The following is a 288,358-nucleotide window of genomic DNA, read 5'->3' as shown; positions in this document are numbered from 1 at the left end:
TATGATGACCTCATATTATTCCTCTCTTCCTGCCTCTTAACTGTTGGCCTTGATCAGAGGTCAATGAAGAAAGACATTCAGGCCTTTGGGGAATTGTGCAATTAAGCAAGGCAGATTTAGTATTTGGACTAAAGTCTTTGGACTATTTAAGTCTTTGGACCTCACTGAAACTAATGTTGCTTCAGTTACGCTTATTAGATTGCAAGCAGCAGAGAATCACTCAAAAGTTTATGATCAGGATGTAGATGAGCTAAATTAGAACATTGTCATGACCTGCAGGAGCCCAAGGACAAGCCTGATTTTCTCTCTCATGGGTTTCACGGTCTCTTGCTCCTGCTCTGTGTTCATGGGCAAGCTTTTTTTCCCCCGTTTCCTTACTAGCTTCCTTTATTCATAGTTTCTGCTCCCTTTGGACTTCAACTTGGATGTGATCTTGACTTGGGATCTGTCAGAGGGTGAACCCTGTTTGGCTGGTAAGATTATTATGGGTTTGCAGAGTCTTAAGCTTGGGAATGAGCCAAGATCCTCAGCATGTGCTTACAAAAGCCTAAAGAATGGTGTCTTATTGTAAAGCCAGCTGAATCAATTGATTATTACATTGATTTAAAATAAAAAAAATTTTACCATGTAGTTATATAACTGCACACCAGATGGTGCTATTACCCACAATTTTAGGGCTAAAGCCCAATTTGAGACATGGTTTTCTACATTTGAAGTTTTCTTTCTGACTTCTGCGATAACACAGTGTACGAACAGAAGACTGGTACATTTTCTGCCGAAAGCAATTGGGCATTACTCATGCAGTGGGCACAAGTTTCAGTGAAACATTCCTGAGAGCCACATTTCTTTAGCTCATTGTTATTACCAGGATGATGGGCCTCTCCTTTCCCTTCAGACACACAAACGGCCCAACAATTCTGCAAACCTGCTATAATTAATAAGCAAGAATACTGAACAGGATTCTCAGGGAAAACTCTCCTGGTTAATGTGGACTTAGTTAGAAAGTGTTTTTGTATTTTGACTATTCATTCAAACACACAGGTAACAAAAAATTGTATTAGATCTCTTAGAAAAGTCAAGAAAAATGAAACACCCCTTGCATCCAGAAATCAGTTGGTCAGAATAAAACCGACAGACAAAGAATGATGAGGGTTCTGAGGGCAGTTCCAACCAAGACCTAGAGGTATGCGGAGATGGGGGAGAGTTTTGGTGACAGGCTTTCCTATCATTTATCTTGGGAACCAAACTCAGTTACTGTCACTTGCAAGCTGTGTGGTACAGTGGCCAAGTCACTTACCTGATTCTGTGATCATCAGCCCAGTTTCTACAGAGGAGGCAAATGGGGCACAAAGAATCGCAGCAGCACGTGCACGGTCACTGGGTGAGCAAAAGCCAGCAAGGTCTGGAATGGAGCACGAACAAGGTCACCTACCCCAAACCCATCCTCTCAACCCACCACCCCACGAGCTGCCTTTCCAGAACAGAGATCCCCAGTGCTGGTTCTCAGGTGGATGCCCAGGGGGTTTGATCCTCCATGGGAAAGTGAGAAAAGTGTATAAAAGAAGTGAATTCTTCTTAAAGGTAAATATGTTCCAGTTAAAGTACTGGGTTTTTCTTTCTATGAGATTACGTCTGTTCTTTTATTTTTTTTTTTGGTAATCTATTATTTTCCTTTTTTCCAGTATGTTTTATAATGACATTTTTCAGACATCCAGAAATGTTGAGAGATGACCACAATGAATACCCATACTACCCCACCCCTGACACACACACATAGGTGTAGTCACACTTAACCTTCTGCCGTATTTGTTTTAATCAGAGGGAACTTGAGTGCCTGTAACTTTAGGAGAGGGTGATTTTGTATTGTTTTGGAAGTTCTCCAGAATAAGTATGAATGGACTAAGAAAAATCTCCTGGGCCACAAGTAGGCACTCTCTCCTGGAGACCTCATCACAATCATTGCAGTGACTTCCAGAAATTAGACCCTTACATTTGGAGACATCACTCATCGAATCACGTGTACAGGCCCCAGGTGTCAGTGTGGCTGTGATTGCTAACTTGCCAATATTCACAAAATTCTATTTCAGCCTAACTTCTTCCCTGGCTCCTTTCTGTCCTGCAGAGAGAAGGGCCCCCTCTGGGGGCAGTCATGTTGCCATGAGAAGTCCATTCTGTGTAAAATCTTCCACCATCTGTTTAGGGTGTCTTATTTTGACAGCCAGAGCTTCCTAGATGTGGCTCTGATCCACAGCTGTCATGAACTTGCAAATAATTCTTCCAAAGCCTTCGTGTCCTGGAGCCCAAGATTCACCCCATATCCTGCCAGACTGTGCACGTAGATATGCCAGGGGAAAATAAAAACAAAAAATAAAATTATTGTGTGTGTATATATACATACTTCCCTGGTGGCTCAGGTGGTAAAGAGTCCGCCTGCAATACAGGAGACCCAAGTTCGATCCCTGGGCTGGGAAGATCCCCTGGAGAAGGGAAGAGCTGCTGCTGCTGCTGCTGCTGCTGCTGCTGCTGCTAAGTCGCTTCAGTCGTGTCCGACTCTGTGTGACCCATAGATGGCAGCCCGCCAGGCTCCCCAGTCCCTGGGATTCTCCAGGCAAGAACACTGGAGTGGGTTGCCATTTCCTTCTCCAATGCATGAAAGTGAAAAGTGAAAGTGAAGTCGCTCAGTTGTGTCCAACTCTTAGCGACCCCATGGACTGCAGCCCACCAGGCTCCTCCATCCATGGGATTTTCCAGGCAAGAGTGCTGGAGTGGGGTGCCATTGCCTTCTCCGGCCCACTCCATATTCTTGCCTGGAGAATCCCATGGACAGAGGAGCCTGGTGGGCTATATATACACAGGCATACCAGGGGCAGAGTTGGGGGGGAGAGGCATAAAGAAAAAGAAACAACAGAAGTGATGACTCCAAAGCACTAAGCGCAGCGCCAAGGGCAAAGCTAGCTCTTGTTATCAAATGTTATAGCATTAAATGTTTGCTACTATCATTGTTGTTACTGGTCATTAAAACTGGACCATGAGAGCTTTAAAATCCAACCACCAAGCACAACTCTGATTTTAGGTCTGACCTTCATCTAATGGGTCTGATAGTCCCCACTGTATAATAAGAGCTAACATTCACTCAGCATTTACTATGTTAAAGCACTGTGCTAAGCACTTACCAGGAATTATGTAACTCTACCTCACACTGTAAGGTAGGTGCAATTATTAACCACCTTACAGATGAGGAAATTGAGGCTTAGGGAGGTAAAACCTGCTTCCAAATCAGAGCAGTGGTGTTGCCATCGAACCTAGTTTTCTATGACTCTTGGCTATGGCATTGTATACACCGCAGGGTCCTAAAGAGAGTGTGGTTATGAACTTGGCAATTGTAAAAGACTGTTTCAAACAGACTCCTTTCTGCCCTTGGCCAACGTGCTATACTCCCAGGAACCCCCTCAGAGGGTGAAGGAATGACAGGAAATTGACAGCTGGGAGCCACTGATTAGAGAAGGGTCTTTCTGCTCTATTATGCTAACTAAGGAGCATAAAACAAGTGCCCAAGACTAGGGAAATAAAATCGCATGGCTATGGTTCTGCCCCCCATAGCCTCATTCTGAAGTCCTCACTCCTAAAAAGTGCTTAGCACAGTGTGTTTCATACTCCAAAGTTGTACTCAGATACAGCATTTGTTTAATAAATGTCTGTTCATTGTGGCGGCAATGGTGGTTCTGTCAGTGTCAGTTCATTAGGCTTGGTTAATCATAGAGATAGATATTAAAACAGCTTAGTAAACCTAGACAACATCTATCTCTAATAGAGATTGCTACTGCAGGTGAAAGACGTGTGTTAAGAAAAACCTGAACGAAGTGTCTTTAAAGTGATGTGCATACCTCTTCCACCCAACTTTCCTCCTTACTGCCATCTGGAAAAAATGATGTAATGCACGGAGCTCAAGCAGCCACGTTGGACCATGAGATGAGAGTCACACCCAGAGACTGGGGAAGGCGGGGGTGCGACAAAGTTGCTAGGTCCCTGGCAGCTTTATAGAATTCTCATATTTACTCTTTACTCCCCAAATCCCATACTTACGTGCAAGAAAGAGACCTCATGTGTTTAAACCACTGTTGAGTTGGCTGTACTGTCACTTGAGTTGAACCTAATCCCAAAGGTGATGCCTTTTTTCCTTTTTACTTTCCTTTATATCTTCTTACCTTCCAGATTTCAAAATGCCCTTTCTATAAACTTTTTTCTTGTTTTCCTTGTTCTTAAATATTTCTTTACCAAACGAAATAAAAAGTACTGCTTTTTGACATTTTGAACTTTGGGGAGAATGTGGCTATAAATAGGTGTCCGGTCTACCATCTTTATTCAGAAGTCTGCCCGCATGTTTTTCAGACAATCAAACAGCATAGTGAATAGAAAGTCCCTCGTCTAGCGCCGAGTACAGGGCAGACACTCAATAAACAACAGAAATCACTGTGTCTCTCTCATCATCACTGTTACAATTGCTGTTATTTGAAATGCTTTATCTAAAGGTCCCACTAAAATGCCGATTGAAAAACAAATGCTCTGCCCTGTATGTATTTTGTAGCTGTGCTAATCTAAATCACACTTTTATTGAACATTTTTTCATAAATCAAGAGACTATTTGTAGTGACAGGGGATTTAAACAGCCTGATTTAGCTCCTCTAGGCAACAAAGCATGTTTTGTTGACCTAGCAGAAAGAAAACGTATCGTATGCCAAAAAAAAGTCGTTCCTCTGCCATCTCATTTCCTCTTGGGCTAGGTTCTTGAAACTACAATCCAATTCTTACGATAAAGTTCAGAGAAAGAGAGGCATGAGAGGTTAGGTCTGTTCCTCACCGCTGTGTGAGTTTGTGCACACATGTGTGAAGGAGGAGGTGACGGCGCCGTGAAGATGCCATGGATTGATAGAGTCTGATGGAAAGAACAGCACTTGAACTTTCATTTCGCCTCCTGTGTCCACTGGGTGCTTGGGAAAGAACCTTAACTTGGCCCTCCCGTTCGGGAGCCACGTTAGGGATTACTGACAAACTAGAGGCACGGCCCTAAACCCCCTCCCTTTGTTCCATAGGCACGGACCCGGAATGAAGGAGTTAGGCTTTGTGATTCTGACTTGTGTTTTCCTTTCCTTGGCTGAGCTGACTGAAGAGAATATTAAGGTGCTTATTGTTTTTGAGAGGAGCAAGAGATGGCATAAAGCCTTCCGCAGCTGTGCTCAAAGAATAATTCATAAAGTTAATCACTGACATTTGTTCAAGGACTTTTACAAGAGAGTGTTCCAGGGTGAGCACAGAGGCCACAGCTTGAGACCATGGGAGGGATTCCTATCTGAGGCCCATTTGTGAGAAAAGTGTTTATGGCAAAGAAATTTGCTGAATTTAGGGCTTAGGAATAATTAAAATAGTTAGAAGCTAAAGATTTAAGGATTTCTGTAATGTTAAAATATTCTACTATAGCTTATAAAAATTAGGGACTTTAGAGATATTATTAGCTAGAAGCCCTTTTTAAAAATAGTGAGCTTAGGATACTAGGGGCAAACAGGACTTAGAAAGATAAGAAATAAACTGAGGAATGCGGTATGCAGCCCAGACATTAGCGTGAGTTACAGTGTATTCACAAGGACACATGAGAAGAAGTAGATACGAGAATTGCTGAGGAAGGAACTCCTTTTGAGGGGCAACAATGATTTTTGGGAAAAAATAAATCTGGGTCAATGGGAACTAAAAATATCAAACCTCTGACCTAATGCTTTTGTAAAAGTATAAAAGAGAATCATACGCTTGAAATAAACAGGCAGTCCAAAGAAAGACTGAGAGGCTGCCTCAGTTTCTCTCTCTCTCTCTCTCTCTCTCTCTCTTCTCTCTCTCTCTCTCTCTCTCTCTCTCTCTCTCTCTCTCTCTCTCTCACCAGGGCTGTCCATCCTGAGGGTATCCCTGGATCCTGCTGAGGTGGATCCTAGCACCCTCCAGTTCTTCAGCTCAGAGTATGAGGACCATTTATTATTCCTCTCTGAACCTCTAAGTCTCTCTTCTTTTAGAACGTTCTGGACTTCAGTTCAGTTCAGTCGCTCAGTTGTGTCCAACTCTTTGCGACCCCATGAATTGCAGCACACCAGGCCTCCCTGTCCATCACCAACTCCCGGAGTTCACTCAGACTCACGTCCATCGAGTCCGTGATGCCATCCAGCCATCCCATCCTCTGTCGTCCCCTTCTCCTCCTGCCCCCAATCCCTCCCAGCATCAGAGTCTTTTCCAATGAGTCAACTCTTCGCATGAGGTGGCCAAAGTACTGGAGCTTCAGCTTTAGCATCAGTCCTTCCAAATAAATCTCAGGGCTGATCTCCTTGCAGTCCAAGGGACTCCCAAGAGTCTTCTCCAACACCACAGTTCAAAAGCATCCATTCTTTGGTGCTCAGCCTTCTTCACAGACCAACTCTCACATCCATACATGACTACTGGAAAAGCCATAGCCTTGACTAGACGGACCTTGGTCAGCAAAGTAATGTCTCTGCTTTTCAATATGCTATCTAGGTTGGTCATAACTTTTCTTCCAAGGATACTTACCTGATGGTTAAGAATCAGCCTGGCGATGCAGGGGAAACTGATTCAATCCCTGGTCCAGGAAGATCCCACCTGCCCCGGGGCAACTAAGCCGCACCTACTGAGCCAGAGCTCCAGAGCCCGCACCCTGAAACAGGAGACGCCACCGTGCTGAGAAGCCTGCGCACCAAAATGCAGCTGCTACTTGCTGAAACTAGAGAACAAGCCCGTGGGCACTCATGATGACCCAGCACGGCCTCAACTTGAGTAATTAATTAGATGTTCAACAAGGACTTCCTGGCGGTCGGGCGGTCAGAACTCCATGTTTCCACAGCAGGGGACATGGGTTCGATCCCTGGTTGGGGAACTAAGATCCCACATGCTGCCTGACCAAATAGAAAGCTGAGCGCCGAAGAATTGATGCTTTTGAACTGTGGAGTTGGAGAAGACTCTTGAGAGTCCCTTGGACTGCAAGGAGATCAGCCCTGGGATTTCTTTGGAAGGAATGAGGCTAAAGCTGAAACTCCAGTACTTTGGCCACCTCATGCGAAGAGTTGACTCATTGGAAAAGACTCTGATGCTGGGAGAGATTGGGGGCAAGAGGAGAAGGGGACGACAGAGGATGGGATGGCTGGATGGCATCACGGACTCGATGGACGTGAGCCTGAGTGAACTCCGGGAGTTGGTGATGGACAGGGAGGCCTGGCGTGCTGCGATTCATGGGGTCACAGAGAATCGGACACAACTGAGCGACTGAACTGAACTGAAAAGAAAAAAACAACACTGCTCTTACAGCGATGGTCCCTAACCTTTTTGGCACCAAATACCGGTTTCGTGGAAGGCAATTTCACCACAGACAGGAGGGGCGAGGGGGCGGTGGGGGCGGTGGGGGTGCTTCAGGTGGTGAGGCGAGCTCGGGAGCGTGGGGAGCTGCAGAGGACCCCAGGCTGGCTCGCCCGCCTCAAGAACCAGTCAGCGGCGGGGTGCTGGGGCCCCGGCTCCGCAGCATTTTCTTCTATCCTTAGACTTTTGGATTCAGTTGCTAATACACTAACTCCCGCCTAGATCACGGTTCCGTTTTCCCAGGTGCGCTTACCTGCAGTCAATTGAGTCTTCTGAAAAGATTGAATGGAAAATTCCAGAAAGAAACAACGCCTGAGTTTTAAACTGCTGCACCATTCCGAATAGCGAGGCGAAATCTCGTGATATCCTGCTTCGTCCCGGGATGAGAATCCCATTTGTCCAGCATATCCGGATCCACTGTTCCGGATATCCCAGCGCTCCTGTTCAGATAATCCTCATTTTACCTAAGAAATGGCCCCAAAGTGCACGAGGAGTGGTGCTGGATGTTCTGATATGATAGCGAGAAGCCGTGAAGTGTTTCCTTAAAGAGAAGAGGCGGAAGTTCTCGACCTCATGAGGGAAGAAAACAATCCTGTGCTGAGGTTACTAAGTTCCACGGTAAGAGCAAATCTGCTATCCATGAAATTGTGAAGAAGAAAGAAATTTGTAACAGTTTTGCTGTCGCCCCTCAGGCTGCAAAAGTCACGGCCCCAGTGTGTGTTAAATGCTTAGTTAAAATGGAAAAGGCAGTGCTTTTGTACAATAAGGTATTTTTAGAGAGAGACTGCATTCTCATAACTTTTATCACAGTATATTGTTATAACTTGTCTTTTATTATTGGTAATTGTTATTCTCTGACAGTGTCAAATGTATAAGTTAAGTTTTATCATAGGGATGTATATACAGGAAAAAAAGTGTATATGTACATAGGCCTGTACCAGCCCTGGTTTCAGACATCTGTTGGGGTCCTTGGAATGCATCCTCCATGAATAAGAGGGACAACTATATATATTTCCACCCAGGGCTGCAGAGGTGAGGTTTTAATAATATTTATCAAATATTCAATAGGTACTGCTGCACGGGCCAAGTCTTTCACACATATTATCCAACCTATATTTTGACACAGGTACTACTATCAGTGAGAGTTACAGTGAGGAAATTGAGAAACAGTGGAGTAAGGTTAGCAATATTGAGTAATTAGTATGAATCAAGAATGATTGGTCAGGACACTTCCCTGGCAGTCCTGGGAACCGCTGGAACTAGAGAAAACCCTTGCACAGCAACGAAGCAGCAGCATAGCCAAAAAGAAATATTTTTTAAAAACCTAGAAGAAAAGTTTTTAAACAGGGAAAACAACAGCTAGCATTTCTGCATTTTTGCCACATGCCCAGCTCCGTCTCGCCCTTTATAAGCAATGGCTTTGGCTTGTTTAATTCTTGCTGGAACAGTCATGAAGCAGGTAGTGAGATGTTGAACACACAAGCAGACAATGGCCGGACCATCTGTGACGGCAGAACTCTGACCCACAGCCTCTGCAGCAGCCAGTCCGGGAAGCCAAACCCCAATGTCTGCAACAATTGAGCCGGACTGGCCAGGATTTGATGAATAACAGCCAAGTGTCCTATATGTTGTTTCTACTTCCAACTCAGGACCAAACAGAGAAAGCCCAGTATGAGCTGAAAACCCACAGCAAAGTATGCCCCGATTCTAGTTAGCCACACTCCCTCCACTTTCCCAGTCAATACCCTGCAATCAGACCACAGCTGACTCTCTTTTCTTACTAGAAAGTTAACCCAAGTGGTGGTCCTGATTCCCCTGAGTAGCAAGCTATGAGTCAGTTACTCTGCTCATTCTCACTGGGGTCGGCTCAGCTCATTTCTACAGTAGGACAGCTTAGGGCCCTTTTGCAGCAGACAAGAGGCACAGAGAGGCTAGGAAGCAGATAGGGATGGTAATTATCAGAGCTGGGATCCCATCTCTGGCCGCAGACTTCCCTGGAACTCCACTTACTGACCAAAGGCAGCCCTGGGAACCCGAGATGGAAAGTGGGGAGGGATCATCCAGAGTGCTGTGGGTGATGTGTGATGCGTAGATTACACCAATCCATTTACCTAGAGGCTACACTGAGCTGTTGCTGTTACTCTTTTTCAGGAGTCAATCTGATCCTTTAAAGAAACTACATGAAAGTCACTCAGTCATGTCCGACTCTTTGCGACCCCATGGCCTGAACAGTCCATGGAATTCTCCAGGCCAGAATACTGGCGTGGGTAGCCTTTCCCTTCTCCAGGGGATCGTCCCAACCCAGAGATCGAACCCAGGTCTTCCCCACTGCAGGCAGATTCTTTACCAGCTGAGCCACAAGGGAACCCTTCCTTAAAGGAAGTAAATGGGTCCCAAATTGCTAGGGCAGAAGGATCGCAATGCTGGAGGCGGGTATACAGACTCCAGGCTCCCGCTCCACTTGGAAGGGATCAGAATCTCCGAGGTATGTCTGAGAGGTTAAAAAAGGGCTCTTCCCCTGAGAGGAACTTAATTGCACTCTGGGAAAAGGTGAGCTCCCTGCCCTCAGGCCTAGGGTACTGTGAGGTAATTTAAAAGCAATTGTTCTATACAAGCCTAAACAGAAAGGGGGTGCGGGGGTTGGAGCGGATACTTATTGGGATGTACTACAGAAGAGATAACTCCAGGTTATTCCTGAAATCTGAGAGAGGACACCTGACTTTTGAATACTGCCAAGGAAATATGCTAGCCCTCCCACCCCTTATCCGAGGGGAATGAATTCCAAGATCTCCAGTGGATGTCTGAAACTGCATATAGTACCAAGTCCCATACAGTCTTCCTTGGTATTCATGAGGAACTGGCCAAGGACTCCCACCCGCCAATCCCCAAATCTGCCAATGCTTAAGTCCTTCATATAAAATGATGTAGAAGTTGCTTTCACATGATATGACCCTGTATACTTTACATTACCCCTAGATTACTACTAACACGTAATACAATGTAAATACTATGTAAATAATAGCAAATACAATGTAGCAAAAACTGCTAGTCACTCACTTGTGTCCAACTCTTTGCAACCCCATGGACTGTAGCCCGCCAGGCTCCTCTGTCCATAGAATTCTCCAGGCAAGAATACTGGAGTGGGTTGCCATGCCCTTCTCCAGGGGATCTTCCCGACCCAGGGGTGGAACCTGGGTCTCCTGCATTGCAGGTGGATTCTTTACCATCTGAGCCACCAGGGAAGCCCAAACACAATGTAAATACTATGTGGGTGGCAAATTCAAATTTTGTTTCTTTGGAATTCTCTGGAATTTCTTTTCCAGAGTATTTTGGATCTGAAGTTGGCTGAATCCAAGGATGCAGGCTTCACAGGTATAAAGGACCTACTACTGCATACGCTGGTTTTTTCTACACTAGTGGGTGGGTAACGTGTATAGCATGGATTGGAAATGGCGCAACTTAGATCGGGACTTGAACCCACAGGCTGGGACTCAAACCCAGACAAAACCCAGACTGAGACTTAACCCACTTTTTTCTTTTTTTTGGCTGCGCTGAGTCTCCATTGTGGTGCTCAGGCGTCTCTTGCTTCAGGGCCTGAACTGTAGAGCACACAGGCTCCGTAGCCCCCGCAGCATGTACGATCTTAATTCCCCAACCAGGAATCAAACCTGCCTCCCCTGCATTGGAAGGTGGATTCTTAACCACTGGACCCCCAGGGAAGTCCCGAACCCACTGTCTTTTAACTGAAATCACCCATCTGGCTTCAGGACTTAAGGAAGCTTATATTCTTTATGTCCAACCACAGAAAGAATTCAGTGAGAGACAAAGTGAAAGATAAGAAGTGGATTTATTTAGAGATACTCCATAGAGAGGATGTGGTCCATCGCAAAAGGTGAGTGCGACCCTGGGAGACACATCCTCCAGCAAACAGTGTGTTGGACATCTTGGAAGGCAAGAGGCCTGGAAATAGGGGGTGGTTCGGTTTCATGGGCTGGGAAATTTTATGGGCTAGGTAATCTAGGCTAATGAGTGGGAGGATTTTAGCAATTGTCTTGGAGAAGGGGTTGGGATTTTCAGGAGTCCGGCCCTGCCCACCTTGTGGCCTTTTATGCTTGGTCTCCAACCGGCCTTGGCCATGGCGGGCGTGTCCTCCAGCTCATGCTAATGTATTACCACGTGCGCATAATAAGGCGCAGGCTCCTGGAAGCAGGCTCCTGGAAGCCGGATCCTCCGCTGTCTCGGGCCAAGCCTGGTTCAAACCGGTGTTTAAGGTCTCCAGGGTCTGTCGTTCCCCTCTGGTTTCACGTACGCTGAACAAAGGGGTGAGTCACCACCCAGGACGGAGGGAGGCAGTGGGAGTTTTCATCACACTCCTCAAAACGGCACCCAATTTAACACTCAAGACTTGTTTACTTCTGGAATTTTCCAATGTAATGTTTTCTGGCTAAGTTTGACCATGGGTAGCTGGAACCTTGGAAATCGAAGTTGAGGGTAGGAGGGGATGACTAGAATAGTGTGAAATTATGAACTCCCTGTTTACAAACAGCTCTGAGGAAGCTCTGCCGCAGAAGGTAAATATTAGTTTACAGCAGGTTAAATGAGGACAGGGAGAGTCTAGGGGAATAAAAGAGACATGGTATTTTCTTCGCTCTTTGGACTTGTTCTTTAGTTGGTTGTTATTGGGCATATTTGAATTTTTCTCCCTCCCTCCATCAACAGCTGTTACTTTTTTTTTTTTTTTTTTGGCCATTTGCACAACATGCAGGATCTTAGTTCCCTGATCAGGGATTGAACCTGGGGCCCTGGTAGTGAGAGCACTGAGTTCTAACCACTGGTCTGCCAGGGAATTCCTGGCTTCTGAAGTTTTAAAACTGCCCAAACTTAAAAGATGTACACCTAAATTCTGAGCAGTACAAAGTTATCTGGCAGCAGCCAAAGGGTATTGGCAAAAAATTAACCAGTCAATCTAAGAAAGAATTGGTATATTTTATTTGAACCACATTTGAGGACTATAATAACCTGAGAAGAGTATCTCAGAAATCTCTAAGAACTGTTTCACCCATTAGAAGTCAAGACACAGTTTCCATAAGTTTGTTTCTGTTTTAAACAGAAGGCTGTACGTTGATTTCTTTCTTGGAGATGGGGCCGCTGAGCCACACAGCTTGCAGGTTCTGTCTTAGTCCCCTACCAGGGATTGAGCCCGGGCTCTCGGCAGTGAAAGTGCAGAGTCTTAGCTACCAGGAACTCCCAAAATGAGCTGTCTTGTTGATGCTAGGAGAATGTTGCTGTTTATGGTTGAGCAGCAGATGTTCCTGCTGATGGGGGAGGTTTTGTCCAGTGCATGGTGTGGATATATGCATAGTTGGAAGAGAGAAGAAACTGAAAGAGAATTTTTAAATTGTTTAAATTTTTCTTATTTTGCCATAAAATGCAAATTTTATTTCTCAAAGAGAAAAGGGCACATCCTAAGACCACTCCAGAAAACCAGCCAACTCCCTTGTAACTTCCACTAATAAAAGATGAGGGGAAGGAATCTTATTGGAAATGATTCCTCTGACAATGTGTTTCTTTTAGGAAGGGTGCTTATTGCCTTCATTCAGTATGGCCCCAGGGATCGAACCTGGGCCTCTTGAATCTGCAGGCAGATTCTTTACCATCTGAGCCACCAGGGAAGCCCATTCAGTATGGTCAAGGAAGATAATTAGAAATACAACTTCTCAGACCCCATCCCAGTCAGAATCTGAATTTTAGCAGGATGCCAGGTGATTTGTCTGAAGTTTAAAGTTTGCAGGCCACTGCTTTAGAAAGCCACCACTGTTTTCCAAAAAAGCAGCCTACTCTAGATATTTATAAGTAAACTTTTAATTGTAGAATCGTTTTAGATTTACAGAAAAATTACAAAAAATTTGCATACATCTGACACCCAATTAATACTTTGTATTAACATTTCCCCTGTTAACATCTTACATTAATATGGTGCATTTATTTTACGATTAGCAAATCAACGTGGATATGCCATTATCACTGAAAGTCCAGAGTTCATTCCCTCAGTGTGCCCCAGTGTCCTTTCTCTCTCCTGTGATTCCACCAAGGACAGTTTAGTCTTCATGTCTCCTTAGGTCCTTTAGACTGTGACTTTTTGTTTTAATGACCTTGAGGGTTTTGAGGAGTGCTGGTCAGGTGTTTTGCAGGATGCCCCTCAGCTGGGATTTCTCTGCTGTTTTTCTCATGATTCATCTGGGGTTGTGGGTGTTTGGGGAAAAGACGACAGAGACACAGTGTGTCTCTTATCACATCAAATTAAGGGTGTCTGACATCCCCGTGACTTATCAGCATCGAGGCTGACCTTGGTCATCTGGCTGAGGTCCTGCTCATCAGCTTTTAATTTTTTTAGTATGCCCGATTTAGTGCATATTAACTAAAATTGGTATCAGGAAGGGAACCGAAAGAGACCTCAGATGGCTGCCAGGAGCCCCAGCACGCAGGAGCTGAGCCCTTGGAGGTGCTGGGCAAGTCCTCCCGGTCCTGCGTCCCCAGCTTCCACCTCATGAGCTTCCAGACCATCTGAGCATGTGTTTTTCTGGCCTGGGTCCAGAAACCTGCTGGAGGCTACTGGGGTCCAGAAACTGGATCGGATCTGGAGTCAGACTGGGTCTGACTTCCACTGGAATGGAGTGAATGTGATGTCGCTGGCGAGTAAGATTTTTCAGGCTGAGCTAATAGGTTAAAGCTACTAAAGACGATCAAGAATTGCGGTGCCCTCGGTGGGGTCTCTTAACCACTAGGTAAGCTTATCCATCTATGAGATGCTTGGAGAAGGGGTTCTCAGCCAGGCACTCTTTGTAACAACCAGAGGATAGGAACTTCACCTCCTCTACAATTTCTGGTGACCAGCATGGAAGCCTCAGGGACACCCTACTCACTCCAGAGCCCACAGACAGCATCCTGGGAAAGCTGGCAGAAGCCGACAAAGGGTAAGACTTGTTACCAAAGTCAGCTCCTGTGGTGTCTGGTTGATCCAAATTCAGCTGGCAGGACAAACATTGGTCATCATCCTTTCTTTCCCAGGAGAGCTACTGCCTTCCTGTCTCATTTTGTGTCCTGAGAACTTGGCTTGACAACCATCAGGTTGGGACCCCCAACATATGGCCAAAATATGGTCTGCATTGCACCTCGTTAGTGGCTGGGGTCCTGCTGACTGTTGCCACCTCTCCGGGGAATTGTCTAAGTCCTTCTTCCTTTCGGCTGTCTTTGGGAGTGACTCTGGCTCTGCAGAGGGCAGTAGCCTTTGCCCTCTCTTTGAGGACGTCTCTTGTATTCAAGCAGTTATTCAATACTACCAGCCATATTTACCGCTCTCTCAGCTGAAACCTGACAACATATTTGAAAAGTTTTTTTTTTTTAAGTAACTCTGTGGTCATACAGGAGTGGAAAACTTCTTTCTTCCCTTCTAATTTCTTTGACTAATCTGATAATTAAAATGACATGAGACAGATTAACAGAAGAGAAACAAATGCCGTCCATCAGGAAGCCCCACAAAAATGTGAGGTTCTCTGGCAATCGGGTAGCTGAGGCTTACATACCTAGCTAAGCAGAAAGGGGTAAGGGCCAGGAGCTTCAAAGGGGTGCAAGATGGTTCACAAGAAGATGAGAAGAACAAATGTTCGGTAAACAAATGTTTGCCTTGCCAAGCTGGTAACACTTTCTGATGTTGACTTTAAAAAGTGCACAGTTTGAGAGGTGTGAGTTAAGTTTTGTTTGGGACAAGATGAGGACTGCAGATAGCGCTGAGAAACTGCTCCGAAGAGGCAGGAAGTAAGGTGGTGCAAGGCGGCAGGGAGGTCAGTATCCATGTGATTTTGGTGAAGGGGGGGATACGTGCAATCAAGCTCATATTTTTTGCAGAATATTTCTGCTAGTCATGAGGACCAGTCATCACCATGAAGGAATTTCGTGCTTTTCTAATTATGAGGAGATACAAGAATTGGGCTCATAAAATCAGCTCCTAACTATAAGAACCTGTCCGGCCAATTTTTCCCTGGAGCACAGAGCGCCTCATTTCTGCTCTCTATTCTGAACTCCTTTTGGAGATGTTGAAAATCAGCAGCTATGGAAGCATGTGATTTAATCCTTGTAGAGGTAAATGGCAAGTGCCAAGTTGTGGTTGACACTGTGTAAAAAGTTATCTCTGGTGATAGTTCTCTTCCTGAGACCAGCCCCCTATCTAAACTCTTTTTAAGGCAGTTGAGAGGGAGGGGAGAAGGCCAAAGCCTTTGACTGTGTGGATCACAACAAACTATGGAAAATTCTTATCTTGGAATACCAGACCACCTGACTGAGATTCCTGAGAAATCTGTATGCAGGTCAAGAAGCAACAGTTAGAACTGGACATGAAACAACAGACTGATTCCAAATCGGGAAAGGGGTATGTCAAGGCTGTACGTTGTCACCCTGCTTATTTAACTTCTATGCAGAGTACATCATGCAAAATGTGGGGCTAGATGAAGCACAAGCTGGAATCAAGATTGCTGGGAGAAATATCAATAACCTCAGATATAGAGATGACATCACCCTTATGGCAGAAAGTGAAGAAGAACTAAAGAGCCTCTTGATGAAAGTGAAAGAGGAGAGTGAAAAAGTTGACTTAAAACTCAACATTCAGAAAACTAGATCATGGCATCCAGTCCCATCACTTCATGGGAAATAGATGGAAACAGTGAGAGATTTTATTTTCTTGGGCTCCAAAATCACTGCAGATGATGACTGCAGCCATTAAATTAAAAGATGCTTGCTCCTTGGAAGAAAAGCTATGATCAACCTAGACAGCACATTAAAAAGCAGAGACATTGCCAACAAAGGTCCATCTAGTCAAAGCTATGGTTTTTCTAGTAGTCATGTATGGATGTGAGAGTTGGACTATAAAGAAAGTTGAGCCCCAAAGAATTGATGCTTTTGAACTGTGTGTGGTGTTGGAAAGACTCTTGAGCGTCCCTTGGACTGCAAGGAGATCCAGCCAGTCCACCCTAAAGGAAATCAGTCCTGCGTATTCATTGGAAGGACTGATGTTGAAGCTGAAACTCCAATACTTTGGCCACCTGATGTGAAGAACTGATTCATTGGAAAAAGACCTGATGCTGGGAAAGATTGAAGCCAGGAGGAGAAGGGGACGACAGAGGATGAGACGGTTGGATGGCATCACCACCTCGATGGACATGAGTTTGAGTAAATTCCGGGGGTTGCCGATGGACAGGGAAGCCTGGTGTGCTGCAGCCCAGGGGGTCACAGAGCTGGACACAACTGAGTGACTGGACTGAACTGAGGGAGGGAAAAAGTTATTCTTAGATCTGCTGGATCTAATTGTTTCAGCTTGAAATAACCCCCATGCCAAAGTGGCACGCACTGGGATAGCACCTTCTCTTCCCCTTAGTCAGAAGTTGCCCGAGTTGGAAGCTGATACTCAGAGACTCAGAAACTGGTTTTTAGGTCTTCTCTCTTACACTAAAGTGAAACTAAGACCCAGAGAAAAAGAAAGATATCCCAAAGCCTTCGGGGAAGTACTTACTAAAGGATTCTAAAGACACACAGCTCTAAGGTCTAGAATATAGAGATTTTTTGATGTCCATCTTGGTAGAAGGTCTGGGCTTTCCTGGTGGCTCAGACTGTGTCTGCCTGCAGTGTGGGAGACTGGGGCTCAATCCCTGGGTTGGGAAGATCCCCTGAAGCAGGAAATGGCAACCCACTCCAGTATTCTTGCCTGGAAAATCCCATGGACAGAGGAGGGTGGTAGGCTACAGTCCACAGGGTCACAAAGACTCAGACACCACTGATCGACTTCCCTTTCACTTTCACTTGGTGGAAGGTCTACTTGCTGATAAGAAAAAGCGAGGATAATGTCTTTGAATGGCTGGGTCAGCATCATGATATGGTATCATTCAGGTTGCAAGGCAGTTCTTTGAAGAATTAAAAACAACTGTGTACCTGTCATGGGGCTTCCCTGGTGGCTCAGACGGTAAAGAATCTGCCTGCAAGGCAAGAGACCCGAGTTCATTCCCTGGGTCGGGAAGATCTCCTGGAGAGAAGGATGAAAGTGGGCTGGTTCCTCGCTGTTTTATTGTTACAGAGACTGAAGGAAGTCTTGCTGCTCAGGTGCTTTTGTTGGGGGTGACTGAGACACCCCAGGACTGCTATTAAGACAAGCACAGAGGTTAGACTGACACATCCCCACCCCATCTCCCTCAGGTGGTGTGAACTCCTGCGATTCCTAGAAACTCGTGAGGCTATAAAAGGGAGGTTTCAAGAGGGAGACTGTCAGAGAAGGCAGGTAAGCTTAGGTTACTCGCGCTTGGCTTGAAACGTTGGCTTTCTTTGGGTCATGACTGGCTGTGTGCACTCTGTCTCAGATTAGACCACTCTGGTTACTGTGCGTAAGAGGATCAGTCTGTTCCTACAAGAGAGGGTCCTGAATTCCCTGACCAATATTATTTGAAATAATCAGTGTTTTGCCCAAAGACTGATTGTTCTCGTTTTTTTTAATTAGATGCTTAACTATCTATCTATTTAATTGAGTACAGTTCATTTACAGTGTATTTGTTTCAGGTATACAGAAAAGTGATTCAGATATATCTACATATATGTATACAATGTCTATGCAATCTTTTCAGATTCTTTTCCTTTATAGGTTATTACAAATCTTAAGTATAGTTTTCTGTGTTCTACAGTAGGTCCTTGTTCATTATCTATTTTATATATAGTATTGTATATGTATTATCCCAAACTCCTAATTTATTCCTCCCTACCCCCCTTCCCCTTTGGTAACCATAAGTTTGTTTTTACGTCTGTGAGTCCATTTCTGTTTTGTATGTAAGTTCGTTTGATTTTTTTAAGATTCCACATATAAGCCATATCACATGATCATCATCTTTCTCGGTCCAGCTTACTTCACGTAGTATGATACTCTCTAGGCCATCCATGTTGCAGAAAATGGCATTGTTTTATTATTTGTATGGCTGAGTCAACATTTAGGTTGATCTAGGCCTTGGCTGTTGTGAATTGCACAGCAATGATACATGCATAGTACACTGGGGTGCATGTATCATTTTGAATTATAGTTTTCTCCCCAGATATATGCCTTGGAGTGGGACTGCAGCATCATATAGTAAGCCTAATTTTAGATTTCTTTAAGAAACCTCCATACCGTTCTCCATAATGGCTACACCAATTTACCTTCCCATTAACAGTGTAGGAGGTGGGTGGTCACTCCTCTTTCTCTACGTTCTTTTCTGCATTCATTATTTGTAGACTTTTTGATGATGGCCATTGCAATTGGAATGAAATGATGCCTCAAGCATTCTGGGTCTGTGTCAGGTCATGTTCATTGCCTCATTAGCACAAATTGATTAGGGAAGTCACAGTCCCTAACACTCCCGATGCTGATTACTCAGCCGTGGAGTTGCCATTATGCAGTCCAGCAGGACAATCACTTGGACAATGTGTCCTGGAAGCCATCCACAAGTATTCTTTGTAAACAAGTTCCCAGAGGCAAAACAGACTAGTCTGTAGACAATAAATGAGCTAATAATCAACATCCTGTTTTAGAATGAGAGCTTCCCTGGTGGTTCAAATGGTAAAGAAGCCACCTGCAATCTGGAGACCTAGGTTCAACCTCTGTGTCGAGAAGATGCCCTGGAGAAGGGAATAGCTACCCACTCTAGTATTCTTGGCTGGAAAATTCCATGGACAGAGGAGTCTGGCAGGCTTCCTTGGGGTCACAGTCAGACATGACTTAGCAACTAATACTTTCACTTTTACTGGTTTGGATTGAAATGAGTGGGGAAAACAAACTGTAAGAGACCGTCCCAGGCTTACCCATCTCTGGTCCAGTCTTGTGATGGCAGCATTAGCCCCACAAGCCTTGCAGAAGGCCACCACACAGTCTCTACTGAGCCCCAGCACATAGCCGGTCTCCCCAAGGGAGCCATCAACCACCAGAAAGATTTGGGGTCAGGCTGGTACTATCACCATTCTCATAAAGTCATCTGGAAACTAAGATCATGCGGTGGGACAACTAAGCCTGGGTCCCGCCACTACTGAGCCCACAAGCTGCAACTGAAGAAAGCCCAAGCACCACAACAGAGACAGCACAGCCACAATTTAAAAAAATAAAAGAATGAAGGAAACATAACTTTATTTGTCACAGTAATTGTATTAACTCTTAGGATTATAGGTACAGCTTACAACAATGCTAGTTATTATCCTAGGCATTGTGCTAAAAGGTTGACATGCATTCTTGCATTCAGTCTCCGAAGTTCCATGAAGTAGGTATTATTACTAGGCCCATTTTACAGATGAGAAAGATGAGGACTGAAGAAGTGAAGTGACTTGTTCAGTGTGAAAGGACTAGCTAAGTGTCAGAGCCGTAATGGAAGCATAGGTCTCCTCCTGAAGCCTGTGCTTTTGTCTCTCCTTCGGTAGGGGCTGGCGCTGCAGAAAGCAATGAGACACAAGGTTTGCCCTCAGACCTGGAAAGCTAGGTGACGCGTGTCCAGAAATGATTGCTGAAGTAGAATGTAATCTTCTGCCCGTTTTAGTTGGATGATATGTCTATTGTTGACTCGTAAAGAGATCTCTGTGTAGTCTAGATACAAACCTGTCGTCAGATGCATGACTTACAAATATTTTACCCCACTCTGTTGGTTGTCTTTTCATTTTTTTTCATAGTGTCCTGTGAAAAATCAGAAGTTTTAAATTTTTTTTTCATTAAAAGTTTTCATTTTGATGAAGGTCAACGTATCTGTTGTTTTCATTGTTGCTTGAACTGTTGTCTACTCCAAGGCACAAAGATTTGCACCTATGTCTTTTCTAAGATCTTTATTGTTTTAGCTTTTCCACTGAGGTCTTGGATCTCTTTTTAGTTAATCTACTGTACAGTGGAAAGAAATGTTTCAAATTGATTCTGACGCATGTTGACTATCCAATTGTCCTGGCATCATTTATTGAAAAGATTATTTTCCCCCATTGAATGATCTCAGCACTCTAGTCAAAAATCACTTGCCCATAAGTATACAAGTTTATTGCTGAATTCTGTTGCACTGATATATGTTCATGCTTATACCAATATCACACTACCTGGATTACTCCAGCTTTGTAGTAACTTTTGAGGTCAAGGTATGTAAGTTCTCCATTTTGTTCTTTTTCCAGATTGTTTTGTATGTTCTGGTTGTGAGCATTGCCATATGCATCTTAGAACCAGCTTGTCAATTTCTATATGTCTTTTTGCTTCTGCCAAGACGCCAACTTGGATTTTGATCCTGATTGCGCTGATTCTCTAGATCAATTTGGGGATTCGGGGTAGGGGGAACTCAGTCTATGTCAGATTCCAAGCTAAGCAGTCTACTGGCATTATTTCATTGCATTCTCCAAGAGCCCTATGATGTAGTGATTACCATGTGCATTTTACAGATGAGGACAGTGAGGCTTTTAGAGTGTCAGAAGTCATGTTTCTCAATAAATAAATTCATAAATGAGATTTTTCATGCTGCAGTTTTGTTGGGGGCAGGTGAGGGGGATGTCTCCAGGACCAGCACCAAGAGGGGAGAGGAAGAAGTTGAAATGGAATGCAGTTACAACAGAGGCCTCAACTGACCCTGTGCAAAGAGCTAAAGCTGGAATGTCCCTTCAGCAAGGCCCAAAATTGAAGCAAGGGGCCAAGTGTCTGTCTCTCCTCATCATTATGAGCTGCCCCAGGACATGGTGTAAACCTGAGTGAAGCAGCTCCCTTTAGCGGAGGGCAATTGCTCAGGAGGGCTTCATCTGTGAGCAGCTGGGAGCCAACACTCGCAGCAGCCTGCATCCCAGAAGGGAGTCTGGGTGCACCGCTGTATCTACTGGAAGGCTGTTCTCTCTCATCCCAGGCCATGAAGATAGTCAGTGCTGAAGGGTAACATCGGAAGTCCACCAACCTCACTCCAGACTGTGAACTGAAGACTTTATTCCCACATATATTAATTTACTATCATTTGATTCCATAATCAGCCCAGTTAACTTATAGTTTGGACCTAAGACTATAAGTAGATTTTATAAGAAGAAATTTAACTCAAAAATTACAGTATTATTTTAGATTTTTTTGATATCATGCTAAAAGACAGCACATGTTAAAAGTGAGTGTTCACTGTTAAAAAGGAATCTCTAGGACTGATTTTGGTTGCTTATTCTGGCTAAATTTACACCTTGGGAAAAAAAATTCTGTCATTTTAATCTTCTTCTCATTGTTCTCTGAATATTCAGGAAATTTATTTTCTCAGAGCCACCTGCTATTTGAGTTTTGAGTACTTACCTCTAAAAAGATGAGGGCCCACCCATCCCCAGGTCTCAGAGCTCGGTTTGCAGCTGATGGTGATGCTTTTCATCTTCTGAGCATCTCCTATGAGCAACGAACCTGGGCAGTGTCCTTCTGTCTGCACTATCTCATGAAATCATCACAAAACTTCAATTGAGTGGGAATGTTAATTTCATTTTCTAGATGTCCTCAAATGTTATCTGCATTTTACAGTTGAGAAAACCGAGTCAGCTTGTGGGTTGCTTCCTCCCTGTCAAAAAGGTGGCTTGATAATCAGCTTTGCCATTACAAGGCAAGGGGAGAAGACAGTCATGTCCATCACCTGTCACTGGACGCCTGTGGTCAGCTGGTGTTGGCAGTCGAAAGGAAGACAAGGAGCAGTGGATTTTCCCAGACCCCTCCTCCCTCACCTTGGTGCCGAGAAGAAGGCAGAAGCCAGGCCGCTGCCCTTTCCTCCCCAGGAAGCAGGTGCTCCTGGAAGACTTCGACCTGGATGAAAAAGTGGCCTGGCTGTTGGACCAGCAGCCCTCACTGTCGTTGAAGTTCACTCCCAGTGTCCGGAGATGCGGCGGAGAGATGCGTCCTGCGCGGGCGTTCCGAACGATCGGCTTCAGCACCCGGCACTGGTGGACAGCGACGAGCGCAGCAGCCCACCCCACCCTCCCGGCGCGGCCGCTGTGCGCGCCTCGCCTCTGACCGTCGCCAGCAGCGTGTCCAGCGCCAGCACCTCGGCGCTGTCGGGCCACGCGATCGCCTTGCACATCGCCCTGTGCCTCCTTGCCCAGGCCTGCCAGGGGCTGTGTGCGCGTGTCCAGAGCTGCAGCTGCTCCCCAAGGCAGGGCTCCCTATGTGGGCCCCCTGTCGCCTCTCTCAGGGCTTCTAGGCACGCCCGTGGGGAGGCAGCCAGAACATGTAAAAACTTCCCCAGGCGGGTGCTGATAAGTATACCCCTTCACGGCCTAAAGGGCTCTATTCCCCGTTGAAGTCTGTCTTGCTTCTGGAGATTTTCTAAAACCCTATTTTGTTTTAAAATGCATTCATCCTGGTTTGTGATTATGTGTATTTCTGGTAACTTTTTATTTCATGCTGGTCTCCACTCCACTCCCAGTTTTTAGCGCAGCTTGAATTTGTGTAACTCAAATGAATATAAAGTGAAAGTGAAAGTTACTCAGTCGCGTCCAACTCTTTGCTACCCCATGGACTGACTGTATAGTCCGTGGAATTCTCCAGGCCAGAATACTGGAGTGGCTAGCCTTTCCCTTCTCCAGAGGATCTTCCCAACCCAGGGATCAAACCCAGGTCTTCCACATTGCAGGCAGATTCTTTACCGGCTGAGCCACAGGGAAGCCAAATGAATATAACAAATATAATAATGTTACCTGGTACCTGTGAGGCTTCTTCCAAGTACTTCTCTCACTTCCACCATCCCACTCTTAACTGAATAGTTAATATATCTGAAATCAACTATTACGAACTATTAACTCTGTGTCTATTTTTAATCCTAACAATTTTCTAAGGTAAATATTAAGACTCCCTTCACGTTGTTTTACTTTTATTGTTTATTGATAAATTAGGAATGTATTCAGCCAGGTAAAATGATTTGTTCCAGGTCACAGAGCATGCATGCTAGTATTCAAACCCAGGACCACCTGACTCCAAATTTAGTGGTGTTACAGGGCACACTGCCTCTTCAGTTTGCACGATCCTTTTGGAAAGCAGTTTCACACCGTGATCCAAAGTGGCTAAAATTATTCCTATCCTTTGATTTAACAATTCCACTTCTGGAAATCTATCTGTCTTTGCTTAGGTTTATTTTTATTTTGTTTTTGGCTGCTCAACACTGCATATGGAGATTTTAGTTCCCCAACAAGGATCGAACCCTTGCCCCTGGAGTGGAAAAGCGGAGTCTTAACCACTGGACTGCCTGGAAATCTATCTTAACAAGGGAGAAAAATCTACAGTCAAAGAGAAAAAAAATCACCAAAAAATATTCATTAGCATTATTTACAGAATAAAAATGAAAAGCAAAATTTCCATTTATTTACACAAAGACTAAACATTTATATTTAGAAGTTTAAGTGAAATTCCACTCATAAATGGCAAAATGGTAAAGAATCCGCCTGCCACTGCAGGAGATGCCAGAGATGTGGGTTTGATTCCTGGAGGAGGAAGTGGCAACCCACTTAAGTCTTCTTGCCTGGAGAATCCCATGGACAGAGGAGGCTGGTGGGCTACAGTCCATGAGGTCGCTAAGAGTCAAACAGGACTTAGCGACTGAGCCTTCATTCATTCATTTATGTGCTCAATTAATAGCACATTGGAATGTTATGGAACCATAGAAAGTGCATTATGGAAAAGCTAGGAAAATGGTTTTAAGTAAAATAAAGCAGGCTATAACATTGCCTAGTGATGTAACCTGTACCTTGCATGGAAGGCCGTAAAAAGATACTGCTGGATACATGTGCTCAATAACTATTAACTAGATAAATGAATGAAAACGACCAAGATAAATGATAATTTCTTATTTTTTCCCCCCTACTCTTCAGATTTTTCTGTCATGAGATGTTCTGGTTATTTAATGGGACAAAGCTCTTCATTTTCTTAAAGATGCGATATCCTGAGTGCTTGGCTGCTCAGCAATTATATTTTCAGATTTCTGTGGATGATCTGTCATTTCCATTGAGAGAGGAGGAAGTGAGGACCCAAACGTCTATTCTTACCTGAAATCACACATGTAGTGAGTGCGGAGTCTAGGTCTTCTGACTCCAAGTCCCTTGACTTTAACTGACCTTGACCTGGGCTGGCACTGGGAGACGGGAAATTGAATTCCAGGCCCTGCTCTGTCCCCAGCTTGCTGGGTGATTTGAGGTTAGTCACTTCCCTTGGGGTCTCTCTTGGACTTTTGCCCTGAAGATTGATGGATCACTTTCTTTTCCATCCTCTTTCAACGGGCGGGGGAGTGTATTGGCAGAGCTGCCTGTTCTGTCTGGCAGCACTCCCTCTCTCATCTCCTTGTCTGAGCTCCTGCCTGTGTCATCTTGTGTCATGTCAGTCCTTGGACATCTCGTCATATTTTCTGAAATGATCTTGTTGTTTTCTTTGCTTGTTTGCGGTTTGTTTGCCTCTCTAGATGTAAGCTCTGCAAAGTCATAGCCTAGGCTCTCCTGGTCGGTGTGCCAACTCCAGCTAGCTCAAATGCAAAAGGAAAGGGATTGTAGAGTAGCTCAGAGAATGTGCAGAAGTGAAAACCAGGGCTTTAAGAATGATAAACTCAGCATTTTGTGAAAACACACACACGTTTCCTCTCTCTGTCTCTTCCCTTCCCTGTTTCCTCTCTCCACCCTGTCATTTCTCATCACGCCTTATCTAGGTTGGGCTTCATTCTGCACCTTGCATCCAACTGGAAGGGAAGAATTCTGTCAGAACCCTAAATTCTCTTTGATCCTGTTTAATGTTTCTAGCAAAAATAAAATAGCAAAAAGCGTTTTAGGACTCCCAGTGGCATTGGCAATCACTGGGAAAGATTCTGAGTGGGTTTCCCTGGAATATACTCCTGAACCAGGAGATGTGTTAGCTCTGCTTGTTGAATGTGGGCACATTTTCTCTTACTATTAGTGTATTTCAATGTGGTGTTTCTTTGTGAGAATCTATTTAAATCAGTGCCCATTTTGTGGGTTTCTTTTTAGGTTAAACTAGATAGCAATATCTGTAAATTCACAATTTTCATATGTAATTAGAGCTAATTTTTTTTTCCTGGACTGCAGTGGCAAGTCCTGCTCTCCTCCTGTGAGCTAGTATAGATACCATCACTTACTTCCTTTCTTTCCTTACTTACGTATTATGTAATGTGGTGCTTTATAGTTAGTAGGTGTCCTTTGAATCTCTGACATCAGATTAAATTAGTGACTTAAATAGCTAAAATTAGTGGGATTCTCTATCTGTTAGATGTACTTCATTTGGTGAGAATACGAAAGTTCTCTGTAATCAGAGAGCAGGAAAGACTTTGTATCTTTATTTTTAGTGTAAGAACTTCTATTCAACTTAAGCCTTGGAGCCTTGAGATACGTTTTCCTTCAGATCACTAAGTTGAGTCTCAATTACTGTTTCCTTTAACTAATTGATTTTTATTTTGTAGATCATATAATGACATGGCTGGAAGCACCTGTGATGGGTAGAAAAATTGCTCTCAGTATTGGTCTTCACACAGATTAACTGCAGGTCCTGCCCTTGACTTGAGTTAAAGGGGAACAGACCTGCGAGAGTCAGCAGACGGTCTCTGGGCGAGTAGTTGCAGGCTCAGACCCTCGCTCTCAGACAGTGGTGTGTGGTCCAGCCCCGTTGGCTTCCACGAGATGCCTTTAGAAGTGAAGAATCTGGGGCCTCAGTGCTGCCTGTGGGATCTGCAGTTTGATAAGATTCCCATGCGGAGACTGCGGTTGCATCGGAGGAAGAAACTGATCGGGGTCAACCAAAAACAATGGCAGGCTCAACTTTTGAAAAGTCTTCTTCCTCGTCTCCACTCTGCTTCTTTTTCCTCAAGTGAAACTGTCCTTATATACATCTAAGTCACCAGTTTGACCGGATCTAGTGCAATTCTCCCCCAGTTTCTTCAAGTCTGATATAAACCAGCATAGTTTCAATAACTGCAGGCAATACCCATATAGTCCCACATTGATCAGAATTCAGGCTTTATTATGGTTGTGCAGTGTGAAGAACTGAACCTTAATTCCAAGCATACATAATTAAGTTTATAAAGAAGGATTTTGTTCCCAAAACATATTCAACATTTAAAGGGAGAAGAAGATGTTTATTTGAAGGACAGAATATATGTAGAATTGTTTGCTTCTAAAAAACCCATTTCCACCAAGCCTTAACTTCATAATATCATACGAAGCAATGGCATTACATTACACAATCTAAACAATTTAGTGGGGGCAGCACTTGGCAGAATAAAAAAATAGTATATAGATGTACATGTAACTCAAAAAATATTTTTTAAATCCAGCTTCCAACTTTCAATCTAAATATAGATTTTCCTCCTAATAGACTTAAATATATGATTGTTAAAACATATATGTGTGTAAAATATATTTTTTATAAAAGGAAACTAAGGTGTATAATATCCGCTGTTGATTTCGTAAAACTAAAGCAGGGAAAAAGGAGACTTTAAAAAGTTCCTCTCTTTCTGTGCAGGCTGCTACTCTGTTCTGCCTTAGGTTTACCTATTCAGGTTGGAAACTGGAATGCCATACCGGGGTGGAAACTGACCAAATACGCTGCCTTAACATGTCCTTTCAGATCTTTACTGGGACTTAAAAAAAAAAAACAATGTGTATATCACTGGGGGCAGGGGCAGGAGTGGGGTGGGTTTGAGAAAAACAGTTAAACCAGAGCTTATCTGAGACTTCTATGTATCCATGTGACAGAGCAGTTACATGTCCCACCAGGGGATGATGCGACTCAAGGGAAGGGTGACGGCTAATAAGACGCTATCACTAGGAGGGAGCAGACCCAACATCAGACTGAAAAGGTTTTGGATTATGTAGCACCTCATCACTCAGATACGTACAAAACCTTTAACAGAAAATCTTCCAGGCAGCCTACAGCTTGCTTTTCTGGCCGTTGTCTTTTTAATACATACCTGGTCTATACAAGGAAGAGGGACCAGGAATGAGAAAGGTCTAATAGCCCATTTTTGCAGAAGCTATTTGAGCAGTGTGTACATGATGGAATGATTATTTTCCGATCCCCCAACCCCCGTGGAGGGCAAAAATCACAATAGTGTGGTAGCAAACGTGGCTGTCACTCGTATTGCTAGGGACATAGCCTCCCCTATGACAATTTTGGACCATTCTTGAGAACCATCAGCCTGTAAATCATGTCCGGTCTTTCTGGGAAGATGTACCTAAGAAGGGACTATTGAGGGATGGTGAACTCACACATGTACCTCTTGCTGCTGCTGCAGGCCTCATCACTCCACTTGCCCTGAGCTGACTGGGAGAAGAGGGCACAGTTTTCCCGCTTGCCACCATTAGGCTGTGCCTGGTCCCAGTTGAGGAAGGAGATGGCAAGCCCATTGACGTCGACAAACTTGCCTTCTGCGACCATGTCGTTGATGCCCAGCCAAAAGTCATTGACCCCCGGCAGGCTCCTTTTACCATAGTCTCGGAGGGCGTTGATTTCATCGGAGCTTCTGGGGACAACCAGGGTCCCGCCCTTGGAAATGCAGTCTTCATTGGCTTCGTGGAAGTGCTTCGAGCCTTCCGCGGCAAGGTAGCACTTCTTGTGAAATTTTGTGCCTCGGAGACAGACTGTAAGATGTGAGATTTGACATATTAACATGCTGTGGCAGTGTAATAGTCTAGAACTGGCCCTGGCCAACAGCAGTAGATAGCTGAGGCAAGGACGATGCATAGAGATAATGGTGAGTCATTGTGTAGCGAGGACTCTGTGCACAGAGTCAGACACTGTGCCAAGCATTTTACATAAATGAACCCATATCATAATCACAACTGTCCCATGATGTGGGATGCTTATGACATCTGTCCTTACATATCAGGATAGTGAAGCTTGGGGCTTCCTTGTGGCTCAGTGCTAAAGAATCTGCCTGCCAGTGCAGGAGACACGCGTTCGATTCCTGGGTCCCAAAGATGCCCTGAAGGAGGAAATAGCTACCCACTCCAGTATTCTTGCCTGGAGAATCCAATGGCCAGAGGAGCCTGGTGGGCTACAGTCCATGAGGTCACAGAGTCAGACACGGCTGGAGCAACTAAGCACACATATAATGAAGCTTTAAAGAGTTGTTAGCATATAAACAGGTGACTTGCGTTGCATGGAAGATTACAGCAGGTAACTGAGCCCACAGCAGATAACAATAAGCTAAATATTGTTTCTCTTATCCAGGATATAACCCAAATATAAAGACAGTTTTAAGGCATAGCATTGGAGAATCAGGCTTCAGGGCTGTACTGCCTCAGCTTAGGTGTCAGTTCTGATATTTATTATCTGTGTTAGCCTTAATTTCCCTGTGCCTTAGTTTCCTCATCTGTAGTTTCCTCATTATAGCAGCATCTGTCTCATAAATTATTGAAGGATTAATGTGTTGATGATGGATATGAGTCTGAGCAAGCTCCGGGAGTTGGTGATGGACGGGGAAACCTGGTGTGCTGCAGTCCATGGGGTCACAAAGAGTCGGACACGACTGAGCGACTGAACTGTGTTGATGTTTATAAAGTATTATTATAGCCCCCAACTATGGCTGAAGGGTTAACCAAGCTCTTTCCCCTTCTGCAAACTCATTTGACCTTCTTTTAACTTTCTAATTCTGTTCCCCAGGAAACTTGATAAAGGGACTTGCCAGCAGTGTAACTAGGCAACATTGCTTATGGTGAAAATGGCTCAAGACCGGTAACATAGAGCTGGGCTGGGAACTATCAATGTGCTGTGCTCCATCGCTCAGGTGTGTCTGACTGTTTTGTGACCCCATGGACTGCAGCCCTCCAGGATCCTCTGTCCGTGGGATTTCCTGGGCAGGAATGAGTTGCTATTTCCTTGTCCAGGGGATCTTCCTGACCCAGGGACCGAACCCATATCTTCCATGTCTCCTGCACTGTAGGTGGATTCTTTACCACTGAGCCCCCAGCCCTGGGGGCCATAAGTAGCTGATGAAAAAGCCCTCACTTTGGTCTTCCTTGAAGGCATTAACTCTTGTAATTGGGCAGCTCTCTTCTGGGACCCCTGAAGCTCTGCCTTTGGAGTTGCTATGACCGTATTCCTCCCTGAGGATGTGAACCTTGCAAGCCAGGGGTGTTGCTGAGTCTGCCCAGCATGGCTCTCATTTCCTCGCCCTGGGAGCTTCATGGGCTGCTGGGAGCTCTGCTCTCTGATAAAGGAACACTCACTGCTGCCCTCTGCTGGCAAGCTCTTCTCCAGAGGATCTGACCCACTCAGTGTGGCCGGAGCCGAGTCCTGTGACCCTGGGTTTAGTTCCACCTCGGCTGAGCTCTCAGTGGATTATTTTGTTGTTGTTTAGTTGCTAAGTCACGTCTGACTCTTGTGGCCCCATGGACTGTAGTCGGCCAGGCTTCTCTGTCCATGGGATCTCCCAGGTAAGAATACTGGAGTAGGTTGCCATTTCCTCCTCCAGGGGGTCTTCCTGACCCAGGGATCAAACTCGGGTCTCCTGCATTGGCAGGCGGATTCTTTACTACTGAGCTGCCTGGGGACCTAAACATCTTAGTAAACAGCTAAGGAATGCTGGTTATTTTATGTAGTTAATACTTGCTTCAATTTTGTTCCATTGCCTAATAAAGAATTATGAGGACTTCCCTGGTGGCACAGTGGTTAAGACTCTGTGCTCCCAAAGCAGGAGGAAAGAGTTCCATCCTAGGTCAGGAAACTAAAATCAGGCATCTCTCATGTCGCACAGCATAGCAAAAAAAAAAAAAAAATTAAGGATGGACTTCTAAAATGTATTATTGAAATGCCTTGTTTGATTTTTATTCCACTCATTGAGAGGCGAAGGAAGTGGAAAATCAAGCTGATTTCCCAAAACATTCATCCTCCCAGCTTTTGAATCCTTTGTCCTGGACACATCTCTGCCTTGTCAATGTCTCTCTCTCTCTCCTTTTTTAAATGTCACCTAGAATGACATGTACTCTCGATGTGGTTTGAATTGCTGGCTAATCACAATTTCTTTTCCTATCTTGTTGAGGTAAGATGGGTCTCACCTGTCTGCAGGGCTTGGATTTCCTTCAGGGCATTGACTTCTCGCCAGAGCTTTTCCACTTGGGTCTTCAGGTCTCCATCCTTTTCTGAGGATTTTTTAGAGTGGGGTGGGGTAGGGTGAATAAAACAACATCTGATTAAAATAAAGTGCAAATAAAACAAAATAAGATAAAGTTTCGGAATACAGAACATAAGCCCAGGGTGATTTTGATGAAACTGAGCCCAGAGTACATGAAAAACAATGGATGGAAGCAAGTTGTTCAGGAAGATTTGTAAGGGTTGGGTGGGGGTAATGATACTGAGAGCTGCTTCTGTGAGCTGGGGCGCCTGTCTGTCTCTCCAGCCCTATCCTGTGGGACTCACTCTCCATCACTAGACTTTAGACTGGTTGATTTTCGATGCATTCCAGAACAAGCTGCCTCATCTCAGGACCCTTTGAGTGTGTTCTTTCTGCCTGGAACATTCTTGGCCCAGGTTTTGTCCTTTTTCTTTTTCTTAAGATTTCAGTTTTATTTTTATTTTGGCCCCACAGCATGTGGGTTCTTAGTTCCCCAACCAAGGATCAAACTCCCACGCTCTCCATTGGAAGCATGGATTCTTAACCATGAGACTGCCAGGGAACTCCCTTATCCATCATCTTATCAAGCTTAAACATTTCCTCTTCTGAGAATACTTTCTGATCATCCTCTCTGCATCTCTCTGGCTGGTCTCTTTCCTTGAACCTTTGTTTTCCTTCCACACACTTTCTCCAGCCTACAATCATGTTTCTTAACTTACTTAATCTTCTCTGTCTGGTGTTTCACATGGTGCTCGGCACATCATCAATCTCATAATGTTTACTGAGTGAATAGACGATGGCATACAAAATACTTTCATGTTATTTTCACTTACTCTTCAAAGATAGTTAGGAATGGAGGAAAATGAGATTCCCACTGAAGAGTGAGAATGAACTCAATAAGCTAAATTGGCAGGTAAGTGGTAGAACTCATACTCAGACTTAATTGGGTCTCCAAGTCCCCTGGCCTCAATACCCCTACTCAACTGATGCTCCGAGTGTAAAGGCTCTTAGCAGGGCTAAGTGATTTTCATGGAGAAATATGGAAAGGCAGTGATAAAGAGCCCTATAAAAATATTTCTGTATTAAGGACTAGCAATTTACTTAGTCTTGGATGTCCCCTGATTAGGCTAATCTTCATGGCTCTCCTTGGGTATAAGTAAGGAAGTTAGGAAATTAGTAACTTTGACTAATCAAAAATCCAGACCTGATGGGCAGTGTCTTAGAAACGGACAACTTGTGAGCTCTTCAAAAGCAGGAATTATAATAAATCTTAATACACATTTAAAAATACTAAAGGCACCATACACTGTGTGCCAGGAGCTTGATTCTTTCAGTGTTACTATGAAATAGACAATATCATTTCAGAAAAAAGAGAGGCACAGGAAACTGAATGAACCTGTCGAAGACCACCCAGCTGTAAGGTGCAGAGCTGGGAGCTGAATCTTGCTGTCTTCAAATCTGTTCCCTTTCCACCCCTCCCATCTGTTTCTGGACAGTGATCACCTTTACCTGCTTGGTCCCTAGCACGTAGCCTCAAGCAGCTAAGATGCTTAAAGCTTGATACGGCTGTTCCCGGCTGCCTCTTTGCGGGGATACCACATGGAGAATCTGTGTTCTGTCCTGGCTGTTTTCAGGACAGGCCAGTATCCAAACATGGCTGACTCAGTTTCCCCTTAAACATGTGCTTTACAAGTCAGGTGTTTCCACATTCGGGTTAGGAAATGCCTTCTGGGGTATCCAGGTGTGGACATCCATTCTCAAGGCATCCAATAGCTCAGCGGAGAAGCACAATAGCAAGGGTTTCCTCAACGGGACCATTCGACCCAGAATAAATATAGGGGTACATTCAGTATGCAAAGCCAGTGGCTGCTGGGGGCCAGACTCGCAAAGACTGCTAAGTTTTCCTCCAGGTTACAAGTTGTGAGCCATACGGATGTCACCCCAGTTCCTCTCAGCTTCCTGCTCCACACTATTTAAGTAAATGGCCTCCACAGGGGAGCTGCAAACATTGTAATTAACATGAAGACACATGAATTAATATTAGGCTCCTGGGAGGCCATTATGGAAATCATTATCCAGGTGGCTTGGAGTCTGCTTCTGTCCTTTGTGAGAAATGTGGTTGTGTTTTGTCAAAATGAATATAGGGAACAACTATTTCACTAAATAGAGACTATATTTAATTCATTACTACAACATAACTTGCATTGCTCAACCTAATCTGTTGAGGCCTGTGAAGTGACTGTCAGGGGAAACTTGGTTTTGGAGCTAAATCACTTAATTACCATTTTGAGTTTTTTTAAAGGCTGCCTTTCATTTTATTATTGTTGTTCTTCAAAAATAGGTACCAGATAAGAATGCAAAAATAATTGCTGGAAGAAATGACCAGTAAATACACGAAAAAATATCTCAACCTCATTAATAAGCAAAGAGATGCAAATTAAAAGTCTTCGGGGGTTTTGTTAAGCTGGCACAGCTTAAACTGGTGATAGGCCAGGTTGTCAAGGTGTGTGTTAGTCACTCAGTCGTGTCTGACTCTGAGACTCCCTGGGCTTTAGCCCACCAGGCTCCTCTGTCCATGGGATTTTCCAGGCAGGAACACTGGAATGAGTTGCCATTTCCTTCTCCAGGGGATCTTTCTGACCCAGGGATTGAACCCGGGTCTCCTCATTGCAGGCCGATTCTTTAACTTTTGAGCCACAAGAGAAACTCAGTGGGTGCTCTCGTATACTGAAGTTGAGAACACGAGTTCATGCTACCGTTTTGAAAGACAGGTGGTGTAACTAACTTACAATTTTAGTTCTAGAGAAGTATCATCACAATATTCTAGCATGGGGATCAATATCTGTGTACAAAGCAATTCACTGAGGCATTGGATCAAAAAGAGATAGATTTGATGAACATAAAAGTTCACCAAGAAAGAACAGATTAAATAAGCCATAACCCATCCACACATGGAATGTTACGCAGCTTTTAAAAGGGCTGAGGAAGGCCTTATATGTGAGGTTATCCAAGAGTTAACAGATAAAATCAATTAATTTGTCTGCCAAGTACTTTAGACAGCCAACAATTATTTTGTTAAAAGTAGGGCTTCCTGGGTGGCAGAGTAGTAAAGAATCCACCTGCCAAGTGGGAGACTCAGGTTTGATTTCTAGGTTGAGAAGATCCCCTGGAAAAGGAAATGGCAACCCACTCCAGTATTCTTGCTTGGAAAATCCCATGGACAGAGGAGCCTGGTGGGGCTACAGTCCATGGGGTCCCAAAGAGTCAGACACGACTTAGCAACTGAACAGCAACAAATCAATTTTTAATTGGACATTAAAGAAAACTCTGGGAATATTATCTCTTGGCAGTTAATCATGGTTAATTCTATGGAAAGAATTGAGAGAGAAAAAAAATGACTCTTGCTTTTGATTTCATAAGATTTGGTATTATTTCCAGGCAGTTTAAAAGAACTGTTTAACAGGTTTAGGCTAATGGCTTCACATATTGTAGAATCTACTTTGTTGGATCTCACAGCAAAAAATGAGCAAAACTGCTTTGGAAGGATGTTATCTAGGATTGGACCCAGCCGGTTAAAAAGCAAACAAAAGCATGTGTGTGCACTTGTGTATGTGTGCCTTGGAGGATAGAACATAATGCCCAGAACTGCAGTTATTTCAGAAACACCCACAGAGAACACACACGCGCATTCACATACTCACACCCCTCCCCACAGACCTGCTGGGTGGTCACCAGCTGACCACTCCTTCGTGGCAAAGAGATGCTGGCGGCAAAACACGCCTCGTCACCCAGCAGAAACGCCACCTCCCTCCCCTTCCTTTCCCTGCCTTCGTCTTCCACAAGATACTTCATCGCTCACGAGGGGTATTTTCATCTCTCTTTAAAGGAGGTAACAGAGAAGTGTAGTATTTCATTAGGGAAAAAAAAAAATTCTATTTAAGAGGGAAGGGCTGGGGTGGGCCATGGGAGGGGAGTTCAGAAAGGAGGGGGCATACGTGTACCTGGCTGGTTCATGGTGACGTGTGGCAGAGGCCAGCACAATGTTATAAAGCAATAATCAAAAAAAAAAAAAAAAAGAAAGAAAGAAACCTTATATCAGACCTAAAGTTGGGCACTTCATAATCTCAAAAACATGGCACAACAAGAGAAGCTCCTTCTCACCAGCCAGCCATTCCTGTTGTGTTAATTCAAGATTTCAGCTTTGCTGGTATTATTGTTTGTGTGTTGCTAATAATGAACTGAAACTGATGAGGAAATAGTGTCAATATTTACCTTGAAATATCCTATGAAAATACCTCAGAATGAGATACACCTCACACCAGGCCTTTCTCGATGAGTTAGTTTTGATTTAGTTTCAGTGTGTTGCGTGTACATTGCCATTATCTGTTCCTTGCAAGATTTTTTCTCTCTCTTAGACCAATTCAGGGCTTCCCTGGTGGCTCAGTAGTAAAGAATCTGCCTGCAAAGCAGGAGACCCTCGTTCGATCCCTGAGACAGGAAGATCCCCTGGAGAAGGGAATGGCAAGCCACTCCAGTATTCTGGCCTGGAGAATCCCAAGGACAGAGGAGCCTGGTGGGCTACAGTCCATGTGGTCATAAAGAGTTGGACACAACTGAGCGACTGACACTTTCACTTTTTCAACCCAGTTCAAGCCACCCCACACTGGGATTGCTTGGAGATTATTTTGCATTAACATATTTCCAAATGCTGTATGACTTGTGTGTTGAAATATTTTTAAGTGAAAGACTTAAAACTTCTCTATGACATGAAGAAGCTTAAACATATGATACAGACTGTCCTTATATTCCCAGGGATATGAAAATATAGCTATTGACGGAAGCCACATTACCAACAGCTCTATCCTCTACTACACATTGGATAAGATTATAGTTGTCTTACAGATCAGTTTGAACAGCTGTATAATATCTATGAGTGAAACAGTATACTCTATTAATCGATTTGTTCTCCTTGATCCCTCATTCCAAATAGCAGACGTTGTATCCAGGTTGTCACACTCTAATGAACATTCTCTTGCCTAAGCTCACCTGATGAAGGATATACAATACAGAAAGTCTTTTTGCAAGAGCCTTTTTTATCCTACGAAACCAGAATCCTACCATATGATTCCTTTAAATGTCAAACAGTCCCAGAGAATTAAGAGGTCACTCGGTCCCCTGAAAATGCCATATCCGCATGAAGCCGTGGTAACTGCCGCCAGAGATGGTCTCCTGGGGGAGTCTGGAAATGGATGTCGTCCAACTCCTAACCCACCCTGAGCAAGCCTAGAGTTCTGCTGGATGGAGGCACCCTGTTACCTTTCACTCGGCGTTTGCTGTGCTTCCTGGCTTTGAACTTGGACGCGTGGCAGCTGGTCTGGTCCAGGAGCAAGATGATAACCAGGACGTAAATTACAAGTCCATTCTTTGCCATGGCTGTGGGGCGAGTCTGACAGCCACCGTGCCAGCGCCTCTGGAGTACTAAGGGCAGAGTAGACTTCACAGCCACATCTTGCCCTGAGATGCCTGGGGCCAGCTTTATAAAAGCGCGCTGTGCAGCTTGGCTGGGATCCTGCTGACGGAATGTTTGAGTGCCTCTGCTGGCTGCAGCATAAGGTGGCCCCTGTTCTCACGTCTCATTTAGGCATTAAAAAAAAATTTCCTGCGAAGAAAAATTTTCCTACTTGACTTGCCTTTTCAGAGCATATCAGGGTTTATAAAGGGACTGAAAAGTGTTGTCTTTCTTTTCTTTCCTTTTTTTTCAATCTAAAGCCCAGGAAGCTTGGGGTCTCTCTGTGAAGACTCTGATGAAGTCTTTGGTTTGGAGCTCTGAAGTTCACTTAATATTCTGAGAAGTGCATTCAATGACATACACGTCTAGGAAAGTTAGTGTGTGGGAGTGTGTGCATGTTATGCCAGAGCACCACCTGTGCATACACACTCGTGTGTCTGCACAGCTCATATGGAGCTTGGGAAGGGTTTATTCACACGGAGTCATGGAGATGGTCAAAGGGCCTCCTGTTAGGATTTTGTGGGTTTAGCAAGAGTTAAATTCTTGGGGAAACACAGCTTAGAAAGAAGACAGTGAATTTTTTCCATAAAAATTAATGTAAAATATCAACCATCACTATCTCACAGGTCTTCACCAGCTAACACTGTATTCCTTTGAAATGATCTCAAACACTTAAAAAAACACTTTCAAAGGAAATACAGAAATAACAGAGAAATATAGTGAAAGACTTGCTGTAATTATTCTTACCTGGACAATAAATGGGCTTTAGGAAAAGTACTGAGAACCAGGGACTTCCCAGGTGGTAAAGAGTCCTCCTGCCAAGCAGTAGACTTGGATTCAATCCATGGGTCGGGAAGATCCCCTGGAGGAGGAAATGGCAACCCACTCCAGTATTCTTGCCTGGGAAATCCCACGGACAGAGGAGCCTGGCAGGCTACAGTCCATGAGGTCGCAGAGAGTCAGACACGACTTAGTGACTAAACAACAGTAGCAATAACTGAGAACCAGGCCGACTCTTATGGCAAAATAAGGAACTTCCAAGAGTGTGTCCAAGGTAGACCCTGGGGAAGGACCTCCATCCTGACCAACTGACATCACTATCTGGATGACCAGGTCCGGATGGAGGGCAGGGTTTGTAGATTTTGGAAGGTCCCAAGGACCAAACTCATTGTATCTTTTTTTTTTCTTTTGGAGACAATACAGGAAGAATCAAGGGGTGATTAATTTCTTCTGAATCTTAGTGAGCAAAGCCAGCCTAATCCATCTTGATTTCCCTCCTGCTAAAGCCACCTTGTAGACTGCCTTCAATATTGATGTTGAAGTCAGACCAGTGACGTAGGAAAGTCTAACGTAATGTAACGTATGAAATAAAACATAATGTGTGAGTTTAAAAATAAAGATTTTATTTATAATGTAAACTCGTACTGATGTGGGCAATCTATATATAGGCCATTGAGAGCATCTTGGACACAAACTTGAGCTGGGTTCATATTTTACTCTGAACCGTTTAGCAGCTGTGTGCTCTTAGGCAAGTTACTGCACCTCTCTGAATCTTTTCTCATCTTAATAATGGGTTAGCTAGGGATGCTAACTTTACAGGGTTGTTGGAAAGAGCAACAAAGTTAGGACAATAAGCATTCAGTGTGAAGTCCAGTGCTTCATAATAATAGCAATGATGATAATAGTAATAACACCTGCAATTTCCTTAACATAATTTATAATAGTACAGCAGTGCCAGGTGTTTGTAGTCTTCACAGCAAGCCCATGGTATAAACATTCTCTGCATTTCACAAATGACTGAAACTGAGCCTCAGAAAGTTGAAGTGGGTTTGGTCAGCGTCACTCAGGTCCCAAGAGTGGGACTTGATCTAAAATCTAGGTCTGATTGACCCAGAAGATACTTCTTTTGACCTGGGAAACGTGTTTTGATTTGAAAAGGGAAAGAGGACCAATGTTTTACAGCTGTCTTGTGATTGATGCAAAAGCTTCCTGCCAGCTTCTCAAACCCTTTACTCTGAGAAGAGATTTCAAGTTACAGACAGTGGTGGATAGCTAATGAGCCCTCTTAGATCTTTGGTCTGTCCTGTGCTAAAGCTAGGCTTATCTTAAAAAAAAAAAAAAAATCTGTATTGTTTTAAGCTGTGTTCCCTTTCTAGGAAGGCCTCTGAAAGCCCCTGCTTGCTTCTAAAATTAGCAAGCTATTTTTAGAGCAGTTTTTTTTCATAAATCAGGTTTATTTTAATTGAAATATAGTTAATTTACAATTCTGTGTTAGTTTCAAGTGTACATCGAGTGGTTCAGTTATACATGTTAGTTAGCGTTAGTCACTCAATCGTGTCTGACTCTTTGTGATCCCCATGGATTGTAGCCCACCAGGCTTCTCTTGTCATGGAATTCTCCAGGCAAGGATACTGGAGTGGGTTGCCATTCCCTTCTCCAGGGGATCTTCCCAACCCAGGGATCGAACCCAGGTCTCTAGCATTGCAAGCACATTCTTTACCATCTGAGTCCCCAGAGAAGCCCTCAGTAAATGTACATATATTCTTTTTCAGATTCTTTTCCATTATAGGTTATTACAAGGTTTTGAGTATCGTTTCCTTTGCTATACAGTAGTAATGGTAGTTATCTATTTTATATAGCATAGTATGTGTATGTTAATCCCAAAGTCCTAACTTATCTCCTTTTCCCTTTGATAACTCTAAGTTTGTTTTCTATGTCCGTGAGTCTCTTTCTGTTTTGTTCATTATATCTGGAGCAGTTTTCAATTTACAGAAAAATTGAGCAGAGAGTATTGAGAATTCCCATAGATCTCCTCTTCCCACCCTGCCCCACAACCCCAGTTTCTCTTATTATTACTGCCTTGCGTGTGTGTGTGTGGTATGGTTCCTCTGCCCATGGGATTCTCCAGGCAAGAATACTGGAGTGTGTTGCCATGCCCTCCTCTAGGGGATCTTCCCAAACCAGGGATCGAACCCATGTCTCATTATATCTCTCGCTTTGGCAGATAGGTTCTTTACACTAGAGCCAACTGGGAAGCTCATGTTATTGACTGAAGTCTGTAGTTATATTAGGGTTCACTTTCCCACTTGGAGAGTTTTGTGGGTTTGGGCAAATAATGTAGAATGTTGCAGCCACCAGTACAGTAGCATGGAGGACAGTTTCATGAAAGCGCACAGTTTTTGTTCTAATTAAATGTTCAGGTATTCACCCTCACTACTGTTGCCTGAGACTGCTTAGGACTCCCTCCTGTCTGCCCTGATCTCCTGCACACTCTCCTGAGACGGCCGAGTTCCTTCTCCAGGCTTCAGACTCCGTCTGGGACTCTCCACTCTGACCTCTCCACCGGGAACTCCTCCTTCAGCCTCTCAGCTCTACTGCTCATGCGATGCTTCCAGCTGGATCTCAAAAGACACCTTAAACTCATGGTGCTTTAAATGCAGTTCTGCATTCTTCCCCTGCTCATGTCCCGTGGTTCTGTAAATGAAAATTTACTTTCATTTATTCGTTTTTCTGTGTGTGTGCTGCACCTCATGGCTTGCAGGATCTCAGTTCTCAGATCAGAGATTGAACCCAGGCCACCACTATAAAACTGCCAAGTCTTCTTCACCCCTGGACCACCAGGGGATTCCCCCATGAATTTTAAAAGGTCCCATTCTTCCTGAGCCCCCCGTATCCGAGTTAGCGTTCCATCGTGCGCCAGTTCCAAAACCTGGGTGCTGCACTCACCACTGCCCTCCCCGCCCCTCTCCACAGCCTGGCCATCAGCACACGCCGCTGCGGTTCCTGCCTCTGGATGCCTTCGTCATCTCTCCTACCATCGCCCCGCCCCGAGTCACTGAGAGCCCCCGCGCGAGCCCGCCTCATCCCTGAGATGGAGCTGGGCTCCCACCCAACTCACAGGAGGGAGCCACAGGCCACTGATACGGTCGCCACTCTCCTGCTGAAAACGCTCCGCATCTTTCTACGGAAGCTTAGACTTCTCGCTGTGGGTTCCAAGGCCCTCTTACCTGGCAAGAACTTACCTGGCTCTTCCTGCTGACTTTCTCCAGGCATCGAGACCTTTTTTCAGCCTTGACTCATTTTCGATTCCTCCATCCTCCCCACCATTCCTTTCCACATGTTTTTTTCCTGCCACCCTGTCTCATCCCTAGGGCTTCCCAGGTGGCTCAGTGGGTAAAGAACCCACCTGCCAAGGCAGAGATGGGGGTTCAATCCCAGGGTTGGGAAGACCCCCTGGAGAAGGGCATGGCAACCCATGCCAGTATTCTGGCCTGGAGATTCCCATGGACAGATGAGCCTGGCGGGCTATAGTCCATGGGGTTGCAAAGAATTGGACATGAATGAAGCCGCTGAGCATACACGTACACGTGCATACCATCCCTTCCCAAATTTGACATGTGCTCAGGTCGGTAACGGTTAGCGTATAGCTTCTTATTTTCAGGTCTGAACTCCCAGACACGTCCTCTAACTGCACAGTCTAGGAAGGTCCTGCCCTGTTTACTCCACCAAAGGACTCTGCTTCCTTTATAGCCCTTATCACAATTTGGGGCTTATTTCTAAATGTTTTCACTTCATTGATCTCCTGCAGGATGTCAGTCTCACCAGCTAGGCTGTAAGCTCCCAGAGGGCTGGGGCTGGGTCGAATTAACTCGACTTTGCACATGGCGTAGTATTTGACACGTAGTATTTGCTCAATAAAACATTTACTCATGTGGGGCAGGACAGTTTTGCTTTGCTTCCCTGCCTTCCCACCTCTCCTCTGAGGCTCCAATAGCAAGCCACTTGACCCAGGAAACAGCATCTCAACTCATGGAAGAGCAAAGAGCCCGAGGCTCTTATTTGGAGGAATAACACCTGGAGTCACGCTAGGAAACCACCCGTCTCAGCACTGGGGACGTTGCAGGTGCTTGGCCCTGAGACCAGACAGGGATGGGAACTTTCCTTTCCTCCTGGAGAGACGCCTGGTCCAGGGAAAAACAGTGGAAACTCAACGTCTGCACAATCGGCTGGAAGAGGGGGAGGGTAGAAGTAGGGGGAGAGTTGGATCTGAGGGTATTCTCAAGGTAAGGATTTCTGTCCCTGTCCCCAGTGTGATTCACATCAGACGTGGCCCACCCCTTGAGGTGATCCCCCCACCCCCCAAGACTGCCAAAAGGAAAGCAGGAAGAGAAATGACAGTGATCTGGAAAGAAGCCCGTCGTGAGCCACACACACATCAAAGTAACCGGGCGGGCAGGGCGGACGGGGGATCTGGCCCTCCCCGACCCGGCCCTTGGGAAAGACGGGCCTCGCTGGGTTTTCCTGGAGGCCGAACAATCGCTCTTTTATGGAGCAGCATGTTGTCATCAGCTTGTCCTCTGGGCTGCACCTGGGCCTCTGAAAGGGCTATTTAAGAAAAAGCCGACATTTACAGCCAGGGAATAGGAGCTATAAAAATATTGCCTTTAGTCCCAAAATGTTTGGTGAGGATTTTAAAACTGTCACCAGGGTTTTATTGTCTTTATTAAGTTGCTGTTTACAACAGGTCCCCTGGTCACCCAGTGTCACTGGTGTGTTGCTATTTTAAACTCACTTCAGGCTGTTTTTCCGAGGATTAGATTCTAGCGAATGTCCATCTGGCCCCGTTGCTGTTTGCTGTTCATCCTCAAGGGGGAACACACGCGAGGGCTGCATCCAGAACCTGGGGCAACATTCAGGGGGAAGTAATGGAATGGACGTGGAAATCGCAGGAGCAAGGCTGAGCTGTTGGGAGGGAAGACTGGTGATGGTAGATGTGCAAGCCGCCTTCTTCCCGTGCAGGGCTCCTAGCTGCAGCTGTGACCCGTGGGCCTGGAGTTTGAAGAGAAGGCTGGGGACAGCTCTGGAGACAGTAAAGGCTCCAGCATTGAACAGAGGTAAAGAGCAAGGGTGCTAATAGTTTTGGGGTCAAACCTTCAGATCTGGGACTTCCCTGGGGGTCCAGCAGATAAGACTCTTTGCATCCGCTGTAGGGACAAGTTTGATTCCTGGTCGGGGAACCAAGATCCCACAGGCCGCCTGGAGCGACCACAAAAAAAAAAAATTTCATATAAGTTATTAGTTATATGACAACGGTCAGACTTGGTCAACTCTCTGAACCTTGGTTTCTTTCTTGTGGAATGGTTGAGAAAACCAGAGCGTGTGTATAAAACATAGAAGCCACAACTTATCACAACAGGTGATGGATGAAAGGGCTTCCCTCACTCACCTCATACAGATGCTTGAGGCACCAGCCCCGTCCCACCCCCAGCCCTACAGATTTGATCCCATTGGTTCTTGCCAGAACATACTTCTATCTAAGGGCTTCTACACACTCTATACTTACCTTGTATTTGTGTCCCCGACACGTGTTATCTCAGACAAGGGTCCTGTCCTATTCCCTTCCAATTTCCTAGACCAGCACTGTCCGATACAAGTGTTCAGTGGCCACTTGCACCTAGCAGCTGCCAGGTTGGATAGCACAATTTTGGAGCTTCAAAACTGGCTGATGCTTAGTGGACACTTACAAACGTGTGTTGCATGAAATGATCCCACCACGAGGGTTTGGAGTAAAGAGATGAGTGATTTGTATTCTTTCAATCCTATCTAATCCCTGGGTCAGGAAGGTCCCCCGGAGAAGGTCCTGCCTTGAGAACCCCATGGACAGAGGAGCCTGGCGGCCCATGGGGCTGCAACAGAGTCAGACACAACTGAGCATGCAACACACAGTCTTGTCTGAACTGCTGGCCTAAGGTTGTCTTTTTAACCTAAATACAGTGAGAAAGGGCCTTTTCAGGTGGCGCTAGTGGTAAAGAACCTGCCCGCCATCGCAGGAGACATAAGAGATGAAGGTTCCATCCCTGGGTCGGGAAGATCCCCTGGAGGAGAGCATGGCAACCCACTCCAAGATTCTTGCCTGGAGAATCCCGTGGACAGAGGAGCCTGGCGGGCTACAGTCCATGGGGTCACAAAGAGTCGGACACGACCGAAGCGACTTAGCACACATGCATGCATGCAGTAAGGAAGCGTTGCTATCCTTGTCTTGTGGAAGGTGAGACCTAGTCTTAGAGAGTGAAACGGTTTTCCTTAGAATCCTCACTTTCTAAGTGTCCATCACACGGGGGTCTCCCACTCAGGAATTAGCAGGGAGGTGAGGCCCGTCTGGCGGTGAAGGAGGATTGGGGGCTTCGTGGGCTTACCTAGGAGATCAGTGTGAAAATTCCTGGTAAAGTTGCGGTAATGGAATCTCAAGTTTAGGAGACACTTGTAGTCATATATTTGACCTTGAGGCGTGAGTCCCTGTCCAGTCTACTTTGAATGCTTCTCATGATGGAGGGCTCACTACCCAGCAGGGCAGCCAGTTCTTCCACGAGAAAGTCCTGCCATTCTTTCCTCCGTGCCTTCTCTCAGCTTGCTTTCTTGGATGCCAGCCCCAGTTTAGTTCATGAAGGCCCCTGAGGTTGCTCTGTCTCTCCTGCCCATTTTCCACCATTGCCCCAAGCTCCTCAGGTTCTCCCTGACATCGGTTGCATGGCCCCTCCGGAGGCCAAGTCCCTCTGCTCTGCCCCGGACCTGTGGGAGTCACTCCTCTGGGCCAGAGTGTGGTGTGTGATCTCATTTTCAACCAGCTCCCTCCCCTCTTGCAGGACTGAGTGTTCTGGCCCTATCCACCCTGCCTCCGTGTGGAGCCTCTCAGATGGTGGCTGAGGCCACCGTATCCCTGGCCCCAAACAGACACCTCACTGTGTCCTTGCTTCCCACACCGGTGTGCAGTCGTGGAAAGTGTGCAGACGACATCATCCCTACCTGGGGGTGAGTCATGGCGGCTCGCTCATTTGTTAGCTCTGTGATTTGGGCGAGCTCATTAACCTCTCTGATCCTCACGCTCCTGTAATTTGGGGACCATAATGACTATATGCCAACATGATTGGGAAGATTAAAAAGATGCCCTAGAAGCAATCAACAGGGTGGCGGATACAGAAGAGAGATTTCATATGCGGGCTTGCTATTAATAAATTATTCGTCATTATTACACTGTCCCAGCTTTTAACGACTTTACCCTGAAGTCGCCTGCCCTGCCCCCTGCCCTGGCCACCCCCGCTGTCCCATCCTCCAAGTACCCACTGTAGCAAACAGTGCACTTTTCATGGAAGGCAAACACTGGTCTGTCGGTCTGTTTTTCTTAGGCGTACCGATGGTCCAGATTTATTGTGAGCTGTGCCTGGCCCTGCTGCCAAGGTAGTTTGAGAACACAAATAAGTCAGTCTTCACCTCCTGTCCACCGAGAACAAGGTGGGTCCACAGTGGGAAAGCCTCCACTGCTCCTCTCTGTGGGTCTCCCGGGGGGCTCCATGGACATCATGCTCAGCCTTCGGGGGGCAACAGTGAGGCCCTTGTTCTCCCTCAGTGTTCAGGGGCTTGTGACCCCGCCTGTGCTCTAAGCAAGGCGACAGCAGGCTGCAGTGACCCGCTGAGAAGGCCCGCCTCTCTGGAAAATTAGCTCCGTTTCCAAGTTTAGATCCGTGACAGCTTACTGGCGGAAACAGCGACAGAAGTCCAGTCGCCTCGTGTTCCCCTTCAGTGGGCTTGAGTAAACAGTCAAGCTATTCCTGTTGGTTGAGATGACATAAAAAGGGTGGCATTGGGGTCACTTTTCCAGCACATGCTTCCTGAGACTGAAACCCTAAGTGGGTAACCAGAGGAAACTAGGTCCATGGGACGTGATTCTCAGAAAGGATAGGAAAAGGAGAAAATGCTGGGTGGGTTATAGGTGCAAGGCGTTGCTTATCCTTCTTTTGACTCTGAGTAATTGTGAGGAAGAGAAGCAGCAGATGGGGAAGGCATGAAAGTCAGCCGTGTCTGACTCTTTGCGACCCCATGGACTATACAGTCCATGGAATTCTCCGGGCTAGAATACTGGAGTGGGTAGCCTTTCCCTTCTCCAGGGGATCTTCCCAACCCAGGGATGGAACCCAGGTCTCCTGCATTGCGGGCGGATTCTTTACCAGCTGAGCCACGAGGGAAGCCCAAGAATACAGGAGTGGGTAGCCTATCCCTTCTCCAGGGGATCTTCTTGACCCAGGGATGGAACCTGGGTCTCCCGCATTGCAGGCGGATTCTTTACCAGCTGAGCCACCAGGGAAGCCCAAGAATACTGGAGTGGGTAGCCTATCCCTTCTCCAGCAGATCTTCTCCACCCAGGGGTGGAACCGGGGTCTCCCGCATTGCAGGCGGATTCTTTACCAGCTGAGCCACCAGGGAAGCAGATGGAGGGGGTGAAAATCAGTTTGATGTTGGACGAGTCAGTCCTAAGGTTTTCATGGGACACTCAGCTGCATCTGTCTCACTGATGATTGGAAATAATGGTTGGACACATGAATGAGGCAGAAAAACAAGAGTTCCATGAACGCATCCATCATTTGTTAATAGAGAATCAATGACAGGTTAATAGTGGGAAATTGATGATGGGGATGAAGCAAGGATACTCAGATGGTGAAAAGAGTAGAATCGGAGGCAAATCCACTGGGTCCCAGATGTTGAAGGGGTGGGAAGAGGCAGGAAAGGGCTTCAGCGGCCAGAAAAGCCAGACCTGTATTTCCCTCTGCTGAGTCAACAGACCGTGTTTTAAAAATCTCAGATGAAGTTTCCTAGGGAGGAGAGAGAAGGAGCTGGCAAATAGGCCAAAGAAGCAAAATAGGAAAAAGACTAAAATAAACACTGGTCTTGGGAGTAAGAGAATGACTTGAAGCAATTTCTGTAATGTGTTAGACATGGAAGGCAGACTGCAGCTAAGTAGAGATTAAAAAGTTAATTTTTTAAATAGAGTTTTTATGAAAGAGGAGTTTTAGGTTCACAGCAAACTTGACTGAAAGGTACAGAGATTTTCTGCACCCTGCGTAGGTCCCCGCTTGTGTGCTGGGTCAGATGGGGAGGACGTGTCGGTGTGCAAGAGGACACGGGGACCTGGCCCCCGTCCACAGGCTCCCACCCGGGCCCGGCTTCTCCCTCGTCCCCTGCGCCACCCAGATCCAGCCTCACAGTCCTGCACAGACCTCACTCCTGGTGCCGGAATGTGCTGGCCACGGCCACACACATCCATGCCCACAGGCTGCTGACCAGGGGGCGGCCCCCCTGCAGGCTCTGTGCTGGGAGGAGCTGGTTAAGGCCACAGACTCGGGAACCAAGTGGCCTTGGATTGAGTCCCAGCTTTGACTTTTCACTTGTGTGTCATTGATGTAAGAGAAGGTGGAACAACAGTACCTGCCTCTTAGGTGGAGACTGAATTTTTCACAACACAGAAAATACTTAGAATAGTGCCTGCCCAATGGCAAGTGCTAACAATGCTTATTAAGTAGGTGGGAATGTTGAGTGATTCTAGCCCTGGGCTGAAGTTTTTTGTCTCAGAGTGAGGCGGATTCTCCATTTAGTGAGTTTTCTCAGACCCTCTGCGGGAACTTGGCCTCCAGATTCTCCCCTAATATTATAAGGGCAGAAGGAGGCTGGCTTGGGGTGGGAGGTGGGAGGGGGATTCAGGATTGGGAGCTCGTATACACCTGTGGTGGATTCATGTCAATGTATGGCAAAACCAATACAGTATTGTAAAGCAAAATAAAGTAAAAATAAAATAAAATAAAAAAACGAAGGAGGCTGGCTGATAGCTCAGAGAAACCCTGAGAAGCAGGTTTGCAGGTGGGTCTGCAACAACCCGATGACCCAAGTTATTACACACTGTTTTAATGGATACATTAAAATGCAAAGGCAGGAAGTCAAGAAACACCTGGAGTAACAGGCAAATTTGGCGTTGGAGTACAGAATGAAGCAGGGCAAAAGCAAACAGAGTTTTGCCAAGAGACTGTACTGGTCATAGCAAACACCCTCTTCCAACAAAACAAGAGAAGACTGTACACATGGACATCACGGGATGGTCAACACCGAAATCAGATTGATTCTATTCTTTGTAGCCAAAGATGGAGAAGCTCTATACAGTCAGCAAAAACAAGACCAGGAGCTGACTGTGACTCAGATCATTAACTCCTTATTGCCAAATTCAGACTTAAATTGAAGAAAGGAGGGAAAACCACTAGACCATTCAGGTATGACCTAAATCAAGTCCCTTATGATTATACAGTGGAATTGAGAAATAGATTTAAGGGACTAGATCTGATAGATAGAGTGCCTGATGAACTATGGACAGAGGTTCGTGACATTGTACAGGAGACAGGGATCACGACCATCTCCAAGAAAAAGAAATGCAAAAAAGCAAAATAGCTGTCTGAGGAGGCCTTACAAATAGCTGTGAAAAGAAGAGAAGCGAAAAGCAAAGGAGAAAAGGAACAATATACCCATCTGAATGCAGAGTTCCAAAGAATAGCAAGGAGAGATAAGAAAGCCTTCCTCAGTGATCAGTGCAAAGAAATAGAGTAAAGCAAGAGAATGGGAAAGACTAGAGATCTCTTCAAGAAAATTAGAGATACCAAGGAAATATTTTATGCAAAGATGGGCTCGATAAAGGACAGAAATGGTCTGGACCTAACAGAAGCAGAAGATATTAAGAAGAGGTGGCAAGAATACACTGAAGAACTGTACAAAAAAGATCATGACCCAGATAATCACATGGTGTTATCACTCACCTAGAGCCAGACATCCTGGAATGTGAAGTCAAGTGGGCCTTAGGAAGCATCACTACGAACAAAGCTAGTGGAGGTGATGGAATTCCAGTTGAGCTCTTTCAAATCCTGAAAGATGATACTGTGAAAGTGCTGCGCTCAATATACCAGCAAATTTGGAAAACTCAGCAGTGGCCACAGGACTGGAAAAGGTTAGTTTTCATTCCAGTCCCTAAGAAAGGCAATGCCAAAGAATGCTCAAACTACCGCACAATTGCACTCATTTCACACGCTAGTAAAGTAATGCTCAAAATTCTCCAAGCCAGGCTTCAGCAATACGTGAACCATGAACTTCCATATGTTCAAGCTGGATTTAAAAAAAGCAGAGGAACCAGAGATCAAATTGCCAACATCCACTGGATCATCAGAAAAGCAAGAAAGTTCCAGAAAAACATCTATTTCTGCTATATTGACTATGCCAAAGTCTTTGATTCTGTGGATCACAATAAATTGTGGAAAATTCTGAAAGAGATGGGAATACCAGACCACCTGACCTGCCTCCTGAGAAATCTGTATGCAAGTCAGCAAGAACTGGACATGGAACAACAGACTGGTTCCAAATAGGAAAAAGTGTACATCAAGGCTGTATATTGTCATCCTGCTTATTTAACTTATATACAGAGTACATCATGAGAAACGCTGGGCTGGATGAAGCACAAGCTGGAATTAAGATTGCCGGGAGAAATATCAATAACCTCAGATATGCAGATGACACCACTCTTATGGCAGAAAGTGAAGAAGAACTAAAGAGCCTCTTGATGAAAGTGAAAGAGGAGAGTGAAAAAGTTGGCTTAAAGCTCAACATTCAGAAAACGAAGATCATGGCATCTGGTCCCATCACTTCATGGGAAATAGATGGGGAAATAGTGGAAACAGTGGCTGACTTTATTTTTGGGGGTTCCAAAATCACTGCAGATGGTGACTGCAGCCACGAAATTAAAAGATGCTTACTCCTTGAAAGGAGAGTTATGACCAACCTAGAGAGCATATTAAAAAGCAGAGATATTACTTTGCCAACAAATGTCTGTCTAGTCAAGGCTATGGTTTTTCCAGTAGTCATGTGTGGATGTGAGAGTTGGACTATAACGAAAGTTGAGGGCTGAAGAACTGATGCTTTTGAACTGTGGTGTTGGAGAAGACTCTTGAGAGTCCCTTGGACTGCAAGGAGATCCACCCAGTCCATTCTAAAAGAAATCAGTCCTGGGTGTTCATTGGAAGGACTGATGCTGAAGCTGAAATGCCAATACTTTGGCCACCTCATGCAAAGAGCTGACTCATTTGAAAAGACCCTGATGCTGGGAAAGACTGAGGGCAGGAGGAGAAGGGGATGACAGAGGATGAGATGGCTGGATGGCATCACCGAGTCAATGGACATCGGTTTGGGTGGACTCCAGGAGTTGGTGATGGGCAAGGAGGCCTGGCGTGCTGCGGTCCATGGGGTCGCAAAGAGTCAGACACAACTGAGCAACTGAACTGAAATGAGTGTTTCATGTGCCCTACTTTACTAAAACTTCTTCACTTATTTTAATTTCCTATTTTTCCTTTATTGTAAATAGTGATGAGATGAACATCTTTGTGTTGTAACCTTTTTTTTTTTTTTCCCTACATCCAGTACTTGTCTTAGGACACACGATTCTGTAAGTGGATTTACTGAGAGGCAGTAGACTGTGATGCTTAACAACACGGACCAGAGCCTGACTGCCTGGGCTCACAGCTGGGCTCTGCCCCCAGCTCTCAGGTCATGAGCAGTTTTCTGAGCTGTTCCACGTCTTTGTCTCCCGTCTTTAAAAAGGACAGTGTGTGTGTTAGTCACTCATTCGTGTCCGATTCTTTGTGACCCACGAACTGTAGCCTCCCAGGCCTCTCTGTCAATGGAATTCTCCAGGCAAGAATACTGGAATGGATTGCCATTCCCTTCTCCAGAGGATCTTTCCAACCGAGGGATCGAACCCTGGTCTCCTGCATCTCAGGCAGATTCTTTACCATTTGAGCTAAAAAGGACAATAGTAGTGCTTAAAATACAAGTTTATTGTGGAGCTTAAATAAGTGAGCACTTTTAAAGCCCTTACTTAGAATGATGTCTAGCAATATTGCTGGACTGAAGGGAATGACTATTCTAAGATTCTTAATACATATTGCTAATTATGTCCCATGGGAAAGAGGAGTAGGTCTTAGCTTTTCTCCTTCCCAGGAGGCGGGGACAGTGATTGGATCCGGTCAGCTTCAGGACAGATCAGGCCGCCTGGATCAGCCCTCAGGGTTGTTAGTTTTTGGAAGGGTCCCACATAGAAATGGCTAGCTCTTTCTTTTTGCCTCTTCCTATGAGCTTCCTTCTCATGGTACTAAAGTCCTGAGATATGGATCTAGCCAAAGGGAGACACAGAGGCTCTTACATTTGGGGTAGGTTTCAGAGCCCAGGACGCTGGGGTGCTCTGTAGTAGAGTCTGAGCCTCAAGCTCTGTTCTAACCGAGTTAATTCTTGTATCCATTCCCCACTGTCCCTCGTGCATGGGGGAGGAGGGATGGGTGGGTCAAGGCAGGATGCAGGTATTTCTATGCTCTCTGACCATAATATCATCTAATAGTGCCCCAGAGCCATCATCTTTAGCTCTGTTTTAAAAGGCTGTGTCCATTTTCCCACTAGGAAAAAAACCTGTAAGAGGTGGATTTCAATTTTATATTTTTTCTTAGTGGTGTGGAGAGGTCCTTCAAGTTAGGGAGCAAGATGGCTGGGCATAATGGGGAGTGGTGCTGGCGTCCAGAAAATATTGATCTTATTTTCAGAGTCAGAGATTTGGGGCTTTAGAATACGAACCAGCTTTTCTTTCCTCTCAGGAAACCACTTGCACATCCATTCTGAGCGTCTGGTAAGCATGAAGGAGTCAGTGTTTTATGAGTGTCTAGTTTTCATCTTGGGACATGCAATTTGCATTGGATGCCATTCCTTGCTGAAGGGTTCCTTCCAGTGGAAACCAGACAGGAAATGTTCCCAGAGCCTGGCCGCTTGGGTGTGGAGACAGCAAGTCCAGGGGACAGTCTGATGGTTTTGAAAGACCCACATTCACCACGCCTGCTTCCTTCTGTAATTTATTTCTGCCCAAAGCGACCAGGCCATCCTCCAAAATATATAACAGATAGCTGGAATTGTTGTTGAAAGACCCAGTACTTGCCTTGAGTATCCCTTATTGAAAATAAAGGAGCAAACAGTCTCTGGCGTGCGTCTACTGACGGCAGTTTAGAAGGAGTAAACAAAACAATCTTTTCTAATGCCCCAAATTGAAAGCGGATTACTCAGAGGGGAATTAGTCTATTGGACTTTTAAACCATCATTAAAATTCTGCTGTAAAAAAATATTGATCAACATGGAAAATTCCTATAGTATATTTCTGAAAGGGAAAAGGCAATTATAAAACAGAACTTACAGGCACTGTAATTTGGGTGGTTTGTTGTTTAACAACACGTGTATATCTTGTTAGATTACACATCTCCTGGATCGTACTCATGGATGCAGGTTCTGGAATAAGTGACTCCACAAAGCCCATTCTTGCCGGGGGCCAGCGTGAGGAACTCCACCCATGGCAAAGGTCATGAGGAAGGAGGCTTGGCATACGCAAAGGCGTGATCAAGCCTCAGGAAACCCCCTGTTCCCGAGCATCTACCCCCAAAACCAGAGTCTGTTTTATGCTCTCCCCCATAACCGTTTCTCTCGGAGAAGGAGCAAACGCACAGCTCCAAGGCAAAAAAAATTCCTGGGTGTGACAAGAGTGTTTCAGCTTACGGACTCCTCCGAAGGTTATCTAGCCCGCCTGTATAGGTTCATCTGGCCACATGTGATTGTTTACAGCCTCCCAATCTGAGAGGCATGAGATGTTTTAGACTTACTAAAGGCAAATTCTTTTGGGGAGTTAGAAATTATTAGTATAGTGGGTTGGTTAGGAATTATATTGGTGAAGGGTTTTTCATTTGTTGTGCCAATAATTGCTGCTAATTCCCTGCCCTGGGTGTGACAAGGGTGTCTCAGGTCAAATCTCTCTGCTGACAGACTAGCTTGTGTGACAGGATTATCCATACATGATTGTTTACTACCTCTCAACCATAAACAGCACAGAGAGTTTTGGAGTATTTTGAAGTCTTAATTAGCATAGGGCTTTTCTCATTGTTGAGTCAATGATTGCTGCCAGGCCTCCATATCCTTAGGCACCTGCGAATATATTAATCAATGTATTTGGAATATAGAAAAGGAAATATAGTAGTTTTTGATGTTAGCAATACTAGACTTTTTGAGTTAATGAATTTTCTCTTTTGTAATAGATCACTGTACTTTGTTATAAATCACTGTGTCCTTGCTATGTCAAAATGTAACTTTATCACTATCTTAAGACTAAGTAGATCTTAAGGGGAACATTGGGGAAAGGATTTTCATTTGTTGGGCTGATGTTTGCTGCTAAATCTCCGTGTTCCCTGCCCTTATAACGAATATAACTAACATATAGGAGAAATAAGTATTAACCTTTAAGCATATAGGAGAAATAAGTATTAACCTTTAAGATTAATCATGTTAACCTTGGGTTAAATAGATTCCTTTCTTGATTGTAACTCACTACACCATCACCCCATAGGAATGTAACTTTATTTGGAGGGTGGTGCCTGGTTTAAGAAAAAACACCCTTGGAAGAAATACGTTTTTTGGTTATCAGAAAGAAAGGATCATAAAATGTCAGCAGGTCTCACTCATGGCCAGAAGATGATGTAAAATCCCTAAGACCTTTTTATGTGAAGCACCTGATTTTGATAAAGGTCAGGACTGCTGACCCTCGCGTGACTCTGTATTCATCCCTATGTGTAACAAAAGGTATATAAGCAAACCCAAAAATAAAGAAATCGGATCAGTTTCCAGAAACACTGATACCCCCATGTCACTTCTTTCTTGCTCCCCATTTCTCTGGCTGAATTCCCATCTGGAGCATGGATGCTATTCCACTTAAACCAAGTTATTCAGCCTCTTTTTCTCCACTAATTTTCCTACTACACTATCCATTTCTAATCTCTCTATATATGTAATTAAATATGTATTTCTCCAAGGACGCCGACGCCGTCCCCACCTTCGAATTCCCTGGATCCACCGGGGCTGGACCCCGGCACATTCTCATGCCTCCGCAGTCTCTCTTGTTTCTTTCTTTCTTTCCTTTTTTTTTTTCTTGCTATTTCTGATCAATAGAAATCACTGTAAGCAGGTTATTTTTCAGTTTTCCACTGACTCTTATTTGTAAATCTGTCCCAGGGATGTTCAATTGACTTGTTGGGCATAACCGCTTAATGAACCAAGATGTTGGATATTTAGTAAGTGGAATGTCCTGCTATGAATGACAAATCCCACGACAGGGGGATTGTGCTTCTCCTTTCTTTTATTTAACTGACAGGGGTCGATTAAATATTAATTGACTCTCCTGGAAACAGGGCCAGAGTTTAGTGCTATAATTGAGGCTCATCTTCATAACTTAGGATTCATGCTCCTTACTGCTTCCTCTGGAATGATAATGCCATTTCCCCCAAGGCTTGTCAGGGAGGAAAGCTAGGCAGCGGGAGGAAGGTGACACGTGTCACACCTAGTTTGCTGGGACCACTGATTGGTTTTGGCTGGAATATGGTGCCACTCTGCATACCTCTTTCAGACTTGTCCACTTGTTAAGTATCAGTTGAATCTTTCCAGGACGGGTTCTAGGTACAAGGATACAAGAGTAAACTCAGAGACAAAACCTCTGCCCATGTAGAACTTAATTCCAATGTTTCCTGATGCCAGCTATTTTGAGAATTATTATGTTTTCTCAGTTAAATGCTCACAGTTACTAAATAAAAATTTTAAATATGCTAGTTAGCAGCTGGCTAAATAGGATCAGTCCTCTAATCTTGGCCTCCTGCATCTTCTTGTCCAAACAGTGGTCCAGGGGCAGCTTAATATAGCAGAAAGCATTGGAATCCGGAATTGGTCAGAACCTGGATTGGGGGTCCCGCCTTGCCACTGCTGAGCTATGTGACCCTGGAGGATTAACCTGTTGAGTCCAGTTCCCTCGTCTGCAAGATGGAGATTATGCTTGTACCGTGTTGTGTGATGATCAACGGCAAGAATGGACTTGAAGGGAGTTTGTAAACGGTAAAGTGCCACGTAAACAATGATCATCATCACACGGAAAACTGGGTTAGAGCCTAGTGATCTAAAAATGTTTCCAGCTTGGTGTGTGTATGTGTGTACATAAGAAATAAATATCTGTGGAGCTTAAAAAAATATACTCACAATGAGGGAGTCCATCCCAGGCTTTTAGAACCGGAAACTCCAGGATTGAGCCCGTCCTTGGGCAGGTGAGGGCTTCCCTAGTGGCTCAGACGGTAAAGAATCCCCCTGCGATGCGGGAGACCTGGGTTCCATCCCTGGGTTGGGAAGATCCTTTGAAGAAGGGAATGGCTACCCACTCCAGTTTGCCAGCCTGGAGAATTTCATGGACAGAGGAGTCTGGCAGGCAACAGTCCATGGGGTCACAAAGAGTCGGACACGACTGAGTGACTTTCACTTTCACTGGACAGGTGTGATGTCAAAAGGCCCCGTAGGTGTTTCTGATGTATATATACCCTGTATCATATGGAGTAAGGAATGCTGGAGATGAGCTACAAGAGGAGTTGGCATGGGATCTTGTGTAAGTCACTCCCCTGCTTCTGGGGCCTCAGTTCCATCACTGGGAATGACCTAAGAAAAGGATTGCTAAGGTTCCTTCCAGCTCTACAAGGCAGCCCAGCAAAGCCTCCGTAGGAGCCTGACCATGATGCTGGACCAGAGGATCAGAGCCGAGTGGAGGGTGAGATAGAGTGTACGCATGTCTCTGATGACCACTAGGTGGCAGGAGTACCAAGGGCAAGTCCAAGCCTAGTGCCCGCTGCTGGGGGAGGGGCGGGGCAGGAGGCGGGGCTGGGGCGGGGCTTGGGGGCTGTTCCTTGACCAGCCTTGCATGTCCTTCCAGGCTAAAGCTTGTTATGGAGTAGTGCGTGGGGAGAAATGGAGGAGGCCTCTTTCACAAAAGGCCTTGCACTTAGACTTTTCACCTTATCTTCAAATGCACGTATTTCCACTGTCATAGAAATTCATAGATAGGATTGGGGGGGAAAATCCTGCAACTACAGATCTGGAGAAGACTCTTGAGAGTCCTTTGGACAGCAAGGAGATCAAACCAGTCAATCCTAAAGGAAATCAACCCTGAGTATTCATTAGGAGGACTCATACTGAAGCTGAAACTCCCATACTCTGGCCACCTGATGTGAAGAACTGACTCATTGAAAAACACCCTGATGCTGGGGAAAGTTCAGGGCAGGAGGAGAAAGGGGTGACAGAGGATAAGATGGTTGGATGGCATCATTAACTCGATGGATATGACATGAGTTTGAGCAAACTCTGGGAGATGGGGAAGGACAGGGAAGCCTGGCGTGCTACAGTCCATGGGGTTGCAAAGAGTAAGACACAACCTAGTGACTGAACAACAGCAACGTCAGATCTGTGTATTTTTGTAAATGTAGCCTTTCTTACATTCCTAAAATGAATGGATAGTCTCAAAAACAGGAGTGGCCAGCTTTCCTTTCTCTCTTCCTACACTCTCCCCAGACCACCGCACTTGAGAGATCCTGCGCCCCTGACCTGCAGAGTCAGGTGCGGACAGGGCTTCCCAGGGGTACGATGACACTGGACGCTCCAGCCTCAGAGCTCCCTTCCGTTGCAGGAGGAGCACTATTTGGTGACACTGAACTTCAGCCCCTTCAGGGCCCTGGGGCTATTTGGGGGGCCATTTGAAGGCTTCTATCTCCATCTTGGGTCTGCAGGTGCTAGGAAGGGGCTGTCGGGGTGGCTGACAGATGGTCTCTCTTTCCATCTGAGTATTCTGGTGTGGAGGAAACAAAACTTCTGTTGATGAGTCACTGCTGAAGCTGGCCGTAGCCAGCATTTAAGTAGGAACAGCTGGCTGTAGAAAATATTGTCACCACCCAGAAGTGAGATCTGGTTTAAAACTGTTGTGAGCAAAGTGGATTTCCCACAGGCAACACCAGGTGTTCAGTTACACGCACTGGCCCGTCTTCTCAGTCAAGTGCTTGCAGGAAAGTCAGACCGCCCCAGCGCCCCACCTCCAAGGCCTCCAGCTGCTGGGCAGACCAAAGCTGCTACAGACCTTGTTTGCAGACAGCAGGCTTCCCTGCAGTTTGGTGTGCAGAGCGCTGGGTCGCATGCATTAAAGAATGTCAGATGACACAGTGAGACGGCCATTCCCCTTGCCAGCTAGCTCCCTTTCCCTCTTGATGATAGTGTCCAGCAGACAGTCTAAATCTCATGTCAGTCTGGCTTATAATTCTTCTAAGACTTGCTAATCTTTTTTTTTTATGAACTAGGCACTGGCCTCAAGTTCAGAGACTTAGATGGACTATAGTTTCTTTCTTTCTTTCTTGACCACAAGGCATGTGGAATCTTAGTTCCCTGACCAGGGATCAAACCTGTGTCCCCTGCAGTGGAAGCACAGAGTCTTCAACACTGAACTGCCGGGGCAGTCCCACATGGACAATAGTTTTTAACCAGACTCTACTAGTATGTATTATTATATTAATCTTGTATTATTCTTTGCGTCAATTTTTATTTTGCTATAATTTCCAACTTAGAGAAAAGTTGCAAAAATAGTGTAAGGAACTCCTTTCTACCTATGATCCAGTTTCACATACTGGCTACATTTTGCCCCACTGGCTTTGTAATTTTTTTTTTCCCCTCAGGATATTGTTTTGGAATTTTAGAGACATCATTTCCTTTTACACCTAAGTCTTTAAGTGTGTGTTTCCTAAGCCCAGGACACTAACATAGACACAATACAACTGTCAAAAGCAGGCAGTGTGCTGTTGGTGCACTGATATTGTCTAACCTGCAGTTCACAGCTGATTTCATCGACTCTCCCAGTAGCATCCCCTCTATACCCAGTACAGAGTCCAGTACAGGGTCGCACACCAGCCGCAGCTGTTCTGTTATCCCCTTAGGCTCTCAGTTTTTAATAGTTCTTCAGCTTTTCTTTGACTCTCTGGCCGTTATTGAAGAATGCAGGACACTTCTTTCTTAGAACATTCTTCAGTTTGGGGTTGTCTGCTATCTCCTCCTGAGTAAATTCAGTCTGCACATGTTGGCAGGAATTCCATAGAAGTGATCCTGTGTCCTTCTCAGTCCATCCTATTTGGAAGCAGCTGTTGTCAATTGGTCCCTTTGGATGAAAATGCCTTTGATCACTTGGTTAAGATTATCGCCTGCCAGGTTTCTCAACTACAGGGTTATCACTTTTCCCCTCATTTGGGGGGAAAATATTTTGAGACTAGGTAAATAAACTGTTTCTCATCAAATTTTCACCAAGTGGCCAATTTTCTAACTCTATCGTTTCCTTGCATTCATCTGTTGGCATTTTATTGTGGTCAGCACATTGTTTATTGATGGACTCACAGATTTTAATTTTATTCATGGCTTAAATCGAATTACTATCATTATTTATTTTGAGGTTCAAATTACTTGATGTTTGGGCAGTGGGAGTTCGTAATCTGGCTCCATGTATTAATGCTTATGATTGCTCTCTCTTTTCTATTTTTGGCAAGCAGTATTGATTTTCCATTTATGGTAGGAAGGGAATTTTAAAATACATATTTGAAATCATCAAATGGTTGGTATGTAAATAGCTGAAATTTGGAAGATACCGTTCTTGTATTAGGAGGTATGTTGGCTGTATTTTTTTAAATTCTGTACTTTAAATATTTGATAATTGTGTCCCAATTAAGAGCTTGTGGCATTTCCCAAGTGGCTACATTTGGACATATACACTCTGTCCCATATTGTTTATCCCCAGGTTCATCTTATCATTTGCCTTTTACAGAAGGGGCAATAGAGGCCTAGAGATGATCACCTGTTCGAGGTCATGCAACTGTGAGAGTCAGGATCCTGACTCAGGGCGTCTGTCTTCAGAGTCCCTGCCTTTGGCCATCAAGATACAAGCAGGGTGGAGCCAGTTCTTGACAGGCAAAGCCTAGCGCGTCCCTTTACTCTCACTGCATGGAGACTGTCTTACCCCCAGGACAGACGCCCCCTTTCTCCGCTCCATACCGTGCAGTCCCCTGCGTCCCCCTCCGGGCCACTAGCCTTTCTTGGTCATTGCTGTTCGTTTCTCACTCCGCGAGCTCTTCGCCTGGCAGTGGCCAGGCTGTATTTACCTCTGAATCCTTCAGAACACAAAGAACAGGGCCATGCACGTAGGCAAAGCTTGGTAAATATTTGTAGAATTTAATTGAGTCACCTTAGTAATTTTTACCTTAGCAGAGTTGGTTTGATAGATAGAGAGACAGCAATAGAGATCCTAAATAAGAATGGGCGTTCTGATGTACTCCTTAAAAAAAATCTTTTTTATTGTTGCAAAAGTCACATAAAACATACTGTTTTAACCATATTTAATTGTACGGTTCAGTGGTACTAAGTGCATTCATGTGCGTGTGTGTGCGTGCTAAGTCACTTCAGTTGTGTCCAACTCTTTGCGACCCCATGGACTGTAGCCTGTCAGGCTCCTCTGTTCCTGGGATTCTCTAGGCAAGAATACTGGAGGGGGTTGCTCTGCCCTCCTCCAGGGGATCTTCCCGACCCAAGGGTCAAACCTGGGTCTCTTATATCTCCTGTGGCACTAGTGGTGAAGTACACTCACACTGTTGTACAAAGCTAGTTAATAATTAGAAACTCAGTGTCAATTGGATGGTGCACTGGCTTCCTGCCTTGCTAGCTGACTAATCTAAGAGAATCTTTGGAATTTTCTGACTTCTGCCCCTTAAACAATAGACAAACCAGCCGTTAACATCCGTAGTCAACCTGAGCCTGAGCCTTGGCTCAGAAAATAGTGTTTGTGCTTGTTTTTGTGAAGGATGAAGAGGTCAGCTTGACTGCCATTGTGGGATGGTCTTTCCCCCGCTTCACAACACAGCCCTTTAACTCATCAGGGTGGCTGGGCACTATCCTGACGACCGTGGATAGAATGCCCCAGAGTCAGGGAGACAGCACTAATCCCTTCTTACTCCCTGAGCAGGCTTTTGAAAAGCTAAGGAAGGCTGGCCCCCAAAGTCTCTCTAATTGTCACTAGCTGTGCTTTGGAATAATTGTCTCCAACTTGGTAAGCATTTTCAATGACTTGAGCGTTAGAGAGAGCTTAGCTTGATTTCTGGCCCAAATTCTGGAAACTCAGTTGCTCTATGTAGTTTGGGGCACTGTATTTAACTTCTCTGGCTTCATATCTGCCTGCGTGTGTGTATTTATTTATTTATTTATTTATTTTGTGATGCCAGGCAGCTTATGGGATCTTAGTTCTCTGATGAGGGATTGAATCTCAGCACTTGGCAGTGACAATGCCTATTCCTAATCACTGGGCCACCAGGGAATTTCCTGGCTTCATTTTCTCATCAGTAGTGTCACTGACCTAGGGCTGTTATGAGTATTTGGCCAAGTTAATACATGCAAAATGCTATTTTTATTTGCGTTCCCCCAAAGTAGCCCTTTGGTGCAAAGAATAGCAAGGAGAGATAAGAAAGCCTTCCTAAGTGAACAATGCAGAGAAATAGAGGAAAACAATAGAATGGGAAAGACTAGAGATCTTGTCAAGAAAATTAGAGATACCAAGGGAAAAGTTTATGCAAAGATGGGCACAATAAAGGACAGAAATTGTATGGAACTAACAGAAGCAGAAGATATTAAGAAGATATGACAAGAATACACAGGAGAATTATACAAAAAAGATCTTAATGACCCAGAAAACCATGATGGCTATCTAGATGATCACTCACCCAGAGCCAGACATCCTGGAGTGTGAAGTCAAGTGGGCCTTAGGAAGCACCACTACAAACAAGGCTAGTCAAGGTGATGGAATTCCAGTTGAGCTATCTCAAATCCTAAAAGATGATGTTATGAAAGTGCTACACTCAATATGCCTGCAAATATGAAAAACTCAGCAGTGGCCACAGGACTGGAAAAGATCAGTTTTCATTCCAATCCCAAAGAAAGGCAATGCCAAAGAATGCTCAAACTACTGCACAATTGCACTCATTTCACGTTGCTAGCAACATAATGCTCAAAATTCTCCAAGCCAGGCTTCAGCAGTATGTGAATCAAGAACTTCCATATGTTCAAGCTGGATTTAGAAAAGGCAGAGGAACCAGAGATCAAATTGCCAACATCCGTTGGATCATAGAAAAAGCAAGAGAGTTCCAGAAAAATGTCTACTTTTGCTTCATTGACTGTGTTAAAGCCTTTGGCTGTGTGCTGCTACTGCTAAGTTGCTTCAGTCGTGTCCAACTCTGTGCGACCCCATAGACAGCAGCCCACTAGGCTCCCCCGTCCCTGGGATTCTCCAGGCAAGAACACTGGAGTGGGTTGCCATTTCCTTCTCCAGTGCATGAAAGTGAAAAGTGAAAGTGAAGTCGCTCAGTCGTGTCCGACTCTTAGAGACCCCACGGACTGCAGCCCACCAGGCTCCTCTGTCCATGGGATTTTCCAGGCAAGAGTACTGGAGTGGGTGCCATTGGCTGTGTGGATCACAACAAACTGTGGGAAAATCTTAAAGAGATGGGAATACCAGAGTACCTTATCTGCCTCCTGAGAAATCTGTATGCAGGTCAAAAAGCAACAGTTAGAACCATACATGGAACAATGAGCTGGCTCCAAATTGGGAAAGAAGTACTTCAAGGCTATATATTGTCACCCTACTTATTTAACTTATATGCAGAGTACATCATGTGGAATGCCAGACTGGATGAAGTACAAGCTAGAATCAAGGTTGCAGGGAGAAATATCAATAACCTCAGATATGCAGATGACACCACCCTTACATCAGAAAGTGAAGAGGATCTAAAAAGCCTCTTGATGAAAGTGAAAGAGGAGAGTGAAAAAGTTGGCTTAAACCTCAACATTCAAAAAATGAAGATCATGGCATCTGGTCCCATCACTTCACGGCAAATAGATGGCGAAACAGTGGAAACAGTGACAGACTTTATTTTCTTGGACTCCAAAATCACTGTAGATGGCAACTGCAGTCACAAAATTAAAAGACACTTGCTTATTGGAAGAAAAGCTATGACAAACCTAGACAGCATATTAAAAAGCAAAGATATTGCTTTGCTGACAAAGGTCCTGTGTATCATCAAAGCTATGGTTTTTCCAGTAGTCATATATGGATCTGAGAGTTGGAACATAAAGAAGGCTGAACATTGAATTAATGCTTTCGAGCTGTGGTGTTGGAGATGACTCTTGAGAGTTCCTTGGACTGCAAGGAGATCCAACCAGTCCATCCTAAAGGAAATCAGTCCTGAATATTCAGTAGAAGGTCTGATGCTGATGCTGAAGTTCCAATACTTTGGCCACCTGATGTGAAGAACTGACTAATTGGAAAAGACCCTGATGCTGGGAAAGACTGAAGGCAGAAGAAGAAAGGGACGGCAGAGGATGAGATGGTTGGATGGCATCACCGACTCAATGGACAGGAGTTTTAGCAAGCTCTGGGAGATGGTGAAGGACAGGGGAGCCTGGCATGCTGCCGTTCATAGCGTCACAGAGAGCTGGGCATGACTGAGCGGCTGAACAACAAAAACACTCCCCCAGGTGAGGACTTGGGTGCAGTTTATTTGGTGATCTCAAGAAGCAGGAGTCGGGGGTGTAGGGAGTAGGAGGTAAGGAAGGAGAAAAAGCCAGTGCACTTGCTAATGAGGAAGTCACAGCTGTGACAACTGGGGGCTGACCCCCACGAGGGGGTCCACGAGGGGACCGCGTGGAGCATGGAAAGGGAATCTGAGCACTGATCTACTGGCTGCCATTCTGCATGGCCGAGGCTGCCCCTGGGGGTGTGACTCGCCTGCCCCCAGTCGCCACCACAGTAATTCTGGCTTACCTTGGCGCTCTTGTGCCCTGTGGCACCGGAGTGGAAAGAAAGCGTAAAGGAGAAAGACGTGATCCGCTTGCTAGGAACTGTCCACAGGCGTAGTGGACTCCGGTGTCAAGTGAACCAAGACAATACAGTCGGGGAGGTGTCCTTGGTGGTTCCCATAGGGGCTTAAAAAAGAGTCCAGAAAATAAAACTAGTCAAACTCCAACACAAACAAACAAACAAACAACCCAGTGTCAGGTATACAATCAATGTTCAATAGACTGGAGCCACAGTAGACCCAGTTTTAACTGCCCAGCCTCCTATCCCCTGAGGATCTAACTCTCTGTGACTCGAGGTGGTTCTGGTAGGACTGTTAATCGGGTTGTCTGCACCTATCATGACCAGGTACAGGGGTGGTCACATGACCCAGACTGAGCAATCAGAATAGCCATCCCTCTGCTTCAGTGATTGGTTGATGGATGGGCATGTGACCCAAGCTGGCTAATCAGAACCTTCCTGAGAGGACTTTGGCTCACACCAGAGCTAATGGAGAGGAAGCTGTGCTTAGGAGGGGGTGGTGAAGGGAGTGTGGAGGAGAATTGCAGGGGAGGAAGGACCACCTCCCCAGGAGGCTGTGAGGTTGGAACTGCTAGTCCCCATCTTCCCTAGCTTCTGGGAAGAAACCTTTCTGTTATATGGAGTCCTGGACGCTATAGACAGAACTTTGTGACTGAGTGAGCGTGAGCAAGCTACCTCTCTGGAATTTAATGTCCTTGATCTGTAAGCAGGAAGGCTATCTATTTTTTGTGGTGAAGTTTTGATTCAGTGAAAACATGTGTAAAATGCCTGGCAAAGAGCAAATCCTCAGTAAGTGTGTTTCACTTTCATGTTTGCCTTGATTTGATTTCACTCTATGAAAATCTCCAAACTCTAAGGTGGGATAGTATTTTGAAAATGATCCCAAGCTTTATGCCCATGAGCATTTGTAAGTATGCCACCTGGGTCATTGTCCTATGTTGGTTTTGACTCCCAGCTCCAGTAGTGATTTACATTGGAGGGGGCACCTCTGGACAGGTGGCGCCCCTCTTAAGGAAAAGCTTACATCACCAGCCCCTCTTTGTTTCACTCCTGAAAGGAAGAGGTGTTTGGGGTTTTTTTTTCCCCACGTTCGTGTCAGTTTAGTGCTGCTGAAATTCATGACCAAATGTGTTATGGATGGACTCCGGGAGGGGGGGGACTTGCCAAAGAATCGTGATTCTGATAGGATCCCTGCAATCTGATCTGCCTCCCAAAGCTAGAAGAAGCTCTGTGCATGCACGCTGTCGTGTCCGCCTCTTTGTGACCCGTGGACCGCAGCCCACCAGTCTCCTCTGTCCATGGAATTCTCCAGGCAAGAATACTGGAGTGGGGTGCCATTCCTTCAGGGGATCTTCCCGACCCAGGGATTGAAACCGTGTCCCTTGCATCTCCTGCATTGGCAGGTGGATTCTTTACCACTTGAACCACCTGGACCATATAAATAATGGTGTTCTTCTGGGGGAGATTTCTCATGATCTCCTCTTACTTGAGAACATTCTCCATTAACCCCTGGGCTAATCCCTTTGTTTAGTACAAAATCCAGAATCTTTGAAAGGATATTAATGTATTTCTATAATTCAGCCATATTAATCATTTGTCTCTTCTCCTGACGCATGCAGTAGCTGAATGGACCATTCCGTGAACTTGGCCTGCACTTTCCCACTAATGTGCGTAAAGATAGTTCCTTCTCCTGGACCACCCTCTTCCCCTGTTCCGGATGGACATGGTTCCTCAAATATAGCACTGTTGACTGCTCAGACCACGCCGCTTCCCTGTACCAAGGCAGGCTCTACAAATAGATGGCTGTTTGCAGTAGTGAGAAAACTTATTTGTTGTTACGTCATTCAACTGTAAACTCCTGAAGGGCTGGAAGAGACTGTGTACTTCTTATTTTTCCTGCTAAAATACTAAAAATACTGTGCTGAGAACATGTTTGTTGAATGAATGAGTGAAAAAAAAAAAACAAACCTTGTTTTGAAAGCATCTGCCACCTGATTTCCAGATTGGAACATGTGGGTCATGGTTTCAATCTGGTTATACAAACACTTTACATTTCACCTTCATGACAACTCCAGGACACAGACCGTGTGATCATCTTCATTTCAGTAGGGGAAAGCTCAGATACCAAGCATTTTACCCAAATTTGATTCTTGGTTTGCAAGATGCCGGGGCGCATGCTCTCGGCCGCCGCATGTGGGAGCATATGCGTGTGGCGTGTTTGGGTTTCTCTTGCTCCCATCTGAGCCACTCCTTTGTTTGGGTGTTTGGGAGCCAATTTGAATAACTCATAGGACACATTTCCCGGCATATTTGATTGGCTCATAATAAGAGCTTTGCTCATTCTGCTCAAGACAGAGAAGGTAAAACATTTACACTTTAGAGAATTCAAGCTGCTATAGCAAAATATCATAGACTGGTAGCCTCTAAACAACAAAACTGTATTTTTCAGGGCACCAGCATGGTCAAGTTTTCGAGAGCGAATGCCCTTCTGGGTTGAGCACTGCCAGTAACTGAGGGAGCTGGGGAACCAGTTTTCTCATGACTCTTTTATCTGTGTTGGTTTTCAGTCTTGTCTGCTTCTTTGCAACCCCATGGACTGGGGCCTGCCAGGCTCCTCTGTCCATGGAATTCTCCAGGAAAGAATACTGGAGTGAGTAGCTATTCTATTCTCCAGGGGATCTTCCCAACCCAGGGACTGAATCCTTCTCTCCTGCATTGCAGGCAGATTCTTCACTGTCTGAGCCACCAGGGAAGCCCCTCATGACCCTTATAAGGACACTAATCCCATTCATGAGGTCCACCCTCAAGACCTCACCTAATCCTGATTACCACCCCAAAGCCCACCTCCTTAATACTATCACATGGGGAAAGGGAAGGATTTCAAACTGTGAATTTTGGAGGGACACACTGAGCCTATTCCAACTGAGCCAACTTCTTTCTATTCCCACAAGCAAATCTGGAAGTGAAATAGTGAGATCTATGTATTACCTGTTGTTTAAGAAAAGGAAGCTACTGAATATTTCCTAATCACCCCATTTTCCCAGCCCTTGTCATGCTCACTAGGTACGCTTACTCCTTGGAAGGAAAGTCGTGACCAACCTAGACAGCATATTAAAACGCAGAGACATTAATTTGCCAACAAAGATCTGTTTAGTCAAGGATATGGTTTTTCCAGTAGTCATGTATGGATGTGAGAGTTGGACTATAAAGAAAGTTGAGGGCTGAAGAATTGATGCTTTTGAACTGTGGTGCTGGAGAAGACTCTTGAGAGTCCCTTGGACTGCAAGGAGATCCAACCAGTCCATCCTAAAGGAGATCAGTCCTAAGTGTTCATTGGAAGGACTGATGCTGAAACTGAAACTCCAATACTTTGGCCACCTCATGCGAAGATCTGATTCATTTAAAAAGACCCTGATGCTGGGAAAGATTGAAGGTGGGAGGAGAAGGGGATGACAGAAGATGAGATGGTTGGATGGCATCACTGACATCATGGACGTGAGTTTGGGTGGACTCCAGGAGTTGGTGATGGACAGGGAGGCCTAGTGCGCTGTGGTTCGTGGGGTCGTGGAGTTGGACACGACTGAGTGACTGAACTGAGCTGAACCTAAGGCACCAAGCTCTATGCCATGTGTTTTTATACTCATGAACCACACTAAGTCAGCTTAAAAGACTGCACTAGGGCTTCCCTGGCGGGCCAGTGGTTAAGACTTTATACTGTCAATGCAGAGGGCGTGGGGCTGGTCCCAGATCAAGGAACTAAGACCTCATGCTCCCTGGTACTGTCAGAAAAAGAGAGAGACTGCACTCAGCCGTCCCCTCCCCCGAGTGCACTTTCCTCCCCATCGTCTTCCATCAGAGTCGGACCCTCTGCTTTGCCCCACCCTCTGCCCCCTAACATTGCCTCTTTAAATCTGTGTTACGTATCTTGGTGTAACATTTCTTTTTTAAAAACATTGCATTTTTTTTTAATATTATTTACTTGGTTGCACTGGGTCTTAGTTGTGGCATGTGGGATCTCCATTTGCCGGCCGTGGGTCTGGCTCCCTGAGCAAGGGTTGAATGCAGGCCCTCTGCATCGGGAGGATGGGGTCTTAGGCACCGGGCTGCCAGGGAAACCCCTTGGTGTCCATTCCTGCCCGTCCTCTAGACCCGTTGTCCAAGGTGGAAGAGCGTCAGGGAATCAGCACACTTGTTAGGAGCTGCTCTCGTCCAGTGATGCTTGGAAGTGAATGGAGAAATGCATCCTCTTCCCCAGGTGAGTTAGCTGTAGGTCTCCTCCAGTAGTCACTTGCTCACAGACGCACCCGAAGCGGCTTCTCCTCTTCCGGTCTTATATCCCTTCCCGCCATCTGTGCTTCTTGGGGTCACCTCCCAGGGTGTCTGCTGACTTTCAAATCCTTGTTTCAGTGTCTGATTCTGGAGGACCCAAACCAGGGCAAAGAAATCAAGGGGCTTGCTATCCACCTCTGGATCACCTTCAGGCTCCTCTCCTCTCCCTCCTCCCACTGAGCCCCACGTTTGCCCTTTGTAATCACCTCCCACAACCCCGTGGCCGGGTGCACAAAGTGCGCCGAGAAGTTACGCGGGTAGCAGAACTGATGCTCGCAGCTGGGGTGTGGCAGGGCCACCGTCAGGTTGTGGCGCTCGGCGAAACGGAACAGGATGTTCTGCACCATCATGCCCGCAGTCTTGTGTGTCTTCAGAAAGGCCACGGTCATGTGCTTGGGGCACGGCGGAGAGTCCTGCCGAGGCGGGCAGCTCAGAGGGAACAGCTTGGGTAGTCATGCATGGATGTGAGAGTTGGACTATAAAGAAAGCTGAGCACTGAAGAATTGATGCTTTTGAACTGTGGTGTTGGAGAAGACTCTTGAGAGTCCCTTGGACTGCAAGGAGGTCCCACCAGTCCATTGTAAAGGAAATCAGTCCTGGGTGTCATTGGAAGGACAGATGTGGAAGCTGAAACTCCAATACTTTGGCCACCTGATGCGAAGAACTGACTCCTTGGAAAAGACCCTGATGCTGGGGAAGATTGAGGGCAGGAGGAGAAGGGGACGACAGAGGATGAGATGGTTGGATGGCATCACTGACTCAATGGACATGAGTTTGTGTAAACTCCAGGAGTTGGTGATTGACAGGGAGGCCTGGTGTGTTACAGTTCATGGGGTCGCAGAGAATCAGACACGACTGAACGACTGAACTGAACTGAATCTGCCTTTCTACAAGATTCAAATCAATCGTTTTATGGCCCAGGATGACTCGCCTGGTGCAAAGATTATCTCAAAATACATCTTGTGGGTGAGGGGCCTGGTGCCATTCTCTGATTTTTGAGACATTCCTTTCTTTCATTAACAGACAGGTAGTAACTTCTCTCCTGGAGAAGGAAATGACAACCCACTCCAGTATCCTTGCCTGGAGAATCCCACGGATGGAGGAGCCTGGTAGGCTACAGTCCACAGGGTCGCAAAGAGTTGGACACGGCTGAGCAACATTTTACTTTTTACTTTTACCCACACCCCCAGGCTCTCATGTCACCCCACTGCACACCCTTGTTCCCTCCCCTGGAAATCCAAGATTATTCATTTGGCATTCAAAGACCTCCGTGCCCTGTTTGGACTTTGCCTCATGCCTTTCTCCAGCCGCACTCCAGCCCCACACAGGGAGCATGTATTTCAGCTGCAGGGTTCTGTTCCCCATCCTGCCAAAATGCCCTTCAGTGATCCCACCTCCTTGCTTTTGCACCGATGTTTTCCTCTGCCCCAAATGGCATGTGAAAGTTTTGCCTCCCTTTCTGGTCTACCTTCGTCCACGCGGCTGAAAAGAATTTTGTTTCCAGCCACAGGTCCTGCTCCCCACTCTCAGATTTGCAAGTGAAGACTCGGGTTCTCATTTATGTTGCCGTTTTTTGCTGAACTGGGTTTCCCTGTGACGGCACACCAACGCTGGCTATGCGAGGCCATGAGCCTTACGCGGAGTACAGGAGCATTAAGTGAGAACAGAACGAGAAAGTCCTTTGCACACTGATCTTGTAAGACTTCCACGCACAATGTGACTAACTTTTCTGCCTTGTTAACTCAAGTTTATGTATGTGGCATTTTATTAACATGCGACCTAGCTCCAATATTTTGGGCTTCCTACCAAGAAGGAAGGAAGAAGCCTCCCTAATCATGAATTCCTCCTTCACAAAACCTTTGCCCTTGGAGATTCACTTCTGTGCATCTCTTTGATAACCTTGAGGATATTGATTTGATCATGAAAATGAAAATGGTTGAGATGTGTGAGGTTTAAAATAGCACTTCACTGTACACTTGGATCATAGGCTGGACCACAAAAATGCTTCTCGATGTGCATATTATTTGCTGCAAAACAAAACAAATTGCCAAATGTATCCTTGAAGTCAGAGGAAAGGGAATCCCTGAAGAGTTTCTAGTGAGAAGGGACGGTAACTTGAAGCGCATTGTATGTTGCTGCTGCTGCTGCTGCTAAGTCGCTTCAGTCATGTCCGACTCTGTGCGACCCCACAGACGGCAGCCCACCAGGCTTCCCCGTCTCTGGGATTCTCCAGGCAAGAACACTGGAGTGGGTTGCCATTTCCTTCTCCAATGCATGAAAGTGAAAAGTGAAAGTGAAGTCGCTCAGTCGTGTCCGACTCTTAGCGACCCCATGGACTGCAGCCCACCAGGCTCCTCTGCCTATGGGATTTTCCAGGCAAGAGTACTGAAGTGGGGTGCCATCGCCTTCTCTGGCATTGTATGTTACCGCTTATTTAAGCCAGGAAGCATATGGGGCAGGTAAGGGCAAGCATTCTACTGTGGCTTTAAATCCTGGCTCCACCACTTCCTAGCTGTGTGATCTTGGTGCAAAACCTGTCTTCAGTTTTTTCACCTGTAAAATGGGCATAGCGATGGACTGCACTTCTTAGGTTGTTGGGAGGGCAAGAGAGTGTATTTATATATACATATATATACAAGTTGTGTGTGTGCATGTATATATACTCAGCATGAGGGAAGCTAAATGCCTTTTTTCAAAGCTTGTGCTTAGTTGCTCAGTTGCTCAGTCGTGTCTGACTCTTTGCAACTCCGTGGACTGGATTCTCCAGGAAAGAATACTGGAGTGGGTTGCCATTCCCTTCTCCAGGGGGCCTTTCTGACCCAGGGTTTGGACCCCAGTCTCCTGCATTGCAGGCAGATTCTCTACCATCTGAGCCACCAGAGAAGCCCCTTTAAAGGCTCGTCTCATCTCAACTCCTATTTTTTTCTATGTAGCCTTTAGTTCCCTCAACAGATGATTCTTCTTGGACATGTTTTGTTTATATATATGTATTTTCTTTTTTAGCCACTGGTGCCTTGTGTTTAATAGCAGGACTGTCTTTGCAACAACTATGTATGTAGAATAACCGATGCCAGGCAAGGTTATGCTATGCTGAATACTTTTATTTGTGTTTTTTAATGTAAACATGATTTGCTTTGTAGGCACAATATAATGAAAGCTCTAAAGCCACAGATACATTAGACAATGCTTCAGTTCCCTCGTATCGAGCTGACATTACGGAGAAGCCGGCACAGTTCCTTTAAGGCAACCTGAGACATTCTGTACACTTCCTTCAGGAAAACAACCACGTGGCGGCAAAGATGCTTCCAACAAGAGTGTTAAACGGTTAATTTTGATACCTTAATTTCCGCCCCCACCCCGCCCCGGTCTTCACGGCATTAGTTGATCTTATTGGTCAAACACTAGTTTCCTCTTCTCCTTCTGTATTTCACGGAGACAAAAGGGTTTTCTTTAACTCACCAGCACAATTTGTGATTAAAGTTGAAAACACAGACTTGGGGAAGAAGGTCTTTTCATGCTAATCTGCTGGACATAACAAAGGGCATTTGGCTTCTGAACGGACAGTTCTGTTTCCCCAGCCAGAGAAGAGACCTGGGATGCTCACGGGTATCTGCTCCCCCAGCCCATGCAAATGCTATTTCTGTCTAGCTCACCAGGAATGTCACTTGGGTAGCTGCTCTTCTTAAGACCTCATGGAACACTTGGCTGTGGCAGAAACATGACCAGGAGCACAGCATTTAGCAGAAGTGTTGGGAGAGGGGGGAATACAACCTCTATGTTATCTTTCTGACGTGGCCAAGACCTGGAATACTGGCGTGTCCTGGGGTAGGGAGAGAAGCTGATGTTGGCATCTTCTTTTGAGATACACGTGTCCCTTTGCTCATCAGATGGCATCACCCTTTCTCATCTTCATAGCTTACATGTACATACAATGAGGAGACACTTCTTTCAGATAAATATTTGGCATAAATAAGTCATCATCAGAAGCTTAAGATAGGGGGAAAAAAGCACATGTTCAGGGAGGTGACATTTGTTACAAAGGGACTTAGAGAATAAAACAGGTAATTGCTGAGATGTGTTCAATGCCATCACTTGAGGAAAGAGTGGGTTCTACCCTAAGGCTCAGTGGTGGAGAGATCGGGCAATGTGGGAGCCCTCTGGTGTCTTGCAGAATGCAGGTGAGTTGGGATGCTAACCGTGCGGGCTCCTGTGTCCCCAGCTTGGTTTGCTAGTGATGGAATCGACCCCTTGGGGCAACAGGACTGGGAGAAGGTGATGAGGACCCCCCCCACCCCCCATCTCCGTGGATTCACTGATTCTCTTTCTCTTCCTCCAGAGGAATTGTTCACCTCAAGCCATGTCAAGTGGGGTGGGGCTAGGGGTGGGCTCCTTAGGAATTTGGGAGCTGGAAGGTTCATCAAGGCTGTGCAATCAAGTAGTTTGGCCCCTGATTTCTGAAAAGCAGGGTCTTGCAAAGAGTCTGCACCATGGTTTTTTATTTCAGAGGAGAGGAACGCACATTTGGCATCAGATAATAAACATCAACCTTTTGTATCACTAGAGTTTGTTACATGTAGGAACATGCTTTGGCAAGAAAAAAAGATACTCATTGATTTTTTCCCCCCAAATAGGACTCAAGAAGGGGGTCTTCCCTGGGGAAGAAGGGGAATCTATGGTAAAGGTGGTTATCCAGTACCTGGAAATGAAAATAACAAGAAGGGCAATGCCATGGCAAGTGTGCAAAGAGAGGCAGGTCTCAGGAGTGACTTTGAAACAGTCCTGCACCTGGGGCACTTTCTTCAGATGGAATCTATACAGCAGGGAGAGGGTTTTGCTCTCGTGATGGGGTTTCAGAGGAGGAATCCCTGTGGCTGGTCCTCACACTTTGCTGTTGACCTATCTTCTGTCCTGAAAAATGCACATCTCTTTCCCTGTGTTTGTGGTTAAGAACAGGTGAAGGGATCGAGCATCAGAGGGTGGGAGGAGGGTCTTCCAACCTTTTGACCATGAAACACCTGAATGAAGGTGAAGAGGTTGCCTCTTCAGTGGGAGGAAGGAGAGTACGACTTGGGGAGATCCTACAGTTAACGGGCTCGTGAAAACATCTCCCGGCCTACCCTCTTTCTGCCGGCCAAACTGTCAAGTGCTCCTCTTGGAAGCATGGGCGGCTGGCAGCAAAAAGGATCACTGGCCTGAAGAATTCTCGGATCTGGACGGTGCTCTGAGATAACACCTTTCAACCCAAACTCGTCTTTGCCCACGTCTGGCCTCCTAAGCGACGGACCTGTGGGCTCGTATCGATTTGCAAGGCTGTTCTAGAACTGTCGAGAAGGACCCAAAGATGGATGGTTTTGAAACAGAGAAGAGGGCAGAGTGTAAAATACACAGATGGGGGAGGGACGTAATACTGTGTGATATGGGCTTGGCACTTAATTTCAAAAACAACAGTGATCAACAGCTTTTTTTTTTAGCTCGGCTGACAGCAGACAAACACAACACGCGCTGGACTACAGCATTGGTTCACTGGGGCACAGGAGGGTTTTCTCAGCTGGATCCTCTTCTCCCAAAGCATCCCTCCGTCCTCCTGCCTGGGCCGCGGGCTACTGGATGAAGGGCATCCTCTCCTTGTTCTCGCCGTCTCCCTCGTGGTCCTCCTCCTCTTCGCCCGCCTCGCTGGTCTCTGTGCTGTCGTTGGCCATCTGTAATCCAACAGAAACAGGGATCGGCCTCTGACTCTCAGCACCACCCCCTCCCTCGTGGTCTAACCTGGAGCTGGACTTTCCCTCTCGGCCACTGACAAATGCAGGGCCTTCTCCCTGAGCTCCACCGCTCCACCCTCCTGCCCGCACAATGCCCGCTTCTCCTTTAGCACGTAGCCCGCCTCCTCAAGGAAGCCTCCCCAGACTTCTCGAATGGGAACCGGCCCCCTGTAGTGACTGCCCCTCTGTGGCCCGGGTCCACGGCTACCGTGTCCCATTCATACACCTGGCTTGTGGACAGATAACACCCTGCCCCGCTGTGGGGACTGCAGGCGACAGGGACGATGACCCAGGCTCCTGCTTTCTTCTGTTTTCTCTTCTGCAGCTGGCGCAGAGCCTGGCACATGCAGGAAGGCAGTGCACACTTCAGAGCAGCAAGCACACAGTGGTGAGAGTTCTCCCTTATTGCTGCGTGCTCCACATTCCCCAGTGCCAGGTGCCGCACGTCCATCACCCCGCCTTCTCTCTTCTCAACAGCCATGAAGCAGTAGCTGTAGCAATAGCCACTGCTGGCGGTTTTGCAGCGGTCCAAAGGGAGACTCAGGTGACGTGTAAGCGGGAAGCGTGAGGCAGCGGAGGTCAGCAGGCTGCAGAGAAGGTCGCCAGCCCTCTCTAGGGCCGGGGCAGACGCCAGGCCCGGGGCGGCGGCGCCGTCTGATGCCGCGGGGTGTGCGGGCAGCAGCTCCGTCTAGGCTGCTGAGACGGAGCCCCGCTGTGCTTGCCCGTCGGCATCAGGAGAAGGCCCCCACAGAACAGATGCTCCCGGTGCGTGTAGGCACGTCCGCTTCCACACCTTCGGCCCGCCTGCTGCCCCCACGCCTTGTAGCCCAGATGGTTTTGAGTGGCGGGTGTGCGCCCTGCAGTGGGTTCAGTGGGGCAGACTCAGGGCCCTTGACGCCCCCTGAGCTCTGACGGTGGCCGTTCCGCCAGGAGAGTGTGCCCCTGGGAGCCCTTCGCTGCACCCACCCCCCAACACACACACACACACACACACACACACACACACACACACACAGACACACGCTGTGGGGCAGTGACGCGGCCCCACAGAGCCCAGACCCTGTGCCGTTTGCCCTCCCTAGAAATACCCTCACCGCTGGCTGCCTCTCCTTCAAGCCTCCCCTCCATCCAGGAGGGACAGGCCCCTCCCGCCAAGAGATGCTCCCCGGGCCGCAGGTCTGACGTGCCCATCTGCCATCAGCTCAGGCCCCAGGGGTGAAAGCCCCCCTGAGCTCCAGCAACGAGGACAGCGACACCTGCCACGGCCAGCCTGGGCTTTCACTCGGAAAGGTGGCTTTGCAGCTCCTGTCCTGTTGAGAATCTGCCTGTGGTCAAGCAGGCCTTCCTACCAGCCCCACCACCCAGCAGGACCTCAGGTATAATGGACGGGCAGGAAGCCAGGAACAACTCCGGTGCTTGAGAGCAATAAGTGGTCCAGCCAGGCGCTAGACGCCCTCCTCTGATGGGACTGAAATAGACTGAGTCACGGGTTTAAAAAACAACACAGGTGCACAGAAGACCTGCGATTCTAGCCTAACCGTGACCCCTTATCTGCCTCCAAACACTTGCTGGCCCAGTCCTGGGACCTAGCAAGCATTTTAAAAGTTATATCCAGGTTGTTATCAGTCACTTCCATGTTGTAAAATATCCTCTCACAAAACTGTCCTTCATTGTGTGAAATGGCCATCATACCCAAACCACATTCTGGTTACAAAAGCAAGGAAACAGTTTTTAAAGCATACACATTGGACTAAACATGCCAGGATTTTACTTCTTCTTTTATCAACCACTGATGCAGCTCCAAAGCTAAACATGTGAGAAAACAAACCGAAAATCTTCCCGAGTATGTTCTTGGTTAAACCTTCCCTAGAATTTAGTTTGTATGAGACAAAAGTTTTATGCATGGCATTGTAACTGACTTATGAGGGCATATTCAGATCCAGTTTACAGACAGTGGAGCTGAAGCCAGGGTGACAACGACCGCCCAGGTCATGCAGGGGTTCAGAGCAGGGCTCAGGATCCATGCAGCCTGGGGGCAGTCTGCGTGTTGACCGCCACACTGCAGAGCCCCTCAAGGGACCCTTGCATGAGAGTCTGGGATGTGTGTGTGACATGCTTCACTCCTTAGGGACAGGGTGTGTGTGGGGGGTCCCCACATGTAAGGGTGTGGTCCTGGTAAGAGAAAACAAAAGCCCTGGAGCCAGCAGGAGGCTGCTCGGAGGCAGGTGGCATCACTCTGTTGGGGGTCTGAATGTGAGTTTATGAACCTTTACCAGGAATACCTCCCACCTGTAGCCAAGAATGAGCTCGGGTAACAGGCACGGGCTGTGGTTTCTGTCCTCTCCCGTCTGCCCTCGGATGGCTCTGGAAATGTTCTCGCCGAAGCCTTTTCCTTTCCTTATTGGCGTTCATCCCATCTGTGACTAACCCCTCACTCGATTACCTGGGGTCTCCCCTACCAGCCCCAGCAGAGAGCTGAGAGCGCTGAAAGCTGAGAGCAGAGAGCTCTCCCCCACGCCACGTGCGCCTGCCTCTGAAAACCCTCTCCTGCCGCAGCGAACAGACGCCTCTCCTTTGACTCACCAGCGGAGTCGGGGTCTTTTCTACGTCCAGAATTAACTTGCCGATGTTCCCTCGGTCGTGGATCCGCTGCATAGCCTCTTTCACCTGGGAGACAGGGAGACAAAGCGCTGGTGAGCTGAGACGTGACGTTCAGTTCAGTTCCGTTCAGTCGCTCAGTCGTGTCCGACTCTGCGACCCCGTGGACTGCAGCACGCCAGGCCTTCCTGTCCATCACCGACTCCCGGGGTTTCCTCAGACTCATGCCCATCGAGTTGGCGACGCCATCCAGGTGACAAGAGGGCCTGGACAAGCCAAACCACTCGCTGTTCACCAGGGGGCGCTGCAGGCCAGGCTTAGCAGCTCAACCGGTGCTGGCTCCCAACTTAAATTCTGGTTGTCACTCACACCCTTCGTTGTTATGCAAGCAGTTTGGTTTCCTCGGTCTTAAAAAATGAGAGTGATAGCTCCAGAAATGAAAAGAGGAACATTTCTTTAAAAAAAAGAAAAAAGAACTTGGGGAGGAAAGGCCTGTGGAGTTACATGCTGCAGAAAGTGTCAGGGCCCATTAGGCAGAGCAAATTTTGACCGAGAAAATTGTAAGATTATTTTTCTAGGGTCATTTGTCCCCAGCTTACTCAAATGTTACATAATCTGATTCGCAGTTTGGCTAAAATGGCCCATGACCCAGGTTGAACTACATTCAGGAACATTTTTCCCACCCAAATGGAGACTTCTCCAGAACTAGCATTTTCCCCAGTGAGGGGGCTTCCTGTTTCTCCTCAAATGATGAGGGCTTGTCAGACAAGCACACAGACGCCTCCGGGGGGCCCCCTTTGCAAAGGCAGGTGTGGACGGAGTGTGATGGAGGCTTCCAGCATTTCATTGTTGCTGTATGGAAAATGAATACTCGGGGGTGCTGGGAGGATGAAATAAAAGAAGAAAATTGCAACAACGCCAAGCTGGTGCGGATAAATCCTCCACATCTCTTAGTAAAATCTAACTGGGAATGCAACATCTCTTGATTTTTTTTTTTTAAAGAAACAGATCTAGTTAAAATATTTTTCCTGAAGTTTCAGTTTTAAACAAATTTGTTTATGCATTCATTCAATCCATAAATATTCACAAAAAATTTTTTTAAAATAAATTAGGGTGTCTCTCTGCCTTTGAGGAACTCAATCTGGGGTTTATGGAGCAGTGTTTGCTTATAGAAAAACCAAAACCAGCTTCCTGTTTGAATGAAAACTTGACAGAGCCATTAAAAGGTGCATATTCTAATTGCTTTTCTGGGACTTTTGTCCTAAAGACACAATTCAAGTTATGGGGGAAAAATTACCACAGAAAAGATACTCAATTGCTTTCAATGGCAAAACATTGGAGCAACTTATATGTCACAGAATAAGGGAATGGTCAAGTAAATCGAAGTTCTGACATATATCTACTGATTGGAAATGTTTTGTGGCTGTTAAAGTGCTAGTTTTAAAGACTGTGCAGTAGGATTAAATGCCTTTATAATACAGTTAAATGAAAAAATCCAGGTTCATAACTTTACATCTCCATAAAAACACGGGCATCCTACAATAATTAGAGATTTAAATATAAAACATTATGTAGGGGAAATAGGCGCCTTTCAATTCTAATGTCCAAACCCTGTTATCTGGTAACCTGTTGTCAAACCAGTGTTCATTATAAATTCAATGTATCTTTAAATGCGTTCTTTGGACAAGGAAGCGCTGGTTAGAATCATACTCTTTTGCAGACTGATAGCATCATGTGATTGTTGAGTTCCCTGTCCCTGATACATAATCCAGGAGGTTTCTCCTATTTCTGTGATGAGCATTGCTTTCCAAGTGCTTTCATATTTTGGTGCTGACAGCTACTGTTTACTAAAAATCTTTAAGTATTGTGGCAGGCAGCTTCTAAAACTGCTCCCAACCCCGTCCTGGGACTCACCTCCGTGTGTATCCCCACAACCCCTTCACCCTCACCATTAAATGTGAGCTGGACCCAGCAACCAGCTTCTAACAAACTGAATATAGCAAAAGTGATGGGATGTCCCTTCCTGATTAGGTTATAAAAGACTGACTTCTGTCTTGCAGTCTGTCTCTTTCTCTGACTCTTCTCGCTTTCTTGTTCTGATGATACAAATTGTCATGTGAGCTGCTCTATGGAGAGGGCCCCCCGACCCCTGCCCCTGCCCCTCACCATGGCAAGGAATGGAGGGAGAACTCCAGCCAATAGCCAATGAGAAGCTGATACGCTCCATCCAAAAGCCCCCAGGCTCTGGATCCTGCCGACAGCCAATGGGAGGGCTTGGAAGCAGATCCTCCCTCAGTCCAGCCTTGAAATGAGGCCACAGCCTTGGCTGACAACTTGACTGCAGCCGGAGGACCCAGCTAAGCCCTGCCCAGACTCCTCACCCACAGGAGCGGAGATCATGAAGTTATTTTAAGTCAGTAAGTCTTAGGGATTGGAAAAGGCAATGTCACCCCACTCCAGTACTCTTGCCTGGAAAATGCCATGGATGGAGGAGCCTGGTAGGCTGCAGTCCATGGGGTCGCCAAGAGCCGGACACGACTGGGCGACTTCACTTTCACTTTTCACTTTCATACGTTGGAGAAGGAAATGGCAGCCCACTCCAGTGTTCTTGCTTGGAGAATCCCAGGGACGGGGGAGCCTGGTGGGCTGCCGTCTATGGGGTTGCACAGAGTCGGACACGACTGAAGTGACTTAGCAGCAGCAGCAGCAGCAAGTCTTAGGGATAATTTGTCATGCAGCCACAGATAATTAATACATTGTTACCTCGAATGTGTAATTCTTCCCTTGCAAGACACATATTATCCCATTCTACAGATCACTACCTTGGTGCTCAAAGACATAAGCAATCTGTCCAAAGGTTACATGGCTATGGGCGACAGAATCGTGTTTCAGACTCAGATTTGTCAGACTTCAAAAACCAATGCTTTTCCCCAGTTCTGCCCAGAACACGCTGCTTCCTTTGATGCTCACATAATGGTTTCCCAGAATTCAGCTGTTTATTACCCAGGCAAGTTATTAAACACCTGGAAACTCCTTGGAGATTAGGAACGGGTTTTAAACTGCTTCTCCAATAAGGTAGAGCCCAGGGAGGCAGAAAAGCTCCTCCTGAAGTCAGGTGGTGCTAGGAAAAGAGCTCCCTGCCGGGCTGGCTCTAATCTGCATATTTTTTGTACGTTTCTTTCTGAAATGAACTGACGCCTTGAAGTTCCGTACATGGGGGATGGAGAAAGGATTAGGAGTCTGATCCCCAGTCATGCTGTTTGAGCTTACAGTCCTCCTGGGCTGCTCTTGGGGGTGGGAAGAATCTTTTATGACAGCTCTCAGAGAGAAAGAAACTCAATACTGTTTTTTGATCAATTCTTTATGAAGCACAGCATGAGGCATTTTACACATATTGCTTCATTTTATCTGCACCTCAAGCTTCCTCGGTGACCATAGGCAGGCATCAGAGTTTCAACAGAGGAGAAACCCAAAGATGAAAAATCGAAGGGGTCCGTGGCAAGTCATCATCTGAGTGGTGCAGGAACCACGTGGGAATTGAGAGTGCAGCTTGCCCTTTCTAGGACTCTGGGAAAACCAGAGCAGATGGGTCTCTGCTGTGTGCACCTCAAAACTTTCCTCCAACGACATCATCAAAAGATAAAATCTGCAAAGAGAGATGTTGCTCCCAAGTTGCCAGTTTATGAACTGAAGCACCTGCATGGGTGACAGTGCGCAGAAGATGGAAGTGGCAACATTCAGAAAGCTGCTGATCTCCCTGTGGCTGCCAGGGAGCTTTTTCTAAAGCACGCCTCTGCTTGGACCTCTCCCCACTGCATTCAGGAGGAACATCCAGCCAGTGTGGCACAGCCTGTCACAGTGACCACTAGCTGCCCGCGACACTGAGCACCTGAACCACAGCCGTCCCAGCTGTGATGTGCTGGGGGTGTGACATGCACAGTGCACTTCAGTGATTCCATCGTAATGAAAAGGGGTGCAGGCTCTGCTTCATGTCAGGAGATGGCCAGGCACGTTCAGTGCATGGAGCAGGGCATGGAAGCCAGTGCTCTGGGACAGCACAGAGGGATGGGTGGGGAGGGCGGTGGGGGGCTCAGGATGGGGGACACATGTGTGCCCATGGCTGATTCGTGTCAACGTATGGCAAAAACCACCACAATATTGTAAAGCAATGAGCCTCCAATTAAAATCCTTAATTTAAAAATATTGAAACAATAGCCTTTTAAATATCTTGGGTAAAGGAAAACATGATTAAAATTAATTTCACCTATTTCTACGTTTCTGCCTGTGAAAGTGAAAATGTTAGTTGCTCAGTCGTGTCTAACTCTTTGTGACCCTATGGACTGTAGCCTGCCAGGCTCCTCTGTCCGTGGGATTCTCCAGGTAGGAATACTGGAGTGGATTGCTGTGCCCTCCAGGGGATCTTCCTGACCCAGGGATCGAGCCCACATCTCATGTCTCCTGCTTTTTTTTGGCAGGAGGTTTTTTTGGGTTTTGTTGGGTTCTTTACCACCAGCACCACCTAGGAGGCCCCAGTTAGACCCAATTAGAAGTGTAAAAAGAAGCTGCTGAGATTCATTTTAATAATATATTTTCTTTAACCAGATTATTATCTATTATATTATATACCTTATATCTATAACCTTATTATTATCTATCTGAAATATTATCATTTCAATGTATGCTAATATAATAAAAGTTATGGATGAAATATTAAGTGTTTGGAATCCAGGGTGTATTTTACTCTTGGAGCATGTCTCAGTTCAGACCAGCTACGCTCCAGTTGCTCACATCTGCCGTATTGGAGAGTGCGCCTGGATGGCAGGACAATGGCACCAACCTCAGGGATCCCAGTGCCAAGGAGCATCTGGCATATGACAGCTTCCAGAGCGAATGAATGAACGAGCAAGGGAGTCGACTTGTGGGGAGAGTAAGACATCGCGTGGCTGAGCCGGCCCAGAGGTTTCTGTCTGGTCTGTGCCACATCCCAGAGCCCCTGGCCCAGGTGGCCTGCTTGGTGGCTGCCGGGGTGGCCCAGTGCAGTCTGCTCAGTCAGGGCGTGGTCCCCGCGCCCAGTCTGACACACCCCTGCCAGCTGCAGGAGAGATGGACTGACTGCAGCCAGGATCCCAGCTGTGGGGCTGGCCAGAGCTGGTCTCAGCAGCTGGATTCTCCAGCCCACGTGGATGGTGGCAGGAGGCAGGGGTGATATCCCCACTTCCCAGGCTCCGCTTTGACTGAGCAACATCATTCCAGCCAGCTGCATCACCTCTTTGCTCCCCATATTCTTGATATGTTATTCCGTCCACCTGTCCATTCGGTCTGTCACTCACGCAACAGCGCCAAAGCCCTTTTCCAGGAGCTGTGTGCGGAGCAGTGGTCGAAACAGACGCACTCTCTCTGTCCAGAAGGAATCACAGTGTCACTTACTAAGCAGGCTAATCGTCATAAGAAGAGTTTCATGATCTGAAAATTGTTTATTTCACCCCACTGGGTGACAACCCGTCAGAGTTGATCGCGTGCCCCCAGTTTGCGCTTCAACCAAGTCCTGCAGCCTTCAAGCTGGTGTTCACGCATGACCCCCGGGGGACATGTGATTGGCTCAGACGGTGTTCACAGAGGAAGACTAGCTGTGGTCATTCTTATTTCCTCCTGCAACGGATCTCGGAGAAGGGGTTTTCTGGAAGTTGTGGGAAATGATGATGAGCAAACCCACAAGATCCCAGCCATCATGAAGCTCATGGTCTTACAGAGACACAGACTTAACCAAAATGAGTCAAATAAATGTAGCCTTGCCACTGGGTAATTCTGAGATGGTGTTAAGAGAATGTGGATAGGGGAACTGACCTCGTTAGGAAGATCATGGAAAACTCTGAAGAAGAAGGGACACTTGAGCTGGGTTCTAAAGAATGAGGAGAACAGGACTAAGAAAAGAAGGGAGAGAGGACCATCGCAAGAAGAGGGGGCCAAGTATGAAAGGAGAGACTGCAAAGAGGCCGGGGACATGAGGACGGAGAATGAAAGTGAACATGGGGCAAGATGCTGGGGAAGCTGGCTGGGGGTGTTGGCACTCCGTTACAGAGCCTGCCCGGGTGCAGTTGCCCAGTGCAGCTCAGACAGACCTGCACCCTCCAGTCATTTTCAGAGTGGTCAGTTCCTTCGTGCTTGAGCAATGAGGGTTAATGATGCTCCATCTTTGTTTGGGGTCTCATTTAATGTCTCACAATATTTCATTTCCTTTTCAATGTTGTGAAAGGCACAAATTCATTAGAGTACAAATGATACCACTTAATAACCAAAGCATTTGGCTTGTGCTATGAATAGTAATAAGCCTAGCCATCTAAAAGAGGAAAAAAATTAAGATGGATTATTCCATGGATCACTGTGTCTATTCGATGATAAATTAAAAGCTTTGAAAAAGAAGAAATGAGTAATACCCTAATTAGAAGCACATCTACCTAATTCGTATTTGGAAGATGACTTCTATTAATGACATTCATCTTTGGGGGGAATGGATGATTGCTTAAAATCCAAAGTGGGTGTGGAAAAGTAACACATTCATTGCAGGTAGACTTGAAATCTGGGGCTTATGTTCTGTCGAGAAGCTGTGAGGATCTGAAGTGAGTGAGCCCTGAGGTTTTGACCTATGTGGAAGAGTGACTGAAAAAGTAAAATGTCCAGAATCATGGAATGACCCACTGGGAAGGTTGAGAAAAAAACACAGTTCACGTTGGGATTAGATGCAAATGGATCTGTGCAATGATGCAAGGCGTGGGTTAGGGCGGGGCATTTAAAGGGGTGCTCACTCCCAAGGTCATTTGAGTGGTGGTTTAGCACCCAAGAGTGAGTGCTTCCTTAAATTTTGCACCCTGGTCACCTACCTTGCCCCGTTCTAGTTCTGGCGCTGCACGGAAGCCAAATACTGTTAAAAGAAGGAGACAGCAAGTTGTCATTTTAAAAGAAGTGTTTGCTTGGCCACAAAATAGTGTGGCTGGTCCAAGAAGATTTTTAAAGGGCCATTGGTAGGAGCACCGGCTTAGAAGAGGGACAGGATATTTGGAGAGTGAGGAAGAGGGAAGAAAAAACAGCAAGACAGTAGAATCAGATGAAGCAACTGGTCCTTTTTTCCTGGGGAACCTAGATGCCATTGACACTGACGATCAAGTATGCATTGCGGTCATGAGGAGTTCAAATGAAGTAGACATTGAGCTGAAAGCCAGAATTGGTCGCAGAAATCTACAACCCATAATCAAGCCACACTGTATATTCTAGTCCTGTTGTATTTTGAACTAAAGCAAAAGATGAAAAAAAAAATCTAGTGAATTGCTTCCAACATTTCTTTGATTTTCTTTAACCATGCTCCCCAGTGTCAAATTTGGATGGTGGAGTAGAATTAAGCTGGACACTTCAAGGATGCTTATTCCAACATATAAGTGAGGTCTGGGGGGAGGATTAAAAAAAAAAACAACACGTGAAATGATTCTTGTTCCCTGCAGAAAAAAAATATCTGCTGTACCATCTGTAAGTGAGATGTTTGAAGTGTGACGGGCACAGAAGAGGAAGCAACTGGGGTTAGGAGAAGGAGGAGAATCAGGGGGAAACTCTTGGCAGGAATGAACTTACAGACTGAGACTTGAAGGTCAGGTAGAAGTTTGTCACTCAGCCAAGGAGAAGGACATAGAAATATTAAGAGTTTAAGGAAATATTGCTCTACTCCAAGGATGAGTCATTGACAGCCACCAGAACTCTGAGGGCGATGCTGGTGATGATGCTTTGAAAATCCTCTTGAATTAAGATTCTCAAGTCTGCTGCAAATGGGTTACATCATCGCTTGAGCTCCCGCCACTCCTGAAATCCCACACAACAGTGGTAGAACTTATAGAATATCGTGTCAACGGATTCGTGCCTCAAATCCTTTAGCAAAATCCTCCAGCCAGGGAGAGAAACTCTTATTCCTGCTTGGAGGACTCTGATGCTGCTGCTGCTAAGTTGCTTCAGTCATGTCCGACTCTGTGCGACCCCATAGACGGCAGCGCATGAGGCTCCCCCATCCCTGGGATTGTCCAGGCAAGAACACTGGAGTGGGTTGCCAGTTCCTTCTCCAATGCATGAAAGTGAAAAGTGAAAGTGAAATCGCTCAGTCGTGTCCGACTCTTAGCGACCCCATGGCCTGCGGCCCACCAGGCTCCTCCGTCCATGGGATTTTCCAGGCGAGAGTGCGGGAGTGGGTGCCATCGCCTTCTCCGTGGAGGACTCTAGTGCCTCACTAATAATGTCATCCCCTTGCCTCCAGATGATACTAGTTTTATTCATTCCCTGATGGATAATGACACCTGAAGGTTTTCCGTTCCACGACGCCTGAAGGATTTCCCCTGGAACAGTGTAACGTGGAAGTTATGGAAAAGGGTTAGAACTAAAAGGAGGCCAAAGATCCTTCAAAATCTTGAAAGTTCTCATCTTTCCAAAGGGATGACGGCCAGAGCTGCTGACATTTAGGAAAGTACAGTTTAGAAGGCAGAGGTGACCTTTCCTTAGATTTCCAGAGAAAGGGCTTGTTTGCAGGCTGTTTGGGGAGCATTTTTGTACCTAAGGGAACTGAGATAACATTGACTGTGTCATCTAGACATGGCTGTCATTTAGATAAGGGTTAGGATGTCCAGGGTGCAAAATGAGCGGTGGCCAACAGGGGCAGATATGCCTGGGACAACTTGTCTGGGCACTGTAGGAGTCAAGGAGTGGAAATAAAAGAGTAATTGTGTTTGTATAAGAGGCATTTGCAAGCAAAGCACTCCAGTGGAAAGCTGACCCTCCACTACTTTGAAGGGGATCTTGTGGATCCTCCACTAAGAGGAAGGCAGAGAAGGTTTCAGGCTCTGGACTGCAGTCATATAACCTGCCCTCAAGTTGCCCTAGGAGAAGGTGAGAGTCTCAGGGCAAGAGCCACATCTAAAACTCAGGTAACTGTCAACGGCAAGGCAGTGGCGGTGCATCCCCTGGGGGCTGTGGGGGAGGATGCTCGCTCTCATCACAGCAGCAGGCACGTGACAAATGCTCAGCAGGCGCTTCACCAAGCAGAGCACTTTCTACGCCTGATCTCTGCGAGGTGAGCGGGAGCTTGTCAGACTGTCAATCAAGGGTACGTACAAATAGCCTCTCTTTTCTCCTGGAGCCCCTGTTGCTTGCGGAGGAGAGCTGAGATCACACTGAGGTTTGGCAAGGTGACGCGGCTTGTCCCAAGCCAAGCTGTAGGTTGTGACGATGTCAGCTTCAAACCGAGCCCTGTGAACCCCCAGGGCTTGGTGCACTGCTGCCGAGAGTGTGGAGCCGAGAGGAGGCAGGAGGTGGAGAGGAGGGGCCATGGGGCGCCCTGTAGGGTATGGTATTTCCTCTGCACTTCCACACGCACCCTGTTGCCCCTGGGTTGTAACACTTAATTCCATTCTCTCTTGAAGAGTTTTTCAGCCTAGGAAGCACCGACTTCTGGAGTCAGAGAATTGTTGGCTGCGGAGTAGCATGGAAACATGCACTTTACCACATGCAGAAAAGAGAGCCAGTGGGAATTTGCTGTTAGGACACAAACTCTGTGCTCTGTGACAACCTAGAGGGGTGGGGTGGGGTGGGAGGTACGAGGGAGGTTCCAGAGGGAGGAGGGGACATGTGTATACCTATGGCTGAGTCATGTTGATGCATGGCAGAAACCAACACGATATTGTAAAGCAATTATCCTCCAGTTAAATACATTTTTAGAAAAGTGTGTTGGCTTCAGCTTAGACTTGTTTGTTGAGAACGCAGAGGCACGCCACTCTGGGCGATCCTGGGGCTCTGATGTTTTAGACTCTTGACCTAAATGGTGCTTCGTGTAACAAATATCCACTGCCCACCACAGCTGAGGCTCTGGGCTTGACTGACTCACAGCGAGAGATAAGAAAGACCAGTCCCTCCCCAGGAGGGCTAAGATCTCTCTGCGAGGGGTGGGGTCTGGTGTACCATGTTTTAATATCTGGATAGGACCTGTTTGGCACTTGGCTCAAATGTAGGAAAGTAGCAGAGAGTCGCAGTTACAGCGCTTCTCATTCTAGGGCAACTGAGAATGAATATCTCAGCTTTGATTCTGCACACCTGTGTGGACATCAGACAACTTGCTTTCTGCTCAGCGTGTGAAGAAAGCTTCAGGAAAGCTAAAGGCCTGAAATCAAGGTGTCAGAAGGTGGCTTCCTAGCAAAAGCTCCGAGGAAGAATCTTTTTCCAGCTTCTCTCCTAGCTTCTGGGGGTTGCTGACAATGCTTGCTGTCCTTGGCTTGCAGCCACAGCATTCCAATCTCTGCCTCCGTCATCACGTGCCCTTCCTTTCTGTGTTTCTGTGTCTCTCCTCTTCTTATAAGGACAGCTCATATTAGATTAAGGGCTTATCCTATTCCAGGATGGCCTCATCTGAACTCAACCCTCCGCAGCTCAGCTGTGTTGAAATACATCTGCAGTGAGCCTAGCTCCACACTCATGTTCTAAGCTTCAGGGAAGGACATGAATTGAAGGACACACCTACCCAAGCTGAGACAGGTAGTAACACCCTTAAGTTTTTCTTTTTAAACTTTTTTAAAAATTATAAAACAAAACACATGCACAGACAGCCACACATGTACAGTTTGTAAGCACGCAGGTGAAGACACAGAACTCTGCTGGGCGTCCCCAAAGCCTCTCCGTCACAGAGCCCAGTCAAGCCTGCTCCGTCACAGCCCCAACTCCCTCCGCTTCTCCAGATGTCACCACTGCATCCTGACTTTTAGAGCCATCACTTCCTCATATTTCTTTTGGTTTTCACCTAACTGTACATCCCTAGGCAGCAGCGGTTTGTTTTGTCCCATTTGAAAAAACATGTACCTCCAGGTCCTTCTAAATCTGCAGACTCTCCTGCTTCGTTTCTGCTGCTGTTGCTCCTTGCAAGTCGAAAAGTCTGGGTTGCTTGGCGGTGGTTTCCTTCCCACGGTCTGGACTCTGTGGACTGCAGGCAACCAGGACTGTCCAGCGGGGCCCCCTGTGCTCTGTATTTCCTTCAGGTTGGTAGGAGGTCTGATCAGACTGGGACGGTGGGCGCCGTTGTGTCCTCTGGGAGATGCACGTGGCTGGTTGGCCCTCTTTTCCTGATGTTCAGCGCTGAGACCCGTTAATTTAGTGGGGGCTGTGAAATTCTGATTCCAAGACTCTGTGGTCACTTATTATCTGCCTTCATTTTATAAGGAGCCACGCCCCTGCATCTATTAGCTGATTATGACTGGTGAACAGCTCCTATAGGAGTGGGAGGATAAATACTTGATTCTTCCCTTGGGTTTACTGGGAGCAGCAGCCTTTTCAAAGGAGCACAATTAAGGAACTTGAGTACAGCTTTATGCGTAAAACATTCACTCAGTTCAGTCGCTCAGTTGTGTCTGACTCTTTGCGACCCCATGAATCGCAGCACGCCAGGCCTCCCTGTCCATCACCAACTCTCGGAGTTCATTAAGACTCACGTCCATCGAGTCGGTGACGCCATCCAGCCATCTCATCCTCTGTCGTCCCCTTCTCCTCCTGCCCCCATTCCCTCCCAGCATCAGAGTCTTTTCCAGTGAGTCAACTCTTCGGATGAGGTGGCCAAAGTACTGGAGTTTCAGCTTTAGCATTCACTAACTGAATATTAATAAATTTTTATTTTATATTTAAAAGGAAAAAATTGGAAGCAAAACATGTCTATCAATGTCTATCAGGATGGTTAAGGGAATTACAGGATAACCCTGAAAGGTCACCTCATCCCATTTCTTATTGACATGCTAAGGAGAAAGAGTAATTATATATTCAATGTGGTCATACCTTCATCGAATACATATTAATATAAAGAATAAATGAGAGCTTATATCAACCCAACTACCCTGGGCATATCTGTAGCAGGATTATGGCTAGTTTTTATCTCCTCCATTATACTTTTCCTGTTTTATATCTTTTTTTTTTTTTCAATTACAACGGAGTTTATGCTGAAATAGTAAGAACGCAGATACAGTGTTAAGGCTACAGATCAAGCTGAAGGTAGGTTAGAGATTTGCTGTAACCACCAGAGAAGTGCTAAGAGAGAGGCCTCGGTGAGGGGGGCAGTGGTGAAGAAAGGGGTCAGAGTAGCTGGGGAAGGCTTCGCAGCGGGTGGAAGACTCCGGAAGCCACGTACTACTGGGACGAGGGAAGAAAGAACCCCAGAGGCAGCAGCGTGAACACGGGCGGGGAACCAGCAATGAAGCCGGTGTGAGGCGCGGCCCCGCCCCGCCGGAGCAGCGCCCGGGCCTTTAGGGACGCCGCGAGCTGCGGGTGCAGGGGCCCCGGGGACGCGGCGGGCCCGGCCGGAGCCTGGCTGCGCTTCTCTTCCACAGGCTGCACTTGCTGAGGCCGGACAGGCTGCCGCGGCACTTGCAGGCTTTCCCACGCACCTTACGTCCATGCAGCAGGCAGCAGAGCAGCAAGCCTCCGAGGGCACAGAGGCGGCGGCAGGCCTGCGGAGGGCGTCCCTCAGACCCGCCTCGGCACTGGGGCTTTCAAAGTAAGGCCGTGTGTCAGGCTTCCAGTCTGAACCCCCATCTACTATTTCTAGGCGGCATGAAGTTCTACAAATGGAAAGAATGTGGGAAGATCCTCCGATGTAACTCGAAGCTCTTTCGGCACCGGAGGAGCCACACTGGGGAGAAGCCCTTCAAGTGTAAGGAGCGCGGCAAAGCTTTCGAGTCCAGCTACGCCTGTATCGGCCTTCCCTGGTGGCTCAGACGGTAAAGAACCTGCCTTCAATGCAGGAGACCCGGGTTCAGTCCCCAGGTTGGGAAGAGCCCCTGGAGGAGGAAATGGCACCCCACTGCAGTACTCTTGCCTGGAGAATCCCCATGGACAGAGGAGCCTGGTGGGCTACAGTCCACGGGATCGGAAAGAGTCGGACACGACTGAGTGACTTCACTTTCACTTTCACGACTGTATCATACACAAGAAAAATTCCCGGGGTTTCTCCCGGGCGTGGATGCGCCGCTGGACAATAAAAAAGTGACCTACCCCCGAAAGCTTTCCAGCACTCCTACCATTTAGTTTCTCCCCCGTGCGTAGCCTCGGTGCTGCAGGCAGGTGGCGCTCCGACAGAAAGCCTGCCACACTCCTTACACGCACAGGGCTTCTCCCCCGTGCGGATCCTCTGATGCTGGGTCAGGGTGTCGGAACGCAGACCTTCGCCAGGCTCCTTACATTCGTAGGGTCCTACCGCCAGCTCCTCTGTCTTGATGCGGGACTTGCCACCTGGACAGATGCCTCTCAAAACCTCTGCTTCCCAGGGATTGGGGTCCCCTGGAGCTTCCCTTCTCTCCAGCTGGGAGACCAGATCGGGTCTGGGGGATGGAGACACCAGGGAAGCCACATCTGTATAATTCTCCCGCGTCACCTTCCTGCACAAGGCCCTCTGTGCAGAGTCCAGACTGGCCCACTGGTTCTGAGTTTAACACACAGCCACGTTCTCAGAGGCCACTGGCTCCTGAGGCCAGGTGGTTTGGAGCATGGCTGCTGTCCATGGCTCTGTGCACTCTTCCCGGTTTGCAAAAGCAGGAATCTTAAACGCCTCTTCCCCTCTGAACCCCAAGAAGCGGCTCTCTCAAAGATCATGCGGACCCGAGTGCTGGGGCCCAGAGCACATCTCGGTCTGTCTGTTTATCTTTATTTTTAAAGTCACGCTATTAAAGTATAAGTGCCATATAAAAAGCTACACATAGTTAATGGTTACAACTCAATGAACTTGAGGATAAGTGTACACCTGTGAAACCATCACCACCCTCATAGCCGTAAACATATCCATCACCCCTCACCGTTTTCTCTCACCCTTTTTATCATAGTTATTATTTGGGGGTAAGAACAATTAGGAGATGCCGAGGATGCGGGTTCGATCCCTGAGTTGCGACGATCCCTTGGAGAAGGAAATGGCAACCCAGTCCAGTATTCTTGCCTGGGAAATCCCATGGACAGAGGAGCCTGGTGGACTGCAGTCCATGGGATCGCAAGGAGTCAGACACGCCTGGGCAACTGAGCATGCAGACACAAGAACAATTAATATAAACTCTACCCTCGTAGCAGATGTTAAGTACATTATACAGTATTGTTAGCTATGGGCACTATGCCACATTAGCAGATCTCCAAAACTTACATATCCTGCATAAAACTTTGTTCCCTTTGACGACCACCTCTCCTTCTCCCCCGCACCCAAACCCCTGGTACACACCCTTCTGCTCTCTGCTTCTGTGATTTTGCCAGTTTAGATTCCACATACAAGCGAGATCATATTTTTGTGTCTGTCTTTTTTAAAGGGTCCACGGTGAGCATGTATTCATGGAGAATAAGTTTTAAAAGTGGTGGTGGGTAAAGCACCACCTCCACTTTGATTATCAGGTGAAGGGAGGTTGCAGAGGGGAGGGGGAAGGAAGCTCATGGGAGTCTGGAGCCTTTCACAGAGATGTGGAAGTGGCTTCAAAGTGAAACGAACCACCAGCTGCACAAGGGAAGCCATGTGCTGCCATAAACAGCAGCCTCACGTGCCGCGCGCCTTTCCCAGGATGCCCATCAACCAGTGCAGCAAAGACAAAGGCTCTCAGAGGAAACTTCACCGTCTCACCCCTTCTCCCCTCCGTTAGCCGATACCTAAACTTGACCTGGGTTGCAGCTCTCCCTGTGTGTTCTCTCCACCTCCGTCGCTGTCTAGGTCAAGGCCCCATCACCTCCCTCCGGGATGACTTTTCCAGCCTCCTCTGTGATCTCTGGGGCTCCAGTGTCTCCACATTCCAGTCTGTTCTCCTTCAACTGCCAGCGCTACGATTAGCAGTGGATACATTTGTATGTCTCTTGTGTCTCAAATGCTTGGGACTCGGGCCGTAGATTCAGTAAGGATAATGGTAATGATGGTGATTTTAATGGCTAACATCAGTAAAGATGATGGTAATGATGGTATGATGGTGATTTTAATGGCTAACACCAACCACTTAGCACACTAGCTGGGCAAACGCCACAAGCATCGAGTGTTTTTTGCAAATCGTCCATTTGCTCCTCATTGTAACCTTATGATGGACGTGCCGTGATTATTCTCATGACACAGAACAGGAGGATCAGGGAGGTTAATTAATCTGCCCAAGGTCACAGGCAGTGTAGGCAGAAGGGGTAGGAGTTTCACCTAGACGGCTGATGAAACATTGTTAGATGAAATGACATCATGTCTGGGACGTACTCCAGAAAAGCCGTGGGGGAGGGGAGGCAGCGAAGGAGACAAGCTGACCAGGTGTTCCTCACGTGGAGCTGCCTCCATGGGTACCTAGCTGGTGGGGTGGAGGTGGCTCAGGATTTGCTACTTGCTTGAAATTTTCCGAGAAAGGTTCTAAAATATGAGCTTGAGTTCTTTTCCCCAAACAACAACTCTATCAGCAGATTCGGCACCCAAACGCTCAGCTGTGTGTGTTGGATGCTGATGTTATGAGTGAGGGGTTTGGGCTGGAGAAGGTGGAGGTCTTCGCCCATTTCCCCAGAGAGAATAATGTTATTCTTTGCAGCAAATAACCCAGCTTTGTGAGGGTAACAGATTCCAGTATTGGATACCTACCTCGCGCCAGGCAGCACTCAGCGAGATGAACACACACAGGCAACCCCTTTCCCAGACAATGCCCCCTGCCCACCGGCTGCCGCGGTGGGGACTCCACCTACACAGTCCATCCAGGACAGCGTGGGGAGAGCTACATTCTGGGCCTGAATGAAGAGCCCAGAGGGTGGGAAATGATGCCACTTAGACAAAAATGGCATTTCCCCGGGGCTTGTAAGGGTGGGAGGCATTTTTCCTGGAAGAGAAAATTCATGCACAGAGTCCTGAAAGGGGAAGACGGCTCGTGCAGGGACCCGAGAGTCAGTGACGGGGACGCTGTGCCGAGCTGTGTCAGCGGGGCTGTCTTCGGTCGGGGCTGGGGGGCTTGGACCTGACTGGAGGTGAGTCTTGAGAAGACGGCCCAGGAGGGATGGCCGCAGGTGAGGCAGGGGATGAGGAGAGAGGGGGAGACCAGCGGGACCTGGGAGTCAGGGCGGCTGTGAGGTGGAACTGACAAGATCCATGGTGGGATACTGCAATAGGCTGTCCATCCCACTGAACCTGTGCGATCATTTCAGGCTCTTTGGAAGTCATCTAATTCCCCAAAGGGAAGAAAGAGCCTCTAAAAAGACTTATGCTTGGAAAGGTTCTCCATCAAAGCAGAGAGGAGAGCTGAGGTCATCTGTGATTTATCTTTGTCCATTTTAATCAGCATTGGAAACAGATGACTCTGCTAAGGCCTGGAACCTTCCTTCTGTTGGAGTCTGCGTGACCCTAAAGTCGAATTTTTAATTATCTCTGCTGCTTTGCCGAGGCGTGGAGGGGCATCTGGGGCTAACCTATTCTTTCCTGCATTGTCCTGGCTTGTCTGTCAGCTGAGTTTTTTTTCCTCTAAGCACCAAGGAGTACCTATTAGCCTGAGGTTGTGTTGCTATGGCAACGAGACAGAAAACAGGCTCAATACACTGGGGGGAAAAAGTCAAGGGATGAGAGAGGTTCTGTCTTCCAGACATGTTCCTTTCCCGCTCAGGGGCCCACTGTCTCAGCTGACAGGGCCATGCCTTGGGCCGGGGTGACCAGGCCACTCTGAATTCACAGGTGGTCACAGGGACTGAAACCCAGGGGACAGCTTTAGGGCAGCAGTCAGACCCTCGGGAGTCATGGGATGAGGGCGGATCTGGGAGGTGCCCACAGCTGGGAGCTGCGTAGAGGCTGGGCAGGTGGGTGCCAGTTCACCCACATTTATACAAAACTGAAGTCATATCCACACCAAGCAGCGTAGGGAATGCTTGCAGAGTCTTTACACAGTCTTCAAAGCACCTTGTAAAGTATTTAAAATTCTGTGACCTAACAATTCCACTTTTAAGGGTATGTCTTAAGGAAGTAGTCCTACATTTGGAATAACAAGAAGAGAAAAAAAAAAAAACTTTATAAGGTTGCAAAGAGCCAGACATGATTTAGCAACTGAACAACAATAAAGGTTAAAAATGCTGAAAGGGTCTATTAGAGCGGGAAAAAAGCAGTCTGTAAAAACTTCTACAGTGTGATTATCATTTCTAAAAAAATGTCAACCCCCTGAACAAAAGAAAATCAAAACAAACCTCCAAATGCACAAAAGAAAAATATTAGAAGGAAAAAAAAAAGGTTATTTTGGATGATGGGAATTAGTTTTGTCAGCTTTTCTTTTCTTTTCTTTGAAGGGGTATATTTTTAAATGTCTCCACTGAGTATGACATTTTTCCTACTGGGGAAAACAGTTCTTCAGTGGCTTTAGCGCTTTTCTTTTTTTACCTTATTTTTTGCTGAAGTATAGGTGATTTGCCATGTTGTGCTGGTTTCTGGTGTAGAGCAATGTGATTCAGGTAGAGAGAGAGAGTTCATTGCAGGGTATCAGCGTTCCCTGTGCTCTCCGTGGGTCCTTACTGTTTCCCTCTTCTATATATTACAGCATATGGCTGTGAATCCCAAACTCCTGAGTTACTCCTCCCTCCTCTCCGCCCACAGCCACAGTCTGTCCTCTAAGCCTGTCAGTCTGTTTCTGTTTCATAGATAAGTTCATTTATGTCAGACTCCATGCTTACGTGATATGTGGGACTTGCCTTTCTCTTTCTGGCGTACCTCACTTAGTAGGAGCGTCTCTGGGTGCACCCGTGTGGCTGCAGATGGCACCATGCCGCTCTCTGTCTGGCTGAGCAGTAGCCTGTTGTGCATACGTGCCGTGCCTTCCATCCACTCTGCTGTCAGTGAGCTCTTGGGTTGTCCCCGTGACTTGGCTGCGGTAAATAGTGCTGCTGAGAACTTTGGGGTGCATGCATTTCTTCAGTTTTGTCTACATATATTCCTGGGGGAGGGGATTGCTGGAGCTTTTAGCTTTTTGGTTTTTTTTTTTAAAGACTTCCCTGGTGGCTCAGATGGTAAAGCGTCTGCCTACAATGCAGGAGACCCAGGTTTGATCCCTGGGTTGGGAAGATCCCCTGGAGAAGGAAGTGGCACCCCACTCTAGTACTCTTGCCTGGAAAATCCCATGGGATGGAGGAGCCTGGTAGGCTGCGGTCCATGGGGTCGTAATGAGTCAGACATGACTGAGCAACTTCACTTCAGTTCTCAGTGTTTTTAAGGAACATCCACACTGTTCCCCATAGCAGCTGTAGCAATTTACATCCCAACCAATAGAGTAGGAGGGTTCACTTTTCTCCACACCCTCAGCAGTATTTGTTACTTTTGTAGGCTTTTTAGTAATGGCCATTTTGACTGATGTGTGGTCTTTGTAGTTTTGATTTGCACTTCTCTAATAATTAGTGATGTAAAGCATCTTTTCATGTGCCCATTGGCCATCTGTATGTGGAAGAAAATAACTTTTTAAAAAAGTTCTGCAGTCTGGAATTGGTCATGCTTCCAAGTGAATATAGTCTCACCGAGTACAGATCCCAGAAGCCACTTATTACACTATTTTTTAGACGCTTCTATTGTCAGCACAATCTTAGGCATTGTTGAAAAACCAAACGATACAGTATTTTGGCCCCCATGGACTTGACAGAGTAGGTCTATTCACTTCCTGATGCTCTGGAATTGAGCACTCCAAACAGACCCTGACTCAACCCAGATCACCTGTACAAACCAGGGCAGACAGGCCTGTGTCCAACGTGGAGCCTATATAATCAGGCTTGTCGGTTTTCATTGCTTGGGATTCCTCACAGGTTTTAAGGAAATCATCGCATGGAGGAAGAGAGCTTGGGAGAGGGTTCAGCTCATGACTGCGCGTGTGCAGGCGGGACTGAGCAACCCACCCCGTGGAGGACCCATCAGCCTGGGTTGCTTTCCCCTCCTGCTGCTCATCAGGGTACAGCCTTGGCACAAAGAAGAGGTAGGCATACGCGCCTCTCAGCCACCCACGGCTGTTTAAAACACTGAAACAGATCTAAAATAATGTGGATGAAAATAGCTACTTCAACTCTGATTATTGCAGGCATTATAATAGGAAAAGATAGTCATGATTATAATGGTTATGTCTATTGAGTGCTTACAACATGCCAGCAGTAACACGCTGACTGGCTTGCAGGCATCATCTCCCTTAATCTCTTCATTGACTCTGTACATGGCGGGTCATTATTTCTACTTTACAGAGGACAAAACTGAGAACCCTAGAACTTAATACGCTCAGGGTGACACAGCTGAAAAAAAAAAGAAGAGCCAGGATATAAAGCTGGGAACTAGAGGACTCACAACCTGTTCCGTCGTGGCCATTTAGTCATCTAGCTTCTAGCAAGGCTGGACGTGACGCAGCACTGCCGTTTTAAAGGGTGAGAAATCCGAAGCTAAGAGAGGGCGAGCAGCTTTCCCAGCATCGCACAGCTAGAAGGTGGCGCAGCTGGGATTTGCGCCCAGCCAGCGCCTCCACAGTCGGCTTCCCTCCCCACTGCGACTGCATTGCGGCCCTGGCACCTAGCGTGACAAGTAATGTCAGGCCAATATTTCATTTCTAACACTTACCATCAGACGTAGTACAGAGCAGATGCTTAAAAAGATTTGTGGAAAGGATGAATAACGGACAGGTAAGTGTCGAGACACTGAAAGCCAGACAAGGCGCCTCTATCCATCTCAAACCACACAATCAACTGGCAACCACGCATCTTGGGATCACTATTGAAGGAGTGTCCTTCCACACCTGACTGCAGAGGTCTAAAGAAATATGTCACCCCCTGAGTGGTCAGTTTTGCTCTTCCACAAACTGGGTGCTCTGCTCCATGGGGTTGCCTTGCTGGGAGGTGTCTGAATATCAGATAGGAAGCAGTCACCAGGTAGGAGAAAGTGAGGCGGGAGATACAGTGGAGAGATGAAGGAAGCCCCCTTGCGATCCCGAGTAGATGGTCCCCAACCCTCCCGAGGGAGCCTGAGATTTATTTCCAACCCCCGGAGGCTGTGCCGGGCATTCCTTCTCAGGATGGAAGCTGAAGGGACGTCTCTAGGATTACAGTAGACTAAATTCAGCCTCCTGAGCGGCCCAGCTCCCTAACTCCTTACAGGGGGTTTTTCAACCTCGACATTGGTGACATTCAGGGCTGCATGACTCTGTTGCATGTGGGGCTGTCCTGCCTGTTGCAGGTGTTTAGCACCATTCCTGCCCTCTGCTCACCAGACACCAGCAGTGTCCTCCCAGGCATGAGGACCCAGAGTGCCTCCAGACCCTGCCAGTAGTCCCTGGAGGACAGAATCTCTCCCAGATGGGAACTGCTGCCTTGCAAGTAGGCGTTAGAAACTAGAAGCTGGAGGGGAGCCTTTCAGTCATCCTGGGCCCCCCCTTTAACTGGATCCTTCTAAGCCAGGAGGTCACTAGGTGGAGAAGGGGAGGGAGAGGGCTGTGGATGCAAGGCTTCTCTTCCCCCAAGGAATTATCTCTCCTTCAAAGGTTTCAAGCTCCCAGATGGCTCAGTGGTAAAGAATCCACCTGCCCACGTAGGTGATGCAGGAGGCAAGGGTTCAGTTCCTGGGTTGGGAAGATCCTCTGGAGAAGGAAATGGCAACCAACTCAAATATTCTTGCCTGGAGAATCTCATGGACAGAGGAGCCTGGTGGCCTACAGTCCATGGGGTCGCAAAGAGTTGGACACGATCGAAGTGACTGACTAAGCACACACAGATTTCACAGGTCACCGCTGTCATTGCCACTCTGACCTCTAGAGGGCGCCGATGTCCTTCACTGTCTGCCGCAAACCTGGCGCTGTTCAGTTCAGTTCAGTTCATTTCAGTCGCTCAGTCGTGACCGGCTCTTTGCGACACCATGGACTGCAGCCCTCCAGGCTTCCCTGTCCTCCACTATCTTCTGGAGCTTACTCAAACTCATGTCAGTGGAGTTGGTGATGCCATCCGACCACCTCATCGTCTGTCACCCTCTTCTCCTCCTGCCCTCAATCTTTCCCAGTATCAGGGTCTTTTCCAATGAGTCAGCTCTTCGCATCGGGTGGCCAAAGTATTGGAGTTTCAGCTTCAGCATCAGTCCTTCCAAAGAATATTCAGGGTTGATTTCCTTTAGGATGGACTGGTTTGATCTCCTTGCAGTCCAAGAGACTCTCAAGAGTCTTCTCCAACACCACAGTTCAAAAGCATCAGTTCTTCGGTGCTCAGCTTTCTTTATGGTTCAACTCTCACATCCATACATGACCACTGGAAAAACCATAGCTTTGACTAGACGGACCTTTGTCGGCAAAGTAATGTCTCTGCTTTTTCATATGCTGTCTAGGCTGGTCAGTGCTTCCTCGGTGGCTCATGGTAAAGAACCCGCCTGTAATGCAGGAGACGCAGAAGACTCTCATTCGATCCCTGGATCAGGAAGATCCCCTGGAGGAGGGCATGGCAACCCACTGCAGTACTCCTGCCTGGAGAATCCCACGGACTGAAGAGCCTGGAGGGCTACAGTCCACGGGGCTGCAAAGAGTTGGACACATCTGAAGCGACTGCGCACGCAGGCATGGACACACTAGGTTGGTCATAGCTTTCCTTCCAAGGAGCAAGTGCCTTTTAATTTCATGGCTGCAATCCGAGTGCTGACTGAGACCTGGGTTTAAATCCCAGCTCCATCACTCACCAGCTTTATAACTTTGGGTGTGTTCTGTAATCTCTCTGCCCCAAAGCTGCTTATCTGCAGAACAGGGATAATAACAGTTACCAGCAGCTATAGCCCTGGGGGCCAGCATGAGCTGGCATGAGAAGGCATCTTGCCTGGAAAGCATCTTTGCGACCCCAGGGACTGTAGCCCACCAGGCTGTTCTGTCCGGGGGATTCTCCAGGCCAGAATACTGGAGTGGGTTACCATGCCCTCCTCCACGGGATCTTCCCAAGCCAGGGACTGAACCCAGGTCTCCCACAGTGCAGGCGGAGTCTTCTTTATTGTCTGAGCCAGCAGGAAGGCCATCTTGCCTGGTGCCTTCCACATAATCCCATAGCGACCGTAAGTGGTGGCCACATCCAGCGCGTGCTGGAGGCACTCTTACTGGTCCAGGGAAGTTGACTGTGCACATTTCTTCCCCAATCTCAGTTCAGGGAAGTGATGTTGGTGGCTTGAAATAAGCCATGGCGGGAATATTTACATCAGAGAAACAGGCAAACAGCAACAAATCAACATGATAGCGCACACGGCTTGAGCCTCAGTGTGTGTGATTTAGACGAAGCGAGGCCAGCGCTCCCACAGACAGAGTACCTGCTGAGGCACCCAAGCTGCCTCTGGCCCATTCTGCCTCCAGAGGGCCCAGCAAGCCAACCCCATGAAAGGCCGGGTCTCATTTCAAGGTGCTCAACAGCCAGTGACTTTTGCTTCATCCAGGTACCTCCTCCTAAGTACAGGGAGCATATTTAATAACACATTGAAAAGAAAACTCCGTGCTACTTCCATAAATGCGGGGGTTGGGGGGAAGATCGGTATTGTTTGCCATTAAAAGCCAAAGAGGTGGCACAGATTCTTTACTGTCTGAGCCACCAGCGAATCCCTAAAGAGGTTTAAACAAGCTCAAAATAGCATGGAAAGCGTTAAGGAAGCCACCTGCCAATGCAGGAGACACAAGAGATGCAGGTTTGACCCCTGGGTTGGGAAGAGCCCCTGGAGAAGGAAATGGCCACCCGCTCCAGTGTTCTTGCCTGGAGAATCCCATGGACAGAGGAGCCTGGCTGGTGGCCTACAGTCCATGGGGTCACCCAAAACTCAGACACAACTGAGTGGCTGAGCACACATGCGCACACTCAGGAAAGCCAAACATAACGAGAAAGACAAAAGGAAACATGTTTGTCACACCCTAGCTTGATGCCCTTGCCTCCCTGAAGACGAGAACCCAGGCTCTGTTCTCTCTTGGTTCAAAGAGGAAAGGACATGTGTCCTAAGAGTTGTGGAAGCACACAGGCTCCCTGCTGACTGTTCTCCTGATGTAATCTGAGGATTGAGAGAGGAAAAGTCATCGTCTTCTCATTACAAGATTCAGCGTGAGGCTGCTGCTGCTGCTAAGTCACTTCAGTCGTGTCCGACTCTGTGCGACCCCACAGACGGCAGCCCACCAGGCTCCTGTCCCTAGGATTCTCCAGGCAAGAACACTGGAGTGGGTTGCCATTTCCTTCTCCAATGCATGAAAGTGAAAAGTGAAAGGGAAGTCGCTTAGTCGTATCCAACTCTTAGTGACCCCATGGACTGCAGCCTACCAGGCTCCTTCGTTCATAGGATTTTCCAGGCAAGAGTACTGGAGAATGTGAGGCTAGTCTACGTCAAAGCCCTACTCCACTGGTGAAAGGAGAGCTTTCTTGGGGAAACACGGTGTTAGATGATGCTAGAAGATTAGAAGACAGAAAGAAAATGATCATTTTAAAAAAATGAAGCATCATTGAGCCAAATGCAAAATTCATATTAATTTTAAAGCTAACATCAGTGGCACGTTGAAGCCAGCTTGTACTGGTTGTGGGGCTCAGCGGTTAAATTTTCAGGGCTTTAATCAGTTGACAGCGCATCCGTTGCTTGAAATTGGCCAGGGGGGAGCTTTAACATGACGGAAATTAACAAACACTACAAATCAGAGCTTCCCACAACCCCAAGATCTGATTATGAAAACATTCACAAGTGTGCTACTCGCTAATGCTTTCCATGCTATTTTGAACCTGTTTAAACCTCTTTAAGGCTTCCCTGTGGCTCAGACAGTAAAGAATCTGCCTGCAATGCAGAAGACCATCTACAATGCAGGAGACATGGGCTCAATCCCTGGGTTGGGAAGTTCCCCCTGGAGGAGGGCATGGCAACCCACTAACCCACTGCATTGTTCTTGCCTGGAGAATCCCGTGGACAGAGAAGCCTGGTGGGCCACGTCCATAGGGTCTCAAAGAGGCGGGCACAACTGAGTGAGAAACACAGGGACACACAGACATACACCCCGTTAGGCTATGGCCTTGGACAGCCAGGAACATCCATTTCTTCTCTTACCTCAGACTTTGTGTGCAACAACTTGAGATACACAGAGTAACAAACATCCATAAAGTCTGATGAGCTCATTTCCATTATGGCATCTTAAAGAAGAATGATGGAAACCACTGCTCAGAAACTGCCATAATTGATTATCGTATGGAAAGTACACTGACAATCCTCCTTTCCAACCCACACTCTTTAATGAGCTGTTTTAGTGCTGGTTCTGTAAATGCTTGGAATTTATAATGCCCTGGAAACTCATCAATTTCTAAGGGTGCAATCAGAGACTGACTATTAGGGGAAAACTCCAACAACAAACATGCAAGATACAAGACGATAAACTGAGTGCAGAAAGCTTTCACCCTTGGTAATCGCTCATGTCACCACAGTAGGTTTCATTCCAAGCCTTTCTGCGTATGTTTCAGCCCAGAACCTCGACTCCTCTGGTCTTTACTTGTGTGTATGTGCGCGCGTGTGTGTGCTCAGCCATGTCTGACTCTTTGCAACGCTGTGGACTGAAGCCCGCCAGCTTCCTCTTACCATGGGATTTCCCAGGCAAGGATACTGGACTGGGTTGCCATTTCCTACTCCAGAGGATCTTCCTGACCTGGGGATCTCTCGAGTCCTTGAGATCTAGAGATCTCTTGAGTCTCTTGAGTCCGCATTGGCAGGCGGGTTCTTTACCACTGTGCCACCCGGGAAGCCCTGATCTTTATTTACCCAGAAAGCAAAAGGGAGACACACCCTGGTCACTTGATGTTGAGAGAAGTTACCACTGTGCCACCCGGGAAGCCCTGATCTTTATTTACCCAGGAAGCAAAAGGGAGACACACCCTGGTCACTTGATGTTGGGAGAAGTGGTTGGGCTCTGGCATTTAGCTTCTATGTGACTCTATCCCCTTTGTAGTATTACTGATGGTGAATGTGCAGCGATGCTTTTGTTATGGATCTCACAGGTGGGGAGTAGGTGCCCTGCTGATTTCTGGTGGAACTGCTCCCAACACAGCTGATTTGAATCTACTAGGTACCATCACGGGGGCAGAGCTGGAAGCCTTCAGGAGCTGGCGCACACAGGCTTCAGCACTCACCACTGCTGAGAGCAGCTCCAAGAACTCTCCAGTCCTTCCAACATTTCGGAGACCTAGTAGGTAGGTGCTCTTTCCTGCAGAGAGCTGTGGACGACGTTGACCTCGGAAATAAGCCAGCCAGTTGCTTCATCAGCAAAATGTGTTTATTTGGGAATAGCAGGGACAGGTGAGCTACAGAGAAATTTGCAGGCAAGCTGGGAGAGACAAAGAGAAGGTCGGCTTTTCTCTGGCTTTAGGAGGAAACTGGGGAGAGTTTTGAAGGAAACATTCACTGGAGAAGAAGGGTTGGAGGCTGTGGCAGTTTCTCATTGGCTCCAAGTGGTTATTAGAGCGTTGCTGCTGGGGGGAGGGAGGGAGCTTCCTTTTTCTTACAAGCAGGGGATAAAATTCCACAGGTAAGAAATGTCCTTCCTTGTCAAAAGAATTCCAATTTTCCCTTTGCCTGCCGGTGAGGCTGGCTGAGTGGCACTCATGTGGGAAAGCCCCCTTCAGGGCTTTCTGACTCCATTTAAAATGAGTTTTCCTTCATTTTCACAAAGGGTAGTCCACCATTTATAAGCTTGGAAAGGTGATGGCAAATGCCAGCCAGCAACAGAGAGATTACTCCACTGTCCAGGGTTTATTGTTCATTATTTTTCTCTCCACTCACTCACTCATCTCCCAGCTCCCCCACACGCAGTAGAATGTGAGCACTGAAGATTTTTTGCGGGGCGGTGGGGTGGGGGGTCCATTTTGTTTACATGTAGCCAAAGTGCCTCAAACAGCCTGACAAATAAATGGCATTTCAATAAATATCTGTCAAATTAATATCCAGTAGGCCAAGACATAAGACAGCTTAGAGCAGCTTCCCAACTTGCAGTGGGCTTTAGGGTCACTGGGAAGCATAATAAAATGGAAGACCCCAGACCTATCTCTAGTCTCCTCTAACTCACTGGGTTGGAGGCGGGGCTCAGAAATCGGCCCAAGGAGTGCACACCTTGAAAAACCCTGCCTGTCCAAGGGAGCAACTGTTAGCAGAAACGCTTCTGGCCGTCATTTCAGAGTCACCCTTCCCAGGCGGTGGCTCCAAGCCAGGTGGATGCACCAGTAGGTGCCTGGGCAGAGGGGAAGGAGCCGAGCTGCGTGGTCTCTCTGGGTGGGTTCAGGCCCACTTCGGTATCGGCGTTTTTCCAGTGCATGGCTTCAGCATCCAGTAGGCTTGGTGATGAAATCAGCACCCATCCCACCTCCAACTCCTGCTGATGTCTGGAACTGCATGTTTTCCCAGTCCCTAAACTTTCAGTGACTTAGCATCTTCCTTCATAAGACTGCCGTTCTGTCTCACATCTCTGGGCACATTTTCTCAGGTGACTGTGGACTCTATCCCATGGGCTTAATAGCCTCTTTTGAATTTTCACCTGGTAGCGGCATCGGCTTGTCTCTCAATTTGTGTGAATCCAGAGACCCACCTCTCCTGGTCCGAGAGGCTTTCTCCTGGTGTCAGAACTTGGCCCTTCCCTTTGCTGTTGGCTTGTACCCAAAGGTGGCAAGGTGGAGCGAGGGGGCAGGTGTGACATGGCATAAAGAGCTGCTTGTGTGTTGATTTGGGAAGATTCAGGCTCCTTTCACCGGACTTTGTAATCCTGGGCATATCAAGAAGCCACTCTGAGCCTCTGTTTCTTCAGCTTGAACATGGGCAGTATATTGCTTGAGAGGTACAGAGGGAATTTGGCTACAGAAGTACAAGTGTTCTTTAACCTTAAGTCTCAGGATATTACAATAACCAGGAGGATCCAGAGTTTGGAAGCACCTACTGTACCATGAGGTCTTTCCCCCATCAGTCTAGGGAATTTGTAAGATAAGTCACTGGTGCTATGATCTCTTTACAACCTTATCTTGCTTCCCACCTTCTTCCTACCTGCTTCTCCCCACCCGCCAGACATATGTCACTGACATTTGGAGGAGGAAGTCGCGAGGTGTCAATAAGGGAGGGAGGCAGGATGCTCTGGAGGATGAAATGATTATTCATTAAGTAACTAGTATGCTTTAGACAGTGCAGAGCCCTCTAGATACACATCACAGCACAAGTCTAACAGCCCTGCAAACAGATGTTATCACTTCACTCATGGATGGAAGCGCTGAAGCTCAGAGGGAGTGGACATCTTATCCAGGGTCCCCCAGGTAGTTTATGCCAGAGGTGGGCTTCAAATTCTGCTCAGCTTAACTTTATGCCCAAGTGTGGATTTTACTGAGCAAGTCCGTCTCTGGCCATAATGGCTGGAGACACAACCCAGGAAGTCTAAACCTCTTTCTCATGCTTCCCGCTTTTCTTTTAAAAAATTGTACTGCTTTCTTTCTCTCGGCTGTGCTGGGTCCCCGTTGCTCCTGCTTGGGCTCTTCTCTCATTGCGGCGAGCGGGGGGCTCCTCTCTGGTCACGGTGCATGGGCTTCTCATTGCAGGGGCTTCTCGAGGGCACTCGGGATTCCACAGCTGTGGCTCCCGAGCTGTAGAGTGCAGGCTCAGCAGCTGTGGCACATGGGTTTAGTTCCGGGGCATGTGGGATCCTCCCAGACCAGGCATCGAACCCACGTCTTCTGCATTGGAGGGGAAACTCTTTACCACCGAGCCACCAGGGAAGCCCTTTTCTTTTTCATGTTATTTACTAATTTTAATTTCATTTTATTTATTACCTTTTAAATTGAAGTGTAGTTGGTTTACAGTGTTGAGTTAGTTTCAGGTGGGCAGCACAGTGGTGCACACACACACACATATTGTGTTTTTCAGATTCTTTTCCCTTACAGGTTATGACTGAGCATAGTTGGGTATAGTTCTCTTGTGCTAGACAGTAGGTCCTTGCTGTTTAGTTTACATACTGTAGAGTATATATGTTAATCTCACACTCCTAATTTACCCCTCCCCCAGCCCTCTTTGGTAACCAGAAGCGTGTTTTCTATGTCTGTGGGTCTATTTCTGTTTTGTAAAGAAGTTCATTTGTATTATTTCCCACTTCCCTTTCTGATCTTCATTCTCCCCCCACCCCTTCTCATTCTCTCTCTCTCTGAAATTTGGGGTAAGGTGAAGGTTTTCTCTTAAACATTACTGAAAGGTCAGTGAAGAAGGACAGGGGACAAGGTTTCTTCTGACTGGGAAGGGTTAAAAAAGTCTTGATGCCCTGAAGAGGTAGCTTTCCCCTGATTTCCCAAAGAGTTGTAATTCTGTAGAATATCAGTTCTGTTACCTGCACTGCCAATTTATTTCATTATCTGTAATGAGCAGTAATGACATTTCATAATTGCATTCCATAAAAATCTCAATTATCACTTTAGAATTACATCAGATTAGATGAAGCGACATCTCCCACAACCAGAAAGAAATCTCACTCTTCAAATGAAACTTTGATTATTTTTTTCAGAGATGCCCTACACTCTAGAATCAGTCGGCTGGTTTCAATTGAAAGGAAGAACCAAGTGAAATAAACTACTTTTGGTGAGGCAAAAGTAAGAGAGAAAACAAAAACTGCCTGAAGAAATGTTCTCTGGGACCATAAGGAAACAGAGCGTCTTGATGCATTTCTCTCTCGCTCAGAAATGAGGGCTAGATCAGAGTCCCTATTGCTGGTAGTGTGAGAGGCAGGTCCATTAAGCTTCCGTGAAATTGTTCCCCAGCCTGTGTTTCTCCATGAGACCTGGCCCTGCTTGCTTACACTTCCATCGCCTTATGCAGGACGTGCCATGATTGGCACCTCCTGCTTGACCCTGAAGCTCTAAGATAGCACCCAACTGAGGACTTTTCATTTCATCTCACAGTTGAGCCATAAACCAGCCTCTCTCTCTCTGTCCTCTCTGATGTCATTGTTAGGTTTTCATGGTGCTTATTGTTCCGTGTTTTTCAAAAGACTGTTCCATACCATCATAGTTCCTTCTGCTGCTGTAAACAATTACCACAAACTCAGTGGCCGAAGTCAGTTCAGAATATCTTACGGTTCTGGAGATCGGAAGTCCATAACGGCTTTCACTGGGATGAGATCACAGTGTCGGCAGGGCTGTGTTCCTTCCGGATGGTCTAGGACGGTCTGTTTCTTTGGATTCCGCCTGCATCCCTTGGCTTGCGGCCCTTTCCTCTATCTTCAAAGCCAGCAGCATCTTCAAACCTCTCTGACCCTCATGCTCCGTCTTCCAAGTACCCTTGTGGTTGCAACAGACCGCCCTGGACAATCCAGGAAAATCTCCCTGTCTGAAGACTTATACCTGAGTGACCTCTGTAAACTCCCTCTTGTCACATGACATACTCACGAGTTCCAGGGGTTAGGACGTGGGCATATTTGGGGGGCATTATTCTACCTATGGGGTTCAGTGGTAAAGACTCCGCCTGGGGTACAGGAGATGCAGAAGATGCGGGTTCGGTCCCTGAGCTAGTTTCCCCACTGAAAGAGGAACCGAGATATATTGCAGGTTTGTTACAGCTTCAGGTGAGACAGAGTCGTGAAACCACAGGTGGTGATACCTGAAGTAAGCTATCAAGTGAATTTCCATTTCTTCCTCTGCCTACTGAAACTGGCAAGAATTTAGGAGCTTGAGGTAGGGACGCTTGTGCTGCCCACAACTGGTTCCCCTCTCCTTCCTGGACGCCCAGGAAAACTACATTTCCCAGCCTCCTTGCAGTGAGGGGGACCACATGACCAGGTTTAGCCAATGAGATTTGCATGGGAGGAATGCCCCAAGTCCTCGGAATCTCACTGCCTCATCAACCACGTGGAGACTTAGCATGCACCATCCTAACATTCCTTCTCCTGTGTGCCAGTTCAGCATTCCTGGTTAAGAAAGGCCTCCTTTGTCTTTCCCCTTTGGATTTCTGTGAATTCATGGAGGCAAATAAGAATGCAGGTTTGTGGGCAGAGCAAAGAGATGAGCCTGGGGGTTCACAAGCCGTGAGCCATGACGTCTCAGCCGTTGCTTCACTGATAGGAGGCTGTGTCCTCCTCCCTGACACTCTCTGTTTCTACTGTGGGTCCCAAACGATGAAGCACCGTCGTGTTCTTCCCCTCGATTTGGAATCATTGCATCACTAGGATCTGACAGTCTGGTGGCAGAGATACCTACCTGTTTGTAAAGAAATTAGTTTTCCAAGCTGTGTTCCAGGGAACACCTGGAAATTGCATTAAGTGAGCTACAAAGAAAAAGGCTTCCACAGTCAAATAAGGACAGTGCGGTACATTCTCTGATCAAGGAGTCCTGCAGGAAAGAAATCTGTTGAACTTTCTTTCACCTAGCATTTCTTAAACTTTCTCAAACTGTTTCAAACTCACAGGACACATTCCCTGATTTCTCCTCCCTTCAGTTCAGTTCATTTCAGTCGCTCAGTGGTGTCTGACTCTTTGCGACCCCATGAATTGCAGCACGCCAGGCCTCCCTGTCCATCACCAACTCCTGGATTTCACTACCTTGCAACAAAAGAAAAAGAATCCCAAAATTGCCTTGCACTCTATGTTCAGGTATGGATGAATAATGAGAACCCAAGGCAAAATAATATATTGGTAACTCCATTAGTAGTGAAACAGTTAGACTAAAACATGAAAGTCACGATACATTCCGCATGCTATCCCCCCACCACCACATTCAATCAGAAATTTTCTTATCAAAAATACCAAGTTAAAATCAACATAGCTGCTTAAGTGTAGAAGCTGGGTTTTCTCCCTATATTTTAAATTTAAACGTATGACTACTAAGCCTGCCAGGTGCCAGCATTCACATAGCTGTGATTTCCATGCCCCTCAGGGCTTTGTAAGGTGTAACTACATAGCTAGACTTTGCAATTTCCAACTAGGATTACAGTCTACAAATAGTGGAATGTAGAGTTTTTTTGCATGTATAATTGTTATCCCTCTGTGAAGTCACTTTCTAAAAAGTCTAGTTAAAACTGTGATTTTGCACAAAATTTATGGCACTGCATAGCAGTTCAGTTGCTCAGATGTGTCTGACTCTTTGCATCCCTATGGACACCAGACCAGGCCTCCCTGTCCATCACCAACTCATCACCATCATCAGAGCTTGTTCAAACTCCTGTCCGTCAATTCAGTGATGCCATCCAACCATCTCATCCTCAGTTCTCCCCTTCTCCTCCTTCCCTCAATCTTTCCCAGCATCAGGGTCTTTTCCAATGAGTTGGCTCTTTCCATCAGGTGGCCAAAGTATTGAAACTTTAGCTTCATTATCAGTCCTTCCAAAGAATATTCAGGACTGATTTCCTTTAGGATGGACTGGTTGGATCTCCTTGCAGTCCAAGGGACTCTCAAGAGTCTTCTCCAACACCACAGTTCAAAAGCATCAATTCTTTGGCGCTCAGCTTTCTTTATGGTCCAACTCTCACATCCACATGTGACTATTGGAAAAACCATAGCTTTGACTTTGGAGTCTCAGGCGGAGGCGTGGGTCGGCGGTGGTCTGCTGCAGGGTTGGGGGCACTGAGTGTGGCAGTGTGTGCATAGGACCTTCTGAAGGAGGTCACCCTGATCTTCATTACCTCCATCATAGTTTGGTCTCAGGTTAAACCACAGGGAGCGAACACAGTCCCGCCCATCAACAGAAAACCGGGTTAAACAGTTACTGAGCATGGCCCCGCCCAAGACACAATTCTCCATTCAGTCAGTCTCTCCCATCAGGAAGCTTCCATAAGCCCCTTATTCTTCTCCATCAGAGGGTAGACAGAATGAAAATCACAGCCACAGAAAACTAATCAAACTGATCACATGGACCACAGCCTTGTCTAACTCAATGAAACCATGGGCCACCCCAGAGTGGTGGAGAGTTCTGACAAAACATGGTCCACTGGGAAGGGAATGGCAAACCGCTTCGGTATTCTTGTCTTGAGAACCCCATGAACAGTAGGAAAATGGTATTTCATAGGTCTCATAGAACTAACTGGTGAATTTTGCACAACAGCAAATATAGTATTTGACCCCAGAACCCTTTTCTTTCCCTCTGCTGAGTTACTTTCTAACATTTCCCAGGCCGTACTCTTGCATGGAATGCACCTCAGAAAATCTGATGTAAAAGTTAGTTCTATTTAAACTGTTGTCAATTGTTTGACAGACAGAAAATGTGTGACTTTGGCAGAATTACTTCCTATCTCTGGGCCTCAGTTAGCTTCTCTACTAAAAAGGAAGCTACTGAAATAGTTAAAGCCCAGAATCTTCCAGCATGCTCTCATCAGTGTATAACAGTGTCATTTTGTATGCAGCTAAGCTGCTGAACGGAGGCCTCCCTGGCGGCTCAGTGGTAAAGAACCCGCCTGCCAACGCAGGAGATGCAGGTTCGATCCCTGGCTCGAGAAGATCCCCTGGAGAAGGAAATGGCAACCCACTCCAGTATTCTTGCCTGGGAACTTCCATGGACAGAGGAGGCTGGTGGGTAGAGTCCATGGGGTCGCAAAGAGTTGGACACAACTTAGCGGCTGAACAACAACTAGACATGATTCATCAAGGTGTCATCCATATGACGCCCCCAACCCCGAATCTGTCTCATGGGCCATGGCAGAGAGTCATTCAAAGGACAAGGTCAGACGCAAGTCCTGCTGGTCCTCCTCACTGTGATGAGACAAGAGGAGGAGGCCCTTGTGCAGAGAAGCGCTGACCCCAGCACCCCTGAGAACGCCGGTGGTGGTGATAGTGGGGAATATCTAGTGGCTGCCACTGAACAGGAAACAGAAGGAATACAGGCTAGGGGTCGAATTCGGGGGTTCATCCCAAGAATGATGAGGATGTGCATGGGGGTGGCTGAGTGATCCACCCCCAGGAAGTATGAGGAATGCACGCCAAGCACGATCAGAAATTGGGCTTGTGGGGGAAGGTGTCGGTGGCCCCTGCCAAGAAGGATTAGGGGTGTGGGTTGGAGGAGGGGCTGGGTTGGTGGTGCATTCCAGAAAGGGTAAAGAGCTTGGGCTCTGGATGTGGCTTGGAGGTTCATTTGGAAATATGGGGCTTTTTTTCTGGAAGGACATGCAGGAAGCAGAGTGCATTGTGTTGGGTGGGACAGCGGCTTGGAGCGCAGGTTTTGGATTCATTCTGATGGCTTCAAGTCCCAATCCTATCACTTACCAGCTGAGCCTTCACAGATAATTTGCATAACCTCTAAGTATTTCCTCAACTATACTGTGGTAATTACAGTCCCCTACACTACGTCATCTTATGAGGACTAAAGCGTTTGGGAGGGATGAGGATGGCCTTGGTGTCATTCTGTTAGGGGTCTCCATCCCACCAAACAGTTCTCTTCTGATCCCCTATCTGCCACCCTCCCCGCTCTGCAGACGTCAGTGGTTTGAGATAATGCCGACTGCTTGGGAAAATGGGGCTCTTTTCCTCCATTTGAAATTTACTTTTATATTTTAAATATTCTCTGGAACACATCCATGATCTGCTAGAGCTGAGAATTGCTGCCAAGGCTTTATTTATGAAGTATTAAACACTGAAAGAAACTCAGCATGCCTTGAAACTCCTTAGGGAATAATACAAATAGATGGCCTTAAAAACACACGCATGGAGCGATCGTATAACTCCGGTTTCTATCAAAGCAGAAAAAAATGTTGCTGATCCTTCCCTCACTAATGACCCCCATCTGGAAGACAACGCCCCACTGCTGAGGTGGCCCTGAGTCTAGCAAATGATTATTGATGGAGAGGGAGGAGGATTTCTGGAAACAGAAGGATGTCATATTCCATCCATCCAGAGAAGTCAGAACTCAAATAAGGAGCAGAGTATGTCAGTACCGTGAAGCTTAAAAGTAACAAGGGTATCCTGGTACAACAACCGGGACGTTGCAGTCACTCATTTTAAAAGAAAAACAAACTTACACTTCTGACTCCACTATTAATCAACTCCTCTTAATGAAGATAAGATATTTTGTGTAACTGGTTTTATAACTGATTTTGGTGAGTAATATCAAACAAGTCATTCAAGGAGCACTTGCTTTCACATCTTATTTCCTTGACCATAACTGGTTTTTTTTTTTTTTTACATGTGGAGAGAGTAAGGGACAGATGATTTAAGGGGAAAAGGTCGGATGTAAAACCCAAGATTTTCCAGGTTTCCGAGATGTCAGCGACGGAACATTTGTACATGACTTTTGTCTCATATATAACGTGGTGTTACAGAAAGGCTCAACACTTGATGGATGAACTTTTAGAATCTGAGGGACAACCTCCCTCCATTTCTGAGTCCTGCCCCATCCATGTTGGAATAACTGTTGTTGTTCGGTCACAAAATTGTGTCTCTTTGTGACCCCATGGACTGCAGCATGCCAGCCTCCTCTGTTCTTCACTGTCTCCTGGAGTTTGCTCAAATTCATGTCCATTGAGTTAGTGACGCCATGCAACCATCTCATCCTCTGTCACCCCCTTCTCCTTTTGCCCTCCATTTTTTCCAGCATCAGGGTCTTTTCCAATGAGTTCAAATAATAGTAAGAGAGAAATACTAGCAGTAGCAAGAGTGGAATGAGTGAACAATGAATGAGTTTTCATAAGCGCGCGGCACTGTGCTAGGTGGTTATATAGCTTTTCTCATTGGAAATTATCTGACGCTCATTTGTCAGAAAGGAGGCTGGTGATCACAGAAATGATGATTTCCCTGGCATCTTAAAGGTAACAAATGGTCCACAGTCAGGTCTCACTGTCCTCACGCCTTCACAGAGGGAAACCAACTCTGGGGTCTTTGATTGGGCTCAACATTAAAATGGCTTTGCCAATAAGTCCTGCTGTGACAATGTTCTGTTTGAGCCAAACAGACACCAAAGATATGAAATTTTGCTCTATTATTCTGACAGTGTAAAGAGGAGGCATCTCATTGTAAAGGGAAGGATTGAACTGGAGGTCAAAGGACTTGATTTTCATGAACAAAAAGGATCAGAACCAGGGGTCAGAAATGCCAAGAATTTGAAAAGAATTTTGAAAACTTGATGGCTATGGCAATTTTATTTTCTAAACTGCTGATCAGGACAGCTGGCCTGATGCCAATTAATGGGCAACCAGAGGGAGACAGCACAGATTTGTGGCTAAGATTGCAGCCTCTGGAGATGGACTCACTGGTTTTGATCCTGGTTCTACCTCTTACTAGCTATTCAACCTCCATCATATTACTCAAACTTGCTGAGCCTCAGTTTCTCTAGCTGTAAAACAGGCACAATAGCAAAACTCACTATATGCAAAGCCCACTGAACCATGTAATGGGTACTAAGTTCTGCTCTCAATAAATAAACAAGACATTCCTAACTAAGCAGACAGGGTTTCCCTGGTGGCTCTGTGGTAAAGTTGGGAAGATCCCCTGGAGAAGGAAATGGCAACCCACTCCAGTGTTCTTGCCTGGGAACTTTCAGGAACAGAGGAGCCTGGCAGGCTGCAGTCCACGGAGTTGCAAAAGACTCAGACACGACTTAGCACCTGAGCACTCGTGAACTAGGCAGACAGCTGAAACACGAAAACGTGTAGAGGACTTTAAAGCTCCAGAGGAAGCGGCTGCTGACCTCTAACTTCAGGGGCAGCCAGGGTGGAGCGGCCTACGGAGACAGAGTCCCTCGCCAGGTTACATGTAGTGGGAGGGGTGCCCCTGCACGAGAGACGCAGGAAGAATGAGACAGGGTCGAGTCTCTGGGCCGAAAGCAAAGGCTCAGTCAAAGCTGTAGGTTGGGAAATTGCTCAGTCAGAAAAGCCACAGGGCGTGGGAGGAGGAGGGGCTGGGGAGAGCTGTGGAGCCAACTTGATTTCTATTCTGAGATACATAAGAAAAAATCTGGCCGCATTTCCATGCACTTAATCAACCACCGCATCTCTGAGTGTTCTATTTTTTTTTTCCCATTATTTTTTAATGACGAATCATTGGCAGGAAAGGATCAAATGAACACGTACCATTGATCATCAAAGGACCAAATAAAGCATCTAGTCAATTTCATGGTCAAGGACTTTCAAAGCAAGAGGTGGGGGAGGGAATTAAAGAAAGATGATGCTTCCGGCGTTTTGTGTTGTTTGAAAGATTTCTCAAAGGGCACCCATCTTGTGCTCTAGCAATGACTCCCTAAGTCCACGATCTATTTTATTCTTTCAATTTCCTTTAGTCTCCCCTCTAGACTTTACATCATTTGCAATGCTGGGGAAAAAGCAAAATTGATTTCAGGAAGGGAAACTGTGAAAAATGGTATGGGTTAGTCTCATCTCCTGCTGAGTTCATTTTATTAAACGAAGCAGAAAAAACACCAGAGCCTGGGAAGCTGAAATGGTCCCTTTTTCTTAGATTAGTTCTGGGCAGAGATGAGCAGCATTTACTGAATGAAGAATTCTGCATTTATGGACCCCTTTCATCCCCTCAACAAGCCTTTACCTTAAGGGGGTCTGAGCCTGATTTTCTAAAGAGTTCAAGCAACTTGATCGAGTTCAAATAATAACTATTTGGTTAAGCTGAGATCAGACTCAAATCAACATAAGGGACAGAGAGTGCTGTAACCAGGGCTAGAACCAGGATGAGGCGAGATGTAAGGAGGCTCTCAGAGGCTCAAGGCTGTACCTGAACCCAGGAGAAAGTAAGCATCTCCTTAACTTTTGCTCCCTGTGTGGTTCACAGTACCAACCCAGTCCATCCATTCACCCTGCTCACCCATCCACCCAGCTGTCAGCATTGATTGATGGTGGGGGGCGGGGAGGGCAAATGAGCCTCCTGTGAGCGGGACATTGCTAGGGGCTTTATGCACACAAAGGACCGCCCACCCTCTTACACCTTACCGGCAATGTACACCTGCTTGTGAAAAAGTGCAAGTTAGTCGCTCAGTTGTATCTGACTCTGTGTGACCCCGTGGACTGTAGCCCACCAGGCTCCTCCGTCCATGGGATTCTCCAGGCAAGAATCCTGGAATGGGTACCCGTTCCCTTCTCCAGGGGAATCTTCCTGAACCAGGGGTTGAACCCGGGTCTCCTGCATTGTAGGTGGATTCTTTACTGTCTGAGCCACCTGGGAAGCATGCTTAGGTAGAAACAATTGTATGCACCAGAATGCCTCTTCCAGCAAGATGGCCATATATTTGTAAAGAAATCCTTTAATTAAAAGAAACAGGACAGAGAATGAGCTGGCCTTCTCCTTGGTCCAGAGCTTGGGTATTTGCTAAGACCAAGTCCAAAGGGAAAAAAAGAAATTACTCTGCCAGCCAGAGGGAAATGAATGTGATAGTCTGGGAGGCAGGCTGAGAGGAGATAGAAAGAAGAGGGATGGGGTGGCAGCTCAAAGACTGGGGGTTCTTGCCCCTTGATGTGACCCCTACCCCCATTGTCAAATGCTCCTGAATTGCCAGCACATTTACTAAGGTTCAAAATGTGTGTGTATGTGTGCAGTGGGGGCGGGGTGGCAGGTGTATTACGGGACTCAGTGAAGGTGCTGTGTTGGTGCCTGTGTGATCCCAGGTGAAACAGAGACCCTGGCCATAGACACAGGGAAGACCACCAGATCCTAAGCCCCAGGAAATAGCAAATGTGGAAGGAAGAGTTTCAGGCTGAGTCAATACAGCTCTTTAAGGGGAAGTGGGGGCCCTTGACAGACATCTGAATTATGTAGAGATGGAGACAGTGAGGTTCAGAGAGGCTGAGTCAAGTGCTTGATACCCCAGAGCAAGTCGGAGGTGGGCTGCAGTCTTGGGCGTGCCCGTTTCACAGCTGCAGAGATGGGCATCATCACCCACGGTGGGCAAAGGGCAAGTGGGGCTGGGCCCCAAACCTGGAGGGGGACGGCAGGGCTGGTGGCGAGGGGCCAGCCTGACACACAAGCCCAGCGCGGGCCAGCGTGTGCCTGGGAAGCCCACAGCAGCTGCCCCTGGACAGCTTTCTCCACAGTCACTTTTTTTTTTTCAGTGAAGACCGTGTGTTTTCAGAAGCTGCGACCTCAACTTGGGTAGAATCTTCGGGCCTAAAGGGTGCCCTGGCCCGTCTGCTTTGTTTTACACATCGAGAAATCAAGGCCCAGAGCAGGAAGCCCCGTGCCTGGGTGGGAGGCTGGCTTCTGAAAAGTTCCAAAGGGATTCTACAGAACACAGAAGAAAAAGGCCAGCGAGTGAGGAAGTCTGCTTAACCTGATAAAATTAACCCCTCAGGGACAGGGATTTGAAGACCTGATTCCAGGCCCCTGGAGTCGTTCCTTTGAGGGGGTGCTCCTTTGGGGGAGTGCTCCTTTGGGTGGGTGCTCCTTTGGGTGGGTGCTCTTGGCTGCCCTGCAGGTCCCCAACTGCTGCTCCATACTGCTGCCTGAGAACCGCCCCCACAGCCCCCTGGCCATGGAGCTGCCCTCTGGAAGCTGAAGACCTGGGGGTCTTCAGGCCCCACCGTGGCGGACGGCATGATGAGCTCGGGGAAATTTCCAAAGCCCCCCCTGTGGCAGGACAGTGCTGCCTCTGAGAGGCCACCAGGGCTGGTGCGGGGTTCTCAAGGTGGAGTGCGTGTAGAGACTGCCCAAGATTCTGAGTTGAACAGATCCGGGCGGGGCCCCTGAATCTGCATTACAAAGCTCCCGGAAATTCCCCCTTGAGTGGTTCACAGGCCACACCTGGAAGGGCACTGGTACGGGGCAAGCTGGACGGGCTGGGAGCTGCTGGCTGCGTGGCTGTCGGAAGGGGCTGGTCCCCCTCTGTGCTCAGTGAAGCATCTCCTGCGGCTGCTGCTGCGTCTTCCTCCTCTTTTTCCTCCTCTCTCCCTCCTCTTCCTGTTCCTCTCCTCCTCCTCCACCTTTATGATCCAACTGGAAGTCCAAAATTCATTAACAGAATTTCTACTACAAAACATAGAATAAAAGGCTGCTGATTGCGCTTAAGCTTCCTCTCTCATCACACGGGAAGTGTGTTAGGAAGTCGAATGAGACTTTAGGAAAAGTGCCCAATAGGGCCTGGCACACAGTAGGGAGGCACTTGGAAACACATAGACCCTTCTCTCTTTTGGCCCCTATTTGAGAACTGAATCCTTTCCTGCTTCTCCCACCTATGACCCTTCCCTGCCAGCAAAGGCCATATCACTGCTCTTTCCATGGCGTCCCAGCCGTGATGAGCCGCCAGTAGCCGCCTGTCTTTTCATCCTAAGGAAAGAACTGCTTCCCCTTCTGAGGCCAAGGCGGAAGAACGTTCACTTGCAGTCATCAGTAGGCAGTGCGTTTCTAACAATGGTCCAGGCTCTCTTTATTCAGTTGAAACCTGTCTTAGCTCAGCTGCCTTGAAGGAACTGGCCTTGGTAATTACTGTAATTCTGTGGCTCTGAGTATCTGAGCTTGAAGACGATGCCTTTTAATCCCCAGACATTTTAAGAGCCGCATTTATTTCACACACACACATACAGAGTTATTCTTTTTAGCAAATGCAATGTTCCACATGCTTGAATTTTACACACACACGGAGTTTTTCTTTTTAGCAAATGCAATGTTCCACATGCTTGAATTTTACACACACACACACACACACACACAGAGTTATTCTTTTTAGCAAATGCAGTGTTCCACATGCTTGAATTTTCCAGGTAGTCACGACTTGTCTCAATAGATGCTAACTTGAAAACAGTTTCTCTAAAGTGTCCACAATTCCCTAATTGTTATTGATTGCATTAGGATTTGGCGGGGGCTGAGAAAAATGCATATGCCCAAAAGTCTCAAAGTGATCACATTAGGACAAAGGAGCGATATTAACAGAGAGATAAAATTAAGTCCGGGGTCGGGTGGGCAGGTAAAACACAAAGAACAGGCCCTGTGCAAGGCTTACAGGGCAGCCTACATCCAGGTCTCACCAGCACTGTGAGAGGGGGACACAGTTCATCACAGGACTCGGGGGTCCCCCAATGACCGGCGCCAACCAGCCTCTTAAGAGAAACACAGTTCCATCTCCCGCTGGATGGTTTTCTCCCATATGTCCTCATAACTGGAAATCTCTAGAATGGATAAGTCCTTAACATCCCTAGGAGATACACAACGGAATTTCTTCTTACTGCTATACCTCTGGCTACAAGATGGGAAAAATGTCAGCACAGCTGAGTAAAAGCAGCTCCAGGAGGGCTTGGAGCAATAGGGTTTTGATTTATAACAGTGTTCTTGGGCTCTGACGTGCTCACCAGAAAAGAGTAGAAAGACTGTCACCACTTGCTTCCCTCCCAGGTCCCATGACACACGTTATCACCTCTAAGAAGGAGCCTTTTTTCTTCTAAGGTAAGTTTTGGCCTCAGAATCCTTCCTAGCAGATTTTCAGGTAGCTACTGGCAACCTACTGACATTGGTATATGAGATAAAATTTATTGGTTAAATTTTGTCAAAGGCCTTCTCTGCATCTATTGAGATAATCATATGGTTTTTATTTTTCAATTTGTTAATGTGGTGAATTACATTGATTGATTTGCGGATATTGAAGAATCCTTGCATCCCTGGGATAAAGCCCACTTGGTCATGGTGTATGATCTTTTTAATGTGTTGTTGGATTCTGATTGCTAGAATTTTGTTGAGGATTTTTGCATCTATGTTCATCAGTGATATTGGCCTGTAGTTTTCTTTTTTTGTGACATCTTTGTCTGGTTTTGTTATTAGGGTGATGGTGGCCTCATAGAATGAGTTTGGAAGTTTACCTTCCTCTGCAATTACTGGAAGAGTTTGAGTAGGATAGGTGTTAGCTCCTCAATGGTGAAAAATTGAAAGCATTTCCCCTAATGTCAGGAACAAGACAAGGGTGTCCACTTTCACTGCTACTATTCAACATAGTTCTGGAAGTTTTGGCCACAGCAATCAGAGCAGAAAAAGAAATAAAAGGAATCCAAATTGGAAAAGAAGAAGTAAAACTCTCACTGTTTGCAGACGACATGATCCTCTACATGGAAAACCTAGAGCTCATCAATGAGTATAGTAAAGTTGCAGGATATAAAATCAACACACAGAAATCCCTTGCATTCCTATACACTAATAATGAGAAAGTAGAAAAAGAAATTAAGGAAACAATTCCATTCACCATTGCAACAAAAAGAATAAAATACTTAGGAATATATCTACCCAAAGAAACTAAAGACCTATATATAGAAAACTATAAAACACTGATGAAAGAAATCAAAGAGGACACTAATAGATGGAGAAATATACCATGTTCATGGATCGGAAGAATCAATATAGTGAAAATGAGTATACTACCCAAAGCAATTTACAAATTCAATGCAATCCCTATCAAGCTACCAGCCATATTTTTCACAGAACTAGAACAAATAATTTCAAGATTTGTATGGAAATACAAAAAAACCTCGAATTGCCAAAGCAATCTTGAGAAAGAAGAATGGAACTGGAGGAATCAACCTGCCTGACTTCAGGCTCTACTACAAAGCCACAGTCATCAAGACAGTATGGTACTGGCACAAAGACAGACATATAGATCAATGGAACAAAATAGAAAGCCCAGAGATAAATCCACACACATATGGACACCTTATCTTTGACAAAGGAGGCAAGAATATACAATGGAGTAAAGACAATCTCTTTAACAAGTGGTGCTGGGAAAACTGGTCAACCACTTGTAAAAGAATGAAACTAGATCACTTTCTAACACCGCACACAAAAATAAACTCAAAATGGATTAAAGATCTAAATGTAAGACCAGAAACTATAAAACTCCTAGAGGAGAACATAGGCAAAACACTCTCAGACATAAATCACAGCAGGATCCTCTATGATCCACCTCCCAGAATTCTGGAAATAAAAGCAAAAATAAACAAATGGGATCTAATTAAAATTAAAAGCTTCTGCACAACAAAGGAAACTATAAGTAAGGTGAAAAGACAGCCTTCTGAATGGGAGAAAATAATAGCAAATGAAGCAACTGACAAACAACTAATCTCAAAAATATACAAGTAACTTATGCAGCTCAATTCCAGAAAAAAAATGACCCAATCAAAAAATGGGCCAAAGAACTAAATAGACATTTCTCCAAAGAAGACATACGGATGGCTAACAAACACATGAAAAGATGCTCAACATCACTCATTATCAGAGAAATGCAAATCAAAACCACAATGAGGTACCACTTCACACCAGTTAGAATGGCTGCGATCCAAAAATCTGCAAGCAATAAATGCTGGAGAGGGTGTGGAGAAAAGGGAACCCTCCTACACTGTTGGTGGGAATGCAAACTAGTACAGCCACTATGGAGAACAGTGTGGAGATTCCTTAAAAAATTGCAAATAGAACTACCTTATGACCCAGCAATCCCACTGCTGGGCATACACACCGAGGAAACCAGAATTGAAAGAGACACATGTACCCCAATGTTCATTGCAGCACTGTTTATAATAGCCAGGACATGGAAACAACCTAGATGTCCATCAGCAGATGAATGGATAAGAAAGCTGTGGTACATATACACAATGGAGTATTACTCAGCCATTAAAAAGAATTCATTTGAATCAGTTCTGATGAGATGGATGAACCTGGAGCCGATTATACAGAGTGAAGTAAGCCAGAAAGAAAAACACCAATACAGTATACTAACACATATATATGGAATTTAGAAAGATGGCAATGACGACCCTGTATGCAAGACAGGAAAAAAGACACAGCTGTGTATAATGGACTTTTGGACTCAGAGGGAGAGGGAGAGGGTGGGATGATTTGGGAGAATGGCATTCTATCATGTATACTATCATGTAAGAATTGAATCGCCAGTCTATGTCTGACGCGGGATACAGCATGCTTGGGGTTGGTGCATGGGGATGACCCACTGAGATGTTATGGGGAGAGAGGTGGGAGGGGAGTTCATGTTTGGGAACACATGTAAGAATTAAAGATTTTAAAATTAAAAAAAAGAAAAAAATTTATTGGTTACTGCTGGTCTAGAAGGATGGATATTTGTGTTAACTTCTGATAGATTCACTTTGTGTGTGTGTGTGTATACACATTATATTTATGTACATCCATCCTGGAGTGGGTTGCCATTTCCTTCTCCAGGGGATCTTCCAGACCCAGGGATCGAACCTGGGTTTCCTGCATTGGAGGCAGACGCTTTAATCTCTGAGCTACCAGGGAAGCCCATATATACACATATTATATAATACATAAACAGGCTGTCCAGGTGGCTCAGTGGGAAAGAATCTGCCTACTAAGTAGGAGATTCAAGTTTGATCCCTGGGCTGGGAAGATCCCCTGGAGAAGGAAATGGCAACCCACTCCAGCATTCTTGCCTGGAAAATCCCATGGACAGAGGAGCCTGGTGGGCTTGCAAAAAGAGTTGCAAAAGAGTTGGACACAACTTAGTAACTAAAGAACAACAACAATACCTAGCCAGACATATTAGATATACACACATAGAGTTAGACACTCAGTCTTCTGAGAAGCGAATTTGGATACATTTGGATACAGCATTCAGTCTTCTGAGAAGGAACAACACAAGGTCATCATTGATTGTCGGGTAATGTCTTCAACTCTAATAAATTAGTGGGGATTTTCCGAGCACTAATTAGGTACCTGGAATTAGTGTAAATCACTCAGTCATGTCCGACTCTTTGTGACTCCATGGACTATAGCTCGCCAGGCTCCTCTATCCATGGGATTCTTCAGGCAAGAATACTGGAGTGAGTCGCCATTCCCTTCTCCAGGGGATCTCCCTGACCCAGGGATCGAACCCAGGTCTCCTGCACTGCAGGCAGATGCTTCACCGTCTGAGCCCCCAGGGAAGCTCTATGGAGTTACTTTGCTCTCCCTATAAAGAGCGGCTGCGTTTGGGGGAGGGCTTTGGGCAGCTTTTAGGAGGTCTACTCTGCTCTTCCCTCGCCTGTTGCTGGGCTACTGGCTGTCGCTCTGGACCTGGCTCCATCAGTTTCCTCTACCTTCTGAAACTTCGGAGAGCATAACAGACCCAGATGTGCAGCAGTGAGAACTGGGTGAAAAGTGCACGGCCCCAGGAGCTGAGCTAGGCCTCGCCTGACTAGGCGGATGCTTTTGGCCCCTCTCTGTGGTCCCAACAGCAGTCACTTTGCCATCCCACCTGGACTTCTGGCTGCATTATTCAGAAACAGTTTGCTTTTTAGATAAATGACGTATATTGAGCCTGTCTTAATAGTTCCAGGTATTTCTTCTTTCTGAACTCCTGCCCTGCACACCCAAGAGCCAAGGAGATTTAGCTAGTAAGGGATATCTTATAATGCTTCTCCCTTTCCCTGTCACAGTGGCCTTTCCTCTTTCCTGCATAGGGATTCGCTTTAGCTCATGCTACCTAAGAGCCATCACTTGAAGAAATGGGATCTCAGAAGGCGGCTCAGACTCCCCCAGGAACCCTCACATAGCCCCACAGCCTGTTTCCCAAATCCCAGCCCTGAGAAGCAGGGGATGGGGTGTTCTGGGGGCCACATATTTGCATCTCAAATTCACTTTAAACCCTTTGCCTGGCAACACTGTTGCTGTTCCCATCCCAGCTCCAGACTCTTATTTCTGTTAATTAGAGAGTGTTTTGTTTCCACTTATCAGCCCAGCATCCTTTCCAATCAAAACAGAATTCTGGTCTGGGTCCAACACCCATCACCGAGGGGCCTCGTTGGGTTTACCAATCAGGAAGCACAAGCAGCTTTGTGTTTCTCTCTGGGTACCCAGGTTGTCAGCAAAGCATCTGGACACACACAGGCACACACACACATGCTCATCTAGAGCTCTGAGAGGACTCTTCATTGGTGGCTGGTTGGTTTCAATGCTCCTTTCCTTCCCCATTGGCACAGCCTCTACTGTGAAAGAAGATACAGATGCCTGAGCATCGCTTATGTAGCCAAGGCTCTCTTAAATAAACAAGAAGATAGAGAGAGAGAAACACACATATTCCAAACATTTACTCGGACCCTGTCCTGGCCAAATATTCTGTTATGCATTCTGAACCCAGAGATGATTAAAGGAAGGTTCCCCCTCCAAGGAGCTCAAAATTGAAGGCAAAGTAGGAACCATGTCGACTGTGGTAAGAGGTACGACAAAGTAAATCAGGGGTCCCAGAAACATGGTGGAAGAATGGTTGACTCCTGGGGAGTAAACAAGGAAGGCTCCCTGGAGGAGGTGATGTTTGGTTTGAGTCTGAAAGAATTCCTGGTAAAACAAGATTTTCTTTCTCTCCTTGTGCCCTTCCTCCCTACCCTCCTCATCCATGGTGTGTGTGTGTGTGTGTGTGTGTGTGTGTGTGTGTGTGTGTGTGTGGTGTGAGGGGCTAGCCTCTGGGTAAGAGACTAGCAAGCAACAGGCGCCTTAGTAGAACAGTGACATACTGAAGTTGTATTCTATGGCAGGCACCAACGTCAGTAAGGGGAAATGTGTGTGCTATTTTGTAGTGCACGCAAGGCAACATGCCTCTCTGGTTACACAGCAGGCTGAAGACTGGAGTGATACGCACCAGTGCTACTCCAGGATGCAGCCAGGGCCCTGCAGGGTGTCAGGGGAGGAGAATGACCCAGGAGATGGTGGGGTGGACAGAAGATGAGGAAGCCCTGGAGCTCATACCTACTAGACCATCTCAGTTCAGTCACTCAGTCATGTTGTCTGACTCTTTGCGATCCCATGGACTGCAGCACGCCAGGCTTCCCTGTCCATCACTAACTCCTGGAGCTTGCTCAAACTCATGTCCATCAAGTCAGTGATACCATCCAACCATTTCACCCTCTGTCGTCCCCTTCTCCTCCTGCCCTCAATCTTTCCCAGCATCAGGGTCTTTTCCAATGAGTCAGTTCTTCTCATGAGGTGGCCAAAGTATTGGAGCTTCAGCTTCAGCATCAGTCCTTTCAATGAATATTCAGGACTGATCTCCTTTAGGATGGACTGGTTTGATTTCCTTGCAGTCCGGGGGACTCTCAAGAGTCTTCTCCAGCACCACAGTTCAAAAGCATCAATTGTTCAGCACTCAGCCTTCCTTATGGTCTGACTCTCACATCCATACATGACTACTGGAAAAACCATAGCTTTGACTAGACCATTTATGGACTGCAAACTCAAGGCGCCTTGTTTGCTGTCCTGGGGGAGGCACGCTCATGGTCAGCTTGGGGGTAGGGGGGAGGATAGAGCACAGATACACTTCCTTCCCCTTTTAAGCCTGTATTTTCAGGGATGGAGCTGGATGTTGAGGAATAATTGGAAGAGGAGGCTTCCCATCCTCCCCACAGCTCTGGTTGCCCAAGTGCACCATGGGTAGCACCTAGACTCCCAGCATGCATCTGGCCCTGATGTTCTCAGGCTGGCCAGGGCAGACGGGGGTCCAGGAACAGAGGCAGGGAGAGAGACGGCCAGTGAAAGCATCTGACGAAGGGAAAATGACAGGGGGGAAGACAGCAGTGGCTGTAGGAGTGAAGAGAAAGTACTGGATTCAAGAGAAACGCAGAGGGAGGAAAGGACCAAACAGTGTGTGCATAGGTGTGTGCGGTGGCAGAGACATTTCTCCCATGGCCGCTTGTGTGGATGGTAGTACCATTAAGAGGGATGTAATGGGAAAAACATTTCCAAGCTTCTGGGACTCACTGCATCACCTTTTCCTGAACTCTGAGATGACATAGAATAAAACAGCCTGCTGGGCCAGCTGCTGTGGGGTCAGCGAGAGGACCTTCCAATGTCTTCAGCCAATTAGCAAATTCCTCAATGCTTCCACTTTGCACTCCCATAACTTCCCTGTTCACATGCTTATTGGGCCATGAAATTCTTCAGAGTGCGTCTTTGGATAGAAAAGATTTGGGCTTCTGTCTCTGCCCTTTATTTCCCTGCCTCATTGGGGGACAAATAACTGATCATTTCCTAGGATGATGGCAGGGGTCTGCCTAGGTTCTAGAGGGTCAAATCAGCCGATTTCTCCATTCCCAAGGCTCCCTTAAGTATGAAGATGGGGAGACTGGAAATTCAGAGTCCTTGCAACCCGCAAGTCTCCCGCTGCAAGGCAGAGCAAGTCATATGCCTTCCTCGTCACTCCTTAGTGTACTTCTATAATAATAATGTCTCATGTGTGCTCAATCGTGTCTGACTGTGCAACCCCATGGACTGCAGCCCGCCAGGCTCCTCTGTCCATGGGATTTCCCAGGCAAGAATACTGGAGTGGGTTGCTGTTTCCTCCTCCATAGGATCTTCCTGACCCAGGGATCAAACCCTCATCCCTTGCGTCTCCAGTACTGGCAAGCAGATTCTTAACCATTGTGCCACCTGGGAAGCCCATTCCAAGAAATTCACTGGAACCAAAAAGCAAGGCAGCAGAGTAGAAAGACCTTCAGATTAGACAGAAAGGACCTGAATCCCCCTGCACGCCATCTCAGTCTTTTAGAGCCTCAGTTTTGTCCTATCCAGCCTTGTAAACTGCCTATTGATAGAAACTACAAACAAAACATAAAGAGAATGTGGTTAAGTCTCTGAGCTGCACTGAAAATTGCCTTCTTTAATGCAATGATTTGAAGTTGAACAGGGGGGGTCTTGGGGATTGCTTTGGGATGAATTTCATTATCTCTGTTAAATCTGGAATGGGATCCAGCCGAGTCCCTTTAGCAATTTTTATTACCCAATATTAAAGGTGATACAGTTAAAGGAAGTACTTTAATAAAAGGTAATATCACTGAAATTATAAAGTGCAGACATGTCTTTCCCCTGTAATAGCTGTATCTTAGTGCTCAAGATAGATCACCCCTCCCTTTTTCATCTTATTTGACTCTCCTCCCCTTCTGAGTCTGCCTCCCATCTTGATACTTCTTAGCAGATGAGCCTAGATTTCCTCCAACCTCCTCCTTTATTTTCCTCTCATCCTCTTTCCAAATTGGCCCTCAATTAATGAAGTGAGTCTTCCAAGATGACTCTGAGAATCAGGTTATTTTTCAGAAGCTTCGTTAGGCCAAGGAGATGATCACTCCTGAGTATCTCGTATCTAAATCCTTCAACCGCTAGTGGGTGAATAATAAACTGTGATTCACTGGAGTAATACACAGAGAATTTTTTTTTTTTTTAGTTTAATCAAAGCAGCATCTGTTAGAGCCACTGCTCGCCTGGCTGTAACAGTGAGAATGACGAATGTCACCAGAGTGCCATCATCATGAATCAGAGGTCACTCTCCACACAGGATGCCCACAACAAAGTGGAGGGAAGGCTGGGGTCAGTTTGAACATATGCCTGCCTTAAAAGAAAAAATTAAAGGAACAAAATTCAGTATGTCCTAAGAAGGATCCTCTTAGGCGTAGGTTTTAAAAAAGGAAAACCTCTGCTATAGAGTCTTTTGCACACCTCATTCTTTCTTCTTTGAAATTTTGACAAGTGATAACTATCAAAATGGCAGTTTATAAATCTCCCCTCACATGTGTTCTTTCCACTTATTTAAATCACCTTATTCATGGACATTTGGGGCCCAAACGACAAAAATATTATTTAGAGGAAACTCTTGCAGAATTTTTAAATCATTTTTAAAAAATGTAATTGGAGGATAATTGCTTTGCAATGTTGTGTTGGTTTCTGCCACAGCCACAAGTATACATGCATGCGTGTGAAGTGGCTTCAGTTGTATCCAACTCTTTGCGAGTCCATGGAATATAGCCTGCCAGGCTCCTCTGTCCATGGGATTCTCCAGGCAAGAATACTGGGGTGGGTTGCCATGCCCTCCTCTAGGGGATCTTCCAGACCCAGGGACTGAGCCTGCATTCCTTATGTCTCCTGCATTGACAGGCAAGTTCTTTATCACTAGTGCAGCCTGGGAAACCTCCTATATTTACATACATATGCTTACTAGAAACATTACTGACATGAAATATGTATAGTCCCCAATTTTAAGTGATCATAAAATATGAAATGTACTCTTTATGAAATTTCTAGAATGAATTGAACCCCATAGAATGCTCTCATTGATTTTTGCCCACCCATGGTGGCCCATCTGTAACCAACCTGTGGCCGCAATTCAATCATGATTTGACAACCTGATTTTTGCCCTACCATAATCCAATTACTCACTACCCGAGAGATTTGTTGTTGTTGATCCTGATATGTGATTGATCTCTGATCTGCTGCTGAACTGTTTCTTACCCGCCTATAAATCTGTACTCAATCCCCTGTACCCTCTTTCCTAGTCCGCCCTAGACGTGACACACTTTAAAAGTTTAACCCGCGCTATTCACATTTTCTCCATTCCTTTCCCAAGTTTGGACAGTTGACAAAACGATAAATGATAAATCAAGCCCTGATTTCTGTGGTGTAAATACTCCCAACCAGGCTGTGTTACAAGCTTCCCCAAGTGATGTCACTGCAGGCAAGCAGGGAGCAACGCACACAGCCGGCCACTGTGCAGTGCGTTCCCCGCACAGATAAAACAAACATGAAGGGACCCCAAGCGCATACAGAGTCAAACGTAGTACAATAATGAAGAAGTGATGAGTTTTAAGTATTTGTGACCTTTGTCTGCAATAGAATTTTTTATTGTAAGTTTATATACTTCAGTATTTCATATAACAGTTGTGTTGATTGACCGGCTCACAAAGTTCCTGAACGTCTGACAATAGGCTCTTGTGAGCAGGTAGAAGCCAGCCTTGGCACACCACGCCATTGGTGTTGTAATTTCGAGTGCTGAGCTTGGTCTGGGCAGCAGTCAGAGTTCTCAGTGCTTGCTGTGTGAGTGGCTTTTTAGCTCTCAAAAGGGCCAGTGACCAAAGGGCTTGAGAAAATAAGGCCACCATCAGACATTTTCTCACTGAACTGCTCCAGGCACCAAGCCGGACGAGGGGAAGGGATGGTCCCTGGGCTGATAGTGGAGACACGAGTCAAGTCATGGAAGCTGCCCGTCGCCTCTTGGTTCCTTCCTTGTTGTATATAACCAAGGATCTTGGCTGATTAGCAGCTGGATTCCCCTGTTTTCTCCTCAGCAGAGACACAGGCCAACCAGAGCTACTGTGTGTCTGAGACTGAGGTTATGTTTCTCACGGTCAGTTAACACACTGGCATTCTGCTTTGGACACTGGTCTTACTGGGTGGCACAGCCTGAGTTAGACACTGGCTGGCCATTGCAAACTAGCTCGGGGGTTCTGTCCTATTGCATGATAGCAAATGTGCACAGATAACTGCTACCAGCAAGGCTTCAGAGGCAGACTGCTTGCGTTCAGATGCCAGTGGCTAGCCGTGTGCCCCCAGAAAAGTTATTCAGTTTCTCTTTAAGGCTCTGCCTCATCATGTATAACGTGGGGTATTCACTGCACCTTATAATCTTGGAAAGATTCAACATGAAATTGCACATTAGAGCTCTTTGCACAGTGCCGTGCCGATAGTATGAGCTCAAATGATGTAAAATGATGATAATAACAGTACTATAGTCGTATCCTAACAACTTTGGAAAATGGTAGTTCAACTACTATTAATGAGCTTTCTTTAATACAGGACTCCAAAGAGTCTGTAAGATTTCAGAATGCCTACTGTCATACTAAGAAGCAATATTGCAGGCTCCGTTTCCAAAACCACTAATATTGGTTGGCATTTCTGAAACACTCCCTGAGATGTCTGTTTTTAGCATTTGTTGAAATTTCCCTTCAGGAGAAAAGAGGGGCTGCTGTTCCCCAGCTTTTCATTTTCTCTCCCTCGAGGCAGAATTCCTGTCGATCCCTACACCTCAGATGCAGAGAGTCAAGCAGAGTTATAGGGACCCTCATTTTTCCTATTGAAAGAATTCACATGTCTGCAAAGACTCTTCCAACTCAGACTGAATTTCACCTTGTTGGTCCTTCTTGGCTTCCAAAAGGCATCAGAAGAGGAATCTCTTAAGACTGCCCTCTCTAGCAGCTGGGTTGTTGACATAATCTTGATGTGGCTTCCATTTGTTTTCTTCCAGAAGCCTGAGACGTTCATGTAGGACGGCACTCAGGATGAAGGAGGGGAGAGTGAGCTCTGGAGGTTGGGCTGACAGTCAGAAGTAGCATGCACGCATGGAGTCAGAGTCCTATGGTTGGGTTCACACCCACCTCCTCCACCAAGCAGATAGGTAGTCTTACACCAGAGGCTGACTCTTTCTAAGCCTTCATCTCCTGAACTGCCACAGCCGGACTGGTTGTGAGTAGACTGCACAAGAAAATACAGGTAGAGTGCTCAACACATGGTAGCTCATAAGTCTTCACGAGTCTTACTGCAGAGAAGTAAGGAAAAGAAGTGCAGAAGGGGATGTCCCTGGTGGTCTAGTGGTTAAGAATTCACCTGCCAGTGCAGGGGTCACGGGTTCAGTCCCCACTCAGGGAAGATTCTACCTGCCACAGGACAACTAAGCCCAAGCTCCACAACTACTGAACTCGCATGCCCTGGAGCCTGTGTTCTGCAACGAAGAGTAGCCCCCGCTCACCGCAACTAGAAGAGCCCGTGTGTACTAACCGAGACCCAGTGCAGCCAAATACAAATACATGGATACTTTTTAAAAAGGAGCACAGAAGGAGGCGTGGATTGGAGGCAACAGGCAATTTCATAAAGAACTGTCACCACCTAATTTGAAAAAAGCCTCTCTAAAAAGAAGTGATTTGTCTTACCTTTCATGTCTTATTGTGTGACCGTGGGCAAGTTACTGACCTCCTCTGTGTCTCATTTTCTATCTGGTTGCATATCGATAGATAATACCATCTACTTCCTGTGGTTATTGGTAGGATGAAATGAGGTACGGAGCACACAAAGGGGTTAGGATGGTGCCCAGTTTGCAGCAAATGCTCACAGTGTGTTCTCTACAGTCATCATCACTATTACTATTATCAGCATCCTTTGCCCGGCTCCTCTTGTCTGCCCTTTCTTCTCCCTCAGCTCTACTTTCCTTTTCATCGGTTAAGCCATTAACAGAGCATCACTGTCAGAAGATGAACACCCATCCTCCTGCAGGTTCCGCAAGTGTTCTTGACTTTTTCCAAGCTCTGACAGCTCCTGTTATCTGGGCTTTCACTTGGCAATTAATCACAGAGAGCCTTCTGACGGCTCCTCTGTTGTTGTCTGAGCTGTGGTCCCAGTCATTCACTGCAACTCTGTGCTTTTATTACCATTCTCTCTACACAAGCACTAAGCAATGAGTCCAGGCCCTGTCTTTAATCATCAATGGTGAGAAACAGCTTTCCACAGACCTAAACTGCCCAGCTCAGAGGCAAAGAGCACGTACTCTCCTCAGCACTTTTCCTCGAGGGAGACGAGAGGAGAGGAAAGAAACAGACAGGTTCCAAATTGGGAAAAGAGTACATCAAGGCTGTATATTGTCACCCTGCTTATTTCACTTATATACAGAGTACATCATGAGAAATGCTGGGCTGGAAGAAGCACAAGCTGGAATCAAGATTGCCGGCAGAAATATCAATAACCTCAGATATGCAGATGACACCACCCTTATGGCAGAAAACAAAGAAGGACTAATGAGCCTCTTGACAAAAGACTAGAGTGAAAAAGTGTACTTAAAACTCAACATTCAGAAAACTAAGATCATGGCATCCGGTCCCATCACTTCGTGGCAAAAAGATGGGGAAACAATGGAAACAGTGAGAGACTTTATTTTCTTGAGCTTCAAAATCATTGAAGATGGTGACTGCAGTCATGAAGTTAAAAGACACTTGCTCCTTGGAAGGAAAGCTATGACCAACCTAGACAGCATATTGAAAAGCAGAGACATTACTTTGCCAACAAAGGTCCGTCTAGTCAAGGCTATGGCTTTTCCAGTAGTCATGTATGGATGTGAGAGTTGGACTATAAAGAAAGCTGAGCACTGAAGAATTGATGCTTTTGAACTGTGGTGTTGGAGAAGACTCTTGAGAGTCCCTTGGACTGCAAGGAGATCCAACCAGTCCATCCTAAAGGAGATCAGTCCTGAATAATCATTGGAAGGACTGATGCTAAAGCTGAAACTCCAGTATTTTGGCCACCTCATGTGACAAACTGACTCATTGGAAAAGCCCCTGGTGCTGGGAAAGATTGAAGGCAGGAGGAGAAGGGGACGACAGAGGATGAGATGGTTGGATGGCATCACTGACTCAATGGACATGAGTGTGAGTAAGCTCTGGGAGTTGGTGATGGAGAGGGAAGCCTGGCGTGCTGCAGTCCATGGGGTCACAGTCAGACACGACTCAGCAACTGAACTGAACTGAACTAAGCAAAGATTAAGGAAGTTTCAGGCCCTGTGCCAGTAAATCCAATGCCGGAACATCGATTCGACACAGTGTCTGCCCCTGTCTTTAGGAAGCTTAGGGTTTGGTGGGGAAACCAGAAGATAAGAAGACAGTGTATCTGGAACCACAGGGTGTGTACAGGAGCTGGAGGTGGGAGTCTGCGTAAGGAGAGCTTAACAGAGGCCTGAAGAACAAGGCAGAAACAGACTTGAGGCCTGGCATTGCTGAAGGAAGGAGCTTCTGCCTGGATATTGATTTCTAAAATATTTATTTGATTTCCAGTATTTGTTAGTTTCAGGTATACAGCACAGTGATTCAGTTACACTAAATATATGTACGAAGTACACGTGAAGTGAAAGTTGCTCAGTTGTATCTGACTCTCTGTGACCCCACGGACTATCCAGCCCATGGAATTCTCCAGGCCAGAATACTGGAGGGGGTAGTTGCTCTCTTTTCCAGGGGATCTTCCCAACCCAGCGGTGGAACCCAGGTCTCCCACATCGCAGGCAGACTCTTTACCTCGCTCCAGTATTCTTGCCTGGGAAATCCCATGGGCAGAGGAGCCTGGCAGGCTACAGTCCACGGGGTCGCACGCACGACTTAACAACTGAACAACAGCAACACATATCTCCTTTTTCAAGTTCTTTCCCCTTGGAGGGTATGACAAAATATCAAGTATACTTCCCTGCTCTATCCAGTAGGTTCTTGTTGGTCGAATGTCAATTTTGTTATACAGGCTGCTAGTAAACATTCCGGAATGTTCTGAGATGATTTCCCTAGTTGTGCTGCACGAGGTGGGCGAGCCGGCATGGAGCCAGGGTTCCTCCTCACAGAAGACCAGCAGAAGCGAGGTCTCTGCCTGACGGTGCTTGAGGGACCCCACCCTCCAAGCGCTGTCCTATCATTGGCCAACCCGCTGGACCTTGGTACCGGGAGACGTGTCTCAGGGGAGTCAGCTCTGACTGCTGATGGTGTGTGCATCTCTCCCCAGCTGTGCACTCCTGATGGTAACTCGATCCCGGTCCTGATAGGGAGCATTTGCAACAGGGAAACTTCTCCCCGTCAGGGAGTTCTTTTCCAAGGCTAGCTGTTAAACAGCTTCCAGGGCACCACTCTGAGCACCTTGCCCTTGAGTGCTGCCTCTAGCAAGGCTACCGCTTTCCAGGTCTCCAGATCTTATTCTGCTAAAGAAACTGTCCACCCATTGGATTGGACCCCTTTCGCACAGCACTTGAAATCTTCCGGGTCCCCTTCATTCTCCAGCTACTGCTGCTGGGACCCGTCCCACGCGATGCTGACCAGCTTCACGCAGGCGCAGCTGACAGTGCTCTGGGCCCTGCCCGTACCTGGCCTTCACCCGCAGTGTCCCCGACGTGCGAGCAGGGGAAGCCACCCTCAGACACGCACAGTGCTGGGGGCGTGGTGCCTGTGGGGCCACCTGACTGAGGGGGAGTGACAGTCAACGTGCACCCTGTGGTTTCCCAGGGAGACGGTTCTGAGATGCACTTCCTAAGTCTCCCCAAGAACCCGGCCATCTTCCTGCGTCTTCTTATGCCATCCACCCATCGCAGCCGGTCTGACTAAGGCAGGTAAGGAGATGAAGGCTCAGAGAGTCAGGGACTTGTCTAAGATCACCATCTTGGTGGTGGAGGAGGTGGGATTTGAACCCACTTCCCGGGTTCAAACAACAGCAACACATATCTCCTTTTTCAAGTTCTTTCCCCTTGCAGGGTATGACAAAATATCGAGTATACTTCCCTGCTCTATCCAGTAGGTTCTTGTTGGTCGAATGTCAATTGTTTTTATACAGGCTGCTAGTAAACATTCCGGAATGTTCTGAGATGATTGTCAAGTTGGTCTTGCCAGCTCACCCTCCCTTTCTCCCTCCTGAGAGTGGCTCCTAGGGGAACACGCCAGGCTCTAGGAATTATGCGGCTGGAAACCACTATAGCAATAGCTGCCTCTGATAACAGGCTTTCCTTCATGTCCCGAATGCTCTGCGTCGCTTTCACCTTTTCCTCCTCGCCATCGTTTCTCACATAAATTCTTGCACCCAAGCCTGTACCCCAGGCTCTGCATTGAAGGGATCTCAGCCTAAGACGTCATCTGAGTCTGTTGATGCCTGTCCGTCACTCACGGGACTCTCCCCTTGTGACAGCAGCCATAAGCAGGAGGTGGCCTGGTGATGGAGAACCAGGGCAAGACGACCGACCTCCTCTTTGAAGGAAGTCTTACCTGCTTCCCCCCAAGCCCTGGTTACACTCTGTTCCCATGGGAACCACATTGCACTGGAATGGATCAATTTACACGTCAGACCTCTCTCCCTAGAGACTCTGGAAAATGAAACATTTTCCATTATTTTCATCTTACAACATCCCCTAGCACAGAGTAGGTATCAATAAACGTTTGGGGGATGTCCCTGGTGGTCCAGTGGGTAAAACTCTGCGCTTGGGTTCAGTCCCCCGTCGGGGAACTAGATCCCACAAGCTGCAACTGAGAGCTTGGGTGACACAACAGAAGATCCCACGTGCTGCAATGAAGGGGAAGATTTCACGTGCCGCAGCGAAGACCTCACTCTGCCAAATAAATGTTTAAAAATAAATAAATAAACTTTTTGAAGAATGAATGCAGAGAGCATTCCCCCCCCCCAACCAAAAAAAAATGTTTACTGTTGAGCACAACTAGGGAAAGTCATTCATTTGACACTCATTGTTGGTAGAAAGTGGGGAAGGGCATTCCTGGTGTGAGCCAAGGCCATCCAAACACCACAGAGCGATGGTGAGCAGAAACTCAAACTACCGGTGAGGAAAGGTACAAAATTAAACCTGCAGCAAACAAGAAAATACTCAGCCAGCACGTCCTAGAGCCAATAAAACGCGTGGAATGTCAGCGCGAGAAGCAGCCATCGCCTAGTTTGCATAAGTATTTTTTTACGTGTATCGCTGCCTTGGGTCTTCACTGCTGTGCGGGCTCGTCTTAGTTGCAGAGACCGGGGGCTACTCTCTCGCTGTGGTGCGTGTGCTTCTCATTGCACTGGCTTCTCTTGCGGTCCCTGGGCTCCGGGGCGCAGCCTCAGTGGCTGAGGCACAGGAAATTAGTTCCTCTAAGGCAGGTGGGATCTTCCCGGACCAGGGGCTGAACCTGCGCCTCCTCCACTGGCAGGAGGATTCTCTACCGCTGAGCCACCAGGGGAGACCGATCGCTCTTTTTTTAAAGGCATGTTTCTCAACACTGCAGGTGTGTGATAAGTTTATAATCACTCTGGGGGAAGTACAAACATAGGTGATGAAAGCTACAGCGAGGGAGTCCTATTTGCAGCGCTTTGAGGATGATTCCCATCACACCCCAAACCTAAATTGCAGCTAATGATATAAACAGAGAGTAATGATGTGGGGAAGCCTGCCAGCCTAGGAACGAGAAGAAAGAGAGTCAACTGACGGGTAAATAATAAGGCAGCAGAGGACACTGAAAAAATGGCAGCCACGTGGAAGCCAGGGGCAGGAAAACAGCTTAAAATGGGTCCAAACAGGAAAACCATCGCAGCAGGGGTAGCAGAGGCTACTCAGTGCTTGCCCTTAGAAGCATCCTCCAAGGAGGAGCTGAAGAAATCTCGTCACATTTTTAAACCAAAAAATAAGCATCTTGACCAAAAAAAAAAAAAAAAAAAAAAAACAGAGAGAGAGAGAGAGAGAGATGGCCTAATTTCTTCTTCTTCTTTAAAGACAATGATGATCTACCAACATACTGAATGCACCTTTTTCTTCTTTTAAAACACTGGAAAATTACTTCAAGATTGAGAGCACCTAAACCTTCAGCTGTCTAACAAGTTGCCAACAAGGGGTGGATAAATAAAGCCTGCAATCCTGACAGGGAGGGTGTGGTTTATAAAGGGTCTCACCACCACCAGACCACTCAAGCAGAGCTGAATTCCTGCCGTCTGCCACCAGTATTTCTCATGACTGTTCTCACCGGTGAGCTTGCAGTGAAACACTAATCGTCTATTTACGCATCTACCACCAGCTGGTGTTTGCTCCTTGAGGGTACCTTGCTTTTCTGTCTCCTCAGGGCCTAACTCTGGGCTTTGGTAAATAGCAAGTGCTCAGTAAATGCAAGCTGGTTTGAAAAACTATCATGTGCAACTATAAGGATATTGAAAAAACAACACCTTAAATGAAAAACAAGTCAAGGAAGGAATCCAAAGGCACATAAACAGTATTGGAGGCACATTTCTTTACCCCATTTTAATATTAGAAAGAAAAGAAGGATTAAACTAAGCCTCTTTAGGGAAATCAGGGAGTGTTATGAACTGAATGCTTGTGTCCCTGCAAAATTCCTATGTTGACGCCCTAACCCTTCAATGGCCCAAAGCAAAGACCTCCTCCATTTGGTTGTGGTTTCACGTCCCTCCTTAGACAAGCATCATGATATTCTCCTAACGTGCTCACACAGGCTCAGGAGGGCACCTGGACCGCTTACAGCTGTCAGGGTGGAGAGGAGGAAATGTATAGGGATAAAGCCGAGAATGGAGCACGTTAGGACAACAGCAGCGGTCCTGTTGGTTGTTGCTTAGTTGCTCAGTCATGCCCAGCTCTTTTGTGACCCCATGGGCTGTCGCCTGCCAGGCTCTTCTGTCCATGGGATTTCCCAGGTAAGAAAACTGGAGTGGGGTGCCATTACCTTCTCCAGGGGATCTTCCCAACCCAGAGGTCAAACCTGCATCTCCTGCCTGGGCAGGTGGATTCCTTACCCCTGAGCCACCAGGGAAGCCTTAGGTAGCACAATTATGGGTGACCTTTTCCTCTTTCTTCTGTTTCCTAAATGGGTGTTGTGGTCATATGATATTTATAACATTTAATCTTTTGATTGCAAGAAAAAATTATGCTGGCAAAGTAGGCAAAACACAAATAATCACAGCACACATACAAATACACAAACATACACCTTACACACAAAGACACACATATTCACAAACACACAAACATACACATACAAACACACACACAAAGACACACACATCACACACACACACACATATAAACAAATACACACACATCACACACAGACACACGTATAAGCAAACACATACTCATGAACACACAAAGACACATGAACTCCAAAGTAAGAAACCTTGCTTGGATTCCTGGTTCTGCTACTTTGTACCATTTATCTTCCTCAGTCCCTCTTTATAAAAATCTGTATAATGGGCACAACTCCTGACCTGCCTATCTCTGTGGGATAACTGTGGGGCTCAGTGCCCACAAGGCAAGTAAAATGCCGTGTAGACAGAAGGGGTATGGCGGGTAAGCCTCTGGGAATCGCCACCTTTACTTCCCACCACACCCTTGGACACAGTGACTGGGATGGTAAAGAGGGTCATTTGGAACATGTCCACTTGCCAAGAATAGAAGTGCAGTGATCAGCCCGACTAGCTCATAACTCACGGCCACTGGGGCAAGGCAGAGAGACCCAAGCTGGTGAGACCCAGGCGCTGGCCTGGGAGTCACGGGAGTTTGTGCCGTCACTCAAGCCTCACGTCTCGGAGGAGGGTCAGCGCCCCTCCCCTGAGTCTTCTCATCCGAGACGTGGGCAGAGCAACACCCACCCCAGAAGGCCAAGGAGGGCATCAGGGGCCTGAAGCCGGTTCACCACCGCCCCATCCTCACCCAAGAGCTGTTTGCCAACGCGTGTGAGGTGATGTAAATGACAGGTTTGGGAAGAGACAGGGACAGGAAGCAGTGAAGGAGAAGTTAGGGGAAGCCCCACCCGAGGCATCTGTACACAGCACCTCGTTCACCGCTGCCGCGTGGCCGCCCCAGACCTCACATGGGCAGGAAGCGTGAGGGCCGTCGGCCCCATCTGACAGAGGAAGGAAACCAAGGCTTGCAGTCCAGAGTCAACTGTCTGCACTCACAGAAGCTCGGCATGGATGCACAAGGGCTTTGAAAGCCAGTCTCACCCTGACTCGGGAAGCATCCAATCGGGGAGTCGGGGCGAGCAGGACGTAGGGCTGGGGTAGCCACCCCCTTCCAGGAGGGGCTGAGCCTTGGCTGTGAGATCAGACAAAGGACAGAGCCAGCCTGGGCGGCGAGGTTCGGCTCCACCGCTTCTCCGCCATGTGACCTCGTCTGGCCATGTAGCCCTCTCTCCGAGCCTCGGTCTCCCCATCTGTAAAACGGGCGACATCATGTCTCCTTCCAGGACAGTTGGGAGTCTAGGCGAGTGAAGAGCTCAGTGCAGACAGCCACCTGCAGCCACCGCTGCTACTTTGTCCCTTGTCTAGGACTTGCAGCTGCACGTTTAGATTTCATTAAATGACTAACCAGAGCATGGCACTTCCCTGGCAGAACCTCCCCCAGCAAGCTGACAGTTAGAAACCCGAGACGAGATGGGCGGAGGTGCCAAGGATCTGAACAGCAGCATGTGTTTATCATTTGTGCTGCTCTGATCTTCTGTGCCACGAAGCGGCGCCCGTGGGAATGAAGGGAAAGCGTGAGGCTAGGGCCCCAGTTAGCCTGTCTGTGTCATGTCGTGGCAAACGGAGGGGGAATCAGCCCGCGGGCTCACCTGCTGAGGGACAGAAAGATGGGAGCCCCCCATCCCAGCCCTTGGATATGGTGACAGAGGCTGACTCAGGGCTGGGTACTGCCCCCCTGCGTTGCCCCGACAATGACCCCACAAAGGAGGCACTGCTATTACCCCATCTCACAGATGGAGAAAGCGAGGCCTCAGGAAGTGAAATACCTTTCTCGAGAACTCACAGTTATCACTGGAGGACCTGAATGGTTCAGGAGCCTGCCCTTTTAAGCCGAATGTGGAATTTTGCGTCTTCAGCCCTTCATAGTTCACAAAATAGTTTTCTGTTTGATCTTATCTGACTCACCATCTGTTATGGATTGAATCATGTCCCATCCTCTCCCACCCCCTGCAAGTTCACATGCGTGCTAAGTCACTTCAGTCGTGTCCGACTCTTGGCAACCCGTGGACTTGTAGCCCAGCAGGCTCCTCTGTCCACGGGGTCCTCAGGCAAGAACACTGGCGTGAAGACCTCCTGCACTGGATCTGCCTGGCCCAGGGATCAAACCCGCATCTTGTACATTCCTGCAATTAGCAAATGGGGTCTTTACCACCAACGCCAACTGGGAAGCCCTCAAAGTCCTAACCCCCTAGGACCTCGCAATGTGACCTTGCTTGAAAACAGGGTCGCTGAAAATGAAATCAGTAGGGTTCACCCTGGAGCAGGGTGGGCCTGCATCCAATATGACCGATGTCCTTAGAAGAAGGGGAAATGTGGACCCACACACACACACACACACACAGAACCCCATGTAAAAAGGAAGGCGGAGAGGGACGAGGATGCTTCTACTGGCTAAGAAATACCAAAGACGGCTAGCAAACCACCAGACATGGGCTGAGAGGCCCGGAACAGCCTCCCTAACAACCCTCAGAGGAAACTAATTCTGTTGACACATGGATGTCCGGCTTTTGGCCCCCAGACCTGGGAGACAGTCAATGTCTATTGTTATTCAGTTTGGGATACTTTGTTATGCCAGCTCTAGGAAACAAATATATAACTCTTCTGAGAAATAGGGCTAGTCGTTCCTATTTTATTTTATTAAAAACTTCTTTTATTTAAAATATTTTGGCTATGCCTCGCAGCATGAAGGACCTTAGTTCCTTGGCCAGGTATCCAAGCCTGTACTCCATGCAGTGAAAGCAGGGCGTCTTAACCACGGGACCACCAGGGGAGCCCCGAGTCGTTCCTATTTCACAGGTGAGGAAAAGCAGACTCAGAGAAAAGAAGTGTTAGAGGCCAAACAGCCAGAAGTGCGGGGGTCAGGAAACCCAATGCGTTTGTTTACTGTCCCAAAGCTTATCACATCTGATTGGTGCTGCTCTTGCATATTATAATACGAAATTAAAAGGCGCTTGCTCCTTGGAAGCAAAGCTAAGACCAACCTAGACAAACCTAGTATTCAAAAGCAGAGACATTACTTTGCTGACGAAGGTCCATCTAGCCAAAGCTATGGTTTGTCCCGTAGTCATGTATGGCTGTGAGAGTTGGACTATAAAGAAAGCTGAGCATGAAAGAATTGATGCTTTTGAACTGTGGTGTTGGAGAAGACTCTTGAGAGTCCCATGGACTGCAAGGAGATCAAACCAGTCAATCCTAAAGGAAATCAGTCCTGAACATTCTTTGGAAGGACTGATGGTGAAGCTGAAGCTCCAGTACTTTGGGAACCTGATGTGAAGAACTGACTCATAAGAAAAAACACTGATGCTGGGAAAGATTGAAGGCAGGAGGAGAAGGGGACGACAGAGGATGAGATGGTTGGATGAGTCCATCCATCACTGACTCAATGGACATGAGTTTGAGCAAGCTCCGGGAGATGGTGAGGGACAGGGAAGCCTGGTGTGCTGCAGTCAGTCCATGGGATCGCAAAGAGTAGGACATGACTGAGTGGCTGAGCAACATATTGGCAGAGTGCTTTACAGTTTGCAAGGATTCAACATATATCTGTTGATGGCACAAGAACCACGGGATCCTTTGCAATTACAGGGAACGTGGTAGCAGCCCCACTTCCAGTGGAGGAAAAGGGTGCTTAGGCAGGAGGATGGATTTCAGCAGGTGAGACTGAAATCAACATCCACAGTGTGTTCCCCTGCTGTGGTGTGGCCTTTATTCCTGCATTCCCTGAGTTAAATGCCTGTTCTGCTCACACGATCCTGGTCTCAAGAACAGTCATTTATCCCTCTTCTCTGGTCTAGCGCATAGGCCAGAATCTGTGCTGAACACATCAGGACAGACACCTCGGAAAATATTTGAAAACAGTCCTTTGATGCCCCCTTGCAAGTAAGACATGTACCCTGATTCCCCCACCTCCTAGGAAGACAAGCAGAAGCAAACGGACGTGTTCCTGTCCAGCCTCTGAAAGCAGCAGAATCTCACCCAGGTCTTGGAAGAACACAGCAAAGAGCAGCCTACCCTGACTCCATCCCCGGCTAGCGAGGAAATCCAGTTCTGTGACTCGTTTTCAGCTAGACAACGGGCGTGAAGGTAAGAACAATCATTTTCTTCACAACAGACGTGTCTTCGGAGCTGAGCTCCCAGACCTCTTAACAGGGAGCACCAGACTGCAAATAAACCTAATCCTGCAACACAGCAGGGACTCTGGCAGAGATGAGTTTGTGTGGCTGGGGCCTGAGTGGCAGGGGTTGCACTGGTGGATGCCAACCTGCCCTGAGCCCCCAGGCACCTTCTGCACTCCATCCTTGCTTGATACCTTGTCTGAGAGCCCCTGACTGCAAAGACCGCGACCCCACGGGGAACACACTTGTGACGGCGCTGTAATAACAGCTTCCCAGCTCTTACTCTCCATCCAGATTTGGGTGCAGCGCCTTTTGGGACGGAAGGTACCGTTATCATCACAGGTGACTGTCTGTGGGCGTGTCAGTGAGGGCGGCTAACCCCTGGGACCTGAAAGCAGGGATTGCCAAGTGGGGGCTGGGGCCAGGGCAACGTTACGGGATGTTGGGGGTGTTTTTGCAGAGGAGTCAACAGTGCCCCTGAGTCTCGACAGGTGAGCAGGAGTTTTGCAGGACAAAGAAGAGGGGAGGGCATGGCAGGTGGAGAGAAGAGGAGGGATAAAAGCAAGGAGGCAACAGAGACTTGGGTCTCTGAAGAAGCACCGTGGTCCCGGAGGCGGGAGTGATGGGGGAGCTGGGCGGTTGGTGGGGATTTCTCCCTACCCCGCCTTCTCCCGAGGCTGGCCTTCCTGGCCTCCCCATCTCTGCGTTCCGCCCAATGCACGCTTTTCAAGGCTTGGATGCTCCCACCTCTGTCTCTCTCTAGCTTCCGGGCCCTCCTCTGGGCCAAGGTGCGCACCTGGTCACGCTCCTATCTGGCTCCACCCCTCGAGGGCTCACCTCCCACTCGTGTAATTATCTGACTGCTCCTCAGCTTTCAGAGCCTGGCCTCTGTTAAGTATCTGTTGAACAGATGGCGTGCTGATTTCCAGTTGTTGCTATGGCACATCGCCACAAACTCACAGTTTACACAATGCAAACGTACTCTTCTATAGTTCTGCAGGTCAGAAGCTTGAAATCGGCCAAATGCACAGAGACCAAGGCGTCCGCGGGACTGGTTTCTTCTGGAGGCCGGGGCTCCCTGTCCTTTCTGGTTTCCAGAGACCACCTGCCCTCCCTGGCTTGGGTCCCCACATCACATGGCCTTTCCCTGCCCCGCTTCCTTGCTCACGTCTCCTCCAACTCCCCTGACTCCTCGTGAGGACTTTCGGGATGGGATCAGTCTCTCCCAAACAGTCCAGGGAAGTCTCCTCATTGCAAAACCCTTAATTTCATCACCTGAGTAGGGTCCCTTTGCTACATAAGGGAGCATACTCAAAGACTTCGGGGATTAGGATGTGGACATCTTGAAGGGGCTGTTATTCATCTTGCCATGGATGAGGATGCTAACTCAGGGGGCTTGATCTCACTCCAACTAGAGTGGGGTGAGAGCAGGTGCATGGCAGTGCTGGGGGGCATGATGGTGCTGACATGTTTGAGGTGCAGAGAACCTGTGAGGTAGGACTCCCCTGGTGGCTCAGAGGGTAAAGCGTCTGCCTACAATGCGGGAGACCCGGGTTCAAGCCCTGGGTTGGGAAGATCTCCTGGAGAAGGAAATGGCAACCCCCTCCAGTGTTCTTGCCTGGAAAATCCCATGGATGGAAGTAGGCTCCTCCATCCATGGTATTGCAAAGAGTCGGACATGACTGAGTGACTTCACTTTCACTTTCACACCTGTGAGCAGGACATGCCGAGAGAATGTGTGTGGAAATTGGAAAGCTGTGCATGGGGGACTGATTATGTTAAACTGAACAGTCTAGGGTTTCACTTGCAAGAAAGGGGGACATGCTGCAAAAAAAAAAAAAGAAAGTAAGGGGGGGTAAAGCAAACCGACTGGTTACTTCTGTGGCCTTGGTTTCCTTGTCTGAAAACTGGGAGGATGGGCTAGGCTGAATGTCTGGTTCCATCAGGCCATGCAGCTAGGATGTTAGCAAGGCCAGGGATCTGACTGCCCAAACCGTAGCTCCTTCCCTTCTCTCCTGCCCTCTTACCCCATCCTTAAATAGCCCTGCTCTCTCTCCGTCCTCCTGTGTGTGTCTGTATTGAGATACACTTTACATACCACATGATTCATTCAGAGGGTGCAGAGCAATGGTTTTTTAGTATCTTCACAGGGTTGTACAACTGTCATTAACTTTAGAACATGTTTATCTCGCTAAACAGAAATGCCCCCGAGCGCATGGAACCCATGACCTACTTTCTAAGCAGCCCTTCTGTGGGCCCTGCTCTTCCTGGCTTCTGCCGGTCCTTTACTCTGCTCGCTGCCAAATGGGAGGCTTAAACGCTGGCTGTCAGCCTGTCCTACCCACGCGTTCACTTCCTGACCCTCTGCCTTCAGACTTCTGCCCACATCATTCTACTGAAAGGCTTTCCGAAAGGTCGACAGTGACCCCCGGGCCAGATTCAAAGGCTTTTCCTCTGCACCTCCTGACTGGCAGGCAGTCTGGACACTAAGGACCTGCCGATGGCCATGGAGGTCCCTTTACCGGCCCCCACGCCCTCCCCTGCCTGGGACGCCTCGTCTTTCATGGGCAGTGTGAAGGGTGGGGATGGGGTTCTGGCCTCACCCTCTTCCTTTTCAGTAGAAGCTAATGCCTGTGATCTGAATGCCAGCTTCACCACACACCAGCCATGTGAGCCTGGGCAGCTGGCTTCATCTCAGCCCTCCTTCTTTACTGGTGTTTCAGGAAGAGTAACAGTACCTACCCCTTGGGGTTGTCGTGAGGATTAAGTGGGTTAATTCATGGAAAGTGCTTGCTTGGAGAATTCCTGGGGACATTTGTTCTTGTTCAGTCGCTCAGTCATGTCTGACTCTTTGCGACTGACCCCCTGGACTATAGCCTGCTGGGCTCCTGGCTGTCCATGGGATTTCCCAGGCCACTGGGCACATACAAACATGCTATGATAAGTGTTTGCTAATATTATTTTGCTCCTTCTTTTATTCAATGAGTTTATTCATAGTCATATATATTTTTTTTTTTTGCAATGACTTCTATGCATTGGACTTCCCTGGGGTTCAAATTTCCATTACATTCAATTGTAAGCAAGGACTTTGGGCATGGATAACTCCCCCAAAGCCTCACTGTTGCAGCCTATAGGCTGAGGATCATAGTAGCTGGGTCTTAGGCTTGCTGCATGCTCCCTCTCTGGCTTAGCAGTGTCTGACTCTTTGGCAACCCCACGGACTGTAGCTCACCAGGCTCCTCTGTGAGAGTTTTCCAGGCAAGAATAGTGGCGTGAGTTGCCATCTCTTTCTCCAGGGGATATTCCCTATCCAGGGATCCAGGGACATGTCTCCTGCGTTGGTAGGAGGATTCTTTACCACTCTGCCACCTGGGAAGCCTTAGGGATTTTGGAGAATTTAAATAAATTAATCCATGCCAAACCCCCAAGGAGTATACAGTCCATGGAATTCTCCAGGCCAGAATACTGGCATTAGCCTATCCCTTCTCCAGGAGATCGTCCCAACCCAGGGATTGAACTCAAGTCTCCTGCATTGCAGGTGGATTCTTTACCAGCTGAGCTGCCAAGGAAGCCCCAGAACAATGCCTGGAATGTAGTAAATCCTCCAGAAATGTCAGCAGTGGTGGTAGTAGTAATTATCCAGTCTTCTCTCGAGTTCAGGTGCGTTTGATTTGCCCGTGGACCTCACTTGCTGTTCTACCATCACTTTAAACCGAACCCACATCTGAGTGCGTTAATTTTCTCACAGCAGCTTCCATCACTACTAACTCGAATCACACTGCTAGCAAGCTCAGCCCTGGCTTCCCAGACTGACGGACCATCGGTATTTGCTGCCCCTTCGTCCTTTATATCGGCTCTCCATTCTTCCCAGTGACCCAGATTCGCTCATCCTCTCCCACTCCACAGCTTCCACTTCTGTCTGGGGCTTGTCCACCCAGGCGTAAAAATCTGCAGTTACCTCCTGCCCGCCCCAGTCCATCCTCCAAACCAGTGTGTACATGGCATACATGCATACATTATGCTTCAAGAGGCCGCTTCTAAGCACTCTCCCTACACCCAGCTGGGCCTCTGAAGGAGCTCCTAAATCTTTTTATTCACTTATTTTTGGCTGCGTGCAGTCTTCGCTGCTGCACGCGGGCTTTCTCTAGTTGCGGCGAGTGGGGGCTACTCTGAAGTGGAGCGAGGGCTTCTCTTGTTTTGGGGCATGGGCTCTAGGGTGCTCGGGGTTCAGGAGTTTGGGCGCACGGGCTCAGCAGTTGTGGTGCCCAGGCTCAGTTGCCTTACACACGTGGGACTTCCAAGACCAGGGATCGAACCCATGTCCCCTGCATCAACAGGTGGATTCTTAACTACTGGACAAGCAGGGAAGTCCCAGGAGCTTATAAATCTTTAAAAGAGGTCTGCACCAGCCAACTGCCATCTGCCATAATTAAGTGGGACTTTCCGTGGTTTCTTCTGCAGCCTTTGCCTCTTGGTTTTGACTTGAGCATCTGTCTCAGATAACTGGCTTCATCCTTTTTTACCTTCCCAGTCTGGTATTGGAGTTGAAGTCTGGGAGTTCTTTAAAAGTGACAACCACACCCGCACCCATCCTTGTCTCTTGAGCCATTCCACCCTCCCTCTCACTGGTTCAACAGTAATCTCCCTTTTATCATGTCAACCTCTTGCTCTGTGTCAGATAAGGGTCCCTAGTCAAACTCAGCATCACATTATTTTTCCTTCATTTATTCTTTTAGGCAGACCTCTATCTTTGTAGGTTTCATGATGTCACAGAATGAAAGACACATGTATAATTAAGCCACAGTTAATAACATGGAGGGAAAAATGCCGGGGACCCACAATGAGAGATTGGAGCACTTAGATCAAGTCAATGACTGCATTTTGGCCGTGAACTTCACTATAGCCAAGGCAAAGAGAGATATACAAGGAAGGGCATAATTAACATAATTTACTAAGGGTAATCATACCAGACTGCTAGGGAAACAAATTCCTTTCCTACCTTCAAACAGTAGGATGACATCATCTCACAGACCAGCTCCAGGAGAATTTCTGCAGTGATGTATGGGAATGTCCTTCCATCTCTGCATGGTCCAATAAGGTAGCCACTAGCCACATGCAATTACTGACCACTTGAAATGTGGCCAAGGAACTGAATTTTTCATTTGACTTAATTAAATTAATTTGGATAGCTACCTGTGGCTAATGGTACCATAATTAGAGCGCAATCGCAGACTTATATGTAAATAATGTTATAAAATATCTTTAATGGAATATTATAAAATTGTCAAGACCTTCCTGAAACCCTGTATCTGTTTGCTAGGGCTGCCATAACAAAATATTGCAGACTTGGAGGTGGTATTAAATAACAGAAATGTATTTTCTCAAATCCTGGAGGCTGGAAGTCCAAGATCAAGGTGTCGGTGGGGATGGATGCATTCTGGGCCTCTTTCCTGGGCTTGCAGATGGCCATCTTTTCATGAGACCACGTCCTCACTTAGTCTTTATGCAAACATCCCCCATGTCTCTCTTCAACCTAATCTCTCTTCTGATAAGGATACCAGTTGGATTGTATTAGGGTTACTCAAAGGTCTTATTTTAATTATCTCTTTAAAGGCCTATCTCTAAATACAGTCATATTCTGTGGTACTGGGATTGGGGGCTTTAACATGTGAATTTCAGGGAGTACACAATTCAGCTCATAACAGTTTCCTCTGTGTGCTATTGAATAGCAGACAGGTAAAGGCATTCGTGATCAGAAGCCATAGCTGTGTACTCCAGGTGTGTATCTTTCTAGTGCCATACTTGGGGCCAAGATGTGCTTCCGGGAATTGAGAGATGAAATGATGTCATATTCCTTAGGCCACAGTCTCTAAATAGCAATCTTCTCATCCAGAATGTCAACTCATTCTCTTTTAAAGTGAAGTGTCTCAGTCGTGTCCAACTCTTTGTGACCCCCTGGACTGTAGCCAACCAGGCTCCTCCATCCATGGGATTTTCCAGGCAAGAATACTGGAGTGGGTTGCCATTTCTTTCTCCAGGAGATTCCCGACCCAGGGATTGAACCTGGATCTCCCGCATTGTAGGCAGACGCTTTACCGTCTGAGCCTGGCAGCAAAGGCAAGGCCAGTTCAAATGGAAGATTTGAACTCCATTGAGCAGATCAGCCTTATTTTCTCTCATCCTTTGTTCCTGTTCCTCTGCTTTGTTCAGACTTCTCTACCCCAGGTACCCCATACTCATTCCCACTTCTCTGATTTTCTTCACACGGTCCCTCCTGCTGGCAATATTTTGTTTTTATTAACCCCAACATCATCCTAAGAATCTATATTCTGCTAATCTCAACCAAGACCTAACTCATTCTCAAAACTATCTCTGAACATTCATTCTTCCTTAACACCATTCTCCTCTGTTTACAAATCCAGTCACTCTTGAAACTGACATCCCAGAATTGAAAATGCAGTTCTTCTGTTTCATAGGTCTTAGGGATTGCCTCAGGAATGAAATCATAAATGTAAGGGTCAGGGAACACGTGACCTATCCCTTCGTAGATGTGACATCTTAATACAGTGTGAGCACATAGTAGGTGCCCAATAATGTCTCTGCTGCTTGATTGACAGATGTATTTTTTCTCCCTTTCCCGTCTCTGAACTGTTTTTCCAGTTTTATATACAGCTGCACATTTAGTATCTAGAGCCAAACCTGAGGCTGCAGCACAAAGTTGAAGATAGATGGCTAAAAAGGAACCCTAATCATCTCTGATATTATTAAATCCTCTAGTTTGAGTTCTCAGAGAGCCCAAGAAAATTTTCTTTTAATCTCTGTGGGCTTTCTATTCCATAGATGAAGTTGTAGAGCTGGCCTGAGAAGTAAATTTCGTGAACTCATTTACCAAAGGGGATGGGGAGACTCATTGTAGTCATCCTTCAGAGGTTTGCAAGTAATAAGCATACTCTGTTCTCTTCAAGCCCAGAAGAGCTGTGTGGGCTTGATAAATAGCCAAGCTTGGCCCAAGTGCAGCTTCTAAAATGCTGTCTGTAAATACTGCTGAAGAGACAGTGCCATAAAAGTTGGTGGGTGTTGCTGATGAGTGACTGTGGGTGCTTTTGTTAGCAAACAGGGGAGCAGCCATCTCTTTCCACTCTGTGAATGACTCGCCTGCTACAGGGACGATAATTTCTTTGTTTTCCTGGTGACTGTCTTAACCAACATGACGTCTTTGATTTTTTTAAATCAAATCAAATTAATTAGTTATTTTTGGCTATGCTGGCTCTTCACTGTTGCGTGGGCTTTTCTCTAATTGTGGTCCTCGGCTTCTCATCGCAGTGGCTTCCCTCGTTGTGGAGCACAGACGCCAGGGCACACGGCCTTCAGTGGCTGCAGCTCCTGGACTCTAGAGCACAGGCTCAATAGCTGTGGTGCAATGGCCTGTTTGCTCTGAGGCATATGGGATCTTTGAGCAGAGTTCAAACCTGAGTCTCCTGCATGGACAGGTGACTTCTTTACCACTGAGCCACCAGGGAAGCCTCAATACAGCTTCATATAAAGTGGAGGTTCTCAGTAGGGAAGGGTTTGCTTTCTCTCCATCCCTCCTGGGGAACATTTGACGATGGCTGGGAGCAGTTTTCATTGTCATAGTTGGCAGTGGGGGCGGGGTACTATTGGTTTAGTGGGAACAAAACTACCCCCAAAGGGGGGAAAATTGGTTCTTGGAGGATTTTTTTTTTTAAAGTCATACAGTTTTAATATGTGTAAAACACAAACATACATACAGGACACAGATAGATGATGGGTGGGTAGGTAGGGAGATGGTATATCTGTGGGACTAAAGTTTCATGAAGAATTGATGCTTTTGAACTGTGGTGTTGGAAAAGACTCTTGAGAGTCCCTTGGACTGCAAGGAGATCCAAACAGTCCATTCAGAAGGAGATCAGCCCTGGGATTTCTTTGGAAGGAATGATGCTAAAGCTGAAACTCCAGTACTTTGGCCACCTCATGCGAAGAGTTGACTCATTGGGAAAGACTCTGATGCTGGGAGGGATTGGGGGCAGGAGGAGCAGGGGACAACTGAGGATGAGATGGCTGGATGGCATCACCGACTCGATGGATGTGAGTTTGAGTGAACTCCGGGAGTTGGTGATGGACAGGGAGACCTGGCGTGCTGCGATTCATGGGGTCGCAAAGAGTCGGACATGACTGAGCGACTGAACTGAACTGAAAGTTTCACAGAGGAGGTTAATTAAGACAAAAGTATTTTTTAAAAAAACTCCATATGGGACAATAATTTTAAAAGGTTGAAAAGACTGCTTTGTAGAAACTTCTCCCCCACCTTCACTTACTTGCCAACATATACCCTAATTTATTCCTTCCAGAACTTACTGCAGTTGGAAAATACCCTACTTACTTTTGTTCACTTGGGTTTTTCTTTTTTTGGGGGGTGGTGGTGGTGGTTATTTTTTAAATTATGAAAGTGTGATAACACATTCACAGGAGACTTGGCAAATATGGAGCAAGGGTACATATAGTTCCACTATACATTACAATTATTTTTTAAGTAGATAAATTAATATTTTTAGTTGGTGTTTCAATATCAAACTCTCAAAAATTAATAGAATGAATATATAGAAAAGTAGAGGGATACAGTAGACCTGAAAAGCGCTATGAACCAATTCAACATAATTCAGATTGATACAATTTTCACACAACAGCAGGATACAAATTCTATTCAAGTTCCCATAGACTGTAAACTAGGACTATAAACATCCAGGGACGTAAAACAAGCTGCAAACATGTCATGTTTAAAGGTGGCACTTGAGTTTTTCCTGCCCCTCCCCTCTGAAAGTGAGCTTGAAACTGAGGGCCCTTGGCCATCTGCTTGCCACTGTGACCCCCAACAATGCAGTGTTGGGCATGCGGTTGGTATTCAGTTCACATTTGGTGATTCAAGAGCATTGTAACCAAGGAATGATTTCCAAGACCAGACCAAGGACCCACTGGATCAACCAGACCCATCTTCAATTTTAAGCCTCACTTCAAGGCTACCAGATATGTTGAATCCCTTTTGGAAACTAAGCTGAAGTCCCCTTCTTTGCTCCACGGTCAAGTTAATCTCTTACACCTGGTCTCAACTAGCCCAAGTTTACTCTTCTCCCTGACCTCTGAGACCAGTGATTCTACAGTCTAACCCTTTTATCCTCCAATGAGAGACCACAGTGAATACCATACAGATGTCTGACCCATTAAATTAAAACATTTTCAAGAAAAATATAACCATAGGCTAACCATCCTGGAAATTATACAGCAGAGGAAATGTATGATTATCTGATCTGACTTAGCAATCAATGAAATTACAATGAACATGGGCAGAAGGGAAAAGACTGGAAGGAAATAAACCAAAATATTAACAGTGTTACCCATCTCTGGAATGTGGATTTTCAGTTTATTTTTTCCTATGTTTTTGGATGATTTAGGTGTTTCTTATGCTAAGCACGCATTTCTTTTACCATAAAAGAGAAGGGGTTTTGGTGGCTGGGTTTTTAAAGCACCGTTTATGATAGTGCTGTGTCAAGTAGGCATATATAGGCTTGATCCACGGTTCCAGGACTAGCCCTATTTGATTACATGGTGATTCCCACAAAAATATTTTGGGTGGGAGGAGTTTCTGTGCTCAGGAAAGCCATTGGATTTTGGCCAACCTAGTCCATTAGGCACACAGCACCAAGTTTCTTGCCAGGATGACAGCTACTATTTGTCCCACAGAATATTTTGTATTTGTTAGATTTTTCATAAGTGTCCATGACTCCCCAAAATACAAGACATTCATTCATGCTATATGCAAAAACCAACCAAGCAAACAAAAGAACACAAGCCCACATCTTTCACAGTATTTTCCAAGGGCTTCTTGGCTGCCTGAAGCCAAGCTCATGACATCCGGACCAAGGAAGATTTCTTAATGAAATGTCTCTTGAAGCCTAGACCACATTTCTTCATTTCTTCCTCATGGGTAGCTCCCATGACTGACGTCCCAAATATCCAAAACCACTCCTGTCCTGAAGAATTTTCCAGATACTCCCTCCTCCTAGCCCATCTCTCCTGAACCATTGCAGCCAGTTCACACTTCAGTATTTGAGGAGTTCTTGTTTTGTGTGATCAAGGAATGCTTTCAAATACTAGAACTTTGGCAGATCAGTTAATAAGAACACTCGAACACTAGATCTAGCAATTCATGAATAATTCCAGTGCCCAGGGTGAAGCTAATGACGTCTGGAAGGGGATCCAAGCACCTGGGCTTGGCACACAAATTATTTCAGCTCTGAGTCATTGTCTGCTCTGACCTCGGTCTCATAAACCCGCAAGTGAGGATGTAATTGATGTTGCAACATTGTACACGCTCTCTTGGAGTCAAGACGAATGGTACATACCCATCAAAATTTGACCTGCTGGGAAAGGTTCATGGCACAAGAGGCATACTGACACACGTGGTTTAAGAACCACTACGAAACTTAAAGCATATCTCACATCCATAGCACTCCATACTCGAGGACAATGACGTTTAGGATCCTCATTTAAAACAAATGAACCTGGGGGTGGGGGCAAGACTCCCTTAATAAAAGACTGGGTCTGGCTACCCAAATCTGCCAGAATCAAAAGGAAGGGACTACCTGCTGGGAAACATCATCCTTACCTCCTCCAGGGCCCACAGAGAGTCCACCACGGGCTTGATCTTCTTCTGGTTGTAGAGTGCAATGAGCTTGTCCACCACGCCCCGAATGAGGCCAGCACGGCCCTGCTTGAAGAGCAGGTTTAGAAGGGAAAACCCAGCGATGACTTTGTTCTCTTCGTATAGCTTGATGGGGTTCACCTTCTCTACTTGCCACCACTGGAAAGAGAGAAGGTGTGGGTGACAAGGAGTCAGTGCTGGGCAGGCCGGGGGGATTCCAGCTGGCCAGGAGGTACCCCTGGCTGGTGTATTTTCGTAAGTGTCTCCTAGGCTGGGCGCTGCCATGAGTGCACAACGATGCTTCTAAGATGCTCAGGGTCTAGGCGGGGGAGAGCCCTTTACGAAGACAGCTCCTAGGCCACACGTGACCAGAATGCTGAGTCAAACGGCTGGAATCGTGACCTGGAGCTGGATCCTGTCTGACAATCTGCTCCCAGTTACTCTCCAGGCTTCATTTTTCTCAGTGACGGACCGTGGCAGGATTCTGCCTCTGAGGTTTCCTGGGAGAATTTAGCCTAAAGCACTTGGCTTAGTGGACGGTGGTGGTGGTGGTGATGGGCTGGTGAAGGGAGCAGGGTGGCAGAGAAGTCTAAGCAAGGTGGGGGTGCGGTGGGGTGCCTGTGGAAGCAGCTTTCCTTGCGGGGACAGCAGCAAGGCTGGAGGTGGGTGTGGAAAACACCAGATAAAGAAGAGAAGAGAAGCGTAACAGAGGAAGAAGGAACAGTATGCTGGAGAGATGAAGCCAGAGTGCTGGGACTAAATTGGTGGCTCTCAGCTAAGGGCAGCTTCCCCCTCCCCCCTCCAAAGGACATGTGGTAAATGTTTGGGGATGTTTTTTTGTTGTGATGACTCAGGCATGGAATGAACTGGCATCTACTGGGAAGAAGCCAGTGTGTGTGTGCTCACTCGGGTCCAACTCTTGACTACTCCTTGGACTACAGCCTGCCAGCCTCCTCTGTCCATGGAATTTTCTAGGCAAGAATTCTGGAGTGGATTACTGGAGTATTTCCTACTCCAGGGATCTTCCTAACCCAGGGGTAAAACCCATCTCTTGCATCTCCTGCATTGGCAGGTGGACTCTTTCCCACTGCACCACCTGGGAATTAGGAAAAAGCCAGGGATGTTGCTAAAATCCTGCAATACACAGGGCAGGCCCTTGAGACAAAACTATCCATCCGCACTAGCACTAAGGTCCTAAGTGGGAAACCCACGCCTGACAAGCACGGCTGCCTTATTTCCTGTCTCCCGTCTTCCACTGTAGACATGAAAAATAAGTGAGTAAGTGAAAGTTACTCAGTCGTGTCTGACTCTTTGCAAACCCATGAACTATACAGTCCATGGAATTCTCCAGGCCAGAGTACTGGAGTGGGTAGCCTTTCCCTTCCCCAGGGGATCTTCCCAATCCAGGGGTTGAACCCAGGTCTCCCTCATTGCAGGCGGATTCTTTACCAGCTGAGCCACAAGGAAGCCCAAGAATACTGGAGTGGGTGGCCTATCCCTTCCCCAGCAGATCTTCCCGACCCAGGGATCTAACCAGCGTCTCCTGCATTGCATGTGGATTCTTTACCAGCTGAGCTATCAGGGAAGCCATAAGTAGGAAAAATAAGTAGATAACCCCTTAACAAACCACAGAAATATTTATCCAATTGCTTTTCTCTGTCTTGATTATGTCCCTTTTGGTTCTTATTAGACTTTAGAAATTTGAAGTTCCAGTTTCCAGAGGACTCAAGATTAAAATGGTTACTAGTTTAATACAGAAGGCAAAGAGTCATGTGATGGACACTTAGGAACATTTATAATTTAACATTTATGTTATGGTTTGTTTCCTTTACATCCTGCCTCTTTCCAGGATTGAGGAAGCTCAAAAAAGTAAAACACCTTGGCTTTTAAAAGTGGGGACATGAGATGGTTGGAAAATAAGTCTAAGAAAGGTTGTCAACAGGGGTAAAGTTCATGCCCAACATTTTCGCCAAAATCCAGTCCCCAGGGGCCCCAGGGCCGGCTCTAGAAGAGACGTGTATTTGGCCTGGGCTGCTTGCCACAGAGGCGGAGGCAGAGAAACGATTAATAACTTGATTCATGGTGTACACTTAGTGCTTTCAGCAGTGTTTGTGAAATGAAAGCTCACTGAACCTATAATTGCTGCCCAGTCGTGGTTAAATGAGTTCCAGAGTCGAACGCCTGGTTTTGAATCCCAGTTCTGTCATTTACTAGGTGTGCAACTGTAAGCAAATTGCTCAACCTGTCTCTGTTCAGTGTCCCTACCACACCGCGCAGGGTTGTCATGGAATAAGTGTGTTAATACACGCAAACGACTTAGCTCAGCATCTGGCACGTAGGATGTGGCCTACAAGTATGAAATCTTTTTATCATCAGAAGTTGGAGAGATATTTTGGATTGAGTGAGTAAGAGTTTTGGATCTGGAGTCAGACTGCTCTTGAAATGTTGACTTCAACTGTTATCATCAATACCCTTATGATCAAAAGACAAATGGCGTGTGAACACAAACTCTGTAAGAGTTTTAAGTGGGAACATCAGTAGGATAGCTGCGTGACAAATTCCCGTATGAGTCCAACTATGCCTTCAATTTCTAAGCTTTTCTCCCATGTACAAAAGAAAATGCCTTTCTAGAACCTTCCAGAACAAAGCCATCATTTCACTGCCTCAGCATACCCTACCTTCAATTTGCTTCTAACCAACCAACTAATATTGAACCCAGCCTCTGAAAGGGAACAAACTTTGTTCTTGACCTCCAACTATAACGTCTTCTGGTAATCAGAAGCCTTTTTCTGGGCAGGAGAATCTTACCCTCCATCCTGGATGTTTTTACAAACGCCTTCATCGAACCTGGGCACACTGCAATTATTTCATTAAAACTGTGTGTTGTGATTGTGCATGTAGGGGAGAAAGGGAAAACACTTCTTACAATCGTATGTAATTTCAGAGCAATTTGATTCCCCACAGCAGGCCGTCAGCATCACATTAATTACAGCCACAGTAATGAAACAGCTGCCAGGGACACAAAGCCTGTCTTCAGGGGACATGACCCAGACAGCATCCTTCATTAGGCTCCATTCTTGCTCCCCTGTTTATCCCGTGGCTGCGTAATCCTTGACCTGAACTTTGAAGTTCAAATGCAAGCAGAGGCCCTTTCATTCCACCCTCCGGGCAGGAAGTATTGATCATTCCAGAATCAGGGGGCATTTGTGGATAAAGCCTTTGGCAATCAGAGTTGGCACTTTGAGGGCATCTGGATACCTCCACAGTGTCGTGCTGAGAGTAAATTCTAAACCCCTTGCCCCTTTGTCTGACTGCCCTATTCATAATGCCTCCACCCCATCCTGCTCTTTTCTGTTGCAACACCCTATCTTCACCCCTTTCAGAGATGTTCTGACAAGCATCTTATTAATATGTGTTACTTATTTCAGCTTGTCTCCCTCCCTCCCAAGGACATCAAGTGCACCAGCCTAATTCACTGCGGTACCCAGTGCTTGGCACAGTGCCACAAACAGTAGGTGCTCAGAAGATGCTCACAAAGCGAGTGAGTCCATCAGCACCTCACTGGCTGCTGGGGAGGGTAGAGGAGAGAGGATGAAGGCAAGCTCTGATGAGACGCTGCGACTCCTTGTTGTGGGTGTGGGGGTAAAAATGCAGGTTCAAGTCCAAATTAGTTTAATTCTAGCAACTGTAGCCCTAGGTGGGAATGCAGACCTGAGTAGGTTCGAGAAGCAGTGAATGTGCCCAGAACGTGGCTTCTCAATTGCAGAGACAGTATCCATTGTATTCAGAACATGAGCATCTAAGCTAGTGGTTCAAGCACTTGCCCCTATTAAAATACTGCCCCAGGAGCTTGCGAAAATTTGAGGTCCCATTGTATATCCAAGCCAATAGAATAAGGATACGGAGAGATGTCAGGTAGTCCTGGAGACCCGATTAGAAAGAAGCCAAACTGAAAGGCTGGTCTCTCCATGGACCAAACAAACTTCACTAATGCTAGGTTTATTCTTGACCAGTGATTAAGAACACCAACAATCTCTGTTGAAATAAAAAACAAAGCTTTCTGGAGTTTTTCTGACTCTCTCACCTCTCTGCTTCATTTGAACAAAAGCGCCCCAAGTCAGTCCTGACCGTGTGTAATGAGCAGGGTGGGAACACAGGCTGTCTTGCAAATGAATGATGCAGATGAAAGATGAACAAGAGTTAGCTATCAGGTCCATGTCCTTAGAAGAGCTTACAGCATGCCAAGCACCGCACCACCCTCGTACGTTAGACGCACAGATACTTACTGATTTTGCAAAGCTGAAGAAGCTCTTGGTCTCTCCAGTCACCATGTTGGATGAACCTGCAAAGGGAAGACTCCTAAGTCAAGCTCATGAAAATCAATCTCTTGGTTCACATGGAAGAATGGCAGTTGTTTGGCCCTGAACTGTCAAGAGCTTGAAAAGAAATTTAATTCAGCCTTGGAAAAGTGAGGGAAATGGAGAGGGTGGGTGGTGTCAAGTTGACAATTTTAACTAAGTATCCCTGGATCAAAAAGGAAGTAACATTTCTCAAGGAGACCCTTTCATCACTTGGGAAAATTGGTCATGTGGCAAAAATGTGATTTAAGCCAACATTCTAATAAAGTGATGGGCTGCCAAAATGTCTTGCTGGCTCTGTTCTTGGAGACTGAAAAAGGAACTCATTTGTGAGCTTCCTTTATGGTTTTAATTTGATTCCTTGGTGAGTGAGAGGCTTGGGGAGATGACACTGACTGGGCATGTAAGTGGTGGGGAGAGGCAGGCTGGGCTAGAATTTAGATGGATGGAAATATAGGGTACAGAGCAACAGGTGAGGGTGAAACAGGCTCAGAAGCCAAGGAAATGGTGTGACTCATATGTTACCTCCAAAGAGGTCTGGGCAGAAAGGAGAAAACCATTTGAGACCAAAGGTGTAGGTAACCGAGCTTTGCTAGTGAGAACAAATGATATTCAGAGGGAAGACAGGAAGCTGAGTTAGGGAAGCTTCCCTAAGATGCTCGTGCAGAAAGAAAAGACCCCCCCCCCGGGTTCTGGCTTGGGTGGAGGGTGAGAGATACTATACAATATTGGTGCCTCTTCAACAACTCCTCTGCTTTGTCCCCACAGATTTGGGACTAAGATCTTCTCAGAGGACCGGTAAGTGAAAAAAAAAAAACAATGTCTATCTTAAACTCACTTCTTTGGCATTGGTGAATTTGCTTCTCCTTTTACGGCAGGGCTTTGATGGGATACAAACATCACAGAACCAGGCTTTGATTACTTAGTAGTCAAGTAAGTGATATAATGCATTAGATACTTGTGATACGATCAAGCTGTATTTCACCAGAATGACATCGTGAAACGAAGGCGGAAAAGCAGAACTAGGACATGGGCAAGGATGGATAAAGTATTCATCTGCATTTGACTCACATGTCAGTCACAGCCAATATCCATAGAGTGTACGCTGACAATCTTAGCTTCTCTTATCAATAGCAATAATTTAAAAGTTATGCATCCGCCTCCGAAAACTTTCAGCTATTAATACATGGCCACTACTAATAATGCCAGAAGACCCCAGCAATGAAAGCTTCTTCCTTCTCTTTCTGTCACAATGATCTGATGATGACAAAATGATGCTTGACCGCTTATACCGCTCACAGATCTCTTTTATAAACTTCTCAGCAAATAGTACAGAATTCAGTATTTTTTTTCCTGAGTTATACAGAACTAAGGCTCAATTTTCTACTCTATTCCCATGGGACAGAGTGCCAAAAATCTCACACACTGGAGAACCCTAAGATCATCTGGCTTTGGAATGTGACATGTGGCTTCAGATATTTTTTTTTTTCCTTTGTGGAGACTAATGTTTGAACTGTTTTCTATGCCTATAACAAAGAGAAGAAGAAGGGGAAGGAGGAGAAAAAGGAGGTGGTGTTGGAGGAGGAAGGCAAGGAGGCGAGGAAGAAGAGGGAGAAAAGAGAAAGAGGAGGCTCTCGGGTCTCACTCTGCTGGCGGAAACCTCTCCCAGATGTCCTTCATAAATCCCCCCAGACCCAAGAGCATATAAGTGAAGGTAGAGGCAGACGTGGACTTCATCACTTCGGAGCTTCTGTCTTGATTGGGATGCACAGGAGTAGTTTAGAGGAGGGAATTCTGCACTTTGCAACTTCATCGCCAGTAATGAAGATCTTCCCATCTATCCCCACCCCCACCCCCACCTGCACCCTATCCGCGCCTCTCCATCCTCCTGTGGGTCCCTTATTGCTTCATTTTTGGAACTTCCTTTGACGCTATTAGTATTTCCCTCCTGTGCCACCTACTGTGGTCAGGTTCCATCTCGTCACTACCTTGGCTTGGCCTTGCTTTATTTTTCTAGAATGAGACACGTTCATAGGATAATCGTGCAGTAGGCACTTTTATAATAGAAAACAGTGAACGGCGATAGCAATATTACAGAAAACACGAAAAAGTTGAGAGCACCCCCGTCTTATTCTGCCAACATATCAGCACATCTCATCTTTCAGAGCTTTTGCAAGCACTCCCTGCCCCCCGCTTCTGTTGAGCACTCACCGTATAAAATGTAGGTCCCCAGTGGCTTGAGAAGGCTGAGGCCTTTCCCGGTGTTGTCCCCACAGAGGCAATCCAAAACAATGTCCACTCCTTCCGCAGAGATTCTAAGTGGCGAGACGACAAAGTAAAATATTGTAACCTGTCAGGGAACAAACTGTCAGTCCCTCTCCCCTCCCATGTCATACTGTTGACTCTCAGGAACACAGAGAGCTCTGTGGGCATCAGAACGTACAGCAGAAGCCTTGGAGGCAGAGGTGTCCTCCTGAGTCCATCTCGAAGAATTTCACCAAGCTGGAGGATGCTAAGAACCCAGCTGGTGGTGCCAGTGTGGAAGGTCACAGTCTGTCTAGCCACCTCACTCAACGTCTCCGAGCCTCAGCTTTCTCCTTTGGAAAGTGGACCTAGCATGTCTTTTTGTGCTAGGAATGAAGTGAGATGGCAAACGTGATGCTTGGCCCATTGCCAGCCACAACAGTCACTCTGGAAGTCAACCAACAATTCATATTTGTGGAGCTTGCGTCGCGTGCCCGACTCTGTCCAAGGTGCTGAAGACAGAGTGGTACAACCAGCAAGTTCCCTGTCTTCATGGGCTTCCAGTCTAGCAGGGTTTGCCTTTTTCCTTCTGCGCCTCCCTCCTCAGTGAATCTATAAAGGCACACTAATTTAACTTGCAAACTTCTGTTTGTCCAATCTCCGGGTTCAACTTATAAATACACTCTCAGAGGACGAGAGCTAAATAGAGGGGATCTTCCTACAGTGATGGAGGGTTCCAGCATAGAGGGCATCCACATCCATCCTCTATTAGGAAGATTCCTTCATCTGTTTATTTAACATTTAGCAATTCACTTCCTCGTGCACTTAAGAAACACTGGGCTTCCTGGGTTAAAAGAGGTTATGCAGGAGGGGCTGTAGGACTGGAACTCTCTGGAGATGTGTAGGGAAAATATTCTTGCCCACGGAGATACCAGTTGTGGCAGGACCCTGCTCTGGTCAGACAAGAAAGGCATTTCCTCAGGTTTGTGAGTCTGCAGGGGCTATCTTGTCTTAGCACATCACTCAGTTTTTGTACCCCCACCCCCACTAGCTGATGTCACCAGCTATGTCCACAGAGTCACCAACTAGGAAATTACACAGGCACCTTCAGGGTTCAGACGCGAAGGTGACCTTATGCCCACAAGAGCTGAGTCTTAACAAAAGTGCACCCTTTAAAAGCCCTCAGGCCTTGTCCAAAACCCAGCCCATTAGAGGCCCTTCCAAGGTGATCAGCTTTGCTTTCTACACAATAGAGGGCTTACTTATCTCATGGGTGTGTCCGTTCAAGTTCCATCTGTAAGTTAGCAATTGATGCTTTTGAACTGTGGTGTTGGAGAAGACTCTTGAGAGTCCCTTGGACTGCAAGGAGATCCAACCAGTCCATCCTAAAGGAGATCAGTCCTGAGTGTTCACTGGAAGGACTGATGTTGAAGCTGAAACTCTAATACTTTGGCCACCTGATGCAAAGAGCTGACTCACTGGAAAAGACCCTGATGCTGGGAAAGATTGAAGGTGGGAGGAGAAGGGGGTGACAGAGAATGAGATGGCTGGATGTCATCACTGACTCAATGGACATGAGTTTGAGTAAACTCCAGGAGTTGGCGATGGACAGGGAGGCCTGGCATGCTGCAGTCCATGGGGTCGCAAAGAGTCAGACACAACTGAACGACTGAACTGAATTGAGAAAATTAGGCCAGTGGATCTCAAACCTCAGTGTGTCAGAATCTCCCTGGGGGCTCCTTAAGACACAGATTGCGATCCCCCTCCTCCCCAACTGCCCCAGCTCTAGGATTCACTGGGTCTGAGGTGGGGCCCAAGTATCTGCATTTCTAAGAACTTCCCAGCTGCTGCTGCTGATTTCAGTTCCACACTGCGGAAGCCCCTGGTTTACTGTTTAATTAGTAATTAATTTGTTCATTGAATATTGAGCACTGGTACTGCCCTAGGCATGGGGGATGTCGTGGTGAACCCGAACAGATTCGATTTCTCCCCCTTTTTTTGGAGCTTACTTTAGGCAGATATGAATCAATAACTATACAAATAAAAATTAAATTGAAATCGAATGGGGTCCAGTGCCGCAAAGGTGCCATGAGACCGTCTACACTGAGGGTCTGCCTGCCAGAGAAGACGTCCCTGGGGAAGTGACAAGTGGCGAGTGGAGCGGATATGTGGGTGAAGAGAGGCGGTAACAGGGTCCCAGGCAGAGAGAGCAGCGTGAGACAGGGCGCAGGGCCGGTGCCCTGGGGTGACCCTGAGGATGGGACGGGGAGGCAGGTGGGAGGGGCGCTCAGGATGAGGGACACACGTGCACCCATGGCTGATTCCTGTCAATGTATGGCAAAACCACCACAATACTGCAGAGTATTTAGCCTCCAATTAAAATAAGTAGATCCATTTTTTAAAATCTTAAAAAAATTAACTCTGCATAATGATCAAAACTGATTGCTTCATGTGAAAAAAAATGCTCAATGTTGCTAATTATTAGAGAAGTGCAAATCAAAACTACAATGAGGTATCACCTCAGAGCAGTCAGAATGGTCATTATCAAAAAGTCTACAAACAATAAACTCCGCAGAGGGCGTGGAAAAAAGGGAGCCCTCCTACACTTTTGGTGGCATTGAAAATTAGGCAGCCACTGTGGAAAAACAATATGGAGGTTTCTTAAAAACCTAAAAATAGAACTACCGTAGGATCAGCAGCTCGACTCCTGAGCATGTGTCTGGAAAAAACACAATTCAAAAAGATACATGCATCCCAATGTTCATCGCAGCGCTGTTTACAATAGCCAAGACATGGAACCCTCCTAAGTGTCCACTGAGAGAGGAACGGATAAAGAGGATGTTGTATACACAAACCGACACACAAGGCAATGTTGCTCAGTCGTGAAAAAGGACGAAATGACACCATTTGCAGCAACATGGACGGACCTAGGAATCATCATACCAGCGGAAGTAAGCCAGAAAGAGAAAGACAAGTATCATGTGATATCACTCACATGTGGAATTTTAAAAAATGGTACAAATGGATTTATTTACAAACAGAAACAGACTCACTGACTTATTAAACAAACTACGGCCATCAAAGGGGAAAGGGTGGGGGAGGAATAAATGAGGAGATTGGGATTAAAAAAATGACAAGTTGTAGTAAGGGCATTTCATTTCATCAAACTTTTATTTCCATTTACATATTTTTAAAATATGTGAGTGAGGGTGTGTGAGTTTACATAAACATGCAGAAGTATATGTGCATGAAACAAATGTGTATGTAAATAAGTACCAAGTCAGAACCACTAGAAGATGAATTTTTCATGGTGTGTAATAATAGAAAAAAAGTGGTTACAAACTTTCCTTGGTAAATGTTCTTTTCTTCTGGTTTGTACACTAATTGAAATAAAGCTGTTTGGAATGTTAAAAAATAAAAAAAGGGGAGGGAGCCTGCTGCACAGCGGGGCTGGAGGGGCCGGGGAGGCGGCACAGACGCTGCTGAGGCCGGGCTGAGCCGCCTGCTGGGGAGCTGCGCGCCTTCCTTTCTCACGTCCACCGGTCGGTTCTGCTCCCTCCCGTGGAAGTGAGAGCCTGCCCTGCCTCTCCTAGCCCGCCCTCCTGGACCAAGTCCTCCCCGTGAACTTCACTTCCCTAAGACCCTTCCCTCGGCCTGCAAGATGCCACCCAGGTGCAGGAGAGGCCTCCCCAACACAAGGCTGTTCACACCTTCTGGGGCATCCCCGCTGGCCCTGCCTGTCCTCTGCTCCCCACTTCCTGTCCAGGACTCTTCACATCCACGTTCTGCTGGGCCCACAACCTCCCCTCTGCCCATCCCAGTTCCTTGCACTGGCTGCCTGGCCTCAGCCTGCAGCTCTAGCCTCTGGACTGTAGTTCTACAGAAATGCAGGGCACACCCACAGAAACACGTGACCATATGCTCTGCCCACTTCCCCATCCTCACCTCCGACTCACCACCCTAGACACCCTGACTTTCTAGCTATTCCTAAAGCCCCACATTCAAGAGCACCTACTGTGTGCCAGGCACAGCACTAAGTCTCATCTCATGAGGCCTCGTGTCAATCCTGAGACTCAGGGCCACTGTTATACCCATTTGATGGATGAGGAAACTGAGGCTCAGTGGAGTCAGTTGACTGTGTGGGAAATAGGAGGGCCCTGGTTTGAACCGGACGCCAAGTGAGAGCCCCAGAGATGGAGTAGGTTTCGTCCGGTGGGTTGTGGCCAGCCCGGGGTGACTACCACTGCCACTTCTAGTTCCCAGTGGAGGCTGAGCAGAGATTCAGTCAATGCACAGAGGTTGAAATAAGCCACAAATTCGCTGCATATTGCTATCATCACATCCTTTTGAAGGTCAGTGGTATAGCGGGGTGAAGGGAAGGGAGGAGATGGATTCTGTGGATGAGAAGCTGGGTACAGGCTGGTGTCATTCCTGGGGGCCCTGACCCAGTTTGGTTATAGAAGTCAAACCTGCAAGCAGACATGGCTCCTTTAAGGGCCAGCAGTGTTCCTTCAGGTGAGAGCTGCAAAATGGAAAAGCGCTCCCTCCCCTTGTTTAGCCATGAGAAGCCCAGTCAGTGGATCAGACTGAACACTGGGTCTAGTTAAAACGCTCAGGCCCTGCAAGTAGGGACTTCCCTGGTGGCTCAAACGGTAAAGAATCTGCCTGCAATGCAGGAGACCCAGGTTCGGCTCCTGGGTCGGGAAGATCCCCTGGAGAAGGGAATGGCAACCCACTCCAGCATTCTTGCCTGGAGAATCCCTCGGACAGAGGAGCCTGGCAGCCTGCAGTCCACGGGGCCACAAAGCGTCAGATATGACTGAGCAACTAACACTGAACAACTTTCTTTCCACAGGGAGGCTTAAGTCAGGTCCTCCCTTGCTCATCCTTCCATTGACAAGCACCTTAGCAGCATCTTTTAATGGAACGATCATGAATATCACAAGCAGAGCTACGCAGCCCGTCAGAGGCACAGAGACCACCCTCATTTCTGAGCCGCCCCCAGGGCCCCAGTTTCTGGGAATGTCCACCTTGCCTGCATAATTACATAAACACAGAGAGGGCAGAGAGTTAAAGGCGGCACTTCCTACTCTGCTTTCTCCTGCTGTCAGAAGTCTCTGCAGACTTAAGAAGCAAACAGAAATAGCCCCAGCTCAGAGATTCTCTGTGCCAAATTCAGCAGCAAGATATTTTGGGATTGCTGATCCGAGATTTTCCTTTCTGTCTGTCCTTGGTCCCCAGTCCCTTGCTCCTTTCCTGAAAGTGACGCCTCTTTGCTTCTCGCCCACTCGGATCAGTGGGGGATTTCTCCTGAGTGGTGGCCTTTGCCATTGAGTCATTACTGGGTAAGCGGCCCTTCGACTTTGTCAATCAAGAGATCAATTCCCCTTTATCATCGTAACTTCCATTTCCAGCTGGGTCCTTGGCTCTCCTGCACGTCTTCTCGTTCAGAATCCCCTTTTCTCTGAGAACTCATCCGTGCCACGGCTTTAACCATCACCTCTGAACTCATGACGCAGGCATGAGGCGATTTCAGCGTGCCCGGCACACAGTAGGCTGCTTAGTAAAAGTTCACTGCCGACGCCTCCCACCTGCACTTAGCAAAACCACGTCTAGGAAGGAACCCTTTCTCTATTGTTTTCTCTCTGCTCTCTCCTGCTGGCTAGGCTTTTGTTAATTTCCACTTGGCCTCAGTTTCTTTATCTGTAAGATGTGGAATTTCCGTCTTGCTGGATACACATCAAGTGGTCTCACTAAGATGCTCAAAAGAGCGAGAGGACTGACGCAGGCCTGGTGTGGGACTCACTCCCCACCTCTCTCTACGGACTAAGAGACTTCCCAGTCTTCGAGCTCCCACGTGGGGGCTGTCCACCTCTGTGCTCCCTCAGGTCTTTTTTCTCTCCTCTTTATTTTTAAAGCCCTTACAGTCAGATGCACATAATTCAAAGCTTCGAACTCTTCCACTTTGTTTCATCTCCTGAAACAAAGAGCATACTCATCTCTCTCCTGATAAGAGAAGGAGGAGAGACATAAAGGCTAGGTCTGTATTATAAGTATTTTCCCTCTATTCCCTTTAAAATGTCTGGTTCTAGGCTGTAGACATGTTCAAAAGAAGCAGACTGACGGACTGGTTGATAAAAGAACTTCCGTCCCAAGAAATTTTACGCTATTATTTTTTCTAGTTGACTATACACAACGTTGTATAACAAACAATATCCACGGATCAGAAAAGAAGGAAAAGTCACTCTGCATTCCACTCCTGTCGCATCTTAGTGGGTGGATTTTTTTCCCCTTTCATTTTATGTCCTTACACGCCAAGGATTTATACAAAGCTGTGATCACAGTGTAGCTGGAATTTGGCATACTGCTTTTTTCACTCAATATGCTACTAGGGATATTTTTTTCATTTTCTGACAGAGTCTTCATAACTAGCATTTTTTTTTTTAGGGGCTGCATAATACTGAAGTGTGTGGGTGTAGTGTAATCTACCGAGCCATTTCCCTTCTGTTGTTGATGGGGGCTGGTTCTGAATTTTCACTATTACAGACGATGCTGTGATTCACCCTGGCGGTCCGTCCTGGGTGCCTACAGTGAGGCAGAAGCAGCGCTTGGCTCTGCAACAGGCGATATGGACCTGTGGCTTTTATCTTCTTCAGGATTATTTCCTGAGGGTAGGATTCATGGGACAGAGAGTTTAAATGTACTTGTGACTTCTCAAGTCATTTTTAGGCTAATCCTAGGATCTCTACTTAAAAACTCGAGGACGTGTTGGAGGTCATGTTTGCAGGATGGTGGTCGGAGGAGATACTCTCAGATGCTGTTATCTTTCCCGTTTCTGACATCAGCAGAAATCGTCGATTCGGGGCTAATGGGAGCAGGTCACGTGCAGGGAGGGGATGAGGGGATGGTGCAGCTCCTGGGGTGTGGGGGCCACAGAGGCTCCCTGGTATGGACTGTCACCTCTTCAGAAGAGCTGCCATCCCCTGCTTCTCCTCTGCTCCTACCTCCCAAATCCCCTGACCATACCCTCCAGCCGCACTGGTCCCCTTGCAGACTCTGGAGCTGACCACGTCTCTCCTGACCCTGGGCCTTAGCACACGCCGCTCCCCTGGGTCACAAATGCTCTTGCTTTGGCCTGACCCGCGTCCCTCAGCTCTCAGCCCACATCTCACCCCTTGGTGGATGGCGCCTCGGATTTCCCCCTGTGCCTGTGCTTATTTCACTAGCACCGTGCACTTCTCCGCCAGAGTGCACACCAGAAGTGTGAAAGCACTGCTCACTGTGAAGCAGTGAACCTCCCAATACCTTTTGTCCTGTCTTCCCCACTGAGACTCTAAGCCCCTTGAAGACAGTGGTTCTCAGGGTGGTTTCTGCTGGATCTGCTGCCCTAGCCGAGTACCTGGCCCACCACAGATACTTGGTACTTACTAAGTCAAGTTGGTCAGGGCAGGACCAGAGAAAAGGATGCTTGCAAAAACATCACTTCAGAGGATGAAAGAAAAGAGGACGGAAGGGATCGGATCACAGCTTGAAAGATGCAACTTAAAGAAAGGAAGGAACTTCCACGGTGGCTACTCAGTCAAGAATCTACCTGCCGAAGCAGGAGACTCGGGTTCAATTCCTGGTCTGAGAAGATCCTAGATTCCACAGAGCAGCTAAGCCCATGTGCCACAACCACTGTCCCTGAGGGCTGCAACTCCTGAAGCCTGTGCTTTGACCCAAAGCCTGTGCTCCACAAGAGAAGCCACCACAACGAGACGCCTGAGAGCCACAACCAGAGAGAGCCACTCCCTCTCGCTGCAGCTAGACAAAGCCTGCAAGTGGCAGCATCGAAGACCCGGCGAGCCAGAGAAAAAAAGGAATAAAGAACCAGGCGAGGGGTATAAGAGTAGGCAAAAACATATTCTGAAAGTCTTTCAGAATACTATACATAAAATAATAAGCAATAAGGATTTACTGTAGAGCACAGGGAACTCTATTCAATATCCTGTAATAACCTATGCTGGAAAATATAATCATCTATACTTAAATTTTTTATAAAATGCCTGCGATCTCTGGACATCTGAGAAATGGATGGTGAAGTTCTAGTATCTAGCTTTTAAGCTCTCTTTTCACACCTCATGGGAAATACTGGGGCAACCTCAAATAGCATGTAGATCTCCCCATTCAAAATCTAAAAACAAATCAGGGAATTCAGACCATCAGAAGGCTTTCCTTTCCAAGAAACTTACCAGGTTTCACCTAATCTGGTCCAAATCTACCACTTCAAGCAACCAGATCTCCTGTCTTGCAGCCCTTCAATTTTTCATCTTAATCAGGGATGTGGAGAAAATGGTTTCTTTGTTATGATGCTAGCTAGACAACCTAATCTTTTATAGCTTACAATTTTGTGCTGGAGACTGAAAATACATAAACAGCAGTTCTGTGACCTGGCTGCATCCTCCCAGGGGCTGCGAGTGGAGCAGAGCCTGGGAATCAGCCTTGAATGCTGAGAATCAGCAGGGGGAGGCCCACAGATGATCAGCAAGTGTGGCAGCAGCTGAGTGTGCCATCTGATTCCCTGTGTTGGCGTGCACATGGCCGTGATCAACGGCTTCAGGATCATAGGCAGAATACGGATCTGGTTATGAACCAAAGTCTCCCCCGTGGAGACAGCAACAGCCTGCAGACTGGCGCCTCTGCCTTCAGACTCCCCCTGTCTCCCATTCATTCTACCTGCAGCACCAGTGACTGTGCCAAACCCGCGTCCCATTTGTCACCACCGTGGTCCTTTGGTGGCTCTCAGTCACACCCAGGTTGGAGTACACATCCCCTGGGGCTGTTATGTGAATGAATGAGAAATAAACTTCTCTGTGTTGAGGTCGTGTTGTAGCAGCTCTCACAATTCAGCTTGCTGAGTTACTTAACTTCTCAGTTCCTTGGGTTTATCTCCAAAATGGGGATAATGATAAGGTTGTTGAGAGGATTAGATGAGCGAATTACACGTGAAATAGCCCGGAGCTAGTAACATGCATGTTCACCATTATGGCCTTATGACACTGAGAGCGCGTGCGTGCTCAGTTGCTAAGTTGTGTCTGACTCTGCAGTCCCATGGACTGGAGCCTGCCAGGCTCCTCTGTCCATGGGATTTCCCAGGCAAGAATACTGGAATAGGTTGCTGTTCCCTTCTCCAGAGGATCTTCCCGACCTAGGGATGGAACCCGGGTCTCCTGTGTTGGCAGGCAGATTCTTCACCACTGAGCTGATGACTATTATTAGCGCTCCTCTAAATGAATGCTCCTGTTCTTTAAGAAGGGGCTTCCCTGATAGCTCAGTTGGTAAAGAATCCGCCTGCAATGCTGGAGACCCCGGTCTGACTCCTGGGTTGGGAAGATCCCCTGGAGGAGGGATAGGCTATCCAACTCCAGTATTCTTGGGGTTCCCTGGTGGCTCAGCTGGTAAAGAATCCTCCTGCAACGCGGGAGGCCCAGGCCTATACAGTCCATGCGGTCACAAAGAGCCAGACACGACTGAGAGAAACTCTGTAAGAGAGAAGTGCAAGGACCATCCTGGTGCTCTTTGGAACAAGCATCTTACCTCTTCACTTCCTGCACGTAGTCTGCATTCCTGTCGAAGAGGTGGGTCACGGAGTCCTTGATAGCTTCGTGCTTGAAAGTAGAAGCTGTTCCAAAGACAGTCACGCTGGGGACAGTGGAGCACAGCTGAGCCACAGCTTGACCCTAGAAGTGAAATATAACAGACAAGTCACACAGGAGCGCTACCACCCGACACCTAGTCTTGCTGGGAGAAAAGCAGGATTTCTCGGCCTTGGTGCCATTGACCTTTTTTTTGGCTGGATTGGTCTTCGTTGCAGGGGGCTGAACAGTGCACTGTGAGATGTCTAGCAGGATCCCTGGCCTCCACCTACACAGTACCAGCAGTATGCCCTCAGCTGTGACAGCCACAAGTATCTCCAGTCAACATCACTCATTATTAGATGCAAATCAAAACTACAGCGAGATACCACCTCACACTGGTCAGAATGCCCATCATCAAAAAATCCACAAATAATAAACGCTGGAGAAGGTGTGGAGGAAAGGGAACCCTCTTGCACTGTTGGTGGGAATGTAAATTGACACAGGCACTATGGAGATTCCTTAAAAATACTAGGAATAAAACTACCATCAGTTTAGTTCAGTTCAGTCGCTCAGTCGTGTCCGACTCTGCCATAGGACCCAGCAATTCCCATTACTGGGTATATACCCTGAGGAAACCAAACTGAAAAAGATACAGGTACCGCAGTGTTCACTGTAGCACTATTTACAATAGCTAGGACATGGAAGCACCCTAAATATCCATCAGCATATGAGTGGATAAAGAAGCTGTGGTACATATATACAATGAAACATTACTCAGCCATAAGAAGGAGCACATTTGAGTCAGTTCTAATGAGGTGGAAGAACCTAGGGCCTGTTATACAAAGCAAAGTAAGTCAGAAAGAGAAAAGCAAATATTGTATGTTAACACACATATATGGAATCCAGAAAGAGGCACTGATGAACCTATTTGCAGGGCAGCAGTGGAGATGCAGACACAGAGAACAGACCTATGGACGCAGGGGTAGGGAGGAAGGAGAAGGCGGGACACATGGACACGTGAGCACTACCACATGTGAAACAGACAGCCCGCGGGAATCTGCCGCATGACTCGGGGAGCTCAGACTGGGGCTCTGTAACAACCTGGAAGGTTGGGAGGGGGTGGGAGGTGGGCGGAGGTTCAGAGGGAGGGGACATATGTATATCTATGGCTGGTTCATGTTGGTGTATGGATGGCAGAAACCAATATTGTGGAGCAATTACCTTTCAGTTAAAGAATAAATGAATTAAAAAAATATCTCCAGACATTTCAAAAATGTCCCCTGGGAAACACGATCTCCCCCAGCTGAGAACCACTGGTATAGAGGAAAGAGAGCCAGCAAAACCCTGGTACCAAGACATAACAATGATCATTTAACCATCTGGACTTCAGGTTCTCCATCTATAAATCAACACTAATATTCCCTACACCCCAGGGATCTTGGAGGATGTCCTAGTTTGGATTCCCCAGAAGCAGACCCTGAGGCAAGCATTTTGAGAGCAAGTCCTTTATGTGAAATAGGATCACAGGAAATACCAGGGTATTAAGACAGAAATAGAAGGCAGTCAATAAGCAAATCAACCCTGACTATTCACTGGAAGGACTGTTACTGAAGCTTTAATACTTCAGCCACTTGATGCACAGAGTTGACTCACTGGAAAAGACCCTGATGCTGGGAAGTATTGAGGGAGGGAGGAAGGGGGCGACAGAGGATGAGATGGTTGGATGGCATCACTGACTCAATGGACATGGGTTTGAGCAAACTCCGGAAGATAGTGAAGGACAGGGGAGCCTGGTGTGCTGCAGTCCGTGGAGTCACAAAGAGTCCGACATGACTTACAGACTGAATGACAAGCAACAACCTTTATCTGGACTAGGATTGCAGGAAACCCCAGGATATCAGGACAGAAATGGAGGCAGTCAGTAAAGGGTGTGTTATCAAGTCAGCAGCCACCGTGGCACCTGGAGCTGGGTCCCCCTGAGGAACTCCAGGATCAAATGCAGATTACACCTTGGATTAGCCCAAGTGGTGAGGAAGCTAGAGTATTTATCCACCAAATATCCATCTGATATGGGTTCAGGGTTGCTTCTGCAGCAGTGACCCTTAGGCATGTCTGGCTTGTCCTTAGAGACCAAACATGCTTCCACAGCCAGTTAGGAGCCCTAAGTGAGCAAACTGTACCCCACCGAGTGCAGAGAAGGTGTGGTGTGGCTGACAGCCTCTGCTCCGGGCTGTGGAATGAGGTGACATGTGATGCAGGTCAGCACCTGGCACAAAACGTGGGGCTCAGTCACCGCTAATCATCCGTACCCACAGTGGCTTATTACACCCAGAGCTGAGATGTCCAACCATATGAAGGAAAAGGCAGTACGTGAGGTTTAAATACCAAATGGTTCAAGAGAGATCACAAAAGTAGTTAGAAATGGGTAATCTTGCCATGTCCTTTTTCAGTATGGCCAGAAGTTTGAGTCAGTGGACAAAATACTGTGATCACATGCATTCACAAACCTGCCGGTAAAACCCAATTTGCTAATTAAGATGCATCCTAAAACCAAATACTATCTTTTTCCAGTGTTCCATCAACCATCTTCATGAGGCAGAAAGTATTAAGGAGGGAAATTATTCCACCAAAGGCATCTGTGATATGAATTCCTGCCTCTCATTTTACTTACGTTTTCATGTTGGTGGACTTAATCAGGCTGGCAGGTCAATTTGTGGAAGTATGATTCTTCCCAACATTTGCAATGAAAGGCAACATTGAGAGCATCAGAAAATGTCAGATTTATAAGCTCATCCAGCTACCCCCTCCTCCTCATTGTTTTATAGAGCAGGGACAGGGGACTCCGAAAGGTTAAGGTGACCCAGTTCCTCCGAGGCAGACCTGAGATGCAAAGCAAAGTCTCTTGACTTCCAGCGACTGCCATTTTCTATTATGCCACGCTGTCTACTTATTTTGACATTTCGCGCTAAGTGGACTTTTAAGTTGCTGTCTAAAATAGACACATTACTGACATGCTCGCTTGGAGGTCAACATTTCAGAACATGGCCGTGAACCTGAGACTCTGGACGGGCTCTAGTTCTCTGCTCTAAGAATAGCTTTGGTATTTTGGTTAATTTCTTTTTTTAAACATTTTATTTATTTACTTTTGGCCGCCTTCGGGCTTTCTCTAGTTGTGGCAAGCGGGGGCTACTCCCCAGCTGCAGCGAGGGGCTTCTCGTTGAGGCGGCCTCTCTGGGTGCAGAGCATGGGCTCCCGGGCGGGCAGCGCTCAGAAGCTGCACACGTGGGCTCTAGAGTGTGGGCTCAGTAGCCGTGGCACGCGGCCTCGGTAGCCCCGGGGCCACTTAGTTTCCCCGTAGTTGCACCAACAAGGGACCCAAGCCGTGTCCCCTGCGTTGGCAGGCAGATTCTCTTTTCTTGGCAGGAGGATCCTTAATTATTGAACTACCAAGGAAGTCTGGTTCATTTCTTTATCTCCTGATTTGAGAGAACAAAAAAGGTATTATCCTTCCTGTGCATGCGTCCTGAGTTGCTTCAGTCACGTCTGACTCTGTGCGACCCTGTTGGCTATAGCCTGCCAGAGTGTAAATGTCAGCAACCAATGGGACGATCCTTGAAAATTCGACAGGTACTGTTGGTACTGCTGGGGCGAGAGCTTAGAGCTGGTGCTCATAGCTGTGTAGTCCCTCCTGCCTTCTGTCCTTAAGCAAGTGAGTGAAAGTGTCCGACTCTTTGTAGCCCTGTGGACCGTAGCCCGCTAGGCTCCTCTGTCCACGGAATTTTCCAGGCCAGAATACTGGGGTGGGTAGCCATTCCCTTCTCCAGGGGATCTTCCCAACCCAGGGATCGAACCCGGGTCTCCTGCATTGCAGGCGGATTCTTTACCATCTGAGCCAACCGGGAAGCCTTAAGCAAACCTGACATTTATCCACTCAACTCCTTTTCAGATTCCTACTATACACTGCCTCGTCACACTGTGGAAGAGAGGCTGGAGCGGCAGACTCCTGATACGCCTTCATCTCTCTAGGCCCACCAAGCCCCACGGTTGTGTATTGAACTACATCTTACCAGCTTCACCTGGCTCTCCGGAAACCACACGTCAGACTCAGGCAATCCAAACCATAACTCATGGCTCTCTCCAAAAGAGTCACTCCTTGTATGAGCTTGTGAGGGCTGCCGTCACGCAATGCCACAGGCTGGGCAGCTTAAAGCAACAGGACTTTGCTGTTTCGCGGTTCTGAGGCTGGAGGTCTGAACTCACAGCATCAGCAGGGCTGGCTCTTTCTCATGACTGTGAGCAAGGGAGCAGACCCAGCCTTCCTCCCTGGCTTGCAGATGGTGGTCTTCTCCCTGGGTCTCCTCACACTGGTCTCTTCCTGTGCCGATCTGTGTCCACAGACCCCCTTCTTGCACGGACAGCAGTCTTGTGAGTATAAGGCTTACCCTCATGACCTCATTGTAACTCGATGATCTCTGTGAAGATCCTGCCTCCAAACAAGGGCACATTTTGAGGTGCTGGGGTTTAGGACTTTAATTTATGAACTGGACGAGGGCAGGGGGACACGATTCAACCCCAAACACTCCTCCCACTGCATTTCCTGCCTCAGTGGATGGAGCTGCAGCATCCATGCATTTCTAAAGACACAAATCAGTGCTGAACTCCTCTTCCGACTGGCACAGATGTCGCTTCCACTCACCGTCTCTGGGGACTGCCACTCCCTCCCCTGGACTATGACAACACCCTTCTCACCAGCCTGGCTGTTTCCACGTGGACTTCGCACCGTGAAGGGCGATTTTCCTCAAACACACCGCTGAACATTTCCTCGTGTGCTGCAAGGCTTCCCAACACTTGTCCCGCCTTCCGGATGAAATGCACACCCTTTACCTGACCGCACAAGGCCAGCCCCCGGGATCTGACCCAGTCACCTCGCTAAGAGACGGCCTCCGCCTTGCCAATATCCACTCCCTGGCTACACACCCTTGCGCCATCACTGACAGTGGCCCGGACCCTCATCCCAAGGCGTTCTCAGAATAAGCCTTCAACCTTCTCTTACTGAGGAAGGAGCTGAGGTTCACGGAGGTCGGGGCCTGGGCCAAAGCCACCAGGGTACGATGCGGCAGAACGTGACGTGCGGTGCTCCCCGGCTGAGCGACCCTGAGTAACCGTCCGCTCCTCTGCATTTTATAGTATATGCGTCATGCGGCGTACTATGTAAATTCTAAGGCTGCCGCGGGGTTGTATGACAGAAAGCATCCACAGGCTTAGCCCAGGGGTCACTCAATAAGCATTTGCGCTCATTACCTCTAGGACGCCTATTGCCATTTTTCTCCGTATTATTAGGTCGTACGGGCTGTGGGAGCAGATCCGCAGTCTACGACTACTCCGCAGCCCCGCATGCTGCTTGCAACAGTGCCGGTTTCCCGAATGCTTCCCCTCTCCTGTCACGACCTGGCTGTCCACTCCCTTCTGCAGCTCACAGTGCTTGCTCTGAGGCTGCCCGTCCTCCAGCAGCCCAGGCAGAACCTCTCCCCTCTTCAGGGCCACCACTGAACGTCCTCCAGGACAGCAGCCACCACCGCCTTCTGCGGCTGCTCGCTGACCTGTCCACGCGCCTCAAGGGGTCAGAGACGGTGCCTCGTGGGCTCCACACCCCAGGGCCCAGGGCAGAGCCTGGCATGGAGCAGGTGTTTGGTAAAATGTGTTGAATCGATGCACAAGAAATAACAGGGGTTTGACGTAATGGGGAAGCCCCTTGTCACTTTGCAGATTTCTTTGTTTTTCAGCTTTGCAGAGCAGGAATAAAGCACAGATTTAACATTCAGCATTTCTAGTCTCTGGCCCAAGCAGAAATTTACCATTTCCATTTTAAAGAGAAAGATACATGTGGTAATAAAATGAAGTGACAGAAGTAACTGGGTTACCTACATATTTCTATTATTATGTAATATATGTGAGCACTAAATGTAATATATAATACATAAATATATTAGATAATATAATTACAGTCAGCGCTGACTGTAATACTGATTCTGCATCTGTGGAGGCAACAATTGGTGATTTGAAAATATTCTGGAAAAATAAATTCCTGAAGGTTCCAGAAAATAAAACTTGAATTTACCACATGCTGGCAACTATTTACATAGAATTTATCTTGAATTAGGGCTTATAAGTAATCCTGAGATGATTTAAAGTACAGGGAGGATGTGCCTAGGTTATATGCAAACACTATCCCATTTTATATAAAAGACTTGAGCATCCTTGGATTTTGGTTTCTGTTGGGGGAGGGGTGTGGTCCTGTGGATACCAAGGGACAACTGTGTATATATAATTATGTTATACAATCTATAACTAGTATTATATGTACATATGTATGGGCTTCCCAGACGCCGCTAGTGGTAAAAAATCTGCCTGACAATGCAGGAGACAGGAGAGATTCCAGTTCGACCCCTGGGTTGGGACCATACCCTGGAGGAGGGCATGGTAACCCGCTCCAGGATTCTTGCCTGGAGAATCCCATGCACTGAGGAGCCTTGTGGGCTACAGTCCCGGGGGTTGCAAAGAGCATGCATGCATGCATGTATATAATATAAATGCACATATCATTAGCACAGTGTACAAGTAGCATATGTCATGTTACAATCTCTATTATTATATGAATAATGATGGGTAGGAAACACACGTTCAGTGGACCTCTATTTGCAGCACTCCCACCCCTCTTCTAACTCTTAATTAATTCACTCAGGCAATGAGAGGCCCTTGCAAGGTCCTCAGTGATTTTCTAAAATAAATAATGCTCACTCTTCTGTACTTAAGCAGAAAAGTGCTCTCCCTCACATTTATAGAAAAGCTGTACCCTCCCTTCTCCAACTCCCAAGGTGAATGCAAGATCAGCATCTAATTTATCCTCGGTTTCTCCCATGTGCCTGGCAAACAGCATGGACTCAATAAACATTTGCGGAAGACGGAGTGAATTTTCAATAAAAAGGATTTTGCAATTTACCTGCAGACCCAGAACATAAAATGAACAAGACAATCTAGGCTCCCAGCAACAGCAGTGAATGGAGATTTGCATGTACTTGTTTCTAATTGATTCCCCTTCCCTTGTAGGATGTAAGAGTTCGCAGCAAGCCTCTGCCTCCCTTCCCTGCAGCTAACAGTGAGCAGTAACAGCGGCGTGGTTCCTGCCTCCCGCCTTGTGCCAGGTACCGGGCTGAAGAGCTGCCTTAAATCCTTAAATCACTTGTAGGACACTTTGTTTCTCTTTTATACCTGAAAATGGGGGTTCAGAGAGGAAAAGGAACCTGTCCAGGGTTATGGCGCTTGTACGTGATAAGGCTGGGGTCAGACTCAGCGGTCCCTGACTCCATGACCACTCTGCTATCAGTCTTTTTGTCCATCCCGCTGAGCACTCAAGTTGCTGACATGGAAATCTTAGAGAAAGCCATGGGTCCTTGACATCAGTCTGGAAGGCTTCATTGATCCACACTGGATAGCTCTGTCTCAGGTTAAGATAGGTGAACAGATTTCAACCAGTTTGGTTGAAATCCCAGGGCTGTTGAGGTCTCCTCAAGCAGAGCACAGACAGTGGGAAATTCTGGGCCAATAATTGTGAGGAAGTTGTTTGCGGGGGCCGGTTCTGCAATTCGACTCTTATCAATGGACTGGCAGTTCAAAGCAAGATCTTACTCCAGAAAATTTGGGCACAGCAGATGAACAATTTGAGGAGCCAGTTGCTGTTTTAGTTGCCCATTTGTGTCCACCTCTTTGCGACCCCGTGGACTGTAGCCCTCCAGGCTCCTCTGTCCATGGGATTCTCCAGGCGAGAAGGCAGGAGTGCGTTGACGTTTCCTTCTCAAGGGGATCTTCCCAACCCACGGTTCAAACCTCCAGCTCCTGCTTGGCAGGCAGGTTCCTTACCACTGTGCCACCTGGGAAGGTCAGAGGGGCAGGCACATCTGTGTAACAGGCTTAGCACACGCCTGAGACATGTTCAGCCTGTTAAACGACAATTTTTAACACAGCTGTCCTGGAATTAGGACCGAGCTTGGCTGAAGTTCTGGTTACCCACTCAACCAGAATTTAGAATGGATGCCCTTATGTGTAGAATCTAAAAAGACATGCTACAGATGAACTTGTTTACAAAACAGAAGCAGAGTCACAGACTTAGAGAGAAACTTACGGTTGCTGCGGAGGAGCAGGAATGAGGGAGAGGGAGGGAGTTTGGGATGGACATGTACAGACTGCTGTATTTAAAGTGGATCACCAACGAGGACCTACTGTATACCACACGGGACTCTGCTCAGTGTTATGTGGCAGCCTGGATGGGAGCGGGGCTTGGGGGAGAATGGAAACATGGCTGAGTCCCTATGCTGTCCACCTGAAACTATCACAACACTGTTACTTGGTCACATTCCAGTACAAAATTAAAAGTTCAATTTAAAAAAATCTAAAAAAAATATTAACAGACTTTTGGACACAGTAGGGGAAGGAGAGGGTGGGATGATTTAAGAGAAAAGCATTGAAACATATGCATTACCATACGTGAGATAGATAGCCAGCGTGAGTTTGCTGTATGACGCAGGGAACCCAAAGCTGGTGCTCTGTGACAACTGAGAGGGGTGGGATGGGAGGGAGGTTCAAGAGGGAGGGGACATATGTATCCCTAGGGCCAATTCATGTTGATGTATGGCAAAAACCATGACAATATTGTAAAGTAATTATCCTCTAATTAAGAAAAAGAAAAGAAAAAATCTTTGATTATGGAATAGGCGCTCCTATCAGGGCACTGAGATTCAGGGTGCAGCATCAGATTCTCAAGTAAGTAGGAGACGATGGAAAGGTGGCTTCAAAGGGCCCCTCTGATACAGAGGTTCTCTGCCTCCTCCTCATACGCCACAGCTCCAGCTTTGGACAGGCTGAGCATACGGGAAGGTGCCAAGTCTTCCCTAAGCACCACACCCTCTCGCCACAGGACCTTTGCACACGCAGGCCCACTGCCTGTAGCCTTGCCCCTGTCTTTTCTCTTGGCTGATTCTCAGTCATCCTTTGACCCTCCGCCTCTTTGTCACTTCTCTGTTGCTCCTTCCATCATTAGAGGGCTATTTCATGACTGCCTCTAATAGGTTAGATCCTAACCCTAACCCTATGGGAGTTCCTGGAGATATAAAGGCGAACAAGTTATAAATGGTCCCTCCCACTTTGGAGCTTGCATTCCTCTAGAGGCAACAGATATTAACAAAATAAAGATACTACTAAAAGTCCAGTCATACACTTCAACAGTGGCGGTGAGAATGCCAGTCCCAACCACGGAACCACTGGGATAAGACCATGTGGGCACCCTGCACTCTTGCAAATGTGTGGCAAGTAAGGGGCGCACACTCCAGCGCATGTGAACATGTGGAGGGAAAGACTAGACAAAACGGGAACTTGAACTTGATCCCCGTGGTCTCTCCAGCACCATGATTTCTAGGTCACATGGACTGGTTCTTAGCTGGTCTATAAAAAAATCTATTTGAAAAGCCTCCCAAAGAGAATGATACTTTACACAGTATCCTACATTTAGTGAAAAATGGAATTTTCTACTGCTAACTTGACATTTCCGAGATCACTTATGAAAGAGAATTAGGGTTCTCTCTTCCACAAGTTGTTTTTGATTTTAAACAGCTCCTGGAAACTACCAATCATTCTTGTGGCCAAAGAATGGAAAAGAATGAGCTTGGGGGTATATAGAGGAGACACCTGGAGGAAACAGTGAGGGTGGATTGTTCTGTTCCCAGAACCGTCAATTTACTTTTTCATCTTCGTCACGGCAGAAAGGCATTTGGACCAGGAGAAATAAATGACTGTTATCACAAAATTTAGTACATTGGAGACCTGAGCCCTCCTTATGCTTTTCATATGACAATACTGACTCCCACACTGGGATTCAGACACAGGTTTAGAAACTCTTCTTTTCCCCCAGATCAGTGCTGTCATTGCTCAACAATCCACTTGAGTCAGTTGTTATAAGAAGAGCACACTCACATCCCACAGCGTGGGCTGATCCACGTGACCCGCCATCAAAGGCAGCAAAGAACAGTCTATGTGTTCCCCCAGCACGTTTTCAGAATCAGCTCCTCTTTATCTTGCTCATCGCTGCAAGACTCGTGAACTACACACGACACTCCCTGTAGCACGTATGTGCCGAGCATCTCTACAGTGAGAAGTTCCAGGGGACGGTGGCTGAGGGAGAAGACAGAGGAGGAGGAAAAAAGTGAAGATCAATGGAGACAGGCCTTTTTCAATTGCTCAAGGTCTCATGGCACTGGAGAGACGACAGAGGATGAGACGGTGGATGGCATCACCGACTTGATGGACATGAGTTTGATCCAGTTCCGGGAGTTGGTGATGGACAGGGAGGCCTGGCGTGCTGCAGTCCACCGAGTCGCCAAGAGTCAGACATGACTGAACGACTGAACTGAACTGAAGGTCTAAATATGGATTTTTTTTTTTTAATCCCCAAAAGCAGTAGACGCATTTCTCTGGGAAGACCTGGTAGATGATACCTGCGGCTGATGGTCAGCTTTGTCTATTATGCAGCTCAGTGCCTCTCCTTATGAGGGGCTGGTAGCACATCACTTCATCTGGAGACTTGCTAGAAATGCAGGTTCTCAGGCCCCTACCCCAGACCTGCAGAATCAGAGTCCCCAGGGGGTGGAGCCTGGCATCGAGGTTTAACAAGCCTCCCAGGAGATCCCGATGCCACTCATCATTCACGGCGCCATTCCACTTGGCGTGATTCAGAGGCTAAGGCCCCCGGGATGTTCTGAATACCTTAATAGCGCATGTTTTATTTCAAGCCAGGATGGCGCCTAGTTATTTGTCTGTATTTTATAAGTTCCAGAGGGCAATTCTAATGTGCAGAGTCTGCTGAGATGCAGTGCTCTATGCAGCTTCCTTCTTCTAATTTGGTCAGTTACAGCCTTGACTATGCACCTCCCCGATGGCTCAGGGTGTAAAGAATCCACCTGCAATGCAGGAAGCACAGGAGACCCAGGTTTGATCCCTGGGTCGGGAAGATCCCCCAGAGGAGGAAATGGCAACCCACTCCAGTACCCTTGCCTGGAGAATCCTGTGGACAGAGGAGCCTGGTGGGCTACAGTCCACGGGGACATACAGAGTCAGACACGACTGATGGCTGAGCACAGCACAGCCTTGCCTACAATCCACTTCCTCCCTTCTGAGTCGAGGTTGGCACCGGAGCCCATGGGTTTAGCGTGGGAGCTCCTCTAGGTGAGGGTATGACTAACAGTCTTCTGTAAGTCAGAGAGGCAGGAAGAGAAAACAGTCGCCCCTCCATCAGCATGCTCTGAGGCTCTGCAGGCCTGGAGACGTTCAGCCTCCCTGCTCCTGGGGCCTCGATGAGGCTGCTGAACACCCAGGTCAATTTCGCTGATTGGAAGTAAGAGGCCCTTCCCGGCCACCCACAGCTCTGCCCATCCACTGACGGCAAGGTGAATATTTACATTTCTCCTCCGCTCAGGCTGCACTGAGCTCACGGGACAGGCTCTCAGGTGAGGAGCAGCGGGGCAAGGTGGTGAGGAGTCTGGATTTGTTCATCCAGTGTCATCTGCGCAGAGCTGCCTGTGTGCCGGGCAGGGTTCTCTGCGCTCCGCAAACACCAGCTCATTCCATCCTCATCCCGTCCTCCATGAGAAGGGTACCACTTCATCCTCATCTTCCAGAAGAAAGAACCGAGGCACAGAGAAGTGATGTAACTGCCCAAAGGCACACAGCAACAACAGAGACTAGATCTGAACCCACGTCGCCTGGCTCCAGCGTCCACAGCTTTAACCTCTGCCCTGCGCTGCAGGACAGTAGTGGGTCTGGGGGCTACGAGGAGAGAAGGAAGGGGAAGCATCTCTCACTGGCCGGGTGCTCTTTGCCAAGCACTGTGCCAGGACCTTCCACACACATCTCATTTCACCCTCCCAGCAAAATACTCCCGGCATGAAGACAGACTCAGAAGGATCAAGGTTACCCTGCTAGTTGCTGGAAACTGAGGCTCAGAGAGGCTAATACTAGAGGCAGGAAGTGATGGGATCTAAACCCAAACCTCCTGTCACTAAAGCTCAAGTTCTTTGTTCTGACACCAAAACAAATGCATAGAAACGAGACCTATCCATGGCTGCAGAGCAAGCTAGAGCTCTTGGAGCCCAGACTCACTTCTGTCCTGGAGCTGCTGTATAAGCTGCTTGACCCCTAGATTCCTCTTCTCTAATTCAGGGATGATAACATTTACTCAATGAGGTCAACTGTGGGTCAACTGAGGCAACATGTGTGATGTGATTCACCACAGAAGACTCAGGGCAGGTGCTCAATAACCAGGCTTCCAAAGCCGCCTCTTCCAGGAAGCCATCCTGGAGATTCCTAGTGGAGTTAATATCTCCTCATTGCTCAGTTGTGTCCGCTCTTTGTGACCCCATGAACTGCAGCATGCCAGGCTTCCCTGTCCTTCACTATCTCCTGGAGTTTGCTCAAATTCATGTCCATTGAGGCAGTGGTGCCATCCAACCATCTCATCTTCTGTTACCCTCTTCTCTTTCTGCCTTCAATCTTTCCCAGCATCTGGGTCTTTTCCAATGACTCAGCTCTTTGCATCAGGTGGCCAGAGTACTGGAGCTTCAGCTTTAGCATCAGTCCTTCTGATGAATACTCAGGGTTGATTTCCTTTAGGATTGACTGGTTTATCTCCTTGCTATACAAGCGGCTCACCAGAGTCTTCTCCAGCACCACAGTTTGAAAGCATCAAATCTCTTGCTTTGCCCTAAAACTCACACACATCACTCTTCAACCATCTTCCACTCTGTGCTGTGATCCTCCTTCCCTCCTCCTCCCTCCTGTTCCCGTCTCTTTTGAAAAATCCCTTTCTCTTGTATCTCCCACTAGCCTATCAGCTCCTATAGGGGAGGACCATGTCTTATTTACCTTTACCCACAGCAGTGAGTCTCATTGCACAGGTCTCAGTAGCTTCATGTTGAATGGATAAAGTGCAGAAGAGATGGAAGTTTGGTGGCAAAAAGCAAGGTGGTCACAGAGGACCCATGATGTCAGAGGGCAACTGAGGCTGGGACTTCACACCTGTGCCCTTTCTAGAAGAGGAGGCTTGGAAGGATGGTCCCAGCTGCTGCCCAGTAGGCTTCCTTGCTTTCTCCCTAGATGCTGATCTGCCCCACATGCCTTGGGCAGTTCTGACTTTACATCAATGATGGGAAATGGGCTGGAAATATGTGCTCACTCTATGGATGGGCTGTGTGACTGTGGAAAGATATTTCATTTCTTGGCACCTCCATGGTCTCATCTATAAAACAGAGAAAGGACTGTCGACTCCAAATGTTGGTCTGAGGTTCACACACAGACAGACGAGCACTCAGCCCAGTGCCAGGCAGAGAGTGGAAGCCCAGTAAGTGTTTAATGCCCTTGTGCAATCCGCACTGCATGCTGTCTTATCTTCCGCCTCCGGTTAAGCCGCACGTGGACTGCAAGGCAGGGAGCTGAGTTGGAAGGGTTTAGTTTAGGGCCACCACTCTCCCCTTCTCTACCTCCTGGCAGGCTCAGCTGTGGGCCTTGGCAACCGCAGTGTGGGCATCTGTATTGTAAGTGTTTAAACTTTTCTGTATATCATGTGATGTTTTGACATGTTAAGAACCTCACTGGCTGGGGAGAGGCAGGCCCCTCCTGGGCTCTCCAATTCAATAAAAAAAGGCTCCCCTGGGAGCCAAGGGCACGCTTTGATATGCAAACTAACCAATCCAGAGACCCTCTCTTCCTCAGTGTGTGTAGCTGGTTCATACACCCCAAGGCAGCTCTCTTCTGTCTTATCTATCCCTCAGCCACATAGTTCAGTTCAGTTCAGTTCAGTCATGTCTGACTCTGTGCGACCCCATGAATTGCAGCACGCCAGGCCTCCCTGTCCATCACCAACTCCCAGAGGTCACTCAGATTCACGTCCATCGAGTCAGTGATGCCATCCAGCCATCTCATCCTCTGTCAGCCCTTCTCCTCCTGCCCACAATCTCTCCCAGCATCAGAGTCTTTTCCAATGAGTCAACTCTTCATATGAGGTGGCCAAAGTACTGGAGTTTCAGCTTTAGCATCATTCCTTCCAAAGAAATCCCAGGGCTGATCTCCTTCAGAATGCACTGGTTGGATCCCCTTGCAGTCCAAGGGACTCTCAAGAGTCTTCTCTAACACCATAGTTCAAAAGCATCAATTCTTCGGTGCTCAGCTTTCTTCACAGTCCAACTCTCACGTCCATACATGACCACTGGAAAAACCATAGCCTTGACTAGATGGACCTTTGTTGGCAAAATAATGTCTCTGCTTTTCAATACGCTAAGTTGGTCATAACTTTCCTTCCAAGGAGTAAGCGTCTTTTAATTTCATGGCTGCAATCACCATCTGTAGCGATTTTGGAGCCCCCCAAAATAAAGTCTGACACTGTTTCCACTATTTCCCCATCTATTTCCCATGAAGTGATGAGACCAGATGCCATGATCTTCGTTTTCTGAATGTTGAGCTTTAAGCCAACTTTTTCGCTCTCCTCTTTCACTTTCATCAAGAGGCTTTTTAGTTCCTCTTCACTTTCTGCCATAAGGGTGGTGTCATCTGCATATCTGAGGTTATTGATATTTCTCCTGGAAATCTTGATTCCAGCTTGTGCTTCTTCCAGCCCAGCATTTCTCATGATGTACTCTGCATAGAAGTTAAATAAGCAGGGTGACAATATACAGCCTTGACGTACTCCTTTTCCTATTTGGAACCAGCCTGTTGTTTCATGTCCAGTTCTAACTGTTGCTTCCTGGCCTGCATATAGGTTTCTCAAGAGGCAGGTCAGGTGGTCTGATATTCCCATCTCTTTCAGAATTTTCCAGTTTATTGTGATCCACACAGTCAAAGGCTTTGGCATAGTCAATAAAGCAGAAGTAGATGTTTTTCTGGAACTCTCTTGCTTTTTCGATGATCCAGCGGATGTTGGCAATTTGATCTCTGGTTCCTCTGCCTTTTCTAAATCCAGCTTGAACATCTGGAAGTTCACGGTTCATGTATTGGTGAAGCCTGGCTTGGAGAATTTTGAGCATTATTTTACTAGCGTGTGAGATGAGTGCAATTGTGTGGTAGTTTGAGCATTCTTTGGCATTGCCTTTCTTTGGGATTGGAATGAAAACTGACCTTTTCCAGTTGTGTGGCCACTGCTGAGTTTTCCAAATTTGCTGACATATTGAGTGCAGCACTTTCACAGCATCATCTTTCAGGATTTGAAAGAGCTCAACTGGAATTCCATCACCTCAACTAGCTTTGTCTGTAGCGATGCTTTCTAAGGCCCACTTGACTTCACATTCCAGGATGTCTGGCTCTAGGTGAGTGGTCACACCATCGTGATTATCTTGGTCATGAAGATCTTTTTTGTACAGTTCTTCTGTGTATTCTTGCCACCTCTTCTTAATATCTTCTGCTTCTGTTAGGTCCATACCGTTTCTGTCCTTTATCGAGCCCATCTTTGCATGAAATGTTCCCTTGGTATCTCTAATTTTCTTGAAGAGATCTCTAGTCTTTCCCATTCTTCTGTTTTCCTCTATTTCTTTGCATTGATCGCTGAGGAAGACTTTCTTATCTCTCCTTACTAGTCTTTGGAACTCTGCATTCAGATGCTTATATCTTTCCTTGTCTCCTTTGCTTTTTGCTTCGCTTCTTTTCACAGCTATTTCTAAGGCCTCTTCAGACAACCATTTTGCTTTTTTGCATTTCTTTTCCATGGGGATGGTCTTGATCCCTGTCTCCTGTACAATGTCATGAACCTCCATCCATAGGTCATCGGGCACTCTATCTCTCAGATCTAGTCCCTGAAATCTATTTCTCACTTCCACTGTATAATCATAAGGGATTTGATTTAGGTCATACCTGAATGGTCTAGTGGTTTTCCCTAGGTTCTTCAATTTAAGTCTGAATTTGGCAATAAGGAGTTCACGATCTGAGCCACAGTCAGCTCCTGGTCTTGTTTTTGTTGACTGTATAGAGCTTCTCCATCTTTGGCTGCAAAGAATATAGTCAGTCTGATTTCGGGGTTGACCGTCTGGTGATGTCCATGTGTAGAGTCTTCTCTTGTGGTGTTGGAAGAGGGTGTTTGCTATGACCAGTGCATTTTCTTGGCAAAACTCTATTTGCCTTTGCCCTGCTTCATTCTGCATTCCAAGGCCAAATTTGCCTGTTACTCCAGGTGTTTCTTGACTTCCTACTTTTGCATTCCAGTCCCCTATAATAAAAAAGATATCTTTTTTGGGTGTTAGTTCTAAAAGGTCTTGTAGGTCTTCATAGAACCATTCAACTTCAGCTTCTTCAGCGTTACTGGTTGGGGCATAGACTTGGATTACTGTGATATTGAATGGTTTGCCTTGGAAACGAACAGAGATCATTCTGTCATTTTTGAGATTGCATCCAAGTACTGGATATCGGACTCTTTTGTTGACCATGATGGCTACTCCATTTCTTCTAAGGGATTCCTGCCCACAGTAGTAGATATAATGGTCATCTGAGTTAAATTCACCCATTCCAGTCCATTTTAGTTCGCTGATTCCTAGAATGTCGACGTTCACCCTTGCCATCTCTTGTTTCACCACTTCCAATTTGCCTTTCTTCATGGACCCGACATTCCAGGTTCCTATGCAATATTGCTCTTTACAGCATCGGACCTTGCTTCTATCACCAGTCACATCCACAGCTGGGTATTGTTTTTGCTTTGGCTCCATCCCTTCATTCTTTCTGGAGTTATTTCTCCACTGATCTCCAGTAGCGTATTGGGCACCAACTGACCTGGGGAATTCCTCTTTCAGTATCCTATCATTTTTCCTTTTCATACTGTTCATGGGGTTCTCAAGGCAAGAATACTGAAGTGGTTTGCCATTCCCTTCTCCAGTGGACCACATTCTGTCAGACCTCTCCACCATGACCCGCCCGTCTTGGGTTGCCCCATGGGCATGGCTTAGTTTCATTGAGTTAGACAAAGCTGTGGTCCTAGGGTGATTAGATTGACTAGTTTTCTGTGATTATGGTTTCAGTGTGTCTGCCCTCTGATGCCCTCTTGCAACACTTACCATCTACTTGGCTTTCCCTTCCTTGGACATGGGGTATCTCTTCATGGCTGCTCTAGCAAAGCGTAGCCGCTGCTCCTTACCTTGGATGAGGGGTATCTCCTCACTGCCGCCCCTCCTGACCTTGAACGTGGACAACATTCGGCCAGATAGGAGGCCTGTAATTGTTGTTGTTCAGTAGCTAGGTTGTGTCCCACTATTTGGGCCCCCATGGACTGCAGCACGCCAGGCTTCCCTGTCCTTCACTATCTCCCAGAGTTTCCTCAAACTCATGTCCACTGAGTTGATGATGCCATCCAACCATCTCATCCTCTGTTGCCCCCTTCTTCCCTCAGTCTTTCCCAGCATCAAGGTCTTTTCCATTGAATCCACTCTGCATCAGGTGGCCAAAGTACTGGGAGTTTCAGCTTCAGCATTAGTCCTTCTGAAGAATATTCAGGGTTGATTAGTGACTGGCCCTATAGCCCAATCCCCACTGAAATGATTCAAAATAGCCAGTCCTTGACTGTCCACCCAGCCCAGCCTGGCCTTTCCCACAGAAACCCCAGTACAAGTCATAGCCAGTGTGTGCCCCGCTCCTTCCTTCTGCTCCTGAGCACCCTGATGTCTTTCCTTCTCCTTGTGCGTGTGGTGTGCTCCTGTCTCTAGGACTAGAGAGAATCATGACCTTCATTTTCCTGAGCCTTCCTCTGTCTCCACCTGGCTTGCATCGGACTGACCATCTCATAGAAGAATATAAGACAGCATTCCTCACTGTTGCCTCAGGGGTTGAGTGTTTCTTTGCAGTGTACAGCCTGCCCAACTGCACGTGGTAACTCTGCCAACCAGCCCTCCTGGGGATCCGTATCTTTCACTGGGACTACTTTCCCATAGACAACCGGGTACCCATAGGACACTCCAGAGCCCACACTGTCTGAGAACTGGACTCTGGGAACCATGTGGCTGGAATCCTGGCCAGGGAGCCAGTCCAGGCTGCCAGATGGCAACGTCCCCTTCAGAGGGCTCTAAATCGTGGTGGGTCAGAGCCACTTCCAGGCTGGCTGCCTTCCACGTGGTGCATCTGGATACATTTCCTGGATGATTATTGTTGCACAGTGGGATGCTGGATTCACGGTTCCCAGCCAAATTATAGTTTGTACTCACATTTCAGAGCTGTGGTTTTGATAAATGTGTCTATTTCAACCCAAAACGTGTTAGGTAGGGTGAATGCATCATCCCAAATGGGATAATCTCTGAGATCAGGGGATGAGTGGGATGCTGTTACTAACTTGGCTCACTCAACAGGCAGAAAGTGGGAGTGCCCTAGGTACACTGGGTGCCACACCTATTACTGGGCTTCCCTAGCGGCTCAGATGGGAAAGCATCTGCCTTCAATGCAGGAGACTGGGGTTCTATCCCTGGGTCGGGAAGATCCCATTCTAGTGTTCTTGCCTGGAAAACGCCATGGACAGAGGAGCCTCCTGGGCTACAGTCCATGGGGTCATAAGAGTTGGACACGACTTAGTGACTAAAACACACACACACACACCTATTGTGTGAGTGCCCTAAAATCAAGTCAAAGACTGGAAGGAACAGCGTGTCCGGGAGCGAAGGGCAAAGGTGTAGGCATACATTTACACTTGGACTTTGACCCTTGATCGACCACTTACCACCCAGGGGCTGTGGCCCAATGATTCTCAACTGACAGCTTGATCTCTAGAGTTGGGATGATAATACCTACCTCTATGTGCTAAATAGGGATTCCCAGGTGGTACTAGTGGTAAAGAACCCACATGCCAGTGCAGGAGATGCTGGAGACAAGGGTTTGATCCCTGGGTTGGGAAGATCCCCTAGAAGAGAGCATGGCAACGCACTCCAGTGTTCTTGTCTGGAGAATCCCATGGACAGAGGAGCCTGGACGGCTACAGTCCACGGGGTCGCAAAGAGTCGAACACGACTGAAACCACTTAGCACACATGCATGTGCTAAATAGACAGAGAGAAGCGCTGAGTTCAAGTACAAAGTGGGGGCTTAGGCAGTAACAGTTCACTTCCCTGCCCAACGACTACACTGTCTGCACCCTAACCCCAGGGACTTGTGAAACCAACTCGTGGCAGTGCCTGGGAGGCAGTAAGAGCCCCTGCTCAGGACGACGGTTTTCACGACTCAGTGATCTGGCTTTGTGCCTTTTTCTGAGTGTCCCTGTTTGTTGAAGACACCTCATTAGTCAGGCAAGTTCACAGGAAAGCCCCTGTCCCGGGCATGAAATACTCAGACCCTCAAACCCCTGCTCCCCACCGCCAGCTCTGCTGGATCAGACGTCTGAGCTCTTTCTGCGACTGCCAATCCCTCAACTGAGGTTCCGAAACTGGTGTAGGTGTGGAGCCTGTGACGCCTGGAAGGTGGCATCGGATGCTTCCAGGTGAGAGAGTGTTTCAGGCTCAGTCCCACAGGGAAGAGAAGCGCCATCTCCAGAGAGGAATTCCTGCTGGGGTGTTTAGCCCTGTCCGATCCACCTTTTCTTCCCCTCCATCCCCTCATGACCTGTTCTCTTTAAAGAGCAGCTCACTTCCCAAAGCTTCGTCCTGCTGTTTCATACGAACAGCAGACTTTCAAAGTCCACTGACTTCCTTTGTAAATGCAATAAATGTACAGCTACTTAACTCTTAATATTGTTTATCAAGCCATCTCCCTTGAGTAAACGTTACCACCACCAGTTTCTACGTCATGTCTTGAGTCACCTCTTTATCTGGAGCCCCCGGCACAGCAATAGGCACCCAAAAGGCGTTCATAAAACGTGGGATTGAATGAATGAATGAAAATCTCTTTGCATTTTTTCCTTCTCTGACACATCTTGAGATCAAATTGCCAACATCCATTGGATCATCGAAACAGCAAGAGAGTTCCAGAAAAACATCTACTTCTGCTTTACTGACTAATACCAAAGCCTTTGACTGTGTGGATCGCAACAAATTGTGGAAAATTCTTAAAGAGATGGCCACCAAACCACCTGATCTGCCTCCTGAGAAATCTGTAAGCAGGTCAAGAAGCAACAGTTAGAACTGAACATGGAACAACAGACTGGTTCCAAATCAGGAAAGGACAATGTCAAGGCTATATATTGTCACCCTGCTTATTTAACTTACATGCATAGTACATTATGTGAAATGCTGGGCTGGATGAAACACAAGCTGGAATCAAGATTGCCAGGAGAGATATCAGTAACCTCAGATATGCATATGACACCACCCTTATGGGAGAAAGTGAAGAACTAAAGGGCCTCTTGATGAAGGTGAAGGAGGAGAGTGGAAAAGTTGCCTTAAAACTCAACATTCAGAAAACTAAGATCATGGCATCTGGTCCCATCACTTCATGGCAAATAGATGGAAACAGTGGCAGAATTTATTTTCTTGGGCTCCAAAATCACTGCAGATGGTGACTGCAGCCATGAAATTAAAAGACACTTGCTCCTTGGAAGAAAAGCTATGATCAACCTAGACAGCATACTAAAAAGCAGAGACATTACTTTGCCAACAAAGGTCCGCCTAGTCAAGGCTATGGTTTTTCCTGTAGTCATGTATGGATGTGAGAGTTGGACTATAAAGAAAGCTGAGTGCTGAAGAATTGATGCTTTTGAACTGTGGTGTTGGAGAAGACTCTTGAGAGTCCCTAGGACTGCAAGGATATCCAACCAGTCCATCCTAAAGGAGATCAGTCCTGGGTGTTCATTGGAAGGACTGATGCTGAAGCTGAAACTCTAATACTTTGGCCACCTGATGTGAAGAGTTGACTCATTGGAAAAGACCCTGATGCTGGGAAAGATTGAAGGCGGGAGAAGGGGATGACAGAGGATGAGACGGTTGGACGGCATCACCGACTTGATGGACGTGAGTTTGGGTAAACTCCGGGAGCTGGTGATGGACAGGGAGGCCTGGGGTGCTGCAGTTCATGGGGTCACAAAGCTGAGCGACTGAACTTAGCTGAACTGCCACAGCTTAGTAAGGGAATGCCTTGTTTCTTTCCTGGCATCCTTTTCACTGTCGCATACATTTTGCTTGTTTATTGTTCTATTCAGTGAAAATGCATGTGCTGTGGACATAATTCAATGTTGTGCACAGAAATCAAGCAGGTTTGTACACATTTCCTCTGTGCCACATGCTGCGCTGGGTTCTAGGAATCCTTAGTGGGAGATTCTGACCCTTGGGGTGCCCCTGGCTACACTCACCAGCCATCTGGAAATGGAGAAGTCCTGGGAGTCCTCCGAACCCTAACCTCTCACGCATGGATGGTAACTGCCCTGCTTAAGGTGAGTGTGAGGAAGGAAGCATGTGACCCCACGGAGGGCTGGGCATCCGGCCTAGCACCAGGTAGCATGATGGTTAAGGATTTCAAAACCTGTTTCCCCGGCAAGATCTATGCCCAGGCCACGACGCGGCACTCGGGGGCTGCGGGTTGACCTGTGAGAAGCCTGGGGGACCAACGGAGCAAGGACAGAGAGGTTTCTGTCTCCCTCCCTCCTCCCCACACCTACTGCTTTCAGCCACCAAATATTTATAGGCTGCACTCAATGAACGCGCTTACAAAGGTACACAGCTCTCACAGGTCCAGAGTTTGCTAAGTGCTTCCTCATTCTCTGAAAGCTCTGGGTAAGATTGAAGCTAGTATTTCCCCAAGCACAGCACAAACTGATGACATTAGTCAATTCTCCAGGTAGGTGAGAGGACGCAATGGCACGTTTGGCAGGATCTATGCTGATCTCTACTAAACTCTTTAAAAAACATATTATTTGAAAGCTGCACGTTTGTGTTCCTCATAAAGAATGAAATTGGGAAAATACAGAAAACAATAAAAATGCCAACCATCATGTCAGTCTCAGAGATAGATATGCTACATAAAAAAACTTTATGCTACATAAATTGACTCCTTTTGTTCCAGGAGTTGTCTGACATGTATAGATTAGTAGCTGGTTGTCTACAGAATTGAAATCACACTGAATATACCACTGTGTACCCTGATTATTTTTTTCTAAGCTTACATCATGAGCATATTCGTGGGTCATGAAACATTCTTTAACATCATTATGTTGAATGGTTGGGGAATATTCTATTGTGTGATACACTATAATTCCTTGTAACCAATCCATATCTTAGAGGAAATTATAATGCCGTATTTCAGTGACCATCTTGGAATGTAGATCTTTGATGGTAAGTTTCAGATGGCAGGGTATGTATCTGTTTTGCCTGCCACTGCGTGCTTTGTGTTCAGCCCAATGTTGGATAGACTGTAGACAATCAATGTTTGAATACAGACTTGCCACTCGTTTGACTAACTCCTTGATTATTTCTTTATTAGACATTGCCAGTAGATAGGGTTCCATCCTATAGTTGATATGGGAACCCTGCCAGTATAAATTATGAGGTCCACCAGCTTAGCATAGTTCTAAAGAGGAGATGTGGGAGGCAAAGCAGAAATTCCAAACTCGGGAGTCCACAGACTGATAAAGCAGAGAAAGTCGATGGACTGATAAAGTAGAGCAAGCCAACGGCCGTCTCTGCTTTGAATAATAACATTTGGGGACTGGGAAATCCAACGTGGTTCCTGACTTAATAGCTGACAAGCTAGTTTATGTAATGAAACAGTGTCTACGTGTGGTTCACATTTTGACAACATAGTCATTTGTTAATTCCACATACTTAATAAACGTATCCTTCTCTGTGTAATTAGGAATCTCATTATCATTGGACAGATGCTGTCTGCCTGGAACAGGTGAAGTTCATCAATTTAATTAGATCAAACAATTAAAAATGGCCAAGCACCCACTCACTCCAACTGGACCCTGCACTGCGTGCTGGAAGCAGAGAGTTGCCTAAGACTCACTGTGAACCTCAAGATCTAGATGAGAAGGCCGGAGAACGATTGCAGTACCTGATATGTGGAGGCAGCTGATGGGCGGATGGACGGATAAATGGACGGATGAGGTCTGATGAAGGCATTATCCGTAACACAATTGTGAAATATTCTTTAACATCATTATTTTGAATGGTTTCAAACTGTTGAGGCTGTAGAAATGGAAAAGCAGGGAAGCCTTCCATGGGGAAGTGATTTTTAAATGATGAATAGGAATCTGTCAGAGAAATAAGGGGAGCTGGGAAAGGCTGTCGGGAGTGAAAATGCATGGTTGCAAGGGGAAGATGAGCAGGTGAGCATGGCTGGAGATGAAGTTGGTGGCAGATGATGGAGAGAGGTGCTTGAGTTCATCTTTGGCTGATCATGACTTGTTCAAAGGTTTTGGGTTTCCCCCTAAGTGAAGTCGCTCAGTCATGTCCAGCTCTTTGTGACCCTGTGGACTGTAGCCTACCAGGCTCCTCCATCCATGGGATTCTCCAGGCAAGAATACTGGAGTGGGTTGCCATTTCCTTCTCCAGGGGATCTTCCCAATCCAGGGATCGAACCCGGGTCTCCCACATTGCAGGCAGACGCTTTAACCTCTGAGCCACCAGGGAAGAAGATATGTGTGCACATGGTTTCTTTGGCAATTGATCCGGTTAGTAAGATGAAGCAGTATGGCAGTGAGGCAGGCGAGAGGAAAACCTATCAACCTATAAAACGGCTTACCCCAGTGATGGAGCACACTTCTAGTGGGGATCTTCTAAACCATGCAGGACAGACCTGGTAATTCTCCCAGTTCAGGTATTTATCTGCCAACTCCCATCATGCACTTGAGGACACTCCTGGGGCATTAACTGGTAGCACTTCTACAATGCATCAAGCCAGGGCCAAGTTGCAAACCAGCAAATGACCTCAGGCGGAGAACTGCAGGAATCTGATGGCATGAGCTGGGGCTATGCACTGACCTCAGAGGGGTTGGCTGGGCAAGTGGGGCATCTGCGACAACGCCTAGTGGGTAACAAGCTAGATCTCGGCAAGACAACGCTGTGATTCAGTTCAGTTCAGTTCAGTCGCTCAGTCGTGTCCGACTCTTTGCCACCCCATGGACTGCAGCACCCCAGCCTCGCTGTCTATCCCAGAGCTTACTCACACTCATGTCCATCGAGTCAGTGATGCCATCCAACCATCTCATCCTCTGTCTTCCCCTTCTCCTCCCACCTTCAATCTTTCCCAGCATCAGGGTCTTTTCCAATAAATCAGTTCTTCGCATCAAGTGGCCAAAGTATTGGTTTCCACTTCAGCATCAGTCCTTCCAATGAATATTCAGGACTGATCTCCTTTAGGATAGACTGGTTTATCTCCTTGCAGTCCAAGAGACTCTCAAGAGTCTTCTTCAACACCCTAGTTCAAAAGCATCAAATCTTTGGCGCTCAGCTTTCTTTATAGTCCAACTCTCACATCCATACATGACTACTGGAAAAACCATAGCCTTGACTAGGCGGACCTTTGTTGGCAAAGTAATGTCTCTGCTTTTTAATATGCTATCTAGGTTGATCATAGCTTTTCTTCCAAGGAGCAAGCATCTTTTAACTTCATGGATGCAGTCACGATCTGCAGTGATTTTGGAGCCCAAGAAAATAAAGTCTGTCACTGTTTCCATTGTTTCCCCATCTATTTGCCATGAAGTGATGGGACCAGATGCCATGATCTTAGTTTTCTGAATGTTGAGTTTTAAGCCAACTTTTCCACTCTCCTCTTTCACTTTCATCAAGGGGCTCTTTAGTTCTTCACTTTCCACCATAAGGGTGGTGTCCTCTGCATATCTGAGGTTATTGATATTTCTCCCAACAATCATGATCAGACAAGAATACTCTTTTTCCAGCTACTTAATACCACCAGTAACTTCTGCCTTGGGTGTTCACTGTTCCCTAAAGCCTGCAATGGACTTCTTTCTTGCTTTTTATGTAATTGCAACCTGTCTCTGATTAAATGTCACCCACTCAGTGAGGTCATCTTTGATGATTCAATCTGCAGAGCGTCTTCCTCCGTGATTATTCTATAACAGCATCTTGATCCTTTCCAGGGGTATATCATGTAGTATGCATGCATGTATGCGTATATGCATATGTGTGCTTGGGTATATATAGCGTATGTCCACGTGTGTATATATTTGTCTCATCTTTGTCTGTGTGCCTATCTCCATTATTTGCCATTGCATTCTAGACACCCAACACGTTGCCTGGCATATAGCAAGTGCTCAGTGAAGTCTGCTGGGTAAAGGAACTGGGTCAACAACCTGCCTCCTGTACTTTCTGGAAGAGGAAGTCCTCTCCGTGTCCTGGGGCTGGGAGGATGGGGAAGAGCCCTGAGTGGTGGCGGGTTTTGGGGGGCTGGGGTGGGGGGTGGTAGGTGGGTGGGAAGACTAGCCTCTGCTTGGCCCTGGGAAGGGAAGTCCAGGTCTCGGCACTGCACGGAGCCACCTTCTCATCGTGGGGATGGGCTCTAGAGAACAGGGCTCCTTTCAGTTGCATCTCTTGGGGCTTAAAATATTTGCCCTCCTTAACGCATTCCTGCCTAGATGCATCCCTTAATCGCCTCAAATCCAGGATTCCAGCCTCACTGATGTAATTAGCTCCTTGGAAGGTTTAGGAGTTTTTGTGTGAGAGCTTGGGGGCCCCTGGGAAGGAAGGATTGCCAGATCAAATCTGAATTTTACTAAATCTGGCAACCCTACTGGGATTGACCTTCTGCTGGGGCCCCGGAGAGTTGAGGGGGAAAGTGGCCATCCCTCCAGGCTGGCTTGGTGTGTACCACGCCCCCTCTCCTCTACCCCCACAGACATCTCTCCTGCCCCTACTGCCCACCTGGCTTCTCAGAGGCCAGTGTGACCCCATACACCGTCAAAAGAGACAGCTTGTAGCAAGGTCCCTTCAGTGTGCCAAAAATAAGCAGGTAGGCAGAAATCCTGAGCAGATGGGTAGACCTTACCTGCTGTCTCATTCCTCATTTTCGGACCTGCCTTAGGGGTTTAAACACAGGCTTTGAGAAAGACCCTTCTGAGTGTGAATCCTGTTTCTGTCTTTGCCAACCATGTGGCGTTGGCTAAGGAACTTCACTTCCACAAGCCTCAGTATCCTGAACCGCAAAACGGGTTGATGATAACAGTCAACACCACATAGGGTGGTTGTCAGTACACATAAAATAATGAGTGCGAGGTATTTGGCAGCATGTGTTTTAAACAATTAAGCAACACATACCTTCCTTTGTTAAATTTATGTGTGAAAATGAACTTGCTCAGTTGTGTCTGACTCTTTGCTTAGGAGTCTCCTCTATCCATGGGATTTTCCAGGCAAGAATACCAGAGTGGGTTGCCATTATAATTCACAAAATTTGAAAAATTGAAATTTTATAATTAAATTTAAAAACTGCTACTAGGTATTATCTTGGATCTCATTTATTCATCAGTTTGTCTATTCAAAGAGTTATGAATAAAACTCGAATAGTGGTGCTGAGAGTATGGCGTGGGGGAGGGTCTTGTGAAGCCAGCATGACAGGCAGTTCAGGGCCCCTGTGATGGAGCCCTCCTTCCTCACTCATCACTGCCCACTCACTACTTGCAGCTCCATGTTTTCCCTGACCTTCTGTGCCATGGTTCCTGGCAGCCTGGAAAACTCACCTTTATCTGTAAGAACTCTGCTGACATAGCATCCCTCCCGCATAGAGAATTAACCCTTCTTTTTCCCAAGTGCTTCCATTAGTGCAGACTCCACACCCTAGTTCACGTATGCAGTTGCTTATCCGTCTCCTCCTGAGAGCTGGGAGTTCTCACAAGGCAGGAACTGCCTCATGCATCTTTGTCTCTGCAGAGGCCTCTCCCGGACCAAGCACAGGCCGGGCACCTGTATATATCACTCTATTTCAATGGACCCCAGGTTTATTCAGCCCCAGGAAAGAGTTCTCTTTCCTTGGAATAGTGTGACTAGCCTGATTTTGAAAGCCCTTGACAGCATCCCCTGATGGACAGTCTTGGGTATCACTTTTTATTGCTGTTGTTTTTATTTAGTTGCTAAGTTGTGTCTGACTCTTTGTGACCACATAGACGGCAGCATTCTCCACTATCTCCTGGAGTTTGCTCAAGTTTACGTCCACTGAGTTGGTGATGCCATCCAACTATCTCATTCTCTGTCATCCCCTTCTCCTCCTGCTCTCAATCTTTCCCAGCATCAGAGACTTTTCCACTGAGTCGGCTCTTCGCATCAGGTGGCCAAAGTATTGGAGCTTCAGCTTCAGCATCAGTCCTTCCAATGGATATTCAGGACTGATTTCCTTCAGGATGGACTGGTTTGACCTCCTTGCAGTCCAAGAGACTCAAGGTACCACTCCCGCTTTCCACAAAAGCCAAGTCCAGCACTGAGCTGGACTGAGCCCAGCACTGTCACCTCCCAAGGAAGAAGCCTCCAGGCTCCTCCCATCACCAAGGTCCCCTGCCTCTACCTTCTTGTCAGAACAATGAAGCCCCAGCTCGGAAACGCAGGGTGTTCAGGAGACAGGCTGACAGCCTAATGGAGCTTTCTGTCAGCTCGCTGACATGCCTGGCGTCCCCACATCCCTGACTCAGCCTGACCAAGGCTCAACATTTATAGCAGAGCACAGGGGGCCCTTAGGTGGCCCTCCACTGCCCCCAGGGCCACCACTGTTGGTGGGGGTGATGGTCCATGGTCAGCAAGGAGGGAATAAAAGGTCCACCACCGACTGATGTCAGAGCTGCACGTGAGCAATTAGAGATGCTTGGGGAAACATGTCATCATCATGCAAGAGGGCTTTGAGTTGATGGTTAACTTTAAAAAAAATTATGTTTAATTGAAGGATAATTGCTTTACAGTATTGTGTTGATTTCTGCCATACATCAACGTGAATCCATGTAGCTCACTCCCGGTTTGAAGTGAGTTATCGTAACCCTGATTTAGCCTGAGAATAACAAGGCAGGAAAAAAAAAAAGTACAAAAACAAGCACACTTATGTAATTTGAATATGTGTCTCCTTAAATCCATGCTGGACAGTCTAACATCATTTCCAACAGTACAGTTAAAAATAGCTAAGCGGGCATCATGGGCTGTGTTGACTACTTGTATAAATACTGAATGAGTTTTCTCATTTTACAAATGGGAAAAATGAGACTTGTAAAAGAGATGATACATAATCCACAAGTAGCAGAGCTGGGGTTTGAACCCACATCCAGGTGCCAAGGACAGAGCCCTAACCTCATGAGCAGACATGTTCTTTCCTTAGTGGCTGAGTATTTGGTTGGAACGTCTGTTTGGTCTGCACCTCTTCTGCCAGCTCACGAAAATGAATGCCTGCTCCAGGCAGAGGAACAGGATGTGAATGCCAGACAGATGTTATGGATACAAAGATAGCAATGAAGCCGAGGAGGATGAAAAGCATCCTTAGCGCCCAAATATTCCTTGCGGGCTCTTTCTCTTGCCATTTTGCACTAAAGTGCATCCCTTGCTCTCAGCCCACAGACTCCCTCCCCTATCAAGAAGTCAGTCCTTCCACCAGGCGGGCACGCAGCCCAGCAACACGGGATTGAAAAAAGCCCGAAAGTGGAAGAGCTCACAGCCTTGAGATTTTGAAAATAACCATTCATTCCAGTGTGACACAGATGGGTACCATTTCATGAGGACTTCCCTCCTGCACACACAACAAGCTGGGTCCTACATCTGCTTTTATGAGCAAACGTGGAAATGTTACAGGATAATTATGCCGTTACATCTTCTCTCTGACGTAGGGCGTGACTTGGACAGAATCACAGTCACCATTTACCGTACTCTCACTTGATGTTGGCATTGTATTAAGGATTCCATTCTCTTGTTAACTGCGTAACAATCTGAGGAAGGTTGTGCTATGATGTGAATTTTACACACGGGAAAATTGAAACTTAGATTAAGTACCTTGGTTAAGATCATCCAGTAAGTTGTTGAAGTTGGCATGCAAATACAGGATAGTTGAGTTTAAACCTCTGTGCCCTGCTGCTGCTGCTGCTGCTAAGTTGCTTCAGTCGTGTACGACTCTGTGCGACCCCTTAGACGGCAGCCCACCAGGCTCCCCCGTCCCTGGGATTCTCCAGGCACCTAAACTAGCCTACGCTAATACAGAAATGAATACTAATTCGTTCTTTAATGCCTGGCATTTCATGTGCATTACACACTACAATGTACTACCACCCAAATGACAGTGATATCTAATTCCTAGTGAATTCTTCTGAGTGTCAGGCTCTATTAGAAGTTCCCTGTATCACTGATTCTCAAACTTGACCTTGCACTGGAGTCCCCTGGTGGGCTTGTTAAAACGCAGGTTGCTGGCTTCCATGCCAGAGTTTCAGACTCCACAGCTGGTCTGGGGTGAGACCCAAGGACTTGCGTTTCTAACAACTTCCAGGTGATGCCAATGGTCCAGGAACCATGCTGTGGAAAACCACAGCTCTATATGAATTTACTCACTGACTACGCACATCTCCACTTTCATCCTCATTGTGAAGATGAAGAAACCAAGGTCCTGAGGGTTAATTAGCTTGCCCAAATAAAGAGAAATATGCCTTTAGCCTGAGCTTCTCTTCTTTAAGCCAAGCCCAGAATAGCTTTATCTCTCTCTTCTTGATACTAAAAACAAACCCCACCATAAGAGCTGAAAGCCCAGGGCCCAGTTTACCCAGCTCGGGGCCATATTGCGAAGTTATTCTGATGTTTTGTCTGGTGTATATCCTGGGTTTAGTAATATCAAGTGGAGCCCAAATGGCTTAGGAGAAAGAAAGTGCGCACCAGCCCCACTGTGTACACACTTATTCAGCCCGCCAGCACTTATGAGTTTCTTCTAGGCACCCAGCAGCACTCTAGACAACAGGAAGGATTCTCACAAAGGAGAGAAGATAAGCTTCCAGAACTAAGCACAGGGTGGAGAAGCAAGGTCTAAAGGATGTTCATCGCTGGGAATTCAACCAAGGAACCAGGCAAGCAGGGGTATGATGCTATGATGACAATAACTGTCGAGAGCCAGGTTCTCTGAAAAAGGACTCTGAGAGCAGACCTGCGTGCAGAGTGCTTACTGGGAAGTACTCTTGGGGACAGCATCTGCAAAGCAGTGAGGGAAGCAGAACTGGGCAGAGAGAGAAGCTAAGCTGTGGCGCACCTGCACAAGATGGTCAGGTGAGAGGTGAAGTCGCTCAGTCGTGTCCGACTCTTTGCGGCCCTGTGGACTGTAGCCTACCAGGCTCCTCCGTCCATGGGATTCTGCAGGCAAGAATACTGGAGTGGGTTGCCATTTCCTTCTCCAGGGGATCTTCCCGACCCAGGGATTGAACCCAGGTCTCCCACATTGGAGGCAGACACTTTAACCTCTGAGCCAAGATGGTCATGCCAGTCCCATAACTGTTTCAAAGATGGTTGAGTCCTTCAGAGCTGTCTCTGGTCCTTCAGAGCTGTCTCCATGGACGCAAGGGGGCTGGGTTTCTGTAGCCCTGCATCCAACAGTGATTAGACAGGGGCTGCCCCAGCAAGGGGCAGAAACCTTGAGCAAGGCATCTCCCTCCCCCTGACAGCTATTCCTGGGGAGGGGACACAGCCGTGAGTCATCAGTAGCCACAGCTTCCAGCAGCTTGGGAAAATGTGTACCTCAGTTCTGAAGGGTGTTCGAGATGGCACAGCACAGCATCCCCTACGGTTTCATTAGGGAACGTTTGAGTACTTACTAGGTTTGGGGCACTGTTTACATGTTTTACATCTATTAATTTATTCAAGCCTCCCAACACTAAGAGATAAGTATAATAACTCTACTATACACAAGGAAACTAGCAAACAGCTAAGTGGTAAGTCATAGAAACCGGGATTCAAACCCAGGAAGTCTGTTCCAAAGACTGAACGTTTAACAACGGTTAACTGTTTCTCTGACTCTTATGAATTTAGAGAAGGGAATCATGGTGGGGGTGGATGAACAGGGAGGGGAGCTGGGGCTGGTGAGAGTGATAGGTCGGGAGGTCTTCATCTAGGAGGTGAAGATTGGGCACACCACAAGACAGCATGGCGTCTCCAATGAAGGTGGAAAGGGCCTTAGAAACCACTGGGTCTATCTCAGTCTACAGGAGAAGCATCTGGTCTGCCTTATTGTACAGAAGCAGCATTGCATCACCTCATTTTACAGGAAAACCTAAGGCACAAGATGGGAAAGGCTTACCTGGGGCTACATACACCGTGATGCCGTCAGACCAAAGGACACAGTCCTGGACGCCTGACTCTCTGGCACTCAGGTATCCAGAGCTCTAATTGCTCTAAAGAGAAGCTGAAGGACACCCTGGCCATCCCTCAACCACCCAGCTTCCACCCTGACCCACTCAAATCCATTCACCCTTCAGCAATACAGAATCTTACAAAACTGTCAACCACAGGCTAAATTTCTGCTCAAAACCCTCCCATGACCCCGCGTGGCTTTTAGGATGAGGATAAAATGGTCATCATGCTGCATGTGGTCATCCACCTGCCAGTCACTCACTGTCCCTTCCTTCTCTCTTCTCCTCTCTTGCCACACTCTGCTCAGTTTCCGGAACATATGCAGATTCCACATTGTTGATTATTCAACAATCAACTCCTAACCTCCTCCCTTCACGGTTTACACCTCCCCAGCTCCTTGTCACCCTTAAATAGCAGTCCTAAGCTTGGTTCCTAAGTACAGTCATCTCTGATCCCCTAGACCAGGTGCTTAGACCTCATATTCTATAGCCACAGCACCACTTACTCCCCGCTTAGTGCCTATCACCACCGCCACTGATGACTGATGTGTCCCTGGTAAAGATGTATTATATCCATGAGACTGCAGGCTTCAGGATGGGGGCAGCGGCTTTATGTTGCTCACTCTATAACACCCAGAGACTGACACAGTCACCTATCCTCAGGGCTTGTACTAGATGGATGAAGAAAGAAAGAGAGAGGGAGGGAGGGAGGAAAAGAGAAAGAGAGAGAAGGGAGGAAAGATGGAAGGAAGGACAGAAAGAAGGGAGAGCGGAAGGGGAGAGAGAAAAAGACAAAGGAAAGAAGAAAAAAGGAAGGAACGAGAAAAAGATAAAGCAAGCAAGAAAGGAGAGAAACGGAGAGGGAAGAACAGAGACAGAAAGATACAGAGAAAGAAAAAGCCAGAGATAGAGATGCAGAGAGAGACAGCCAGGCAAAGAGAGATGAGAGAGACGGGGGCTGGCGGCAGGGAGGGCAGGGAATTACGAGCAAGTGTGGGTTGGGGGGTGGGAAGCATGGGGGGCGGGGGTGGCGAGAGGAACTCGGGCTTGTGTGAGCAAAGGTGAGGCTGAGACTTATTCTCTCTATCCAGTCACACGGTTGAGGAGCCCAAGCGCGGTTTGAACAGGGGCTGCGTGGGGGATTCTCTGGAGTTTCTCATGGAGTGAGCTGCAGGAAGGACACCGTCAGAGGGACCAGTGGCCAGCCAGGGATGGGTAGAGGGCGGGGACCACGGCTGACAGCCTGGTGGCTGCCCATGAGAACAGGCGAGGCTGCTTCTTGCTGTACATTGCACACTTTACCAGCTGAACAGTTGTGTGTTTTTTTTTCCATCTTAATATGAGCAATAATATTCTGAAAAGCAAGTGTGGCCTTTCAAGTGTGTTGCTGGGGAAGTGGATGGGTCCCTGGGGTTATATAAACTCAGCAAGATTAGTCTGTGTGTTTGGAGTTCTCAGCGCGTGTCCAAGGGCTGGAACTACAGAAGTATATTTTTCTTCAAGTCTAATTATGTCTTATGTGTTTGAGGAAAGTGATGCTTGAAAAGGGGCTCGTGTGACAGCCCCGCTAATTCATGAGATCATTGTGCAGACACCTGTCTGGGGGGATGAACAAAGGATGCTGAGATGGGCTTTACCTGCCCCTTGCTCCAGGTTCCAACAACCAGCCACCCGCTGACTGTCTGATTTGTCGCTCTCTTGCTTCTGGCTGTTAAGTGCCACAGAGGCACTGAGTAATATTTTCTAACCAGAGAGTGATAATAATAACATGATGATAACAGCAATAATAGCAGCTGACACTGGAGTTTCCTGTATGCCAGTTAGCTTGCAAAGCCCACTCCATAAACCTCTTTTAAAATGCTGTACAAAAACTGAGATCAATATTATATCCATTTTTACAGATGAAGAAATAGAATCCAAGGGAGTTAGAGCACTTATTCAAGGTCTCTCACAAGGAAAACAGAGAAGCTAGGATGAAAACCAGCTCAGACTTTGGAATCTAAGCACTTGAAGTTCTGTACTGCCTCTATTCATGAGATCCAAGGTCAGAGAAACCCAAGTAAGACGGTAGGTGTTGCGAGAGGGCATCAGAGGGCAGACACACTGAAACCATAATCACAGAAAACTAGCCAATCTGATCACATGGACCACAGCCTTGTCTAACTCAGTGAAACTAAGCCATGTCCATGGGGCCACCCAAGACGGGCGGGTCATGGTGGAGAGGTCTGACAGAATGTGGTCCACTGAAGAAGGGAATGGCAAACCACTTCAGTATTCTTGCCTTGAGAACCCCATGAACAGTATGAAAAGGCAAAATGATAGGATACTGAAAGAGAAACTCCCCAGGCCAATATGCTACTGGAGATCAGTGGAGAAATAACTCCAGAAAGAATGAAGGGATGGAGCCAAAGCAAAAAAAATACCCAGCTGTGGATGTGACTGGTGACAGAAGCAAGGTCCGATGCTGTAAAGAGCAATATTGGATAGGAACCTGGCATTTTAGGTCCATGAATCAAGGCAAATTGGAAGTGGTCAGACAGGAGACGGCAAGAGTGAATGTCGACATTCTAGGAATCAGCAAACTAAAATGGACTGGAATGGGTGAATTTAACTCAGATGACCATTATCTCTACTACTGCGGGCAGGAATCCCTTAGAAGAAATGGAGTAGCCATCATGGTCAACAAAAGAGTCCGATATCCAGTACTTGGATGCAATCTCAAAAACGACAGAATGATCTCTGTTCATTTCCAAGGCAAACCATTCAATATCACAGTAATCCAAGCCTATGGCCCAACCAGTAACACTGAAGAAGCTGAAGTTAAACGGTTCTATGAAGACCTACAAGACCTTTTAGAACTAACACGCAAAAAAGATTTCATTTTCATTATAGGGGACTGGAATGCAAAAGTAGGAAGTCAAGAAACACCTGGAGTAACAGCCAAATTTGGCCTTGGAATACAGAATGAAACAGGGCAAAGACTAATAAAGTTTTGCCAAGAGAACACACTGGTCATAGCAAACACCCTCTTCCAACAACACAAGAGAAGACTCTACACATGGACATCACCAGATGGTCAACACCGAAATCAGATTGATTATATTCTTTGCAGCCAAAGATGGAGAAGCTCTATACAGTCAACAAAAACAAGACCAGGAGCTGACTGTGGCTCAGATCATGAACTCCTTATTGCCAAATTCAGACTTAAACTGAAGAAGATAGGGAAAACCATTAGACCATTCAGGTATGACCTAAATCAAATCCCTTATGATTATACAGTGGAAGTGAGAAATAGATTTAAGGGACTAGATCTGATAGACAGAGTGCCTGATGAACTATGGATGGAGGTTCGTGACATTGTACAGGAGACAGGGATCAAGACCGTCCCCATGGAAAAGCAAAAAGGAAAATGGCTGTCTGGGGAGGCCTTTAAATAGCTGTGAAAAGAAGCGAAGCGAAAAGCAAAGGAGAAAAGGAAAGATATAAGAATCTGAATGCAGAGTTCCAAAGAATAGCAAGGAGAGATAAGAAAGTCTTCCTCAGCGATCAATGCAAAGAAATAGAGGAAAATAACAGAATGGGAAAGACTAGAGATCTCTTCAAGAAAATTAGATACCAAGGGAACGTTTCATGCAAAGATGGGCTCGATAAAGGACAGAAATGGTATGGCCCTAATAGAAGCAGAAGATATTAAGAAGAAGTGGCAAGAATACACAGAAGAACTATACAAAAAAGATCTTCACGACCCAGATAATCACAATGGTGTCATTACTCACCTAGAGCCAGACATCTTGGAATGTGAAGTCAAGTGGGCCTTAGAAAGCATCACTATGAACAAAGCTAGTGGAGGTGATGGAATTCCAGTTGAGCTCTTTCAAATCCTGGAAGATGATGCTGTGAAAGTGCTGCACTCAATATGCCAGCAAATTTGGAAAACTCAGCAGTGGCCACACAACTGGAAAAGGTCAGTTTTCATTCCAATCCCAAAGAAAGGCAATGCCAAAGAATGCTCAAACTACCACACAATTGCACTCATCGCACATGCTAGTAAAGTAATGCTCAAAATTCTTCAAGCCAGGCTTCAACAATACATGAACTGTGAATTTCCAGATGTTCAAGCTGGTTTTAGAAAAGGCAGAGGAACCAGAGATCAAATTGCCAACATCTGCTGGATCATCGAAAAAGCAAGAGAGTTCCAGAAAAACATCTATTTCTGCTTTATTGACTAAGCCAAAGCCTTTGACTGTGTGGATCACAATAAAATGTGGAAAATTCTTCAAGAGATGGGAATACCAGACCACCTGACCTGCCTCTTGAGAAACCTATATGCAGGCCAGGAAGCAACAGTTAGAACTGGACATGGAACAACAGACTGGTTCCAAATAGGAAAAGGAGTAGGTCAAGGCTGTATATTGTCACCCTGCTTATTTAACTTGTATGAGTACATCATGAGAAACGCTGGTCTGGAAGAAGCACAAGCTGGAATCAAGATTGCCAGGAGAAATATCTATAACCTCAGATATGCAGATGACACCACCCTTATGGCGGAAAGTGAAGAGGAACTAAAAAGCCTCTTGATGAAAGTGAAAGAGGAGAGTGAAAAAGTTGGCTTAAAGCTCAACTTTCAGGAAACTAAGATGATGGCATCTGGTCCCATCACTTTATGGGAAATAGATGGGGAAAGAGTGTCAGGCTAATTTTCTGGGCTCCAAAATCACTGTAGATGGTGATTGCAGCCATGAAATTAACAGATGCTTACTCTTTGGGAGGAAAGTTATGACCAACCTAGAGAGCATATTCAAAAGCAGAGACATTACTTTGCCAACAAAGGTCCGTCTAGTCAAGGTATGGTTTTTCCGGTAGTCATGTATGGATGTGAGAGTTGGACTGTGAAGAAAGCTGAGCGTCAATGAATTGATGCTTTTGAACTGTGGTGTTGGAGAAGACTCTTGAGAGTCCCTCGGACTGCAAGGAGATCCAACCAGTCCATTCTAAAGGAGATCAGTCCTGGGTATTCATTGGAAGGACTGATGCTAAAGCTGAAGCTCCAATACTTTGGCCACCTTGTGTGAAGAGTTGACTCATTGGAAAAGACTCTGATGCTGGGAGGGATTGGGGGCAGGAGGAGAAGGGGACAACAGAGGATGAGATGGCTGGATGGCATCACCGACTCGAAGGACATGAGTTTGAGTGAACTCCAGGAGTTGGTGATGGACAGGGAGGCCTGGCGTGCTGTGATTCATGGGGTCGTAAAGAGTCGAACATGAATGAGCGACTGAACTGAACTGAACTGAACTGTCTCTATAACTAACACAAATGCTCCCTTTCCCCCTTCATTCTTTCTGCCCCTTTCTTCCTTCATTCCCTCTACAAATACTCAGCAAGTAACCCCAGTGTACTGGGCACTGGGCTGTGTGCTCAGGATATAGTGTTGAGGAGTTCACACTATCCCTGCCTTCAGGGACACAGCAGCCTAGAGCTTATTTCCAGCTGGGAAATTAACAAGAGGAGAAGCTCCAGCACTAAATCTGCCTGCCTCTTGAAAGGCTGGTTGTATCAACAGATGGTTCCCTCCTCCTCCTGAAGATAGCTCAACTCTCCTGAGTAACCCCCCAGGCTGTCCTCAGCTCCTGGGGTGGCGGGGAAGCCAAACAGCAAAACCCACAGAGAGGAATCCATTCCACTTCATTCTAAGCAGAAGCTGGGTTTCTCTGCACATGGCCTCCCAGTACTTAAAAAAACACGAGCTCTATATTCAAAAACCCAAGTACACATGTAGGCCCATCCTCTCTGTGGCTGGGTGACCTGAAAGAGGTACCTGAACCTCTCTGTGTCTCAGTATAACAGGGATGAAACAGTATCTACCTCACAGCCACCGTATGGAAATTACTGAACACTGTTTCAGCTCTTATCCCCTCCTGATCTGATATATATGTTCAGCGAATATTGAGTGAATGGAGCCTGTGTCTCAGAGGCCAAATTTAACCTTCATAATGTTTATAATAAAGCTAGTTTCTTTGGCTCCTCATGACTTACTGTAAAGGAGTTAAAAGCAACTAAAAGTAAAGATGAAGTGAGGCTTACCCAGACATAGAGCTAGCTTGGAAGAAATGTTTTTAGATATGTTTTTCTTAACCTAAGGTGTATTGCTGACTTGTGAAAGTCAGGCAGTGGCAGCCAGCATCAGAGGTTTTCAGAAGCAGGGAGGTGGGGCCTGGTGCCACGACACGTCTGAGGGCCTGTTTCTCAGGGTCAGCGGTTATAGAATGTGGGTCTTACACATCCCAGGGGGTCCCCAGGCCACAGCCCTTCCTGCTGATGGCTGAGATACAGTTAATCATTATCTCTTCTATTATTCATGGATATGACACGGATATTCAAGGATATGACAGAGGCACTTTATCTTCTTAAAATTTTCAGAGATTCCATTTCCAAGTATTGCAGGCCCCTGGGGACTCGGAGGTCTTGCTGTGGTGTAGACCCTCTTATCCAGGGCATAGGGTAGGGGGCAGACAGAAGACAGGGGCGGTGCAGAGAGTTCTGAGGCCGCCTCTGTGGGGCAATCTCAAGGGCGATGGATGGGGGAGTTCCTGGCCCCGGAATTCCGAGTTCAGATTTGATCCTTCCATCTAAAGAACGGTTGTGGGCTTGGAAACAACTCTGAAACTCTGGATCTGGGAAATTACAATAGTTCGTTTTTACTGGGTGTTTATTATGTGCAAGTATACTGCTTCAAGTTCAGAGGTACCGCCTGAGGCTGGCCTTAGTGTCACCCTGCTTTACAAATGAGAAAGTCGACTCTCCGAGGGGTTGGAAGATGGAGCTGGGACTAAGCCCAGGGAATCCGGCTCTAGAACACATGGTCTGAAGTCTTCACTGCTACGTACTCTCCCTCGGGGATGGTTGTTACGAGGGCTACATGAATTCTGTCTACAATGACCCTGGTACACAGCTGGTGTGGGACACAACTGGGTGTCTTTGTCTCCTTCTGGCTCTGAGATCTCACGCACGTGCCCTCTAGTTGGGTGCCGAAGAGTGCAGACTGGGCATAGCTGGACCGTGGGATGATGGAGCAGGGTATGGGTGAAACGGCCCCAGGGCCTTGAAGAGGGGGCCTCATTCAACTAACAATGCACACCAGATGCAGAGAGGAAACTCGGAACAATATTCAAAATGTGGGACGGCATGAGCTAGACCGCCAAAGATGGCTTACTAGGCTGAAATTTACAAGGTTCTCTCGGAGTGATTGTTTTTTTTCTGAGATTAAATCAAGGATGGGACTCTCCTTAGCTCAGCAAATATGTTTTCTAGGCCATAAAAAATGGCTTGCAACAGCGTTTTGGTTCACAAGTGTTTACATTTACGATGTAGCAGTAACAAATCACTGGCAAAGAATACACCTGCTGATGCAGGAGAGACAGGTTTGAGCCCTGCATTAGGGAGATCCCCTGGAGAAGGAGATGGCAACCACTCCAGGATTCTTGCCTGGGAAATCCCGTAGACAGAGGAGCCTGGTGGGCTACAGTCCATGGGGTCACAAAGAGTCGGACACGACTGGGTGACTAACAAAGATTTGACTGGGGCTTCCCAGGTGGCAGTTGCGGTAAAGAATCCAGCGCAGGAGATGCAAGAGACAGTGGTTCAGTCCCTGAGTCGGGAAGATCCCCTGGAGTAGGAAGTGGGCAACCCAGTATTCGTGTCTGAAAAATTCCATGGACAAAGGAGCCTGGTGGGCTAGAGTCCAAGGGCTGCAAAGAATTGGACATGACTGAGTGACTGAATGCACACAGAGATTTGATTAGGTGTGTCATCTTCTCAGACCATCTGACTCTGCTACTGTCAGAGGAAGTCAACAGCATCTTCAGAGATCGGACAGAGCAGTGGAGACTCTTGAGCAATTTCGATGAGAAAGTGACTGGCTCTGGATTGAATAATTTCCCTAAATGATATTGAAGTTTCTTTCCAAATCACGTTTAAGTTGGCATTTCTCACTTCCTGTCTGCAAATTCTGCTTCGCTGCCTCTGATAAAGTCAGACAGAAGAAGTCTTGGTACCATGAAGGCTGCACACTTTATATGAAGTAAGTTTAGGAAGCTTCATCCTGATTAGGGTGAATCTGCTTTGTCATCTGATCATCATCAAGTTAGAAACCATATGCCTGGGCCACAGCCTTCTTGGCTCTTAGAAATGTCTACAGCTGGCACTAAAGTAGAAGACGAACAAATACGTGTTGAATGAATGAATAAATGAAGGAATGAATGACTGAGTTGTTGAGCAGAAAGAGAAGCGTGTTTGAATCAGCCAGAGGAGGGTGTGAGTCCTAGTTTTGTGACTTATTACTGGCTTTTCACCATGAAAAGGGAAGCAACCCAGAGAAAGTGGCTCTATGAATTCATTTCCTATTGTTGCTACAAAAAATTACCATCTAGTTCCGTGGCTAAAAACAAATAAGACCAATATATTCTGCCAGTTTTATATTGTAATAGGCTATATAACAATGCAGTCTGTATTACATTATATACAGAGGTTTTATATTGCAGTTCTGGCGATCAGAAATCCAAAATGGGTTGCCTGAGGCTAAAATCAAGGTTTTAGCAGGGTTGTGTTCCTTCTGGAAGCTCCAGGGGAGTCCCTTTCTCTGTCTCTTTCAGCATCGAGGGGCTGCCCACATCCCTTGGCGTATGGTCTCTTCCCCCATCCTTGAGGCCAGCAGTGTAACATCTCTGAATCTCCTTCTGACTCTTTTTATCAGACCCACCTGGATAATCCAGAAAGGTCTTTCCATCTCAAGGTCCTTTCCTTAATCCCATCTGCACAATCCCTTTTGCTGTATAAGGGATTAGGACGTGGATGTCTGGGGTAGGGTGGGGGGAGTCAGGGATGGAGAGAGAATCACCCTGCCTACCACAGCTGTGCTGTGCACCAAGTTGCTTCAGTCATGTCTGACTCTTTGTGACCCTATGGACCATAGCCCACCAGGCTCCACTGTCCATGGGGTTCTCCAGGAAGAATACTGGAGTGGGTTGCCATTTCCTCTTCTAGGGGATCTTCCCAACCCAGGGGTTGGACCCATGTCTGTTGTCTCCCCACAGCAGCTGGGCCAAATTTATCCAACGGTGATGGGCAACACCCTGTACCTCTCCAGAGCATCACAGATCATTCACGAAAAGTACTCCCCAGGGAGCCCTCCCCATCCTGAGAGCAGAGGCTGGCTGTCTTCTCAGGAGGAATCTACGTCTGCTCTGGGGGCGGCCTGCTGGTCTTTCTACCATGGGGTGGTGACATGGTCTAGGCTCCCTTCAGAACCTGTTGGTTTTTATAAGACTGTGTCAAGTCCACCCCATCACGCTTGAGTGTTCACATACGTGGATGTACACTTGGCAAAAAGACTTTCCTCTCATGGTAACCTTGAACTCCATGCTGCATGCGTATTCGTGCATGCTAAGCCATTTCAGTTGTATTTGACTCTTTGCGACCCTATGGACCATAGCCCACCAAGCTCCTCTGTCCAAGGGATTCTCCAGGCAAGAACACTGGAGTGAGTTGCCATGCCCTCCTCCAGGGCATCTTCCCAACCTAGGGATCGAACCCGTGTCTCTTGTCTCCTGCATGGGCAGGCAGGTTCTTTATCACTAGTGCCTCCTGGGAAGACCCCATGCCACATACCACCCATCAAATCTTGATTGGGAAAAATGCTATTTAGAGACCCAAGCACCTGAGAGCTGGGCAGTCCAACCCCACCCTTCAAGTGTCCACGGGTTTAGCCAGACCACATCCTTTTGGCCCCAGGCTATTCACTTTCACTAAACTTTGCTTTACTTAGTGCTATTAGACTATGTAACAAGCACATCATAAGAAACAGCATCACAGAAGAAGTTGCATTTATTGTAACTCTTTTGTGGGTGGATGTTCATTACATGTCAGCATACATTTCTTATCGGAAATGACAGATGTCCAGCACTGGGATTTCCCTGGTGGCTCGGTGGTTAAGACTCTGGGCTTTCACTGCGGGGCATGGGTTTGATACCTGGTGGAGGAAGTGAGATCCCACAACCTGCAGGGCCTGGCCAAAAACAAAGTAACTAACAAACAACACCCCAGTACTGGTTATGGTTTCCCTAGTGACTGGTTTATTTCCATCAAATGAACACTAGTGCACACGGCTGATCATTTTTCCCCCTTTGCACAACCTACTATTAGGAAGCCAAGAACCTTCAACAAAGCTATAAGACGTCAAAGCCTGCATTATATGCACCATTAGCTATCTACCCTCGTTGTCCCTTTTCCCCAGTGCCTTCCTGTTTCACATTTCAGTTCTCACTGTCCTTTAGTTTAGTTCAGAGTTTAGTCCTTTTGTGTCTGTGAGCCCAGAACAAGGCATGGTAAGAACTTCTGTTATATCCCAAGACATTTTTTCTCTTTTGTGAGACCCAGGTCCCTGATAAATTTTTCTTGGTTCCAAGAAGAACAAAGTCAAATGAAAAACAAAAAATCAAAACATCTAGCCAAACAATGTCAATGCCGATGTTTCGACACAGACTCTCAGCAGAACTGAATGCAGCTCCACTGAAAAGCCTGGTACTGAGGTTGGTAAAAGGGAAAACAGGTCTCCCACACTTCACATGCCGAGCACACCGAGCTCATAAATGCTAGCGTTCTAAATGGCCTGCTTGCTGTTAATAGATTCACTGGCACTGAGATCCATTTCTTTTCTGGGGGATATTTAACTTTTACTGTATCTTTACTCATGGTCAAAAGACATCGGCAAATTTGCTAAAGTGATTGAAGATACTCTTCTTAAAGGCATTCCTGAAGTTTTGCCTTCATATCTTTGTATGTGAGCTTGTCTTCTTGGAAAGGAAAACCAGAAATGAGTTTTACAGTATATAAGATTTTGGTAGTTGTAGAAAGCCAAGATTAAAAAAACAAAAAACAAACAAAAAAAAAACACCTTAGTAGAACCACCAATGAAAAAAATCTTTAAGATATACACAACCTAAGAGTTCATCTCTGAGTTCATAAAATGACAGAATCCTCAACACCAAGAACCTCTCACACCCTACTGGATAGTGTATCCAGACCTCTTTTTAATCTCTATCCCCATAGAGCCCAAGACGTAGTATGTATTCAATGCACAGTCGCTGAACCAACGAGTGACATCTCTCACTCTCCGTCGATGGAATTTCCCAGTCAAGACATGACTTAGTGACTCAGCACAAGTACCTCTCATTCTCAAAGGTGAGAGTTCTCCTCCAACCCCAAGACACCCAGGGGAACACAGTGCTTGCATGGGGCAGGCGGGCAGTACATATGATGTGACTGGTACTGAGATCCAGCCAAACCATGAAAGAAATCTCTGCCATGCCTGAGCTCCAGGGCAGCAATTTTAATTTCCTTTATTTCCTCCCTTGTCAAAACACACTTTACAGATGACATTCCTACAAGCAACCACTCTCATGGGTAGACTTAGGTTAAAGTGTCATTGCCACTGTGCTGGTACAATCTCCGTCTACCTCCCTGCCACTCAAGAAAATATTTCAGAACACAAATGAACAAGGACACCATTAATCTGGGAAGTATCACGGGTTTGTGGCAACTTATTGAAAAGAGTAAATCATCTGCCGTTTTGGTATTTCAGATAATGTTAGTTGTACATGACCTACGGAGCATCTCACAGTGATTGACGTGAAAGTTCACTGGGATGCCAAGACTGAGAGTGAGCACTTCTCTACAGAGTCCACCACTGAGACACACCATCCAGGAGATCTTTCCAAACTCCAGAGAAACCATCTCTGAGGCTCACATTAACCCCAACACATTCGTCTATATGAACTCCGCCATGCACATAAGATTCAGGAGAACCACAGAGATCATCTCTACGAATGGACACAGCTCACAAAGAAACATCATCAACCGCGTGTCACTCCACTCTCTCCACCCTGACCTCGGGGAGGAGGACGCGCAGCAGCCCACTCACCACGCCGCCGCCAGCCGAGTGTATGAGCACGGACATCCCTTCTCGGAGGTTGGCGACTTCGAAGAGCATCATGTAGGCAGTGACGAAGTTCATGGGGAAGGCAGCGGCCTCAGAGAAGCTCATGTCCTCGGGGATCTTGTAGACAAACTCCACAGGTGTGCACACCACCTCTGCCCAGGCGTTGTAATTAACAAATGCCATGACACGGTCCCCGATCTGGCGAGAGGGAAGCACCGGGGTTAGTGAGGTTCTTAGTCTCTTCTGAGAGGTTTCTCAGATACACTTAACGATCTAGCAAAAACTATACAGTCCTTCTCAGGGGGGAAGAAAAGAAACCTCAAACCCTAAAATACGCACACCTTCCCCTCACCTGCCTTTTGAGGCATTTGTGGAGGCTCTGAACCAATCTCTGCAAGCTTCCCAGAGGCCATGGAAGCCAGGGTCTCCATCCCTCTTCCGGAGCATAAATACACGGCTTGCACCACATTGCGCACCTTGGAATGTGAGTGTCAGAAGGTCACATTACCGATCCGACCTCTCATCTAATCTCCCTGTTTCAGGATGTGGAGGGTCAAAGGGGCAGGGCTTGGAGTCAGTCTCCTCTCTTTGGTTCTCTCCCAGCCCATATTGATTCCCTACCAGGCCAGTTCACTGCAGTATTTGCATCAAAGGTTAGCACTGGATTACCGATGGCATTAGATGTGAAACGTGGTGCGTCAGAAAAGTCATGTAAATCTGAGTGCAGGGAATTGAATAAAAGCAACCAGGCTCAGAGAGAAATAGGAGAATGCCAGCGGTGTGAGGAGTGACCACCAACCTTTATCGCACACGTATTATACGGCAGACGTCACCCTAAGGCTGTCACGTGTTTTACCTCCTGATCAGAGGAGGCAGGGCTGAAGACTGTGGTTTTCTTTTTTTAAATCAGTGGTTTACATAGCCAGACACCAGGCAGAAAAGAAAAGAGTGGCCTTCCTTTTAAAGTGGTTATAATCGTGTGCTAAGTTTCCCCCCACCCCCCCATAATATATCATTATTTAAGGGAAATACACAGTAAACCATCACGAACAGCTTATAAGAGCTGCCAAGTGCTAGTCCAATGGAACCATTCTGCTATCTGATGTTAGGCTTGTACTGTGACTCTTCAATGCAATATTCAAACTGTTACAGTCATAGTGATTTCTCAGCAAACTAACGGCTTTCATATATCTGTGTTTTAGTTTACTTTTTTTTTTAAGTAATTGATTCTACCATTTTCTTCTAGTTTAGCCTTTCTCTTTTACCTCTGTTCAATAAACAACAACAAAAGCCTCCTGTGAGACTGTTTTTTTTTTAATAGCTCCATATCACAGATGAACAATGAGAGGTTTTTGCAGACACTTAAACTGAAGCAAAGAGAAGGTCACATCACTGATCTGACCCAAAAGTCATGGAGGCTGAGAGCAGCTGGACCTGGATGTGAACACAGCGAGGCCGAGAGCAGCTGGACCTGGATGTGAACACAGCGAGGCTGCCTCCAGATAGAATAGTTAGTTCATCACACCTAAGTGCTACAAAGAAGACACCGAGTTATATACGGGTGTGCAACGGGAAACCTACCAAGTCTGGGAATATTAGTCTAGGGTCTTTAAGTTTCCGTTTCCTTGGCTCTTACACGGGTTTAATATTAGGAACAGGTCCTTATGAGATTAGATAATATAACAGGCAAGCAACCTGCGTGGCATGGTGCATGTAAACTGAGTGAAGTGCAATCAGTGACCTCCCATGGAATTCACAGTTTAATGATCAAAAGCTAATTATCGACCCACTGAGTTTCGTGAAGCAGAGGAAGAGCTGTCTAATGAGGAAACTGATGGGTGGGAGAGGCTGTCTCATGGGCAGTGAGTGCCAATCCTTGGAAGCATTGAGAATCAAAGGATGATGTCAGGAACATCATGGCTTGGACCAGAGGATCGTGCAGCTCTAATACTGGCATCCTCCTGTTTCAGGGTCATGGGAACCTAAAGCTCTATCATAACACCACAGAGTAGCTGATGACCTGCAGTGCAAACAGAGTGTGGGAAAAGAGTATCTCAACCACCTTGGCAGTGATGGTCATACCACCCCAGACCACCCTGACAGTAATGGTCGTGCCATCCCAGCAGGGTTGACCGCCCCAGGCCTCTCATTTCATTATCAAAATGTCAAAAAGGGGGTCAGCCATCAGATAAACCCTAATCTCAGAGTCCAGAGGTGGGAAACTTTTTAAAAAATATCTAATTCACCTCATTATTTGATTCTGTTAGGGAAAAGAAATTAGTTTTTGGCAACAAAGCCCAAATGATTCCTTTTCTGCAGTGCCCCCGGCAATAATTTTTCAAGGCTTCCTTGTAATCGATCAAGCCAAGAGAGCTAGCTGTTCGTATGTTGCTGTGTGTGCTGGAATTCTATCTCCAACATGACTGAAAATCTTAAGTCAGACTTATAGAGGGCATATTAGTATTGGTTTTTCTCCCCAGTCACGCCCTGATTGGAAACCCGTAGGTGGCTTCTTTTACTTGTTTGTGCAGCTGAAAGTACTGGAGGAGGGGTGGAGGAGACATGATGGATCAATCCGACAATAAGCAAGCCAGGGCCAACTAGCAAAAGAAAGATCATACATAAGGGAAAATATACATAATCAAGCACAGTGATTCCTCCCTATAAACCAAGGTCAACCCATCCCTAAAATGGTGGGTTGTTTATCCAGTGCTCAGGATTGATAGAGCAAATGGTATGATCTTTTTCCTTTGGGACCACGTGGAGGAATGAAGAACAGATTGTATTTCTTATACGCAGCATTTTCAGGGAGAGACGGTGCTGCCTCTGGTTATATTGCCTACCTGGGGACAGAAAATGTAAAGTCATAGAGAAGAAAAGAAAAAGCACAATTACTTCTCTCTGAACATTTTTCTGTCGTGTTATCTGGAAACCACTGACAAAAAGACAGATGAGCTGGTTGAGGTGTCCAGACATTCATCATAACGAATTTGGAGCATATTGATATTTTCAAAGTATACTGAGGCTCCGAGGCACTGAGACCAAGCAGCAGGCTCAAAATCGATTCCAAGGGGATTTTGGCATTGCCTTTTACAGGATTTTTCTTCCTGTATTAACCATCCAATGCCACATTTGCAGGTGGGGAGGATGGGTAAAGATTGTGGGACTGTGGGAAGAGTCAAAATTCTCTAGTGGTTTGAATTCAGGTTCACCTTCTACTTGCTCTCATTCTGACCTCATGGAAAACTACCAAACCCTTTTGAACTTCATCTCTGAAGGGATAATAATCTTTACCTTGCAGGGTTGTGATGGGGCTGAAAAAACAGTAACTTGCCCATGTTTCCAGGTATGGTGGATTCTCAGGTATGAGGTCTCTTCGTCTCTCCATGAGCAAACACTAAAGTCGAGTGAGAGCTCTTATGCCTGATTTCCAATGGTATTTCTTGCTCTCAACTACCACAGTTTTGTGTACTTGTGATTTCCCCATAGGTTTTCAGTTTTTATAGACCAGATCCTACTTGATTTGCATGGTAAAAAGTATCTTTTCAGTGATTAAAAATTTTGATATTGGGAGTTATGTACATGTACGAAAACAGAATTATATAATAACCCTTTGTAGACTGTCTTATTCCCCAAGCCACCAACCCATAGCCAATTCTGTCTCATTGTCAGATACCTCTACCCTTTGTCTTTAAATTTTTCATCCAAAAATCCCCTTTCTCCATGTCTGAAATAATGACTTATAAGTGATCACTTAAATGCATTGGTTAAATAGATATTTAAAGACACCAAATTATAAAACACAGAGGCTATTTCTCACCAACCTTTGCATTTTGTAATTAGCTTCTGAGCCTGATGTGATGGCGAAATGGGAGCCTCAGGTAGAGAGAGGAGGGGTGTACGCTTGGTTAACCCACGGCCAAATCCTTAGTTGTATTCATTTTAATCTTTAAAAAAATGTTTTTTCTTTTCAAAAATCTTTTTAATAGCTATAAAGTGAATAAAGGGGATGCTAAGGTTTCCCCTGGCCACTTCACCAGACTGTTGCCAGGAGTTGTAACAAGATGGTCCCTGAGAAAGGCATGAGACATTGGAAAGTCCTACCACTTATAAGCATCGTGTGTGAAATAGAGAGCTGATGGGAGCTGCTGGCAGCACGGGGAGCTCCAGGCCATGCTCTGCGAGGGGTGGGGCGGGCGGGGCTGGGGGAGGTGCAAGAGTTAGGGGACATGTGTGTGCCTATGGTTGACTCACTCGTATGGCAGAAATCAACACACGACTATAAGGCAATTATCCTTCAATTGAAATAAATTTTAAAAAGCAAATAAGAAGACACATAGATGATTTCAAATGCATTTTGCATAATATTTTGTTTAATCTTGTATTATTTCAATAGATTCCAGATAAATATCACCCTTCCAGTCAGAAGTCAAAACATTACCTCAAATCCTTTAACGCTGTCCCCTAGGGCTTCAACAATCCCAGAACACTCAAATCCTGGCACCAGGGGGGTCTTGGGAGGGTTGTCGATATTCCCCTGGCGCACCATCAAGTCAATGAAGTTTAAACCACTGTAAACAGCAAATGTGAAAAGAGAGAAATTCACAATGAGATGGAAAGAAAGCACTGGCTTGACTCTTCTTTCCTTCCCATCCCCTCCCTCCCTTTCCTCCCCCAGTTCCTCTCTTCTTTCTGTTTTAACTTTCTGGAAAAATGTGTCTAATAGTAATGTTACTTAGCTAGATGTCACCAAGGAAGCAAAACAATGATCTCTCTAGACAACTTATGCTTTCTCAGCCCTTCAAATGGCATCTGCAGCGTTCACGCTCTAATTCAAGAGAGAGCCTTGTTGTCCCTACTCACAGCCTCCTTACTCTAACTCTAAAAATGTATTGACCAGCCTGGTCACTAGCCATTCTAGCACTTAATTGAGGGTAAAAAAATACTAGGAAGAGCTTATAAGAAGAAACACAGAAAGCAGCCAGACACAATGGGCACCCACCAATCTATGAAAAAGAAAGAGAAAAAAAGACTGTCCCAAGTAGCTCAGCTGGTACAGAATCCGCCTGCAATGCAGGAGACCCCGGTTCCATTCCTGGGTTGGGAAGATCCTCTGGACAAGGGACAGGCTACCCACTCCAGTATTCTTGGGTTTCCTTTGTGGCTCAGCTGGTAAAGAATCTGCCTGCAATGCGGGAGACCTGGGTTTGATCCCTGGGTTGGGAAGATCCCCTAGGGAAGGGAACGGCTACCCACTCCAGTATTCTGGCCTGGAGAACTCCAGGGTCACAGAGTCAGACATGATTGGGCAACTTTCACTTTCACTTTCAATCAGCTCATAGACTTACAAGAGCGCTGTGACACAAAGGCTAGTCGTAATGGTGACTGTGAGCCCTCACGAGAGCAGGCTGGGTGCGCCTGCAGGGCGGTGGCTTGAAAGAGACAGGCCAAAGGCCAGTGGGTGTGGGGAGCCTGAGAGGTCTGTTTCCAAACCTGAGTTGTCTCTGGCCGAGAGAAATCTTTTGGTATTCTCTATAGACATATTACTTTTGAAATAAGAAAGTTATCATTAAACTATATCAAAGTCATTGCCTTGGAAATCCACATACTTAATTCTAATGATGCTACTAATCTTCCAAACTATTTTTTTTAAGAGCTACAATTGAGAATTGCATTTAACACCCGTGAAGGAATGAAGTGAGAAAGCATGTGTGTGAAATACATGAACATTTATTTTTTTGCACCAAATGTGGCTCTAACATACTTCCTGTTTTCACAAGCTGCCATCTAAGGAAGACATGGGTTGGAGAAACCAAACTCCTTGGTCTGGCGCAAGGCCTGTTAGCCTCTGACCACAGCTTCTCTCCCAAGCAGAAGCCCTGAACTCTTTCTTAAACACAGCTTGTCCGTTTCTTCCTCGGCCTCTCTGGAGCCAAGGACACATGGATGTCCGCCTACCACCTCTGGTCTCTACTTGTCAGTCTCACCCATAAGCAATGGATAGGGGCAAGGAGGTGACTTCCTTGAAAGGTGGACCTTTCTCAAGGGTTTTCTAGCCACAAATGAGGCAAGATTCACATATTCCCCCCACCGAAGTATCTCTGACGTGTGCCCTTTCTGAAGACAGCTGCATGCCTCACACTTCTTGGCTCCCAGAATACCTGGCATGCCTCATACCCACAGCCACATAGTAGGTACTCAAGCAACATACACTGAATGAAGGAATATTCATGAATATTCAAACACATGTGCTGCCAGGGTGAGTACTAACGCCTTTTAGAAAACAGCCAAGGGATGCTGTGGACACCCTTCTGAAATGTGTGTGTAGACTTCCAAAGATCCTGTTTTGATGTTTAATAGTTCTTAGGGCCACTTATCAGAGAAGGCAATGGCACCCCACTCCAGTACTCTTGCATGGAAAATCCCATGGACCGAGGAGGCTGGTAGGCTGTAGTCCATGGGGTTGCTAAGAGTCGGGCATGACTGAGAGACTTCCCTTTCAATTTTCACTTTTCACTTTCATGCACTGGAGAAGGAAATGGCAACCCACTCCAGTGTTCTTGCCTGGAGAATCCCAGGGACGGGGGAGCCTGGTGGGCTGCCGTCTACGGGGTCGCACAGAGTTGGACACGACTGAGGCGACGCAGCAGCAGCAGCAGCAGCAGCAGCAGCAGCAGCAGCAGGGCCACTTATTAACCAAAATGTTCTCCAATAATGTGGCTGAATAAAGTCTCAATTCCACGACTTCTCCCTGGGTAACCTTGGGGCGGTTGTTCAACCTCTCTAAGCCTCAGTTTCCTCATCCGTGAAGTGGGGGTTATGAGAGCACCCATATCACCAAGTTGCTGGGAAAACTGATGAGAGTCAAGCATTGTGCCAAGTAAAAAGTACGTATTCAATAACAATAATATCTGTGTCTTCTATTAAGAAGGCTGAAGTGTGAGATATATTTTGGGAAGATTGCCATTAAATGAGAGTGAAAAATCATTTCAGAGCTGAAATGGGAAAACTTGAGCTATCCGTAAGCTTCGCTTCTGTGAAATAGCCCATTTTCCAACACAATCAAATAAATAAAGCATCACTGTATAACAATAAAAGGAATTTCTACGTGCCAAATCAAACACTCCATCTCAGTTCACACATATTTCAGCTCACCGTGTTATATCCTCCATGTGAAAACTTATGATTTCCCAAGACCCTGATGGAGAAATAGCAGAAGAGATGACTTGGCAGTTCTGTAAACGTGCCAGACCCTTGGACAAGGCTTCAGCCGGAGGCCTGTCGCACTGCTCCGTAGGGCAGCCTTCAGTTTCCATCCAGCACGAAGTGGGTGCAGTGATTGTAAATGAGGAGGCAGCTACTCAGTGCCAGAGAGAAGGGCCAAGACTTATAGAGCCTTATATAAGGGCTTAGCCTCTATAAGGGCCAAGACGTTATAGAGCCAGAGCACCCCGTTTTCTCAGGGAGGCATGCAGTCAGGATCGTGGAGGAAGCCAACCACCTTCAGGATGGAAACATGAAGGAGGGGTGTCCCACGCGAGGGGGGACGGGTCAGCGTTGCTTATCTCAGCACAGAGAGGAGGTGACGAGGTGGTAACGAAGCACCTTGATGCTACATCAGACCTGTTTCATGGTGCCTGCCCATGCACCTCCGCCTCAAATGGACCCAGCCAGCATTTACTGAGGGCTTCATTTGGGGCAGAAACTGGGATACACATTTTCCTTTTGTTATTTAAGACTCAACAACACTCCTACAAAGTATGGACTATCATACCCACTTTTCAGATGAGGAAACTTCGGCTCAACAAGTTACTTGAGTAAAGTCTCATCTTTGGAAACTGTCAAAGTCAGGACCCAAATCCAAGCCAAGTCCAGAACCCAGGACCTCACAGATGACATCCTATTCCGTCTTTACAGGGACTTCATCCACTGCCCTTGATGAAGGGGGTGCATCCGGGGGCCACATTTATAACTTCCTATCTCTTGGCCAGCTGACTGGACCAGCGGTTGGACCCAGTGTTGGAGGAGTCACCATTCCTAGTTTGAGCAGGAGCCCATTCAGCATAAAGTAAACGAGCTGGTCCAAGAACTGGATCTCAGAACCTATGAGCTGGGAAACATGCATCAAGAGAACACCTAGGTAACCAGAGAGGATGTCAAAAGACAGGACCAAGCTGGCTCGCAGAGCCAGCCCAACAGCTTCCACCAGGGCCAGCTATACACACCTCACTGCTGAATTATCAAGGATGGAAGAGTCCACTCTCCACCTGTGGTGCCACCTAGCCCCATGTGCCCGCTGCCATCAGACATCTAAGGGGTCCTTGGATACTTCACATATGTGTTTATAACAGAGCTCTTCATTGGGTTATGTATGTGGTTTCTGCCTCATGAACCCCAAATACAAATGAAAACAAATACCATAATCAATATCCATAAATCACTCACTGGACAACCATTAATGACCTCATTTTTTTTTTCAAGCAAAACAAGTAACATTGTTTAGAGATAATAAGCTCTTGCCCAAGACCACAGGCAGTGAATGGTAAAGGCATGGACTTAAACTTGGGTCTGTCAAACACATTTTTCTTCACACTCCCTCAGGAAAAAACACAGGGGCATATCAAGCCACGCATCGTCATTATAATAGTTTCCAATTTTCTCTAAGATTCCCTGGTGGCTCAGACAGTAAAGTGCCTGCCTACAATGCGGGAGACCTGGGTTCGATCCCTGGGTTGGGAAGATTCCCTGGAGAAGGAAATGGCAACCCACTCCAGTACTCTTGCCTAGAAAATCCCATGGACGGAGGAGCCTGGTGCAGGCTACTGTCCATGGGGTCACGAGTCGGGCACGACTGAGCGACTTCACTTTCACTTTTGGAAATTCTGAGTGGAGGGAGGGGGCAATGACTATGTCTGATGATTCAGGCCCACACCAGGGGTACCTGTCAGATGTCTTTCTTGCTGGCTTTTTATGTGGCTCTCTTAAATGTCAGAGAGCACTCCAAAAAGAATTAGTGCTGCAAGCTGCTTGATGCAAAACGCAATCCTGTGTTTCTCCAAGACTAATATAGTCATAAAAGTAAGGCTCTTCTTCCCTCCGACATTAAATGATTAGTCAAATAAGAGGCTTAAGGTGTTATTACTGAGATTTACAGTGTCTCAGACATAACAGCAAAGTGATTTAGTTTTTTGTATATGTATATATACATATGGGATTCCCTGGTGGCTCAGACGGTAAAAGCATCTGCCTGCAACGTGGGAGACCTGGGTTCGATCCCCGGGTCAAGAAGATCCCCTGGAGAAGGAAATGGCAACCCACTCCAGTACTCTTGCCTAGAAAATTCCGTGGATGGAGGAGCCTGGTGGGCTACAGTCCATGGGGTCGCAAAGAGTCATTTCAGATTCTTTCCCATTATAGATTATTAAAATATATTAAACATAGCTCCTTCGCTATAGTAGGTCCCTTTTTTAATCTATCTGATAGACAGTAGTGTATATCCGCTAATCCTAAATTCCTGAATTTATCCCTCCACTCTCCTCCCCTTTGGTAACCATATGTTTGTTTTCTTTGTGAGTCTATTTTTGTTTTTTAAATAAGCTCAAATGTGGCACTTTTCAGAGTGCACATATGAATGACACTGTACGATGCCTGTCTTTCTCTGTCTTGCTTGCGTCCCTTACTATGATGGTCTGTGAGCTCATCCATGCTGTTGTAAATGGCGTCATCTCGTTCTTTTTTATGGCTGAGTGGTCTTCCATCATATGTATGCATGTATCAGGCGTGTGTGTGTGCTCAGTCATGTCTGACTCGGTGCGACCCCGTGGACTGCAGCCTGCCAGGCTCCTCTGTCCCTGGGACTCTCCAGGCAAGAATACTGGAGTGGGTTGCCATGTCCTCCTCCAGGGCATCTTCCCAACCCAGGGACTGAACCCGTGTTTCCTATGTCTCCTGCACTGGCAGGCGGGTTCTTTACCACTAGCACCGCCCAGGAAGCCCATGTACGCGCCACATCTTCTTTATCCATCCATCTGCCGATGGACATTTAGGTTGTTCCCACGTCTAGACTATTGTAAACAGCACTGCAATGAACACAGGGGTGCATATCTTCTCAAATTATAGTTCTATGCCCAGGACTGGCATTGCAGGACCAAATGGCAACTCTATTTTCAGATTTTTAAGGAATCTCCTTAATGTTCTCCATAGTGGCTGTACCCATTTACATTCCCACCAGCAATGTAGGAGGGCTCCCTTTTCTGTATACCCTCGTCAGCGTTTATTATTTGTAGGTTTTCAGTGACGCCACTCTGATACTTCATTGTGGGCTCGCGTTGCATTTCGTTGCTAATTAGCAATGTTGGGCATCTTTTCGTGTGCCTGTTGCTCCTTTGCGTGTCTTCTCTGGAGAAATGCCTGTTTAGGCCTTCTGCCCACATTTTGATTGGATGACTTGGTTTTTGATATTGGGTTGTATGAGCTGTTTGTATAATTCGGAAATCTGTTACTTGTCCGTTGCACCATTTGCAAATATTTTTTCCAAGGCTGTAGGTTGTCTTTTCATTTTGTTTATGGTTTCCTTTGCCGTGCAAAAAGCTTCTGATTTATTTCTTAAAGGACACCAGTAAGTGGATGACTGAAAAATCAGCCCAGCTATAGTTTACTAATTTTCCAGTTTGAGAGAAAATTGGCCCAAAGAGGGATTTAGCAAAGAAGAGCAAGTAGATGTGGAGAAAGTCCCCTTTTATTATTTTCCAGGTGAAGGTAAGGTGAAGGTTGCTCATGGGAAAGGGTTTTGGACCTCCTGCCGTCTTGTTCTTCCCAGAGGCCATCAGCATCCTCGGCACTGACCACAGGAGTCCAAACACACAGATCACTAGACAAAGGACAGTGAGACGAAAATCTTGAAAATCTTCCAGAAGCCCACTTCTCTACTAGTGCAGCCCAATCATATATTTTGATCTCGCTCTCAATAGGAATCCCTAATCTTGCCCCATCTTTGGTTCAGTTGAGAGATACATGGCCACAGAAACCACCTTTAGAAACCCCCTGTTTTACTTTCTGAGGGATGCTGTTGAACATATCATTTGTTACAATAGACGTTCTCTTCTTTATGAAGGCTGGGGGTTTTCCCTCAAATTTCAACACAGAGGTTTAGTTTACATGGGTCTCACAGGCCCAGTACAGGGTAGAAACTGATCATACTTGTTTCTTTGCATTGGCTACTAGGAAGCTCCAGGCCAAATTTGTGGCACCCCTCCCTGAAAACAGCAGAGCTTTCTGGAATTCATCCTCTATGTCATTCTAACACTCACCATCATCTTAACTTTCTAAATACTTTGGGGTTTCCATTTTTAAATATCTTAGGCTCTATTGTCTTGGATCTCAAACTTGATTGTACACCAGAATTCTGAGGAGTTCTTATTAAAACACAGATGGCCGGGTCCCACTCCTGCACGGTTGACTAAGCTGGTTTAGGGCGAGGGTCAAGAACCTGCATTTCTAACAAGCTTCCCTTGCTGCTGCCGCCGACGCTCTGAGAAACACACTTAGAGAGCCACTGCTGGACCATTTCTTTTAAAGCTATCTCAAGTTGTCTTTGGGATGAGACAAGGTAAAAATTAATAGATGATGATTAAGTAGATAGGAAAATGAAAAGCTCTCTCATAGTCCTCTAAGGCAGCTGAATTTTTTGATCCTAGTCCGAAGAATTATATTTCTCTTGTTAAATGTGGTCTTATTAGATTAGGTTCATCATTCTGATTTGTCTGGCTCTTTCCTGGATCCTAATTCTTTCATCCAAAAAATTGGCTCTTCCTTTTGGATATGTGGCCTCTGAGAATGCAGTTATCAAGCCATTGAGTTTTCTGTCCAAATTGCTGATGAAAATTTTGGATTAGCTGTCACATTCCTGGTTACTAAGGGTATTTGTGAAGACCGCAACGAGATGTCATGGAGGAAATTCAAGATATAGAACCAGCTGACATATTTTAAGTTTCTTCATTTCATGAACTCTATGATTCTCTGAAACGTCTCCAGGATACTGGCATGGCCAAAAAGTTCTTCCAGGGTTTTCCAGAGCGAACTTCTTGGCCAACCCAATGCTTTGAATTCACGTTTAACAAGACCTGTGTAAGTTAGTGAGCCCCACTCCTTGTGAGCAAAGGCAGTCAACCCCCCTCCCCCCACAACAGAAACTGCTGACCACGTGGGCGCAGTCTGAGCAAGTGCCAGGCACGGTAGTTTTCTGGATGCACGTCACGACCATCATAGCTCCCCGCTCCGCACTATAGATATAGATATAGATATCTGCCCCCCCAACCTGCAAATCCCCAAATGCGCACACTCTGGTCCTAACTCTCAGAGTGCTTTACCCGGCACACATTCTCATGTGCGATCAGCACTGAGGAAACTTGCTCTGCTGCTGCTGCTGCTGCTGCTGCTAAGTCACTTCAGTCGTGTCCGACTCTGTGCGACCCCATAGACGGCAGCCCACCAGGCTCCTCCATCCAAGGGATTTTCCAGGCAAGAGTACTGGAGTGGGGTGCCATTGCCTTCTCCAGAAAAGCTGCTCTAAGTAGCCTCAAGTTAGCTGTTTCTACAAAGAAGACTTTTTAAGAAGAGATGGGTCCTTTCTGTGATGGGTTCTCATGTAGGGCTTTGCGATGGTTGGAGGGGCCCCCAAGAAACTAGCAGATCTCTAGAAACCCCCATTCTAATTCCTCAGATGATAGGGATGAGGAGAAAAGGAATTATTTGCAGCCAAGTGATTGTAATAGATAACATTTATGGGGTGCATACTATGTATCGGGCATGGTGTTAAATGTCTGTAAGAGTGATACTTAATTTTTAGAGCAACCATAACAAGGCTGAGACATACACATCACCCACATTTTACAGAGAACAATACGGAGGCACACCTTATAAAGCCAAGAGGTGAAGGCAAGTGATGTCTCCAGAGGCTACTGCCCTTTGCTGTCCTTTCATCCCTCAGTGGTTCCAGTTACAGGGAGGGGACTTCTCAACTCACATGTCACACTGAGCACTTACTATGCCCTGAGCAGATACTTAGTACTGGGTGTCTACAGTTCACAGGGGGCTCGGTTTCTCATGGGGAGACAGAATCGTGAAAGCTGATCACAACACAGTGGGATGAGTGGTTCGACAGAAGTGTAGCCAGAGAGCTCACCTGGCCACCAGCAAACGGACTCACAGACAAGATAACCGTGGAGTCAAAACAAGGACCCCCTCAACAAAGTTTTCTCAAAGAACTCTTAGCTTTGGTGACACCCTCTGTGGAAGTGACGGCTCGCCTTGTGGCTCAGTCGGTAAAGAATCCGCCTGCAAAGCAGGAGACCCTAGTTCGATTCCTGGGTCGGAAAGATCCTCTGGAGAAGGGATAGGCTACCCACTGCAGTATTCTGGCCTGGAGAATTCCATGGTCTGTATAGAGTCAGACACGGGATCACAAAGAGTCAGACACGAATGAACAACTTCCACAAGAAAGTGAAAGTCACTCAGTCGTGTCCGACTCTTTGTGACCCCGTGAACTGTACAGTCCATGGAATTCTCCAGGCCAGAACACTGGAGGGGGTAGCCTTTCTCTTCTCCAGGGGATCTTCCTGACCCAGGGATTGAACCCAGGTCTCCCACACTGCTGGTGGATTCTTTACCATCTGAGCCACAAAGGAAGCCCAAGAATACTGGAGTGGGTAGCCTAGCCCTTCTCCAGGGGATCTTCCCGATCCAGGAATCAAACCGGGGTCTCCTGCATTGCAGGCGGATTCTTTACCGTCTAAGCTACCAGGGAAGTTCTACAGTCAGAGCTAAACTTAAACCCTTGGCTATTGCTCTCTGGCTTCTCCACAAGGGGGTTGCTGCACCTCCCTGAACCTTGGTTCTCTCATCTCAAACATGCGAGAGTCGCAGCCTCACGCTGTCGGGGTTGGTGTAGATCGTGCGTGACAGGACCTTGTGAAGCAGGGTGCCTCACACGCCACACTGCTGAGTGAGGGTGAGCTGCAGTCGTTGTCACCAGCACACAGACAAGGTGTCATGGGTCAGGCTCCCTGGGAAGCAGACTCTGAGACTCAGCTTTGCATGCAGGAGGGTCGATAGGAGGTACCCCGGAGAACAGCACCTACCCAGTGGTGAGGGAAGCTGGACTGAGTGGATGGAGAGGTTGAAACACTGACGTGGTAGTAAAAAAGGACACAATTTATCCGCGGAAAGTTCTAGAGCTAGGATGGGACCTCAAGTCATGATGAATCCAGGCAAGGGGCCTGGACCTTTTTACCTCATGTCAACTGTTCATTGGATGAGAGCTATCCCCGGGTGGAGCTCTGATCTCAGGCAAGGGCATTTCCTTCTGCTGAGGACAACTCCTCAGCAGGGACGAAGCTGCGAGCCCCCAGCAGCCAGCACTCGCTGTAGCTGAGGGAAGGAGCTTTTCAGCCCCCAAAGGGGGTCATGGGTGGTGTACCCCAGCATCCACCATGAGAGGGGTGTTGTGGTCTTCCTTTGCAGGCTTTTACTCCTCTGCTGGCCCAGAGCAGCAGTCACCAATGGTGAGAATTTACAGAGGTGTCCTTTGCATCGTGGTTTCTGAGAAGGAAAGGTCTAGGGTTCTTATGACCAACGCTGGGAAGGAAGAAAAGGACGATATCTTTAAACTGGGATCTGAAGGATGAGAGACAAAGAGGCAAGGGAAAGGGAGGACGTGAAGAGATCAAAGTGTCAAGGACATGACAAACTAAGAAGAAAAGAGAAAAGGAAAGGCGGACAAACTATCAAAACACACGCAGGAGTTGATCTTAAATGTTCTCACTATAGAAAAGAAACAGTGACTTTCTGATAGCATGGAGGCGGCTAATGGGACGGTGGTAATCATTTGACAATTTACAACTGTATCAAATCAACACTTTAAACTTATACAATGTTATACATCAGTCATATCTCAGTGATGCTGGGGGAAAGGAAAAAAAAGTATTTTACAGGGTTTAATAGATAATTTTCAGCTATGAAAACTATACATGCAGGGTTACTAAACTGCTTGGGGAAATCCATGAAAAATAGTAGCTCAGGGCTTTCTCTGTGTCCACAGGAAGACGAGGATCACAGGATCCTGGTGGAGACCCAGACACCAGAGGGAACACGGTCAGACGCCACACGGGGAGTCTGGAATTCCCTCTGCTTGGTGAACTCACTGCCCAGCAGCCATGGCAGCCTGGCCCGGAGGCTCCCAATGTGTGGCTTTGCGCTGAGCCACAGCACCCCGGAAGCTGTGCCCTTGCTTTTATTTTATTTTTTAACGTTTTTGATTGTCATTTATTTGGTGATTACCTCAAACTGCTTTGCCCTTCCTTCACCTCTCGTCTGGCTGCTGCGATGTTCATCAAAGCACTGAATTCCGAACCCAAGGGGGTGGGGCCAAAGAAACACAGGTTTGAGTCATTCCCTCATTTCCCCAGAACTGAAGATTTTGGTTTTGTTTCTTAATCACAGCTGATAGCTTAAAAACATCTAGGACTATAATCAGCAGAAAATCTTGCTCCCAATTCTTCTTCTTCTTCTTTTTTCACCCCTATTTTTTTGGCTTTGTTTAAGCAAAAGGGCTGTCTGAGGAGGCCTTACAAATATCTGTGAAAAGAAGAGAAGTGAAAAGCAAAGGAGAAAAGGAAAGATATACCCATTTGAATGCAGAGTTCCAAAGAATAGCAAGGAGAGATAAGAAAAGCCTTCCTCAGTGATCAGTGCAAAGAAATAGAGGAAAACAATAGAATGGGAAAGACTTGAGATCTCTTCAAGAAAATTAGAGACACCAAGGGAACATTTCATGCAAAGATGGGCTCAATAAAGGATAGAAATGATATGGACCTAACAGAAGCAGAAGATATTCAGAAGAGGTGGCAAGAATACAGAAGAACTGTACAAAAAAGATCTTCACGACCCAGATAATCACAATGGCATGATCACTCACCTAGAGCCAGACATCCTGGAATGTGAAGTCAAGTGGGCCTTAGGAAGCATCACTACGAACAAAGCTAGTGGAAGTGATGGAATTCCAGTTGAGCTCTTTCAAATCCTGAAAGGTGATGCTGTGAAAGTGCTGCACTCAATATGTCAGCAAATTTGGAAAACTCAGCAGTGGCCACAGGACTGGAAAAGGTCAGTTTTCATTCCAATCCCAAAGAAAGGCAATGCCAAAGAATGCTCAAACTACCACACAATTGCACTCATCTCACACGCTAGTAAAGTAATGATCAAAATTCTCCAAGCCAGGCTTCAGCAATACGTGAACTGTGAACTTCCAGATGTTCAAGCTGGTTTTAGAAAAGGCAGAGGAACCAGAGGTCAAATTGCCAATGTCCGCTGGATCATTGAAAAAGCAAGAGAGTTCCAGAAAAACATCTATTTCTGCTTTATTGACTATGCCAACGCCTTTGACTGTGTGGATCACAATAAACTGTGGAAAATTCTTCAAGAGATGGGAATACCAGACCACCTGACCTGCCTCTTGAGAAATCTGTATGCAGGTCAGGAAGCAACATTTAGAACTAGACAAGGAACAACAGACTGGTTCCAAATAGGGAAAGGAGTACCTCAAGGCTGTATATTGTCACCCAGCTTACTTAACTTCTATGCAGAGTACATCATGAGAAATGCTGGGCTGGAAGAAGCACAAGCTGGAATCAAGATTGCTGGGAGAAATATCAATAACCTCAGATATGCAGATGACACCACCCTTCTGGCAGAAAGTGAAGAACTAAAGAGCCTCTTGATGAAAGTGAAAGAGGAGAGTGAAAAAGTTGGCTTAAAGTTCAACATTCAAAAAACTAAGAACATGGCATCCGGTCCCATCACTTCATGGCAAATAGATGGGGAAACAGTGTCAGACTTTAATTTTCTGGGCTACAAAATCACTGCACATGGTGACTGCAGCCATGAAATTAAAAGATGCTTACTCTTTGGAAGGAAAGTTATGACCAACCTAGACAGCATATTAAAAAGCAGAGACATTACTTTGCCAACAATGGTTCATCTAGTCAAGGCTATGGTTTTTCCAGTAGTCATGTATGGATGTGAGAGTTGGACTATAAAGAAACCTGATCACAGAAGAATTGATGCTTTTAAACTATGGTGTTGGAGAAGACTCCTGAGAGTCCCTAGGACTGCAAGGAGATCCAACCAGTCCATTCTAAAGGAGATAAGTCCTGGGTGTTTATTGGAAGGACTGATGTTGAAGCTGAAACTCCAATACTTTGACCATCTAATGCGAAGAGCTGACTCATTTGAAAGACCCTGATGCTGGGAAAGATTGAGGGCAGGAGGAGAAGGGGAGGACAGAGGATGATACGGTTGGATGGCATCACTGACTCGATGGACATGAGTTTAGGTGGACTCTGGGAGTTGGTGATGGATAGGGAGGCCTGGTGTGCTGCAGTTCATGGGTTCGCAAAGAGTCGGATGCCACTGAGCAACTGAACTGAAGCACCCATTTTATGATCTCAGGACTATGAAAGAGATTGATACAAATCTGCTACGGAAGGAAAAACTCTTGTCTAAAGCAAGGAAAACTTTCACGCACCTCTCAAATGGCACCATTTACTGGAGAACAGACAGAATTGTCCTGGGTGGACCTCAGGAGAGAGAAACCCCCTGAGCTCCATCTGAGGTTGGAAGGAGTGTGTGAGGACAGATGCAGGTAACAATCTAGTGGTGACCAGTGGGGAGAGAGGGGGAATGGCAAGAAAGGGGTAGAGAACGAAGAGGAGAAACTACCATGTGCAAACCAACGGGCTTCCCAGGTGGTGCTAGTGGGGAAGAACCCATCTTCCAGTGAAGGAAACATAGGAGACATGAGTTCGATCCCTGGGTTAGGAAGGTTCCCTGGAGGAGGGCATGGCAACCCACTCCAATATTCTTGCCTGCAGAGTCCCATGGACAGAGGAGCCTGTCAGGCTATGGTCCATAGGGTCGCAAACAGTTGGGAACGACTGAACTAACTTAGCACACACAGCACATAAAATAAATGAGCTACAAGTCCATACTGTACAACACATGGAATACAGCCAATAGTTTACAGTAGCTATACATGCAGGATACTTTTAAAACTGTGAATCCCTACGCTATATACCTGAAACTTACATGATACTGTACATCAACTATACCTAAATAAGAAAGGAAGGCAAAAATAAAAAATTACAGAAAAGAGGGAGTAACCTCCAAACAACTAGTTTTGCTTATGCTAAGATCTTCATCAGTTAGCACGCAGACTACTCTTCAAATCCTTCAACCAAGAATAAACAACTAAGATATGACATTTGAATCGACTAAATATTTTCAAGTGAGATGTAAGCAAAAGAGACAGAAGGGAAATTTTCAACTACAAAAATATTCAATTCTATCATATTTTCTAAACAGACTGTCATCTTTGATGCTAAAACATAGCATGGGATAGTGTTAAAAGTCCAAATTCTAAAATGAACTTCCTGGCTTAAAGATCTGACTCCTCTACTTAAAAACAGCAATGCAACGAAACCCACAGAACCGGAAAACTTTTCAGTTACGACTCTACCATGGTTCTTCTGTCCACATAGAAAATAAATATAAAGAAGATTTTTTTTTTAGTGTGTTATGGATCCTCAGGCTACCTTCTTCCCATCCCTGGCCACGGCTCCTGACAGCGCTCTCCTCCATGTCTGGGTCCATGTATTCCTCCCTACCTTGTTTAACCATTATTTTTAGATGTGAGACCTGAAGTTTTCGGACACATCTGATGTGTTTTGAGATCGACCGCTTACTAAGTGAACGATGCTGCTTTTGCCCAGCCCAGACGCCTGTATCTCTAACACAGGGACTGATGGTGCGCTGATGGAGCTTGAGCTGTAGTTGTATTGGTCTGTTGTTCCTCAGAGACAGGAAACATGTCCCCATCACAGGTCCACATTAGTATTCGAAACACATGTCGGTTTAATATTTCAAACACAGAACAAAATGGCCAAGGAGATACACGGAGAATGTAAATATGAACAGCCATTCTCTGCAGAAACCAAAAAGCACAGCATGAGTGTGTCCAGGAAAAATTCTCCCTGATGCCGAGACGGACCCCTGGATTTCTGGACCTGGAGGAATTTATTTACTCTCAGCCTGTCCTGGGAACAGAGCAGGCGTTTATTCCCAAGGAGATTCCCAGAAAGGTTAAGATCTCTGCGGTCTGGGTTAGATGTTGATGGAGTCACTGACTTCAAACAGGTGCCTGGCCGTGACTGGTTGTGCAGAGCATTCAGATGAATTTAATTTAAATTCAACAGACCTTTCACGATTTGGGGCTTGGCTCGGGACTAATGTGACTGCAGTGACGATGGCTCCTCTGCTTCCCAAGAGTTCGGAGACCAACAAATTAAGTGCCTTCACAGCATGGCAGTTCCCCTGCAGGCCGCGGGACGCGGGTCACGGCTAGCAAGGCCGGGCAGCTACAGTCCACCATGCAGCAGTCGTGCAGGCCCTATGGCGAAGCGCCACTCAGGCGTGGCTGCGCCCTCTGCTCCCGTTCTCCCGAGCTCTCCAGCGTCATCCCACCTCTCCATGGAAGGGAGACGGTATCACCGGACAGTGCAAACTGCTTCCTGCCTGACCTCTCACTGGAGCCCCAGAGGGGCTGGGAGGAGGGCTCCCCCAGAGAAATGCTCCATTTTTGGCTCAACGTGATGGTTATCTCCTGTCACTGATCCTGATAAAAGCTTTGCTCCATGAAACAGTTATGTCAGTAGGAAAACAAGCAGGGTAAGACTAGAACAACACAGCCCAATAGAACATTCTACAACGGCGAAAGTGTTCTGTGTGTTCTGTTCATTGCGGCAGCCACTAGCCACATGTGATTACCGAATGCTCGAAATGTGGGTCGTGTGGGTGAGGAACTGGATGTTTAATTTTAACCAGTATTTAAATTTAATTTACCTTTATTAGAGACATGCAAATCAAAACTATCAAGCCTGTCAGAGTGGCCACCATTAAAAAGCAGCAAGCACCGGAGAGGGGATTGAGAAGGGAACCCTCTCGTGCTGTTTGCTGGGAATGTAAATTGGTGCAGCCCCTATGGAAAGTAGTCTGGAAGTTCCTTAAAAATCTAAAAATAGAACTACCATATGATCCAGCAATCCCACTCCTGGGCATATAGATGGAGAAGAGGAAAATTCTAATTTAAGGAGACGCATGTACCATAGTGGTCACTGAGATTCACGACAGCAGAGCTTTGGGAGCAATGTAAGTGCCCAGCAGCAGATGAACGGACAAAGAGGATGCGGCGCACATATACGATGGGCTATCACTCAGCCACAGAAAAGAATGAAATAACGGCAAGTGCAGCAACACGATGGGCTTAGAGATTACCAGCCAAGTGAAGTAAGTCAGACAGAGAAAGACCGATACCACGTGAGATCACTTATATGTGGACTCCAAAATATGACACAAATAAACTTATGAACGAAACAGGAGACCCACAGACAGAAAACAAAGTGCTGGGTGCCAAAGGGGAAGGGGGTGAGGGAGGGACAGGTCCAGAGTTTGGCATTAGCAGATACAAACTACAGTTTACGAACTAGATAAGTGACACGATCCTACTCGAGAGCAAGGGAACTGTATTCAATATTCTGTAATAAACCGAAACGGAAGGATTTGTCTGGTCGTTCAGTAGCTAAGAATCCGCCTGCCAATGCAGGGAACATGGGTTCAGTCCCTGGTCCAGGAAGATTCCATGTGCTCCAGGGCAGCTCAGCCTGTGTGCCACAAATCCTGAGCCTGTGCTCTGGAGCCAGGGAACTGCAGCCACTGAGCCCACGTGCAGCAACTCCCAAAGCCCGTGTACCTAAAGCCCGTGCTCCACAGCAAGAGAAGCCTCTGCAGTGAGAGGCCTGAGCTCCACAAGCAGAGAGGAGCCCCCCTCGCTGCAACTAGAGAAAGTCTGCACGCAGCAACGAAGACCCAGTGCAGCCAAAAATAATAGAACCATAATGGAAAAAAATATGAAAAAGAACATATATATATATGCAAAACTGAACTGTGTTGCTGCATATCAGAAATTAATAACATGGTAAATCAACTAAACTTCAGTAAAAAATTTAATTAGCTTAAGAAAGAGACAGTAGCGACATCACTAGCCTGCTGTCTTCCTGGTGGACTACGCACAACTCGAAGGGGGAGTCTCCCTTAAAATCCATCTTTCGACGTTCACAGCTTAGCCCAGGGCACAGTCTAGCCTTGCCAACAAAGATTCCTCCGCTGAAGGTGTTAAGTAGGAAAATACCGAGGCGTGATTCAAGCTCTTTCCTTCCTCCTGCTAAAGGGAGTTACTGGTTGGCAGCCTTGTCAGTAGTCAGGGTAAAACTGAGAAGATCAAAGACCTGCTTGATTGATGTGCTTTGGGAAGAGCAAATATTTATCCTGGAAGATAAAAGAAGAGATGTGAAAGGTGAGCAAAGATAGATGCAAAAGACAGAGCGAGTGAGGGCAGGGTTGGAGAGTCTGGGAGAGTTTGAAGAGCACGGCGAGAGAGTTTGGAGGGAGAGGAGGCACTGGGGGAGGCGGAGGATGTCTAAATGGGACGAGAAATTTTCTAGATGTTTCCTCTGCAGCACGAATAGTTCCAGCTTTGGCATTTTCTAAAGGACTTGATAGAATTTGACAGTGCGTCTCAATTATATTGAAAAATTGGGTTTCTATTCAAGAGTGAATCATCCCAGCTAGATGTGGGCTACAAAAGGGAAAACAGAATAGGAACAGGAATAAAACTGTTAAAAGAGCAAAAGGAAAGGTGTCCTGTAAGCGCCATAGGCTGAGGGCAGAGACGGGCTTCAAGCTGGTGAGAGGCAAATTTGCCTCTGCATTTATTTCCTAGGAAGGAGCAGTCCCAGGCATGGACCAGCTCCTCTGTGATCAGAGAGAACGGTTCTCCAGGATCTGAAAGCAGATAAACCTGAACAGAATGTTTTGGGAAGGGTGGGGGGGGGGGGCACGTTTTTAGCTGTATTACACATCCTGGGTTCTGGCTGCAGAAACACTGAGTCACAGCTTGTTACAAGGTCCCCAGTCAGAACAATTTTAGTCAGTTTAGCTGGAGGATAAAGAGAATCCAATTACGAAATCATTGAGACCAGTCGTAGGAACGGTGGATTTAATAGCTCCCCATTAGCTGATTGAACTAGGGATAGCATAGATAAATGAAAAGCAATTCTTTCTGATCTTAGGGATTTTTTTTTTAAGTCTGTTACTTGATGGATAGTCTGTTTTAAGAAGATGTGTCTGCATCGGGAGGGCGGGGAGAGGGCTTTGCAGTTTGCAAGCTTCATCAGAGCTTACTGTAGAATTTAGACTGAGCCACTGGGGTTGTCCCACTATGTGTCTGTTTGCATGAAGAGCAGATAAGCCTGGGAAAGAAGAGAAACACTCATGCTAAGGGAAATGCGAGTTGGAGAATAGGAGCCAAATGAAGAAGCCTAGGTAATGCAAGCGGGAAGCTGGACTCTGAATGTGGGCTTCGGTACAACTCAGATTGCCCTTCAACTTCAAGGGCTTGTGACGAGTGGGTATAAAGTAAGTGAAGAAAACCCTGGCTCAAATCCCAGCTCTTTGTCTCATGAGTTTCGTCATCTTTAGCAAGTTCTTTATTTCTCTGATCCTTTCCCTTCATCAGAAAATGTTTGGTATCACGCTAAGTGCACGTGTGCATGCTAAGTCGCTTCATTTGTGTCAGACTCTTTGCGACCCCATGGAGGCTCCTCTGTCCATGGGATTCTCCAGGCAAGAATACTGGAGTGGGTTGCCATGCCCTCCTCCAAGGGATCTTCCTGACCTGGGGACTGAACCAACATCTCTTGTGTCTCCTGCTTTGGCAGGCGGGTTCTTTACCACCAGCACCACCTGGGAAATTTCTATAAAACCCTTAATGTGGTGCTGTGAGAAATCACTCAGTAAAGGTCTTTGTGATAATAACGATGATAAATAATGAATGACGAGAGTGTCATTATTATTAGCTCCAAACAGCAGAAACATTGATAAGGAGGGTGGCACATGCTGCTTTAGGACCTGTATTGGGGAGAAAGGGGGCCACATTCTCAGCAGAAGGCCAGGCTCCACCCGGGATGGAGAAGAAACGGGAAACACACTGGGTGGCTTCAGCGTGCTGGGAGGAGCAGAGCAGGGCAATGGGAGATGGTTACAATCAAGGGGAACCAGAACTGTGTTCTGAGAGTCCAGGCCACAGCAGCTAAGACACCCTGGCAACGATGTGGGAGGCATTGAAGGTGGGGGTCCTGATCCTACTAAGGAAGGTCAGAACAGAGTCAAAGACATACCACTTGTTCTAAAAGGTTATTTTCCCCCCAATAGTTTGAAATATTTATTCACTTATTTTCCAGTTGTACTGAGCTGTATTTGACACACTGTATTAATTTAAGGATACAGCATAATGATTTGATGTGTGCGTATCTTACACAAGGATTATCACAACACTGTTTACTTTAGGGAAACGTTTGAACAGCCAGGCTGGTGGAGCCTCGGGTCCCCAGGTGTGCAAGCATCGCAGGAACACTTGAGTTAGTGCTCTTGGAGTAACCCTCGCCAGAAGCAGCACACTGGGCTCTTGGAGAGAGCCCCGGCTGCAGCCCCCAGTGCAGCCACGTGACAGTGAGGAGGAAACCACAGAGCATCTTGAGAAGTTAGAGACCCACATCTCCCCGCCTCTGGGGAGTGGTTATGAGAAGGCTCACGAAGCGATCTTCTGGCTTCAAGAGAACAAACTGTGTCAAGGAGAAGTAAAACTCCCCCAAAACACAGCTCCTTTGGTATTCTTTCAAATCCCCATTCAAAGACCTGCATGCTGGAGGGAGGGAGACTCAGAGAGAGCTAAGATGACAGAGGAGAGCACAAAGGAACACGGGCTCGGACGGGCCACTGTTCGTATTAGGAAAGTCACATTTACAAGTGGCACAGCTGCTGCTGTCGAAATGCACACACAACACTCTGGCTAACACACTCACTCACTCCCTCCCCCGAACACTGATTGCGTGTCTACTGTTACGGAAGCACCAGGCATGATATTCATCAGTTAGAGGAGAACAGAGAAAGCTTCTGGAATGTCCAAGATGACCAGAGATTCAAAAGACAATGGGCCTCAAAGTTGACATTATATATGTTATTTAATATGATTCAATGACTCAGTGCTGAGGGATGTCAAGTCCCAAGAGAGGGCATGGAGCTGCCTTCCTTCCCCAGTGCCCCCCTCTGATTCTTCACTTTTTTCCTGGACAAAGAAGCATCTCCTATCCACCATGATGGCTACCATTCTGATCAGTCCAGTGTTTCTTACCTACCTGCGTCATCTGATAACTGCCCTCCATTCCACTTACAGCATCTACCCCACAGTCACCACACACACACACACACACACGCGCACACACACACACACACACACACACACGCATGCTTCATGAGTTCCTGGCCCGGCTGTTGATCACAGTGCTCCCTTCCTTTAGGTAAGAACAGGCGGGCGTGAGACACCAATGTGGCCAGTCATTACGCCTTACTCCCTCGTGCCAGACAGAGAGAGACCCAAGGGCTGGTATGTGATTTATGAGGGGCCAATTAGATCCCTTCCCTGACGTATGAAAACTGGGAGAAGAAAGTCCTCTGCATCAGGGCTTGCTAAACTCTCAGGAGGCGGCTGGGGTGAAAGGCCTCCATCTTTCCAGGTCTTGGGAAGGCAGCTGATCGCAGTGACCCACGAGGAGAGAGAAGACGAGAGAGGGAAGGGGAAGGGAAGCGGAGCGCCTAGGAGCCCAGGGACTAGTTCACCAGGGTGACCTTCCTTCAGCGTGGCTGACAGGAAGGACAGAGGGGTCGGAGCAGAAGCGACTGGCCTCCCTTCCGAAGGTTCCTGAGCTTGGCCCGGCCCCTGCAGCGCCGCCGGAGCACCGCACGCTGTGGCCCGGCTCACACTCCTGTTGCCTCGGGAACGCACCCGGATGTCCGTGTTTCCGTCATACCGCGGCAGCACAGCCTGTCCGGGCTACATTTTTTTTTTTTTAATCTGACGGCATTTGGTCTCAGTTGCGGTGGGATCTCCTAGTTATGACATGTGGATCTCAAGTTACTTTGCCATCTAGTTCCCCGACCAGGGATCAAACCCAGGCCGCCTGCGTTGGAAGCTCAGAGTCTTGGCCACCTGGACCTCCAGGGAAGTCCCTCAGCTACTTTTGATTTTAGGGTCTTATACCCTTTAGGGGAGACACGTGGAGTCTGAATAGGGACTCCGTTCAGAAAACTTTATGACTTAAGGAAGGACTTTCTAATGTCCTATTTTTTTTCATCTCCTTCCCACCATTAATATATATTAGACACACACTATACAACAAGGACTCCATTCATTCAACAGATGTGCAATGTGCCAACATCATTGCTAAATACTTTAGACGCAATCTAAAATTACCCCATAAGGACTATAATTATACCCATATTACAGCTTAGCAAACTGAGGTTTCAAAGGAGGAAGTCATTTTCCCAAGGTGATAGAGGTTGCTCAAAGGATCCACTTCAAGGACTTGACCACGTCTGTTTCACTCCAAACATTAACCCTTTTATAACCCCAAAGCATCCTGCCTCCCATCCAGTTTGGATGTTTAGTCAGTGCCAGCCCAAGAAATGAATCATTATCAGTCTTTTCGCAGAAGAGAATTATCCTACAAGGGACTCTGGAGGAGGGGAGAAGTCAGGATTAAGAGGACTCAGTGCTGTAATCTGCAGAGAAGGCAGTGGCTCACATGTTTCTGCCCCCTGGACAGTGCTAAGGAAGGGGCTAAGGCTGAGGGGTCAAGGAGCTGGGGAGCAGAATTCCCCCCACAGGCTCTCATTTAGAAAAACATCACGTTCAAAGAGGAAACAGCTCCTCTCACTGGAGCATCTATTTTGTCTCTTGGGCCTCCAAGCATTAAACATTAAATTTACTCATTTTAATACCGTGGCTGCAACTGATGTTCTGTGTGAGATCACACACAGAGGAATCAGACTAATTCGAGATTACATGCCTGCCGCCCTTTCCTAGGAAGAGCCTCTTCTCATTTCTAATTAAACTTTTTCTTCTATGACAAATGCCAAGATGACAAGAAAGGCCTGGACGAAGAAGAAGAAGTGGCAGGAACTTGGGGTCGTGAGGGCGTTCTTCCCCATGCCTGGGTGAGCTTTGTTGTTGGCATGAATGTCAGTGATCTGCCCAAAGGTCATGGGATTTTGGTTCCACTGGATGGGTGCAAACCAGACTCCGGATGCTGGGCCATTTTGCGCGCCCAGCTATCGGAGAAATCTGCGCTGTCACCCATGGATGGGTGTGCAGAGAGTTGGTGTCAGGGTAGCATACATTCACCCTAGCCCATTCCCAACCCTGGGCATAGGACTCAAAAGCCAGCACCCTATTCCAGCTGTGCAAGTTGTTGGATGGGAGGTGATCAGGACAGGGCACCGGAGGGTGGGGGTCAAGTCCAGTAACAAAGGAAGGGAAACAACTGACTCACTATGTGCAAGGAGCAGTGAGGACGGTCAGAGACCCTCAGCCGGTCTTCACGGTAACACCAAAGAGAGGGTGTTCTTCTTACCAAGGGGAGGCTACAGGGGCAAGGTGTCGGTGTTGTCTGCTCACCATCACCCAGCCGTGGTGAGGCAGGATTAGAGTCTGAACTCAGATCTGTTGTAGGTCCTTACTCTTCCCATTTCATCTCTGAGTCCCTTTTTCCTTACCTAGAAGTTAAGGATGACAGCCTCATGGGTGAGGGTCAGATGGGAAATGACAAGGTTGATAGGCTTTGTTGCTGCAAAGATGCTGCTGGTGGAGGGGAGGGTGAATTTGAGTCCTCACTCCTGTTGCCCACCATGAGTCCCCTGCCTTTGGCTTCCATCTAATGAAGATCAGGCTGCTGTTTATGGGAACCTGCTCTATGTCAGACGTCCAATAAGATGTTCTGTGTCTCCTCTTTCTATGAAGTAGAAGAAACTCCGATCCTGGGCTTCCTTTCTTCCTCAAAGTGCTGGGGAGATGGGAAGTCCATTCTGTTAACGGGTCAGAGCAGACATTGTCACCATCACCAGCCCTCCCTGGGGAGGACACAGTTAACGGAAGAATGCAAACTCGGATGGACAAGAAAGACCCCTCAGGCAGCGCCTCCACCTTCTCATCCCCAAATGGGGCTCAGTGTGACTCTGGAGAGTCATCCTTTCCTGTCAAATCCTGATGGCCCGTCCAACACAGAGCACTTTATTCCAGTCTCTGGCACAGAGTGGCTCCCAGCTCGGGTACTGGGGCCCTCCAAACAATTTCTTGGTTTTACAAACATCGGCGGTGCTTAACCTCACACAGTCCACTTATTTATTTCAATAAACACAGAGAAGAAAGAGCATTGTTGCTGTTCAATCGCTCAGTCGTGTCCAACTCTTTATGACCCCACTGACTGCAGCACGCCAGGATTCCCTGTCCTCCACTATCTCCCAGAGCTTGCTCAAACTCATTGCATTCAGTGGGTGATGCCATCCAACCATCTCATCCTCTGTCGCCCCGCTCCTTCTCCTGCCTTCAATCTTTCCCAGCACCAGGGTCTTTTGCAGTGAGTTGGCCCTTTGCAACTTGACCTCATACCCTCCACTTATTTATTCGGATAGACACAGGGACGAGCATATTGGCCATATTTCACTGGCTTGACCTTTCATGCTGTGTTGTTTGACATACCCTGCGCTCAAGTTGCTGGTGTGACCACAGACCAGTGGAGGAAATGCGGCAGAGGAAGGAACTTAAATGTCTTGCGTGGTGATCACGTTTAATCAGCATGGGTATTCTGGGTCAACCGTAGTAATGTGATTCTAAGTGGATCCCAAAAGCACTCCAGACCCCAGAAATGGCGAGGATGTGGATGTGGCTCAGAACCACGATGGCCGCTTTGGGAGGCAAGATGACAGCATGCAGCTTAAAATATACATATATACACTTGTTTACTTTGGATCATTCTTGGCCCGCTGGGGCTTTGTGGCCGCTCACGGGCTTTCTCTCGTCCTGGCTCCCGGCTGCTCATTGCAGTAGCTTCTCTGGTTGCAGAGCACAGGCTCCAGAAAACAGGTTCCCCACTGCGGGGCATGGACTTAGCTGCTCCACCGCATGTAGGATCTTCCCGGAGCAGAGACTGCACTGGTGTTCCCTGCACGGCAACATGGAGTCTCAACCGCTGGACCACCAGGGAAGCCCCATCAGGCGGTTCTGAGTGTGATCAGCTATGCTTCAAGTCACTCCAGTGCCTCCCATTTCTCTGTGTTTCCAATGCCAGTCTTTGGGTCTGTCCGCCTCTCTGAGTCTCTTGGTCTTTCTCTGCCTCTGTCTGTTCTCTCTCTCTACTCTGCGTGTTTGCCACTGTGTCCCTCGGATCACAGAGTCCAGAGCAAGGCAGACTTGGATTTTTATGTCGCTTGTCCACCTAAAATTTGCAGTCTTAACATATCTCTGAATGCCAGTTCCCCCATCTTTAAAATGGAGACTGTAACACTGATGTTGATGCTGTTGAGTGGTCACTAGGATAAAATAAAGCAAAGTATACAGCAGGCAACTCAGTGGCTGCCTCATCCTCAGCGGCCAATGGATGGGCTCCCAGCCCATCTCCAGTGCACCTGACCTTCATGATGTGTCAGGATCCCACCAATCTCTTGGCTTTCCTCTAGCGCGGCCCGCCCTCGGCCCATTTGCAGATCAGCCAATGGAGCCATGACTGGCTGCAACTATTTTTCCTCCAGTTGGTCTCAGTCCAGCAGCTTCACGTGGCCTCTTGCTGTAAATCAGTCTGGGAAAATAAACGTCCCCAGTCCATTAGAGCCTTTCCACCACAAGCCAATCTGGGCCGCAAAACAGACAGGCTTGTTAATGGCCACTTAAGTAGTTTCCTGCAGCCCAGTCTGGGGACCCTCAGCCTCAAATCCTCCCAGATCCTGTCCAAGAGAAGGACCACTGTGGCAAGACCCCTGGGAGCAAAGGCGTAGACAGGACCCTGAGCAATTGCTGGGGACTGGGGGAGGAGAGACCACAAACCCTGCTTTGTCTAGAAAAGTCCCAGTTTGTCCCTGCTGTCCCAGAGCAGTTATTAACAGCGTACCTTTCATTCTCCAAAGAGTGCTGGTATGATAACCTATAAGGGGAACCTGTGGAAACCAAGAAAGCAGTTTGAACAATAGCATCTAGCATTTGTTGGCCTCTTGCTCTGTGTCAGGCATCACCACAAAGGTCCGGATGCACCGTGTCATTGAAACCCCCTACAACACTCTACACTCGTTGTTCAGTTGTTCAGTTGCGTCTGACTCTTCGCAACCCTGTGGACTACAGCACGCCAGGCTCCCCTGTCCTTCACTGTCTCCCAAGTTAGCTCAAATTCATGTCCATTGACTCAGTGATGCTGTCTAACCGTCTCATCCTTGGCCACCCTCCTCTCCTTTTGCCTTCAGTCTTTCCCAGCATCAGGGTTTTTGCCAATGAGTCAGCTCTTGGCATCAGGTGGCCAAAGTACCGGAGCTTCAGTACCAGTCCTTCCAATGAAGTCCTTCAGGGTTTATCTTGAGGAATGACTGGCTTGGCTCTGAAGGGTGGTGCTATTATTATTTCCATTCTATAGACCGGGAAGCCCACGTTTAGAGAGGTAAGCGCGGGGTCAAGGTCAGCCAGTGCAGAGGACACTGTTCACGCCTCACGCAGATCTCTTTCACCAGGCAGCGCACCCGTCCCCCAGCTGGCTGTCGGAGCTCAGAGCAGCCCTGTTCCTCCTTCCATGAGTTACAGAGGCTCCACACCCCCACTCAGGAAGCAGCCCAGAGCCCATCACCGACCGATGACAGGGTAGGGGGTCCAGAGGGCTCCCCCAACTGCTACAAGGTCAGATTGACTCTGTGGTACAACTTGTGTCTAGAACTCCTGGAGGGATCCAGCTGAGACCAACCCTGGCTTCACTCCTTCCCCTGCCCTATCCTGCTCCCCGTCTCCTGAAAGGACACCCCCCCACACACACCATCAACCTCTTCAAACAGCATTCCTGTCCCAGGCTGTGCCTCCAGGGGACCAGTCCTAGGATAGCCGGTTAGCTGGGGGCTGAGCTAGGCTCACGTCTAGGAAGGGCTCACTCTTCATCACTAAGTAGATGAGATGCAGCACTGCCTGTATTATGACATACATGATTAGAAGGATGGCCTCCAAGTCATCAAGTTGCCAGCAGATGTCTCACACAGGCATCAGTGTGACAACAGGCACAACAACCACTGTTTGTTGTTGTTCAGTTGCTGAGTCGTGTCGGACTCTTTGCGACCCCATGGACTGCAGCATGCCAGGCTTCCCTGTCCTTCACTACGTTCAAACTCATGTCCGTTGAGTCAGTGATGCGATTTAACCACCTCATCCTCCGTCGCCCCCTTTCTTCCCTTGCCCTCAATACTTCCCAGCATCAGGATCTTTACCGATGAGTTGGCTCAATGCATCAAGTGGCCAAAGGATTGGAGCTTCAGCTTTAGCATCAGTCCTTCCAATCAATATTCAGAGTTGATTTCCTTTAGGATTGACTGGTCTGATCTCCTTGGTGTTCAAGGGACTCTCAAGAGTCATCTCCAACACCACAGTTCTTGCTGCTAACCTTGAGGCCATCTCTTTCTTGCATCTGAACCTCTGAACACTATAGTGTTCATCTTATTAACCCCATTTTGCAGTCGAGGCAGGAGAAGTTAAGAGAGATGCTCACCAAGGTTACACAGATCTATCTTTCTCCAAAGGCCACACGCTTTTTTCCACTTGGCCAGTTAAATCACTTGCTGTGCAAATTGTTCACTGAATGGCTGATGAAATGGGTTCCCCATAAACAATGATGTTCTGGTAACAATTCAGATGGAAGACTGGGCTACCCTTCCCACCCTGTACAGCCCGCAGTGGTTCTTTCTGAGCCGTGTTTAACCATCAAGCTTTCACTTTAGGGAGAAAGCTGGATTACTCTGGGGACAGCCAGAGAACGTTTCCTTAAGCCAGACATAAACAGATTAAAAGGGCTTCCCAGGTGGCACATAAAGAACCTGCCTGCCGATGCAGGAGACATAAGAGATGCGGGTTCCATCCCTGGGTCAGGAAGGTCCCCTGGAGGAGGGCGTGGCAACCCACTCCAGTATTCTTGCCTGGAGAATCCCATGGACAGAGGGGCCTCCGTGTGGGCTACAGTCCATGGGGTTGCAAAGAGTCAGACACAAGCGATAGCACCCGTGCAAACAGATCAAAGCCACACTCCCCGAAGAAAGGGAAGAAAACAAGGCTATGTGTCAAAGGCCAGAGAAGTAAACCACATCTCTTCTGGCTTTTCAACCGAGGGAGACAAAATAAGAGGAGACGAGCAGCGCGTTAAGGAGAAATAAACTAGGATTCACACCCTCGCTTCATCACCTGTGTGGTGTTTTTAGCAAATTACTCAACATCTCCAAGCCTCGGTTTGCTTTACCACAATACCTACTGTGTGACCACAGCTGAGAGGAGGGAAATGAGATAAAATATGTGTCTCCCCCTGCCTTCTCTCTTCCATTTCCACAAAATTTATATGGTAATCAACTTGGACCCTCATTCCAGGTCTGAATGATACTAGTTCAGAGGGACTGTGCTTTATTTTCCAGCAAAAAGCAAATCCTATTTGATGATAAAAGGTTTCCATTAAAAATAGAGAACCGAGAGAGAACGGATGAGAGGGGAACCTTCATCCAAGAGGCCATCAGCTGATTCATAAAACCACAGAATGAGTCATCCTGGCTCCCAAGGCTAATCTTACAATCAATGGGCATCTCCGGCCAGCCAATCCAAGCCCAGTGGAGAAAGAAGGGCCCAGGGGGCAATCCTCACAAACCTATTCCAATCCCTCCCTGCAAAACTGATTAACTCTGCTTCCAGCTTGGGTGAAATGAAAATCAACCTGGGCCCTTTGCAGTTCTGTCTTCCCTCCCCCATCCAGCATCATCTCCCACCCCTCATGGCTTGTCGACTTTCTAAACAACTGGGGCGGGGGGATCTGCGGTGATTCTACTCAGTGTGTGTGTGTCTCTGTGTGTGTGTGTCTGTGTGTATGTGTGCAGCTCCAACGAAAAACAGGGTTCTGTGTCTGGCTTTGAAAATCAATCTCCCAGCCTTCATCCTGACATTTATTATTTCCAAACCCTTCAGGTCCTCTTGGCATTTATGCAGTAAATGCCAAAAGGCTGGCGAACCCAGGTCTATTTGTCCTGCAGATGACGATCTTTTAACAAAAAAGTAGCTTCAACATGTTTACTCTCTGTATATACACTCTGACAAAGAGTCCTAGAACCCAGTCCTCAATTTGAATGGAGGGTCATAAATCACACACACACACACACACACACACATGTAATATTTTTGATTGGTGGTTGAGGAAGGAGAATGAATCAATACACAGGTTTAATTTTACTAGGTAGACATACTTCCACCAGCAAGTGAAGAAAAAGAATGACTCAACAATCTCCCTCCAGGCACCTTTCCCCCATCCTTCCATCCAGTAATAACTGAGTCATTCAGCAATAGCATATTCAAGATACACTGGGTGCCAAGCTCTGTGTTGGGCATTGGGAATTTATCAGTGAGCGTATATCAGAGGCACGCTCTGCCTTCTGGATCAGCCAGCTTGGTTCAGCAAGAGTTAACAAGATGGAACTGTATAGGCTCCCCCAGTTGGCCAAAGCCGCCTCTGCCACCCTGAATTCCCTCGGGAGAGGCCCCTGTGTTTAGAGTCAAACGCGCCCAGCCCCCTCTGTGAGAAGTGGGCCAGAGACCAGTGTCTGCCTCTCTCCAGCCACCTTCCAGTCTGAAGAATGAAACCCACACCTGCTCTCAAAGTGGCAAAGCGGAGGGGAAGCTCCTCTGCACTCTTCCTGCCTCTAGACTGTTCCCAGACGCTGAGTTTGGGGGGTTAACCAGGGAGCTGGCTGCTGCTTTTAGGGAGTTGGGTCTGTTGGGGGCTTTAAAGAACGGTGATGGGAAGGGATGGGCCCATCTCACTGTGCTAACAGCAAGTTCCCCGGGAAAGCTTTCCACGCTGCAGCATACAACTCAGAGCGCTGGTCCAGTGAGCCCTCCGGGGTGAGCCCTCTCCCTGGAACTCCAGGGAAATGACCATGCAGTGATAGCACTAGCGATGTTTAAACACTCCAGGAGGAATCCCAGCCCGGGGAGGGTCTGACGTCCCCGGGGAGGGGTGGGGACAGGAAGGGTACTAAGGAGTTGGAAGCAGGAGTTACAAGATTCAGCTGTTTTGTTTGCTTGTGCTTTTCCTCTTCAGAGAAACACAGAAGACGCTGGTGGGCAAGAGGGGAATTAAGTAGCAGTGCTGGCCTTACCTCTCACCAGGCTTAAATGCTGGGTACCTAAAATTCTTCCTTCCCAGTTCCTTTCCTGGTGTGAGACCACAAGGAGGGAGTGTACAGCCGTGAGGAAGGACGCATTTCCCCAGCCCTGCTCTCTGACCCCAGCCCCAAAGGGAAAACTGCCTAGAGGTTGGAAAAAATGCCATATAAAATCCTGGCCATGCCGCTTAGCGGCAGCCAGCTGATCTTGGGCAAACCACTCTCTGAGCCCCGGCTGCCGCACCTGTGACAAGCGGACAACGATGATGCCTAACTCTCTGGGTCCCAGGAACTATTAAATAAGATCGCACACGTAAAACTCTTTTAAGAACCGATGGCAGGTACGCAGTGAGCCGACGGTTATGGTTTTCTAACCATGTTACCATCAAACCTTCCTCTCCTGGCCCCTGAGCTGTCCTACTCCACGGAGAGCTCCCGTGGCGCGATCAGCCAGACCCTGAGCGCTGGGCGCCACCGGCCACCCTTCCCCTTCCCGGAGCTCACTGTCTCCTCCGGTCACCCCCAGATCTGGCTTGGGGAGAGCTCCGAGGGCTTGCCTGCCAGCCTCCTTCCCAGCATCGGCGGGCCAAGGGGCGGCGGGAAAGGCTCGGAGAGCCGGTGAGGGCGCGCGGGGGGCCGCCCAGGGAGGCTCTTCCCCTCGGGCAGCGTGCCCGCCGAGGCTCTGCCAGCCGCTCCCCCGGAGCTCTGAGCGCGCAGAGAGAGAGAGAGAGAGAAAGAAAGCGAGAAAGGCGCGGATACTGGACCAGGCTTTGACGCGGATCTTGAGCTCGCCGTCCTGCGGCTCGGGCATGGCCTTCCTGGTGACCCGCAGCTTGTTGAGCCCCCCGAAGCCGGCCAGCACCACGGCGCGCATCTCCTGGGCGTCCCCGAGGCGGTGAGAGCCGCCGCCGCCGCCGCCCTCGGCCGGCTCCTTGCCTGCCTCCTTTTCGATCATCTGCTCCGTCTCCTCCGCCTTCTCCACGCCTTCCTTGGCCATGGCGCGCGGGGGCGCGGGGCGCACGGGCTGCGGCGGATGCGGCGCTGGGGGGCTCGGAGACCCTTGCTCGCAGGTTCCTCCTGTTGAATGCGGGATGCTCGGCGGCGCAATGGCTGCAGCCTTTGCGAGCCGCGCAGCGGTCCACGGCCTCCGCCGTAATCCTCCCAAGAGCCGCGCGCCCCGCCTCGCTGCCCTCCTTTCTGTCCTGCCCGAGCAAAGCCTCAGCTCCCGCTTCTCAGCCAGTTTCACACCAAGCTCTTGATCGCAGAACCCAGAGCCCAGAGCTGCCAAAAAAAAAACAAAAACAAAAAACAAAAAAAACTCGTGAATAAAACACACAGAGAGAGGACGCCTTGTCCTCCGCCGTGGACGCAATACTTCATTATATACGGCGCGGGCTGGGCGCCTTGAAATGGACAGAGATGAATGTCTGGGCCTGGAGGACGCCTCCCTGCCCCAAGGTGGCCTCCTCTCCCACCGACGTGCGGGGGGCCGGGGAACTGACGGGAAACGCGGCTGTTTCCCAAACCACCGGTCCGGGTTAGAAGGACCGAGAGGTTTGGGAAACTGGAAACTGGAAACCTCACTGGCTGCCCTGAGGAGTCCAGATCCAGGTCTTTGCACTTGGGACCTCCAGCGATTACCCTGGATCGCGAGGAGCATCTCATGATGGCTAACTCTCACCACCCGACCCATTTGGGGCCTTTGAAGAGGCTCCAACATAGGGTTCAGTACCAGAAAGGGGTTCTGTTCTTGATCTGACTCCACGGAAGATCAGATCACTGTACACACACACACACACACCTGCAACGCAGGCGTGTACACACACACAAACACGCAGAGCAATACCTGGCTTCTTGTCTTCTGTTAGCAAGCCCTTTTGAAAAGAGCTCATAGAAGCACTTAGATTTTTTTTTTTTAAGGAAAAAAGATGGGGTATTCCCTTGCAGCAGTTTAAAGAAAGATGCATTTGAGGAGTGATAGGTGTATATTCTGGTTATGAGCCAAAAAGCCTAGGTCTTTGAAGAAGACCTCAGGGAGCAGGGGCTTTGAGCCAGACCTTGAAGTTGAACCAGGTTCCTCAGATAGGTGATCTTAAGCACCTTCAAACACATGGCAAGGTGGCAGGTGAAAGGACTACTGGGAAGACACTGGTTTGTTCTGTGTGAGCTGATCACTGGCTGTGTTTGACAGTCGCTGGAGACTAGGCTTGAAAAGTTGGTTGGAACCAGCTTTTCAGGATTTTTACATATCGTGTTATAAAAGTTAAGACATAATCAGCCCTGACTCAACAGAAGGCAGTGGGCACCACTGGAGTCTTAAAAAAAGAGGGGTGCATGGCATCACCAGATTGCATTTCAGGATAACAAGTTTGGAGGTAAAGGGGCGATGGTTTGGACGGTAGAGTTACTGGAAGCATGGAGATCCGTTAGAGACTCGAGTGCAGACAAAAATCAATCAATCGACAAATCAGTCAGTAAATAAGAGCCTCAGCTGAGGCAATGACTGTAGGGTAGAAGAGAGGAGATTAGAAGGAGGCTGAATAGACAAGACTTGGCTAGTGGATTGAACATTTGACTGTAAACCAAAGTGCCCGAATCATTAAGTCTGTTGACATTGTGCGGGATAGTGTTCAGGCTGGGTTGTATCCTGAAACAAGAATTGGAGTGCCAGTGCTTTATTCGGGAGGTGTTCCCAGGAAGCTTCCGTCAGGAAGTCAGGAAGTGAGCAGGGAAGCAATTGAAGCCAACACAAGGAGCGTGACCACAGGGCCGGGGGGGGGGGGGCCCAGGTCCAGAGACAGTGTGGGGCACGCTCAGCGCCGTCTCATCCAAGGAGTTAGAGCATGGGTGCTTTAAACTAAGCTTTCTGCTGATCCGCTAAGGGCTGTCCTGGAAGTGTCAACTCCCCGGTGCTTTCAGCCTGCCCCTCGTACCTGTGCCGAGATGCTCCAGGCAGGATGCTCTCCATAGAAAGCCGTTATCTTAGACAGGGAATGGTGAGTTCAGAGGGGCTATGGGACTGGCACGGATAACATCTTCAAGGTGTGGTCTTGATTTGTGGGTATCTACTCTTCTAGACCCTTTATGTATCTTTTGTAATTTAATTCTCAGAATAAACCTTATTAGGTAAGCATCATTGTTCCCACTTTACAGAAGAGAAAAGTGAGTCTTACCATGGTGAATTATCCTGCTCAAAGGAACACAGTGACTGTGGTGGGATACATAACCAGCTCCCAACGGATGCTCTTAGCTTCTCACCATGCATGCTTATTTGGATGGATAATACTCCATGGCATTTTATGTTCTCTGGCCCTTTGCTGGCCTCCTAATATTTCTGTCCCATTAGGACCCCTTGCCTTGATTCTGAGGGCTTTCCTTTAAGAACAGAAAGTTAATCTACTTTGCACTCAGCACACAGCATGTTTAAGAGAAGTGTTTGCCTTATAATATGTTAAAAGGAATATAATTACTTCCTCCAAGGGAATCTTCTGGTTGTTTATAAACACCAGATTATAACTGGCTTGCAGCTGACTGTAACAACAGCTAAGAGGAAACACACCAGTCTGCTGCTGTTGCAGGAAGACCTTCTTCTGAGTCCTGTACTTAACCTGGATGGTCAAGTATTCTCAAATGTTCTCCTCTCTGGTGGAATGTGGCAAAAGCCCTGCGGCAAGGCATCTGTCCAAATAAACACAATAAATCTGTTTTCAATTTATAAAATTGATTCCTTGGGCATTGGCTTTAGAACTTCAGTTGCAAAACACCTTACTTTGCAGGGCAATGTCACCACAGCGGCCACTGCTGGTGAAATTCAGTATTACAACTTAGCTCTATTAACTTGTATATGAGGTAGGAACAGGTGTACGTACCACGGGAGGGGTGTAGGGGGTCTAAATAGGAACCCCTCACAATATAAGCCATCTTAGGGGAGTGCCACACAAAAGAAGTGAGATCTTTGGGAAATAATATAACAATCTTAGTACGATTTCTGAATGGTTTTCTAAGTAACTTGAAAAGGTTCAGTAACTTTCCAGAGAGATACGTCACCTGGGGTGAATAGTCAATGTCTTCAACTGTATCCTTTAATAAGATTTCTGCTATTGTATTTTCCTCAATACAATTAGACTCGTTTATTATAATACATTGTTTAATCTAAAAAATAATCCTGTGCCATAGGTACAGTGTGTATATGCGTGTGTACTCAGCCGCTCAGTCATATCTGACTTTTCGTGGCCCCATAGGCTGTAGCCTGCCAGACTCCTCTGTCCATGGAATTTTCCAGGCAAGAATACTGGAGTGGGTTACAGTATTCCCTACTTCAGGGATCTTCTCGACCCACAGACAGGTACTATTATCCACATTTTACCCAGGAAAAAATTTAATAGAAACTGAGTAACTTTCCCAAGGTCACCTACTTAGTCTGGCAGAGCTGGGATTTGAAGTGCAAGGCATTAGACGCTAAAGTGTGGATGCTTAACTTCCCTGCATAATATTTATGATTTTATAAGCTGTTATGGGTTTCAAAATGCCATAGAATAGATTGAGGAAGAAGACAAACTTAGAAGGTCAGTAATGAAGAACAGTTAATGGTTTGATGGCCGTTGAAAGATCTTAGTAATATCCAAGAGCTCATATTAAAGGATGTATGCTATAATTTCTTATAGTTTGTATTGATGTAATTTAAAAGCCGATGAAGCATGATTGCCACAAGTACAGCATTATCTTCAGAGAAGTACTGAATAAGTGTGCAGCCCATCCCGAAAGAGGTAGAATAAACTTCCTGTTTATATCTCATAGAACTAGTCATAGAGGGTTAACTCTAGACATGTCAGAGGGAAAAAGTGAACTGATATTCTTCATCACTTCTTGAGTCCTGACCTTGTACTATTACTAAGTACTGGAGATAGAATGGGGAATAAGACAAACATATTCTCAGTACTGGGATTCCCAGGTGGCGCTAGTGGTAAAGAATGCCGCCTGCAAAGCAGGAGACTCAGGAGAGCCAGGTTTGATCCCTGGGTCGAGAAGATCCCCTGGAGGAGGAAATGGCAACCCACTCCAGTATTCTTGCCTGGAGAATTCCGTGGACAGAGGAGCCGGGTGGGCTACAGTCTATACGGTCGCAAAGAGTCAGACACGACCGAAGCTACATAGCATGCACGCATTCTCAGCACCAATGGAACAAGTAGAGGACACATATATTGATCTAGGTTGAGTTCCCCGGAAGCAAACCTTTTATAATTTAAATATTTGAGTGCAAATGGCTTATTCGAGTGATGATTCTGGGAAGTAGGTGTCTGTGGAATTGATACAGGGAATGGAAAGAAGTCAGTACAGGGCACACCATCTAGCAGGCTGCCTCTGCCATTGACTCAGGTTAAATCGTGCTGGAGAACTCTGCGTGACACTAGAGAACACACCTCCAAGGCATCACAATCGAGAGGTAAGGTAAGCGGACTATCAACCCCTGCCAGTCCTTGGCCAAGGGCTGTTTCTCTGGGGTGCTAACCATCTATCCTCTTCTGGTCTGCCCTGTACATGGACTGTTTTGGAACTGGCAGCGAACCAAGCTCTTCTGAAAGAGTTGCAGGTGTTTTGGTTTAAACCCATTGGATCACTGTTCGTGGCAGTGGTGAGTTCTAAGAGGGTATATGTGGAGCAAAGCAATCTCTCCTATTGATATGACTCCCCTCAAAAAAATCACACAGAGAATTAATCATTTACTAGTATAAGCACGGTAAAGAAGAAATAGAATGTTCTCTCTGGAAGGTCAGGGAAGGCTGTAATATCGAGCTATGAATAATAAAAGCCTCAAGATAAAGAGTGGCTTAAAGAAGACAGAATGGCCATAAGGACGGTATGGAGCCTCCCCAGAGCCATCAGGATCAGGGTCCCTTCCAGTTCTGTACCCCACTCAGATGAGGGACTGACCTCATCCTCATCAAAATACACCCCTCACATCATGTTCCAGGCAGCGGGAGCAAGGCATGTGGGAGGAGGGAGAAAGACCCACACGCTTCTTTTTAAAGAAAGGAGGAGGCAACCAAAATACCTCTGAAAGTAAAAGTCGCTCAGTTGTATCCAACTTTTTGCGACCCCATGGACTGTAGCCCGCCAGGTTCCTCTGTCCATGGGATTCTCCAGGCCAGAAAACTGGAGTGGGTAGCCATTCCCTTCTCCAAGGGATCTTCTCAACCCAGGGATGGAACCCAGGTCTCCCACATTGCAGGCAGATTCCTTACCATCTGAGCCACCAGGGAAGCCCAAGAATACTGGAGTGGGTAGCCTGTCCCTTCTCCGGGGGATTTTCCCAACCCAGGAATTGAACCAGGGTTTCCTGCATTGCAGGTGGATTCTTTACCAGCTGAGCTACTGGGGAAGCCTTACCTCTTATTAACCAGAGCCTAGTCACATGGCCATATCGTGCCGCAAAGGAAACCAGGAGATGCAGGCTTTTTTCTTAATTAAGTGACAACCCTGCAGGTAACAGTCAAAGTTCTGTCATTGGTAGGGAAGAGGAGAGATTCTATTGGGAGGTATAGCAGGGGTATATAGAGATGCCACTGAGAGGCCTTCAAGAAATGAATGATAAGAATACAGGTTAATCCTCATAACTTCTGAAAGGGCAACATTATCCAAGGATCCCAATTCTGTGACTCAATCTTGCTCTCCCAACAACTCCTTTTAAAGAGGTTTTCACCCTCTAGGATGTTTCTCTTCAAAGGGACTTGTCTGTAATTTTATAATGAAAGTTAATAGAACACTCAATTCTCTTCCCATAACCAAAAGATGCTGCTCCGGAGAGCATTTTAGCTCTTTATGAGCCCAATCACGTATGAATACAATTAGAAGTGTTTCACCTGCTCTTACTCATTTATCCGTAAGTCGCTGCTATCCACGGAGACATGATCTTATCGATTGTTTAGTATTATTTGGTAAGCACAGTCAGCTAAGTGAGGGGAACAATACGCTGCATGAGGCTGAGTATGCTACCCATCATGAGTAAGGAATCTCAATCAAGTAGCTTATGTTTCTGAAGCCTTGCTCACCCTAAAACATTTCTGAGTGGTTTCTTCTATCCCTCCCCCTGAATTTTATCGAGGGCTTTCCCCCTAGTGTGAGACTTTATGATTCCTTGTAGGTATCGTCACCAAAATGATGTGGTCCGCTTCTTTCAAGTGCTGCGGAGAGCTGTGTTTTCCCTGAAGTACTTTGCTATAGATCATTGTGAATAATGGTAATGGGACGGAGATGTAAAATTTAGATTCAGAAGTAAACAAAGCATTTGCTCCTCAGATGGAGTCCAAGAGAAATGCAGAAGAGGGGGTATTCCCTCCCCTGCTCCAGCCTCACCATTTCTCTGCTTACAAGCTGAAAGCATCATACTGCAAATCGGGTATGAAATCACCCTCCAGCCAACTCAGTCTCTGTTTCCCTAATGTCTCTGGTTTGGGCTAAGAGCTGATTTTCCTGAGAATTTGTTTCCATTGTCGTTGGATTGGCCCACATCCAGTTGGTTGGAGCTTTCTCAGAGCAATGACTGTGTGAAACTACAGGATCTCCATGCAAACTGGAAATAGGCAGTGTGAGAAGGGCACAATTTGCCTTTTCTCTTCTGAGATTAGAAGGATCAAACCCCAGGAAATAGGGAAAGCTCTCTAGGAGCAAGCGTCCTACCCTGTTCCTTTTAGTATGCCTCTCCACAAAATTTAGAACGGTGCCTTACATAAAGTAAGTGGGCAAGAAATCATATCCATGCATCACCCAGCCAGCCTTCCATCGGCCATCCATCATTCATATATACATCCACCCGTCTATCCATCAATCACCCATCATCCATCAATCACCCACCCATTTATCCATCCATCCACCCATCATCTATCCAGCTCCGATATTCTTACTATACAATAAGCAAAGTGGAAGGAACACATACCTTGTTTCCAGGACTTGTTCATATCCCAGTTTTCCGTTCACTAACTATTTGGCTTCTAGGCTTCAAGAGGTTGAGAGAATTGCCCAAATTGGATGAGCGTCAGAAGACCTAATTTTCAGGCACGATGTGGAGAACTGCATGCCATTCTATGTCAAAGTCTTCCAGGCATTATCTGAAGCACTTGACGAATGGATAGTAATTTCCTCTCTGCTTCCTTCACGGGTGAGGCCTGGTACTTCTCCTGAGAGGGAAGCAGACACACAAACAACATGGTCCAATGTCCCGGGAGGCAGGACAGTGTAGATGGAGAATAGGCGCTTCGGCTGTGCGGCTGGATGGGCTGCACCCCAATCCTGGCGTGAACGCTTCCCAGCGGGGTAACCATGGCTGACTCCTTTCCTGTTGCCTTATCGTCTATTCTGTAAGGTATGGGTAGACGTCACACCTGTTCTACATGTTTGCAGGGGAAATCTCAAAAAAGCAATCCAAACACATGTCTGTGCTGAGAAAAATCCCTCTTTATATGTTAGTGCTTTGGAGCTGCCTTTGTCATTTGCTGTTACTCACTCACTACGTCGTGTCCGACTCTTCGAGATCCCATGGACTGGGCTTGAATTCCAATGACTGCGTTTAATTCAGAAAGTTCCAATACAGGCTTTGTCGAAGTATATTCTATAGAACAGTAGCTTCTTGGGATACTGATTGGTGCCGGGTAAAAGAGACTTCTGTGGTGACCAAATTGTCTTGAGTCACTCCAGGTCCAGTGCAGTTCAGCAGCTTTCTTCAATACAGGGCCTTTGAGGTCCTCTTTAAATGGAGATACAGAATGCAGCTTCACCCGAAATTTCTTGACTTCCAGCCTTTTTACCTTGAAGACTAGCATTCTGCCAGATGTCTTTTGGGAAAAGATTCTCTAGACGAATCAATGGATAACTATTTTTGAGTGTCTATTCAGGGAGAGCAGAAAATAGCAGGATCTGCCCTCAAGGAGCTGAGAGCCGTACTTGAGGGAGAAGACTGGAAACACTCAGCTGGGGTCCAGAAAGATTACAAAACCAACACAGGGGGTCTGCTGAGGGCAACAATAGGGAGCGGTGGGGACTGTGGCAAAGAGGGACACAGGTGGTCGTTCTAAAGGCCATCAGCTCAACTTCAGTCTTGCATTGCCTTGTGGGGGGACATGCTCCATGTTGGCAGGTCTTATAAATGTTCAAAAGAAGCCAGAAGTCCGGGTTTTTATGTGAAATTGCCCCAATTTTTAAAATCCTGTCAAACATTGCATAGGATGAACAAAGCATACCTGTGAATCAAATTTAGCCCATGCAGCACCAATTTGTAATTTTTGCTCTAAGCTCTGAGTTCTTAGCCAGGGGTGATTTTGGCCCCGTTAAGAACAACTTCACAATGTCTAGAGATGTTGTTGGTTGTCATGAACAGTTGTCTAAGGGGCAGAGGGTAAGTATGCTGCTAAACATCCTACAAGGCACAGAACTGCCCCCCAAATAAAGAATTATTCAGCCCCACCCATGGTCAATCATGCAAAAGTTGATAACGTTTGCTCTAAGTCATGAATCCTTAGACCCCGCGAGCGAGGCAGCCCATGGTTTTGACTTGCCGCCTGTGTGACTTTGGAAATGTCCTTGTTCCTGTTGGTAAAAGAAGATACTTGGATTAATTGATGCTCAAGGGACTTTCCAGCCCAGGGGACCGAGGTCGCATCAGTCATCAGTGTTGGCAGTGGCCTGGCACACGGGCTCTCTCTGCAGAGACGACATTGATCAGAAATGATAGCTCCTGAAATGACACACACTGGGGGACTGTTCCCAGCCTGGAATACTGTTTGTCCTTTTGATGAGTTCAGAAGCCCATTTCCTGCAGGTCTCACTCCAGACACTTGAGTAAATTGGAAGCTGATTTTAGAAGGCTGCTAAATCATCCTGGGCAATTTTGTTGTAGAGACTGCTCATATTTTATTGAAGGAAAAAAAATCAAAGGACACAGTTTAATTTAATATACCACTGCCTTTCCAAATAAAGATAGTCCAGTGGATATTGATTTGGGGTTTTGGCATTGCGTGAGCCTGCTTATCCAGTTGGTTATCAAGAGCAAAGTTTTTTGGTTCTTTGTTTTTATCTTGAGGGTTTAATTCAATCAAGCCTGCAGTGGAATTGAGGCAGGCTGCAGGATGTTCTGGGCACGGGAGTTGGATGTTTTGACCAGGATAAGCAGTGACGGATGGGGGATGGGACAGAGTCAATGAAGGTAATGAAGGCTGGAGTCTCCAACAATACACTCAGCACATTAATGCTAAAGTCTGCTCTGACCCTATCTCCAGACTCTGAGTCAGCCACTGTGCAGTCTGCCTGGTGTGACATCATCCCTCCTTCCCACAAGGCACTGCAGGCTTTCTCCAAGAGATCTATTACTAAGGAAAAAGGGCTTTCTGCGTCCCTGGAGAGGTAGAGGCTGGGATATTGTTTAGGGCCTCCTGGACCCTGACCCTGTTTCCCATGATCCTGAGAGAGGAAGTTGTGACCTTTGATGTTGCTGAACTTCAGAAACCAGGAGAGCCAAGTGTTTGCAACATTTTCTTTAACAGCAATGCATGGAGATTGTTAGAGTAAGTTCTTCTGGAAGGATGATATGAGCTTGAGGATACAAGAGCAGTGGCCAACCCCTCTCCCCCGCCCCTCGCTGTGATGGATGGTGTCAGCTGCAGCCCTGCCCCTGTTAGGGGCTCAGGGGGGCAGAGGAGCTGCACCAAACGTGCTCCCTCTAACCCTTCTCTGGGTGTCAATCACTCTTCCAATGACTTCCTGTCTCCTTAGCCTATTTCCTATAGGAAATCAATCTGATTGTATGGCAGGCATAAGAGTGAATACACAGAACCCTGGCCCGTCCCTAACACGCTTGACGTGCAGGTCAAGGCACAGTGCTGACTGCTGCGCAGGCGTCTCGGTTATGCTTTCCCCTAACACAGACTCTTGACCCTAGGATTTGACCCAAGCAGTTTGTTTGGGGGAAGAACCCAGGAAACCCTGGCAATGGAGTTGGGAGGGTTAGGGACTGAGAACAAACAGAAAGATGGGTGCATTTTCAATCAAGTGACACCTGGGACTCATCCCCAAGGAGGAATTACAGAAAGCAGTGTAGAACATGCTTTTGAATTCTTTCAAAGGGGCACTGAGGAAGCTGGGGCATCTATCCACCAAGAATTTCTTGCGAGCCGCTTTCAGAAGCACCGACTTTTCAGAACGGGTGGCCTGCTCTGCTTTCAGACCAGTCAGGCTCCGAGAGCAAAAGCCCTCGGGCAGAGAGCAGCAGGTGTTCACTGCCAGCAGCTGTAGGAGTGCAGAGCTAAGTGTCGAGGGCAGAGGGTGGGCAGGGCTGGCAGCTGCAATAGCATATTGATTTAAATTATTATTATCATCCTACCACTTACATGAACGCAAGCCAGCTGTAATATCCTTATGCCTACAGCTCTTATAAACAACTCCATGAAAGCCAAATATGCTTACATATTATATCTTTAAGCAGTAAAAAGCAATATAAATCAAAATGACGACAGTAACTCCATGTGATGGGCGGTGGTGTTTGGTCAACTAAAGTCAAGCTTTGCAATACAAATGTGATTCTGACTGCCAAAGCAGCGGGCTGTTTTGAATCCAGAATTCCAGTTCAGTGCAGTTCAGTCACTCAGTCGTGTCCGACTTTTTGTGACCCCATGGACTGCAGCACGCCAGGCTTCCCTGTCCATCACCACCTCCCGGAGCTTGCTCAGACTCATGTCCATCGAGTCGGTGATGCCATCCAACCATCTCATCCTCTGGCATCCCCTTCTCCTCCTGCCTTCAATCTTTCCCAGCATCAGGGTCTTTTCCAATAAGTCAGTTCTTCACATCAGGTGGCCAAAGTATTGGAGCTTCAGCTTCAGTATCAGTCTTTCCAGTGAATATTCAGGACTGATTTCCTCTAGGATTGACTGGTTTGATCTCCTTGCAGTCCAAGGGACTCTAAACTCCAGTTACATCTTGCAATGACTAGAGTTTCCCACCAACTTTTCTAAATTCTAGTTGCTACAAAAAGTCAGCCCTGCAGCGACGAGGTCATCTGGCCTCCACAGGACATGAGTGCATTATTTTATGTTGTCAAAACTTGAAACTGATTTAACCTAGAAAGGAAAGGGATTATTTGGAGGGTGTTGGGAAGCTCACAGGGTCCCTGGGGAGGCTGTAGAACCATGCAGGAGGGTAAGCAGCCAGGACCCCAGCTGACACCATGCCACAGAATCTGTCTGGTGAGGGCACTGCTCTGGCCATTTCTGCTAAATGTGGGACCCCTTTGCTTGTGTAAACACTACCGCCAACAGAGGTTGGGCACCACTGCCACTCCATCATGCTGTTGCCACTAAAATCTTGACCTTGCTGCACTGCTCCAGCCAGCCATCACCTGAATCAAATCTCCGCTACCTTGCTTCAAAGCCCAGGTGGGGCGTGAGTCTGACTGGTGGCGTGGACCATGAGCGTGCACCCTCACTGGGAAGGGAGCTGGCAAAGCAAACATATTGCATCATCAGGTTCTAGAGTGGGACTCAAGGTTTGCCCACTTCCAGGTTCAAGGTGGGGGTATACCCCAGACACAGGAAGAAAGTTCAGGTGCTAGGCAGCCAAAAAAGCGTGACTAGCGTCCACCCGGGCTTCCCAGGTGGCTCAGTGGCAAAGAACCCGCCTGCCAACGTGGGAGACACAGGAGATGCCGCTTGGATCCCTAGGTGGGGAAGGTCTTCTGGAACAGGAAATGGCAACCTACTCCAGTATTCTTGCTGGGAAAATGCCATGGACAGAGGAGCCTGGCGGGCTGCAGCCCATGGGGTTGCACAGAGTCGGACATGACTGAGCCCCCGAGCAGCGTGCACTACAGGTTTTTCTTTTCCTTTTCTGACTTGTTATTGAGTTGCCCGGTCGTGTCCAACTCTTTGCAACTCGTGGACTGCAGCACACCAGGCCTCTGTGTCCCTCACCATCTCCTGAAGTCTGCCCAAGTTCATGTTCATTGCACTGGTGATGCCATCCAGCCATCTCATCCTCTGATGCCCTCTTCTTCTTCTGCCCTCAACCTTTCCCAGCATCAGGGACTTTTCCAATGAGTCGTCTGTTTGCATCGGGCGACCGAAATACTGGAGTTTCAGCTTCAACATCAGTCCTTCCAACGAGAACTCAGGGTTGATTTCTCTTAAAATAGACTGACTTGACAGCAAGGAGATCAAACCTGTCAGTCTTAAAATTAACATGTCACTATTAGAGAGGCTGAAGAAAAGCTTGGTGAGCTGGTCACAGTCCACTGAAAGTATTCCAAAAGATTATCAAAGTGGTCAAACTGTTAAAAACTGTTTTAACATTCCCAAAATAGAGAAATGCAAAGTGCTCAGTACATCAGGGCAATATAGTCTCAACTCTGCACCTGTTACTATATACCATTCTAGAAGGAAAGGGTTATGTCTTATTTTTTCTCTGTGGATAAGGATAGACATTGGCTATATTCACTTAAAACCTAGATATAGTTCCATGTATTTTGGTATCTAGTATTACTGCTAAAAGTTTAGGAAGTTTATTATCTTAGTGATTTAAAAAAATGTTTTGAATTAGGCATGAAACTTCTAATCCAATTCTGAGAATATAAATAAATACTCTGTTGTAAAAAAAAAACAAACAGGCAATTAACATGTGATACAGCATTACTACCTAAATTACATATTTCGTGTAAATTTCAAAAAATTTTATGCTGGTGTCCATTATTTGTTTTCATACCTTGCTCAAGACTCCATATTATATTTAATTGGGTTAAGCAGCTTCAAATTCTGGTATGCAACAAATTTGCTGCATGTGACAATTTCTGGTAAATTCTCTTTTCATTTTTATTCTGTTACAAATATTTTCTCATTTTCCTTGTTATGCCTCCATAGATACACTCATCATTTAAAAGTGGACATTCAATTTCCAAATACATGGGATTTTTAAAAAGTATCTTTGATATTAATTTCGCATTTAAATGCTTTCTTCTCTGCAATCACACGCGCACACACAAAAGAATAGGCATTGACTAAAACAGGGAAAGGCGGTGGCAAGGAAAAGCGTAAGGAAACAGCTTGCATTAGGTGTTAAGCTCTTAAACATGAGTAGATTGGGGCATTGCGTTAGAAGGCACCATTTGGCTCTTTCTCCTTTGAGAAGTGCAGTTTCTAGGACAGAACAGAAGAGAATCCCACTTGATGTGGGAAGAGGGACTAAGAAAAGGTATTCTGAAGCTCAGCTATGGTTTGAAGAAAGATCCATGAGTATGAAACCAAAGTGCTTATAAGAATCCCAAATATTCTAGGGGAAAACGTGCTGAAGGCAACACTCAAGGGTAACTTGGCTCTCCACAGTCTTTGCCCTGGAAACGAAACTCAAAGGAAGTCTCCTCCTCAAGACCCCTTGAGAAGTAGCTTTGGATAACTTCGGCTAACACCTTAGAGCTTCAGCAGGGTAGCAGGGATGAAGTTTTGTTATTTTTTATAAAACATCCTAGAGTCCTGGGTAAATTTACTTTACCAACTTTCTCTAATTATGTAAAAATAAAATTATTCCCATGACAAGAGAACTGGAAACAGATGGGCTGCATAATCTATCCAAGATTTTTCCATCTGTGTTTTTAGGCATCTGGGCATTCACTTGGGATTTCATGGAAAGGCATATGCTCAGAAATGAAAGTCGTTTTCAGATAAACACAGCTCACATGAGAAGACCATCCCTACTCATGGAAAAGGCCCAATTCAGACAATCTGGACAGGGCAGTGACTTATTTAAGACTATTCCACTTGGTAAGCCAGAAGCATTTAATTTTAAATACAAATTTAAATGCTGACATCCTTTCTTTGGCCAGTAAACTTGAAAAGTGTGTTTTTGTGTGTGTGTCTTTGAATGCTACACAAGCCAGCATGCCTTGGGAATAAGAGGACCCTCTAGACGTGATAAGGACCATGACTAACCCACACACCAAGTGCAGACACCACCGGCAGGCCCTGGGTTTAGGGTGGGGCGAGCGGGGCTGAGCTTTGCAAAGGCAGGGATGGATCCGGTCTTTACCAAGATATCGACATTTCAGTTATTATGGATGTTTGTGCTCATTGTGATGTCTAGAGATAATGTATTAGAATATTCTTTCCCTTGATTACTTTGCCATCTCCTGAAGTCTTGTATCTGAGGTGGGCGCCTCCCTCCCTTGACCCTAGCGGTAGCTTACCTACAGCGTTTCCCAAGGTTTACGTAGGTCTCGCACGAATGTCATTTTAGGCGGTCCACTGCCATGACATTAAATAACACTAGCCTTTCACGAGAAAGGGACTTTTTTTTTTCCTTTTCTCATTTTCCCCCAAACCTTTTGACCAAGTTAAGTGGAAAGTGAAAGGTCAGATGCCAGCAAGAATTTGATACTTTTCTAACACTTGCTAATCTTTTAACAGTGAGCGATTAGACTTTGGGCTCAAGTAACTGGAGGTGTGCTAGTATCTTCTATTTGCCCTGCGTGTCCACTCTCCTTTTCTTTCTACCAAAGCTCTGTGCCCTGGGAGGCTGATCTTCATGGAAACCATTGGAAGACATAATAGGCTTACTTGATTGTTAGTTTCTAATAATGGGGAACGCCAGCAGGTGATGGGAAGCCTGGAGGAGGAGAGACGCTCCGGGTCCTTGCTCCCCAGCCCCTCCACTGCCCCGTCTGTCACGCACAGAAGCCACAGCTCTATCCAGGCAGCCTTCCTTCTGCAGACCTCACTCTCCCTGTGTGTTTCAGCAACCGCTTCTCCTCCTCTTTCCCTCCTAATGGGAGGGTTGCTAGAAAAATACAGGATGTCCAGGTAATTTGAATTTCAGGCAGCAACAAACAATTTCAGTGCAAGTAGATACCAAGTATTGCCTTAGGCAGAGTTATATCAAAAATTATTTGCTATTTTCTGAAAATTGCTGTTGTTCAGTTGCTAAGTTGTGTCACCTCTTTGTGACCCCATGGACTGCAGCATGCCAGGCTTCCTTGTCCTTCACTATCTACCAGAGTTTGCTCAAATTCATGTCCATTGAGTCGGTGATGCCATCCAACCATCTTATCCTCTGTCATCCCCTTCTCCTCCTGCCCTCAGTCTTTCCCAGCATCAGGATCTTTTCCAATGATTCGGCTCTTCGCATCAGGTGGGCAAAGTATTGGAGCTTCAGCTTCAGCAGTAGTCCTTTCAATGAGTATCCAAGGTTGATTTCCTTTAGATTGACTGGTTTGATCTCCTTGCAGTCCAAGGGACTCTCAAGAGTCTTCTCCAGCACCATAATCTGAAAGCATCAACTCTTTGGCACTCAGCTTCCTCTATAGTCCAACTCTCACGTCCACACGTGACTACTGGAAAAACCATGGCTTTGACCATACAGACCTTTGTCATCAAATTATTTGTTGTTTTTACTGGACACTCTGTACTTTTATTGGCTAAATATACTAACCCGACCCTAGAGGGTCCTTGCTCTCTACTCTTGCAGTCCCTTGTTAGTTTCCCATAACCCTGCCCACAGCTTTGTTAGTAGTTTCTCCAGTAAACGCTCCTCAGTGTCCCCTTGGAAGGTGTCGTCTGTTTTCTGATGAGCCCTGGGCTCAGCCTGGTAAACACTGCTCTCTGGCTGGAATTTTATACCACTGTTCCGTCTCTCGCTTTGACTTTACCTTCTCTCGGCAGCAAGTGACATTGGTATTCCTTTCATGGCAGGGAAATATATTTTCCCTTTAAGATAAGTGTATTTCAGTTTGCAAATGGGACATAGCAAGGACAAAAAACAACACAGAGCTGGTACACAAGCTGGCTGGCTTTAGAGAAAACACTCAGCGCTGAAAAGCCTGGCGTCTGGACTCAGACCAACTCTAGTTGGAATTGCAGCAACACGGGGTTGTTGAGAAGATGAGCTGAGACCAGGACTGCAAAGGCCTGGGCTGGGTGTGGGAGCCCCTGTTCACAGCAGTGCCGTATTTACATACCAGGAAGGTGCACACCGTCAGCCTCCCAGAGACGTCAAGCGGCTCACCCATGGGCACAGAGCAAGTGTGCGGACGTCTGAGAGCAGAGAGCAGAGAGCAAGCACCTGGCCCTCTGCCCAGTGTGACCAGAGGACCAGCGGCCCGGCTGCGCTGCGTGCGGAGGAAACGCCGCGTCAGCTTTGACCTGCTCACCATCTGCAGTCTGTCTGGTGAGAGCAGTCTGACTTCATGACTCTGGGTTTTTGGATTGCTGGAGTGAAAGCCTTTAAGTCTGGCCAAGATGCTATTTCAGAGGGAGACGCTGAAGACCCGTTTTTTCCCCTTGGGTTTAAAGAAGGAGAGCATGACCTCACTCACTAGTGAATGAATGAATGAGTGGATGGATGGACGGATTCACAGAAATGAGAGGGGAGTGTCAACCTGCCAAGCTGTTTGCAGTGCCCTGTCCTCCCATCTCCTGAACATCCCCCAACCAGCTTTAGCTGAAACTGTGGCGTCTTCTCCCCTCCCGGAACCTACATTAGGAGGCTAGATCTGGCTGGATCTTGGTTGCCTGGGCTTCCCTGGTGGCTCAGATGGTAAAGAATCCGCCTGCCATGTGGGAGACCTGGGTTCAATCCCTGGGTTGGAGAGATCCCCTGGAGGAGGGCATGGCAACCCACTCCAGCGTTCTTGCCTGGAGAATCCCATGGACAGAGGAGCCTGGCAAGCTGCAGCCCATGGTGTCGCACGGAGTTGGACACAACTGAGTGACTAAGCGCAGCACAGCACAAATACCAGCCAGGAGCCTACTAGGCGCAAAGCGCATCGTAAGGCAGAAACTGAGCCCCCAAGAATGGACAGGAAATAACGAGGGTTTCCCTGTTCCCCAGCCCCGGACAGGGAGAGCAGCTATAAGCCACTCCTCGTACCTGGCAGTGCTAGGGGCTCCACACCTCCCCTCCTTCCACCCTCACCATCTTCCGAGCCCTGAGATGCTGGAAAAGCCTCTGATGGTGTTGGCGTCCTCATGTGTGTACTGGGAAAGCCCCCACCCGCACAGCTGGCAGCTAGTGTTGCCTTCACGCCCAGCTCTGGAGGCTGAGACTTAGTTGGTGTCTTGCCCACATGTGCCACAGGCTATGTGCTGTGACTTCCTCAAATCAGGATTAAAACCCAGACCCCAGGTTGTATCCCATTGGAGCCCTGTGGAATGGTGGTAAGGGGATTTGCTCACAAAGCCGGAAAGAGGCAGAGTGAGATTTGAATCCACATTTTGTTTCTTACACAATTATATTTCTTAAGGAATGTAGGGTGTTAAAATGAGGGCACCTATGTTTCTGTTGCACTGAGTTAAAGTACCTGAAAAGTGCTATGGGAACAAAAGAGAGAGAAAGGGGGAGAATGAGAGAAAGAGAGAACGACAGAAAGATCTCCGGAGCTAAGGCAGCCCTTAAGGTCGGCCAGGGGTGGGGCGCGGCAGTTGCGTGGAGCCGACATTGCAGGGGAAGGACATCTCAGGGGACAAGGCTGGCGGTGAGGGGACAGCGCGGGACCCGGTCATGTCTGGTGCGTCCTCTGCATGCCACTCTCACCCGGCCCTGCTGGCAGACTTTCTGGTGCATGTCCATCTGGGGCACAAGAATCTTCTCTGCAGAGATCTCCCTTCTGGTACTGGACTGTGATATTTCTCAATTCACAGCCACCTGCCACACACGTCTTCTCCCCCTCAGTCCTCCAGTTTGCAAGACACAGAGCTCACTGGGGGAGCTAAGAGCAGGTAGAAGTCGTGTGAATAGAGGGACAAGAAACTCCCAGCCAGGAAACACTTTGTATCTAATATTCATTCTATCTTTCCTGGTGAGCGGTGATGGGAATGGATGTCCAGGGCCCAGCATGGACATCCCCTGTGACCCTAGAAGGGACAAGCCCCTCCTTGCAGGGCACAGGTCAGCCAGGTAACCAGACAGTTCTATTTCCTTTATTGGAAAGAAACAAAATTCTTTTTTTGGCAAGAATCTGTTGTATCAGACCCTCTTTTTTGAAGCTAGGAGCATCCTGATTTTCCTATTTGCCTTCTTTGATAAAAGGACAAAGCTAAAAGCTTTGCATTTTTCCATCTTCTTTGCAGCATGGGCCTTTCAAAAATGGGAAATAAGAAGTAATATTTGCACAGTTTACAAAGGGACTTAGCACTTTTGATCCTTCATGTAACTATTTGGAGGGACAGATGTTCACTGGCATCAAGCGAGTCACTGAGCCCTGGGTACAGCTGAGTGATCTGAGGCTGGAGTTGGTTAGCAGGAGTCGGGGATGAGGGTTGAGCAAATGCAAAGCTTCCTGTGTTTGAGTCATCAAATGTCCCATTCTATCCTATTGTCTCTGGTGCTATTTCTCCCTCACTTAAATTGTTGTTCAGCCGCTAAGTTGGGTCTGACTCTCTGCTCTTCACAGTCTCCGCGAGCTCGCTCAAACTCATGCCCATTGAGTCGGTGATGCCATCCAACCATCTCATCCCCTGTCACCCCCTTCTCCTCTTGCCCTCAATCTTTCCTAGCAGCAGGCTCTTTTCCAGTGAGTTGGCTTTTCGCATCAGGGGCCAAGGTATTAAATTAGAAAGCACATAACCCTTCCACTTGGTGCAATGGTGACCATGTCATTGGGGCTTAAAAGGTATTGGCTAGTGATGCTGGCTAGCGACTTCCCTGGTGGTGCAGTGGTTAAGACTGCCTTCCAGTGCAGGGGGTGTGGGTTTGATCCTGACTGGGGGGCTCGAGGCCAAAAGACCAAAACATAAAGCAATATTATTTCAAATTCAATTAAGACTTCAAAAGTGATCCACATGAAAAACATCTTTAAAAAAGCAAAAAAGATGCTGGCTATATAATTTCTTAAGTCATTGCTGCAGCTGCCATCACTTCTTTGCTGCACTCGGCCCAGTGGCAGAGGCTCTGTGACTTGGGATGCAGGATGACACGATGGAAGGATGTGGAGTTTGCAGCTGACTGGGGTTGATGTTGCCTTGGGTGTGTTGCTTAAGTCACTTCACCCTTGATTCTTTTGCTAGAATGATGGGACAACCAGACTCTCCATTTAGTCTTAAACTGCAGATCACTAAATCAATTTAGAGCGTGATGACCAACATTTTAAAAATGAAATAAAGCAGAGCAGAACGGAACAGAAAATGCGTTGGCGCTCTACACTCAGTGTGTACTGTGATAGGACAGCCACGCGCTGCAACATAACATGAATTTCTTACTGTGGGTGAAATTCAGTAGTCTCAAACACTCCGTTGTAAAGATTAGGCATAGTTAAGATAAGGCAAATGATCGTTGTGACCAGCTGCCTCTTTGTCCCCTCCGTGTCCAGGGAAGCCAGGAAAATCCATGGGCTGTCCATCTACATTGAACCAACAGTCCATTGATCTCAGAGTACCAGACGACAGCTCAGGCGGCTAAGGCCGTGCTCCTTAATCCTGCTGACTGTCAGAACTGCCTGGAGATGCCCATTCCAAAGGCGGATGACTAAGATCTGCATGAACCTTCTGAATCTGAGACACACCAGGCTTGTCTTGAAGGAGTCAAGCCTTCCAGGCATGCTGTGCCCAGAGCTCTCTTTGCCATTTCATACCTGGCGTCCCCTCCCTGGTTACAAAGGATTGAAACAGCGGCTGGTGTGTTGATGATCACTGAACAGCTGTGCCCCAGCTCAGACCAGAGTGGCATCTGATTGGAACAAAACACCTTGTTTTTCTGGGTCCCTTTTTCTCCAGCAGTTCAAGTGTGAAGCTGCACAAGAGGGATGATGAGCGGAAATATATTGAAACACCTGCAATGAACTGAGAAGTTAATTTAATTGTGCTGAGCTTTTGCAAAATAGCCTCAACACTGTTGCCAGAACGGCATTTCCTCAATGATGCTCTGATCTTCTCAGTCTGGATTTTTAACCCTTTAACAATTGCCTGCACTCTACAGGATGGACACCCATTTTCTTGGTGAGATACTCAAAACCCTTCCTGATGCAATCCTTATCAACTGCTTTCAGACTTAGACTCTAGTTCCCCTAACACTGACAGCTCCTTGAATAGGTTTTGTTGTTTCATGTCTCCAAGCCTGTTTAGATGCTGTTCTCTCAGCTTAGAATGGCTCTCCCCATCGCAATCACTGGCTGAATCTGAATTTCTATTCCGTTTTCTTACTGTGGACTCATTTACCTCTTTTGTGAAAATTTCAAGGTTAATTACCTGTTCCACTGAAAACATATGAACCTGAGGGATATGTCTATAAATACTCAGTTATAATATATTATAGTCTGTTTCTTTGCCCCCATCTACTAATGGGGGCATCTACTAATTACGATATTCATGAAAGGAATAAAAATGTTAACCAACTTTTATTATTAAAGACCTATTAAGTGCCAAATTAGAGACTCAGGTATAGTGGCCTGCATTCTGGGCCTCCCATATATCCACACCCTCACACCCACAGCTGTGAATATCACCTTACACAGCAAAAGGAGCTTTGCATATGTGAGTACGTGACGGATCTTCAGATTATAACCCAGAGAATCCTGGACTGTCTGGCTGGGTCTCAAATGTAAACAAAAGTCCTTATAAAGAGGCAGCGGAGAGAGAGACACGAGGCCACATGGAGCTGAAGCAGGGTGCTGCTGATAGTTCTGGAGGTGGAGGAGGATGCCACCGGCCGAGGAATGTGGCTCTAGAAGCTGAGAAAGGCGACAGAACAGAGCCTCTCTTGATGGCCTTGGCCCTGCCAGCGCTCTGGTTTCAGCCCTGGAGAAACTACTTTCCGACTTCTTGCTTGCAGAAGCTCTAGAGACTAAATCGGTGCTGCTTTAAGCCACTGAATTTGTGATAACTTGTTTCAGCAGCAATAAGAGTCTCGTCCATCATCTGCCATGTATTATGGGGAGAAATTACAGATGGTAATTACAGGGGAAGAGTGAACCAGAGCAGGGCTGCTCAAACTTTGGTATGTACAAGAATCACTGGGAACGGCTACAGTGCAGACTCTCATTCACTGAGTCTGGGGATGGGTCTAAAATTCCACATTTCTCACAAGCTCCAGAGTGAGGACCAGGGCGCTTATCCAGGGACCACATTTTGAGTAACAGTGCACTAGAGAGCAGGGGTTGAACACAAACCAGACCGATCAGAATGAAGACTCTTAGACAGCCAGCTGTGGGCACAGAGTTCTGGAGACAGGAATCTGTTGGGCACGAGTCTGTGCTAAGATGGCCCCAAATGGGAATGAGACCTGCCCTTATCACTTAGTGCCCTCTTGGTGGAGAGTTTGGAGGCTGCTCACTCTCAGTGCCTCTGTTACTTCCAACCACCTTGCAGAACAGACAAGTTAATGCTCCTCTGACAAATGAGTGCATGAAGGATTATAGGATTAAAGGACTTTGGCCACACCCACCAGGGATGAGAGGTGATGGGTCCAGAAGTCTCTAACTCCCAAATGAGTAGGGTTTTCCCCTACTTTCCTCCCCCCACTTTTTCTCAAAAGTGGATAATATAGAGATGCAATGGAGAGCCTCAAATCCTCCAAGGAAATATGCTCATGTTACAGGGATTGATATTGGATTTGCCAAGATCCAGGCTGAGACAGAACCGGAGCTTTTGCCAAGGCACCTCTTAGGTAAAGAGGCAGTCCAAGTGCTGAGTGGGCAGAGCCCTGCCAAGGCAAGGGGTAAGGGGTGAAAAAATACAAGGCATCCTCTTTCATTTGGTGGGTGGAGGAGAAATTGGAAGAGGGCTGTCCCCAGAGGTCAGATCAGAGAAGCCAAGGGCATTCAGCAAACTCAAGAAATGGGAACAGGGTTGAAACATGAAGGGAAATTGAAGATCCAGAGCCAGAATGGAACAGAAATGGTATCAGGAGCCAAGCTGGGGTCACAGAGGGAAACCATGTCCTTCACCCCTCAAGGACAAGCTTGGGTGGGGCTCCTCACCTGTACACAGGAAAAGTTATACCGTGCTGTAGGCGACTTACATGAAGCTCCGTCATTCTCAAGCCATCACGAAAATGACTGATCCCTTCCACCAGTCAAGATGTCTGTGGTTGGGCTTGACGTGCTGCCGATTTTACAGTCCCAGGTGGAAAAGAATGACCTAACATATGGGTTTCTCACAAGCTCTGAATAGCCAAGTCCTGTAGTAGCAAGCTTTTCTTGCCACTGTTTTTGTATTGTTCTAAGGCACAGAACATATGGAAGTTCTCGAATTTTTCCCAAATTACTCAAGATCATCAGAGGCTCAGAGTTGAAAGGAGAGAGTACATCAGAACAAAGAAGTTTTAATTTTGTGGTGACACCATTTACTCCTGGCTGGTATTTATGTAATGCACAATACAAAACGGCCTTCCTAATTCCTCCTGCACCCACCTCCTTAGTCTACTGTCTAGGCCTTGTGCCTTAATCCCAAAGGCTACTTTTTCTTGCCTGGGCAGCAGATTTTATAGATTCTAGAGGGCACTAGTGGAAGATAATTGTATTGTTGGCATTAGGGAGACAGTATTGTGGATGGCAACCCATACCAGTATTTCTTTCCTGGAGAATCCCATGGACAGAGGAGCTGGCGGGCTATAGTCCATAGGGTCGCAAAGAGTCAGACATGGCTTAAGCAACTTGGCACACATGCATGCACATTGTGGATTTCTAAAAAACATAGGTGTTACAAATAGAAGTGGATCGAGCTCCAGCTTTACTTGAAGAACTGGCTGATCTTCTCTGGGTTTGTTGTAAATCTGTAAAGTAAATCTGTAAAGTGGGGCTGGAAATAGCATCAATCTACTTCCTAGTCTTTGTGAGGGTTTTATAGGAAAATGCTAGAAGAGCATTTAGATCAGGTTCAGTAAACTTTTTTCTATAGAGGGTCAGAGAATAAATATTTGGGGGCTTTGTAGAACACAGGTGTCTGTGGCAATACTCAGCTCTATCAGTGTGGAGCCAAAGTGGCCACAGGCCATTATTTATGCAAATAAATGGGCATGGCTGGTGTTCTAATAAACCTTTATTGACAAAAATAAGCCTTGGGCCATAGTTTGTGATTCTCTGCTTTAGAACAATACCAGTAAGCCTTCAAAAGTGGTGATAGCAATTTGGGTTCTTTGCTATCACTGTTAGGACCGTCATTATATAGACCTAATCCTTACTCTTTCAACTACCAGTTCTCCAAAATTGGGGCTGGTCTCATTCATTTTTATCCTCTTTGGAGTAGTTGTTGTAATAGAAGTGCTAGGAGGGAGAGGGGCATTCTTTCCTTTGGGCTTTAAATCTGACAACAGAACCCTATAATCCAACTGTTTTGTGTATTGTATGTATATTAGTCGCTCAGTCGTGTCTGACTGTTTGCAAATCCGTGGATTGTAGCCCAACGGATTTCTTAGTCCACGAATTCTCCAGGCAAGCACACTGGAGTGGGTTGCCATTTCCTTCTCTGGGGATTTTCCTGACCCAGGGATCGAACCCAGGTCTCCTGCCTTGCAGGCAGTAGCTTCACCCTCTGAGCTACTAGGGAAGCTAGTTTTGTGTATTGCTTTTAAAAAATATGTTGGCCCCTTCATGATTTTTAGTGATTAAATCTTAGAGAAACTGAGAATAAATTGAGAAATAAATAACAGACAGCATAGTTCACTTCTCATAATAGCACAGCCAAGAATCAATGGAGAGCTGGAGAAGGGAAACTTTATACAGAACAGTTTACTGCAAAGTATGAGCAAATCAAGATAATCTAATTGTTTACTTTTGATTGCCCCTGAGGGCCGAGTACTTACAGCCAAGAGAATTTATCTGAAGAGTTTAGTCCTAGAAACACAACTTTTTTGGGCCTACTAGCAGAGCACAGGCATTAATTTCACAGTGTCGTATGCCCTCTGAACATCAGTGGCCTTATGTTCCAGAGAAAAAGTTCATCAGGGAGCTTATCTGCTGATATGTTATTAGCTGGAAGTCAAAATTAATGAATTTTGTCAGATTGCCTTGAGTAGAGATAGAAAAGGATAGAATTTTCTGGCAGTCAATTTCCACCTTGTCATCTGCTTAGCATTTTCTTCTTAATGTTACTCCTAGGGATCTTCTGAACTTAACGCTGCCTGGAATTCTCAGGGCACACAATTGAACAGTAGCGTATTTTCCCCTACTTCCATAATATCCTTTAAAATATCTAAAAATTTGCTGCCCAAACAAGAAAATCAATACTGGGATCTGTGACAGGAACCTCAAAAGAAGTAACTGAGGCAAGATGAAGATTTTGGCCATTAATGCATTTGAGTTAGGGTTCCTCTTTGCGACCCTGTGGACTGTAGTCCGCCAGGCTCCTCTGTCCATGGGATTCTCCAGGCAAGAATACTGGAGTGGGTTACCATTTCCTTCTCCAGGGGATCTTCCCAACCCAGGGATCAAACCCAGGTCTCCTACATTACAGGCAAATGCTTTATCCTCTGAGGCACCAGGGAAGACTTTCTTTCACTTTCACTTTCTTTCCTTTGGTTATAAGACATGGGGCCCCAATTCAGACTAGAATAATTATATGAACAGATGTAACTGGGATACTCAGTAATGGCTGATGGCCAAGGGCAATAGGAACTCATGCTGGGCAGAGCACAAGTCCAGCTACTGCAGAGCTCGACCATGATAAACACAATTTCTCTCCCCTTGGTCTTTCATGAGAAATCTGATGGAGAACCAGGAATCACTTCTGCCATGGAGATCCTCATTCAAATAGCCATGGGTTCTTAGAAAAGCATTGAACATCACCAAATATCCTGACTCCTGGGGTACAACATGGATAACTGGTCCAGTGTTGCATATAGGATTGTTGTTGTGTATTCAGTTCCTAAGTCATGTCTGACTCCTTGCAACCCCATGGATTGCAACACACCAGGCTTCCCCGTCCTTCACTATGTCCCAGAGTTTGCTCAAACTCATGTCTATTGAGTTGGTGATGCCATCCAACCATCTCATCCTCTCTTGCCCTTTTCTCCTTCTGCCTTCAATCTTTCCCAGCATCAGGGTCTTTTCCAATGAGTTGGATCTTCACATCAGGTGGCCAAAGTATTAGAGCTTCAGCGTCAGCATCAGTCCTTCCAATGAATACTCAGGGTTGATTTCCTTCAGGATTGACTGGTTTGATCTCCTTGCTGTCCAAGAGACTCTCAAGTGTCTTCTCCAGCAGCACAATTTGAAGGCATCAGTTCTTCGGCGCTCAGCCTTCATTACGGTCCAACTCTCACATCTGTACATGACTACTGGAAAAAATCATAGCTTTGACTATATGGACCTTTGTCAGCAAAGTGATGTCTCTGCTTTTTAGTATGCTTTCTAGGTTTGTCATAACTTTCTTTCCAAGAAGCAAGTATCTTTTAATTTCATGGCTGTAGTCACTGTCCGTAGTGATTTTGGAGCCCAAGAAAATAAAATCTGTCACTGCTTCCACTTTTTCCCCATCTATTTGCCATGAAGTGATGGGACTGGATACCATGATCTTAGTCTTTTCAATGTTGAGTTTCAAGTCAGCTTGAAACAACATAGGATTGTAAGGACAACTAAACAAGAAGCAGCATGAAAGCACTGTAAAGACAAGCAAGACTCACGTGCTGTTTGAGTCCTCTTAGACTCAACTCATGAGATGCCTGGACGGCGTCACTGACTGGATGGACGTGAGTTTGAGTGAACTCCGGGAGTTGGTGATGGACAGGGAGGCCTGGCGTGCTGCGGTTCATTGGGTCGCGAAGAGTCAGACACGACTGAGCGACTGAACTGAACTGAACTCCTTCCGGGGGGAGTGCATGGAAGAGAAGGCCATGGGAAAACAGCTGCCTGATCACTGTGAGCAGAGGATGGAAGGTTTTCAGAATCTATGATCCCATGATAGGACTCGCTTCTGTTCAGTTCAGTTCAGTTCAGTTCAGTTCAGTCGCTCAGTCGTGTCTGACTCTTTGCGACCCCATGAATCGCAGCACGCCAGGCCTCCCTGTCCATCACCAACTCCCGGAGTTCACTCAGACTCACGTCCATCGAGTCGGTGATGCCATCCAGCCATCTCATCCTCTGTCGTCCCCTTCTCCTCCTTCCCCCAATCCCTCCCAGCATCAGAGTCTTTTCCAATGAGTCAACTCTTCGCATGAGGTGGCCAAAGTACTGGAGTTTCAGCTTTAGCATCATTCCTTCCAAAGAACACCCAGGGCTGATCTCTTCAGAATGGACTGGTTGGATCTCCTTGCAGTCCAAGGGACTCTCAAGAGTCTTCTCCAACACCACAGTTCAAAAGCATCAATTTTATATTAAGAATCTGTGGAATGAGAAGCAAGTGTCTTCTGCACGTGAAGGCTCAGACTTTTTTAGTTACTATGCATATTTTTTTTCTCAAATAATTACACACATCTGGCCCTAATTTAAATCCATATCTTCAGTTCAGGAAGCTCGTGATTGTCACATGGCTTTGAAATTTGGCATGATTACAAACTTTTATTTCCCTAATCTTGGTGGACAAGTTTAGGGTCTTTTTTTTTCTAATTGGAGTGTGATTGCTTTACAATGTTGTGTTAGTTTCTGTTGTACAATGAAGTGACTCAACTGTATGTATACATATATCCCCTCCCTCTTGGACCTCCCTTCCATCCCCCACCCCACCCATCTAGGTCATCACAGAGCACTGAGCTGAGCTTCCTGTGCTTTATAGCAGGTTCCTACTCTGTTCAGTTCAGCGCAGTCGCTCAGTTGTGTCTGACTCTTTGCGACCCCATGGAACGCAGCACGTGAGGCCCCCCTGTTCATCACCCACTCCCAGAGTTCACTCAGACTTTTCCTGACCATTGACTCGGTGATGCCACCCATCCAGCTCATCCTCTGGCTCCTACTAGCTGCCCATATACAACAGAGTATTACTCAGCCATCAACAGGAACAGAATTGGGTCACTTGTAGAGATGCGGATGGACCTAGAGACTGTGTAGAGGGAGGAAACTTCGAAAGAGCAAAACAAATACTGTATAATAGTGCCTATATGTGGAATCTAGAAAAACAGTACAGATGAGCCTATTTCCAGGGCAGGAATAGGGATGAAGATGTAGAGAACAGACAAAGAGAATAGTTTTCTAACAGGGATATAGCAAAAATCGTTTAAGACAAGTAAGTGGCAAGAGCCCCAGAGCCCTTCCATGGAGGCATGCTCACGGGCACGACTGAAGAGGCAAGAGGATTAGCAGACATCACCATTCATTTTATGCGATGATCTCCCTTTTCAAAAATTCCAAAGAAACCTCTGGTTCTTTGTCCAATCTCAGTCTGTTATTCTAGACTCCTTCTCTCACAGGCTGATTCTCTCCTAGGGGCCCTGAGGTTCTCCTGGCAACTTGGTCTATTCCATCAAGCTCTGACAGGCGTGTACACAGCGGTATCCCATGGCTGGCACATTTCAATTTGCTTTCCCAGGACAGGGTTCAGACCCCTTGTGAATCAGTAGATGAGAACAGATGCCCAAGAGAGGGAGCAGTCACAGCCTCACATATAGAAAAACTTCTTCAGCTTCTCTGAGTATTTCGTCATTGTTTCGTTGCCAAGTCTTCTGTGACCCCCATGGACGGCAGCCTGCCAGGCTCCTTTGTCCGTGAGATTTTCCAGGCAAGAATTCTGGAGTGGGTTGCATTCCTTTCTCCAAGTGATCTGCCTGACCCAGGGGTTGAACCCATGTTTCCTGCTTGAGAGGCAGATTCTTTACCTCTGAGCCACCAGGGAAGCCTCCGAGTGTCTCACACATGACCAGTCTGTAGTGCGGGTACGTAATCACAGTACATGGCTGGGGTGTAGACGGATGGCGTAGGATGTGTGGGGGCTTGAGTAGGAGAGAGAACAAAAGGGAAGTGGTCTCAGAGCCATCAGCATTCTGCCATGGTGTTGCCCGTCAGCTAAGCCAATGCCTGCAAAGATGTACTAACGATTACTGTTATCTGAGCACCCCAGCTGAATTCACCAGCAGAAAATCTTGGTTTCAGAATTTGAATTTTTACTTCTTTTTTTTTTTTCCACTTAGGGATTGTTTGTTTGTTTTTTTAATTAAAAAACTCTCTCCTCCACACAAACATTCTAAATCCTTATATTTGCCTTTCAAAAATTTTTCTGTTAAAGGATAAGCCCAATCACCCTTTCTGAGAAGACCATTTTAAACACTTGGACAAATGTCCTCCTAAACAGAGAGGTATGGGTAAAATTATTTGACAAAAATGGAGTCATATATTTTTCTGTAATTTATCATAGTTTCTTTAAATAATTCATAAGTTGTTGCATGTCTATACTGCCCTCATTTTTTTCACCTAATACAAACGTAGAGCTGGGCTACTTAGCTAGAGTAAAGTAGATATTTTTTTAAAAAGAAAAAACCATTAGCAATTATAAAAGATCATTAAGGACACATAAATGGTTACAAAATTGTCCTATAGTGAAACAAATTATCAGTATTGAATAGTACCAAAAATAAAAACTGAAGTGCTTGGGCAAATTTTTTACCTAATCACTGATCTGATTTCATTATTGTGCTGACCTACTTCTTTGTGGCAACATGACTTGACCATTAGTTTTCAACAAAATTATTTCGCTCATCTGTGCAAGATACATTTACTGAGTTCCTGGCAGGAAGTAAAATACAACAAAAAAGGTCCCCACACTGCCAGAGCTTATGCTCTGCAGAGAAGGGGGGGGGGAACAAATAAACTAGTAAATAAGTATACAAAAATATCAGATACAGAAACGGTGTGCAGAAAGTTAAAACATGAGTGTGTCACAGGGAGGGGTTCAGGGTGAGACTCTCCCAGGAAAGGAAGAGTATACTGAGAATTGATGATAAACTTGTGCCAGTCATGCAGAGAGCCTGGGGAAGACCACTCCAGGGACAAGGACTGCTGATGCAAAAAGCCTGTGGTGGGAGTGAGCTTGGCATGTTTCAGGAAGACAAGCAAGGTCGGATACATTTTAGTTCACCAAGGAAGCTGGAGAGGTAGACCAGGATGAGAAGGTCAGAGGTAGGGAGGGTCCAGGTTGTGCCAGTTTTGTTAACCAGGAAAGAAGTTTGCAATTTATTATAGGCAATATTGGAAGGTACTAGAAGGTCTTAAGCCAAGAAGTGACAAAGATGTTACTCGTGTTTTCAAATGATCACTCTAGATGCTGCATGAAGGATGGAGCGCAGGGGCAAAAACAGACTAATTAGGAGACTGTTGTAGGTCCAGGTGGGAGGTCATGATGGCTGGACCACCTGCCACGGAAGAGGTGGGAGAACTGGATGAACCTGGGATATGAATTGGACACAGAATGAACAAGACTTGCTGACGGAATGCAGATGAGGGATGTAGGGGATAAAAAGAGCCAATGAAACTATGGAGAACAGTTACTGTGTCTGCTAAGCGTTTTCTGTATAATCAAAGCTATGGTTTTTCCAGTAGGCATATATGGATGTGACAGCTGAACCATAAAGAAGGCTGAGCACTGAAGAATTGATGACTTTGAATTGTAGTGCTGGAGAAGACTCTTGAGAGTCCCTTGGCCAGCAAGGAGATCCAACCAGTCCATCCTAAAGGAAATCAACCCTGAATACTCACTGGAAGGACTGATGCTAAAACTGAAGCTCCAATACTTTGGCCACCTGATGTGAAGAGCCAACTTATTGGAAAAGACCCTGATGCTGGGAAAGATTGAGTGAAGGAGGCAAAGGGGGTGACAGAGAATGAGATGGTTGGATGACATCACCGATTCAATGGACATGAGTTTGAGCAAACTCCAAGAGATAGTGAAGGACAAAGGAGCCAGGTGTGCTGCAGTGTATGGGGTCACAGAATCGGATATGTCTTAGCAACTGAACAACAATAACAACAAGCATTTTCCTGAAAAACAGCATGTTTGGACATCTATTATAATATGACGCACAGGGTGATTTTTTTTTCTCATAATAAAGAATGCTTTCCATTTGTTAAGTATCTACCACGTGCTGGCCCTTCTTCCTTACTGTGTGTGTAGAGGGAATGCAAAGATAGCCATCGAATTAAATTCTCTTCCTTTCACCTCACTTAATAAATTACAAAATAACCCCTATTTTCCATATGGCCTCTGCCCCTCTGAGGATTGCATTGCCAAGGAAACAGATTGCTAAGCAGAGGCACTGTAGCTAAATCCTATTAAACATGCAATAATTCAAACAACTGCATAAAGCCAACGAGCACTTGGGTTTGGAATACTGGCTTCCAAATGTCCCCCTCCTAATGCTTGACCATATACGTAATAAGATGCAATGTTTAGATGCCTAATTCTACCCAGAGCTCTCGACTTGTACATTCCTGCCCCAAATCCCTGCTCTGAATGTCAGAATTTTTTAATTAATCTCCCCAAATGGTATTTTCACATAATGAACTCTCTGCATGCTGTTAACTTCAAACAGTAGACAAAAAGCGATTCTTTTCCTCAGTCACATTTTTCCTTTGTGAAACATTCAGCAAAACTGCTTAATTACCTGTATGGGTTCAAATAGAGTTGGAGAAAGTCCAGAGTTCAAGATTTCAGAAGTAGACATTGTTTAGAGACCAGCTAGTGCAAATATGCTTTACACCTAAGAAAACTGAGGTTCAGAAACATTGATTTATCTGTTCAAGGTCACACAGAATATGAATGGGCAGTGACAGGGCCAATGCCCACTTCCCCTGGCTGGTGACCCAGTGGGATCTCTGTTTCAAGGTTGTTCTCACCACCTCTCTCCTAAAAGTCATCCTGACTACTCCTTTAATATAAATTCCTCATCTCCAACTCTCACCTACAGCCTTTGCAACCCAGCCTCGCTTGCCCATCTTTATCTTCATTCCTACCTTCCCTCTGCCCAAGCCTCAAATCCAGCTTCTTATTCCAAGTCCTTCTGATCTTATCATTCACTCCCATCACCATTTCTCAGGCTCATCTATCTCCTTACACAATCAATGCATTTATACATCAAATGGGTTTTGCACAAATGGGTTTTTTAAATCCACAGTGCCTACGAACCTTGGCTATAAAGGCTGTCCTCACTTCACTCCGTCACTTCATTGAAAAAAGAAAGAAGGAAAGATCCAGCAGAGTGAGAAAAAGGTGATACTGGAGTTAATGTACCATGTACAGACAAATTCTTTATTTGGGAAAACTCACTGCTCGGCCTATTGAATATGCAAGATGAGTCCCAGTGGGCATGAGAAGCAAGGAATCAAATAGGTAGATTCAGCCTTCCTGCAAAAGAAATAAGTATCTTGCTGGTGGTGTGAGCAAATAGAGAAGACCAAGGCTGGGGCAAAAGTATTGAGAAATACAACATCAACCTGGAACCCCAGTTTGACACAAATGGACAGGACCTTTTAAGAACAAGAAAACATAATATTCAAACATAACCTCTGCAATTTACACTTACCTGGCTGATACCCCTATATCTCCAACTAAAGTCACACAGAGGTTTTTGTAAAAGGCAACATTGGGGAAAACGAGGAGTGGTCGTCGTCCTGGATGTGGGTTGACGCCACAGTAAAGGAGATGTGGTCTTCACCGTCAAGGCACAGGATGCAGAAATAAGGTGCACAGAAGCTGGAAACTGAACTGGAGATGACTGGAGAGATGCCTGTGAGGGTTTGAACAAATCATGGGAGACCTCTGAACTTTGCACTTGAATTACCATGGGGAATTTATCTAGATCTGAAGGAGATGAGCCCCACATATATCCAAGCATTGGGAATAGAAGGAAGAGGAGGATCGAATTCTTATCTTCTGGTAGCTCTTAGGAAAGTACATCAGGACAGCTAGGCATGGAAATGACTAGAAGGCAAGAACTGGTTAAAGATAGGAGCTATTCGCTCATGTTGACTTTTGGTAGGGCACTTAATATACTTTATCCAGTAAACAGGAGATGACTCGCAATGATATCAGGCCACCTTACATTAACTTTTATCAGGCTGACTGTTGGGAAGAGACTGATTTTTTTCTTTGGCCTACTTAATTGGCTATCTGATTAGAAATAGCTGCCTTTATATTTATACAGTTTTATTCTTTCGTTGAATACATATCTATGGAGCAGCTTTTTTTTTTTTTTTTTTTGGCTAAGAATTTCAGGAAGTGCTTGGAGTACAATGATGGACCACAATTGAGACATGATCCGTCATTATGGAGCTCAGAGTCTAGAAGAGGAGAGAAGCATCAATCATAGAATCAGACAAAGCATTATAATATTGTAACTGACAGGAGTGATAGGAGAGTTATATGGTACCAAGAGAACACAGAACCAGTGGAAAGGGACAGAGAGGAGCTTCCCGAAGAAGCTGAGATCTGAATAACCAGTAGGAGTTAACAACAGGCAAATGGGAAATCATTTCAGATAGAAGGGTCAGCATGTGCAAGAGTCCTGTGGTGCGCATGAACTGAAGCAAGGCCAGTGTGGTAGGAGCAGGCGAGCAGGTGAGTAGGCAGGTGCCACATGAAACAGACAGCTGGGGAGGCAGACAGGAACCAGAACACAGGGCTTACAAGCTCCATTCCTCTTCCTCACAAAAACAACGAAAAGCCAGCAGGATGTCTCAAGGAAAACATGATCATATTTAGAGGCTGACTAAACAATGGTCTGTAGAGGACAATGGGGTGGAGCGATGGTAATTACCGCATGACTATTTTGCACAAGTCTGTGATGGCTTAAACTAAGCTAATGTCAGTAGAGATAGGAAGAACCAGATTCGACAAATATTCTGAAGGTGAATGCGATAGAGGTCAGCAGAAGTTTGGATATAGGAGGATCTTAGTTTGGGTTTACTTAAAAATAAACTCTGAGACAAAGACTCAACTTAATGGAATATACAAGGCACAGTGGTATGGGGGAGGGGAAGAGAGACAAGGGAAGGAAGGCAACCACTAAAAAGTGAGGTATTAAGCCAGTTACTGTGGGCTTCCCTAGTGGCTCAGCAGGTAAAGACTCTGCCTGTAGGGCAGAAGATGCAGGAGATGGGGGTTCGATCCCTGGGTCAGGAAGATCCCTTGGAGGAGGGCATGGCAACCCACTCTGGTATTTTTGCCTAGAAAATCTCATGGACAGAAGAGCCTGGCGGGCTACAGTCCACAGGGTCACAAGAGTCGGACACGACTTAGCAACTGAGCATGCACGCAAGCCAGTTATTGTAGTCAGTGACTGGAGCAGGGCTTGGTTCATTCTGAGATCCAGGGAAGAGTCATGCTTCAGAATTATCCGGCTCAAGAGGTGAAGAAACTGGGTTTATTTTTTAGTAGCTTTTCTAGGTCTTTTTCTGAAAACTGTGTATTTATTTATTAGCTGCGTGGAGTCTTCCTTGCTGCACGTGGCCTTTTCTCTAGTTGCGCCGAGCCGGGCCTATCTCTAGCTGCGGTGCGAGGGCTTCTCATTGCAGTGGCTTCTGTTGTTGAAGAGCACCGGCTCCAGAGCTCAGGCTTCGTAGTAGTGGCTATTAGGCTTAGCTGTTCCATGGCACGTGGGATCTTCCTGGACCAGATATTGAACAAGGCAAATTCTTAACCACTGGATTACCAGGGAAGTCGAAAGCTGGGCTATTGATACACCAAATTCTACCAGACATTGGTTGAAGGCCTAACCCTAACCCATCACTTCATGGGAAATAGATGTGGAAACAGTGTCAGACTTTAGTTTGGGGGGCTCCAAAATCACTGCAGATGGTGACTGCAGCCATGAAATTAAAAGACTTGCTCCCTGGAAAAAAAGTTACGACCAATCTAGACAGCATATTGAAAAGCAGAGACATTACTTTGCCAACAAAGGTCCGTCTAGTCAAGGCTATGGTTTTTCCAGTAGTCATGTATGGATGTGAGAGTTGGACTGTGAAGAAAGCTGAGCGCCAAAGAATTGATGCTTTTGAACTGTGGTGTTGGAGAAGACTCTTGAGGGTCCCTTGGACTGCAAGGAGATCCAACCAGTCCATTCTGAAGGAGATCGGCCCTGGGATTTCTTTGGAAGGAATGATGCGAAAGCTGAAACTCCAGTACCTTGGCCACCTCATGCGAAGTGTTGACTGATTGGAAAAGACTCTGATGCTGGGAGGGATTGGGGGCAGGAGGAGAAGGGGACGACAGAGGATGAGATGGCTGGATGGCATCACTGACTCGATGGACGTGAGTCTGAGTGAACTCCGGGAGTTGGTGATGGACAGGGAGGCCTGGCGTGCTGCAATTCATGGGGTCGCAAAGAGTCAGACATGACTGAGCAACTGAACTGAACTGAACTTATGAGGGCCCTTATTTTCTGGCACTTCCTGGCCATCTGCTGTGGGTTTAGAAAAAGTCCTCAGGAACAGAGATGTAAGAATTGGCTGTAAGAAGTGGTCTGGAGCTCACGACAATGGTAGGACCCAAGGGATATATGGGTGGGACCCAGACTGCGTCTGTAGGAGGGCATAAGGGTGAGAGTCAAAGGCCACTTAGGGGGCTTCCCTGGTGGTCCAGTGGCTGGGACCCTGCGCTCCCAGTGCAAGGGGCCCAGGTTCAGTCCCTGGTCAGGGAGCTAGAGCCCACATGCTGCAACTAAGACCCCAGACAGCCGAAAAAAAGAAGAGGCAACTTAGATTTCCGGGTTGAGCTGCTGAGATACGAAACATTGGGAAATGTTGCATGCCAGGCACTGCCAGGCCCCGGGAAGGCCAACAAGCTACAGCCCCTGCCTTCACGGCGTCTCTAGTCTAGCAACTGAGCTAGTTCATGAGAACACGCAAGGGTGCTCTCCAGGGAACAGGCACACAGACTCTGCCTGGTCCCAGTCTCAAGGGAATTACTGAAGGGACAAATCTGATTAACTGAGTTTGGGTTGGGTGCCAATCCAGAGCAGTCAACAGGGGACTGTTTCCACCTTATTCCTGAGACAGAGTGGAGAGCTAGCCCTGAACTAGGAGGTGGTTACAGAAGCTGCAGGTTTTAGCTTTCTAGGGCTGGTATAATGAATGACCATGAACTTGGTGGCTTTAAACAACAGAAATACCTTCTGTCACAGCTCTGGAGGCCAGAGTTCAAAATCAAGGTGCAGTCAGGGCCACGCTTCCCCTGAAGGCTCTAGGAAAGGAGACCTTTCTGGTCTCTCCACCTTCTCCTGGCGGCTGGTATTCCTTGGCAGGTGGTAGCATCACTGCATCTCGGGTTCTGTCTTCAACCTCCCTCTCCTTTCTTTTATAAGGACATGAGTCATTGCACTTAGGGTCCATCCTAAGTTCAGGATGGTCTCCTTTCAAGATCCTTAACTTCATTACATCTGCAGAGACTCTCTTTCCAGTTCAAGTCACCTTTCCAGGTACTGGTGGGTAGGACTTGGATGTCTTCTTGGGTCTTTCCAAGTGGCTCAGTGGTAAAAGAACACGTCTAACAGTGCAATAGATGTGGACTTGATCCCTGGGTCATAAAGATCTCCTGGAGTAGGAAATGGCAGCCCACTCCAGTATTCTTGCCTGGTGGCCTATGGTCCACGGGGCTGCAAAAAATCGGACATGACTTAGCAACTGAGCATGCATGCATTCAATTCAGTACAGAGAGCTAAAATCAGTATTTGTTCACAACAGGTTAGGAGTTCTAGCAAATCTTGTTTATCACCTGGTCTGATGTTAAGCCATATAGATTCATAGTTAGAAAAAAAAATGTAGGTGATTTCCCATAATGCTTTTATGAGCTCAGTGGGATGTAGCAGATTTAGAAGAAAAACCCAGGCTGGTGCAAGGAGATGAAATGAGCCCAGAGCAGAATCTGTTCATAAAGTGAAAAAGAAATGCAAATGAATTAAGAAGGTAGAACGAAACAACCAGAAGAGAAACTTCAAGTTTCCTGTGCAAAATAAGTCAAAAAGAGAAAAAGTGGAAACAGGGGTACCACTGATAATCATGATGAAATAAGGGATAAAAGCTCAAAAATATAAAATGAAAAATGAGGAAAACTACAGTCAAGGAAATATCAAACCAAGGCTACATCTATACAAAGAAAATTTATGGACTTGAGTATGAGACCTTTAAAAGGATCTTTAAGTTGCTTCAGGAAATATTTCTTCTTCCAGTCATTCCTAGTGGAATCTCTGACATGAAAACTACTGCCTACATCAAAGGCATGTCCACCACATACTGGCCATCTCTAACAAACACGTGAAGACGCTCAACATCACTCATTATCAGAGAAATGCAAATCAAAACCACAATGAGATACCATCTCATGCCGGTCAGAATGTCTGCTCTCCAAAAGTCTACAAACAATAAATGCTGGAGAGGGTGCAGAGAAAAGGTAACTCTGTTACACTGTTGGTGGGAATGGAAACTAGTACAGCCACTATGGAGAACAGTGTGGAGATTCCTTAAAAAACTGGAAATGAAACTGCCATACGACCCAGCAATCCCACTGCTGGGCATACACACCGAGGAAACCAGAATTGAAAGAGACATGTGTACCCCAATGTTCATCACAGCACTGTTCACAATAGTTAGACATGGAAGCAACCTAGATGTCCATCGGCAGACGAATGGATAAGAAAGCTGTGGTACATGAACGCAATGGAGTATTACTCAGCCATTAAAAAGAACACATTTGAACCAGTTCTAATGAGGTGGATGAAATTGGAGCCTATTATACAGAGTGAAGTAAGTCAGAAAGAAAAACACCAATATAGTATATTAATGCATATATATGGAATTTAGAAAGATGGTAATGATGACCCTGTATGCAAAACAGCAAAAGAGACACAGATGTAAAGAACAGACTTTTGGACTCTGTGGGAGAATGTGAGGGTGGGATGATTTGAGAGAATAGCATTGAAACATGTATATTACCATATGAGAAATAGATGACCAGTCCAAGTTAGACGCATGAAACAGGTCACTCAAAGCCGGTGCTCTGGGACAACTCTGAGGGATGGGATGTGGAGGGAGGTGGGGCGGGGGGCATTCAGGATGAGGGACACACGTGCACCTGTGGCTGATTCATGTCAATGTATGGCAAAAGCCACCACTTGTATGGCAAAAGCCATCAATATTATAATTAGCCTCCAATTAAAATAAATTAATTAATTTTAAAAATTCAGAAACTATTTTTAAAAAAGTTCTGGCCATCTAACATTTAAACTCTAACTTCTTGGGCTTACTCCTCGGCATGCATGTGGGCCAAAATAGTTCCCGAACATCTATCATCTTCTGTCATGGTTCAAATTCTTTGGAAAATGTAATGCACTTAGCTCAGCTACTTGAGTTGTTGTTGTTCAGTTGCTAAGTCCTGTCCAACTCTTTGTGACCCCAAGGACTGCAGCACACAGGCTCCTCTGTCCTCCACTATCTCCTGGAGTTTGCTCAAACTCATGTCCATTGAGTCAGTGATACCATCCAACCCTCTCATCTCTGTCATCCCCTTCTCCTCCTGCTCTCAGTCTTTCTCAGCATCAGGGTCTTTTCCAATTGGTTGGCTCTTATGCAGGTCAGGAAGCAACAGTTAGAACTGGACATGGAACAACAGACTGGTTCCAAATAGGAAAAGGAGTACATCAAGGCTGTATATTGTCACCCTGCTCATTTAACTTCTATGCAGAGTACATCATGAGAAACGCTGGACTGGAAGAAACACAAGCTAGAATCAAGATTGCCGGGAGAAATATCAGAAACCTCAGATATGCAGATGACACCACCCTTATGGCAGAAAGTGAAGAGGAGCTAAAAAGCCTCTTGATGAAAGTGAGAGGAGAGCGAAAAAGTTGGCTTAAAGCTCAACATTCAGAAAACAAAGATCGTGGCATCCGGTCCCATCACTTCATGGGAAATAGATGGGGAAACAGTGGAAACGGTGTCAGACTTTATTTTTTGGGGCTCCAGAATCACTGCAGATGGTGACTGCAGCCATGAAATTAAAACACGCTTACTCCTTGGAAGAAAAATTATGACCAACCTAGACAGCATATTCAAAAGCAGAGACATTACTTTGCCAACAAAGGTCCATCTAGTCAAGGCTATGGTTTTTCCTGTGGTCATGTATGGATGTGAGAGCTGGACTGTGAAGAAGGCTGAGCACCGAAGAATTGATGCTTTTGAACTGTGGTGTTGGAGAAGACTCTTGAGAGTCCCTTGGACTGCAAGGAGATCCAACCAGTCCATTCTAAAGGAGATCAGTCATGGGTGTTCATTGGAAGGACTGATGCTAAAGCTGAAACTCCAGTATTTTGGCCACCTCATTTGAAGTGTTGGCTCATTGGAAAAGACTCTGATGCTGGGAGGGATTGGGGGCAGGAGGAGAAGGGGACGACTGAGGATGAGATGGCTGGATGGCATCACTGACTCGATGGACGTGAGTCTGAGTGAACTCCGGGAGATGGTGACGGACAGGGAGGCCTGGCATGCTGCGATTCATGGGGTTGCAAAGAGTCAGACACGACTGAGCGACTGAACTGAACTGAACTGGCTCTTTGCATCAGGCGGCCGAAGTATTGGAGCTTTCAGCTTCAGCATCAGTCCTTCCAGTGAATATCCAGGGTTGGTTTCCTTCAGGATTGACTGGCTTGATCTCCTTGATATGCGAGGGACTCTCAAGAGTCTTCTCCAGTACCACAATTTAAAAGCATCAATTCTTTGGTGCTCAGCCTTCTTTTTGGTCCAACTCTTACATCTTTACATGACTTTGTTGGCAAAGTGATGTCTCTGTGTTTTAATTCCTATCCAGGTCATCTGTTTAAATGAGTCACAGATTTCATGCATTCTCAGTCACAGCCAATTCTTTGCGACCCCATGGACTATAGTCCGCCAGACTCCTCTGTCCATGGGATTTCCCAGGCAAGAATACTGCAGTGAGTTGCCATTTTCTTCCATAAAATAAGATGTTACCTTTGGGTTGACCGTGGACCCCTGGTCCATTCACCAGAGGCCAGGAGAAGTCAGACTGAGGGGTTGCATGGCCTGGGGATCTGTTATCTGTGCGTGTGCTCAGCTGCTCAGTCATGTCCAACTCTATGGCCCCATGGACTGTAGCCCTCCAGGCTCCTCTGTCCATGGAATTTTCCAGGCAAGAATGCTAGGGTGGTTGCCACTTCCTTCTCCAGAGGATCCTCCTGATTTAGGGATAGAATCCACACCTCTTGTGTCTCCTGTATTGGCAGACAATTCTTTACCATTGTGTCACCCGGGAAGCCTATATATATATACATGAGAGAGAGAGGTATGCAAAGAGGAGTGATGAAGCAGTGTCTGTGCTATGTAATAGGGCTGGTTGGAGGAGTGGGCATAGAGGATTTGAGTCTTAAGTCTGAGGGGTGTGCAACCATGGAACGGCAGACAGAGCTGTCCAAGTGGTGATGAGGGGGCAATCAAGATTTCTGAATGGAGGACTTCTATGGCAGTGCAGTGGGTAAGACTCCTCACTTCCACTGCAGGGGGGCATGGGTCTGACCCCCAGGTCCCTGGCTGGGGAAGTTCCACGTGCTGCACGGTACACCAAAAACAAAGATTTCTGAATGGAGTCTATACACAGACCCCGGGAGGGACCCTAGGGGCTGATCACTCCAGCAATTGTATCAAAACTCCGTGCTAGTCTCAGATAGGAAACCAGCTGGAAACAAGAAAAAGACTTGAATTATGTTTAATCATCTCGTCTGAAGGGTGGAGGAATGTTGCGCCATCTCAGTTCTTTCCCCGGAAAGCTGGCACCGTGAAAGGAGTTGTCATACGAGCAAGGACGCCAGCACTCTCATTTATTAATTGGTATGCTCCACTTTAATTAAAATCATCATAGCTAATCACTCATTCCAGTGTGTGCTGCAGCAGCTGAAGAAACTGGAGGACATGACAGAGGGGAAAATAAACTCTGCTCTCTCCCAGTGTTTTCAGCTTTGCTTTCCCTTTCCCGCGTAGTGATTCAGGGGAAAGGTTAACTTAACCCTTCTGTCCTTGCCTCTGTCCCTAGGAAGTGAGCCTTATGTTGAGTAAGTGAGTATAGTAGAACAGGAGCTGTGAAATTCATACGTGTGTATTTGGATGTTGGCTCTGTGACCATGGGCTAATATTTAACTTCTCTGATTCTCAAATTTTCATGTCTAAAAATGGGAATAATAATAATACTCACTGCAGGGACTCAAGGTTTATAACAGGTGCTCAAGAAATCATAGTCCCCATCATCACCACCATCGTCTCACTCACCTGCGTAGCATCTCCTTATCCATCAGCCCAGCTCAGCCTCCACCTCCTCGGGGAGGGCTTCTCTGAGTCCCTCCTCCCTCTGTGTGCTCATTCCCATCACGTGACTGTATTTGAGTCTGCCATTTACTCGGGTGCCCAACTGGTGTACACAGTTAAGCAACCGTTTTTTTAGGATTGAAATGAAATAGTATTTTTCTAGTACTTAGTATATTTTCAAATGGCTACCAAGTTAGGAGGACATAAACACTTGTTAAATCGTTTACATATAGTAACATAACAAACCAAATTATTAGGTGTTTTCCTTTGGCCTAGATATACTGTGAAAAAAATGACTGACTGTGAATCAAGAAAATTCATGAACTTCTGGTGTAGGAAAAATGATGATATTCAGTACTAGAGAAATAGTAATGCTTATTATTACTGTTATAATGTCCTTGTTATAATAATACCATAATTACCAGCTAACAGTAACACTGTTACTATTTCCTAGGCATTATTCTAAGCATTTGGGTGTGCTTTAAGTAAGAAGGTCACAGGTACTAACTCTTCTAATCCCATCAACAGCCCTAAAGTAAAAAATTTCTCTCTCCCACATTAGAGAGGAGGAAACTAAGACCTTAGAGGATGAGTAACTTGCTAAAGGTCACTGCATGGATGGATGCCTTAGCTGGGATTCAAATCAAGACATCCTGACTCCCCGCTCAGACCTAACCACCTGCTTACCAAGGCCACAGGGATGCCAAGAAAAGAGTTGAGATGCCTGGATGGCAGAATGCACAGATTTTAGGGACTGGAGACAGTAAGTGTTTGGGGATGTCCGTCCAGCCCACTTTCTTCAGGAATGCTCCCACCCAGACCCACCTGACTCGGGGGACTTTGGGAGACACGTGCAACTCTGAGCCTTGCCCTTGAACATGTCCACAGGTTCCTGGAAACCTGCCAGGTGACCCGAATGAGGCCAAGCGGAGTCTCCTCTAAAGAATTAGGGGCTGAAGCACTTTTCTCTGTCTGTATCAATAAACTCAAGAAGATGGTTATCATCATAAGAATGACAGGATGCAAAAGTCAAGATTCACCTCCTCTTGCTTTTGAGGTAGAGGTTTCTCCCCCTGACGATTTTTTAATTGGGGGATAATTGCTTTACAATGTTGTGTTATTTCTGCCGTACACGAAGTGAATCAGCTCTATGGACATATATATCCCCTCACCGTTGGACTTTTCCCCCACCACTGCCCCATCACACCCCTCTAGGTCATCACAGAGCACCAAACTGAACTCCCTAAGCTGTACAGCGGCGTCCCGCTAGCTTCACACATCAGCTCAGCTCTGTTCAGTCGCTCAGTTGTGTCCGACTCTGCAACCCCATGGACTGTAGCACACCAGGCCTCCCTGTCCATCACCAGCTCCCAGGGCATACTCAAACTCATGTCCATTGAGTCGGTGATGCCATCCAACCATCTCATCCTCTGTCGTCCCCTTCTCCTCCTGCCTTCAATCTTTCCCAACTTCAGGGTCCTTTCCAATGAGTCAGTTCTTCGCATGAGGTGGCCCAAGTATTGGAGCTTCAGTTTTACACATGGTAGTGTATCTATGTGAATCCTCCCCGTCCCACCCTCCCAATTCATCCCACCCTCTCCGTCCACCACCCATGTCCATTCTCTAAGTCTGTGTCTCTAATCCTGGCCTGGAAATAGATTCATCTGTACCATTTTTCTAGATTCCACATATAGGCGTTAATATTCAGTATTTGTTTTTCTGACATGCTTCACTCTGTATGACAGACTCTAGTTCCATCCATATCGCTCCTTGAGGTTGATTTGTTCAGCGGTTCTGCAGAGTTTGTGAGATCAGTGCTCTGCCAATAGTTTCTTTGAGTCAAACTTCCTAAATGTCTGACTGTTGTAACAGGATATTTAACTAGAAGCCTCAACGTAAATGTCATGAAATAAACCACTAAAAAGGGGGTGGGCAGTACCTCCATCACTGTGGTGTTGGCGGTAGTTCAGTCGCTCAGTCATGTCCAGGTCTTTTGACCCTGTGGACTGTAGCCTGCCAGGCTCCTCTGTCCGTGGGATTATCCCGGCAAGATTACTGGAGTGGGTTGCCATTTCCTCCTCCAGGGGATCTTCTTGACCCAGGGATTGAACCCGCGTGTCTCCTGCCTTGAAGGCAGATTCTTTCCTGACTGAGCCAGTTGGGTGGCCACGCAAGTCGCTCAGAGTGAGGACTTAGGTTGGGTCACCTCCTCTTAGAAACGAGGCAGCTCTGCGGTGTTTGCATAAGCAAACAGTTCGGAAAGTTCTGCACTATCAGAGGTCAACCATTTACCCAGCAATTACGCTGCGGTCAGATTGTAGATACATATTTGCAAATTCCTCTACCGTTGTTCACAAACCATGTAGGCCTGTTCCTGCAGGGCTGGTTATAGAATGTTAACGGGTCAACTCACCCGACATCTGCTTTCGAGGCTGGAGCCAGATTTGCACCGTTTCAACATTTACAGGCATAAAGCTGCAGATTGAATGTCTTCCTCTGCCAGCTCTCAGAAAATCAGAATTCAGCAGCAATGGACAGTGGCATGGCTAACTAAATGGATTCAGCGTGTGGGCACCGTATTTTCAGCTACAACACAGGACCCCCTCAGTCCCCAATCTGGTCCAGGATGGCTAACACCATAATTAAGGAAAGAAATCTCTGCTAACTCTAAAGTTTGACATATGATGCTGCCCCTGTAAGAAGTAATGGATTTCAAGGTATGAGATTCAGAATATGTGTCTCTCTGACTTCTGATTTGAGGGTTGTCCTTGAAATGAGTGTTTTTCTGCTATCATATTAAGGCAGATAATCTGCCCTGATTGTCGGCCTCTCATATTCTTTCAGCTGTTTTGGATCATGACTGTCAAACCCCACCAACACCCAAAGTCATTGTGTGCATGTCCCGGGAATGGTAGGTTAAATGTCGGATCATTCTGAGTTCTAATTACTGGCAACACCTAAAGTTTGGGTGAATATCCATCCAACTGTTTTCAAGTGTTATGGTGTATCATTCAGGCTATAGCTCCGCTGTAACAAAATGACCCCAATTACAGTCGCAGAAATGACAGAGTTTTCTTTTTCTCCCATGTAGCAGTCCCACAGGAATAGCCCAGGATGGCAGGTTGCTTTGCTCCAGTCTTTCAGAGATCCAAGCTCTTACATCTTTTAGCTCTGACTTTCCTGCAGGAATTGTCTTATCTGTAAAGTCAAGGCTGGGTTGCAGATAAATCATGGAAAAGGCAATCGAGGGAGTTTGGTTTATCTCTTAAATTGAAATTGGAGATGACCAGCAAGAACGATTTCACATCCCATTGGCCTAAATTCAATTTCAGAGCTACATTTAACTGCACTGGAACTTAGTCAATGCTGGTTCTGCCTGGGGAGCTATGGGCTCAGCTTCAACTCTACAGCCAAGGAGAAGGAGGGTGTGTTCTGATGGCTGGTCAAGAGTTTCTGTCGCATATAACAGAGAGAGTGAGGTTGCCTCGTACAAATAAGATCAATGCCACATGGTCATACATTCAACAAATATTTTTAAAATACTGATTTTATTTATTTGGCTGTGCTGGGTCTTAGTTGCAGCATATAGGATCTAGTTCTCTGCCCAGGGACTGAACTCAGGCCCCCTGCTTTGGAAGCTCAGAGTCTTAGCCACTGGACCACTTTTCTTACACATGTAAGAAAAGTATTGTTACACAGATTGGGGGTGAAACTATGCAATAGTACAAACACACTTTTCTACTTTTGAAAGACTTGCTTTTTCAGACAGTAGAGGACAACTGGGGAAAAGGCAAGGTTTTTTACCTTCAAGTTGCAGTAAAAATATTCACACCTGTCAAATTCCAACAGCTGGTCGAATCATTGTTCCATGGCTAAGCCCACAAGAACACTGCTCAGAGAGTCATTTGGGTGTTGGTCTCATAAATCATAACTTGCTCAGAGCATGTTTCTGAGGCTTCAGGAAGGACTCTTCAGAGGGTGGAATCAAATCGCTGAGATTAAAGTCAACCTCAAAGGAGGGTTTTTCCCCCAAAATCACTAAGGCGATAAACACGGCACATCTTGCAGTCAGTCCCCAGATGTAGTATGTCACACCATGTTCAGGGTCCGTGTACTCAAAGCAGTGAACAATAACACGACGACCGCGGTGTGTCAGGTAACTCTGATGGTAAACACGGGGATGCAGGAAGTATTCCAGAGGCACCAGGAACACGTTCTTAACTTCATCCGGGTTAGGTCTGGCCTCAAAGTCGGAGTCTATAAATCCTACAACCGGAGTTATCCACATATCCTTCTGAAAGCAGAACATGGAAGACGCTGAGATGTGAGAGATACCATTTCAAAAAAAAAAAAAAGTATGTCTAAACACATGCTGCTGCTGCATAAACTAAGCTCATAGGCCAAAGCAGTCCGTTACATAAAACTTTCTCTATAACTAAACTTTATGTCCCTTAAATGGAGGTGTGGTAAAGAATCCGCCTGCCAATGCAGATTGGAGACAGGAGACGTGGGTTCGATCCCTGGGTCGAGAAGGTCCCCTGGAGAAGGAAATGGCAACCTACTCCAGTATTCCTGCCTGGAGAATCTCATGGACAGAGGAGCCTAGGAGGCTAGCTGGAGGGGAGATTTCTGTTTATAACCACCACTGTTCTGAAATGAACACAGGGTGCTGTTAGGTGAAAGATTCTACCTGGAGTCTGGCGGGGGAGGCCTGGGGTTTAGTGTAGGAGCTGATGGGGGCGGCATGACCTTGAACGAGAAAGGGAGATGAAACGGGGAATTCCTGAAAGAAAGTGAGTGGGGAAATCCAGGGAGACACTGTGGGGCTGGGCTTCTCCAGGAGGACCAATATGCCTGTGGGAGGTCTTGAGGGAGGGCAGCTAAGGCACGTTGAGGAGCAGTGATGACTCAGGCGGTTGACCGAATTAACGACGCAGTCAACATTTGGACCCAGAGCGGAGGAGGGGAGCGCGGGCTCCAGACGTCCCTAAGGTGGGACCCTCACTGTGCTCGGCCTGCCTGACAGCCTTTTCTGTCACGTGGTCCCCCCAAGCAGCCACTGAGATGAACGCTCAGATGCCAGGGGTTTCTTAAGGAAGAGCTCGAGGACAAAGGGGTGAGGGTTGGAGCGGGGAAGCCAGGCAGGGATGCTGCGGGCAGCTCTGGGGTATAAAGTGTGCGTTGGTCTGTCCCAGGAGATGATGAGGGGGCTGGGCTTTCATGCCCGGCCTCTGCCTGGCCAGGAGTAAATCAAGACAGTGCTGACTCATGGGGGCAGGGTGCAGCTCCAGGAGCCTGAGGGCATGAGTACTGAGAGAGAACCAGTGTGTGTGTGTCTGTGTGTGTGTCAGAAACACAGCCTAAGAGGACTGTTAGAGCATATATACAGAATCGAGAAAAGTGGCACCGATGAACGTACGTGCAGGAAGGGAATGGAGCCGCAGACACAGAGAGCAGACTCGTGGACACAGAGGGGCAAGCAGAGGGCGGGCGACGGCAGAAAGCCCCATCGCCCGTGCACACTCCCATGTGTCAGAGAGACAGCTGGCAAGGAGCTGCGTGTAACACGCGGAGGCCAGCCTGGCACTCCAGAGGGACGTGATCCATGTATAACTACCACTTATTTGCATTGTAGTATGGCAGAAACCCACACTACACTGTAAAGCAAATTTTCTCCAATTAAGAAATAAATTAAAAAAAAAAAAAAAAAGCATCTGGACAGAGCCTGGAGCGCCGCTCACCGTGCATCCGTGGCTGCTCTCTCCACTCAAACCTCACAGCCTGTGGGCCCCTCGTCTAGAATCCATCAGCCTCCCCCAGGTTCTTCATAACAACCAGCTCCTGAAGAAGCTTTACAAATGGAAACTGGATCAGAAAAAAACTTGCCCATGGCCACACCTGGCTCCCACTTGGCAGAAGCCAGGATTCTACTCCAGGCCTGCTGCCCACACGCTGGAGTCGAGCACTGAAGTTCTATCAAAATGCTGGTCACCAAATCTCCGAGCTGGCACACCAGCAAGCGGCTCGGAGACCACGGGGCAGCGTCCCCAGCTGTGGCTCAGGCCCTCCGGAGGTCTCAGGGCCATGCCTATTAGGCAGGTGCCTGGGCAGGAACTTTGCATGGCCAGTGCCAGCCCTTGAACTGGCATGTCAAGTCTAAGGAAATTAGTGTGGGAAAGAAAAAGAATCAAAGCCTCAAAGGGTAATCACGGTTTAAGACTGAATGTTCTAGATGGGGAGTCAGGCACACTCAACAGGGTTCAAGCTTAGCAAAGTAAGAGAGACTGTAGAAACTTGTGGCTGAAATAGCAACCTGCACATCCCATGTCTAAAAACACAGGTGTCTGAACTGGCAGGAAAACAGGTGGTATGTGGCAGACATCCCAGGACCCATAAGAGCCTAGATTTTGCCCATTCGCTGAGTTGAAATCCCACAGAGACTGGTTTCTGCTCTGGACATAGGATGAGGCAGGCTTAGGGCTCCTGGAAGAAGCTGCAGACCATTAGACACAGCCTCGGAAGTCAGGACACACCACTGAAATGTTACAGGAATCGGGCCTTCAGGAAGCCAAGAAAAGGATGGAGACTGGGAGTTATGGGCCACGCGTAGAGAAAAAGGAGAACTGTCCCTTGAGGCCTTTGCAGAGAGAAGCTCATACATGTATGATACAATGACATGTATGAAGGTCAGTTGGGGGCTGGAAGGCCTGGGAGGGTTAACACCAGGGATAAGGGAAAACCAGTGACACCCCCAAAACATCTCCAGGCATTGCCGTGTGTGTGTTCCCCAAGAGAGAAAATTACCCCCAGTCAAGAATTAGAATTCTGACTGAATTAGATTAGGCTTCTAGGCATTAAATAAATGGCATTTTCGAACC

The 288,358-nt window shown here is 46.8% G+C and overlaps 3 protein-coding genes and 1 non-coding gene across 5 annotated transcripts in view; 1 reads left to right on the top strand and 3 right to left on the bottom strand.

The window, feature by feature from the left end:
* Positions 1-27,652: 27,652 nt before the first annotated feature.
* On the bottom strand, positions 27,653-35,952 carry CLEC3A (C-type lectin domain family 3 member A). Its single transcript, XM_068991702.1, has 3 exons — positions 35,838-35,952; positions 30,466-30,549; positions 27,653-28,047 (listed from the first exon to the last, which is right to left on the bottom strand). The coding sequence occupies exons 1-3, from the start codon at positions 35,950-35,952 to the stop codon at positions 27,653-27,655; spliced, it is 594 nt and encodes a 197-aa protein (XP_068847803.1).
* A 35,688-nt stretch (positions 35,953-71,640) lies between these two features.
* Positions 71,641-241,304, bottom strand: VAT1L (vesicle amine transport 1 like). The gene is made up of 9 exons (XM_068993453.1): positions 241,072-241,304; positions 211,317-211,446; positions 206,858-207,073; positions 163,565-163,707; positions 153,956-154,059; positions 151,673-151,728; positions 147,351-147,545; positions 74,383-74,466; positions 71,641-71,739 (listed from the first exon to the last, which is right to left on the bottom strand). The coding sequence occupies exons 1-9, from the start codon at positions 241,302-241,304 to the stop codon at positions 71,641-71,643; spliced, it is 1,260 nt and encodes a 419-aa protein (XP_068849554.1).
* Positions 92,392-92,463, top strand: TRNAC-ACA (transfer RNA cysteine (anticodon ACA)). Its single transcript has one exon. It is a non-coding gene; the product is annotated as a tRNA-Cys (tRNA).
* Positions 241,305-285,087: 43,783 nt separating the features above from the next.
* NUDT7 (nudix hydrolase 7) overlaps positions 285,088-288,358 on the bottom strand; it is an 8,288-nt gene continuing 5,017 nt past the window's right edge. For both annotated transcript variants that reach the window (XM_068992909.1, XM_068992910.1), the window contains one exon: positions 285,088-285,774. In XM_068992909.1, coding sequence (XP_068849010.1) covers positions 285,406-285,774 — 369 coding nt within the window. In that variant the 3' untranslated portion in view covers positions 285,088-285,405. The remainder of the gene's footprint in view (positions 285,775-288,358) is intronic.

The sequence above is a fragment of the Capricornis sumatraensis genome, chromosome 20, assembly GCF_032405125.1.
Source record: "Capricornis sumatraensis isolate serow.1 chromosome 20, serow.2, whole genome shotgun sequence".
Classification (NCBI taxonomy): Eukaryota; Metazoa; Chordata; class Mammalia; order Artiodactyla; family Bovidae; genus Capricornis; species Capricornis sumatraensis.
The sequence above is the reverse complement of the archived record's forward strand: the minus strand, read 5'-3'. Positions and strand labels throughout refer to the sequence as shown.

What these genes read in the sequence shown, in the direction of transcription:
- VAT1L (XM_068993453.1), bottom strand. Translation starts at nt 241,304, where the DNA reads ATGGCCAAGGAAGGCGTGGAGAAGGCGGAGGAGACGGAGCAGATGATC. An exon ending in ACTCGGCTGGCGGCGGCGTG is followed by an intron (nt 163,708 to 206,857) that starts GTGAGTGGGCTG and finishes TTTCACTTCTAG; the next exon opens with GGTCAAGCTGTGGCTCAGCT. An exon ending in CTCTGTGGGCCCTGGAGGAG is followed by an intron (nt 74,467 to 147,350) that starts GTAAGGATGATG and finishes CCTGTCTCCCAG; the next exon opens with GTGAAAGAGGCTATGCAGCG.
- CLEC3A (XM_068991702.1), bottom strand. Translation starts at nt 35,952, where the DNA reads ATGGCAAAGAATGGACTTGTAATTTACGTCCTGGTTATCATCTTGCTC. An exon ending in CAGCAAACGCCGAGTGAAAG is followed by an intron (nt 30,550 to 35,837) that starts GTAACAGGGTGC and finishes AAAAATCCTCAG; the next exon opens with AAAAGGATGGAGACCTGAAG. An exon ending in AATCCAAGCCCTGCAGACAG is followed by an intron (nt 28,048 to 30,465) that starts GTGAGACCCATC and finishes CACATCTTACAG; the next exon opens with TCTGTCTCCGAGGCACAAAA.